The sequence below is a fragment of the Pezoporus wallicus genome, unplaced genomic scaffold (assembly GCF_028554395.1).
Source record: "Pezoporus wallicus isolate ANWC-B61680 ecotype Strahan unplaced genomic scaffold, APGP_CSIRO_Pwel_v1 contig_4191, whole genome shotgun sequence".
In the NCBI taxonomy this organism is placed as follows: Eukaryota; Metazoa; Chordata; class Aves; order Psittaciformes; family Psittacidae; genus Pezoporus; species Pezoporus wallicus.
The window spans coordinates 3,157,921-3,418,196 of NW_026641383.1; the positions used below are offsets into that span (position 1 = coordinate 3,157,921).

Sequence of the window (260,276 nt, forward strand, 5' to 3'; positions counted from 1 at the left end):
CTGTACTCCTGTGGGATGCCAGCGGCACCCATGCTGACAAAAAAAAAGGTAGGAAGAGTTTTAATGGTATGTGTGAAACAAGCTATATACCTTGAAGAAAACTTGTTATTCGCACACTAAGGAGGCTGGGGACAGTTCTGTGAATCCCAGCAGTGCTTCAGTGAAGAAACTGTTGTGGGATATGACAAGAGGCCAACAGCCTTTATTTGCATGTATTCCCTCAAGAGCATGCAAAATCTTAAAAACTAGTACAGTAGTAGATTCACCAACTTAAACTCTGCTTCAAGTTATATCACAACACCAACTGGAAACCAGAGCAATGTAACTTGGCATGGTTAAACCTCATGAGGTTGGCATCAGCCCACCTCACAAGCATGTCAAGGTCCCTCTGGATGGCATTCCTTCCCTCCACCGCATCAACCGAACCACACAGCTTGGTGTCATCGGCAAACTTGCTGAGGGCACACTCAATCCCACTGTCCATGTCAGCAATGAAGATGTTAAACAAGATCGGTCCCAACACCAATCCCTGAGGGACACCACTCGTTACTGGTCTCCAGCCAGACACTGAGCCATTGACACAACTCTTGTGCATGTGGCCATCCAGCCACTTCTTTATCCACTGAGTGGTCCATCCATCAAATTGATGTGTCTCCAATTTAGAGACAAGGATGTCGTGTGGGACAGTGTCGAACGCTTTGAACAAGTCCAGGTAGATGACATCAACTGCTCTACCCCTGTCCATTAGTTCTGTAGCCCCATCATAGAAGGCCACCAAATTGGTCAGGCAGGATTTCCCCTTAGTGAAGCCATGTTGGCTGTCACCAAGCACTTTGCTGGTTTTCATGTGCCTTAGCATGCCTTCCAGGAGAATCTGCTCCAAGATTTTGCCAGGCACAGAGGTGAGACTGACTGCTCTGTAATTCCCCAGGTCATCCATTTTCCCCTTCTTGAAAATGGGGGTTATATTTCCCTTTTTCCAGTCATCGGGAACTTCACCTGACTGCCAGGATTTCTCAAATATGATGGCCAGCGGCTTTGCAACTTCATTTGCCAGCTCCTTCAGGACCCACGGATGGATCTCATCAGGACCCACGGACTTGTGCACATTCAGATTTTCAAGATGGTCTTGAACCAGTTCCTCTCCTACAGTGGGAGCAAGGTCTTCATTCTCAATCTTCCCAACCACTGCTCTTCACATACAGCTAGCCATCAGCAGTTACCAATTTGAACAGAATGAGAAAGCCACTGACTGCACCCTGCAGGCAGGGGCCTTGCTACTGCCAGATTTAAGTTTCAGCACAGCTAGAGCCGAAGCGCCACAATCAGCTCAGGGTAGAGCAAACTAGAACTGCAGAACAGGCAGCATGAGGAATTCTTACAGAAGTGTATCCATCACTCATTGCGCAACAAACGGGGTGATACTTAGTTGACATGTAGAGGGTGGGAAGTGATCAGTATCTATGTTTGCAGAAAGAGTCAAAATAAGCATTTTACTAGTACACTTTTTCCTCTCCATAAACTCTACTAGCTAGATATTAGTGCTACATCACTTTTCCTGAGAAAGCTCCAGAGCTGGCTTGCAAGGCTCTCTATATTCACTGGTCATGTCCAGGGAATTTGAAGCAACTCCACAAATTGTCACCACACACTAACATTTACTTGGATATTGTATGAGCTTCCAATCCACTCAATATTTTCCTATTTTCCCCATTGTGTCTAATGCACACAAATGAAAACACAAGCTAAACAGAAGAATTTGCTCAGCAGTACATTATGACTTTACACATATGCTGCAAACAACACAGCGTGACCTAGCTTAACAGCCTGAGCCACAGAACTACTAGTTTTCTGCCATGCCTGTTCTGAATATCCTTGAATAGCTACTTCCCTCTGTACTTCCATCCTTAAAAGAGGAAAAAAGAAAAAAAAAAAGAAAAAAGAAAAAGCAGTGTTTTAAACAGAACTCTATTTGTAACAAAAGGTGGCAGTTCAAACCCTTAAGAACAAGTAGCATCTGCTTACAACTCTACAGTATAAACAAACCACAAGCTAGTGAAAGCATACTGAACTTGTCCTGGCAAAAAAAAAGTCTCCCCCAGGGAAGGAGGTGGTGATAATGCCTCAGGGACAGTGATTTTGTTGTCTTCTCTCTATTGATTTGGTTTACTGGCATAAGCTGCTGTATATGCAGCTTTTCCTGTTGAAAAGCATGGCACTCAGGCCACAACACTCTGACCTTTTCTTCCAAGTTAACAGCAAGATCCACAAGTCTGTCTACACTGCAAAAAGCAGCATAAGGAGGAAAGCCTTGAGCTAGCTAAAACCAAGCTGCTAGAATTAGAGTTACAATACTTCTTCAAAAGTGCTTGCTGAGTTCAAAGACAGGGCTAATTTACACAAGGTACAATGTCATTTTCACATGGCCAAGCAGCTTTCAGGAGCCACATCAATAGCTTAGAACATGATTTTGTACCATGCAGATGTAACTAAGTCTGGTGTATGTTGAGTATTCTTGCAACACAGAACATGGAACCAGGCAGATACACTAAGCAGATTAAGCAACAGTGACTGGGATGAGCTTCACAAAGCAACAAAGCAAACCTGTGAAAGAAGACATGCTCTATCAGAGTTACTAAATGCAAAGACATCACCCTCTGGTCCAGGGACTTCAAGGATGAATTGGTCATTAAACACAAGATGGTTGCATTCTTGAAAGCCCAAGCTGCAATATCTGTGCCTTGTTCTCTTTGCGTAAAACATCTCCCATGTCAGGTTTGCCTCTCTCAGCTCTTTTGAGGTTTCATGCATCTCTCTGTTCCAGTCCTCCAATCTCCCACTGCTTGCTTTCAGTCCGCAGTTCTTTCACCCCCCATTGGTTTCATCTGAGGCAGGAGACTTCCCCCATTAGTGCATTCCCACATTTACAATGCTGTTCTTGCTTTGAGTTACAGCAGTGATCTCAGAGAGAGCTTTTCTCAGACTGTGGCCATGATGGATAGAGTACTCCTTATGACCTTGAATTACTTTGAACATTTACTATTTTATCTTTGCAACCAGATGTCCCATGCCCCCTCAAAACTGAGTTCAGGTTCTAACATTCACCATCTCCTCTCACAAAATCCAGGCAAAAATACCAATTTCAGCAAAATGAATCATATTCCAAGGGGAAAGAGCAACATGACAGTAAGAAGCCATATCTACTATGCAGCAAAAGATGAGGAAAACAGGTCTATAGCAGAACTGGAAAATAAACATGTCAGCTACGTGGGTAAGGTTTACTTCTCCATGCATTGCTTAGGCTCTCTATTTACACAGTCTTGAGAAGGAGCTACAGCCTAAATTAAAAAGCTTTGCCAACTCTCTACAGTTTCCCATCATACAGTGCAGTGGGATGACATATTAAAGACCTCACAGTGACTTTGCGTCTTCCTCTTTTCCTATTATTTTCCATACTGCTTCAGTCCTTTATTCTCAGCTTTCTCCAGGAATTATTATCTTGTCCCTCTTCTCAGAACTGCCTTGCCTTTTGAATCACTGCCAATTATTATTTTTAAGGGGCAATATAAAATGATGAGGACATTTACAGATATACTTTAAGCAGACAGCTCATCATTTCTTTATTACATCTTCTGGAGTTTTCAGGACAGCATGTGGAACACTGCAGAGCACCATTTGCATATCAAAAAAGATACAAGGAAGTTTAATGCTTTGGCTAGCATCATGATCAATACATGCTATACAGTGTACCAAATTAGCCCAACATCAGACCAGTGCTAGCAATTTTACCCTTTGTAGCTCAAAGTCCTGCAGAGTGCCTGAAAAAAGAACCCAGCCATCAAGGTAGCTGTATTTAGTTCACACAAAGCTGTGTCATTGCTTCCAAACAGAAGAGCAAGAAAGAATGCATTGGTAGTTAACATTGCTTACAAGAAAGCCATTCACCGGAACAGCTAACAACTCATTTCAAAGACTTCCAAAAATCCATTAGAACTCAGACAAAAGTAGAAGCTTTTCTTCTGTGAAGCTTTCTTACTCAACAATTTCTCCATTTTGCACCAGACCTGGGAACCATTCCTTTCCGTCACCAATAACTTCCCCAGTAACCTTCAGAAATGAGGACAAGTAGGATGCAGTTACTCAGAGTTTCAAACATCAGAAATCAGAAACGGGATTTTCCTATGTCACAGCTGAGAGTCCAGCCCCCCGAGTAAATCCAATCCAACTGCATGAGGAGGGAGTTCTCTACCTATGACTTCGAGAAAGACTGCCTGTGACTTGAGCAACCTTCAGCCAACAAAACATCACTTAAACTGGTTGATTCCTAACAGAACACTGACTGGTGTGGGCTGTACTCCAACACAGCCACTAGCAGATGGACTAGCAGCTATTCTCTTCCACACTGCTGTGGAAGAGAATATTAAAAGGGTATGCCATATGGGAGGAGTAAAAAGAAAATCTGAGTAGAGGTACTACACACCCAAAAGTAGTGGGTGTGTAGTACCACCAATTGATTTTAATCAATTAAAAATACAGCAGTGGAGCCCTATCTCCTTTTATGGTAATTTCCCCCATCTGAAACCCTCTAACAAATCTTAACATCACTTCCACTGTTTAAGGGCCTATGGGTAGTGCTTTGCTATGGCCTTTATGAAAACAAGCATTACCATACAGACAGGAGAGCAGTCTTTAAGCTGCATTCTCACCACACTATCATGCAAGACAAGCTTTATAGTTTGTGTACTTGTTCAAGACTAAGTGCTCTTTTCCTTTTTACACTCTTCAGAGACATTCACAGCTTTGTTTGAGCAATGCTGAGAAACCCAAGTATTACACATACAAGTATTCCATGCTATGTACTAAATACTTACGCAGTTTTCCCTAATACCATATATTTTGAGCTCCTGCTTTTTTTTTACATGGGCTGGCAGTGTAATTTCAGTCTGAGCCAGAAGAACAATCAGCCTCCCACCAGTTGCTTGTGATTTGTATTGACATAACACTATTCATCCATCCCAATGCAATTTTTTTTTTAACCCACCCCTGAAAAAACAGCTATTTCTAAACCTAAAAGCCATCTTCTTTTACAAACCCATCAGTAACCTCTGAGGGCTGGTGACAGCCATACAATGCTGGTTCAAGAAAAAGCAAGCAAGGGTGGAGACTGTAAGGAGGAAAAAAAAACCCACTGCAAACAAGTCAGTATCAGCTAATGGAAGACAAAGCACCTCCCTTTTACCAGGGAAGAAGAAATAAAAATAAGCCGTCTTTCAGCTCCAACCACGTATTTCCCATAAATAAACATAAATCAGGAATAGCTTAATAGCAAGCACTGTTCTAATAATGACCCAGGCCTCAAAGTTAGCAGTAATATTCTCCAGTTATTCTTTTCCTTACCTTGGCTCCCCCATACCAAAGGTTTATCCTAAAATCTCAAGGATCATGAGCAGTTTCAGATTCGTATCAGAATACCTTCTTGCAACAGTCAACTCAAATGAAGCACTCTGGGTGACAGAGAATAGCAGAGCACAGGCCACCACATTTAAGATGACACATCTTGCACTCACCACATCTTGCACTCTCCTGCATCTGCCATACACATCAACCTCAATCTGGCTTTTGCAATCCCCCACTTCTCCCTTACCATGCCAAGCGGGTGACTTTTTATAGCAGCTGTTGCTTATCCCCTCCCCCCCAGCCCTTGATCACAGTCAGAGCTGCAATTAGCCCCTCATTAGCCCTGCACCAGGGCAGCTGGCAATGTAATTTTCCCTCCTCCAAAGCCTTCATACTGATGTACAGTGAAACTGGAATTTCCATAGTGATCATAGTGCCTGGCTCACATAGTATTAACATCACTTAACAAAACAGGATTTTGTATAAGCAATGCATTCCCTAGTAACCACCTTAACCTTGAAAGAAAAACTAAATGCCCTGGGTTCAGCAGTAGCAGTCATTTTCCTCCTTCTTGGTAGCTGGTGCAGTGCAGTGTTTTGACTTTCGGCCTGGGAACAGAGCTGATAGCAATGATGTTTTGGTTTGGCCAAGGACTTTGTGAGCCTCATGCTCTGCCAGGGAAGAGGGGAAGCCAGGAGGAAGCAGAAACAGGACACCTGACCCAAACTGACCAAAGAGGCATTCCATACCACAGCATGTCATGGCCAGGATGTAACTGAGAGTTAGCTGGAAGGGCAGGAAGTCTGCAGTGTTGGAGGGCTGGAGGAGGCATTGGTAGGTGCTTGGTCGGGCTGGCGGGGGCAAGTTATCAGTCAGCTGGTGGTGAGGTGATGTATTCTCTTCCCTTGTTATTTCCTTTATCATTATTATCATTGGTGGTAGCAGTAGTGATTTGTGTTATACCTTAGTTACTAAACTGTTCTTATCTCAACCCGCAGGAGTTGCATTCTTTTGATTCTCCTCTCCATCCCTCTGGGAGTAGGGGGAGGGAAAGAAGGTGGGGGTGGGGGGGGTGGGGTGGAATGAGTGAAGGAGTTGTCTGACTGGGTTTAAACCAGGACACTAAAGGACTGATAAAAGGGGAATAACCAGCCCAAGAAGGCAGGGATGACTATACAATTACTAGAAAAACAAAAAGTCAACAGAAACAGCAGTAACTGGGTGAAAGGTAAAAGTGGCATGGGGAGTTCATGACCACTGACTCAATTCAGGACAGAAGAAGCTTGATCCTTCCCCCCCAAGAGTATGTGCACTACTTTACACAGCAAGGGAGGACAATCTAACCAGTAGAAGATACAGTACTAACCAATGATACATTTAGTAACTTCTGACCAAGAAAACATACATTATCTGATGTATGCAGAACTAAGGTGCTAGCTTTGTGAAGCTGCCACCTAACACCCTATTTCACACAAATAGCAGAGAAATAAAATACATTGACTCTGTGTGTATATTGGTATTTTGCATGATGGGTAAATGATCCCACAACTGGAATAACCATGCTGCAAACTGTGTGTGAAAAGGAACTCAGCACTTAACCAGCTGCCTGGTGTTTTCTGTCACTGAGGCTTGTACGTAGCTGGCTGACAAAGTGGTAACACCACCCCACTGTGGGTACAGGCACATCATGCACTGCTCCTTCACCACAGGGCCAGCACACTTCAGGAACACACAGCACTCTTGTTGTCAAGAGTGCACAGGGCACAACAAAGCTGTGAAGGCAAGAACATGCTGTCTGTGGAAGAAACACATTGCAGGAAAGCCCTGAGTGAATACCTTGTCATCTTGGCATGGTCTTGGCAGTGCTAGGCCTTGATGATCTTAATGGTCTTTTCCAACCTAAACGATTCTATGATCTTTCATAAGCCCTGGGGCATGTTTATTGTTAGCAGAATAGCTAACAAGATGCTTACAGCAACCTATGTAATCAGAGAAAAAAATTGTGCTGTAGAAAGTTAGTGTGATCACAAGAAAGAATTAGATAAGCATGTGTGAATCCTTCATGAACTCAGTCATTCTTTATGCTAGGAACAAACCAGAAACACAGCCTGCTGCTCTGCAGTTTGAGCATGTTCTGTGGAGAGACACTGGTATGGGTAGGGGTCACCAACCCTGACAGGAGGGGCTGTGCAAGCTGGACTCCTTGAGCCTGGGGAAGAAACAGTTTCAGGGGGACATAAAAGCAGCCCCCTCAAAACTACAAGGGGTTTACTGAGAAGATGGAGCAGGGCTCTTTATTGAGATGCTCTGTGGAGGAAAAGGGACAACAGACATAAATGAGAACAGGTTTTAGAGAAAGAAACTAATTTTCCCCATGAGAATAATTAAGGACCAAGTTACCCAGAGTCCTTGGAGGTTTTCAATACTGGGCGAATCCATGAGCACTCTGATGTTGACTTGCTTTGGGCAGGAGACCCGTAGTGGCCCTCCCAGCTAGAGTGCTCCTGTGATGCTACTAATCAGCTGCCTTCTTCTCACCGCCAGGCAGAAGCCAGCCGCTGGATGTCACCCTGTGCTCACCGAACAATGCGGTTCCCCCACAGGCAAACAGGATCAAATCCCATTGCAGCGAGAAGGCTTTCTTAATTACAAACTTTTTACTTCAGGTAATGACTTAGGAGTATCACACTTCTTCAAAGCCAACCCTCCTGAAATATACACAACGGTGGAGTTTAAAAGCTTCTGAATCCCCACCTAAGGCTGAAAACTTAATGCTAACTTCAGCCAAATAAATGTCAAGATCGCAAGCTAAAAGTGCAGTTCAAGGCCACATCAAGAGTCATACACAACCTTATTTAAACACGAAACTGAAACACACATCAAGCTGTGTATTTTCCCTATGCTGAGATAAAATGAACAGATGATAAGATCTTGTCATATAAATAGCACACGCTGCATGTAAGATTGTGCACATACTACTAAAACAGTAACTGTGAAACTGCTATGATTTCTCTAAAAAACTGCAGTGACAATAACCACTGTAGGGGAAAAAGAAATAAACCAGAAAATCAAAAGCATCCTCCACTGCCTGCTAGCATAATATTGATTCTCCTCTCCTTCTCCTGAAAGTCAGTTCCTGTTTATTTCAGCCAGGTTTGCTACAGCATGAACACTTAGGGGTCTGAATGGCAAGCTGTGTTCTGAAATGAGCTTCACCTAAGAATGTGGAATGCAAAAAACAGATCTGGGTTCAGTGTTAAAACTATTGATCTTTAACTGTCAACTTCACATTAATAGGGCTGCAAACTGCAAGCACTCAAAAGTTTCCTACAGACAGCTCATCCTTCCCTGCTGCCTTGGAGGAGCCCTTTATCACACAGTGATGGAGGAGGCCATTGTTGTGGTGCTCTGGAGGAGCTCTTCATCGTGCGGCTTGGCACTTCTTCCAGCCCCTTGTTGTGCTGTGCCCAAGGACCTCCTCACTGCTTCACCCTGAAGGAGCACATCATCATGCCACCCCAGAGCCCTTCATCACAGCTTGTCAGAAAAGCACTTCATTGCACTGTTCTTGAGGAGTTCTTCACCACTCTGGAGTTCTTCATCATGCCGTCCTGGAGGAGCTCCTGACTGCACCACAACTGAGGAGCCCGTCATCATGCTGCAACAGAGGAGCTCTTCACTATGCTGCTCTGCAGCAGCCCTTCATTGTGGTGCTTTCGAGAAGACTTTCATCATGCCATGCCAGAGAAACCCTTCATCATGCTGCTCTGCAGAAGCCCTTCGCTGTGCCATACCAAAGGGGCTCATGCCACTTCTCAGGAGCCCTTAATCACGCCATCCCCACTGACTTTTATCATACCAGAGTTCAGATTGTAGCACAGGTCACCTGTGCTTGTGAAATGACAGTTTTACACATTTTACAACGTCAATGTACAAAAACAAGTACCTACAACATTGTACAGACAAAAAGTGCTGTAAAGTTTCATTTGATTGGAAACCATCAAAAATTGCACATTAGAGACTGAATTCAGTAGAAAAGTATCTCTGCCAGTACAATGCTGCTTCGCAGCCAGATGCTTGATGAATACCACACAGTGAACCCTTATCTTACTTTCCTCAGAATTAGATTTTCAAGTAGCAAAGACAGACTTTGATGCCCCTTGAAAGCCCGCTGTGTTATTTTACTGCACAGAAGAGATCACTGCAGAACAGGGTCTCTGATGGCAGTTAAGGAAAAAGCAGAGAAATAAATATACACTGCCCATGTTCTGCCACTATGGTCCCAGACTTACTGTAACTGCCAAAGAAGTCATAATAGGCTGTCTTTCACTGATACTCCAAACACTGCCATTTATGCAGGCTCAAAAAAGACAACATATATATATATATATATATATACCTACTCCGTGTTGTATGCATCCTGCACAGGAAGTCTTCTCTTCTTAGTTGTTTTGTTGTCCTGAAGCATCCATAGCTCAAAGAAGCTGGTGAAAGAGCAAACGGGAACTGAAACCAGTTATGTCTGCAAGGTTTTCTTTATGAGGACATGAGTTAAGGATTAACAAACACTGGTCTCTATACCACAGAATGTCCTGGAACTCTTGCACTGTTAGTGAAAAGGATGGCAACTTTGTGGAGAAACGCATATACAGCTTTTTACATGTGACTCTTATACATCTATGTAGAACTGAGTACTTAAATAACTGTAAGCAATTATATCAGATTATGATTTGAGGAAAACCTCATTATTTTTCAATAGCAAATGCTAAACCTCACTTCAGAGCTTTTATTCATACTCACAGGGCAATTTAATGGTTTTTGTTGTGTTGTCTTCAAACACCTACTGCTGCACACACTACCCTGGTTCTCTCAGCTCCTAACATACAGCCAGGTGTAGGGTGCATCTCCATGAAGCAGCAGGCCCACCTAAAAAGAACGCACACAATTGCAAACACCTCATATTGGAAAGCTGTGCCACAGGAACAAACAAATCACATTTTTTTTTATTAAAAAGTAACTGTTTGCTCATAGACCACCCTACCAGAGATCTTTATCTAGTCCTACAACATTCTGTCAATCAGCCTCGCCAGAATCATTAAGTTTTACCAGAACTCACCTTTTGGGGTAAAACTGGCACAGAGGCTCAGCGCTGTCACCACCACCACCGCCACTTTCACCCTTAGGCACGTTTAACACTGAGTTACACAACCTCCCGCTTCAGGGAGAGGGAGGCTCAGCCCAGCGGCCCAAACACCACCCCCCCCACCCAATCCAAGCGGAGACAGCTGGGGACAAAGCACCCCCCCGGATCGGCCATGACCACCCCGTGAGCACCACCCCTGCCGCCATCCTGCCTCAGGTACCCTTGCCCAGGCCCTTGGCGGGGGGAGAATGCCTGATCCTGATTGGCTGTCGGGCGCTCGGTCCCGCCCTTCTGGAAGGTTCTCCGCTGGCTGAGGCGCGGCTGGCGGTCTGATGGCCGGCGGATGTGAGGGTACGCTGGGAGTGGCGTCGGGCTTGTTTCTGAGGCAGGGTGACTCCCTCTGCTCTGCGGCTGCAGAAACGTGCTTGTCCGTAAAGAAATTACGTCTGCTAATGCACCCCATTCAGTCAGTGCGGCTCTCCGGGCATCCCAGTGCTGGCTCTGACTGTTGGAGCCAGAGAGGGAACAGCAGGATAGGGGAGCAAGTGGGTATAGAACTGCCTTCAAGCTGGAGTAGGTGCTGGGTGGGTGCCATCCCCAGCCTTACTCCAGCCCACCCCTCTGAGCTATGGTGCCTGCTTGAACCTGCCCTGCACCAGCACACAAGATGGGTGAGATGCTCTTTCTGACACACTGTTAAAGGCCATACTTAGTTACTGGTGATTTCTCACTTGTTGGATAGCTCTTGCAACAAAGATGATTTATTCCAGTGTCACAGATGGGTCACCCAAGGAAGGTATCACTCAGATCTAAAGCATAGTGTAAAGTTATGGCAGGAACATGCAGGTCAGGATCCCACACACAGCATATTTATACCACACAGACAGCAACTCAAAGGCTATTAGCTTTATTAACAAGTAACAAAGTATATGCAGGTGAAAAAATCTCTAAAGAACAAATCCCGTGTAGGACTATTTCCCCGTCCTAAATCACTCCCTTTAAATGAAAACTTCCTTGTTTTGAAGAAAGATTACTTGCTTCTCAAACATCTATCACAGGAAGGGCTCTGTGCTCAGGGAGGGTGTCCAGGTTTCTCCCTGGCAGCTCTCCCTGGCAGCAGCCGACAGATTACCCAAACACTGTCAGCGCTATTCACAGAAGAAATCAATGTCCTGAAATAGAGGTAAAAGGAAAGATGTGTTGAGATTACTGAAGGATTAGCATTCCCTTTTCACCCCCCAAAGGTACAGTAGATGTAAACGCAGAATACAGTATAATATATTCAAAGTACACCATAATAGTCTCACAGTATTATGGAAAAGAAAATGGGTTTTTTTTGTCTTTTGATTCCTTTTGTGTAGCTGGGTTGATTTGTTCTTGCCATAGGTTTTTAAAGTGAATTAGGCAATACCAACTTCTCTCTTATTTCAAATGATTCCTCTAATTTTTGTATTTCCACATCCATGCCTGGATTTATTAGTCATGTATAACTCTTTATCCTTAAACAGCTTCTAATCACACATGAAAGGATGCCTTAAACAGACTGAGACTATGCAATCCACTTGCTACAGAGAAATGTGACTAGAAAATAAATGCCAATATTCTGCTTGAAAACTTCCAGCGTGGCATAGACTTCCACAGCATATTGCTCTGACCTGACTTTCTGCTATTATCTTACATGGCTATGTAGGTCTTGATTCTGTTGCAGGGAATTATTACATGGAGTGCTCAAACTGTACATTTACATCAGACCACTGCATATAGCTATCCACTGGAAGCAAAGACAGGGAGCTGTTCCAGAACAGATGCTTACTGGTAATGAAAGTACTCATCTAAGCCAGCAAATGGCCAATTCTAAGCAATCGAGAGAAGGCAGGCAATCCAACACTGCTCTGTAATACATACAGTCTATTGTGTTGGGTCTATTGTATTCAGTGTGATTCAGTGGTTCAGAAGCAGCAGCACAGAGGGGAAAAAAGAAATGTCCTAAGATTATTGCTCAAACAGCAACCAAGTGGCATGGGTTGCCTGGTGCTTCACAAAAGGATGCTGAGAGAAGGTCACAGACAGAAGTGTTTACTTGCAGGTTCTGTAGCTAATGGTGTACATTTACTTCAACAGTGAAAATGACTTTTGGGGGAAAAACAAAACAAAGGCCAGAGACACTTGGAGACCCCCAAGCTTATGTTCTCTTTCAGTGCAGCAGGTGCTCTTCCTAATACCTTCCCCATCCAACTCCCTATTGGTCATTCTTTCAATGCTTTTTGTCTGCCACACAGTGCTTCAATCAAGGGCAGGTGCTGCATCTCATCAGTCATTAAGCTTTGGCCATCATCGGATCCCCTCCTTTCCAACCCTAACTATTCTATGATTCTATGATTCTAAATGGCAGCCCCTTCCCAAGAGAACCTATCATAACACCAGCATTGGGCTTTACCGGTGCAAGGCCGGGAAAGCAGAGGAAAATGATTGCTGGTGGCTTGGGGGAAGGTTACAGAGCTGCAAGGAAGAGATTGGCTTCTGATTTGCAGATGGAAAGGTGGTGGTATTAGAGGCATCTGTGGTGGTGTGTGCAACAGCAGCTCTGCATAAAACAGCACATTTAAGGGATATTTCTGGAGCAGGCAGGATGCCCATACACAGACTGGTCAAGACACACTGTAGGCTGTTTTAAATGTGAGATCCTTAGGGTCACACTTGCAACATACAGCTGAGAGCAGTAGAACAAAAAAAGGCTGTACATGAATTACCCTTTGTTTCCATTGTAAAGTTCCCACATAGCGAGAATGTGAAGGGCGGAACAACTGTGAAAGTCTGTCACTAGTTTGGTGAAAGAAAATGACTTTCCAGTTAAAGTCCTGCATTGCAGCCTGACAGCAGCCCATTCTGGACTCCAATTCAGCCTGCAGGCTAAGCTATCGCTTTAACCTACTTCTGCTTCCAGTCCAGCTTGTCACGCAGCTGCTGCCTGTCGTATGGTACAGAAAAGAGCTTAGAAACATATTTTAGTCATTCTTTCATGTTCAGTGATTAATTGCTGCAATGCTTCTGGGCCAAATTCAGAATAACCTAATGTCATGTCAAGAAAAGCAATCACTTATCCAAGATTCGCATTTCCTCAAACAAAGCTTCCCCGATACATTATAACACAAATCCTAGTGACTATTAACATGAAAACAAAATTCTTCCTTTCACTTACTTCCTCTGTGTTAATGAAACCCATCTCATAATCTTTAATCCTAGTATTAAAGACTCCAGATACGATTTTAAGATTGACACACTAATCATATTTTGCCATATGCTTCAAAATGGGTAAATATTCAATATTGATGAAGGTAATCGCTGTAAACCTACCACTCAATTTCTTTTGAAGCATAGAAATAAGCTACCAGTACGCATTGATTGTAAGCCAAACCATACCAGCCTCTGAGAAAGGACCCTCCCTCTTCCACTCCTCTACGAAGTGTTTCAGACTACAAATTGTCTGGTGCACAAGACGCTACTGGATATAATGAGGGGTGATCATCCTTTCAGAAATAGTCTACTTACAGAACACTAATGTGTTTCCAAAAGTCTTTTAATTCAGCTTTCTAACATACCAGTAACTGTGTTAGGAGAAAACAAGTGTGCTTTCAGTAAATCAGAAGTTCTATATAACAGTGTCCATCTATATATACAATTAATAGAGCAGTTGTATATGTTACTGAAGTATGCCACAATATCCAAATTCTAAACAAGAAAGTTTTGGGTAAAACTTACGTGGCCTTGAACGAATACTATTCCAGGCAATAGGCACTCTAAAAGGATCAAGGCCTTAATGCAGCATTTGTAACATCTGCAATGTCAGAGCTTATGTTAGGGATTTTACTGAGGCTATTTGCCTGTATAAAGGCCCAAAAAGTGGATCCCTAAGCATCTGTGATACGCTACAATCATCTGCCACCATTATGATTTGTTTTTACAGCGAATTAGCATTACACAGCCAAGTATAATTATGTAGCCAGCTGGGCTTTTGCAAATTCCTTACCGTTGTAGGAACAGTCTTATTTGCTTCTTGATAGACATGTTGCTCTGAGACTAAACTGCTAGGGAAATAACCAACTGTCCCCATATGGTCTTCATACTGTTCTCCATAAACCTTCAAGCAAGGAGATGTATAATTAGGTACCTTAAAACAGTCCTCATCTGGTTTGAGCTAGTTCATAATTTAGTCAAAGGCAGTTACTAATAGTGTTTCTTACTCTGGTTTTAGATTTTCTAGGTTCCAATTAGCTAGCACATTAAAGGAACCATTAACAAAAGTTCTGATCCAGGCATGCATTTTTTGAAGGAAATTAATGCCATCTATAGTTTATCTTTTTTTTTTTAATCAGTACAGCTAATATTTATCTTTGCTTCCCTTAAATTTAAAAGTTTTATGACCAACTGTGATAAAAGCTTTTTCCTCCATAGTTTCAGCTGCTACAGAAAGGAACTGTGGAGCCCTTCTGTTAAGGTTCAGCTCATAATTACCATATAGCTATTGAAGATATTTCATTAAAAAAACAAACATCCCCCCCTCCCCCCCCAAATCCCTCAAGACTCCTCAATCACTTTAATTTTAAACATTCCCTTTGAAGACTAAGTTGCTGCTTTAAAACCCACAATCGCTCAGCATTAGAATCCATTTCTTGACAGAAATACATGTTAATCTATTTCTGGTTTGTTCATATACACAAGAATCTCCTCTTACACTTCCAGCCCAGAATTCTCCGGAGTCTTTTTCTTTTACTAGTTTTGAGTAAACATAAATCAACTGCCCTTTTTTGATATTAATGAATCTGCAGTCTGGAGCATTATAATCCTCTTTTGCTCTCGCAAGGGAAATGGTGTCTAGGAAAAAAAAAACATAAAAAAAGAATGAGATGGACAAATTTAAAAACATATATACTTTTAGAGAGAGAACTGTAAGTATGTGTGTGTTCTTGTGTGCACATGTAAAGCTATTTCTACAGGTAAAAGTAGGTTTTCCTGAAATTAATAAAAGTCTTCAAGATACTTTTCTGTTCATTTTTCTGTTCTCCAATAAGCAAAGTAGCGGCTTAAAAATGTGCCATTTCATGACAGCGGAAGTTAAAATCCTTCTCTTTACACTTACCTTACACCTGAGTGAAAAATGCCCTCTACAGAGCCCTTTTTGCAGCAAAACTGCATTTAATAAACCCTACCACTCTGCTTTTAAAGTAGACTAAACAATGCAAACATAACATAGTTAAATAACTGTTAACCATAGTTTTCCCTCGGACTACTGCATCCAACCTCCACAGTCATTTTTGAGACTGCTTTGTCCTCAAAAGTAAAGCAAAATTACTTACAGACACAGTCATCATCAGCACACAGCTTCTGGCTGGCAAGCTTGTCCATAAAAATCCCAGTTACAAGAGGATACATTAATCCAAGACACAGAAGTAAAACAACCAAATAGACACTTTGTGTCATTTTTTTTTTGCTGCAGTGATTGCAGAATGCACACGGGATCCAGCAATCTGTCTTTTATGGAAGAGGCAGACACCTGGACAAACACACCAGGCCAATGGGAAGGGGCTGTGGTGACATTCCGCCCCACCAGAGCAGCTGCAGGCAGGAGGAAGACCTCAGGGTCCAATCACAAAACTGAATCCCCTCCCAGAGCCATTGTGCATTAACATTTCAATCAGCAACTGTATTACTTAAATGTTTTAAGCCTTCCTGTAGTTGTCCATAGTCTTAATCTTAAGCCAAGTTTGAGAATTAAGTCAGACCCTGGTAAGCAGCAAAGGAAATTACATCCTTCCAAATCCTCAAGATACTCATTTTCACAAATGCTTACTGACAGGTGTAATCTTCACTGGACTGTTAACCCTGTGGCAGAGATTCCCTTGTCTGCATGGATGCAAACAAACCAATTGCAAATGTAAGCAGAGCATTAGGGAGTTGAAACCCAGTAAAAAGGCTTTGCAGGTCAGCAATTTAAATTTGAAATGCAGGAGGCCAAGCACTACATACTTGTCTAGGCAAGATCCCTTCCACGGGGAGACATGAGAGCAAAACACAGAGGTCAAGCCAGGACAGCAGACATTTCACTGAGCTCAGTGGAGAGTTTGCAGATGCAAGATGCTGGACAACATACAGTGCCACAGGCTGACTTAAAAGGCCCTCTTTACACCTTGGAGAGGACATCTAGAATTCATCTAACTTCCCAAAACCTTGTCCTAACTTATGTGAGGCAAGACTTGTAGAGAGTATTTTAATTAGAATAAAAAATGCACACAAGGAACCACTGCTAGAGTTACTGCACTGTAAGCAATGCACATCACTGCTGTTGAGTTACAGAAGGTTGGTCTGAATCAATCCTTAAAAGTGACCAAAAGCACACTTGGAGATTCCCCAAATGGCACTCCAGAGTACCAGTGCTTCCATTCTGATTCACAAGGCAGCCCAAAAAGCTGCTGGCTGTACCAGCTTTCAGTTCTCAGCAGAACAGAAGCAGCTGTCAAGTGCTATGAGAAATCCCACACTCTTTAAAAGAAAGAGCATCTTGCAATTTCTAGCATCACCTTTCTATTACAGCTGACTTCACTACAATCTTCTCTGATCTTTCAGCCCATTACTCCTTCCTCCAGCCTCCCTCATGCAGTGTCTAACCTCCTCTGCAGACAGCTCCACACAAACGCTTCTTCCAAGGGAGTACAGGGGAAGATCAGTGGTATGCAATGGCAGTCTCATGTACACAGACTAATGGGATGCAAGGACAGCATAATACCTATGAAAGTATGACTGTAAAAAAAAAAAAAAAAAATTAAGGTTCATGATGGAATAACAGTCACTTTTGCTCCCTTACAAGAACATGGAAACCATTCTCACTTATTATTAGAATACTTGTGAAATCCCCCCCCCCAAAAAAAAAAAAACCACAACAAACAAAACACCCCCAAAAACCCACTAAAAAGAATGAAAAATATATGCAGGACAGTAATTGAGATGACTGTGGAAGGGGCAGCATCCTGAAATGTACTCTAGGAGCAGATGAGATTTTGATTTTTCAGGTCTTGTGCAAAAAAGGTGGTTTATGGAGCTAGTTTTATATTTAAAGATCATATAGTACTTGCTCAGAAATGAAATGACTGTGCCAGAACTACGAAGTATACCAAGATTTTATATAAAAGCTATCGTGCTTGCTTGAAGTTTTTATTAGTTGATGATGCCCATTGCCTTTCATCCTATTGCCTGATACCACCCAGAAGAATCTGGTCCCATCCAGTTCACACCCTCCCTTCAGCTATTTATACACACTAATCAAATCCCCCCTGAGCCTTCTCTGCACTGGACAAGCCCAGCCCCCTCAGCCTTTCCTCGTATGAGAGATGATCCAGATCCTTAGTAATTTTAGTAGCCATACACTGGAACTCCATGTTTCCCTTGTACCAGGGAGCCCAGACCTGTACACAATACTCCAGGTGAGGCCTCACCCAGGCAGATTAGAGGGGGAGGTTCACCTCCTTTAACCTGCTCCCTGTGCTCTTCTCAGTGCAGCCCAGGACACCATTTGCCTTCTTGGTCAGTTGGTGTATTTCATGTTACACAAGGCCTGTAAAGGTTTTTGACATATGGAGAAAAAAAACCCAAAGAACACCCCAAATCAACCAAGCAATTAAAAAACAAAACAAAACAAAACAAAAAACCCCTCAACAAACCCAGAAGCATTAGGATATGTATTTTGAAAAACCTGTCTAGAAACAGACCATCAGGCTCATCTGTGTTGTCTTTGTAAGGAGCCAGAGAGCTCATCCTAAAACATTAATGAGCTGGAAAGTGCAGAAGGGAAAACAACAGATGAACTTTTTCTTTGTTGGTTTCTACTACCAGCCAACATTATGAAGACAAAACCAAGTTAAACAACACTGCTGTCAAGGAGTGCTGTGATCAATTTCTACCCACACCTAGAAAAAAAAGAGTCTACTAATGATAAGCTGTTTTTCTCAAGTGGCAAAATTATTGTTGCTGAAAAGCAGCTGCCCCCTTGGTAATGAGGCTGAAGATTGAGTATTGCGTTTATTCTCAATATGGTGGCATTTAGCATTCCTGCTCACGCATTTTGCTCTGCAGAGACAGCTATTTTTCCAGCACTTACTTCTGAGAAATGAGTGTCACCTTAAAAGTAGTTAAGCCTATATACTGAGTAAGCCATGCAAGCCTAACAGATCAATAGTAAGACAGATTTGAGGAACAACATGGCTTGAGAACAGCATAAACTTCATTTATTTTATAAAAATCAGTATTTCAACGCAAACATTTACTATCCAGTAGACCTGTGGAAATCCAACGTCTCTCCTGGCTGTTGTGGCAATCGTACACAAGTCTTAAGTTTTTGCAGAGAACAATAAACTTACAAACAGAGTAAAGTATCACTGCATTAAAAAAAAAAAACAACTATCTACACAATTCCTTTATAGGAGCATCCGGTTATTTCTTTGCATAAGTGATTTTCATGGCATGAGATGGAGTAATCTTGAATCCCTGGAGAGCATCTCGAGCAGCTCCTGCTTGATTCTCATTTTCAAACTCCACAAATGCAATGTCGTGGCGCCCAGGCACTAAGCGAACCTCTTTGAATCCAGGAAACCTTTAAAATAAGATCAAAGAGTCAGATAATATTTCCTAGTTTGATAATACATCTCTTATCAGTAGCTGTAAGACCTTATCGTAAGCATCTCCTAGTATAATAGTTAACTATTAGTGAAAGTCTTAAATTGAAGGGTTTTACATGTCCAGTCTTAGAACCATGCCTCAATTAAGGATCATTATCTGGAAGCAATTTAATCAGTCTTGTGCGCATACGGAAGCAACTAAAGCTAGTTTTAAAACTGCTCCTGCTGTTGTAAAGTCTTTAATATTGCAGTCGCCAGATTAAATCTAGTGCAGACTGATGGCAGATAACTTACACAATCAAAACCAGCTACAAAAAAAAAAAAATAAATAAAAAATCAGATTTGCTTTCTGAACAAAGTCATCAGAACTGACATCTGTAAACCTGGCAGTAAGACAAAGAACCGAAATACCTTCAGAAGAAACTCTTACTTCTAAAAAGTCAGCTTGTCAACTGAGAAAAAGCATACAGGTAAAAATTCGAAGAAGTGCTTTTATTCAAAACTTACTGATTGAATAACATGGACAGCATCATCTCATTTGTTTCCTCAGGCAAGTTATTAAGGAAAAGGATATAGTTGGGTGGGTTGTCAGGCACCTGCAACAATAGAAGATCAAAGCTCAGAAGATTACACACAACTATCTGTTCCTCTGCATCTGTCTCCATGATTATTTGAACCAAGGCTCTCATATCCGTAAGTATTGCTCATAACACTGCTTGCTGGACTTCAGTGTACCTTCATGCAATATGCAGACAGAGCCCCTTGGTTCTGTTACAAGGATATACTCATTTGCAGAGGCTCTTATTTCCACAAAAATCATAGTACCACAGTGTCTTAGATGTCACATTTAGACTGTCAACAGCTGATACTGCAGTACTCTCAGCACTGTCAAGGGTGGGACCCAGGTGCCCAAGTTCTGGCTGTAGTGCTGTCCAAGACACCTGCATGGCAGCAGAAGAACCTCTGAAAGACTTGCATCCTTCCAAAAGAGCAGTGGGATAAATGCCACGATAAATACCCTGCTCACCTGCAGTAGTCCTGAAATACTGAATGTTTTTTGGCAACTGAAGCCCACAAAACCCATATGGTTTTACTACAGTGCTCTATTTGAATTTATTAATTAGAAACCCCATTAGATTTAAAGTCCTAGAGTCTTTGAGAGATTTGCCTGCTAACATGAATACATAGCAGCCCACCAGACACAAGGCTGAGTAGTCAGTTTGCTGACACTGAACTGAAAGACTAGAATCTCCCCAAGTCATCGAGGAGATTACAAAAATAAAAAGAAACAGGACACCACAACTTCAAACGTTCTGATAACAGTGCCAAAGTTAATGCTTCAGCACAATAATTTCCTTCAGCTGATGGAAGTGTTCCAGGCAGTGCCATTAGAAAATAAACTTCTGAACTTCAAACAAATAACCTACTCAGGGTTGTGCTTTGATGCAAACTGACATACACATATTATGCCTTGGTACAAATAATATCCAGATGAAAACCCAGACTGGAAGCAAGATGTTTCCCCTGTGGATTATGCATGCACTTCTCAATGACAGTATTCAAGAAAGAGATGCAGGGCAGGCAAAGATACTCTTCCATAATATTTGCTCTAGTGCACATCTTGCCTCTTTACTACCTCTACTTCTAACACATGTCAATCATTTAGAAGGTCACTCAGCAGACAAGATGAGTGAAGCAGAGGGAGTTGTTGCTACATCTCTACTCAATCCTTTGGAAAATAAGACACTTGTAAGAAACAAGTGAGCAGAGGACCCTCAAACTCCTGAAAGGAAGCTTTTATATAGATATTCTGGCACCCTGTGCATTCTTCCTTCCTTTGTACTACTAGAACAAAATAATTGAAAGGGAATTTAACAACAAAGAAAACCCCAAACCTAAGTATCCTTCAACTGATACTAAGGACAGTCCAAATTTTAAGAATTAAGTGGGATTTGTTAATAATGCAGTTTTCTGTATAATAATTAGAAACTGCAGGTTCTTATTTTATGTCAGCCAGAGGCAGTAAAAGTGGAATTTCTTTTGCCTATTTGCTATGATTTGGCTGGTAGGCAAATGTCTCAGAACAAAAAGAAAGCTGTAAAATAGATTCCCGAGTTTGTGTAAAACTATTACTGATTGAGAATAAAATAATTTTACACATTAGTGCTCTTATTCACACACACACAAAAAGCATTACCTGCTGATTCTGTGCTGCAGTCCCTGGGGCACTGGCTGAATTCTGTGTTGCCCCCTAGTGAATAAGTACAAAATAGTTTTACAAAGGTGTTCAGTTAGAAATATATAAGCACATATCACCATGTTTCTGAACAACTCAAGAAGTATGTTAAGGTTTTTTTAAGCCACAATCCAAGGAATGTTTGTTGTTTATGAGATTCCTGACAGTAAACATATAGTTCATGAATTTTGCTGGACTCTAAAGCCAGGTAATCAAAATAAACAAACCATCAGTAGTAGCTGATATAAGTAATGGCCAAGTCATCAGATACAGAAAATCACTATTTCTCCACATTATAATATTTTTAATAGACAGGAAGTAAGTAGTTTTGGAAATGAAGGCCTAGACAGGACATACCTAACAAGAGAAAAATAGGTGTTTCCAGCACAGACTCTGTTTTAGCAAGGAGAACTGAAGCCATTACTATTACTACTAGCTACTAGTAGATATTTCTTCTTAAGAGATTTCTATATTATGATTTGACTTTTTAATAAAACCTGAAAAATTCTATCTAGAAAATGTTGCTTTCTATGAACACTCTTATCTCTTCTCGATACCAGTTTGTGACTTAACAGGAAAGGCAGTTAAGTAACACAATATTCAAACTCTGTGCCTGACTATTTTCTGCTATACTTCAGCACATAAATTACTAAATGTTATTAGTTTAGGCCAGGCCAACCCTTAGTGGAGATATATTTCAAGCCAATCCCTCTTCATTAAACTGCCCATGGCAGGGGAGCTGGAACTAGATGATCACAGGGTCCTTTCCAACTCTGACCTTTCTATGATTCTATGATAGTTATCTTGTTCCCATTTACCATTCAGGGCTTATAGAGCAAACAGGGCACTAAAATACTGAAGGGAAAAGCTGTTTGAGTACTTGAAGCTGGTATTAAAGAAGTACACAGCCCTCCTTTTTTACCTCTTCTATAAAGAGGTTAGCTCCTCTTTTGGTTTATTGTACCTTTGCCCTACATCTTTATTTTCATCTAGTAATAGGAAAGGAGGGGGGAATAAACAGCAGGAAAGACTATCATCAGCTGCCTCTCCTTAACTTTTAATGAGTGCACAAGAGTACTAGATATCAATAGACCACAACTTAGGGAATTGAGATGTACCAGAAGACAATACTTAGTCCTAAAAAAAAAAAAACCAACAAAAAAAACCCAAAACAAAACAACACATAAGAGAAAAAAATTAAATTAAAATAATTACCCTGCATGTTTTTCTTTTTTAACCAAAGAAGCAGCTTACCTGGATAATCTTTTTATTTGGTGCATTTGCTGACTGCTCCAGAGATTTGGCCTTCTTCTTTTCCTTCCTTTTTTCCTTATCAGCAAAAGTACCACGCATTTTAGAGATGATATCAGAGTCTGTTTTTGCATACTGAATCCGCTTTTAAAAAAGGAAAAACACCACAAACAAAACAGAACAAGACATATGCAGTTAACGATACTGATTATTTTATACCATTTTCGTTAACTGCATTCTGTGCATTTACATTTTTTTCCCCAAAATTTCTTATATTATTAAAAATATTGCTATAAACTGTAGATATGCTTAGAGTATCTAATCCTCATGATTAATTCTGAACATAACTATGGAACTCAAAAAACCCCTTAAGATGGAAATTACTAATTTTAACTCACTGAAATCAGAACTCAATTCATCTAACAGTGTTTTTTTAGCACCTGTCAAGGTAAGAGATGTAAGAAGTGATGTGAGGATGTGACAAAATTTGAACTATCTTCTATTAAAAACCCTAGGAGGACTTTTTAACCCCATTTTAAGGGTTAAAACTTTACAGTGATTTCTCAGATCTCAGAGTTCAGCAAAACTCAGACATCTTAAATAAAGAGGCGAGTACATGCCTTAGTCCAAACCAGTTGCATAGATCGTGTCAGCAGCACATTGGTGCTGGTTTTCTGACAGAGGCTGCCCAATGCAGTAGTCGGGGAATGCAGAGGCAGCTATGAGTATACTCATGTGCAGTATTACATACACACACAATCCTATTACTTTTACTGTCAGAGACTGTGAGACTTAATACAAAATTATACAGTAGTTGAAGGTATTTTTTAAAATGCTTTTTGCTTAGACAAAGCATGCACGCTGCAGGCAATTTTCAGAGGGATGTACACCTGAAAGGTTATAAAGCCTTAATCTTTTTATTTCCTATTGCGTTTTACTGAGTTCAAACCTCGATAAGGGTAAATGACAGAACTGAGCTTGCACAAGTCCTCATCAAGGATTTTAGTGGGGAATCTGAAAGTGTTAATGAAAAAAAACTTGTGGCTCAGCAACACAAACTGTCTGTGCTCTCCTAAATGATCAAAGCCATGATCTGAAAGCCAGCAGTAATATACACTTCATGTATCGTTATGCCTCACAAATAGTTGCAGAGTTAAAAGATGCCTAGTTATCCAAGCAGGCAACAATGACATGTCAATCCTTGCGCTATTCTACACGTTACCAAGTACATTATTAAATCACATTCTATCAACCACCAGTGAATTTGCTTCACTCAAGTTATACTGAAATTCAGTTACTTGGTTTGGTGATGTGATGCATACACACACTGAACTAGCCATTGATTCACAAAAATAAATCACTGGTCACATCTGGAAAGTAAAACTTCTTTCACCCTACTCACTGTTACCTCAAAAAGGAAGCATTATATTCTATTTATTACAAATGAAATAGTAACCAAGCTTACTGTAGATTGGATGCTTAGAGTTTCATTATTTTATTTTTTAGTATTAATTAATTATTTGTTATTTAATAATATTACTGAATTAATTTGATTGGTTCAACAAAATAAATGTTTTATCATGATCATTATCATGATAAATAAAATGTAAGTATTTAAGATGTTCACAGCTTTAATCTGGCAAAGAAAAACATGCAGCCATCATTTAGGAAACCTAAATGCAAAGTTTAACCCCTTTGTTTTAATTACAGCCTCTCCAGCATCCCTCTAGGTTGCATGTATTCATCAAGACAAGACAGGACACGACTGAATAACAGTACAAGTACACAATGATGGTTAACACGCAAGGCATAAGTGCCAAAACAATTTATCATACAATCACAGAAATGGTTTGGGTTGGAAAGGACCTTAAGACCACCTAGTTCCAGCCCCCTAGACCACGTCATCCAAGGTTCTGTCCAACCTGGCCTTGAGCACTGCCAGGGATAGAGCATTTATCACTTCTTTGATAAATTCTTTCACACTGTTCCAGTGCCTCACCACCCTGGTATCATAGCACAGCACTTCTTTAATCTTCAAAAAGCTAACGAAATAACTTACCATTGGCTTTCCATAAAATGGAAAGCCTTGTAGTTGTCTCAAAGCATTGGTAGATGATCCAAGTTCTTTAAATATAACAAAAGCCTGTCCTCTCATCTTCATAGTCTTTAAAGCCACAATGTCAACCACATGGCCAAACTGTGAGAATAACGCATACAGAGACCTCTTCAGTTCTGTTGACCATATGAAAAAAAAAATTAGATTATAACAGGTTACATGGAAGTGTCCACCTCCACAGAGTTTGCTGTCCTTCAGCAATGTTTTTTGGCAGCTTTAGCTCACACAGCGATACGTTACGCGAGTTTTGTCTAAACTGTTGCATGAGTCCAAGTTTATTTGCCCAGTTTTTGTAAGTTAGCGTATAACACTTGGTTTCACATCTCAAATATTAATGCAGTGAAAAAGCTGTACTGCCGTCCATTCTACATTCTAAGAGTAACAATTACACAAGAGTATATATATATTTTTTTTCATGTACATATATGTACACACACTCACATATTCAAGCATGATGTATGACAGCCATGAAAGGCTGATCAGAAAATCAATACCATAACATGCAGTACTAAAGAGGTATGACTTGAGACCACAGCAAAATAATAACTACTTTAAGGCTAATTTAATTTGGAAATTTTGTTTGTAACTGTTTAACCAGTTCTCTCACACACATGAAGTGTTTTTTCAGTCTGTATCCGAGTGTGTTCTTGTATGAGCCCACTGTACCTTACAGCTGCAATGGATTTATTTTCATTATTTAAAATCACCTGACTACACACCAAATAAAACCTTAATCTTACCCAATCAAACTAAACCATAGAATCATAAATAAATGATCTGTATTGTGTAATCATTCTACCTCACAAATCTTAGCATTTGAAATACTTCAGCAACATACGAACACTCTCTTATTTACTGGTTATAACCCCTATTACCAATAGTAACGTGTAATAATTAGCTGGTAATACCAGCCCACTGTCACTTCCTCCAGCTGCTCCTGACCAACCAAACTGCTCTATTTTTAAGCTTTTTTATTGAAACACTTTCCTTAAAAATAACTTCTAAACCTGTATTTAAAAAATCAAATCTGTAAGCTTCATAAGTAATTGGAAACCCTCTATTTAAAAAGTATAAGCCCACTGAGTCATAAAGGAGACATTCTAGTTTATAGGACGCTTAACATGCTACAAAGAACAAAGCCCTAAGTTACTTAGTAAAACCATCTTGCCAAGTTAAGAAATAATTTCCCAGTAAAGCTGTTTGCACTTTCAGAGCTTCCTGAAGCAATGCTTAAGTAGTGCTAATTTGATTCCAGCACTCTGCTCACAAACAGTAACAAATAAACTACTGTGACTGTACCCACAATCACCTTAGATTGTAAACTAAGCATAAGCATAAAGTGGGTGGTTCTACACACTGAAGACACAGCCAGGTAAGGGCAAGAATTTTATTTCCAGCACACTGTGAAGTGCTGAAGTTCCTCGGCACGAAGCCATCTCCCTGGAGTGCACTGCACCAACTGCAAGGCAGCATCTCCAATGCAAGAACACAAAGCAGGCTTGCCCATGCCATGTCCACCACTTCTGCGTAGGATTGAACAAATGAGGAGCTCACAGATGTCCCCACACCACAGCAAGAGGGGACTGCAAAGGCCACCAAAACACATGCCAACACCCCTATTAGCATCCATCAGATATTCTCATTGGTCATTCACTGAGAAGCAAACCTGGCCTGTGCAGTTAGTTACACAAATGCAGCAGGGAGGCAACGAGAAGCTGCCTTAGAAACAAGGTCTCTGCTTACAAGCAGCCTAAAAGTTGTGCTGCATTTTCTGACTTTAGCCGCAGCTTCGATGGAAGCAGCCGTTTGCTGAAAGCTCGGTTCACACCCGCCGCCTGCCCGGCACCTCACTGCCGGAGTGCCTGGTGCTTCCCAGAGATGAGTCACGGGCCCCATACCTTCTTTCTTAATCTTATCGTTGATGTTGTTGATGTAGATGGTGTGGTTCGGCCTGATGTCCATCCTCGGCGGCGGCTGCACACCTGCCTGCGGGCAGAGCACACGTGGGACCCGTTACTGGCAGCCGAGGTGCGGCTTGGGCCACATGCACGCTCCATATCCACCCTCCCCGCGCGGGCCGGTCCCAAGGACGGCGGGACGGGCGCTCTGAAGGCAGCCCCGCGGCATCCCGCCGTACCCCACATCCTCCTTTCTTCCTCCCAGCAGCCCGAGAACCCTACACCGCTTACCTCTTCCCGCCGCGATGGCGGCCGGCCTCTCCTGTCCTGTCCCGTCCCCTCCCGCCCCGCGTAACGGCGACGCAGGCGGCAAAGCCGCTCCCGCAGCGATCGATGTGCCGAGTGCCGAGCGCCGATGCCCGGCAACGCCTGCGCAGTAACAGCCGCTGTGTTGCCGCTAGCCGTACGGGTTAGCGGCGGTCTCGGCGCCCCGAGCTCCCTCTGTTCGCTGCCTCAGTGGAGGCCGGTGAAGCGCTTCGGGGAGCTCCGTTTCCCTCTGGATCATCCCCGCGGTGAGGGGGGCAGGGGATTATAGTCGGGGCTCTTCGGGAATCACAACGGGGCTTGGAACTGCCCGAGATGGGGGTTTCCTGCCCCAGGCTTCGGCTCTGCCCGGTACCAGACAGCTTCATTTTTGTCACCGCAGCTGACACAGCAACTTGTGGAGAATGAAGGGAAGCAGTAACTTCAAAATGCCCATAGACATTCATTAGCTAGGGTTTGGGTTTACGTATGATGCTGAGAGGGCAGTGTATTTCAGGATCCCTGTGGTAGTGGCAGCTCAGGGTAAATAAACAGCAGAGACTGAGCTTGTGGCCCTTGAATTTTTGGAATAATTTTGCGGGCTGCATACCTTCTTTTCTATGAATAATTATGAGGCTTTTTCGGAACCAGTTTGGAGCTGTGAGGGTTTAACCTGGTAACATAGCAAAAAGAGAATATAATCAATAAGATCTTGCTTTGTAAAAGCAGGAATGTTAGAGAGTTCTCAGTTCAGTTGCATTTCAGGGAGAAAACCATTACTTCCAGATTCTAGGGTTGGTTTGAGTAAAAAGAAAATCTTGTGTTTAGGAAGCCTAAAAAGAACAACATGGATGAAAGTGCGTTGAACATGAATAAATGGATAAAAAGCTGTTCATTGAGATGTTACTTACTGGTGGAAGAGAAGAGCGAGCTCCTCAGCTGTTTGTAACATTGCATGGAATGGGGGGGAATGATGTGCCAGTGTGATGCCATATGCAATACATACATGCCCCAGATTTAAAACGGGATAGGCAGCAGTTCCAGGCAAGTTTTAGGGGGCTAATTATTTTCCTTGGTTTACTGTTGTAGAAGTACTTATCATGATAAAGTTTAACTTTGAAATCCAAGCACGAGCAATGCATTAAACCACCATTTTTCAGAAACACTGACTGTGCTATATTATGCATTGATCAGTGTAGTCCATGTAAGTTCATAATTTAGTAACAGTGCTCAAAAACTACTTACTTGTTACTGAGTGAGCATAGCTAAGGGAGTTTTTCTCACAGAATCAAAACTACTGACATTTACAGCACGTAAATGATTTTCAAAATAAAGCCCTTCAGCTGTTCACAGAGAAGACATGTTAAAGAAACGCACTGAAAAACCTTACCCTGACACAAAGTGAAGAGGAATTCATGGCTTCAGTAATTGATCCAGCACAGCATGCAGCACTCATGCTTGCTCTGTGTCACTTTAAGCACAGCTGATTTATTCTTGCAGGATTTGAATGCAGTAAAGCAGAAAAGCTGTGTCTTGCCTGCTCCTCAGGTGGGATTTCACAGTCTGCCTGCCAGTTCAATAGAAGTGACATTCATTCTTCAGCTTGGCTTCCCCCTTCTCCTCCCCAAGGTTTATTTGGATTACTTTTGTTTTCTTAATCCCCTAACAGAGAGGTGCAGTGCTCTCATATTCCCTCAAACAGTCATTTGTTAAAGTCTGAAAGCTTGAAGTATTGCAAAAATTACTTCAAGTTTCTTAGCAAGAGTGCCCATAGCAACTTAGGAAGCAGTTATAATTTATCACCAATATAACAGGCTGGGAACATGCTTCCGGCTTGAACAGGTAGCTCCTTCATCACAGGTTGTCAAACAGTGCTGGAGAAACAAAACAAAGGGCACAGGGTTCTTGAAAATACCTTTCTTGCAATTGCTCTTCCATCTTCCTGCCCTTTGCTCAGGTCAAGGAAACCTAGCATTTCATTATTGTTGCTGTTGTTTGTTATGAAACCTGTAATGAACACTGAGGGGTTTTCCTTTGCCTTCCTTTTCTAAATACGATGCAATTCTCCAAACTAGAACAGGAGCACATGCAGGAGCTGCCTGTAGGGGAAGCTTCACACCCCTCTGCAATCCTCACAGCATTGATTTGGTCCACATACACATGATGCCTGATGCTTTTCACAGTTGGTATCTTCCTGTATTAATGTCATAGGATAAGTAAAGTTATTTTAATTTATCGGTATAGAAATGTTATCACCTCACCTGTGTGTGTAATGAAAATCATATGCTTTTCATTATACAGACACAAGTATGACATTTTCATTATGACATTATACAGACACAAGTAAGTTTAATTTGCTGATGACACCAAGCTGTGTGGTTCGGTTGATACGCTGGAGGGAAGGAATGCCATCCAGAGGGACCTTGACATGCTTGTGAGGTGGGCTGATGCCAACCTCATGAAGTTTAACCACTCAAGTGCAAGATCCTACACCTGGGTCAGAGCAATCCCAGGCAGAGCTACAGGTTGGGCAGAGAAGAGATTCAGAACAGCCCTGTGGAGAAGGATTTGGGGTGTTGGTTGATGAGAAAATGAACATGAGCTGGCTCCAGTGTGCGCTCACAGCCCAGAAAGTCAACCGTATCCTGGGCTGCATCAAAAGGAGCGTGACCAGCAGGTCAAAGGAGGTGATCCTGCCCCTCTACTCTGCTCTTGTGAGACCTCACCTGGAGTATTGTGTGCAGTTCTGGTGTCCTCAACATAAAAAGGACATGGAACTGTTGGAACAAGTCCAGAGAAGGGCCACGAGGATGATCAGGGGACTGGAGCACCTCCTGTATGAAGACAGGCTGAGGAAGTTGGGGCTGTTCAGCTTGGAGAAGAGAAGGCTGCGTGGAGACCTCATAGCAGCCTTCCAGTATCTGAAGGGGGCCTATAAGGATGCTGGGGAGGGACTCTTCATTAGGGAATGTACTGATGGGACAAGGTGTAATGGGTTAAAACTTAAACAGAGGAAGTTTAGATTGGATATGAGGAGGAAGTTCTTTACTATGAGGGTGGTGAGGCACTGGAATGGGTTGCCCAGGGAAGTTGTGAATGCTCCATCCCTGGTGGTGTTCAAGGCCAGGCTGGACAGAGCCTTGGGTGACATGGTTTAGTGTGAGGTGTCCCTGCCCAAGGCAGGGGGGTTGGAACTGGATGATCTTAAGGTCCTTGCCAACCCTAACTATTCTGTGATTCTGTGAATGCTTTGTGATATGGCCGGGTTGATCTTCAGTGTTTGACTGCTGTGTTCTGCTGTCTCAAGGAGCACGATAATACCTCCCTAAACATTGGAACATGGACAAAGTGAACAAAATGGCAGAAAATAAGGAAATTCCCTAGGAAGCACAAAAACGGTGCTGTGAGCACCGGCAATGTCAGTATATGTGAACCCTCATGTTTAAGACAGAAAAGGTTCTTTGAAGGGTGAACCATTTCAGGATCTATATTCAATTAGAAGGTGCAAAAGAAAAGAAATTGGGCCCTATAATTCAGCAGTTGCTGGGCAGTTGTCCTGACTACCTTCCACTAGTGTAAATTGCCAGAAGGATCTGAGGAGCCTGCAGTGATTTACAGATCATTGTTCACAGGCTCGGGATACGCGACCTTTGCAAACTAACAAAGCGAAGTGAACAGACAACATGATGGCAGGAGAAATTTAGTATTGACAAATGTGTGGTGAAGCACTTGGAAAAGCATCATTTGAACCACCTGAATTAACTGTAACCGCTCAGGAAGAGGACCCAGCTGACCCCTATTGGGGGACAATAAAACACCCAGTGGTAGGGAGAGAGGCAAGCAGAAACACTGTATGGAAAGGGAAAAATGTACTGTGGTTCTTTTAATAAAGCTGTTTGATAATCACTAAGATGATTGAATGTAGTACTGCTTGATCTAGAAGAACCTCCAGGCATTCATCTGACATTTATTATTGGCAGTTTAAACTTTTAATTATTGAATACTCTGCCTGACAGACCTCTCAGGTAGACAATGTAATTTAGTCAAGGGACCTTCACCAGCCAAGGGAAGAGTATACCATCACAACCACGTATTTATTACTAGTGTTTCAGAGGAAAATCAGTCTATCATGATTAATACAACTGTTTGCTTGTTCTATTGACCAAGTCACCTTTCTCTCTTACCAAGTCCACAGGAACAAATGGCTTTGTTTCTCTGGATAGACTTCTAGTTTATGGCAACAGAAAATAGTTTCATTGCTTAAAAAAAAAATAAAAATAAAAATTACCATTGTTAAGTAAACTAGGACTGAATTTTAGATACTTGACATTCATATTTAATTATTTTTATCTAGAATAATATATCCAGCATATATATCCAGCATTGTTCAGCCTGGAGAAGAGAAGGTTCCAGGGCTACCTTACATCAGCCTTCCAGGACCTAAAGTAGCCCTTCAAGAAATCTGGTGAGGGACTTTTTGTAAGGCATATAGTGACAGGACAAGGGGGGATGGCTTTAAACTGACAGAGGGTAGGTAAGATAGATATTAGGAAGTTCTTCCCTGTGAGGGTGGTGAGACACGGGCACAGGTTGCCCAGAGGAGCTGTGGCTGCCCCATCCCTGGCAGTGTTCAAGGCCAGGTTGGACCTGGCTTGGAGCAACCTGGTCTAGTGGAAGGTGTGTGGGGGGGCTGGACCTGGATGAGCTTTAAGGTCCCTTCCAACCCAAACCATTCTGTGATTGCGTGATAAACTGTGAAATGAGTGTATTTCATCTTTGTGTTTTATCAAGCATGCTAAGGAAGAAAAATAAGAGTAAAATAATCAGCAGAACTTGGAGGATGACTCCACAGGTCTCACAAGGAGCTTGTTCAACGGAAGCCAGCCGAGTTCACCAGTGAATTATTCGCTTTTTCATCTCAGCTCTGTTTCTTTTATTTTAGTGCTCACTAGGTGGCAGCAACTATCACTGCTCTATTAATACAAACCCCCTGCAATTAACATCAGTGACAGACCACCTCCCTTCACACTCCCCCCCCCAAAAAAAAAAAAACAACCTCAGAAAGAAAAGCTCTGCACCCTGGAAAACATGCCAGACCTTTAGCAGATGACACTTTTAGGGCCTTGCATTTCTTCAGTCCTTGGGGCAAAACCTTCTCTGAAATCACAAGTATGCTGAGCACTGCCCTTGGTGGCATACTCCTTCTATTCGCTATATTTATCATCATGGTAGTTCCCAGTTCGTTTTTGGTGTGTTAATATACTGAAAAAGAGAAAATGTGGGTAGTGCTTTTAATTCCATACAGATGGTTCCAAATTAGTTCAGGGTGCTGGGGGTTGTCCTTTTATTAGTACTAATTGGTGGCAGTGCCATCTGTCCATGCTGTAACTCTTCGCTGGGGAGAATAGCACTGGTTTGATTTATGATTGTGCAAGAATAGCCACATTCCTTCCCTTTTGCTTTCAGTCTGGGTTAACTTTATTAGTTTTACTGGTATCAGCATTCTAATGTAGTGTAAGCGATGTGACTTACACTGAGCGTTTGAAATTCAATACTTTTGAATCCTAATACATTGTAGTATAATGAAATCAAGACTTACCTGCTGAGTTGTATAAAATTGCCTGGTTGTTTCCATCACTTGTTTTCTTGAATTTCACAAACCACCAGTCCCCCAGTGTGAACATCTTCACCCACATCAATACAAACCAGTTTCATCTGCTTCTCTTGCAGAGTTTCCCTGGTGCATGAGTTCTCAGCCCACCAGTGGTGTCCTGGCTGCAATGCTGGGTAAAAGGAGAGCAGCAGTGCTCTGTACAATACTCTCACAATGGGCACCGAGTGCAGGAGGGGTGGGCTCTCATGGTGCGGGAAGCCCTGTTCAGGGCAGAGCTAGCAAACTAGGAACTGGCTGTAGAGCATGACCAGAGAAACCAGCCTGGGTCATCCATGAAGCCAACAGCACTTGGTGTAACATCATGCTGTAAGGGAGCAGCAAGGGCAAGTGGTTCCATAAAGGAGGGCAAGCCAGGAGCCCAGCATGTCAGACAGGCTGCACCAGCATGGCACAGCCTCACAGCACCTGAGCAAAAAGAGCAGATCTAAATCCATCAGCTCAGCCGCCGCTTGCTGACCACCAGACAGGTCAGAAGCAACAAGAAAGGTCAGAGATCAAGTGTACAGCTTGTGCTCTGTGAGGTACCTGGCCAGGCACGGTTGCTGTGCAGCTCAGGTAAGGACCAGAGGTCACAGACTGGGCCTAAACACAGCTCCTTAGCAAAGAGGAGCCCTGGCAAAGCTCCTCACAGCCCTTGTGTCATGGCAGCCTGAGCCAGTCAAGTTGCCACAGGTCAGTGCTGGTCTTGAGCTTAAGCAGCCAGGCACCTTGGAGGGATGTGTCCTGATGCAAACTGCAGACATCTGAGGGAGCAGGGAGGTGAGGATGGGTGCTGGGAATGTTACGTGTATCGCTGAGCTTGGAGCAGCTGGGCAATAGGAGGTTGGAGGTGATGTCTGCAGCAGCCCAGATACACTGCAGCAAAGAGGTGAGGAGGAAGCTTAACTTGCTTTAAGCAGCATTCATGGGCTGGAAGGCAGGGCAGTGGGTGGGCATGGTGGTTTCAAATAGCTGGTGGCACCACTGTGGAGCTGAAGAAACCTCTCCCCAGATGGGGAGGGAATACAGCATGTCCTGGATGGAGGAGCAAACCTGCCCTTGAAAACATGGCTTGACAGGGAAACAGATTTGCCTAGAAGGAGGATCTCGAGCAGAGATTTGGTTACAACAGCCCTACCTGAGGAGGGAGGTCTGCCCAGCTTAGGGTATCCACGGCGCTTACTGGCAGCTCACCATCAGCATCAAGTGTGGGGCTCTATGAACAACAGGATTCCATAAAGAAGTTCTTTGATTTCCAAACACTTCTTTCTCAAGCCAGCTGAGCCTTGAAATTGCTAACACCCATGCCAGCATCAAGCTATGAAGCCATAAATAAGCTTGTTTATTACTAGTCTTATGGTTAATAATTACTGTAGTTTGGGCAAACAGCAGTAGTAAGCTCCTCTAACAAGTTTTGCCTGGGCTTGTGTTGAACTCTGCCAGTTCCCCGTATGGGTACTAATAAAGCTCGTGAGTTATTTTGATTGTCTCATTCCTTTAAACATTTATTGATTTAAATCATTTAGTTCTCAGTCACAACAGGCACTGGGGTGCTGGTAAATCATACCATCTCTGGTACTTGAATTGGCTGTAAATCTGCCATATCTGGTAGGCTCGAGCTGGCTATAAATTCTTTCAGTGCTTCTAAAGCTTGGCTGGCTGTGGAAATGACTGCCTGTGTTGTGCTGCCTTATGTCTGCAGCCGTGCTGGGAGTCTGAGAGCCCTTCAGTGCCTATTTCTCATTTAGCTTCAGTGTGGTAGAGCCCTTTCCAAGTATTAGGGTTCTCCTGTGCCATTCCTTTAAAATAAACACCCTACATCACCAAATGCTGTAGGTCAAGAACGACATCAAATGCAGCGTCAATCTCCTCTCCATCAGAATTCCACATGGAGCAGCTCTGCGCTCGCTGGCTTTCTAAAAGACTCCGTTTCAGCTACGATTTACACCATCCTGCCTTCAGTAATGTAAAAATAAATCTCAGCTCTCTGAGATGAGATCTTGACTCTGAATGAATAAATTTCCCACCTCCAAAGAGTGAAATGAGAACAGGTGCTTGAATATATGAACACATGAATCTGCTGGCTTAAAATGAAGTGCGCAGGTGGATTAAGACAATCCTTCCCGCTGCACTTCTGGTTACAAAGTAAGGCTGTACAATATTAAGCAGTCAACATCCTAAATCAAATAAAAATGTCCTGTTTTCAGCCCAAAAGGCAATTATTTCCCATAGAGCTGGTCATAATTTTGCAGGAGAGAACTAGTAGTGACAAAACCCCCTTTTGTTTAAGGGTGTTTTTATAAATTCAGTTTTTAGAAAAGGTTTTTTGTTCTTCATAAAATGGATGAAACACTTGAACATTTTCAAGCACTGAAAAAGCACTTCTACAGAAGGTGTTTTGTTTTTTTCTTGCGAGACAGAGGAACTATGAACTTTTCCCATACACCTCCTGCTGCCTCCTTAATTCTGTGTGAAGTGATGGTTTATCCTGGAGAATCCCATTCAGCTGACACAACTTCTTTACTTTGAGGTTAGTCGGTTTTCAGCTCAATGTGAAAATGTGATCTTGTGGTTGCTATCTGAAGGTACATCTGTGTTGCTGCCAAAGGTGTGATTTCCAGCACAGGGAGACACTACTGCTCTAACAGTAATTTGTCTAGCTCATGAAGCAGTAACATCAAGGTGACAGAAGCACAGGAGGCCAACTCCTGCGCTACCACTCGTGATGTCTTTAGGGACTGCAGTGATAGGACAAGGGGTAAGGGGTTCAAACTTAAACAGGGGAAGTTTAGATTGGATATAAGGAAGAAGTTCTTTACTGTGAGGGTGGTGAGGCACTGGAATGGGTTGCCCAGTGAGGTTGCGAATGCTTCATCGCTGGCAGTGTTCAAGGCCAGGTTGGACAGAGCCTTGGGTGACATGGTTTAGTGTGAGGTGTCCCTGCCCATGGCAGGGGGGTTGGAACTGGATGATCTTAAGGTCCTTTCCAACTCTAACTATTCTATGATTCTATGTCGGGTACGTGGATGGCAGCATTTCACTGCTCTTCCCTCCCCTGCTCGATACAGGTGGATATTGAAGCCATCTAAGAATGCCTGGAGAAGTGCAGCCGGGAAGCAGATGAGAGAAGGGATCTCCACACCTCTCCTCCATCCAAGAGCATGGGGCAGGACTGGCAGGGGAGAGCCAGCTTGTATGAGTTTGGAATTGAAGAGGTACCTATTAGGTAGCACCTTCTACACTCCCTTCTCCCAAATGTGCAGTAAAGTGTTAAAAATATACTACTGTCTTTTCCACATTATATAAAATCTCAGCTAAACAATATAGAGAAGGGATTGCCCCTTTCTGTTTGCTGATTGCAAAATATTTTAGGTTTGTTTGGTTTTGGTTTGGTCTGGTTTGGATTGGTTTGGTTTTGGTTTTGTCAAGCTTTTAACTAGTCCATTGCTCACTCTGAATATTTAGTCCTTCCTTACATTGTGTTAGGAATAAAGCAGTGTTAACCTTTCACAAGTAATGACAAGTAGAAATTTGATGCTTGAAAATGCATTTTCTGTGAAAGAGAAGAAATGTCCCTATGCAATGTTATAATATTAAATAAAGGCACAAATCCACTGCTGATCCCATTCTCCTCTACTGGATTTGGGTGTTCCCAGTAGAGACTCCCTCTGCCTCAGTGTCCATCCAGGCACCAGCTGCTGATCTGCAGACAGCCCTGCAAGGGACAGCCTGTAGCTTCTCAGCTATGGTATAGCAGCCTCTAACTTCTTGAAAACAGGAACTGTGGGTATAAGCTGCCAGCCAGAACATGTATGAGGGAGAGTCAACTATCAGTTGCCCTTGGACTTCATCATGCTGCATCCATACCTGCTCCTTATAGCTAAGTGGCAAACAAGGTGTAGGACTGTCATTGCCCCTTTGGACTCTCAATTTCAGAGGCAGACATCCCTACCCTGAGGGAGGAGTAGCCTGTCCTTCACCCTAAAATGGGTCTGTCAGTGAGGAGAGGATGAATATTGTTCCTTGGTGCTTTGCACTCTGTGTGATTTTCCCCAGTCCATCGTGGCTGTAATGGTGTCACTTCTTGCCCCTGTGTACTGAGACCACACGTGCATAAATGACCTCAGCCATGGATTGCATCCCAGCTCCTATGTCAGGGGTTGTATTTCCCTTCTTCAGTGAGTCTTTCAAGAATGTTTTTGTGGGATATCTGCTTATACACAGGAAATGTCCCCAAGCTGACTTTGTTCAACAGCCACAGCCTCTGAGCAAGTCAGTTGGGGATGCTGTCACTCGAAGAAATACTGCTCGGCAGCCAGATTATATGCCATGAACCATTTCTTCAGGGAATCCATCTTAAACTCATTTTAGGCTAACATAGCCAGAACCGTATATTACAGCAAGGGGCAGCTAACCCCTTAGATCTGCCAAGTGTGATTGAAACCCATTACTCACTTTCTCACTACCTGGACAGTTTTATCCAAGAAAACAATTGTTGGGGGTGAAAAACTTGCTATGCAGGCGGTCACAGAACAATGTTAATGATCGAAAGGGATTCTTTGCCCTGACTTCAAACAAGAGCCAGCTGCCAGAGGGAAAAGCACAGAAAATAAAGTGTCCCGAGGCACATTCAGATCTTTTCCAAGTCAAATTTTGCCTTAGGGCATTAAAGCATTAACAATATTGACAGCATCAGTACAAACCTGAGTATCGATTCTTTGTCAATGCAGTGTTTTTTCTTGATAAGACCATGCAATATATCTTCTCTGTATCCACATGCTGTGAAGCTGGCAGCGTTTCGGCATGAGCAAGCCCTGGGGGAAGGCAGACGCAGTGCATAAGTGTCCATTCATTAGTTAAACACTGCAACATTAACTAAAGCCTCACCAGGGCTGGGGAGGGAGGTTGTAAGGAGTGAGAGACAAATGAGATGTTCATCAGAGGACTGCAGATACCCTGCATAATCTAATATACCCAACCTAATGGAAAGGAAAATGAGAAGCTTCCTGGTTTCAGAATACTTGCTTTCCCTTTCTTTCTCCCTCTCCTTCTCCCTTTCCTTTTCCCTTTCCCTTTCCCTTTCCCTTTCCCTGTCTCTTTCCCTTTCCTTTTGCCTTTTCCTTTCCCCTTCCCCTTTCCTTCCCATTTCGGTTCAGTTCAGAGCCTCCAGAACAGCAGGTAACTATGGAGAGGCAGGGAAAAGAAAGGCAAATACATTTGTAATTTGAAAACACTTGTGTCTCTCTTCCTGCACTGCCTCTTGCCTGCTTGAACATGAAGAAGGACTTACTCTCGGAGGGAGCAGTCCTCTCTCCTTGTGCATTCACAACAGTGTAAGTTACGAACAGCATCTCCTTTTCCTGCTCTTCTGCTCTTATTTACTTCTGCCTAGCTTAGTGCTAAGAAGGCTCAGTTATATCACTCAGATCAGAGAAAGCACAGCATCCCAGGGCATGGCTCTTTGTCTTTTAGTCTTGGTATCAATGAAACAATCTCTCTGTTCAAAAATGGAAACACTCATCATTTGCCACTTAAAAATACATATGTATATATGCCCAGTATTAGATTTGTCACATTGCCACACCTTGATCCTGTAAGCAGGGAAAAAACCCCACCTAACCATCAAACTGCCCAGCTGATTGCTAACCAAACTGATAAATAAGGTTTGTTTATGCAATGTGAATAGAAATGGGCTTATTATACTTTGGGGTGAAATAATATGGTATGACTCCAAAAATAAATGCCTAGAAAGAAAGATAGAAGTGATTTTTAAATACAAAACCATGTTAATAATGCTTTCCCCATGCAGGAAAAATGATTTTGTGTTTGAGTCTGATACTGCAGGAGCAGATACCACTGATCCACTCATTCATTTCGGCAGGGCTCTCCGGAAAGGTCTCCAAGCAGGATGACTATGGATTGTTAGCATTCATGGAAGTGCCTCCGTGCTTTGTTGCCAGGAAACGGTAATGAAAGTGTAGGGATGCCAGCTTGATGATAGGGATGCAGGGCGGCGGCATTAATCCTGTGCTTTGCAGACACGAGATCTCTATCATTTGCAAACATGAATGCATGCACAGGCTGTCAGAAATTCGGGAAGGTCGTTTGGCTAATGGTTCTGTGGAAATGTGGAATGGTAGAAAAGCTTAAGCCAACAACAGCATCATGTTAGAGCTCTGAAAAGCTTCCTCTACCCCACAGAATACAGTTTTGTGGGCTATCATGGGTATATTTAGATTAGATATTAGGAAGAAATTCTTCCCTGTGAGGGTGCTGAGGCGCTGGCACAGGGTGCCCAGAGAAGCTGTGGCTGCCCCATCCCTGGCAGTGTTCAAGGCCAGGTCGGATGGGGCTTGGAGCAACCTGGTCTAGTGGAAGGTGTCCCTGCCCACGGCAGGGGGTTGGAACTGGATGAGCTTTAAGGTGCCTTCCAACCCAAACCATTCTATGATTCTGTAATTATACTCATGTGTAATGTATTTGTGCTGTTTGGTTTTTAGGTAAGAAGAGCATAACTAAGATGATTTGCCTCTGTGAGGGTCAGGGACCATCAAATGTTGACCTTAGTTAATAAGCAGAGGGATGCTCATATTTTTACTGCAATGGCAAAGATAGAATCTGGTAAATTAAGATGGAGCTTTTCTAGATAGACCTGCCTGTGAGCAGAATTAAGGCAAAACCTTTGGTAAGTCCCGAGGGTGGAGATGCAGTGGTCAGCATTTTATCTAAATGTGAAGCCTTATAGTTTTGTTTTCTGCATGCAATATCTTCCCTCAGTGGGAAACACATCAGATTCATATTTGTGCACTCATAGAATGATGAGTTTTTTAATGTTTTGTCCCATAGAGAGCACTTTCTGTTATCCTGCTGACTTTCAAGGGATTAGCACCAGTCCTTAGTAAGGGTAGTAAAATCCTGTGAAGTTTTATGATTCTGCTTCTTTGTTTTTTACCACTCTTTCGGAATAATTAGTTCCAATACACATAGTGAGCATAGTGAACTATAGCAAAGACTTCAGAGAAACTGACAATTTAGGGTGTTTTTTAAAGCAACAGCTATTTTTCACTCTGACTGATTGTTTGTAATTAGGTTGAAACGTCCAAGGTAGGGAAAAGTCCCACGAAGTAGTGGGAAAATCACAGTGCCCCTGAGCTCTGCTTGACTCTTAATACAAGAGACTGTGCAAGTCAGGGGGCTGATTATAGAATCATAGAATCATAGAATCGTTAGGGTTGGAAAGGACCTTAAGATCATCCAGTTCCAACCCCCTGCCATGGGCAGGGACACCTTGCGCTAAATCATATCACCCAAGGCCTTGTCCAACCTGGCCTTGAACACTGCCAGGGATGGAGCATTCACAACCTCCCTGGGCAACCCATTCCAGTGCCTCACCACCCTCACAGGAAAGAATTTCCTCCTTATATCCAATCTAAACTTCCCCTGTTTAAGTTTTAACCCCTTACCCCTTGTCCTATCACTACAGTCCCTAATGAAGAGTCCCTCTCCAGTATCCCTATAGGGATGATGAAAGTTCAAGCCTGCTTTTAGTCCTTCTGTCCTTTAATCTTCAAGAAAACCAATCTTCTCGTGTATGGCTCTTCTAAAATGACTCCATGTGTGTTTTATAAACGCTCAGTGGAAAGTATAGCTCAGCTGTAACAACGTCAGCAACAGCTGCACATCCCCTTGCCGTTAACAGTGCCCATCACCCTGGAAAGCTTGCTCATTCTCCCTTAGCTGGACTGCCATTACTGTGTCTTCAATTGCAATTGCAAACAGCTACACGTTGGGCAGAGAAGGGATTCAGAGCAGCCCTGCGGAGAAGGACTTGGGGTGTTGGTTGATGAGAAAATGAACATGAGCCGGCTTCAGTGTGAGCTCACAGCCCAGAAAGCAACCGTATCCTGGGCTGCATCAAAAGGAGCGTGACCAGCAGGTCGAAGGAGGTGATCCTGCCCCTCTACTCTGCTCTTGTGAGACCTCACCTGGAGTATTGTGTGCAGTTCTGGTGTCCTCAACATAAAAAGGACATGGAACTGTTGGAACAAGTCCAGAGGAGGCCACAAGGATGATCAGGGGACTGGAGCACCTCCTGTATGAAGACAGGCTGAGGAAGTTGGGGCTGTTCAGCCTGGAGAAGAGAAGGCTGCGTGGAGACCTCACAGCAGCCTTCCAGTATCTGAAGGGGGCTTGTAAGGAAGGTGAGAGGGACTCTTCATTAGGGAATGTAGTGATAGGATAAGGGGTAACGGTGAACATTGCTAGGGATGGGGCAGCCACAGCTTCTCTGGGCACCCTGTGCCAGTGCCTCAGCACCCTCACAGTAAAGAATTTCTTCCTAATACCTACTCTACCTGCCCTCTTTCAGTTTAAAGCCATTCCCCCCGTCCTTTCAGTACATGCCTTATAAAAAGTCCCTCTCCAGATGTCTTGCAGGCCCACTTTAGGTACTGGAAGGCTCCTCTAAGGTCTCCCTGGAGCCTTCTCTTGTATTTTGTTCTTAATTATTCAAATAGTACTTCTGAGAAATGTTTAACTTCATAATAATACGAAAAACTTCCCACAATGCAAAACGATGCAGAACTCCTGAGTGCTGCTCTGGGGTTGCATGTAGAAAGGCTGTTCTGTGCCATTGCCTTGAAAATTAGGTACTGTGATAAGGCATTTCCTTTCAGCAATCTTGGGAAGCTCTTCCAGGGCTGATAGCAGTCATCTCCAAAGGAAAAAAGTGCACTAACCTCTGGTAAATATCCCTTGAGAGAAGCAAAAACAATCTTGTGAAAGGTATTGCCTGGCTTCTGAAGGAGGGAGCCTTGGTAAGTGCTCCTGTTGTTTTGACCCTTCCAGGTGATGGGATGTGAAAATGGGGTGATTAAAGAGGCAGAGCTTGTTCATGAAGGGTAGCTTCTGAGAGAGGACAAAGCAGAACAAAACAGAGCCCCAGGCACTCTGTATTAGTGGCCTCTTCTAAAGGGATTCAGAGAGAAAGTGAGAAGTGAGATAGTTCCCTGGAAGCCCCTTATCCCTGTGAAACAGGTGTGTTGGATACAGCTGCTCCTCTCCAATGGCAGGTGCCCACTGCCCTGCCTTTAGGAAGGTGCCTTTCCTCAATGAGATGAATGCTGGCTTTGCACTGGCTTGGCGGTGGGTGGACACCTGGAAGATGTCTGTGATGGAGGGACCATGCAAGCTGCCCTTCGTCAAAGGGACATCTTTTGGGTCTCTGTTAACTGGAAGATGATTTAAGGCCACATTAGAAACATAATACCTGAGAACTGCAATCTGTGTTTATCCTGCAAGGACCTTCACCATCCAGCGCTGCTTCCCCTTTGCTATCAGCATGCAGGAACATACCGATTACTGCTGCTTTTCCATGTAGGATTAGCAACGTGTCTTCTGACTAAACACTGTTATGAGCTGTTTCATTTCAGCCTCTGAATGGTAAATACACCTTAAAATTGCACTGACTTACATTTCAGGACTGTATTGATTTACTAGACTCAATTTCATACATGAGCAGGTTGGCTTTTGTTTAGAGGCAGGGCCCATTTCTCTGCAGCATGCCAGACTGGGCAGGTAGACGAGATAAAAACCGCATGCATGGCATTATTATTGTTAGTCTTTTGCTTCTTTTTAAGCAGTGGAAGGATTAGATGGAGGGATGCAGGGGCTGTTTCTTGGGTTTCTAACACACTGTTCACTGAGCTATGCCTGTGCCCTTTCCATCAAGTCGGTGGCATCCAGGTGCTGGGCTGTGAGCATATGGTTTATAAAACCTCTGCTCATAAAGCCCCTGTTCTTAGGTGCTCACTGACTTCTTGTGTGACTCCGTGCATCTCTTTTCTCTTCCTTCCTCCCTATCTTCCCTGTTCAGGCTGCACATCCCTGGTACTGGAGGAGCTATGCTTCAGCATATTTGCTACCATAGGCTTTCTAGCATGACTGAGTGGATACTCCAGACATTTTCTATAGCAATATAAATTGTTATTGCCAATAATAATATTACCCTATTTATTCCAAGACAAGGGGGTTACCACAAATTCTGTCTGACAATGCTTATCGTCTGCAAGTGTGTGTACAACAATATCCCATGGGAAATTTCTAAATATGCCATCATCATTATAGTAGCAATGATGCTGCTCACAGCCAACATACATGCTAGCAGGGCTTTTATGCAGGCAGGTATTGGTGAAATACTGTATTAGTGATTTATGTGTTTATATGCACAGCTTTTTGCCAATAAGAGAGTGATATTGCTTTAAATAATTGTAATACTGGTTATACCTCATGTCATAGAATCATAGAATAGTTAGGGTTGGAAAGGACCTTAAGATCATCCAGTTCCAACCCCCCTGCCATGGGCAGGGACACCTCACACTAAACCATGTCACCCAAGGCTCTGTCCAACCTGATCATGAACACTGCCAGGGATGGAGCATTCACAGCTTCCCTGGGCAACCCATTCCAGTGCCTCACCACCCTCACAGTAAAGAACTTCTTCCTTATATCCAATCTAAACTTCCCCTGTTTAAGTTTTAACCCGTTACCCCTTGTCCTGTCACTGCAGTCCCTATATCACATATAGAAAATGGTATCAATAGAAATACTTGGCAAAACCACATTTGTGTGTTAGTTGAAGCTCTAGTAACGAGCGGTGATTTTTTAATGTAATATTATAGGGCAGATTAGAAATGGGGTTTGTGCTTTTTTCACTGGATCAGTAATTCAGCAATTGAAAGCCAGCTGGCCCTGCTCCAACAAAATCATTTTGACCGTGGGTTTAAAGCAGACAGTTCTCCCTGTAGCTCGTGCAGGAGGATATGCAAAACCTCAGTGTGCTGCCTTCAACCAGCACTGTTAGATCTGTTAGTGAGACACTGCTAAGCAGAAAAGTGGCCACTTGAAATGAAAAGCTGTTTCAGGTCTTCTTCACTCTTCTCCCTTTTCCAGCACGGGACGGTTTATCTCCATCCATCTCTTTTCTTTCTACGGAGAATCAGTGGCCACTAGAGGGAGAATAGGTTTTGCGTTTGCTTAGGACGTACCTACCTTTTATTCGTGTTAAATACATCTTCTATATGCAGTTACTGACACATAAAACCCGTTTTTCTTGTTCCGCTTTGTGCGATCCTAATCTGATTTTATCTCATCACAAAAAGACAATGAAGTAAGAATGACAAGCTGTAGTTCTGTTAAAATACTTCGCTTGGTTTGATTTGAGTGTGAGTTGCAGTGAGCATTGCCTAATGCCCTGGGTAGTATTAAAAAATAACGTTGCAAGTTAAAGATTACTTAATCATAAATGAGTCATTTCTCATTAGGAAGGGCTGTTTCTGAAAGGAACTGGGACCAGGTAATAGCAGCGACTTGGAAGAGAAGAATCTTTCCGATGGGGTTTTGTTTTGTGTTAAATTCTCCCAAAACACTTTACAAAATATACACCTCTTCCCAAGTCTTCAGTTTCAAGGTTCAATGACCTTGTCTGAACATCCCATTCCTGCTCATGGGCAGTGTATTTTGCATCACTGAATGCAGAGATTAATCTAAAGCCATCTGCCAGGGACCACGTCCGGGAGTGTGTTTCATTGGTTTGCTCCCCAGGCACACTGTGAAGGGATGCTTTCCTTATGGAGGCTGCTCTGCAGCTGGAGCTACATGGATAGGGATTCTGGAGAGCACACCAACTGCACCCATCCAGCTGCCTTTCTAAAGAGGTTCAGTCCTGCCATTCTTACTCCTTATTCAGGCAAAACCAGCCTTTGAAGCCAATGCTTAAGCTTATTTTATTGAACTGACTAGAGTCAGTTCCAATAGGTCTCCAGGGGATAGGCAGGAACTACAGGGATGGATGTGAGTAGTGGGTTTCTTATGATATGGTGTCCCTGCCACAGCAGGGGGGGGTTGGAAATAGATAATCTTTAATGTCCCTTCCAACCCAAACGATTCTGTGATTCCCCTGATGGGCTGAACCCTCCCTTGTCCACCCCATGTGCAGAAACACATCTTGTATTCATCAGTCAGTTACTCTCTTTGCACCAATGCTTCCTATGGGCTCCTTCCTTCAGCAGGAGCCCGCCTGCCCCCCGCCCAGCCCTGGGCAGCAATCTCTTACTGAACCCCTCCTTGCCTCTGTTTGCTTTTTCTTTTCCCAATGTCTCTTTTGTCCCTTGAAATTCGCAGCGGGACTCGCGCGCCGGCACGCTGGGTGGTGGTCTTGGCTTAGCAGCCCCATTGGAGAGAAGGTTATGTTTATTTTCATGAGAGAGCATCAGGAAAATGGCTTTCCAGACTGCCTAAATATTTCATTCCAGTTGAGAGGAATCTGTAGATCCTTTGAAGATGTGTGCGCCGCCTTTCAAGTACCTCCTAAAATGGTTTTCTTATGGATATTACCATATTCAGCAGCTCAGACCTACACCGGCTCTTTCCCTAGGGATTACAGATAAAGCCTTATCTTATTAAGAAGGCTGACCTGTACTCCAGTCTGTTTTTCCACTGATCCTAATCTTAACATTAAATACAACAAGATTTCACGTAGAAGCAGTGCATTAGGACATAAATGCTCTACACTAACTCACGGTAATCTCTTTATTTCTCTCCAAATTTGGCCTAGCCAAATCCTCTAAAATGTTTTCTCAGGGAACATTATTCCAAGAATATATTTGTCTGCTTTTCCCTGTGGATATTGATCAAATTGCACTGAAGTCAGTACAAGATTTCTCAATGATTTTCAATGTTTTACCTTTGGCTTTGCATCAATTTATATTTTCCCAGGTTCTTATTTTAGTCTGAACTTGGCTACAGCACTACCCTTCATTTCCATTGGAAATACAGTAATTGCTAAAAATCAGGGAACAGACACCGTAAAATACATGCAGTGATACTTTTTGTGCCCATGGCCTTCCAGTGTCCAGCCTCAAGCAGCCATGGGTTATCAGGTTCCCTAAACCCACAGTATAAACTGCTCACTAATTCCCACCCTGAACCTCTATCAACAAAGGAAAAGGGATTTTCTGCCATGAGAAGGAACAGAAATGACACTGGAAATACAGAAAGGTTAATCTTTATTCCTTTCATGTGTGCCATCAACCAAACCTCTGGTCTAAAGGAAAGCTTCTCATGTGTTTTAATATCTTTCCTGCAACTCATGGCCTCACTCTGGATTCTTATGTCCTCCAAGGTGGATACCTGAAGGACACTTTCCTGCCTTAAACCTAGATACCCTAACAGCAACCATAGCTGAGCTCCTGGGTTTAACATGCCAGGCAGATGTCCTTCAGAGCCTTCATCTCTTGCTCAATGAGGATGTCAGCATCAGCATCGTCTGTCTTGCTTCTCTGGATGCAGAGTGAACAAGCGTGGTCCCTCCAGCACTGTGGCTTGTTGAGGTGCAGCGTGGCTTGGGATGCAAGATGCCAACAGGTAGGTGCTCAATCTCCTGTGTCACCGAAAGTCTGGAAGAGGCTTCTCTGGAACAGACTTTGCAGCCTCAAACCTCCAATTTAATGCCAATAAAGGTGATAAAATGTATCCTGGAGTGAGGAGTAATGGGAATGCACTGCCTGTGTGTTAACAAGCCAGGGGTAAACAGCAGTGCTCTATGTAAGGCATTTCCTTGGTTTCGTGGATAAAACTACACTGGTATCCCCATGACCTGCGCCCTGACACAGCCTAACAATGTATGGCTCTTCTTGATCCCAAGTAGTGACATGTTGATGTGTTGTGTAAATCCCAGGGTGCTGCCAACAGAACATCTCCGAACACTGTGATAATTCATTAAACGTTATTAGGTCTTTCTGCAGCTTGCTTGCCTATCAAGCCCTGTTGTATTACCTTTTGGACAAAACAGATTGCCTCTGTGTTAATTGAGTGATACACCAGAAAACAGAGCAAACGAGGGAGCTCAGCCACTGTCCTGAATTGTAAGTCATCAGAACTCAATAAGGAAAAAATTATCAGAACATCTCCCTATTGTATTTAATAAAGAAACAAGAAATTGCTGCATTCTGGGGTGGTTGGGGAAAATAATAAGCTGAACAATAGACAATCTCATTTCTCTTCCCAACTGTGCAGAAATTAACTGTCAACTGCAACCACTTATTTTTCATTTCCACTTCTCTGTACCACACTTTTTCTTGTCAGGCTCCTTAGTTGAAAGTGAAGCAGGAAAGGGGACAAAACCAACCTCATTTCTGAGAAGCTAACAACACAATTAAAATGCTGGAGCGTACCCTGTGAACCTCATGGGTGCTTTTTGTAATGAGAAAAAGTTTCTGCATTAGGACAAGCTTCTGTTGTGCAAAGCCATCTCCCAGTAATATTTGAAAACAGAGATTGAGAGGCTGTGTTTTTACACTGAGAGTTCAAGGTGACAATTGTATGTCAAAGGAGAAAGTCGCCTTCTACAATATCTATACAAATATAAGCAGTACAGTTGTTTTGCTGTTGTTCTATACCTTATTTGCTTATTCCCACATGAACTATGTTTAAAACGCTTTGAAACTAGAGGTGGAAAGCATAGCAAAAGGAAAAGCAGCTCACAGAAGAATTAATTAAGCAATTAGCAGTAGATCAAAAGCAGCAGAGGCAACCCAGTGACTCTGTGGTTCAGTTCTAACTAAGCTTTGGCTGAAGCCGTTGTGGTTCAGTTCTGGATCAAGCCTAACACAACAACTTGAAAATGATGATGTGTCCCCAGCGGTTTGAATCTTTGCTTGATTAATTTCCCCACATGATCAAACGCAAAGGCTATTTACAAACTTCTTTTGTGTGGTCCAGCAGACCACAGGAAGCGTTTAATGCAGAGTCTGATGTTTCTCCACCCTGCCACAGCTGCATTGTGGTGGCTTCCTAGGTCCCTTCCATGGTGGGGTAAGGAGCTGTGTTCCATCTGTCCCAGTTCAAGAGCCAGTACGGCTGTAAACCCTTTGTACCCTTCCTTATGGTTCAAAGGAAGGTCTGTGTAAGGGGTTGACAGTAAGGACATGCTTCAACCCAGCTAGCCATCTCCCTATATTCTCCAGCCAGGATTTGGGGGGTCTCTGCACATGTACTGTCTCCACTGGAAACAGGTCGCTGCCCCCTGCACCAACCTCTGCTGATGCATCCTCCAAACGTGTGCTGGGCATAGGAAAATGTCAAACACCAGGAAGGGATACACCTGGAAAGATGGGCAGCATTCAGACTGTGACATCCAGCTGCCAGGCGAGCTGTTGATGGTCCATTTGCCAAGTGAGGGAGGAATGGTCACGTTCTGGTTTGTATTATTTCTAACGGGGGCTGGAACTGGATGATCTTAAGGTCCTTTCCAACCCAAACAATTGTGTGGTTCTATGATGCTAAGGTCAAGAAGAGGGCTGGATGCAGATGACAAAGATGTGAGTGAAATGGACCCCCTACCATTATGTTCAGTTTCCCAAACTGTGGCAAAGAGAGCGCTGGCACACAGCCTGGCACAGCAGTGGTCACTGCCACTGCTGCCAAAGGCACCAGGTCCTGCCATACCCTCTGCAATTGCTGCTGCTGTTTTCTCTGGGCCACTGCCACGGATGGTGCTGGTAGTGCCAGCTCCAGGCAACCCTCCTGGGCTGCCCCAAATTCATTACCCCCACTCTGGCAGCACTGGCTCGATGTCCATGGCATTTCAGTGAAGAGAATAAGGTGACTGCACAAAGAGCAAAGGGGGATATGAACCAGCACCGGTGGTAGCTCATTAACACTGCACAGCTCCCAAGGAGAATTTCAAGCTGACAGCTTGGTGCTTATTTACTTGAGACTGCATGTTGAGGCCTGATGGAAATTGGATAATTCTCCTTGCTCAGTGTGGACTCTCACAGCACTTGGTTTAATTATTTATACAGTGGCATCCTTCCTTTTTCAGCCATCAAGCAGCTCCATTTGTACCTTCCATTGGGAAGCTGTAGTGAAGCTCTGGGACTCACCAGGGAGCCACTCATACCCATGAGAAGTTATCCACAGCAAGCTCCTCCATCTGAATACAAGTGTGAGTTCAAACTGGAGATGTGCAAGTGCGTCTTGTGCAAAGTGGGTATGAATATAGACTGGACACTGCCTGGGATTGAGCTCAGGAAAGCGTGCTGCATGTATGGATTAACGGAGCTGTGTTTGTGTGCTGCTGGGAAGGGGCTGGTTACTCCTCATGATTTTGACAGACTGGAAAATCAGAGCATCCAGAGGAGGTGGAAGATTGCCCTGGCTGAGTTAGAGGAGTTCACAACACATCTTGGTGGGGACAGCAGAAATGATCTGACTCTTCATGGCACATCGGGTGTGAAAAGCCTCGAAGAAGGAGGACAATGGTGGCCAAGGGTTTTCTCCAAGGGATTCTCCAGAAGTGGAGAGAAGGATCCATCTGTGACAAGAGAATACCTTCTCCCAAATATCGACCCTTTTAATCTCTTTAGCAGCAAGCACTGAGCTTTCTGCATCAAATTAGCAAACACTGGTGACAAGCTCCAGCCTGATGGCAAGCAGAGAGGGATGCCTGTCCATCTGTCCCCTCCATTGTCTGCCAACTAGAAGAGTGTCTCAGAACACTCAGGTAGAGATCCTGGTTGATGTCTCAGACTGCGATGGGAAAAGAGCATTATGGCAGGTGATATGTAACCATTGGTTGTTAATTCCTGCCCTTCCAGGCTATTTACATATAAACACAAGGAAAGGCAACTGGTCATTGCCACTGGGAAGCGTGCCTCAGAAGGGACTGAAAGACTTGTTATTAGTAAGGTCCAGCCTGTCATTTCCTGGGCTTGGGACCTGTTTGCAACCCCAGGAAACAATGGTGTGTATCTGAAAATAAGCAGGTCCATTGCAAGAGGTCAATTAGGAGCAAGAAGGAAGCACAGAAGGTGGTGGTCAGGCATTAGTCAGGTACAGCCCCGCTTGTCTCCTTGCCAGCAGGCTGGAGACTTACAGCAGTGCCAGAGATCCCATCTCTGAGCCCAAGGATCATTTCTACCACAGGTGGAACTGGCTTTCCCAGCTCCGAGTGAAGGGAGCAGAGTAGGTCTTTGTGATAGTGCATGGAAAAACCTTGGAAATCCTTCATTAACCATCTCTGAGCCATGTGTTTGTTACAGACACTTATACCAAAGGAGCAGAGGAGTAATTGGGAACGCATGTGCTGTGGGCTTGGCTTTTATTTGGGTTTGCAAACTTTGCCAGGTGTTTCTGAGTGTAATATTTAGCATTTAGAGACTGACAGCTGTATTTTCCACCAGGGTTTTAAGGCTTATGGTGGTATGTTTACATATTGTTTTGGGGGTTGATATCTACAAACTGACCTATGTGTAAAGGGCTCAAAAATACCTTTTTCTGGCAAGTTTTGCAGAAGCCAGATGAGAACAGAGTGACTTCCCAATAGCCTCAACCCTTCAAACATCCACCAAGCAGCTTAACTACAGGACGCAGCCCTGAGGAAGCAGCAGCCTTCCTCCTGCATCCTCCTCTTGTAAAACTTGCTCCCTACTGAAACTGCAGGAGATGTTACACACGGTGTGTAATAATTCAGTGAGGCAGACTGAACTGGTGAGAGTATTAACTTATTGCTGAACCCAGGGCAGAAGAGAGAGGTATGCTGACACAGAAACTGGTCAAAGGAGCAAACCTATGCTGCTTCTGGGTGTACGTTAAAGCGGAGCAAATAGTGGGGATGCTGAATGTGTCTAACTTGAGCAATACTGAACTGAGTTCTACTTAGTTTTACTGAACAGGCTAATCTATCAGCTAAATTTTGGCAGGCTGGGAGAGCTGGGCTTGTTCAGCCTGGACAAGAGAAGGCTCTGGGGAGACCTTAGAGCAGCTTCCAGTACCTAAAGGGGCTGACAAGAAATCTCAAGAGGGGCTTTTCACAAGGGTGTGTGGTGACAGGACAAGGGGGAATGGCTTTAAACTGACAGAGGGGAGATTGAGATTAGACATTAGGACAAACTTACTTGCTATGAGGGAGGCTGTCCAGAGAAGCTGTGGCTGCCCCATCCCTGGCAGTGTTCAAGGCCAGGTTGGACGGGGCTTGGAGCAACCTGCTCTAGTGGAAGGTGTTGCTGCCCATGGCAGGGGGTTGGAACTGGATGAGCTTTAAGGTCCCTTCCACCCCAGACCAGTCTGGGATTCTATGATCCTACTTTCCTGGCTAGAATTTGCATTGTATGAACTACAACCCAAGTGGAGCCAGCCTTTCTGCCCCTGCTGCCAGGCTGCACTGCAGTCACCCAAGCACTCAATGCTATAGTTACAGCCAACAGACAGGGTTTGTCAATGCTGCTTAACAAAACCAGGTCTGGCTTCACTCTCCATTGACTGCCTGCAGCATTTGTGTCCTGGCCCAGGAAAGGAAAGTAAGTTGTGAAACAGCAAGTCACTGACAACTGCAGGAGGATGAGGGAGCTTGGGATGTTTTGCTGCCTCATGGTGTTGATGAGGTGCATCAGCTGGTCCAGCTCCCATCTGCAATGGGCGCTCACTACGTGTGGAAAAGTGTTCTCCATTTCACAGGAGGATCTGTGTGGTTTGAGAAGCTCATTGTATCCCATAATGGCTGGTGTCACAGGGCACAGCATGAGGAGATGTACTTACTGAACTCAATATATTTCTTCAATAGCTTTGCTAATCAGAGATGAAGGTTGACTGTCTGAGAGGAGTTAGTAGATGCTCTACAAATTAGGCTACATATTGGTTGGCTTTTCTAGGACCCCTAATGGGTGCTGAAAATCATTACATTTTATTGTATTTCTTTACCACTGGCTTTTATTCTTTTATGCTATTATGCATGCTTGTGCATATCTGCTTTTTTCTTATACACACTTTTGAGCTTATTCTTACCTTTCTTATGTGTTTGTGCTATTCCCTGTCAGCTCGTTGTACATCTTTTGGATCCTCTTTAAAGCTTTCAACAGGCTTTAATCAATTTGCCTGATGCTGTGGCAGGGGTCTCCCCGCCTGCACATTTGGCTGCTGCAGTGTGACAGTGCCTGTACTCACCAGCATGGTCCTTTGCTGATCTTTAAGCAACTACTGCTCCCCCTGTGATTTCCCAGTGCCCCCATCTCTTTCTCTCCCACTGTAGCACCTCTATGGCACAGCACAGTTGATCCTTTCCTTCCCTTTTTAGTGCTCCTGTGACCTCCAGTTTGCAATACTCTGACACTGGTGCCAAAACTCCTCCTGACTCTTTCCCCTTGGAGTTTGTCTCAGCATCACAAACTCCGGCTCCCTCCTTGCATCTTTCCTGTGCTTGTCCTCTCACATTGCTGAAAACCTCAGGAAAAATCCACATTATAAGTTCACTACTTTCTTTTCCATCACCAAACCTTCAGAACTGTTTTAATGTCTGACTCTTAGGCCAGAGGTCCTGTCTGGCTATTGAAAGCTTCCTGGGTCTCCAAAATTGTTCTCTTCTCTCTCCAAATCTTATTCCTTCCTCCTTCTTTCCTATTACTGGCCCTCTATTTCTTCCTCCATTCTTTTTTAAGCTGCGGCACCAGTGATTTTCTAACCCCTTGCCCCAGACTGCTCTTGTTCTCATCCCTCCTATTCTCTTTCTTGAGCAATTTGAACACATAATGGTTTCTCTTTTGCTATAAAACCACCTATTGCACCTGACCTCTCTCTTCAGACATCACCTTATCTCTCATTTGATCTGATGCACTGCTGGAGACATCACTTTTCTGGCTTCCTTCTTTATCCCCTCCTTTCTCCACCCCACGGAGCTCTGGTTTTCAGCTGTGTTTCTGCATCTGATGGGCTTCCACCCTTTGACCACTTCCAGCAGTCAAGTCATCTTCCAAATCTCTTCTGTTCTGGCTTTGTTCCTCTGACCTGCCTCCTAATGCTTCCCCACCTTTGGAGTGTAAACATGGGGCCCTTCTGTGTCTTTCTTTTCTCTGCTGTCATCCTTTTTGCATCTCATCCATCTATGTTATCCCTGTTGCCACCAGCGCTAATTGCCCATCAGCTGAGGTTTTCCTGTCATTTGCCCTTCCTCACTCCTTTCCCTTTTTGGAGGCTATAAGTTGCTAGTACAAGGCATCCCTAAAGATGAAGAATTCGGGTCTGAGACCCTCTTCTGTGTATTGGCCACTTTTGCCTTGTCAAGCCAGTAACACCTTAATGACTTTAATTCAGCTATGTTTCTACAGCATTTTAAATGATGTCTCCATCCTGGGTGTTGTTTCCGGGCACTGACAACTCCAAACAAACAAAAATATTTATTATTTGTGACAATATTACTTATCCTGCTTTTTTATGTTGTCTTTTACACAGTTACCCCTTATGAGCCAGATGTCTTGCTGCTGCTGGCTGTTCCCTAAGGGAGGATGTGTCAGGCTGGATGCCCAGGCTGTGTTTCTGCACAAGCAGATGAGGGCATGGCTCTCCATCATGCACCATACCTTAGCCTACATTTGAGTTTACATTGTTTAACTCCCTTTTTCTCCATGCTGACCATAAACAGCTTTTTCTTGCTATAAGGAAAGGATGGAGTCGGCACTGATCCTTACTGGGAGAGCTGCTGTGTGCCCTGTTATAAGCAGTAAAAAAATAATAACCCAGATTTATGATGTTATATGCATAAATATAGAAATATGCATTATTATTTGTCTGTGATGCCCACTGCTTCACCATTTCTCTCTGCTGGAAACATTCCCTCTCTTTGCTGAGACAGTGCCATTTCTGCCTGTGCTTTGCTGAGTGCATCCCTCCGAGCAGGGTGGCATGGTGGGGTGCTGGATCCAGGGCCTGTCCCCAGCCCGATGGTACCAGTGTGGTGGCTGCCTGGCCTGGTGGTGTCTCACTGGTGGCACCCTGGCAGAGTGTACAGGGATTGCACACACACCTCTTCAACATCTGTGTATGTATGTACATATGTATATATAGAATCATAGAACCGTTAGGGTTGGAAAGGACCTTAAGATCATCCAGTTCCAACCACCCATGCCATGGGCAGGGACACCTCACATTAAATCATGTCAGCCAAGGCTCTGTCCAACCTGGCCTTGAACACTGCCAGGGATGGAGCATTCACAACCTCCCTGGGCAACCCATTCCAGTGCTTCACCACCCTAACAGGAAAGAATTTCCTCCTTATATCCAATCTAAACTTCCCCTGTTTAAGTTTTAACCCATTACCCCTTGTCCTATCACTACAGTCCCTAATGAAGAGTCCCTCTCCAGCATTCTTATAGGTCCCCTATATAACCAAGAAGAAAAAGGATACTGTATATCATATATATGATTATATATGTAGATACATATAGGTGGACATTATCTGCACAGGTATCTATACAGACAGCTCTCTCCACCATATATAGATAATATAGGTGTCTGTGTATAGGGGTATGCATATAAACAGGGGTGTGGTATATATGTAAAGTGAGAGATATATACAGGGTGTATATAGGGGTATATGCATATATGTATATATATATAGACACCCCTATCTACATCCCTATACATATCCTCTAATATATAATGGGTAGATATATATTTATAGGGGTGTGCCTGAACATATATATGCATTATCTAGGCATATACACACCCTCCATGAATAAATGAACGAATGAATAAATAGGTAAATAACTGTACCCCGCGGGGGACGGCACTGTGGAGAAGCCCCCTCCCACCCGCAGTAATGTCGGTACCACCGCACGCCTCCTCCCGAAGGCTCCTCGCTGCCGGCCTTCTTCCTCCTTCTCCTCCTTCCCCGCCTCACCCGGCGCGGCCGAGGGCGGGTGTCACGGCCGGGAGCAGCAACGCCTTGCGACCTTGTTTGTCCCTGCGCCGCCCCCATAGCCGCCCGCCGCTGCGGGGGGCGGGCGGCGGTTGCCGTAACGACATGGCCTCGGCCGGGGGCGGGGGGGCGGCCTGAGCTCGGCCCCGGCGGGCGGGGCGCGGGTCGGCGGCGAGGGCCAGGCCGGGGCGGGGCGAGGCGAGGCCGGACCGGCGGCGGGTGGAGCAGGATCGGGCCCGCGTGGCCCGGCGGGGATGAGCCATGGCTTCGGTGAAGGTGGCCGTGCGAGTGCGGCCCATGAACCGCAGGTGAGTGCGGCCCGGGCAGCTCCGTGTCCCGCCTGCGCGGGCGGTGACAGCCCTTGCAGCGGGGCAGGCTCACAGAGAGCTCCGCATGGACCTCAGGAGCTCGGCGCTCCGGTGGGCGGCTCTGCGCGGGCTCGGGAGTAGCTCCCCCGCGTTGTGCTGGAGGTGTGGGGCTCGCCGGAGACTGCCGGTGTGCCGTGGTCTGGAGCATGGGTTTGTCTGAGCCCTTTATGGTGACGGAAAGGTTGTTCTGGTGAAGATGGGAAACTGCTGAGGGGCAAGGGCCTGGCACGGGTGTGCAGCCGGCTTCTGAATGTGAAGGCAGACTGCTTCATCTAGAAACTGCAACCCCTTCTGTGCCTGCTTGGGACACAGAGGTTGTTATCGAGTTCGTCTGCAACACCAACGTGTGTGGAGGAGGCATTACGATAAAGGTTATTAGTAGGCAACCTCGAAGTATAAAAGAAGCAGTCTGCCTCATTTACTATAGTGACAGGAGTTTGTCATCCACCTCCTGAGCTGGGTCCGGGAATTAAACACTGTTTTCTTTGGGGAAAGAAGTGCATAATATGCACGGTAGAGTTAATTTTTTATGATATCATTTAAGAACCATAGGCTAGGAAACAATCAGGTTCTCCTGGCAGTGATCTGACTTCTCTTGTTCTGGAATGACATAGCCAGTTAAAAAGAAAAGTGTTCTAAAAGCACCAACAACCAGTCAGGCTTGCACTGTTCCTTTCACTTGGTCCGATGCAGGTATACTAATAATAATTAGCCAGGTTCTGAAATCAGTCAGTCGATGCCTTGCTTTCAGTGTCTAAGGGGAAACAAACCTAATGAAAATAAAGTTGATGAAGGTAGGAAGGGGAAAATCTTGCAGGTTGGTTTCAGGTGGTTCAGGCAGTTTGATGGAGGCGAGTGGTTAGAGGTCAGGGTTGGTGAATAATCCCATTGCACCCTCCTGCTTCCTCATGCTCCTGCCCCTGAGTTTGACCACATAGTTCTTACACATTTTTAAACTTATTCCGTGTAAACACTTGGTTTTTCCTTCTCTTACAGCAGGTCTTCCAAGTATTGGTAAGACTTGGTATTTGTAGTGTGTTGGTAGTACGGAGAAGTTTTGTTTGTGGGTTAGAACTGTGATCTGCTGAGACAGAAGAGGGAGGGAAATGGAAAGCACATGGCAGAAAAGGGCTGGTGATTGTGATAGTGGAAACACTGATAGAGTGTGAGTTAAAGTGTGTGAATGTCATGGTAAAAAAATATCACAGACAATGACTCTATACCTTGAGCCTGTATTGCACGTGGGAGGATAACTTGGATAGAGCTGGATCAGAGCGTACCTAGAAAACTATGGAAATTGTGATGTGATGGGAAAGAGGGAGCCAAAGACCAGGGCAGGCAGAGGCCTGGCGTGGTCACAGAGATAAAGAAGTGGTCTTTAACAGTGAGTAGCTGTGCATAAACCTACTCTGAAAAATGGTAATCATCTGACTGTGGAAATAAGCGAATTGTATAGAGTCTTTCAGTTAAAACCTTGCAGTTTATGGGATGGTGCTTGATGTTTATAAAATATCATCAGGAAGCTGGATTCAGTGTTATGGGAAGTTGCTTCTAAGTCTCAATCTTTTTCAGAGGTATGGTTGCTGTTTGGTGTGATATTGGTACTACAGTTCGGGAGCAGTGTTGGGGTCAGTGGTGCTCCTTTCCTTCAGTCAGTGCTGGACTCATGCTGTGTAGTGTAAAACATCTTAATGTCTTCATCTTAAAGATCCTAAGCTTTAGAGGATTCAAGAGCTTTTCCTATTACAGTAGTGAGGATATGGTGAACCAAAGGCCAGGAGCAATAATCATATTTTGACTGTCAGTTTCGCTTGTACATAGTGTAGTGTGAGGTGTTCCTGCCCATGGCAAGGGGGTTGGAACTAGATGATCTTATGGTCCTTTCCAGCCCTAACCATTCTACGATTCTCTGTCTTCTCTCAGCCATGGTTTCTTCCTCTTCATGTGTCACTGCAGCGTTTTACAAAGGAAAGGTCTTCCTTTCCAAGGGATTTTCCAATTTAGGTGTTTGTTCTGCAGCACTTGTTTTCAAAATCCTTAGCATGATCCTGTATAGAATTAAACTTAATTTTGTGTGTCTCTCTAAATTAGCTTTGGTTTGTTCAAAGCTTCATCATATAACACAGCTTATTCCATGAGTCATTTTTAATTAGAGAAGACAGAGTTAATGAATGGTTATTGGTAAGACTCCTGCATTATAGAGCAGTTGCACTGTGTGGTGTCATAGCCCTGCTAATTGTGTAATAAGTCATGAACATGCATCTTGGAATGAGTTGTGTGATAGGGAGGGGGTTGTTGTCCAAGGATTACTTGCTGTTCCATTGCTTAGGTGACAAACTTTAGTCTTTTTTTTCCTTCTATGATTTATTTTTAGTCTTCTTCTTCTCTGACTTGACCTGGAAGGAATTTTTCATTTTGGTGCTGTTGTCAAAGCCTTGACCATTCTTCTTAAAGTAGTTAACATCCCAAATTGTGTTACACAGAGGTTGCACTAGAGGTGTTTGACTGTATCTCTGGATAATGTAATAGGAATTATGTCTGATGGCTTTACAGTTATGCTTTGAAAGCAGTCATGAGCATGAACTTAGAAAATTCAGTTACTTGGCGAGTCTCTGTCTATCCTTTGGTTTCCCTCATTCAATGCTGAATTGCAGTGACGGCCTTTCAGTCTGTGCTTATGGTTTAATGTTTCTATAAAGTGGCTAAAAACCTGCCAGCTGACAGAAGACTGGGTTTTCTTCATTGAGTATTGATCTGCAGAGAGGTGAGGTTGGGTGGTTGGTCTGTTTTGCTTGGGCAAGTTAATGGTTTTGGTCACCATTATTTCTAAGGTTCATTTTCCAAAACAGTCACTATAAGCATTCATTTGTTGTCTTATCATTTGGAGGACTTGGCTGGAGAATCCCATATCTGGTCCCACAAAATGCAGTTTCTCATCAAGATGCTGTCATTCTTCAGCATGGTCATTTCCTGGGCAAAATTATGGGATTATAGAGAAGTGTAATCAGCTTTGAGGCACTTTCCTCATCACTTACTGAATAGATGACTTCATGTTACTGGTTACTAGTCACTGTCTTCTGTATAGTGTGAGATATTTGGGATCCTGTTAAGCCTAACCCAATTCTGGCTCTCTGGTTTTTGCACTGCATCTGCACTGTTCAAATAAATATGTTGGTTTATGTTCATCTGTTCAGAGTCTTAAGAAGAATGAGGGAGTAATTTTTTCTTCTATTTTATGTCATGTTTTCTCTGCATGAAAACTAGAATTCAATTAGTGTTCAGGAAAAGCATTTTTACACTTGTTTGTCAGTTAGATAAAAGCATCTAATGTATGCTAAATAAGAAAAAATGTTTTGATATTTAATAAAGGAAACATTAACTTGATTCTTTCAGATGCTATCACTAATTCTTGTGCCCCTCCATTTCTTACACCTGATTGCTTTGTTCTACTTGGCTTTTCATTCATGAAGTAATAAAGGAAAACAAGCTTTTTTCTGATTTTTTTTTTTTTTTAACCTTTATGTTTGTTTCTTGTGTTTGCATAAGCTAATTATTGTATTTAACTGGTTGAACAAATGCTATGCTGTCCTCACCTGCAGAGGATGCAGCTGGCATCAGAATGTGGGTTTGCACTGCAGTAAATTCTCATTCCCTGTGCTTATCCAGTGCTGTCTCTGGTTGTGTTTATTTAAATGAGCTGTGTAGACTTTCTCACAGCTCTGGTCTTATTTCCAATAAAATGAAACAGAAATTCCTATTTGGTTTAAGTTTTAAGTGATCAATTTTTAACCCTGTGTGCACACACTCCTTAGGTTCACTCAACAAACAGAAGTGACTGATGGGGCTGGCAGAAACTTGTGTCTGTGGCTGTAGTGCTTTATGTGGTTACACAGTTATTCACAGTTACCACATAAAGATTAACAGCTTTTATGTTTGATAGTGGGGAGATAGAGGAAAATATGTTTTATTGCTTAGACAAGGCTTTTGTGTGACTCTGGGATTTGTTTGGATTAAAAGCCATGCCAATGCTTTAATCCACAAATACATTCTGTGTGATTATTCATTAGATGTAACCTCTTGGTTTTACATTAATACACCTCTCAGTTATGCTTCTAAGTCTAACTCACTCCTCTGCGTGCAGAGCTGGTGTCAGAGGACCTTAGGGAAATTTAGGACAAACATTACATGATTCTCAAAAATAACTGCTTGCACAATCCAGGCCTCACTATCAATAGCAGAGTCTTCAACAGCTCAAATTAATACAGTGATGCAAAGGACAGGGATATAAAATAAGCTGTTTCATTTTACAAGAAGCATGTGACTAGATTGTTTTTGTAGCAGCAGAAAGAGATAAACAAGTAAACAGTAAAGAGCCAGCTGGAGTCTTCATTTCCATTCAGGATGTTTACAAGTGATTTAGGTAGGGGCTTACTGGGAGTATAAAAATTATAATTAACTAGCCATGCTTTTTTGAATTGACAGGAGGAGCAAAAGACGTATGTGGAGATTATATTATGGAATTTCTGATGCAGGGAAGAGGGGAATGAATTGCTGGCTCATGATGAATTGCTGTGTCTAAAATATAGATTACTGTGTATATTTTTCATTTCATGAATTTATAGAGTGTTTTCACAGAATGTGTATAACATCATGGTAACACAGGTAGAGTAAGAAAAGACGCAGTGATTACAAGCAAGGACACCTGTAGTTAAATCTCGTATTTGTCTCTGAAGTGCATGATGAAATTTTTGTGGCATCTGTTTCTGAGCACTGGTTGTTGCTTTTAAGCAGCATCCAGGGTGATAGCAGAAAGATAACTCAGAGCTTAAATATGGCCAAGTGTTGCAGTACTGTCACTTTCTTGACTACAGTACCAATGAGGATAAGCCATTTATTAGCAAGCTGAGTTTGCTGCTTCTTATGCTAACTGTTTGAACTTCCTGTTTTCAGAATGGTGCTTGTTATTTGCCTTATAATCAATACAATTTCCTTATGAGAAGAAGTTGAAAGACCTGTAAGGATAGGTGAGGCTCTGATGTGCCAGGGGTGAGCGTACCTCTCTCTTGCCTTTGCCTTTATCTGTGGGTGAGTCTGACTCAAATAAGAATCTACTTTGATGCTGGGTTGGCGAGATAAGCTAACTGTTCTGAATGTGACTTTTTCACCTTGCCATATTTTGTGTCCAGAACCTTGAACCCATATAAAGACCTCCCTTTGGAGGTCATTTCCCTTTGGGGACGTGTTTAGAGCAGATACACCTCTCTCCCTGGAAGCAAGCTATACATACGTGTGTATATAAGAACCTTCATACGTTCATCAGTGTGTTAGCATTGGATCAGACCATGAAAGTGTAGGCTCTGACCTGAATTCTTGGATTGTATAAACTTGATACTAAGAGAACTTGAAGTCTGACATTGAAAGTGTTTTTAGTTATGTCAGGGTCTCTAAGAAATGGTTTTATTTTCTATCTCTCACATCTCTTCAAAAGGAGCAAACAGTAGAAAGAGTTTTTATTCTACAATATGGTTATGCACACCTTCTCAGGACAGGCCCTTTAGTATAGTCAGGATCAGAGAAGTGAGCATCAGCATGAGGCTGCACACACTACCTCTCCTTAATAATCACTGCCTTTTACTTGACCTGAGTGAGGATGTGCTTTAACAGATGGATTATAGTTGGCAGTGGCTTGGTGATACCCAGTGGGTATGGCCAGGTTCTTGCAAGGGCTGGTTCACTCATTTGGCCTTGGCAGCACAGTGAGGCTGCCAGACGTGAGAGAGCACGCTTGCTTGTTCAGTTGTGAGAAAGAAGTGTAGAATCTGAAATGAAGTTATTGTTGTATGGCTACGTGTTTAAGGTGTAGGACTTTGAGAGAGAAGACAGGAGAGGTGGATGGGCCGCATGTGTGTGCCTGTTCTAAGGGAGCTGTTCTTGACCAGCATGAAGGAGGGATGTGCTTGTTCAACATAGAAAGAATGCGTGTTCTGTGAGCACAGAGGTACCAACAATAAATTGTGACATAAACATTTGCAAGTATGGAAAAATACCCTCAAAAATCTTGGTGGTGGTAGATATGGCTGATGCTGTAGTTCTGAAGTAAGGATGCAATTGAGCTAGCAGTGTTTGCTAGGAAACACAGGTACTATGTATTGTGAGGCTCCTCTAAATGCTATCGACATGGATCATATATGTAAGAAAGGGATGTAGTAAGCTATGTTACCAGGCTGCAAGTAGACCATTTAAAAATTAAGAAAAGGCTGGAGAACCTGCTGCTGAAGCAAATGAAGTAGAAGTGACAGCTTGCTCGCAGCAGAGCGTTGACTCAAACTTGTAATGAATAGGAAAGGAGAAAGGAAAATAAAACAGAGAAGAGCCTTGCGGCCTTACAGAAAAGCCTTGGTTGTCAGTGGCAAGAATAAGCAAGAGGAGATGTAAGTCTTTTAATCAGTATAGTGGCATGGGAGATGATTGGGTTTTAAGGTTTTTTTTTGGCATAAAGGTAATGAGTGGTAGATAAATAGTCCTGGCCTGGTTATGTAGAAGATGGTTATGTGGAAGAAGCAGCAGCCATGAGGGGCGGGTGAAAAAATGCCAAAGTTATTTTACTCAGTAGTTTAAGAAGAACACGGCAGATGTAAAGCAGAACAGTTGTTCTCGTGAAGAGTTTAAGTTGCAGATGGCCTAGCTATGTGTTTCTTAAGGGGTGGTAAAATGCAGTATTGGACAGCTGTGTTAAGGAGTGGCGTCTAATATGAGTATGGCCTTTGCTAAAATGAGAAGTTAAAGCCAAATAGAGAAGCCAGCACCAAGGCTGATGGTTGGCTGGCAATTTGGATGCCACAGGTCAGGATGTTCTAGAAAAACTTGTTGGACTCTCCTTAGCCTTTTCCACAATAGCAAATGTCAGTAGTGCTGAAGCAAACTGAAACTTATGGGTACAAGCAGTAGAGGATGTCAGGTGGCTTGTTTCTCTTGTGTTTCACACCTGTGCTAAAGTATGTGGTCTTTGGACATCAGTGGCTTGTTTTTCTCCTCTTGTTATGCCCTTTTCCTCTGTGGTTAATCTTTGCAGTTTTTCTGCTTAAAACTGATGAATTTGAACTTAAAAGTGTGCTACAGTCACAGTGCCGTTCTTGTTCACAAATAGATTGTTGAGCTGAGCACTGAAGCTGTGGCTTGTGTTTCCTCCATCGAGCCCCTTAGTCAATATCTTGTAAAGTTCTGTTTCTGGAACCTCATTATCTGAATTATGTTGGAAAAGATCAAGAAAAATTATGGGAATCATTGATTAAAAAAATACCTCTGCACTCTGTGTTACAACTACTGGAATAGATTAGGAGATGCCAATGTTGAAATATTTGTAGGGCTTAAATGCGGAAAAGAGGAGTTAAATATTGAGTTATTGCTCCTTCATAGTATCTTGGAAGTAATGGGTTGAAGCTTATAATGAATCAGCTTAAACAGTATCTAAGGAATTACTAGAAATGAGATAGTGCAGGTTGTGGAAAAGTCTTCCCCAGGGAAATGAAAACCCAGGCAGTTGGGAAGAGCTAATGTGCTTGAAGAAGCAGCTCATTACGGGAAACAATCTGGCTTGAGTGGGAAGGTGAGACCTGGTCTGGGTGAATTTTAAGTAGCTCCTGCACTTGTGGTTCTAGCTCTGACTTCCTCTGTTGTGGTTTTTGCACAGCTTTATACACAGGAAAGAGAATAAACAGGGTATGCAGCAGGATCTTGCCATTTTCATGTACCAAGCAAGGTGTAACAGGGAGGGAGAGTCCCAACAGCTTTATCCTTGTCTTGATGAGCAGCAAATCTTGGAGCAGACTTGACTGCTGCAGAAGGAGCTCTAAGGAGTTTCGGCAAAATACTGGGTTAACTGAAGAGTTAATGGGTGGGTCTGGCAGAGATCAGGAAGCCCACATATAGCTTCAGTTTACATGTGCTTATTTTTCTGTCCTTTTTAGTGCTTTCATGCAAATGCTTCAAAAGTTTTTCATGCCTGTGGGATCTGTCACAATCACTACCTTGTTTTGTCTGTCCCTCTCCCTAGCAGTGAAGAACAAAGACCTTCCAGTGCCAGTGGGGCCAGAGCACAGTGGCAGTGTGGGTATGTGTGGGGCAATGTAATTAAACCGGCCTCGCTTACAGTTTCTAATCCCCCAAACTTTACAGTCTTAAGCATTTAGACTTAAAAACCTAGTTCTTAATAGCGTTTCCTAGTTCTTTTATTTCAGTATTATCAAATACATTGCCAGGTTATCTTGGCATGTTATATCATGAAAACAATGAACAATATAATACTTTTAAACTCAGCTTTTTGTTGAGAGCTCCCAGAAACCAGCAGAGAAAAAAGTAATGAGTTTCTTTGTATAGTAGCTTTCCTGCTGAAATGATGTGAGAGGAAGGTGAGTCTGTTGGTTTCTCAGGCTTTGTTTATTTGAAATTAAGACCAGTTTTGAAATAAATGGGATTAGCACTCAGCTGTGTTAACCTAACTGAGCTCTTGGACTTGAAGACTCTTGAAAGTCTGAGTATCTGAAAGCAGGTATTGTTGGTAAGAACAGCTGACTGAATTGAAGAGCAAAGTCCTCTGTTTTGCAGTAGCTGTGAACACAAAGCCAGGGTTATTTATTTGGAGAGGGTTTTTCAGAGTTCTCTAACAGAAAAAGGGCGTACATGGCGCTCAGTATCTTAATTGCTGATGGGCAGAAGCTCCTATTATTGAAGACTCGGACACTTCAAATAGTGCCTTTATGAAGACTCTTCTTCAAAGTGTTTATATTGTGAATAAAAAGCAATAGATAAAGAAACTTGGAGTATACCCATCATTTTTTTTTGTATACTTATACATTTGAAAGATATTTGTACTTAGGTAACTGAGGTAGTTTGTTGTTCAGTCCAGATGGCTTCTGTGTGTTTCAGTAAAGGATGACAGAACAGCAGCCTTACGAGGAGCTAATAGATCTGTGAGGTCAGGCACAATTTTTTTTTTCCCTGCATTTCTAATTTTGAGTACCTCGTGCCCCAAAAGACAAGGGAACTGCAGGTAAACCGTGTGATTTCTTTGAATTGTACTTTGCTGTACACAGGATGTTAAGTCAATGCTATCTTTATGACTTGTGATAGCAGGAGTAAAAGAGCAGGTCAGAAGAAACAAGATACTAAAATACCTGTGAAGTAAAATCCAGGAGTCTTAGAGAAGTTTTATAGCGTCATGATAGTTACAACAAAGTTCCAGGCTGTAATTCAGATCAACTTGGTCATATCTGAAGCTGTATTTTCTGTTGCTTCTGCCAAAGGTGGGCATATGCTGCATTGTTTTAAAAGTCAGTATCAGGAATGCGTAAGAGGGGGATCACATAAGTATCTTAAAACTTAGCTATGCAGGAGAAGCTCCTATTGGTAAGACAATTACGGAATCTGGTTCGATGCTCCATCTGTGCCGGTGAAGCAGAAAAATCTCTGTTGACATGGTCTGCTCATTGAAGAGTAAATATTTTTCAGGTTATTATGCATGGATGATACCGTAGCTTTTTAAAGTTAGCTGTTGCTGAGGAGTTAAAAATTGTCTTAGGTGTCTGCCCACCAAGCCTCATCTGAGTCGTTGGGAGGTGAAGTCTACCTATAATATTGTTAAAGATGCAAATTTAAAAAGCAGGTCAAGTACATGGTTTAATGTAGTGACCAGTCTGTATGTGTCACTATGGGTGTACATAGTTCCCCCCCACCAAAAGCTAGATATCATTTGACATAAGGTAGTACAAGGACACCCGTGTTTATTTTCCAGCAGAGCCTTACTGCTGTAGATTAAACTGCCTTTCAGTATTGTAGGTAAAGGCATTTAATCTAGGTTGTCCTTCATACAAGAACTGAGATGTGTGTGCTAGTATATAAATTTAGGGAATATTTCTGGTGAGATGTACAAGATTTTCCCTTGTTACTGCATTCTCTGTCACTGGATTTATTATTCTGGTTTCAGCTGCACTACGAAGAAAGCTCTGGTAGCAGAATCTCCCATTTAACTGTTTGCATATTTTGCTGCTATGACAGAATGCAATGTGGGTATCATTATAAGTCTGCATTAGCAAATCAGTAAGATTACATTTATCACAGAAAACCTTATTCCCACACAAAAACGTGCTTTACAGCACAACTCTCTCTTAAAGTACCAATTATGTGCACAGTTTCTTTCTCTCAGACACAATCGCAGTCGTATCCATAGAAAGCTGTTTCTTTTCTCTTCAGTCCCTAGGAATTTTTTCTGCTGTTTTCTTGTCTGTCTTCTTGAGGTGAAACTTGAGAGATGGCATAGCCTGTCTGTCAGCTGGTCCAGTCTCATCTGGCAGCTTTGAATCTGTTGGCCGATGTCAGACAGGGTTGACAGCTTGTAGGGGCCTCGATGATAATGAAGATGTTGTTTGGAGAAATGAGTGGCTGTAAGGGAGCCTGCAGAGCTCCCCCGAGAGAGGGGGAGGCTGCAGCCCTTATCTGCTATCAGAGGATCCATGTAGGAGCCTTCCCTCAAACCGAGAGTGAAGGACATCTGATTGCAGTTGTGCTGCTTGATTTACAGTGTGTAGTTGTAACTTTCAGACTAATTAGTGTATACATGGCTTCAGTCATTTATTTATGGGCTTGTAGCTGTATCAGTCAACAGCAACAGGCACTCTGAGCTCAGGACACGCAGCGCAATCGCCCTGCTGTGCAGACAACTGTGATTTTTATACAGTGTGATCATGTAGTACAAGTGACTCAAACCACAGTGGATTCTCAGAATCTTGTGCTAAAATTGGGTTCTTTGACTTGTTCTTGTTTTAGGTCTCAGCCAACGTTATATTGAAACTACTTGTTATTGGTGTTTATGGAAAAAATGACTTTAACCCGAAGGGTAATGAATGTGTTTTACATACAAATCACCAGATTTATGTTTTTAACTGCAGCTAGATATGGAATCACATTTAAAAATAATGTACTTTATACAAAATGAATTGATAAGCACTGAAGAAGTTAGAAAACAAACCCCAAAGCACAAAACTGGAGAAGAGCCTTTGGATAGGAAAGAGAATTTGTGTGATATTTCACATTGCACCAACTTCACTTTTCCTGTTGGTACAGAAAGTAACAAAGAATTTCTTGTGTAGGAGAGTTTTTGTTTGACTTCTTAAAGCATATGTTTGAACTGAGCGTTCTCCTTTCAAGAGCTGCTCGGACAAAGGAGGTGTCCCTGGTCAATGGGACATCAGGGCAAAGGTACAGTTAGTATGTTACCAAGCTACAAGAAAACACCAGGTTCCTTCTGTGACACACTTTGTGCTTATTTTTCAGTTAAATCTACCTTGAATTCTCCTGGTCATGAAGCAACCCTCGTGCTTTCATTTTGTGACCACAGAAATACACCTGGGTAGTGAACAAGCAGAGTGATAAAACAGGAAATCTGTAACACTGTGCTTAAAATGTGAACAAAAGAAGTAACAGGCACTTTGCTGAAAAGAAAAGCCATGGAGCATGGTTGGGTTGCTTTTACAAGTGCTCAAGCTATGTTTTTGAGTAGCTGAAAAGCAAAATCACACATCTGCTGTTCAGTATAATCCTTTTCCCATAGAAGGTCCATTAGATGTCTACAGTGAAGTGAATTTCCAAGAGTATGCTTTACAGATCCATTTTCTGCTTTGACGCAGAGGTGCTCTGCAGGCAGTTCAGGTAGTGCCTGTGTCCTTGTCTGTGCATCCTGGGAGGTTTGCTTAAGTGGTCTTTTGAAACACTGTGAAAACTGGTTGCACTTTCTATCCTGTCCTTCTTGGTTTCTCCCTCTTATCCCCCAGAGAAAATATGTTTCATTCTTTGTGTTCTATTCTTAGTCATGTCTGACAGGTATTATGATAATCACAACTGATTCTCATAGTACCAAATTAATGGAAAACGTAATATCATGATTTTCTAATGGGATAAGCTATAATGAATGCTCTAGTGTCTGGACAATTCAAAATGGATTAATAAAAAACCAGTTGTTAAATAACTGAACCTTCCATTGGAGGACCTTAAAGGAAGGAATTAAAGGTGAACATGGCAAAAGACCAAGCACATCTTAATAGGGATTTTCCTAACGCTTCCCATGTTAATTTATATTTGAGCTTTTCTCTGCACTTCTCCCTTTGTCTCTGTGGGGGGATCTTCAGAAAGTCTTGTGGAGGACTGGGTAAGTGACGTAAGGAACAAGTTGCCTTGAAATCTGGAGATGCTACCACAATTTGGCTGCCATTGGTATGATTTTGACTGGATGCCCATGGAGGTGCAAAAACTGCCCTGGTCTTTGCCCTGAAAATAGGGAATATAAGGGAAGGAGAGAAAGAAACTTGACATAGAGATATCTGTGTTGGAGCTTCTTCTGTGAAGCTTCTGTGTGTTGATATAACTGCAGAATCCTCTTCAGTTTGGGGGACCCACATGCTCATTGTGAAGATACGTAATTGTAACTTTACTTAAGTAAGCCATTTTCAAGTTGTCCCATTACAAGACAGATATACTAGTTCTTTTAAGCATATCTTGGTACTAATGTTGATGTTATTTATATTAAAATAAAGTGTCAGTATTACTCAAAGTAGGTTTTCAAATTTTTTCCCCTTTTTTTTATTTTCTTTTCTTCTTTCCCCTCTCCTTGAAATTAATTGCTGTGTGACTGTCTGAATTTAGCAATAGTAGAGAGTTAACAGCAGCAAGCTCATATGTTTCCTGGTGTCTGTGCCAAGAAACTTGCCTGTTTGATCACTTTGTGGCTTGGTTAGAGGCCACGGGATCACGGGTTATGAGTTTTCTTCCCTTGTGATCCTGGAACTCCACGTGGTATATGAAACAGCAGTGAGAACAGCCTGCAGGCTGTCCCTAAACACTGCTGTGCGAGCAGATTGGGGCTGAGAGGGAAGCAATGTCTCTTAAATCACGAAAGCATTAATTGTGAACTTGTTTTGGCAGCTGGCCCCTTTACGTTGCTTTGTGATGAGGGAGGGGGCTGGAACTTGCAGGGGCAAGTGGGGCTTGTCCCTGGGCTGATGTAGGGCTTAGTGGTTCCTATGGATGCTGGAGGAGCAGTTTGTTGCAGTAGGGTTCTCCTAGCTCTGAAAGGCCTCAGGAGGGAACCCAGTGCTGCAGTAGAGCTCTTTACAGCCTGAAACTTTGCTTAAGGTGGAACTTGAAAGGGATTCAGCCCTTGCTGAGCTGCATTGAGTTGAGTGCCTGGAAATAACTGGCATCATGCAGGCAACTACTTTTTTGTGGGATCCTCTTAAACCCTTTATGTGTACATTATACTTATCTGTCTCATTAAAATGAAGCTTTAGCACTTGAGTCCTGTTAATTCTTTTTACTTTTCTCAGGTTGGTTTATTCACTCTGATCATTGTAATCCCGTTTCAGATTGTCCTCTCCCTATTCCTTTCCCTACAAAATAACCAAAATTCTATTTATAGTTTTTTTTTTTTATTGGCTAGTGCCTCACAAGGCCTTTCTCTCTCCCCCCCCCCGTTTTATTTTTTACTTTAAAATCCTTATTTAATAATGTTTAGTAATATTATCAGTGTTATCTCCCAAATTAATGACTGTAGGCTTCTCAGTTCATGTATGGGTGTTAGACTTAAAACGTTTTGTATCAATTTTCGATTATTTAGTACCTTTAGGTTTTATAACGTGTAGAGCTGGCTACGTCTGGGAAAGAAAACACTGACATACGTTATTATTTCCTCTCATACCCCTCAAGCATGAAGACATCAAGACAGAAAAAGTAGTCCTGGCTCAAACTTCATCCTGCTGAGAGTCCTCACAAACTTTTAGAGGAAGGTTACAAATTAACATTTGAAACATGTTTCATAGTAAGATAGACTGTTTAATTGGGCCACATTACCTATGACACCTTTGCTGAGCAAATAGTTACAGGCAGGTAGACACTATTAAGGAAGCAGGATGAATAGCAGCCATCTACAGGCTGTGTTACTGCGATGCCAGAATCTATTTCCTACTTAAAAATATCACTGAAAACTTCTTCTCCATTACCGTATCTGTTACCCGTAGCTGTATGTTAGGATTTCAGTCTCTTAAGTGTAAAACCTAGTAAAAGCTAATATGGGTGACATGGAAATGTCTAAAAGGCATCTCTTAAGGCATGACTCTGATGTTTTTCTATGGTAAATCTAAATCCAGACATAGAATTAATGCTCAAATCATTACAATTAACTATTTTATTAGCTTAAAAAAGAATGTATTGATATTTGACAGGAAGAAATTTCTCACTGTGAGGGTGCTGAGGCACTGGCACAGGTTGCCCAGAGGAGCTTTGTCTGCCCCATCCCTGGCAGTGTTCAAGGCCAGGTTGGATGGGGCTTGGAGCAACCTGCTGTAGTGGAAGGTGTCCCTGTCTTTGGCAGGGGAGTTTGAGCTAGGTGATCATTAAGATCTCTTCCAGCCCAAACCATTCTATAATTCTATGATATTTAAATAAGCACTTTTATTTGCCTAATCTTTATTCATTAATGTAGATTTTAAAATGGATTTTGCTTTTCTTTAGCATTTCTACTGGAAAACAGTGTGAGTAGAGGATAGCTGCACAGCCACAGTGTAGAGCTGGGTGAGCCAGTGCACCACAAGGAAGAAAATGTCACAATAAAATCCTGAATGTGGGTCTCCGATTACTAGGAAGTTTCTCCTTTTCAGTTTTGGTTGGTGCAAGCAGATATCCAGTAATCACTGAGATGCTGTGCAATATGGTTGAGCAGCACTTTATCGCTTTAAAGCCCTCTCCTTTCCTTCACACCAGTCAGGCACACCAGTTTGTTGGGTGTCTTAGCAGATGGTTTTTGAACAGGCATGTGTGTTAGCATTTGGGGAGCGAGGTTTTGTGTGATGTGTGTAGTAGTCCTCCTCTTCTGGCTCTTCTTTTCATGTGCATTTTTTTCATAACACAGGAGATGTTATGCTGAAGGTATTACTTTTATGACTAACTATAATGAAATCCCACCTCTAGCGAGCAAGTTGATATGTGCTCGTTTTAGACACTAAGCTTTTTGTATGAGAGTTTTGAAAACGGACACAACTGATGGGAAATAGATTTGGGTGAATGAAAACACTGCTGCACAACTGGACTTCTTCCTGGAATCGCTGTGTTCTGGGAAGCAACAAACCTGTGTAGCACTCCCTTGGTAGCAGAGCCCTCTCCTGCACTGCTATGATGCAGCAGTGCTCAAAAAATACGATCAGTGCCTCATTTCTAAGAGAGTTTTAGAATACTCTGTTATGGTTTAAATGTTTAGTCCCTGTTACCTACGCTATATGGGTAAATGGGAACTCCTGCTGCAAGGCTGGTGGTAAGAGGCTGGGGTGTATCTTGTAACATTCTCTTTCGCAGTTCCTTAGAGCCACATAATTGAGTTCACTGGGCTTTGGATCAGAGTACATCAAATTAAGAACAAACCACGTAACTGACTTGCAGAGTCAAACTTCTGAAGCAGGTTTCCCCAAGCTGCTGCTCTGTTTCTAGTTGAAGGGATTTGGAGACAAGCCCAAGTACTTCAAGTACATCCCGTAGCAATACATAAACATTGGTCAGACAATCAGAAAAATGAAATAGAAATGAATTCACTTGGTAGTTGACTGTGGCAAGCAACCTGTCAAGTGGAAAGATGACCGTGGATGATTGTGATGTTTGTTTTAACATTCAAGTCTCTCTAATTTTTTTTGTTTTGTTTAGGGAAAAGGACCTTAATGCAAAGTTTATTATTTCAATGGAAAAAAACAAAACGACAATCACAAACTTAAAGGTGAGTAAACACAATTTATAGAAGGAAGTCTGAACTGAATAGCTGCCAAAATACGACTGGACTAAAGAGTGGTCCTCACTGTACTATGGAGAGCGGCCCTTAGCTCTTAAAATACAACGTTGAAGTAATTCTTTGGGGAAGCAGGTTGAAGTGTTAACTTGCTGTACAGCAGTTTTCTGAAAACCACTCTGTAGGCTGTATCTCAGAGGTTTTTCTAAGGGTTAGCACTCTGGTCATTACTTAGCTGGAAGATGAAAGCCAGCAATAGAAGACAGGTACACGCCTGGTAGCTATTAAACCTTTGCTTTATGTGTAGAATTCTTGAATTCCCATGATAATGAACTAAACCCAAAGTACCCATCACTTGCTATCATATTTTGATGGTATATTTTAACATTTTGGTCAGCAAGGGAAATCATGCACAGCAAATAGATTTTTGCAGGATAGTTTCCAATGACAAATATGTGAAAATGGGTTTCAGTGTGTAGTTTGTTTAGATTGATTCAGATTGCAGTGCATATTGCTGAAATATAGTGCTAGCTGTCATGTCTTGAGCATGAAAATAGCCTTAAGCAGCACGTAAGTAACACCATTTTAATTATGGCTCCACAATGAAATCCTGTTTACAGTGCAAAGGTCTTTCTGGCTCCTATTAATTATATGCATAGAGTAATCCTTTATTATAATCTGAATTGCATATACAAGACTGATTTAACTGAACATAAGTATGGTGACAAAAATGTACTGTGGTGGTAGGAGCAGTAAGCTTAAATCCAAGTAATCCCTGCTGTGCTGTCCTGTGATGTGACTATCTTTTATGATGAAGTGTATCTGTTGTTAATTTTTTCACTGTTGGAATAAGAGGCTAACCTGTCATTATACAGATTTCTAAGTGTGTGTAGCCTTCTGTTAAATTTACTTGCTGATTATCTGTTGTAAAATGTTTCTAATTACTTCATTAGGATGTACTGTACCAGCTCTTTTTCTTTATTTTTTGAATAGGTACCAGAGGGTGGTACTGGAGATACAGGACGAGAAAGAACTAAGACATTTACCTATGATTTTTCCTATTTCTCAGCAGACAGTAAAAGTCCCAGCTTTGTTTGTCAAGAAATGGTAGGATTTCTGAATGTTTATAATTGATTTTTTTTTTTTCACCTCCTTTTCTTTTTTCTTTGGCTTGAAAGCATTCTTTGAAACGTCCTTCCCTTGAAAGTGCTTCTTGTATAATTCAGAAATTCCCTAGGTACCTGAGAATTTGAATTCTGCTTTGTTTTCTTTTCTTTCGAGCTTATCTAACATGAAGTGCTGTGTTTTCTAGTACAGCAGGTTAAATGCCTTCTTTCTAGTTCTCTTGTCTGATTTGGCTTGTAAGGTCAACTTAGAAGAATTCTCTGAGCACTAAATTTGCTTTTGAAAAGCTTTTTTAAAAAAATCACTTTTGGGAAATGAGGATAGATCTTTAACTCACTTAGAAACATTTTTATTATCTAGTAGGAGTGTTTTTTTTTTTTTTTGTCCCAAAGTCTTGGTGTAAACTGAAGATTGTTCAGTCTCCTCCTTTGAGTATTCAGTTTAGGAAAGGGCAAACCTGCTTTTCTTCCTGCACACTCAGAACAGAAAATCAGACTCTGAGCTATAGGCATTATTCAGGTCATTATTCGTGACCTTGCATTTCATGTGAACATTGAACCTTTTTTTGCTACTTTATATTTCCAATTTATTGAGTAAAATTCAAGTGTTTCGTGATTGTTACCTTGTTTTTTGTTTTTGTGGAACTTGGGATGCTTCAAGCGAGAATATTTTTTTTTCCCCCTTAAAATAATGCAAGGGTTTGAATGTGCTGTAAGGCAGTTGGATATATACTGGATGTGCTCTGTTAGCTCCCAAATCAGGGAGACTGGTATCACTAATCCTAAAAAACCTCAGATTTAAAACTAACAATAATAAGCAATAAATTAAAGCCATTTTAAAATATTTATGAGAAGGACAAGCTTTGCCATTATATACAATGGCTATAATTGTTTGATAGGGAATTTATACTTGAAATTTCTATTTAACCATCAGTGTAAGCGTTAGGTTCTCTTTTTTCCTGAAAGTGTCTTTTTTATTTCACTGAGTTATTAGTTAGAATTGAATCCAAACATTTGATCATGTATATTCTTAAACTTTCTGGATTATTAATTCTTGATGATCTTACAAGTAACACTGGTTTTGCTGTATTGTCTGAAACATCAAGAATTACGCGTTTATTGGGGCACTGATGTAGAAATACCATAATTCAAGGAGTATTTGAGTGCAATGATTGGAACCCTTGTTTCTAGTGGATGGTTTTAAGCAGGCAGTTCAGGCCATGTGGCTTCACTAGAACTTTAGCAAATGCTTGAAGCTGACCAGGCAGAGATTAAGTTATTTATTTTAATTAAAGCAGTTTGATCATGTATTTTTCAGCTCTGTTAAAGCTTGGGACTTTGGTTGTGGTTCTGCAGATGCAACAAAAGATTGCCTGAAGTTTTCTCATACAAGTTGATTAGGATCTCAGTTTAATATTACTTAGTTTCTTGAAAATGCATACAATTCTGTGATAACTGATTACTGTATTTGGAGTTCTTCCTGATAGAGATGAGTACAACTCCATAAAGCAGTACTAATGATGTATCAATGCATGTTTGGGGAAGCCTGCAAAATGTACTATAAAGTAGTTACAGAAATTCTTCTTAGGTACCAGTTGTGGCTTAGGTTTATGAATATGTAATTCTTGGATCTTTTAGATAGCAGTTTCTTTTTACGTGATTTCAGATGCTTCTAGAAAGCTATGTTAGACAAGACCTCACTGGAAGAATGGAAGAAACTTGAATTGGTATAAATGGATATTCAAGGTGTATTGGATATGTCTGATTTCCATACAAAAGTGATAATTTTTTTCCTTAAGTTTTTCCATATTGGTGCCCTTTTGCCTGTTTCAGGGTGGGTCAGATTGAGGAAACATCACTTGCCCATGTCAGGAGCTTATAGAGAAAAAGTAAAACTAAAATGTCCATATAGAGATGGCTGCAGCAGCCTTGAGTAATGTTTACTTGTTTTAAGCTGTGAGCTTTATGGTTTATAGTAATAAGATGGTAACAATAAATCCTAAATATGGTTTAGATGTCCACATTCAATATTCTGTTACTACAGTGTGTCTCACAACCCCAGACTGCCTCCTTCATCCTTCCTGGTAAGAATGTGGGCTTGCTCAGCCACAAAAACATTGGTGCTCCTGGGTCAAGTGTTGCTTTAATTACAATGGGTGAAACACATTGAAAACAAAAGGAGTTTTCAAACCATGGGAGTGCAATTTCTGAACAAGTTCTGCACAAGCTATTGTTTTGCTGGTGGTATTCATTTCATATTTAATTGGAAGACTGTAGTTAAGCTCTTATCAAGTTGCTGCAGAATTTCCAGTTTACTGCACCAGTGGCATAGAAAAAGGAGGTCTTTCATTCATACTCATCTTGCCATGGAATAAAATTGATCTTGATTGTTGTTAATGTGGTTGCCTAGTGTGCTTTGTTCATGATTGTTATAGTTTTCCATTTGAAAGGCAAAAAAATAATAGATGGAAGTCTGTCTAATACTGCGTGCCCCATTAATATGCCTTTTAGATGCAAGATGTGGTTTAGTGTTCAAAAATTAGAGTGGGAGTGGCAATTCACAATCAAGCTACTTACTTTATATTCTAGGAAGAGAAACTAATAGAATTTTGATATTTGCTGCCCTTTTGTGACAGACCAGTGTCCCAGCCATTTGGTTCTGTCAAAGTCCCATCCTAACAATGTCTTTTCTTCCAACCGTGTGTGATAAGCCTCTGTGTTCAGAAAACACTGACTACTACCTTGAATCACTTTGCAAGGTATAGACTAATCTTTTAAAGGGAAAATGCAGTCATAGCAGTAGTGTATAAAGATTTGGTGAGATAAAAACATGGACATAGAGAAAGGGAAAAGGGCAGGGGGGAAATACAGGAGTAGTTACTTAGGGGGGAGAATTAACTAAGATGCCACTTTTCAAATGACAAGTGAAAGGGAAATTGTGCTTTAGCTGATCTTTATACTCTTCCTTTTTCAGAAGTATGACTGATTACAGCATTGTAACTCCTTTGCTCAAGGGAAGGTCAAGTTAAGTATTCCAAAGACATGCTTGCAACTGAGCATTAATGATTAAAGCGATTGCCCAGCACTCCTTCAAGGGAGGAGTGGTACGATTATACTGTATGTGCCATTCACTATTAATAATGACTTGTAGACCCTGGTAAATTTAAACCACATATACTGCAGAATAGTAGCCAAATTAACGTGAAACATCTATGAGGTTTTTGAAAGTCATTTCTGGATTTGGAGACCCAGGTTAATATTTTCATTGAGAGAAAGGTGTTACTCCTCGCCCAGTGGGCCAGTGGGGGTATGACTGGAAATGAGGGGTAATGATAATGAAAGGTCAGGAATCTGGGAGGGATACAAGAGCCAATATTACAGGGGAAGGTTGTGAAAGCATCTGGTGAGAGCTGAAGTTATTAGGTGAGAACAGACTTCCATATAATGGGATGTGGAGGAGGGGTGGTTACCCATTTGTAACTGTTGAGTGCAAAAGGGAAGGGGCTAGCTGATGAAGGAGCGTCACTTACCATATGGAAAACATGTTTGCTAGCCTAAGAAGTATTGGTATGTAAAAGCCAGTTAGGGAGGAAATATGGAGAAAATGAGTAATTTTCTTGCACTTGATTAAAGCAAAAAAACCAAAACCAACCAACCTAAACCCTTCAAAAACACAAACCAAGGAACTGACAGGATCACTGAAACATTTCGTTTGAGAAGGGGCTGGGTATTTGCAGAACATAGAGAGCTGGCAAAGATACAAAAAGTGAGGCAATATTAACAGTAAGGAAAAGCGAATGAAGTATTTGAGCTTGGTGAAAGAAACTGGAGCTATAAAAAAAAGGTAACTTTTTTTCATTCTGTGTCAAGGAGCTCTCCATCAGAAAAGTAGAAAATATATTGTTGCAGTGCTGTAAACTAAGTATGGTAGTAAAATTTAACATTTTATTCAAAGTACTAATTTCCTGTCCTCTAGTAAATGTCGTTGGTTGATGTCAATAGCTTATATTGCAGTAGTTTATTGTTTTAATATTTACCATGCTGGACTGATGACAACTTTTTTCCCCAAGCTTCTGTCGTCTTAAAAAAATTTCTTTGTTTTCAGGTTTTCAAAAATCTGGGTACAGATGTGCTTAAATCTGCTTTTGAAGGTTACAATGCTTGTGTTTTTGCATATGGCCAGACTGGATCTGGGAAGTCCTACACCATGATGGGAAATGCGGTATGTTGTATTGTCATGGAATCAATAGAATATCAGGTTGGAAGGACCTCAAGGATCATCTGGTCCAACCTTTCTTGGCAAAAGCATGGTTTAGACAAGATGGCCCGGCATTTTGCCCAGCCGAAACTTAGAATCGCAGAACAGTTTGGGTTGGAAGGGACGTACGAAGGCCATCTAGTCCAGTGGGCAGGGACATCTTCAATTAGATCAGGTTGCCCAGAGCCACTTCCAGCCTGGCCTTGAATGTCTTCAGGGATGGTGCATCCACCATCTCTCTGGGCAATCAGTTGGAAAAGGAGCTATTTACCACCACCCTCTGGGTGCAGCTTGTTGCCAGTTCTCCACCCACCACAAGGACCACTTTTCTAAGACCATAACATATCAGTTCCTCTAGGAGGAGGTTGTGGGAAGCAGAATCAAAAGCTTTAGAGAAATACAGTGTCTCCTGCTCACCCCGCATCAACTGAGTAGGTGGGTTTTTTTCTTCTGCACCAATGAACTGAAATTGTGCTATTAGAAGAGCATGTTCTTATGGAATAATTACTGATCCCGTCCATATACTACTGACCCATCATGTATCATATCTTCTAGTAGTAATCAGAGGTTTTAGGAGATGTTTCTTTTATAGGTGGATACTTGGGTGGAAAAGTGTGTTTAAGTCATGCTCTGCTATGTTAGATGCGAGCCCCAGAATTTCAAATGTAATTACTGATTTTCTATGCTCAGCTTGTAAGCAAAGAAGATACTGATTTTGAGAACACAAATGATCAACCCTTTCTGAAGAGATCTGTTTTATATATCTCTTTTGAAGGGTCAGAAGATTAAAATAGGTCCTTAACCCCTTTTAGCAAAAGTGAGGAGTACAAAGAGGGAGAGAGCAGCTAAATGTAAGTTTCAGCAAACCATGGTGAGATGATGCAGTAAGTTCAGTTTTTAGGATTAAGTCTTGTTGAGTGCTTCAGTATAGACCCTGGTAGAGAAAGATGTGATAGGAGGAGTATTTGACATTTTGTGAGTAAAGGATGGGAGTAGTTTCTTGCAGTTATCTCCATGCCTGTCCAAGGACAGAAAGAACCCACTAAACTCTTGGGAGTAGAGCAGTTCAAAAAAGGCTGGCTCATGAAGCCTGTTTGCCAGGCAGCCTCTATAGGTTTCACTCTCTGATCATGGGGAAAAAATACATCATGTCTTCTTCCAGCAGAATTGAAAAGGGGAATATTGCCACTTGTCTGTCCTTCGATAGATCACGTTTGAAATGTTGTAAGATTGGCCACTTTGCACCTCTGTCTTCAAACCTTTCCCTTTCCATTGTCACAGAATAAGTAGCTTTATACTTGACAAAATAGACTTTTGTAACCAGAAAAGATCTTACGACCTAGCTGCGGATTTCTGTTTCAGGAATTTATAAAAGTGACATTTTTATGAGGCTGCCTCACTATATGTAATGACTGTAATCATCAAGGCATTTTGCAAATGAATAGGTGCTGAAGTTTGTTTGACACTATTCAATAATAAAGGTCTAATCTTCTTGCCATGAGACATAAATACTTTAATCTGGCTTTGTACAGAGCGTGTATAAAATATACTCAGCCACCAAGTTAAATGCTTGAAAATTGATGGCCCTGTCAGAGAGACTACAGTGCTGTAAGAAAACTTGAATTTGAAATGCATTTTCTTTTTTCCCTACTTCTCCTTAAAAAAAGTATGAATTCTGTTTTCACTTTGATTTCAATATCTGCTGTTCTTGGCTCTGAAGGCTTCTTCATTCTTCTGCAGTACTGTGGGCAGCAGTAATTCCAATAAATATGTGGACCGGTTAGAGTTAAGTCTAGAGCAGAGATACTGAAGTGATCAGAGATCTGTAAAATACGGTCTGTAATGAAAATCAGACTTGTGTATGCAGAGAAAGGAAGACTGTGGAGGAAAACACGTCTTCCAAGATGTGAAAGGCTGCTGTAGAAAGGAAAGGGAATGATTTGTTACCTATGCCCAAGGTAGATGGATAAGAAACAGTACATATAAATTGCAATAAAATGTCATATAAATATGAAATACATATCAATTTCTGATTAGCACAGAAGTAACATAGGCTTTTCATGAGAAAATTCAGCTCTGGAGTGCATTACTTATTTTAGTTCTATAGATTTCCATGACTGGAAACCCTAACCCAGAAGAAAACCATCAGTGATGTAGTTGATCCTGCCCTGGAGCTGTAGGGGGTGAAAAGGGTGAAAATGTTTAAATATAGTTTCTAATAGAGAATGTACGTTCTGTAAGATGTACATTTTACTGATAAAATATGCTTGGAACAATGTGTTCTTCCTTTCTCATCACTGTATTGCTATGGTTGAAGTTACTCAATTAAAGCTAGTATTTCCTGTTTTAAGACTCTCTTTGCAGTTGCTAGATTATGTCAGACACTAATGACTTGCCTAAAACTTTGTGATGGATCTTTCATGGTTTTTCCTTAAGCTTTAATTAAAACTATTCAGGTGTTTCCAAGCATGAGATGAAAGAAAAGTCTTTTTCCTTTTCCCGTGTTTAAAAAAAAACTTAATGAAATAAAATGTGTGTGGGAATTTCCAACATTGAACCCTGAATCTTTACCTAGAGGTAGAGATTGATACATATTGCGAAGAGCAGCTCCTCTGTTACTAAAGGCAACCGTCTCAGAAAAAGCAACATTAACTGCAAGTTTCTCCCTTAATCTAGGAGTTATTCTTTTTAAACCAAGGTATGCTCAGGTGAAGGGCTAGGTGTGATAGGAGGAGAGAATAGATTATTATTTCAAACCAACCCTGGTTGGGGAGGGCTCTGATTAAGAGGAGGAAGAAGCTGGAAAAGGGCAAAATGGAAGGATAGAGTATGATGAAAAAAAGAAGAGACTGCACCATGAATCAGAAATTATATCTGGACAAAGGAAAGAGGAAGAGGAGCTCAGAAATGACACCTGGAAGAAGATTGCTGGGACAGAGAATGCAGGGGAAACTGAAGAACGGGAACACAGGGGACCAGCATGGGCGCAGAATGGAATGAGCTTGGGCAGAAAGGGTCAGATTTTATGTGGGGTTCAGAGGAGAGGAGAAATGTTTGCCAGAAGAGTGTGCTTCAGGGCAGTCCACTGTCTTCATGGTTTTTATGCTGCCTGGTATATGTAAACTCCCACCAGGCAAACTCCTGGGTGCCTCGAGTCTTGAGCTGTGCTTATATTGGATGTTTGGTCTGGTTTGTCCTCATTTGCCTCCTGCTTAATTACAAGGGCCTTAACTCTAAGCAAGAACACTTCTTGCCTCAGCGGTGCATAGAATTAGTCCGTCGCATCAAATCTTATGTGGTTTTGGTCTAGAGGCAAATCACAGCTGACAGACTGTTTTGTCAGCTACTTCTGAGTTTGCAGCTCTGAGCCCAAAGCTCATCTGTATATTTGTATGTCCTTTCTCTTCATTCCTGGGAGCCATGTTCACTCATTTCAGCTCTTAAGGAGCTTTGTTTGCTCTGCTCAGCAGATAGTTGGTCGTATACCTACTTAGACATGGTGGGAATGGGGCAGCTGGGAGCAAACAGCCTCTTGTCAGCCAAGGCCACAGCTGCATGGCACTCTCCTGCTCCTCTCTGCTTCTACGGAAAACCCTGGCTTTGATTTACTGCCTTGCTGCTTGGCTGGAAAGGAAGAGGAGAGCTGCATGCTAAGTCTCTGGGTATCTCAGTGTTGTCAGCTGTTGCCTCACAGCCTGACGTGTTTGACATCAGTGGTGGAGCAGCAGCCTCAATGGGATGAGGCTCAATTCTCAAGAATTTTCAAGTGCCAGCTTAACCCAGAAGATGACATCCTGCTGCTGCTGGCTGCTGTGTTAGCTGAAGTGACAAGAACCCTGTAATGGATAGTCACAACGCTGCTAGTAAACCACATAGTCCATAGGGATCTCTGAGAAGGAATGTGATTTTTCAGTTTGCTTCATTAAACCTACTGAGCGCTTAATGCATAAAAAGTCTAACTTCAGAGTTGAGCATTTGGAAATTAAATATCCAGTTTAATTTGGCTGCGTTGTGGGATACAGTGAATGTGGAGTTTTAATTTTGTTATTGCATGCTAATTTATCCATGGGACCTGCTGCATCTTTCAAGACAGGAAGAACTGTGATCTGGGGATTAGGGCTTTGAATAAGAATGGATTAAGGGTGCATGTATTTGGCTCTTGTCCCATTTTCTGCAGATGTTGCCAAGTCCGTAGTGAAATGAGATAGAAGTTAGAAAAGATAACGTTGAGATAAGGCAGTGCATATGTTGCTCTGAGGAGCCAGTTTCTGCTTTCAGCAGTTGGAATTATTTGGACTACATGACGGGGGCAAAATATATCCCAATAGCAAAGAATTTGAGAATCCAGCACACAGAAGGATTACAGGGGCAAGGTGACTGCAGTTAAATAAAGGGCAAGAGAGGATTTGCTGAAAGGTTTTGATTTCTCCCCCTTTTCCTGGATATTGGAACTCTCTCAACTACTGATCTTGTGTTTTACTTTTTTAAAATGTATATGTGTGCATATATACCCTTGGAAGTAAGGGCTGTTGTTATTCCAGGGTGATGCTGGTTTAATACCTCGAATCTGTGAAGGATTATTCAGCAAAATAAGTGAGAAAACAAAGCGGAATGAGGCATCCTTTCGAACAGAAGTCAGGTAGGTCTTGACATGTTGATAGTTTGCTGGTTATCAAACTAGTTTCAGTTACAGCCCCTTTGTTCACTTTATCTCTGAGAGAAACGTGTGTTTTCCAAATGGATTTCTATGCTTGGCCTCAGTCCTATAATTGATTTTTTTTTTGTTGGCAGTCGTAGTAAAAATGCACAATGGTTCTAAATCCAATACAATAGCTGTGCATTTTGCTTTATTTAAATGATAGTGAAGATGCCTTTGCTACTGGTCAGCGTCTTCCTTATTGTTATACTTTATTTCAGGCTGACATTAAGAGATCCTGATCTTGCCAATGGCTTCTTCTTTTCTGCTTGCTTCTTGCTTTTTTTGCCTTTTCCCTTATACCGGTACACTGTAGTCATTACTGTCTTCGGGTCTATTATCATAGAATAGTTAGGGTTGGAAAGGACCTTAAGATCATCTAGTTCCAACCCCCCTGCCATGGGCAGGGGCATCTCTTTGCTTCTCCAGGCATCTTGCTTTCAAACACAGCATTAACATGGATTTCCTTTTTTGAGAGACTCTTGAATCAGTCAGCGATTTTCTAATGCTTTTTCTTTCAGTTATCTGGAAATTTATAATGAACGTGTGAGAGATCTTCTGAGACGGAAGTCATCAAAAACCAATAATCTACGAATACGAGAACATCCAAAAGAAGGGCCCTATGTTGAGGGTAAAAACACTTTTAGTGTTTAGCACTGGATATTTTATTACCTTTTTATGTTCTAAAATGTGGTGTCTAATTGCACAGGGTATTTTTGTATTTTTACATATAAATGATGATGCATACAGTGCTTTGATATAAAAGCACTAAAGGAGAATAGCCTCTTATTTTGTACCCACACTCGCTTTCCCAATTCTAAGATTATTATACACGTACAGTTTTTATTTATAAATTTCTAACACATTTTTAAATAATGTTAAGAGATGCAATTGGTTTTAAGAATTTGTTGACTATAATTTGTAAATCTTTAATGTTTGCGTGGAAAGAACCTATTAAGATCTAATTGCCTTAATCTGTTCTCTACCAGGGAAGGTTTGTCTCTTGAGGGATTATGCTTATGTTATTGCACTAAATACTTTAGTAAGATTGCATGGTTTTTTATTAATTTACTGTAAACGTGTAAGTGGTCCATTGTTCACATGAGGCCTCATTCCTTTCCATAAGTGATAATGAAGTATGACAATAAACCCTAATTGCAGCAATACTTTGTAGTAGTGAGGGTGATTGGAATCTTTTTGTCTGAAGACAGTCAAGTGCACATACGAGCGTGCTGTAACACTCTGCTTTTCTTCAGATTTGTCTAAACATTTAGTGCAAAACTATGGTGATGTAGAGGAGCTTATGGATGCAGGAAATATAAATAGAACGACGGCTGCAACTGGAATGAATGATGTCAGTAGCAGGTCGCATGCCATTTTCACAATCAACTTCACTCAGGTAACGAAACTAAAGCCTCTGTCTTAATATGTGTTTAAATTCAATAATTCATAATGACAATTAAAAAATAAGGTTGTCAAGTAGGCAGGTATGGGTAGATAATGACTGTGTTGTGATCAAGAAAGTTGAAAGTGTAGAAAATACTGCTTTGAGAGTTATAAATACATTTATCGGTGATTATAATATTTAAAATTTGCAGTGTCATATGATTACTTAAAATATTTAATAGATTTTGAGGAGATAACTGTTGGGACTTTAGGCTGGATAACAGTGACCAGTACTGGCGTGCTTCATGATACTGCTGTGACAGGAATGGGTGAGGAGCCTGTTGGGTGAGACCATCCAGATCTGAACATGGGCTATCTTTTATGCTCTGGTGTTCTCCAAGGTTTATGGGAAAATCTGTCTCCATGGCCCAAATTGTAAAGTGTAGAAATGTTTTCTGAGTGTTTTCTTGCTGAGTCTTCATCTGTTATTGTTGGAAACCTCTTTATATTCTTTGTTTTATACTGATGGAATAATGGAGAGATTTACCACTTTTTCCAGGGGAATAGTGATCTGTATGGAGTACACTCATTTTCTAATGATTCATGCTCTTCATTGTTGTTTTGGAGAGGGCTTTTAGGCAGTCCATGGGTAACCTGCTAGGTGAAGGGAAGGTAATGTGGAGGTGGTTTGCTCTTCTGATGGAACTTTTCATGTCTCCCCCCTACCAGAATTACAGACACACAAAATGCTGTGCTGTTTGCTAATGATGAGATGCTCATTGCAGGGCTTTCTGAAGAGGACGAGTGGCAGGCAGCAAAAGGTTTTGTTCCACTGTTGTACTATAAAAGTAGAAGGAAGTTTGGAATAGGGTAATCTGTGTTGATTTATATGAATTAAGATAAATATTAGGCAGAAGCCTTAGTTAAAATTGTAGAATAAAATTGCAATTGCTACTTACTAGAACTTGGAGGCAGGGAAGAAAGTGAGTGTAAATGCATCTGTGTATATTATAGCTTGTTGAAAGCTAAATATAAATATAATATGTTGAAAGCTTAATAAAACGAATGCAGCACATGTTCACTATGCATCACGTAAGTACCAGTTCACAGTTGGTGTATGTCCATAAGTGGCTAGAAAGTTGCAAATATTACAATTTATAGACATAACTACTTGTGTGGGGGTTATTTAGCAGTTCATGATTAAATGCCTTTCTGTGGCACCACTAATACACCTATTTTCTGAAGCTCTGCTATTGTAAACAAGTTAAATTCAGTCATGACATGAAAAAGACCACTAGGTTGGCTTCAGTAAAATTGCAGAATTTCATAGCTTATCATACTTTTCTTTGTATTTTTTTTTTCCCTTAGGCTAAATTTGATTCTGAAATGCCTTGTGAAACTGTTAGCAAGATTCATTTGGTAGATCTTGCTGGAAGCGAGAGAGCAGATGCCACTGGTGCCACAGGGGTTAGATTAAAGGAAGGAGGGAATATTAACAAATCCCTAGTTACTCTGGGAAATGTAATTTCTGCCTTAGGTAAGTCTCAGTTTTTCAGGCTTGTCTGTTTTAGGTTTGTTTTAGTCACAAAATACCTTTCTGTTTATTTATTTACACTTCTGTTCATTTTTACTTATACAAATAATGGCCTAATGCATCCTGGTTTTGAAAATGAATGAATATACCTAATTGCTGCTTCTTTTTCCTCCCTCCACATCACAGCTGATTTATCTCAGGATGCAACAAATCCTCTTTCAAAGAAGAAACAAGTATTTGTGCCTTACAGGGACTCTGTGTTGACTTGGTTGTTAAAAGATAGCCTAGGAGGAAACTCTAAAACGATAATGATTGCCAGTAAGTGTTTTTAAATTACTTTTCTTTGCATCCTGAACAGTTCAGGCTGAATAGGAGTGGCTGTAAATATTTAGATTCCAGATGCTTTGTTAAAGCAGAACATTGGTTACACATATTAATGTTTTTTTTTTCTTTCTAAGTTTTCTAGTAACACTCTGCTTTTGCACTCTGCAGAATATCTCTTCCACCAGTAGAACTATATATGGGGTCTCAATTGTGTATATGGAGACAGACTAGTTGTTTAGCGATGTCATGAACAGCAGCAGGTATGCCTCCTGAATTTGAGAGCTTCATTTTTCATCTGCAGGTTGTCTGTTTGGGTGCATATATCGTTGGCTATTTGGCCACAAATGTAGCAAGGCACTCAGGTTGCGTATGTACAGTGACAGACATCTGGTTGCATAAGTAAGGATCATTCGAACGTGTGTGCCTAAGTTCTTGCATTTGCTCTGACCTCTGCCTCATTGCTGTGTTTCTTTGACTCATGCGCAGTGTAATGATTAGCTAATTTGACCAGTTAAACTTGAAGTAATAGCTCCTGCTTAAGTTGGGGCTGTTCAGCCTGGAGAAAAGAAGGCTTCATGGAGACCTCATAACAGCTTTCCAGTATCTGAAGGAGGCCTACAGGGATGCTGGGGAGGGACTCTTCATTAGGGACTGTAGTGATACGATAGGGGGTAAGGGGTTAAAACTTAAACAGGGGAAGTTTAGGTTGGATATAAGGAGGAAATTCTTTCCTGTGAGGGTGGTGAGGCACTGGAATAGGTTGCCCAGGGAGGTTGTGAATGCTCCATCCCTGGCAGTGTTCAAGACCATGTTGGATGAGGCCTTGGGTTATATGGTTTAGTGTGAGGTGTCCCTGCCCAAGGCAGGGGGGTTGGAACTGGATGACCTTAAGGTCCTTTCCAACCCTAACTATTCTATGATTCTATGACTTGCCTTTCAGACAGCTGTTGATTGAACATTGTCGATGTTCAAACCTGGACCTAGATAAAGTCAGGTACTTCTGTTCCCTCATACTTCTCCTCCCCAGGCTTGAAGGCGTTGACCCCCAGTAGAAAAAAAGAATTCCAGCCTGGTATATCTAGTCACTAACAATGTATGAATCAGTTTGTTTCACCAAAACTGTGTTTTTGTTGCATTAGTAGCAGAAACAACCTGTTTCCTTTGACATTCATTATATAGCACTGTCATTTTTATTTAACCTACACAGCATTTTAACTTTTTGCCTGAATTCATTTATGATCAGTCATCTTTTCTTTTTATGATTTTATGGTCAGGCAAACTTGCAGTTTCCTTCTTACCTGGAGGAAGCTCTGAAAGGATTAATTGGTTTACAAACCTACTTATGGTATATGTAGTTCAGATTTTCCAATGAATTGGAATGGGAATTCTGTTCTCCCCAGAAGTGAAGCTGGGGGATGTTTAAGGATTTTGGGTGTTGGAGATGTAAGGAGTGAAGAGAAAAGCAGCGCTGAAATTTCTCACTCTTTCCGGTCAAATGAAATGCAGTTCAGCTGACACAGTCCTCTCCTGAAAAGGTGGGAGAACAGAATTAAGGGACTAAAATACATTGGATCAAATTCTGGTTGTTCAGTTGTTTTTTTACAGTCAAATTCTCTGGATAGCAGTTCCCTTGTTACATGATTTTGGGGATGTTTTTGGAAACCATGCCACTTTTTTCCTCAGGCTGATCATAGTAGTACCAAAAGAGGATCTTGGACTAGACTCTGCTTCATTTTTCTGGCTGTTTAAGTAACACTGCTGGTGTCTTTCTTCTTGATGCTTTTGTTTCAGTTAATGGTTGAGTAACTTGCCTTTTTTTGACAGAGGGATTGGGAAGAGAGGTTTTAGAAACACCATGAGCTTTCAGTGCCTATACTAATGATTACAAAACCCAGCCGCTTTTTCAGCTACTTCCTCATCTATTAAGGATGCTTCTCCTAGGCAGAGCCCTGATGGTTGATCTTTTCTTCAACAGTAACTCTACTGGTAATGTGGCTGAATTGCCTAACAGAGCCTGACAAGCTGTCTGGACTTGTTTGGCCTGCCTTTTCTTTATCTAAACACAGCAAAAGCAGGAAGATCATCTCAAACTGTAGGAAAGGCTTTTATGACAAAACAGAATTGAATGTATTTTTATATGTCTATAATGTATTGTAACTTCTTTCCAGAAAGAGAATAATTGAGTAGTGGAGTGGAGGCAGTAGATGAAGTAGGGAAGTAATAGTGTGAGCTATTGCCAAGTGCATCTCTCCTCATTCAGGGAGTCTCTACCACAAAAAGAGTATTTATTACTGTTGAGAGAATGAGGAAGGGCAGAATATTTTGGTTACCTGGTTATTTTTTTTCAGGTGTTTTCATAATCCGATTCTCTGGGTCTCTTGTTCAGTTTGATTATTAAGATTTCTGGTCCTGCATAATTTCTGTGTGGTGTTCTCTTTTGTGTTTTTTTGCTTATGTCTGTGGATGCAGCACTTCTCTTTTTAAACTCCATTGTTTTTCCTTTGCCTGAGAAAAGAATACTGGTTTTTCTTGAGGCATCAGATAAGTTCTGTGTGCTGCCACATGCCTGCAGCTCAGTGGAACAGTGAGGTTTGTAAATTACGGAAGCTCTTCTCTTGTTTTGTTTCTTGTGTCTGCTCTTTGTTTGAATGCTGTGTAATTTCCCTTCAAAACTTGGATTGAGCTTGCTGTGGTTTTACATGGAATAACTTCCATTTCATGATTACATACTCAATTTTTTCCACTGTACTTGTATAATAAAAACAGCAAGAAAGCCTGTAACGTGTCATATAGGACATTGATGCTTAGCAGAGAAATGTAAATGTTAAGTAGATTGACAGCAAGATTACTTTACAACACTTGATTGTTGGAGCTGATTATTACACTGCTCTAATAGAGTGTTTATTTAAGCAGAGTTACACTAACATGAAAGCAGTGGAACTAGGTGAAGCACTGGTGTAAATTGTAGCCATACTGGTTAATTGTGTATTTCTGTCTCATCTGCATTAAGTTTATCTGACTTTTAAAATATAAACTAACTTTGCTAAATGAAATATACAGTGCTGGATGAACTGTTTCTGATTTCATCTCCTTAGCTATTTCACCTGCTGATGTCAATTATGGAGAAACTTTAAGTACACTTCGCTATGCAAATAGGGCCAAAAACATCATCAACAAGCCTACTATTAATGAGGATCCTAACGTCAAACTGATCCGTGAGCTGAGAGCTGAAATAGCCCGACTAAAAGCCCTGCTTGCTCAAGGGAATCAGGTTAGCTTTACTTGAAATTTATGTGTAATTTTCCTTGAGTTATAACATCTATTTCTAGAATGTAATGAGATAATTATCTTTCATTATATTGATTTGAGTAAACAAGCTCTATGAGGCTATGAATGAATATTATTTTCCTGATTGAATCAGTTTCCATATGGCCAGTAGACTACCTCTTTTTGCATAAGGGGAAAAATTGTCATCCCAAAGCTCTGAGCTTTCTCTTAATATAATCAGAGCTTGATTGCAGTGTGCTGTGGAACAGGTAGTCACCACAGCATAAGGAAGCTGAGCAGTAACATATTTCCTAGGTCTAGCTGGTGGATGAAGAAGTACTTTAATTAAAAGAAGTAAAAAGGTATAAAATATTTAAGATGGGCAAATGTAAAATGCAGGAGTATGCACAGGTTTGAACAGTGCATTTTGTTTACGTGTGGCTGCACTGTACATTAGAAAGCATGTAACATGCTAAATATGTAAACGTATTTTCAGAGGTGGTGTAAGAAAACGTGTTGCGCTATAATTCACTTCTATTCTTCTCTTGGTATTAGCAGCTATAAACATCTGCTGCACAAGCTCTGTTAGGCTTAATATCTCTTTTTCCAGGATGGTGAAGCCAACCAAATAATAAGGAATATGCAATTGGCTCAGGCCAGTCGTCGCTTCTAAATAATGTCACTCAGGACTGCTGTATTTCATACTTGAGCAAATATGAGTTGGAAGTATCTGAAATGATACTTCAGATTTATTTCTAGAACTATCTATTTTTATTTTAGATGGGCTGCGCAATGCGAAATATCAGTTCAGCGCAGAATTTTTTAAATAGAAGGGTAGTACTTCAGCTAAATTCTGTGCTATAAAACATTTGCTGAAAAAGAAGATGGGACCATAGCTGGAAGCAGTAATAGGTATTGCAGGTGATTGGAGAGCTCTGCTTTGTTACAAACAATTAGAAAGCTTTATGGGGTTGAATTACTCTATTATACTGGTGTTTCTCTCATATTCTTTAGGAGGGGAAAATGCAATTTATTGTCAAAGTGTGATTTGATTTAGAGTTAGCAGAGTAGATGTAACATGGACCCCTTTGAAGATCTAATGCTTTGACCTAGTTCCAGGCTGTAAAAGAGTGGTTAAAATAAATCTGGTTCAGTTGTAGGATGTGATACATGGCTGTGTGGGAGGCAATAGAGAACTTGCTTAATTGAATTTGTGATGGTTGATAAAACAGCAGGTGGTTTTATGTATGCACAGTAGAATATAAATCTCTGTATAATTTCTTTTGTAGTTTTCCTTTATATTCCCAGAATACTGTATTACAAATGCTTCTGTAGATCACTGAAGATACTGGTTACCAAAATACAGTGCTGGGTTCAGTGTAGGTCACATAATAATGAGTGTTGGTTATGTGTATGTGTTGTATAGCAGTTTTCCTCTTTTAAGGCCAGTCACCTTCATATATATTTATTAAAGATGAGCAAGATACATATGTATCACGGCAAAATGGTAAACTATTGGTGCATAATAAATTTTCATGTTTAGCAGAAATATAAAGATAGATGTATGAGGAATTACTCATTATAAACTTATGCTATGTTTCAGTCATTGCAACTGTGTGACCATGTGTGTACGTGGGGAATGAAAATAGTGCTCTTAAACTTATCATTTATATTTGTAATATCTGCATTGACAAGATTTTGATTACTGCATTTACAGTATTTCAAGGTAAAGTGACATACTGGAGTTTAAAATACTTCATCCTGAATAATCAAAGAAGTTGAGCAGTTACATTTCTTTCATTTGATTCTGCCAAAATTGTTAATTTTTACTTCTGTTTTTGTTTTTAACAGAAGTTAAATTGATGTTGAATTTTTACAATTTTAGATTGCACTCTTGGATTCTCCAACAGCTTTAAGTATGGAAGAAAAACTTCAGCAGAATGAAGCAAGGGTGAGTAATAATTTCATAAGTAGTTTTTAAATAAAACCCAAAGAAACAAAAAAAAGAAGGGGGGGTCTCAATGTGAGATGATAATTTTCAGGATAATTTTTTTTTTGATACACTGATTTTCTTCCATCAGATAGCATTGTTTGGTGCTTTTTAAAAAACCCCACAAACCCAACAAAACAATACAACAAACTGTGTGAGCTTGTAATTTTGTTATACAATTAACATATGATAACGTTATAAGATCCCTGGCAGGGTTCCAGGCCAGACTGGATGGGGCCTGGAGCAGCCTGGTCTAGTGGAAGGTGGCTCTGCCCATAGCAGGGGGTTGGAACTAGATGACCTTAGGGTCCTTTCCAACCCAAACCGTTCTATGATTCTAAGTAATAACAGAGTATATCTTTGATACTTTTCATTCCAGTTGTATTTAATGAAATTATTTGTTCTCAGGCCAGCTTGCCTTATTAAAAAGTATGTTTGTAAATAGAGTGGAAAAAGCCACTAATTCAGAGTAATCATTACCCAGTAATCACAGTAACAGTGCATTCCTTGTGTAGAAAATGCAGCAAAAGATTTATAGGGGAAATGGTCAACTCTTTTATGTTTTCAGGTAATCAATAACTTGTGTTGTTGGGGTAGGTTTTCAGAAAATTTCAGTCTTTAAATATGATCTGTACAAATATGTTCAGTGCCTACTTAGCTGTCTTTTCTGGGTCTAAGATCTAGTGTAGTGTACCTCATCCCAAGTTGTTCTAATAGCTCAGTGTAGTCTGAGAAGAATTCTCAGACAGTTTTGATGTAGGGTCCAAAAGACTATAGATGTAATGGTACTCTCGTTTATCTGATTTCCAGTCTTTCATTCTTTATTCTGTCATTCTGTGTTGATTCTTTTCTGTATACTTACTTGTTTTTAAAGCTACTGCAAACTGTTTTAAAAACATAGGATTACCCAGACTTTGGATGCAGAAAGTATTTGGAAGCATTCAGCTACATGAGAGCAAATGCTTAGTTCTGAATACTGTCAACAAGATGCCAATCAAATGTGGATATGACATCTTTAAAAATCAGGGACTTCTTGGCTGGTTTAAATTGGAATGTTTACAGTGGTGCTGCTTACACCTTTACAGTTAGAGAATAAATGCATTTCTTTGAGAATCCTGTTTTGACCTAAGTAATTGGCATAGTATCTGTCTGCGCTCTTCAGGATTCCCATTGGTATGTTGAAATACTTTTCAGTGAAATGATACATAAAAAAAAAATAACTTCATGACAAAAATGGACAAAATATGTGTATTAGTGTGAACTATAGCTGCAAAGTGGACTCTGGGCATCTCCCTAGTTTCTGCTGGGAACGCATTTTACAACTCTAGTACACACAGGAATCCTTACTTTCTTGTATTGCGTAGTTTAGGTAGGACCTACATAAGCTCAGTGTGAGCTTTCAGTTGTAAGGTGATTTTGTCGTAGTCATACTAGGTTTTTAAAACTTTTTAGCTGAATCAGAGATGAATCATCATACTGTTAGTACATGTTCCTTTTTTTTGGTGCACAAATGAAAGGCTTTTATCTGCGAGTAGCTGAGTAATATACTCTACTGCCTATATGCTAATTAGGGTACTCCTGCTCTGACAATAATCACTGTTTGTCCTGCACACAAGTGTTGGCCCCTCTGCATGGGGAGTATATTGAGCATATTTTATTATCTCTTGTCAGCTTCATTAGAAGGTTGTGTGATTGCTAGTCATGATAATTACAATAGACATAATTACTGAAAATTCTTAGTAGATCCTGCAGTGGTTATAGCTTTTTTTTTTTTATAATCAAATGAGTGCAGTAATTAATTTGTTGCTGCAGATCTGAAGACTTTTATCACCATATTTAAATTATTTGACAAATATATGGTGGCTTTCTTTAATGTGTTGATTTGTTCTTATGTAAAAGCAACTTCTAAATTGTTTCTGAGGAATAACAGTTGTTCTGGGATGGTGAATACACTTAGGATAGACCTTCTTCATGTTTTTCTTTAACCTTTTCAATAATTTTTTTTTGTTTTACCATTCCCATTAGCAGCACTAGGAAAGATAATGATGCATTGGAAAGTGTGCTTCCTTTGTTGAAATCTTGAGGTACAGGGAGAGGTGAGAGAAGTTTCTTTAGTTCTCATCGATTGATTTGCAGCTGATCTGCAAAAGACAACTAGGAAAGTAGACTGCAAGTGGCAAATGTGAAGGTGTTTGAAAGAGCTGCATTGAAAACCTTTAATTTCTTGTTATACAGTGGTTTTATCTGTAAAGTAATAAAGGGATGTAGCAGTTGGGGTTTCTTTGTTTTTTTTTTCCATTTTTTTCAGAGAAAGTAAATTCAAATAATAAAAATTTGTGTATGTTTTTAGACATCGATACATTTAATTCCTGCACAGAAATCTGGTCATTTAGACCATGGAAGAGTGTGTGGGTGTATATATACCTGTATATTTTGATTTAATGTAATTATGTTTCCAAGTCAGCCAGAGCTTTGAGGTGGATCTTCCTGAAGCACCCTCTATGAAGGGTTTTGAAATGAGAAGAACCTTTGCCCATATGGAGGCTATAAAGTTAACTTATGAGATGGGTAACTGGGTGAGTAGGAAGGGCAGAGCAAATTCTAATAATTCTGTCAGTCTGACCTTGGAGCTGGGGAAGGTTATGGAGCAGATCATCCTGAGTGCCATCCTGTGGCACATGCAGGACAACCAGGTGATCAAGCCCAGTCAGTGTGGGTTTATAAAAGGCAGGTCCTGCTTGACCAGGCTGATCTCATTCTATGACAAGGTGACCCACATGGTTGATGATGGAAAGGCGGTGGACATTGTGTATTTAGACTTCAATAAAGCATTTGACACTGTCTCGCACAACATTCTCCTGGAGAAACTGCCTGCTTATGGCCTGGATAGGTGTATTCTTCACTTGGTTGAGAACTGGCTGGATGGCATACCCCAGAGTTGCGGTGAATGGAGTTAAATCCTATTGGTGGCCAGTCGCAAGTGGTGTTCCCCAAGGATCAGTACTGGGGCCAGTTCTGCTTGATGTCTTTGTCAATGCCCTGGATGACAGGATTGAGTGCACCCTCAGTAAATTTGTGGATTACACCATGTTCACGGGGAGTGTTGGTCAGCTGAAGGATAGGGAGGCTCTGCAGAGGGATCTGGACAGGCTGGATTGATGGGCTATGGCTGATGGTATGAGGTTCAACAAGGCCCCTTACTACAATACAGACATTGAGGTGCTGGAATGTGGTCCAGAGAAGGGCAACAAAGCTGGTAAAGGGCCTGGAGCACAAGTCCTGTGAGGGATGGCTGTGGGAACTGGAGCCTTTTAGTCTGGAGAAAAGAGGGGGAGACCTTATCCCTCCCTTATAGTCCCTAAAGCAACCTGAAAGGAGGACGGAGCGAGATAGAGGTCGGTCCCTTCTCTCAGGGACAAGAGGAAATGGCCTTAAGCTACACCAGGGGGGTTCAGATTTGATATTAGGAAACATTTCTTCACCAAAAGGGCTGTCAAGCATTGGAACAGGCTTTCCAGGGAAGTGGCTGCATCACCATCCCTGGTGGTATTTAAAAGATGCGTAGATGTGGTGCTTAGGGACATGGTTTATTGGTGGACTTGGCAGTCCTGAGGTTAATGTTAGGACTCGATAATTTTAGAGGTCTTTTCCAGCCTAAATGAACCTGTGATGCTACACCCAGTGCTCTCCCTCTCCCAGTCTGTAGGGCCTTTACAAGCAGCTTCTCAGTTCTGTGCTCATTTCCCCCAGGTGTGTGATTTCTGAGTAGCAGCAAACTTTGCTCCGATTTTCTCCTGAAGGCTGCCTGTGTACTTCTTCCTCTGCATGCCATCTCTGGAGGGCATTTTAGCCTGAACATGCCTGCCTGCTTATTCAGGAGCCATAGGAAAGGAGCTTGTTATAGCTAAGGGATCAATCTGTGGCAGTAGACTTTTTAAGACTGATGAAGCACTTCATAGAATTATTAAATTTCTTTGAAAATGCCTGCTATTCCATTTTCCATTGAAGTGGTTCTCCTTGTCCTTTGTTTCATTTTATACTATAGATAAGAATTTTGTGGGCTATTGTAGGAATGGCTACTTATTGCAGGAGCAATGTGTTTACTCTAAATGTTTAAGTGTTAAACTTCACGAAGAACTGCATGAATGTTTAGCCCTCTCTGAGAATGTGTTTTCAAGGATCTTGGAAGAGATGTGATTATTTCTGATACTTGTTTTCTTTTCTAGGTACAAGAACTGACCAAAGAGTGGACAAACAAATGGAATGAAACTCAAGATATTCTGAAAGTAAGGCAAATAAATAAATTTTCAACTTGGCATTTGAACTAGCCTTAGTGGTCTTACTTAAAAAAAGTTCATGTTCTAAGTCACCCTCTTTGGCTTTTTGTTTAATAACACAAAATTTTCTGAGTGTTGTTTTAGATTATTCCAAGGAATTAGTTTTTGAGGGCTTTTAAGGGTAAATATTCAGGCACAGTGGTATTTTTGAAGAAGTTTTTAAATAATATTAATCAGAGTTAGCACAACGCTTTCTTTTCTTCCCCATCGTGACCTCACAGCATGAAACAGCTTATTTCTAACTAATCTTTAAATAACTGAATGTTTTCATTGAGTTGCAAATAAAGATTACCTGGGGCAAGGGCAAGTGGATCCTTCATCTCCTTGGTATTTGAATTGTATCAACAAGCCCTGTGAAAAATCACCTTTTAACTTGCACTTGGTATGTCAATGAATGTGGTACAGAGTGGATACAGATATTTGCATTGACCTTCTGATTCATGTTTTGGTCAGAAATGGCTTGTGAACTTGAATGGGATTTCAATGGAGTCTCCTCTAGTAGGTCTTCATCAAACCAAACAGATGCATCTGACCTAAGCATACTCTGGAATCCCAAACACAGGGATTTTTGCAACTGATGCATGTAAGCTGGCCTGTGTTGTGTCCTTTGGATGACTCCAGACTACTTCAGCAGCAGTTAAATCCACACAGTGCTCTCTCATGTTTTGCAGATCTAGTACAGATCCAAGAGGGCAACTTGGAGATTTCCATACTGTATTTTCTGCATGATGTAGACTGAGACTTATAGAATCATAGAATAGTTAGGGCTGGAAAGGACCTTAAGACCATCAAGTTCCAGCCATGGAACTTGCCATGGCAGGGGGGTTGGAACTTGATGATCTTAAGGTCCTTTCACACCCTAACTATTCTCTGATTCTCTGATTCTATGGGCAGGGACACCTGCCACTAAACCATGCCACTGAAGGCTCTGTCCAACCTGGCCTTGAACACCGCCGGAGATGGAGCATTCACAACTTCACTGGGCAGCCTATTCCAGTGCCTCACCACCCTTACAGTAAAGAACTTCTTCCTTATATCCAATCTAAACTTCCCCTGTTTAAGTTTTAACCCGTTACCCCTTGTCCTGTCACTACAGTCCCTAGTGAATAGTCCTTCTCCAGCATCCCTGTAGGCCCCCTTCAGATTACTGGAAGGCTGCTATGAGGTCTCCACGCAGCCTTCTCTTCTCCAGGTTGAACAGCCCCAACTTTCTCAGCCTGTCTCCATACAGGAGGTGATCCAGTCCCCTGATCATCCTCGTGGCCTCCTCTGGACTTGTTCCAACAGTTCCATGTCCTTTTTATGTTGAGGACACCAGAACTGTACACAATACTCCAAGTGAGGTCTCACGAGAGCAGAGTAAAACTTTTTGTGTTCTCTGCATGTATCTTTGCTTTCCTGCTGTCCAGTTGTACTGGTAAGATTTTATATTGGCATTTGGCTTGTGATAAAGGTCATAGTCTGAGGTGGTACTTTAATGGGCCCCTTTATGATTCCATACATGCATACAAGCACCCATATGTGCATACACACACACAGAGGAATAATTCCCACAATTTATTTTCCTGATTTTTTTTTTTCCAAAATTTTTAACTATTCTGTTAAATAAAAATTGTGAAAGCAAAGTTTAAGCTTTCATGATGTGCTGTATATGCTGAGCAAAACCATGTTTGCAGTGCAATTCCACCAAGCATTTAGAAGGAATATTTTAGTTCTCCTTATCGATGGCCTGAAACTTGATTTGTGTAGTTAATTTTTTCCTGTGTATTACTTTTTGATTACTTTTTTTAAGTTCACCCCTGTTTCTTCTATCTGACTTCCACATAAGTTGAATGGCTCCGTGCTTAAAAATGAGAATAAAGCACAAACAGCATGGAGACAGAGCAGGGATGGTAACTGCTGAGCAGATGGCATGACAGAATGGACTGTTTAATGTCTGTCTAGATACCGAACTGGGAATTAGTGTTTGCATATTCCTCAGAGATGTTTTGGGTCCAATATAATATAATTTGGGTTATATAATTTCCGTGTTATTTTGAAGCATCTACACGTACATCGCTTCACTCAGATCTGGATCGGGGAGTTCATCGTCACATGGAGAATTTGAATTTTGGTCAGTTCTGAAAGTGAACATGATGTAGCATATGGGAAGTTTTTAAAGCTCTATGTTGGAAATGCGCTGATTCTTACACAGAAATTACATAGTTGCATGAGGTGTTAACTGAACAGTTCATATAAACAAGGGAAGGCTGCATTTGTTAATAGCTCAATATAAAGGGCTTAAACACGGAAGTCGTAATTCTACATTTCTGGTACTGAGCTTTTGTTAGTTTAATTCATACAGCGTCTGTATTTTGCAGTTCTGTATGCTGATATGTGAGTACATGAACATAGCTTATATTTCACTTTTGGGTTAAGGGCAGTTGATAAACCTTTCTTGGCCCTGAAAAACTGAAAATCTGCGAGAGATTTCATGGTTGTAGTGTTTTATTTTACAGTGTTTTACTGAAGCCATCCATATTTTTGTTCACTTCTTGTTTAACAATTCCTGAAATCTCTGCCAGCATAAGAGTGGAAAAACCTGAAGGTTTGCCAGGCCGAGTTGCTGGAAAGCAGATTTTAACTACAGAGAGCAGTGGCGTTTCTTGTAATGGACTCGCTAGAAGTTCACTGGCTTTTTCGTTTCATTATTGATGTACCCCATTTGCACACGGAGACCGTACACATTGTTCATTTGTAAAACTAGAATGTCTTTGCACCCTTTGAGAAATGAGGCTGTTCTTATGAATATCACTGCAGTCACAGCTGCAACTTTTTCCATGCCCTGGTAGAAGTTCAGTAACTTTCGGGACGTTCTTCCTTCAGGTACTTAGAACTTCACGTTTGTATATATGTTGAAAACCTGCTTCCTTCTTGCCTCCCTGTGGGCTTGCAGTCCTGAGATAGTTGCTGCCTTTCAGTTCCTGCCCTACAGCAGGCTTCGAGAATTCAAAACCTTTTGCTTTTAGGTAACACCTTTTGCACCAAATCTTTTAGGCAGTTGATTTTGAAAATTCATGTAAACAGCTGCCTATTACCTATTCATATATACCTGCCAGATGCAAGTGCACTTGCTGACTGGGATTTCACACTCTATTATATGTAGTTATGCTTTTTCAGACTATAAATATCAGAGGTCACACGGTTTTGAATTGTTCTCACAGGCTGATGGGAAATCTGTTAATGTTTAAATCCAAAATAATTGAAAGGATTTTGAATAAGCCTTGTATAGTACAGGAAGCCAGATTTGTAGGGCACATTGGTGTATTCTGCTAGATAAACAGATACTGCTGGAAAGTTACCTGGCTTTTACTGAATGCCATGCTTTCATCAGGCCTGACAAAGTAGGATGCATACTGTTCTGCAGGGAAGATATTCCTCAAACTTGTTCACCCTTGCCAGTTATTTTGAGCCTTGTTTTAAATTAGACCAGCAACATCTAAATGATACCTTGAAAATAATTCATAGAGAATAGAAAATACTATCCAATACTATCCAGCTAGAAAATACTAAGGAGGAGAATACTGTGTGAAGCCAAGTTTTTGATTTGGCAGCTTAAAATCCAGTTATTTCAGACAGCACAGTGCCATGCATGCAGCTGACATGAACATCCCGATGTTCTTCCTTATTTCTGCTTGTAGCTTTTATCCACTTTGATGTTTGTGTCTGTGTAGTCCATCTGAAGTTGTGGTTTTCCATCGGTGTTCTAGACTAGGTTGAACTATCTCATCTATACATGTTATCAGTTCTGGATTTGGTGTAGAGCCTGTATGGCTGAATGCCATTATCAGCTGTGAACATCTTGTATAACCCTTCATGGATGCTGTTGTCAGATTGGACATATCGTGGACTGGTGGTGGTAGTATTGATAGTGTGCTTTCTTTCTTTGTCATGTTTGGAAGAAGCCCTTTTGTAGAGCAGCTGTCTGGGTTCCTCTGAAGTATGAATTCCTGTCAACTCACACCTAAAGCCCAAATTCTCCTGTTTTCATTATAGAAAGATTAGGGCATTGGGGTTTTGAAATTGTGCTGACTCTATATGAAGTATTCTCTGTCTCATAGCATGGCAGCTTCTTGGTGGTCTGAAGTGACAAGCATTGTTTCCAGTGGTGATGTTTGTTTTCATCCTTGATCTCCTCACTATAATACAACATGACATTCTAAGCTTACTAACCTACTACTACAGTCTCTCCCATGTCCCTCTTTTTAATCAGAAGGAGGATATTCTCATAATTAATAAATCTAATAAATATGTGGAGTGATGCTGCATTGAAAAACAAAGTGATATGGTTGATGTAAAGCCCATAGGCTTTGGGTTATTTCCTCAAGTGTCACCAGCTGTCAAAAGAATTGCACTGTACAAAACAGCACCGTTTTACATTGCTTCTCTATCTTCAGGTGTCTTGCAACCTCGGAACTTAGTTAACTCTAGGATTGTCCTTTCATCTCATTCTTACTGAACCTTTCTGTGGATTTTTTTTATTTCTGTTAATGTTCTTCCATACACAAGCCCAAAAAGAAGAGGAGGGAAGAAAAACTGTTTGCTCTTTTCCTTAGTTTAGTGCTTTTTGTATTGTTCTGTTAAAGATCAGTCCTGGGGTCTGTAATTTCTCTGGATGCTTTCTAAGATGTTAGGGTAACCTACCAACTTTCGATTTTTCTCTTCCTTTGAGGCTTTAATTGGTACAAAACTTCTTTTGATGTGGCTGCTATATTTGACTGCATGTGTTGTCATTCTGCTAGAGATCTTTTTTCTTTTACTGGCATCTTACTTTTGTCATCTTTTGTTCATGTTCCAATTTCTTTCCCTAACCTTTAGCAGCTTTTATATTAATCTTTTAAAAATGTATACTTCTTTATGTAATTCTCTGCTGTATTTTCTTCCCAACTTTCTTTTATGTTTCTTCTCCCCTTTACTGCTTGGTAGAAATTGGTTTGACTTTTAGCTTTTGCCTTTTTGATGTATATCATTTGTGCCCAGTGTTAAGGTATTTAGATGGTCTTTTTTATTTTTTAGTTTGAAGTTGATTTAGAGTTACCTTTTATTTTGTTATCCTGTATTTTGATTCTAATCATGTCATTAGCTTTGTGTGGCAGAGCTCAACTGATGTCAAAGGATGCAGAGATCTGGCTTCACAGAGTCTATTAAAAGGACAGGATCTTTTCTCTGTGTGTGTGTCTAATTCTCATGATCAATAGTTTTAACTAGTAGCTGCTTCAGCTGGCTTTGTCCTGTTGGATTTAGTGACATGGCCTCTCTTTCATCAATAATACTAATTCTGCTGCAGCATTCTACCACATGTTGTGTAAATATTTTACTGAACTCTGTTTATTGTTTGATCTTTTTGAGTTTTGTGCCCTTTGATCAAGTACTGGTTAATAGTACATTTTTGTGCCATAACATTGGTTGTTCCTACCTGGGGAAGAAAACTATGTCTATCCTCAAGCATTAACATTTATAATTTTTTTTTAATATGATGTCTTTTTGGGGGGAGATGAAATACTGTTAACTTGCCGTGATGAATAAATACAGACCAATACCAAACAGTTATTTTGGTAGACATGTAAACAGGGGAATTTTCTTTCTTGAGAAATCTTGGCTATACCCAGCAAAAACACTAGGAGACTGAAACTCAAAGTAATTGTATTGCTCTTTGTGAGGTTCTGATTAGGGTGGCAGAAGCTAAAAGATTTTGATTTTAATCATTTCCTTTCCGTGCTGGCTTGAATACCATAGTGAACTCTATCAAGAGCAGTTTGTTGTGTTCTATATAAATGCTGCATTAGTCTACATTTATTTGCATTTCCAGGTAATTTTGAAACCACAGTTGCTGAATGGTGTTTAAAACACCATTATCTCAGTTCTTCTGCCTGAAGGCTGGGCATACATCACTGTTATCCTGTTTTATGCCTTTTTGTTACTTCTTATTAACGTTGACTGCTTTGTCTTCTTTTCCTCTTCTCACTTATTTTGTGTTCTACCCCAGTACCTTGCCCTTAAGGAGCATTTTTTTTTTTTCTTTCATTCTTTCATGTTTTTTTCATGTCTGTCTTTGTTTTAGCAACCTCAGTCCTCAGGTGAGAAGTGCTCTCAATTAACACCTGCTACTCACACATAGAATTATTGTGTTTATGAAATCCACTTTTTGATGGCTGTAGTGTAGAGAAGTTGTGCAAGCTCTTGGGCTCCTGAAGAGCAAACCTTAGAACTTTTAAAAAGTACTTATATCAGTAATAATGCTAGTAGTCCATTAACCATGACATGTGCATCATGTGAAAAACCAGTACTTACGACACTTCCCTATTTAATGCCATTAGCAGTCAACAGAATCTTTTGGGGTTTGCTACTTTTCCATAGTAAGACTACTAGAACATTAGGAACCTGATACATAATGTAGTCCTACATCCCTGGTGAATGGCTGCTTTTTTTAACTTTTAAATTTAGAAATATGTAAGTCATATAAAATTATCTGATGAACTCAAAATACATCTTGATATTTGTAATTATTTGTATCAACCTCATAACTTTACCATTTTGGTTACCAGTATTGGAAAAATGCCTGTTATGAATTTTTTACAAAAGATGCCAGTACAGGCTTTAATCCTGCCCTTAAAAAGTACATGTGACTTTTGACAGAGGTCTAAAATGGTTGGACTTACAGGTCAAGTGAATAGAGGAGTTACAGCAATGGTGTGCATTTATACACAATAAATGATATATGCATGATACTGTATTTAAACTGTTCATTTTCAGCTTTGGCATATGTGTTTATTTGTATGTTTGGCAGGAATAACACTTGTTTCTAAGGTTTTTTCACATTTCAGTAAGTGAATCATTTTAGTAAAATTGTTGCTAGTTAGACATGTTGGTGTTGCGTTTTGGTTAGAATATCTGTTGTTGCCTGTGTCTGAAGCATGACTGCTTTTAATGGGAGACTTAAATCTGTACTTTCATATGAACAACTTTTATTTGTCATTTTATAACTTCCTCTATTTGTCGTCTGTATTAGACAACACTCATTGCATACTTCCAGTTTTTGTTTCCTTTCTACAAGCTGTCTTCTGCTTGAATTTTTAAGGAAGAGCTTTAAGAATCATTGCAAAATTAAAGTTGGATTGCATATCTATGGAGCTGGCAGAAAGAATTTAAGTCAGATGTTGCTGCTGAATTTCTTTTCTTTTAGAAAAGTGGATAGAATAAATAGAATAACAGCTGTCTTCCTGGGGATGTTTGCTTTCTCAACAATCGTTTGCCCTTCAACAATTATGTAAGATATGTACGTTTATCAAATGGAATTTGTATGGGAATGAAAAATGTACATACGCATTAAATAGTCTTATTAACATGTTATGCTTAATAGGATTCCCTTCAGCTGGCTTGTGAGTGTTGTGCAGAAGACAAGATACTAAGAAAGATTTGAAAGGGCTGGTGCTAATAATTCTTTATCTCAGCCAGAAATCACACAAGAAATGGTAATAGCTTCTCTTTCTCTAGAAGCCCGTTTGTATGTGGTTTTGTTTTTTTCCACTAGATGTCACTGCACATACAAAAATCGTGTTCTTCTGCATGCTTAATTCAGATTTAATTCAGATATTTTAAGGCAAAATGATTTGCAGTATCTTGACTTTCATTGCTGAGCGGATCTACTGAAGTAAGTTTATGAGAATGCCAAAACATTGGTTTAGGAGCAGGTCCCGAAGAACCCGAGCAACTGTTCTGACAGGAATGCTTCTGAGCAGCAATTCACAGGTGGACTGCAGTGTAAAGTCATTATGTACATGCAAAATTAGTGCAATTATTTGGCAGTACGTTTCTCAGTGCTCTTTTCAGATGCCTGTATATCTGTAATGTTTGTCAAATTATTTTAGCTATAGCCCTTAAAACATATTTATTTTCTTAACTTTGTAGCTCTGATGTTTATGGCTATAGAAGAACAGTTTCTGGGAGAGGGAGTACCTTCTGTTTGACGAGGTAACAGTTGAGAAAGCAAACAGGCTTTTGGACATACAGATCTTTCACCAGCCCACTTCTGCTATTTGCCTTCTCTTTTAATGGATCTTGCAGTTGAAAAGCCAGTGGCAATGATATGCAGCTGCTATTTATAACTGTTTAACATTTTTCTCTTCATTAATCACTTCTGTAGATTTATAATTGAATTTCAGTACATTAAAATTTAATGAGTTTATTGGGTTTTTTTCCATCTTTTTTTGAAGAAGTTGTCTGTCAACAAGGGAATGTTTACTGTTCTCAATCTTTGTACCGTTTTTAATCCTGCCTCCTCAGCGATGGCAAGTAATATCTAGTTTAGCTCTCAGTTTTATTAGGGTTTGTTTTCTTGCACCTGGCTTTGTGCATTATTTTATTTATGTACTTCCCAAGTGTAGCAGTTCGTGGCAGTGGATGTGGTCTGTTAAATCATCTATTCCGGTCACAAGATTTAAAGTTGGGATAAGTTGTCGTTACTAAATACCACATAGCTTCCCTCTTCCAAAACCTTTACAGATGGACATTTTCTTCTTTTGGGGGTTGATTCAGAATCAGGGCCATGAAACCATAATATTGTATCTCCCTCTCCGCTTTGGTTTTTTTTTGTCATTAAGGTAAAAAATGGGTATATTTATAGCCCAGGATCTGTGTGCTATTGGCCAACATGCAGATTTGGGCTTTGGAATTTGAGTTTGGTCAGAGGTTGCCCAAATATGGTTTGTTTTACCTTAAATAGACATTGTTTTTTCATACCGTATTGCTGGACACTGTTACTAGATGATGATTATTACTATACCTCATCATCCCTCTTGCTTCAGTTTGGTAAGTATGCCTAGGTGAATGCAAACTGCGAAGAAAGTAAGTACAGTGGAGAGAAGTGGCTGCAAAAGCAAACAAACACAGACTTTGAAAGGGTTATATGGTTATCCCAAGAAACAAATTGCTTTTTCTTCAGGAGAGCAGCTCATTGCTCTTCACTCACCAGTGATGTTTTTCAGTGATTTGTCCACTCTCGGCACTGGCTTGCTGTTGTCAGAGGAAATAAAAAAACTTAATTGGGAAGTGGTGCTACTGATCTACTGTAGCTTTTTTCCTAATAGGAAGCACTATTGAGAGGGTCCCAGCCACCTGGGGAAGCCTGAGTGCAGCAGTCAAAAGTAGATTTCAAAAGGAATGGTTGTCTGATTTCAGGTCTGCCTGCCACCTGTGTTCACCTTGTTAAGAAGCCTCCTTTCTCTCTTGCTGCCTCTTTAGCTGCTTGTGATGTCTCTGCGGTGGACTGACCACTTTTAACTTTCAGTTTCTGCTAGAAGGTTGCAATCAGAGGATGCCCGAGGCTACTGATTGTTTTTTATTTCAGTTTTAAACCATTTTTCCAACTTGAAACCACCTGGACCATCAGAGAAGCACAGCTGGGGGCTGCCGCTTCTGAGCTCACCAACCACAGATTAAGGCAGGGTTGAATAGTTAGGTTGATCTGGGCTGTGCATTCCATAAGAAGCCCTCTGGTTTCTAGGAATAACCATACTCCCCAAGTGTTTCACTGCCATCCTCCTTACAACTGGGACCCTGCATTTGTAGATTATCCAGGCCATGCTTAGCTTTAATCCATCCCTAAGGCTTGTAGGCGGTTTTCAAATAAGAGGGAGTCAGACAGAGTGAGTTGCTTTTGAAATCTTTTCTACAGCTCAGATGCCACTTGTTCAACAATTCCTCCTGGGCATTTGGTCTGCTTTTCTATTAATTTTCTTGTGGCATAAAAGGGAACTAAATTGAAAGCAGTGGAAGCTCCCGTTTTAGTCTGCAGAAAACAGAAGAAATATACCCCGAAAGCTGTTTCTTCTAAAGGATCAGCTGAGATGCGAGAACGAGAAAGGACAGAATGTAAATTTATCATTGGACTTTTATGGGAGAGTAAAGCATTCCAACATTTTAAACAAAACCCAAAAATTTATCTTGAGTCTCACAAAGGAACTGTTTCTAATGGCAATGTGTATTGGATATGAAATACTAGAACAGCTCTATTCTGCTGGTGGTTATACCAGCATATTTAGGAGTTTATTACCACATATTTCTGATGGCCCTTGAATACATCTTAATGTTGTGCACCTGACTTAATGTTTTAATTGGCAAATGAGTATAGCTTTGATTCATAAAGCCATACTGTGGTAGAAGTGCCACTGGACTGATGTGCTTGTTCTTTTTTCTACCCAACTACAGAGATGATATTTTTAATGGAATCCACTAAGAGATGTCTGAAATGCAGATAGCAACACAAATCTGCCACTGTTGCAGTCAGGCTGAACAAAGGACAGGGCAGGTCCAGTTTCTGCCTGCTATGTGTCTCTTCAGGTTCATTCACTCTGTACTTCAGTAGCTGGGCTGTGAGGGATAAGAACATGCTGGCAACCAAGCCTGTGCATCTTCTACTGCAGAATACTTTGCTGCTGTGTTGCTAGTCCTGAAGTTTCCTTTTTCTCCTTGGTGGTTGTTCCTTACTAGTAGCATAGTCCTATTTCTTTCTTCAGTTTCTTTCAATAGTAAGGGTTACATGTTGGCCTTGAAGAAGGGACTAACAGGTTTAAAGTAATCTATTTAGTTTCATCTCTACAGAAGTAGAGGTGAATTTCTAGGTAAATAATAAACCAGAACTGTAGATGAGTGAAACACTTTTTAATTCTCCCATCTCCCAAGAAATACACAAAAAATCAGAACAGCTTTTAAAGCTAATAAATATATTAGCTATGAGACTAGTGGTTGGTTTTTTTTTTTCCCCTCTATGATTCCATGACTGATTTGTCATTCAGCTTTAGCAGCAAATGAGGTAGGAGTCCTGTAGATAATAGTCTAGTTCACTGCAGTCTTCTGATTCATTCCCAGAGTCCAGTCTATGGAATGAATTATTCACAGGTCCTGTAGAAAATATATGATTGTGTAATTAAAAGCTGTATTGCAATACATATGGGGGAAGAGGATGAATTAAGATAGCCTATTTCTTTCTCTTCCAGCCAGGCCCTTTCCTCCTCTTAGATACCAGCAGGAAGAATATTGAAGGCAGAGTTGCTGTCTCTTGGCTGGAAGGTATAGTACCTCCTACTATGAAGGATCACTAATGGCAAGAGAAGTCTGGTTCTCTGCCCCGAATGTCAACACTGCTATATGTAAACTTATTTTTCTTTTGAGACTAATGTATGCTCAGTGTGGTCACATGCAGGAAGCTGTGAATAAGTGAAGCCTGCCCCACTTGAGACAGAGCAAAATGCTCTGTGCCCCTTTGTTTTGTTTTTGATAGAATAGTCTTCCCTTAAGCCCAAGCTAGCAGCAGAAACCAGCCTGCAGCAGGTGCTCCAGCATTGAAAATGGCAGTTTTGCTGTTTTTTTTTAATAAGCCACTGGAAAGCAGGATTTTACAAGCTAGTGACCAGGAAGCTTGAGCAGCCAAACAGGCACCTCTACTTACAGTTAACCAAATCCTGCATACTTCTGACTGTACAAGGTCTGAAGTATCAAGGACCAGGCATCTCAACTTGTTACGTTTGTCCTGGTAATTCCAGGAATGAAGGCCGAATTACTGCAAAAATTACTTTGAATCTGCCAAGGCTTCTGATGGAACTCCTTGCAGCATGTTAAGAATAGTAGTGCTATGGGGTGGTACTACTATAATACGTTTTTTGTGTGTTAGTAGACAGCTGCATGTCAGCAGTGAGCATGTGGCAGTTGGTTCTGAGGGGGAAAGAGAAACAGTAAAAAATGGAAGAGGTAAGCTGACCTTATGAGGTTAAGGACTGCTCCTATAATTCCCTTATTCTTTAAAGGAATGGCGTCATTAATTTTCCATCATTTTAGCTTTGCTATCATAACAGTTGCTCATTTAAGCAGTTCTGCATCTGCCTTTTTATTTGACATTCATTTCAGAGAGCTATTATTGAGCCCTGTGTGGGCTGCTGCTGGAGCACCTGAACTTTCACAGTAAGCTGTTCACAGCAAAGCTACAGTTTTCTGAACGAGGGCAGGTTATATTAGGTATCAGGAAGAAATTCTTCACTGTGAGGGTGGTGAGACACTGGCTTGGGTTGCCCAGAAAAGCTGTGGCTGCCCCATCCCTGGAAGTGTTCAAGGCCAGGTTGGACAGGGCTTGGAGTAACCATGGGGCAAGGGAATTGGAACCATTTTTTAAGGTCCCTTCCAGCCCAAACCATTCTGTGATTCTGATCTTGGTTGTTGCAGACTCGAATAGCTTTTCTTGATTGATGAGGGTGATGTGGTGTAATGCTCTAGGAAAAATCTGATCTGGAAGATTCTTCTCAGGTGTGGTTTTCTTTGTGGCTTTGGATAGTAGAAGTTTCTTCCTTTTGGAAGGCTAAAGTGTCTTAATCATGCTAAACTTTTTGTTTTGACTGTACTGAAAGTGATTCTGGCAGCCAGAAAGATGGTGTTATTTCTTTGCCCCAGTGACTAGAAGGAGAAGTAGTAATAGGAATTAGTGCCTTATCTAACATATGTATGCATGAGGGAGTCAATATCCCTTTTCATAATTGAGGATTATATAAATAATGAATTTCTTTCATTTAAAAGAAGAGTGTGTTTTTAGTTTTCAAAAGGATTTTATTAAATTCCTAGGATGTTACAAAATGTAACTTTGGCATGTCCACAGATTCTGAAGCATACACCTCCTCAATGGTGGTACGTTCTCCATTTCCTTTTGTTTTCTCTTTGCCTCCCAAATAGCACCTACTGCTTTTGTGGCTGGTGATCCAAAATTCATTTTGTTATTTCAGAAACTATAGATGTGTCAAGCTGAACATAGTAAAACGTAGGACAGAAATTCGATGTTGTATATGCAGCTTTATAGAATGCAAAAAAAAGCTTGTTTAACAGAGTGGGAAGAGTAGCTTCACTGATACAATACAGAGCAAAACAGCTTTTCCTAGTTAACGTAGGCTGTCAGTTTAATGGGGATCTCAAATAATCTCTAATATTTCAAAGTTGTTTTCTTGGGACAGGTTGTGTTTTTTTTTTTTTTACCCTGGAATTGTCTTGTCAATCACAATTAGACACAATTGAAGTTTATTCAGCTGCTGCTCAGTGTTTTGTTTTGGCTGATCTCTTTATGATAGGTATTTTGTAAGGGAGCCAGCCTGCAGAGCAAGGTGGATGTTCATGTAACCAGTTTCTGTTCAAAACGTCACAAGATAAATACTCAGCTCTGCTTCTGCCTTCATCATTTAGGGAATTACTACTACTAAGTGCAAGCCAGATTTCACAATCATTTGAAGTCTTTTTTTATCTCATCTCCTACCTCTTGTTCATCTCATCCATACAGTGAATGTTTCCTCATGTTTCGCAGTGGAAGATCCTTGTTCCTCTTAGTTCTTTGAATAATACTACTCTTTGAGAAATCTTCCTATGTTTTAAACCATTGTATCAATAACTTTCCTAATGCTGGCATTTCTGATGTTTCCTGGCATGCATTTCCAATATTTCCTAATATTGGCAGGAGGACTACGTGTATGCTAGTTGTCTGGAAAACTGTTGATGAAATGTCAGCCTGTCTTCCAGGAAGCAATGCACCAGTCAGAAATAAGGAGTGGGTCTGTTCATCCCTTCAGTGTGTAGTCTGGGTAGTTTAACCCATCAGTGCGAACGCAAAAAGCTCTGTGAATATATACCTATGTTGTTTCCAAATCATTTGTCTGACATCATTGTAGGTTTTTCCAATTAGTCCACAGCAACATTGCTTTATTATGCAGAATATTTTTTTTTCTGATAAACTTCTGTATTTTTCCCTCTAAGTATGAGGATGTTAGTGAGTTAGTAAGAGAATGTTAACAGCATGGGTACTCTAACAGTGTGAGCCTTAACAATCTGATGTGACTTAATATCCTTCTCTTTCCACTCCAGTCTTCCCAGAAGGAAATAAAATCTTGTCAGCAGTGACTGACTCATCCAATAGTCTTGTTAAAGAGAGTGCAGGTTGAGTTTTATTTGTTACAGGGTAATGTGCTTGTGTTTCAGCTTATCCCTCTTTTAGGTACTGAAACATCAGTTAGTCCTTGAAGGTATTTTAGGCGCCTAATTCCCATGCGCTTTCAGTTGGATTTGTCGGTATGAATACCTTATAAACACAGGATTTAGACCAAATGCTATGGGGCGTTTGATTTTTTCTTTTCCCCAGCATAAATTCCTTTTAAAGTGAAAGGAGTCTGATTGTTTTGCAGGAACTTTTTCCGCAAAAGACTTGTGATTTCAGGCAGCTTCTGACCGAGTAATAGTTGATCCATGAATATCACCATTTCTATATCTGGAGTTTTTACCCTTAGGTAAATCTGGAAGACATAATTAAGACCAGCTAATCCACAACAGACCAGCTAAGGACTTGCTCATCTTCAAAATGTCAGCTTCTGTAGAGCTTTTTGTTAAACACTTAGATTTAATGTCTTTAAAAGCCTGATCTGCAGTATCTGGAGAAACTGTTGCTGAAGGATTTGTTCTGAATGTGTTTCATTAAATTCTTGGATTTTCTGGATAGCACATTTCTGTTAAAAGATACCTTTCTGCATGAGCACTTCTGCAAATCTTCGCTTGTCAAAGGTTGGAAGTTCATTTTTGTTTTCAACTGTTTTTCATTTCCCCTTGTGTTTTTAGCTGTGTTCACACAGCATAAGGAAACAAATCCAGAGATAGGCTACGTTTCAAAACAGAACAGTGTTTCAACTTGCTACATTTTGTAGCATTCCAAATGTGCTCAGACCTTAATTGTGTGAAGAAGCAGCCTGGTGCTATAAGGAGTGAAATTGGTTTATTACCTGCAGTTGTGAGCTTCTTACTGTCCTCCTTCATTTCCATTCCTGAACTCAGGTTACAGTATTGGGCTTCGAATTTCAACTGGGTAGTGGCATGCTCAGCGCAAAGGTTTGACAAGGTGATGGTGGGCAAAGAAGAGTACTGACATGCCTCAATAAAATACTGTATTTGAGTCTTTGGAAAAGCAATAACTGGTGTCTCCTGCTTTTTCAGTCGAATGTGGGGTTGTTTTTCTGTGAAGAATAATTCCTAGTCAGAGGAAACCATTTGAAATGCATGCCCTAGTCATCATGAGAAGCTTTGTTGCTCTAAGAACAAGATAAGCTGTCCAAAAGCTTTTTTAAAAAACTCAGGGTACCTAATTGGGGATTATGTTTCACATGAAGGAATGGCATGTCCTTATTTTACTTCTTTTTGTCATTCCCCAGTGGGATGTACCTGTCATTTGTGCTTCTGCAGCGACAGCATTTTAATGGGAACTCAGAGAAAACCAGAGTTTGGAATATCGATATGGCAGTTGCATTGCAATATTCATTTATTTACTGATTACACAGGCACACTCTGAATTTATTTAAATTTTATTTTATTTTTAAATAAATCTTAGGCAGAGTGACTGTCACATAACCAAGAATTATCTGTGTTAAAGAAGAGGAGCATATAGTTTTCTGGTGTTTGAGTTGTTAATTGGCCCCATAGGAAAGCACGCATCCATTTGTCTTTTTTGGTTACGTATACCAACTTAATGTTTGTAAGGAAAGCTTTTTCCATTGAGAAATGAAGCAGATAATGTGGCAAATATAGAGTCACACTTTTGGGCAGCTGAAATGTAGATGTTGAAAATGCCCAGCTGAATTGCGGCAATCCCCCTGCCATTTACCTCTATTTACACAGTCTTTAATTATGTGATCAGCTCATGGTCTCTCATTATTTCTTTTTCTGATTTCAGCCTTTGGAGATACGGCTTCAAAATCCAACACAGATTTCTGAGATGGGGAGGACAGAGGCTATGGTCTGATGGATCTTGATGAGTTTCAGGGTCATATGTAGTGAGCATAGCAGAAAGAAGGAGGATTTTAAGGTTAAAGGTTCTTTTTGCCTAGGGAAATTCTATCTGTGTGTATCCCTAACTCAGGGAAATCTAAGAGGGTTTTTTTCCTGAGGAATTTTCTTTTGGCCATTTTCCTTTAAAGTTGCCCCTCTCTTGAGGCCTGAAATGATTAGGTGAATTTAAGACACTCATTAATACTCTTAATTGAAATATGCCTGAGAGAGAATTTGGTTCAGCCTGAAGAACAGGAGACTCCAGGGAGACCTTATTGTGGCCTTTCAGTTCTTCAAAGGGGCCTATAAGAAAGACAGGGAAAGACTTTTTAGCAGGGCCTGTTGCAATAGGACGAGGGTGGTGGTTTTCAACTAAAGGAGGGGAGATACAGGCTGGACATGAGGAAAAAATTCTTTGCAATGATGGTGGTGAAACACTGGCACAAGTTACCCAGAGAGGATGTGGATGCACCATCCCTGGAGACATTCAAGGCCAGGTTGGATGTGATGCTGGGCAACTTGATCAAGATAAGGATGTCCCTACTCATTGCAGGAGGGTTGGACTAGATGACCTTTTAGGTGCTTTCCAATCCAAACTATTCTGTGATTCTGTGATCCTATATTGGCAGTTAAGTTTAAATCTCTGTCCAAGTACAGGCTGCATTAAATAGGAAATCTTAGTTTTCTTTATTTTTAAAATGACATATTTAAATATTTAATACCATAAATTGCTTTTGGTAGGGCAATATCAGAATTTGTCCTGAACTGAACAAGTAGTATTTGGCAGTTATCAACTTTTATTTACTAGTGATCTTTTTGGTCTTAATTTACTTGTCAACTGACTTTCATTAAGAAAGGACATCGTACATGTTAAATTCAAGCTGTCTTCAATGTCATATAGCCCTGGTTGGCAACTTTTTTAAATTATAATTTTAACGTGCTTCTGACAGCTTATGTTAATGAAGCATTTCAATGAATGTTTCCAACACCTAGTCTGCTTTTTATTGAAGTAGTTAAAATTAGACCCATTACGAGGTCTTATTTACTTCATGAAAATATGAAACTATTAGTGTTTTGGCTGCCTCAAAGGCTTAGGATTGAAAGAGTGGATTTGCCCTCCATCTCTTTTGATTGGTGATATTTACTTGCCAGTCATTGCAAGTCACTGAAAAGTCCTACATTGTGCTTGCATGTCAGTGCATCAGTCTTTTATTTTGATTTCATTTACATAGTGGGATGAATTTCCTCCACTGAATCTATAATTTTGAGGTAGTAGAGTTGCTGAGGATTGAGGTGAGGGGCAAGGCTTCCGTGATATGCAGCATCTCTGCACTAATATTCTCAAATCTCAGTCTGGTTATATAGATAATGTAAAGCTTTGCCGCTGAAGAAGAGAAACTTGCCTCATTTTCTAAAATATTGTGAACATGACAAATGTCATACCTCCTTTGGTGAACGTGACTTTCTTTTTTACTGTTTTGTATTAGCTGGCAAAAAGTAGTCCCCTGGAGGCCTTCCTGAGAGTGCAAAAAAGATGACAGCTCTCCAAGCTAGGGTTCAGTCAGCAAAATGCAGAGGTCAGTGATTGCTTCTTGAGGTTTGAGTAGACTGCTTTGCATTTTCTCCCTATAGGCACAGCAGGTTCATATCTTTAAAGGAAGTGTTATTTGCTGTTAGTAGTTGGCAAAGCTGTGCTAGTTTACTCTCACTGGCTAAATGGGCCCTAAATTTTTAAAATAGCCAAGTCTGGCAAAACTGCAGTCTGCCAAGGATGCCGTAATATAATAACATACTGCAGTCTAGATTATGGTGCAGGAGATCCCTCCCTTCTGAGTCTTTTCCCATTCAGTTGTAGTTGAACGTATCAAAAACGTGATGGGAACTTTAACCTTCAGTCAATATTTGGAATGACTGTCTTGGCTGTGAAATACGATTCAAGTATTCTTTTTTATTACTGTTATTATTTTAGTTAGATACGATATTTTTTCTGGCCTTGGTGTGAGGGACTGGTGCCAGCTTATAGATTTCTCAGTATAAGTTGGTCTTATTTAATTTTAAAAGGACACTTGCCTTTGAAACAGATAGTACCTCTTTCTTGTGACTGTATTTTGGGGCTCATACTCTTGTCATCTTGCCATTTCCACTTACTTTATGTGTGTTTATCCTCTTTGACCTGCTCTTTTTTTTTAATGGGTGGTTTGATTCTTGTTTGGCATCTATACATGTGATGCAATTATTATTTCTAATGAAAATTGAGGTCCTTCGATTACAATTACAGTTCAAGCATCTGGTGTCCCCTTATACTGTTCTTTAAAGCAGTTAAATTGCTATCATAGAATCATAGAATAGTTAGGGTTGGAAAGGACCTTAAGATCATCTAGTTCCATTCTGTTAATTTTTATTTCATTGTTAAAATTGTGAAATAAACTGTAGTGTCATTAAGTGCAGTTAAAGGGCATGGGCACTTCCTGTGTCCCTTCTGCTGGCTTTCAATCTTTGTACTGTAAGTGCTGCAATTTAGAGAATTCGAGGCAGTTGACAGTATACTATGTGCATGTTTACAGTTTTATTTATGTTCATACATATGTATACATATCTTCATACATACTCATGCTTTGTATTGTGTGCAGTTCTGGTGTCAACATAAAAAGGACATGGAACTGTTGGAGCAAATCCAGAGGAGGCCATGAGGATGATCAGGGGACTGGAGCACCTCCTGTATGAAGATAGGCTGAGGAAGTTGGGGCTGTTCAGTCTGGAGAAGGCTGTGTGGAGACCTCATAGCAGCCTTCCAGTATCTGCAGGGCCTATAGGGGTGCTGGGGAGGGACTCTTCATTAGGGACTGTAGTGATAAGACAAGGGGTAATGGGTTAAAAGTTAAACAGGGGAAGTTTAGATTGGATATAAGGAAGAAGTTCTTTACTGTGAGGGTGGTGAGGTACTGTAATGGGTTGCCCAGGGAAGTTGTGAATGCTCCATCTGTGCCAGTGTTCAAGGCCAGGTTGGGCAGAGCCTTGGGTGACATGGTTTAGTGTGAGGTGTCCCTGCCCATGGCAAGGGGGTTGGAACTGGGTGATCTTAAGGTCCCTTCCAACCATAACTATTCGATGATTCTGTGATATACATATCTTTTTCACTGTTAATATAGAATTTGAGTTTGGTTTTGGATAGAGTTTATTTCACTGTAATTTGAATTGAGGGAAGATGCGTGTAGTTGCTAAGGAAAGGTTAGTTTCCTCAACTGAGTTTACCAGCTTTACAAAAGAAGAGTATCAACAACCGTAGTCACTTCGTGAGGTGCAGCCAGTTGCAAATGCCATTTCTGCCGGCTTAAAGCACCAATTACATTATGCTTTGAGTGCACAAAATCAAACTGATAGTTTTTAAAGGGCACTTTATTCTGTCTTTTTGTAGCATCTTCAAATGTTTGCCTTGAGATCAAAGGGAATATATTTTTTGCAGTTTCTGACCTTTTAATAGTCCTTTAATTTGCATTAAAAGCTTCACGTAAGTGACAACTCACGTTTGCTGTCACTGACCTAGTAAAATCTAGCAGGTTATTTCTAGGGGGAAAAAAAAAAGGTGATTATACCTTCGTTAATTACCACAAAAGCCATTATAAACTCCATTCTCAAAACGTAATGAAAGACAAATAGTCTGCTGCAACACTGCCTAGCAGAACTAAACATTTAAAGCTAAATGCAAATGTTAAATTCAGAACTGCTGCTGTGACTTTTGTTTGTTACGCTGAAGTAAATTGTGGAGGGACTCAAAACCTTGACTGATAATGCCTTATGAATGGCTTAGATTTGCTGGACTAGTGAGGAGACTTTAATTTTAAGGAGTGCTTTTCTTGTGAAGGCTTCTTTAAAATGGTATATTTATTTCTGCCATATGGCTTTAAAAAAAATTGAGCAATCATAACTACCTTCTTTCCTGCAAATCTGTTGGTTTTTAAATAGTAATTAACTATTTAATTAGTATTTATAATGTCTGTGGTTGTTTCTAGAGGTAGCTGGTCCTGGTTTGTCTGCGCAGTATGTGCTGGATCTGGTTCTGTCCATCAGTGATCCCTGCTAGAAACAGGGACTGGTTCTCATCTCTACGGATGCTAGTGAAGCATTTGACTCTTTAGACACATAGGAAACTGTTTCCTTATTTAGAGGATGTGATGGAAGCAGTGGTACTGGGAGGGGAGGAATGTTAGTAGTGGTGGGGTTTTTTTGGAAGATGGTGTTTGAGCTCATCTTTGGGCTTGATCATGTTGGATGGTATCTTTCAGTGTGGTAAGTGTTGAAGTTTGCTGATACTAAGGCGGGGAGCTATAATTTGTCTAGCAGAGCATCTGACAGAGGACAGGATCACTCTGAGGTTTAGAATAATAGAAGGAGGGATCAGGTAGATGCTTCATGCTGTAAGTGGAAAATTCAGGTGCCATTGTACATGGTGCTGGCAAAATTGCATATGCACTGGAAACATGGTATGTAGCTCATTGAGGTCAAGGAAGGTGACCTTGAGAGAGGATGCATTAAATGCCAGGGAATGACAAGCCTGGTCATATGAAAGGAAGTGCTTGGAGTTTGGTCTGGTGAAACCGTAGTAAGAGGGTCTGACTGGTGTCAGTAACTGCATCAATGAGTAAATGCTGGAGAAGGACAATAATTGTTTCAGCGGAGTGTCAATGGTGATGCAAAATACATGAGTCTGAACTGACTGTTAGTAAGTTCAGACCAAATATTTGAAAAACCCCCACATTATGTAAGGGATGAGAACCTGAGTGTAATCTATAAAGTGACTTACGGTATTCGGGAGCTGCACTTGATAGCATAAGAGGTCACTTTCAGGTCTTTCCCCTCAGGTAAGAGAAACATTGCTAGTGTTTAAGCAGAGGTAAAATTCCTGGAATTTTGCTTAAATTGCAGAACTAATCAAATAAGCTTTCTGGTGTTGTGTAGAGCTTACTGGTAACTTTACTGTACTTTTAGTATGCTCTCCTCTTACTATTGTGAGTACAACTTCAATAGTCGGCTCTGTTGTCTTTATAAATATAATAATTAACATGCAATGCAGTTGAAAATTCGGAGGAGAGTCCATCTGTTTATGTAGCACTTTTCTTTCAGAAGAATTATATCTAGAATTATTCAGATAATTTCTGTAAATAGAAACGTAAGTCTGTCTGCAGTGTATTCCTCTTTAATCCTGCTATTTTTGATCCATTAAAAACCTCTCCAAACGTTAGGGCTGTACCACCCAAAAAGCAGGAATAAGCTTTGAATGGAAAAATAATAGAATTATTTGTTTGGAGAAGGGAATAGAAGTAACGTGGAGATGGACCTGGGCCATGGTCTACAGCTGTTTTGTGTAAGGGTGGTCATCTTGTTGCATAGTCATTCACAAGACTGGTTTTTATCAGAGTTTGTACAACTTTTGACTTGGTAACAGGTTGCTGCTTTGCATTTATTTGCCCAAACATTAAAGAACACACTGTAGAAATGCTTCAGGGGTTTTGCAGCAGACTTGAGACCTCGGCAATTACACGAGTCATGCAGAATTGTGTGCGAGTTGAAGTCCAGGACTGCAGTTAGAGAGTAATTTACATGAAGGACAGTTACTGTTTACCAGTGCCATATGGAATTTAATACTTTTGCAAACAGCATTTTCAAAGCTTCCATAAGAAGGGAATTGCATGCTAGATCATCTGCCTCATCTAAGTAGGAAAAATATTCCCCTGTTTAAAAACAAAAAGAGCAGGAAGTGATGAGAACCAGTATTTTTTCATTTGTACTGAAAGCTTTCATATTTCACAGGGGTGTTTGATTAATGTAGATAAACGCATAAATGTACCACTGTATGGAGGTTGATACAGGAAGAATAAAAGCATCACATATCCCAATGTCATATTTTGAAAAATCTTGCAACTCTAAAGATATATTAGACTTGTGTGGATTGCACAGATGGTGCACACAATAATAAGATAATGCTTTGTTGATCTGAGTTCCCGATTACTGGATAATTTAGTTAGGGTGTCAAAGGAATTCATTGTATCAAAAAAGCAGTAAATGTGAATAAGAAATGTTTTCTTACGTTGATTTTTGTGCAAAGTATCTAAAGAACTCATTGCTTTAAGAATTTTTGAAGTATTAGGACCAAAAGAGAATGAGAATTTGAATTGATAATACTGATTTCTAAGGTATATTTACCGCTAATATTCATTAACACAGTAGGAAATGTGGGTTTAAATGAAACTTCTAACACTCTTGTCCTTTGTGACCTTGTTAAAGAAAAATCATACTGGCCCTTTAGGCAAAGTATGGTTTATACAAAAGTGCTCGATTTTGAAATATATAAACAGAGCAAGTGGGTAGGAATCCTTCCCCAGAAACCTTACCATGCTTTCTGTGTCTGTGGTTCTTAGATGCCCTGTGCCTTTGTCTACAAATACCTCCTTTCCTTTTCTCACTGTTTCTCTAGTTCATTTCTTGTATCTGCGTATTATTGATGTCTGCAGTGTCCTTCAGTTTAATGAGGGGTTGCTTTTTGGTTTTGAAATCCTGCTGCATCATTTTCTCCTCCCTTTCAAGTATGCAAGCAAGCACTGTGTATTTAGGAATTCTCCCTTTCAGGTTTTGTATGCATTCATCATGGGCCTGCCATGCAGTTATGACTTTTTCTCTTTTTTGAAAGGGTTAACTCTGGAAGCTCAGGCAATGTAGCCCTCTTAGAGCACATGTGCATGAACTAGGTTTACCTGGTATAGGTGTATCTTTTTGGTTGTAATTCAGTAGCAGTATGGAATACTTTTTTTTCTGCAGGTATAAAATACTTGTTTCCAGTGATTTAGCGGGAATATAAAGTGTACTGAATACATAACTGGAGGAGAGCCGATTAAGAATGAGTAACTTCCCTTGTGTACAGTTTACATCTACTTATTTTATAGAGAGCTTAATGTTAATGCCAGGCTACTGGGTATCTTCAAGACATTTTTGTGAACTCAGAATGTCATAGTTTATTTCCAATGAAATCAAATACACCCAAATTATCTGTTAGCGTAAGAATCTGGTCTAGTATAGTCTGTTTAAATAGTAATAAAAAAGACTTTTGCCATTGAGCATTTTTACCCATAATTTCTTTAATTACATGTTATTTGCATAATTTAACTGTAGACATCTGAACATTGTGCTAGCTAAGTAAATAGTCATGTTTTACTGAAAGACTCTGCACAGTGTATTCTCAGGACTGTGCGCCAGCAGCTAACTGTTCAGTATTTAAGTAAAACAATTGAGGTTTTGCATTGGAAAGTGTTAAGAGAAATGAAACTGCTACAAGAGGTTCTGTGACTGAAATGTCAGTGTACTAATTACGTGTACTCTTTAATACTTGCTGAAGCAGTAACAGCATAAGTGTCACTCTGTTTGTAGATTGGTCAAGGAATATTAGCAATGTCTTTTGGTCGTGTTTTCTTTTTAATTCAATACTTGGTTTGCTAAAAAAGTAAACTCACATGGTTTCATTTTTGTGCGTGCATTTAAAGAAATACTGTTAAAGAAAACCCATGTATCTTAGAGGTGTTCTTTATCAAGGGCAGTTATATATGATGATTAACTCTACAGCCTAAATAAGTACTTTAAACAAAGATTTTGTTCTTAAACTACCAGAACATATCTTAGCTGTGAGATACTGCCAAATCAGTTAATATAGCAAATTATTATCAGTGCAAAAGGGATGAGATTTTACAATAGCTTTTATATCTGTCACAGAAGTGCTAATGCGTTTACTGTATCAGCATATTTCTGGCTGCTGAATCCGAGCTAAATTCAAAGAGACCATCATTTAGATGCACGATATAATCCCCTTATTTTAACTTTAACTCAAGGAAGTGTTTTCTTGTGTACTGACTCAATTATTTTCTGAGTCAGTGAAAATGAGTCTTCAAAGGAGTCCATTTGATGTAGCAACTCCTTAAGAAGAAACCCTTTTTGTCCTGCTCATGCAGTAGCCATTTATATTAACTGGAGTGCTCCCATGTGGAAAATACTTGGCTGGCTTTATTTTCCACAGGTTATGAATGTATCTTAAATACTGAGGGAGTCAGTGTACGCTTTTCTGTTCAAGGGTAATTCAAGCAAAGATGCGTGTGGTACATTCAACTTGCTTCAACTGTACCTTGAGGATTTCATAAATTTCCTGAATTAATATTTTTTTAATAGGGACAGTGACCTTTCCTGCTCTTGTCATTTGACTGTTGGATTCACTGCTCCTTAAAATTGTGTTGCACAAGTGAAAGTGACTCAAAGGATGGAATAAACCTAATCATTTCGCTGCCTTATAACAGCTAATAAACCTTCAATTTATTTCAAAAGAGGTCCGTCCTTCTTTGGAAACATCCTTCCTATGCTCTCGAGGAAGAAAGAGGAGCAATTTCCCTACTTATTTCTGTTCTTTTTCTTCTTCCACTGTGGGATAACAGAGTAATAAAGATTTATGAGGTTTGTGTGATTTCAGTTTTGGGCAAAAGGGCACATTTTGGCATTTAGAGGCATCCTTGCAGGAGCTTTTGATTAAGATTCAAAATTTTTAGTGAATTGTATCTGAAGATAAAAGCTAAATTACAGCGAGGATTGAAGACAAAAATATTACACTTAATTGAAGCTACTGTCCACTGCATTTATAATGCTTTCATCAACAGCATGCATTCTGTGTGTGAATAGTAGTCATTTACAAATACAAGTTTAGAAACTCCATTAATTTGTGTCCTTTAATTTTACATCTGCAACATGTCTATTTTAAATCACAGTTATACTTGCTTTATTTCTGAATATAGCAAAAAAGGTCTTAATGTTAAAAAGCCGGAAAGTGAAAAAAGTTTCTTTCTCTAGTCTCAGTAATTTGCGAGAGCTTTTTCTTACCCCATGATAATTTCTTTGCCTCCTGGGGTGCCTGTTTTTCCCTCAGCCAGGGATGCTGGCAAATGCTTTGTTATGCTGGGGAAAAAATGTACAGCTCTTAATAATTTATTTGTTCCATTGGGCCAGAGGTGCCAGTGGTTCTTTAAATGGCCACCAGTGTTTGAAGTCCTCAACCTCATCATATAGGAACATTATAAATTATGTATAATAGTATGTCCTATTCAATAAATATTTAAAATTATAGGTATTTTTGACTAAAATTACTTTATCACCTGAACAATGATTTAAGCTGTATTTTTTGGTTTTATGCGGTGACAGTTTTATAATATCAAGGAAAAGCTGGGTGCAGTTTGAATGTCAGAGGGCGGCAGGGCAACATGAATCACAGGTTCTTTCTTTCTTTCTTTCTGAAGGCTGGAGAACTTTTTAATTCCTCCATGACCAAAGTGGGGTTTCCCATTTTTGTTTTGGAGTGTCATCATTGTGTACATTGTGTCATCTCCCTTGCTTGGGTGTATCCCTACTTCAGACTTTTTCAGATCAGTGTTGACGGTGTCTTCTGATGGGTAGGGAATGAGATTACATCTGTGTTCTTCCTTCATTTGCAAGTTGCTGTACTTGGGAAAATACATATAACAATCTTTCTGTTGTATTCTTTTTGCAAACAGTTTAGTGTCTGGAGAAGGCGTATTGATGACTTGGAGAAGGAATAGTCACGTGACCGTCAAAAAACTTGTTTTCCATTTTTTCCAGGAAAAAAAGTGTGCATCTTTATAATACACAGCAGTGATACATCCTGATGTTGCCTTTCCTTCCTGGGTTGTCAGTCTTCCTTGACTCCTAAAGGCTTAGGTGTTTTATATAGAAAAACCCATTCAATTTGAAAGGTGGTGTGTGTACATGTTCACAGTCTCTATTGCTGTTATCTTCCAGTCCTAGAAGCGCATATGATTTTGTTTCAATTTGAGAAATAAACTTTATAAGTACTAAAACTAATTTTGCAGCTATAATTGATTTGTTATTGATGCCATAAACTATCTGATTCATCATACGATGTTTTATCCAGGGTTGAAGTCTCGCACTTGTAGTCCTGCTAAATGATGCTTCTAAAGCATCATGGCTGTACAATGTGGTCCAAAGGAATTTTGTAGAGTTGAATTATGTGCTGCAAGTAGTTCTTACGTTTATTTGCTATTGTCAATGCTTCATTTACATTGGATGATGTTTTAATTGCTGAGGCTTACCATATTTTCGGATGTTGGGGGTTTACTGTGGAAGGTTCAGTTTATATAAAGGACTGCCAAAAAGTTTTCAGTTTTCTATTCCTTAGCTGTACTGAATTCTGAGGAGTTTTGTATTCTCCTTACCATTATGCGAGGTGGTACGTAGGTTGCTTTTAGACAACATTGCTTTGTTATGCTCTTGATTGATCTTCCTTATCTGGTATAATTCAGCTGTTTATCTGGTTTCTTTCAAATAACTCTTTGACAGATGTCCTGAACAGCAAGCTTGGAATGCTAAATGAAATTGCAAAAGTCACATTTAAAATGAGGAGAAAAAGAATCTGTGCTCTTTTTTGGGGGGGTTGTGATATTTCAGAGAATATGTTACATTAAATGTGGTCTAGAAAAACAAGGAAGATTGCTGCTTCTTGCATATCCTAATAAATTTTTTTTTTGTCCTTTACAGGAACAAACCTTGGCTCTGAGGAAAGAAGGGATAGGTGTTGTTTTAGATTCTGAACTGCCTCATCTAATTGGCATTGATGATGATCTTCTCAGTACTGGTATCATCTTGTACCACTTGAAGGTACATACATACCTGTATTTCAGTAGCCTTTATATGCCTTGTGATTTTGTTCAGTAGACAAATTGTAATATTAATTTTCTATCTAAAACTGGTGCTCTTTACATTTCTTCACTATAGTTAGAAAAGCTCATTATGTTTCTTGGCTATGTGAGGAAAGCTCTTACGAGGTTGCAACTGATTCAGTTAAAACATCTGTTAATTTACTTGTTTAGGTTTATCCTTAGGGTCAACTGGTTATCCAGAGGTGGATGTTTAATATTTGTGCACATGTATATGGTTTGTCATTCATCTTGTTATAAAGCTTGACTTGAAATCCAAATCTGGATTAATTGCCTCAAAACCACAAAGGTGGTTCTACACAGGATAGTTAAAAGTTGAATTTGCTAATAATAATATTGTATAGTAATTACTGTGAGAAGTTTCTAAAAATGCTGCCTCATTTTTTTTCATGTATGTGTAAACATGTATTTTGTTCAGGTTACTCTGAGAAAGAGGAAGAATAAATTATATCTGTCTTGGGGCAGAAGGGCGATTTAACTGGAAATAATGTGTGTTCCTCTCTTAAATAGGAGGGCCAAACACACGTTGGCAGAGAAGATGCTTTGACCGAACAGGATATTGGTATGGAATTTGGCATTTTTTAATGTTTTTTCTTCAGTTGTTTTTCCTTCTCCTAACGTCCCAATATGTGAACAAAGCTTCATGTATTTTTCTCTTTTTCAGTTGTCTTTGTGTTCTCGAGTATTTTAACGTTTAGAAAATTTGAGAGATGAATTATGTGGGATTTGCTTCAAAGAGCATGATTTCTCTAACAGCTTGTGGGCTTAAAATTTATGTATATTCATAAACTTGTTACTAATTTATTTCTTGCTTCTCTTGAAATAGCATCCTGTAAACACAGCATCCTTTTTCATGCAGCACCTGTCACAATTACTGCACAGTCATTCTCTTAACCTTTGTATAATGACAGGATTGTTGCATTGTTATATTGTTATACCTAAAGCAGTCCTTGGACTTGAGATCTGAGTTGAAGAAAATTCTGGAAGTTGGTAAAATATAGGTAGGCTGCTTCTACCGATTATCTTACTCAATTCTTATCAAAGCAACCAACTGCCAGACCTGGACTGCCCTGTCACATGTTGCTTGAAGGCAGTTTCCTTAAATAAACTGCATCCTTTTAATTCTCAGGTGACAGACTGAGAGTCAAGTAACTTAGTTTGGTAAATTTTGTTTGGTAAAAAAGTGTGGTGTATTTTTGTGGTCAAGAGATGCTTAAATTAAAATTTCTATATAGATTCCATTAAAGTAGCAAACTTGCATTCCTCTATGTTATTAAACAATACAGGTAGAGATAATCATACCTTAGTTTGAAGAAGAAATAGAAAGTAGCAGAGCTGTTTGATAAAAGGCCTGAATGTCATAGAACTTAAGAATCTTACTTTAGCCATTCTTGCTAGTCTACAATTGCAAATTATGTCCTGTCTTTTCAGATTTAAGCATGGTTGCTGTAAGGTCAAGAAGCTTTCATTATTACACAGTGAAACTGGTCCAAAAACCCTCTCTCTACAAATACATAAATTTTATTTTTCTGTTTTTTATTAGAAGGAAAAAAACATTTGCTGGACAGTGCCAAACTTAGGAGGCAAGAACATTGCATCAAAAAACCTAAAACCAACCCTTATTTCCACTACAATAAAACAACAAACAGGATCAACTTTAAGGTGTGCAGGATGCGATGAAGGAAAGAAGAAAACATTGTCCAGATAAAGAGAAAAAATAGTCTGTAGTGTAATGTGTCCTTAATAAATTAATATCAGCATGGTAATCTTGTTGTTTGTTTGGGACTAACTAAGTTGTTTTATTTCTTTGTGTTTAGTTCTTCATGGCCTTGATTTGGAAAGTGAGCATTGCATCTTTGAAAATCTTGATGGTACTGTGAATCTAATACCACTGAATGGGGCGCAGTGTTCTGTAAATGGTATTCAGATTACAGAGGCCACACACCTAAACCAAGGTATTACCTAGTATAATGTCATTTCTGGTTTTCTTTCTGGCAGCAGCACAAAAAAATCTCAGTGTATATAAAGGGTTACTGTTTACTTAATTTTAATTCCATGTCTTCTCAACTACAGCCCAAAAGCATGAGGAGAGCCACAGAGTTTTACCTGTCAGAGAATTGCCATGCGGTGAAAAAAATTCTTTACTAATTTCAGCCACTTCATAATCTTGAGCATGATTTAATAGTTACCCTTTGATTTCGTTCAACGTTTATATGTAAGGTGAGCTCCATGCCAGGTTGCTCAGGTTGCTGTAATATTAAGTAAAAGAATATTGGTCTCTATAGGACTAAAATAATGTTAGAGACACCCATGCCCGCTCCTTTGAGCTTCAGACCTGTCGTACTTAGCACTCTGTTGCCAAATCCTTTTGTACAGCAGGAGATTGAGCTGGAGTATCTGTTCACTGCAGCTGTAGGGAAATGACAGAAAGGGGAAGGCTAACTGTTATGGAGGAAGTTTAGAGAATTAGAATTTTAATATAAAAGCTTTAAAGTCTGGAAATGAAAAAGAGCTGGGAACAAAGGTGTATTGTGTTGGCCTGGAAGGGACTGGCTGACAAGTAATCTGGTAAGTGCTGCAGCAGAGAGCCAGGGTATTTTATCTTACAGGAGCACCCAGAATATCTTCCCATTTAGCAATGAGCTGAAGACCTGTTCAGGAGTGAGGCTGTGAAAACAATCTCACTTTATGTTCCCTAGAAGAAGCTTTCAGGGTAAGCTTATTCTACTGAAGGAAGACTGCTGTGTTGAGAAAGAGAAGTCTTGCATCTTTTCTGAACTCAAAGAAGTGCTTCAAAACTCTGCTTTCAGAAGGGAAGGAGTTTTGTTGTAGAGAGGAGACATTGATTTTGTAAAGTATCTTATTTCTTCATGCAGAGCAGAAAGCATATGCACTCATTTTTGTTGCAGATACTGGACGGCGAGGGGGGAAAGCAAGCTCCGTTCCCTTTGTCTTATGTTTGAGTAAATCCCACTGATAAGTTATTAGCAATAGGAACATTGACATTGATAGCAAATAACACTGTAAACAATAGAAACTGAGTTGCAGTGACTCATCTTTACTTTTCATTGCATTTCAAAGGCAGTAGAAGCTCAGCGTGCCTCAGAAGAAAGTAGGAGTTTGGATTCAGTTTCCCTCTTCCAGACATATGTAACAACTTGATTTTTGTACTGTGAAGAGCAGAAACATGATTTTTTCTTTTTCTCCTGAATTTCTGTCTAAAGAGGTTTTCGACTCAAAAGAAGGGGAAAGGGTTGCTCGGAGTAACTACATTGTGAAAAACAGCTGCATAAGCTGTCCTGTAGACCATGCGCCCAGACTGAGACTGAGAGCAAGGTGACAGCTCTGACATCAGAAGGGCAAAACTGATGAAATAACTAGTTTAACGACTTGTGCTCGATCCGTGCATCCTAAGCTTGTGCTAGCATTTAGTCTCACAGCAGGAAGTGCCAGCCTCCTTGAATGTCTGCTTTAGGTAATGCTGATTAACTGCTGATATATTTAAATGTTTCCGTTCGTCATTAATAACTGTTCATTTGAAAATGGGTGAAGTTTTTAGACTGGCATGGAGTTTACAAAAAAAAGAGGCATAGTAATTAATTACCACTTCCTTCTACAGATTGCTTCCAGCATTTGTGAATACAGGCTAATGTGGCCTTTTTGTTAAATGTGACTTACTACAGTATTTTATTTATTCTTAAGAACATGTGGTAGGACTTCTAGAGGTAACTGCGTTAACATTCACAATTAGAGTCTGTCTCTTATCTTTAATATATCCTCACTTTAAATCAAGTTTTCAGCTTTTTAAGCCAAAATGCCAACGCTTCGGTATTTAATATAACTTCCCGTTGCTTGCTTTTATACTTTGTTAATAAAAGAAAACAAAAAAAAAACCCTTAAAAATATAGAAGTGACTTTTAGAAGTTGGTAAGTTCTTACTTATAGGTATGGTTGTTTGCATAGTTCCAAAATATTGTTCTGTGTAGGCAAGATGCTTGATAACATTCAGCAGGCATTTATATCTATATATTTATATATGTATGCATGCATGCATGTATGTGTATATAATTTTTCTCCTTTGCTCTCTGGTCATTTATGTGTTGGAGCCAACCAGTTACATTGTGAAATCAGAGCTCCATAAATTATTAGGTTAGATGTAAGGAAGTTCTTCACTGTGAGGGTGGTGAGGCCCTGGAATGGGTTGCCCAAGGAAGTTGTGAATGCTCCATCCCTGGCGGTGTTCAAGGCCAGGTTGGACAGAGCCTTGGGTGACATGGTTTGGTGTGAGGTGTCCCTGCCTGTGGCAGGGGGGTTGGAACTGGATGATCTTAAGGTCCTTTCCAACCCTAACTATTCTATGGACTTTCTATGATAAAGTCTGTTTTGCTTAGCTTTTGTTGCTCTTGGTGCTCTCTGTATTTGACAAACCTTTATTCTTTGCCATTTAACATTCAAGGAGGATAAGAATTGTTGTTTACAGTAAATAAATGAAAAGCAAACCTCATAACAAATCCAATTCTGTTTCCATGACAATATTTACACTGCACTTCACACTCTTGCATTCTGATGGAGAGCTGCATGGCACAACAGTGGCCAATTGAACCTGGTGCTTAGGAAATATTTGACTGCAGGGTTTCATCCAGATTTTTTTTCCCAAAAGAGGCTTTGATGCTGATGCTTATTTAAGCTCTGCTAAGCGGGAAATAAGATTGGAGAGGTTTTTTTAATGATAGAATAACACCGAAGTGTTCATAGTACTAAAAGAGAAACTTAGGAGTTGTTCATATGATCTGTCATTGGGATTTGACTGTCATGTCCTTGCTGTTAAGCTTCTCTCTCCTGTTTTCTTTTAAATTCATGCAGTTAGGGACACATATATGTAACTGTATTCAATCTTAGATGTTAGGTAATTAATTAGAGTTCCTTCTACCTAGTAAAGTGGTCAAAAATGTTTACAATTTTTTTTTTATCTTCATTTGAAAGTAACTGAAGGAATTTCATAGAAATCCTCATTGTCAGAAAATCCCCCTTCAGGCAGTCATCATGGATAAATGTTTGGGACAACTGTGAGCATATGAAGCAGTGGCAGGCTAAAAACAGTTTTAGCCCTTTCACCACAGCAGTCATGGCCATCAGGGATCCCTTTTAGTATGCTCACATGAAAAGTACACCCAGCGCACTTGAAGGAAAGGTCATCCCATAAATTGGAGATCCTATCAGAATGACTTGCGATACAAACCTACATACAGATTTATGAAAGGTTATTCTTTTTAAGATTAGGCTGTTCATATGTTCCAAAGTTGAGTTGTGTATCAAGAAGTGATGTCGTCAACTTTAGGGCTTTTGCTGTTTATTTGCCAAGACTGGATGACCTTATTTAAGTTGGTATTCCTAGTCAAGCTAATTTTAAAGAGGAGCATTCCTTATTAAGGACAGCATTTCATTCTCAGACGGTAAGAATTTGTTTATAGTGAACAAGTGTTCTGAAGTGCAGTTTTTTCATACTGTGAGTGTAATGGAGACCTTTTTCTTCTTAGAAATGCCTCATACTGACTGACAAATAAATGCTTGATTCTATAGTTGCTAACTTGGAAGAATTCCATGTTATGTGACAGTAGTGAGACATCACTGACAATGCACTTCTTAGTAGGAAAGTATTAATTTTGGTGCCGTTGTCTTTAAAATATGATAAGAATTGCCCAGAATCTATTTGTGACCTGTACCTTAACTGATAAATACAATAATGCATGCGCCTTGAGCAATATGAATTATTCAAGGTTCTTCTCTCAGAAAATAGCTATTGGGTATAAAAGTCTAATAATCCCATTTTGAGTGACAATAAACTTCAGTGTTTCTCCAACATGGAGAAGGAAAAGGTAAGTGAGCATACAAATTATGGAGATGTGGAGCTTTTAGTGGAGGTGGATTCAAACCTGACTGCAGTAAGTAGTGGATGGACAAGTTTGTTCTTAGTCATATTTGTGGACATTCTTGTTGCAGCCGGTACCTACCGATGGCTTCCAAAGTAGCACTGTTGAAGAGTATACAGATCAAACTGAGGCAACTTTTCCTCTACCTATATTTATTCTTTAACTGAACTGCATGAACATGCTAGACCTTTGTGTGTGTAAACGTATGTGGTTTGTTTAATTTTTGTAAGTAGGAAAAGGAAGGAATAAATTATATAGTTCGGTTAGCATAGCTGTGGCCATGCATCATCATACACTTGAATTGTCAAAATGCATTTTCATTTTGTTCTTGCTTAATGCAGGTCTTTGCTTATATAGTCTGTCTGAAAAATTACGTGGCGTTTTCAGGTACAGAATGTTGTCAGTGAGTGGTGTTTATTTTTCTATATCAGGTGCTGTTATATTACTTGGAAGAACCAATATGTTTCGCTTTAACCACCCCAAAGAAGCTGCTAAGCTAAGGGAGAAAAGAAAGGTGAGGTTAAATCAGTGTTCAGTAAATTTAAACCTTTTCACAGTTTTCTTGGTCATATAGACATTCCTTGATTATTGTGGAATACTTTTTATTATTTGCTTCACATTCTTTAGTTATTATTTCACCAAGAGAGACAAAGGAAGAGTTTGTAAGCACATCAGTGTTTGTCTAATACATTTATTTTATGGTCTGTTGTTAGAGTGGACTGCTGTCTTCCTTCAGCTTGTCTATGACAGATCTTTCAAAATCCTGTGAGAACCTGTCAGCAGTTATGCTTTATAATCCAGGGTGAGTATATTCCCAAATGTGGTTGTTAAAATTCCAGCCATTCTTCATTTTATTGTTTTGTTCCAGATGTCAGTAATAGACAATATTTTGTTCTCAAGTTATGCTTGTTAAATAATGGGCTCCTGAATGAAGCCAGAACTTTTCAGAAATGTTACCTGAGCTATTCCATGCTAGAAAATGGGGTGAAGTGACACTGATAGACAGCTGTAGTAGCTGGAGCCCAGGAGACAGCATTTGCACTGTAGCAAGGCAGTTCAGCAGAATAAAACCATGGCGAATTTTACATTTACACTTTCTTCAGAATTATCTATTTTTCCTTAGAAAAATGCATTTTTAACTGAAAATTAAGATTTTTTTTTTTTTTTTTTTGAGTTTGTGTAATCATAGAATAGTCAGGGTTGGAAAGGACCTTAAGATCATCTAGTTCCAACCCCAATACAAGCATAAAAAGGCTGGGAAATCTATGTCTTACGTTCTCACTTACATACCTCCTAGCATGTGGCCAAGTTAGGGTGTGGAAAACAGTTTCATTGTAGTTACTATGACATAGACTTGCTTGTTGAGAGAGGCTGTTTTTAATATTTTTACCAGTGTTCTTAAAGTGATTTACAGAGAATTGATGGTGCTTTGTTCTGATTTTTTGTTTTCAATAGCTAGTGCCTGTGTTTTCAATTGAGTATGAGATGAGGCACTTTAACCACCTATGGGCTTTTGAAAAATTGGCTGTAAATTGAATTATAGCCTTGGATAGTGCAGCTTTATTCCCATGTTTTATTGTGGAGTTGCTCTTTATCCATTAGAATTTAGGAAGATTGCACAAGCAATAACTTCAAGTTAAACGTTTTAAATACAGCGAATGTGTAATAACACTGCTGCAAATGTGACTGTTACTCTTTTGCTACTGATCTACCTACAGAGATCTCAAGATGGTGAGCTAGTTGCTGATAAATTACATCTGTTTTCAGAGAGAGATGAGAGAGAAGAGCAAAAAATTATATATGTATTTTTCTATTTCTTTAGCTTTTCAAATAGTTCTGTCTAAAAACTTGTAGTGACAGTTTCTAGTATTATATTTTCTGGGTTCCTTGCTGTTGTTTGTTACCTCTGGTTATTGATCAGCTACCGTGAGCTTTTCCTTGACTAATAATGTTACTCTGCTACAATCCTGTTATAAATAATTGTGTTATACCGCACAGTATGGACTTGGACTTTGCAGTCAGCATAGAGTAGGACAGATTGTAACAGCACTGCTTCACTTCTGGTCCTTCAGAATTGCAGCAAAATATAATTGCATGGGCAAGGCCCAGTTGAAAGTGGGCTTAAGAATGATTTCCCTGTCCAAGGAGTTCTTACTCTTCAGATAATGCCAAATTGTATCTTATAGTGAAGGACTTTTCCCATAACATTTATCTGGGGAAAAAAAGAGAGTCTGGAGAATTGCTTGATTGTCTCTGATGGGATAGACTGCAGCAAATCCTACTTTTTCACTGATAAGTGTAGTGGACTGTAGCTTCTTTTTCCCTTATCAGTTCTACAAACATCTTACCTTGCTTTCCTGGAAATTGAACAGTATGAATAATAAAATGAAATTATCATACTATGCAGCATTTTTTAGAAATGCTGCCATTTTTCCTACCTAACGCTTCTTGTGACTCTTATTTTCTGTTCTTGGGTGTGATTATGAGAGCGTGGTTGCTTTTAAAATTGAGGATCAGATTAGGAGAAATACTCTTCATATTCCTGAACACTTCATGTCTGCGTTTTGTTAGACTGCAGACTGCAAGCAGAGGGTTAATTATTGATATTGTCCTGCTAGCCTGCATTCAATTAATCTTTGTGAACTGGCTTGCAGGAATAGATGCTTTGTCCTGCATAATTTGTAAACACAAGAAAGGATTATGCTTAAGGCTCACATTAAAGCAGGAATGTAGGTCTGCATGACTGTCACTTGTTTGTGATCAATAAATCTGAGGTTGATCCATAGATGCTGTACCGATTGCTCTACATATGTTTTCCTAAATAAGGAAGCTCATGGATTGTAGCATAGAATCTTTTGGGTTGGAAAGGACCTTTAAAGGTCATCTAGTCCAACCCCCCTGCAATGAGCAGGGACATCCTCAACCACATCAGATAGCTCAGAGCCTCGTCCCTGTCTTTCTTACAGGCCCCCTTTAGGTATTGGAAGGCTGCTCTAAGGTCTCCCTGGAGCCTTCTCTTTTCCGGGCTGAAAAAGCCCAAATCCCTCAGCCTGTCTTCATAGGAGAGGTGCTCCAGTTCTCTGAGCATCTTTGTAGCTCTCCTCTGGACTTGCTCCAAGAGGTCTATGTCCTTATGATGAGGGCCCCAAGGCTGGACACAGTACTGCAGGTAGGGTCTCATGAGAGCAGAGTAGAGGGGTAGAATCACCTTCCTTGACTTACTGGTCACGCTTCTTCTGATGTTTTAAGCTTCTCATGACCAATAACCTCAGCTTTTCATTCACCAATACTCCCAAGTCCTTCTAGGTGAGGGGATGCTCTCAAGCACTTCATCCCCAGCCTGTATTGATACGAGGTTTTGCCCTGACCCAGGTGCTGGACTTTGCACTTGGCCTTGTTGAACCTCATGAGGTTCATATGGTCCCATTTCTCAAGCTTGTCCAGGTCCCTCTGAGTGGCATCCTGTCCTGCAGGCGTGTCAACCGCACCACTCAGCTTGGTGTCATCTGCAAATTTGCTGAGGGTGCACTTGGTTCCATTTTCTATGTCATTGATGAAGATATTAAGCAGTACTATTCCCAATGGTTGCATATTCAAAATCTAAATCTTTACCCCTATCTTCAACTATGTTTAAAACAATAGCTGCCATGCCTAATAATACACATTGCCCATGCAGTGCAGAGGCAGGTGTCATCCTTAGGTCAGTGATTTACAAAAAAAACCAAGCCAAACAAAACCCAAACAAACCCCCAAACACCAGAAACCACAAAACAAAACAACCCCCAGCAAACCTCAGATACGTCTTCTTTACTGCTTTTGCAGTTGCTGCAAAGAGAAGGTAGGCTTTGCTGTTTGCACTGCAGTTAAGCTGAGCCCAGATCTTACAAATCAGTAGAAGAAAGCATCTTCCATACTTGATGCATCTTTAGGGCTAGCAATTGGGCAACAGCATCTTTTCAGCTTACGCTGGAGTTGGCAATTTTATATTTATGTTAATGCTAATACTGTTTTCTGTCCATCTCCTCCTTTGTGACAGCACAGGGGGGTTTCTGATCATACGGTGAGCTTGTCCGAAATGGATAATTCTGCAGAAAGTGTTACTTTAAGGAGAGCAAGTGGCTGGAGTCAGTGCAAATTAAAGAAATTAATACAGCAGACCCCAAGCATATAGGCTTTATTAATAACTCGAAGCCAATGGCACTGTATTCATAATGAGTTAGATGGCTTGCAGAAAGCTTGAGCTCTGTACTTCCAGCTAGGAACGCTGCTTAGCAAGTTCAGTGCTACAGTGGTAATTCTTCTGAGAGTGGTGATTGTGTTCAGGCTGGGTAGAACATTCAGTAAATCTGATGTCTGGCTATCAAAGGCAGGATATTTATAACCAAGGTGTTAGATGTGGGTGAGCATCTTGCTTCCTGGAGAGGTGCAGATGGAAAAGAATATCCTATAGTAAATTTGGGTTGTGTTTTTTTTTAGCCATGAACAATGCAGGATGTGGTCCTTTGGTATGATCCTTTATTGCTATAGATTGCAGTATCTATACTATCATAGTTTCTCATAACATAAGGTTGTAGAGCCCACCAGCAGTGTAGATTTAGATTCTGTTGCTGGCTCTCTGGGGATTTTTTGTGCAACCTCCGCAGCTGACTATCCTTCTGCCTGTTGCTGATTTAACTCTTTCAAGACCACCTTTTCTTCCAGTTTCAGTATTGATAACCTAAAGACCCATAGCTGAGTTTGCAATTTCTACAGCTTGCACTAAGCAGCTTGAAAGATCTAATGTCTTTAGCAGTCAATGGTAGAAGAGCCTGTGGGGTATTACTTTCAGTTGTTTTGAAAGAAGATGAATGATGGATCTTGCTTACTATATCTGTCTTTCCCATATGAAAATCAGCATTAATCTTTAATTGCGTTTTCAGATGGGTGGCCTTTGTGTGTGAATTTTGTGGTGTGGGTGTATGTGGTTTTTGTTTGGCTGTTGATTTCCCATATGTGGATATAGTTGCATAAATTTTTGGCTTAACATGCAAAATTCTTTGTTTTGCTTGTTCCCAGTCTTTGTCTTTAATCTGGTGTCATGCAACGCTGCTTCAGATAATAAGCTTTGGATAAAATAGAATATTGCACATAGATTTATGCTGAAGATTTAATTTGTGGACCTTTTGTAAACTGCATTATACTATAACTCTAAAACCACTCATGAGAAACCTTGGTTTTGTCATGGATTTAGCATAGGGGTTTTGTTTTGTTTTTTAACTAATCTCATAAATTATGCTACTGAATGGCATTGTAACATCTTTGTATTCCTGCCAGTCCTCAGTCTTTCCTAACAGATGTAGTACCAGATCGCACTTTTGTGCTGTGTAAATTAAGCTACTGTAGTACTGTGCTAGTAGAACTGACTTTCTTTCTCTGCAGCTTATCTACACTGCTTTTATCACTATATATGCCAGGTTTTCCAGGAAAATGGTGTCTATTTAATTCAACACTGATCAGATTAAGTTCCTTTGTGGTAGATCTACAAAAGAAGAAAGAGTGGATTCTAGTCTTTAGTATCTTTGTGTTTCTTTCTTTTTAATTTTCAAGCTTATACTTTTGTCTGTTCACAGTAGTGCTCACATTAATAAAAGGAGTAGAGGTTATGTGAAAAAGATTTTTATTACAGATAGACTAAACTGGAAAGCATCAGTCTTGCATCTGTGCTTTGTAAAACTGGCAGTGATTTGCTGTAGCCGGTGATTTCTTTGGTGATGCTGAGATTTATTTTTTTTGGCCTGGCTTCTTAACCCCGAATTCTCTCCTGTTGTCAAAGAACCTTGAGCCCATAACCAGTTTGAAGCAGATATTGTAGAGGTACTGGTCTCAAAAGTGGAGAATTCCTAAATACATTGAGAAAATAGGCAGCCAACTAAAGATGACAGGCATTATTCTTAGCCCTGGTGAAATAAAGGCAGCAGTGTGAGTGCCTTAGAGAACAGAGACACTGAATATCCTCATGGTAGCAGAGCCTTCAGTGGAGCTCAGACCTTCTTAGGCACCGTTGAATCTACATGACAGCAAAACACATGGCTGCACTAGCCCTTCTCTTCATAGGAGTATTAGCTTGTATAGAATGCATTAAATGTGCATTTTAAAATAGCTAGGTAGTGTCTGGAAGCTGTTGCTTGGATTGTTGCTGATGATCCATATTTGGCTTTGTGAAGTAGCCATTTTCACTGAAGAAAGGACCAGTTTTTCATAGTTTATTCCTCTTTCCTGAGCAACCTTTTGAGCACCACCAAGATTAATTTCAGTGTCAGGTGAACGTGATTGTCATGATACCCCTGTTTAAGGTGTTACAGACATTTCCTTAAAGAGAAAAACGCAGAGTTTTCACTAGTGACCTGTTTTGTGTGTCACTGATTGCTATGATGGCTCGTTTTTTTTTGTATCAGATCTCAAGCCAAAAGCTCATTACCATTTTTATGCTTATATAAAATATGCTTGCCAAATTATGTGTTTTATAGGACAGTCGAAATATTAGAAGAGTTTTGCTCTGGGTTTTGCACATTATGCTAGCCAGTCTGAAACATTTTACTTCATTTAAGGGTTAACCAACCATAGGAATACTTGAAAATCATCTTTGCCAACTGTGTAAGCAAAGATGATCTACATCTGACAGTGCTCAATGGACATCTGCATTTCCACAGAACAGAGCTATATTCCCCATGGTCCCTATTATTTTGGACAGAAGTAATGATGAATATAGTGGCATTTGTCAGCCAAGCCCTATGTAAGAAGTGATAATGAACAGCTTTGAATTCCAGAGGCAGACCACAGCCAAAGAGAGAGCTTATGAGGTATAGCTTAAAAAAAGAGGGTGAGGGGAGAACCAGAGCTCTTGGTAACCATTGAATTAAGCTTCTGCTTTCTGGAGTTCCTTTAAGATTGCTTTTAGTTCTCTTTCAACACTGTGTATTTTGCATTGTTGCTGCAGAAACTGTGATCATATTAGAAATACAAAGTTGTTGCCTTGTCTTCTTGTGCTGTAATGTCGAGATAGGACCTTTCCTAGCCATTGTCCTAATGCAGATGTGAAGGGACTGTTGGTGAAACATTTACATGAAAATTCTGAATATCTGGAGTTGTGTATAAAAAGTCTACATTTGCTTATCTCTTTGGAACTGTAGAAAGCATTTTTTTAAATGAATTTGTGAGAAATAGGCAAAAGTATAATCTGTTAAACTAGTCTTCAGAATCGCAGTGGTTGTAAAGATGCTTCTTGAGCATGTAGGAATCAAAGTTCATTTAAATTGAATTAGAAATGTGAGATGATTTTTTGCGTGTTTCCAAGGGCACTTCCTTTTTGCTGTATGCATGTGTATGATTTTAGAAAGAAATATTAAAAATACCTTATTTAAAAAAAAACCTGTCTACATAATTGTGGCCATGACAACTTCAGCTGCAGTTCATCATACCTGAAGTTAACTTGTGGTGCAGTCTTGCATTTTTTTAGTGTGTGTATGGCCTGTCTCCCTAACCTTTCAGGAGGCCTGAAATAAGTGGTTATTTGTGTATTTCGTTGAATATTTCAGTCCATATACAGGTTCTGTATGCTTTTTCAATATGTATTTTGAAAAACTGCCTTAAAAAAACTCCATAAATATGCAAAGGAAATTAAAGGGAGAGACTCCTGTACAACGGTAATAAGCTGATATTAAAAATGACATAAAATACTCTCCCGTAATTATTCAGAACCTCATCAAATGAAATATATTAAAATCTCCAATTAGATAAATGGTTTGAACTGTGTTATGTGCTTGAATGTTGCACTTTGTAGGAAGGTTGCCCTGATTAACACCATGGTGATGTTTGGGTCCTTTTCTTGGAAGGAAAAGGAAGAACAACTACAAGCATGCCCTAGCATGATTTTATACCTCTTTTCCTTCTCAGAAGTGGCCAAGTTAATAAACCATAGGATGATGAGCATCGGTTTAACCATTACTGACATTTCAAACACCTGTTTAGAAAGAATAATTATTTAAGTTTTACTTGTGAGTTATAATGTGATGAATGTTCTATGGAACTAACAACTTTAACATCTAATAATGCAAACTGTTGTTGACTTTTAAGTATTCTGTACTGCTAATATGTTCTTTCTATCAATTCCTTTCTTAATTGATCGCTCCGTTTCCCCCTGCCTCCAATGGCAGTCTTTTCCCTGTAAAAGGACCGATCTGTCTAAGGTAGAGAAATTCAATTTCTATGTATTGATTCCTATGCCTGCATGTAGTTAACTTGCAGAGGCTATGCTAATCATTTATCAGTCTTGTTTAACTTTTTAAATATTTCCCTCTGCCCCCCAGAAGTTCATTTACTTTTTGTTTCTACTTGTGTCAGCATGTTACCTAATTTGTAACTCTAATGGAGATATTTTTTGTTCTTGTGGAAAGTAGTTTTATATAACTTTCGATTTGTACCACTGTTACAAACAGACATTGAAATGCTTTGTATCTTCCTATTTTTTGGGATGCTCAGGAAATAATAATCTTGTAACTGTGTTCTTTATTTGTTTTTAAATCAGGCTGGAATTTGAGAGACAACAACGGGAGGAGCTTGAAAAATTAGAAAGTAAAAGGTAACATTCTCTGTGGTCTTTATATGTGTGTATATGGATATATACACATTATAAACTCATTTAAATCATTTATTTGGAGGCATGGTGTTACTCAGCAAGCAGAAGATCTGGATATAAATAATTCTATTTTGTTTTGTTATCTATGAAGATTCTGGTTTTATTTTCTTGAACTGTCCGTTCTCACTGATTAGTGAAAGATAGCCAACTGTGATCTTTAGCAAAGAAAATACGAAACATAAAGGTATGAGGAAGATGGAATATACAAATGTAATATATTACTCTTAATTTTGATGGTGTTATTTTAAAGGATAGAATCATAGAATGGTTTGGGTTGAAAAGGACCTGAAGATCATCTAGTTCCAATCCCCTGCCATGGGCATGAGCACCTCACACATGGACAGATTGCTCAAGGCCTTGTGCAACTTGAACACTTCCAGGGGTGGGACATTCAGTCTCTTTGGGCAACCTATTCCAGAGCCTCACCACTCTCACAGTAAAGAATTTCTTCCTTGTATCTAAGCTACATCTCCCCTGTTTAAGCTTGAACCTGTTGCCCCTTGTCATATCACTGCAGTCCCTGATGAAGAGTCCCTCTCAGGATGTCAAATTACATTCTTTATTCATATCTTTTTCTATGGTTTAGTTGCCTTTGGTTTGAATCTTGATAGGAAAAGTTCATGTTATGAACTCTGCTTCTCTTAAATCGTGCTGCTGGTATGGGTATACCAGTCACACTCATAGAATCATAGAATAGTTAGGGTTGGAAAGGACCTTAAGATCATCCAGTTCCAACCCCCCTGCCATGGGCAGGGACACCTCACACTAAACCATGCCACCCAAGGCTCTGTCCAACCTGGCCTTGAACACTGCCAGGGATAGAGCATTCACAACCTCCCTGGGCAACCCATTCCAGTGCCTCACCACCCTTACAGGAAAGAATTTCCTTCTTATATCCAACCTAAACTTCCCCTGTTTAAGTTTTAACCCGTTACCCCCTGTCCTGTCACTACAGTCCCTAATGAAGAGTCCCTCCCCAGCATCCTTATAGGCCCCCTTCAGATACTGGAAGGCTGCTATGAGGTCTCCACGCAGCCTTCTCTTCTCCAGGCTGAACAGCCCCAACTTTCTCATCTTGTCTTCATACGGGAGGTGCTCCAGTCCTCTGATCATCCTCGTGACCTCCTCTGGACTTGTTCCAACAGTTCCATGTCCTTTTTATGTTGAGGACACGAGAACTGCACACAATACTCCAGGTGAGGTCTCACAAGAGCAGAGTTAGAGGGGCAGGATCACCTCCTTCGACCTGCTGGTCACGCTCCTTTTGATGCAGCCCAGGATATGGTTGGCTTTCTGGGCTGCAAGCACACACTGCCAGCAAATGTTCATCAGAATGTTATTTCAAAATCAGTTTGAAGTACAAAGGAGGTATTGTTGTCAGCAGGCAAACTGAGCTGACTGTTCTGGCTCATCATGCCTGCTAAGGTTTCAGAAGTAATAGCTCTCACCTTATTGCAGATCGCAGCATTGATTAGATTCATAACCTCAAAGACACTTTCTGCCATCTCCGCTGTAGACTGTTTGCTCCATTTTGAAAGAGCTTTTATATACTTCAACTAAGTTAAGTAAACTCAGAAAAACCCTGACAATCTGAAGCATTAGAAGATATTATTCTAATTAATATGATTAAATGGTGCAACAGAATCACTGATGTTTATCCTCTTTGTTACATTTATAGGACTTGAATTCAGATTGTGCTGAAGTTGTTTTGCTTGTCCTTTAATTTATTTGTCTTTAACTTCAAACAAAACAAACAACTGGCTTGCAGGTTGTCTCTACATGTATTCAGGTGATTCTATGACAAGGATAATAGTGACCTTCAAGTCTCAGTTTATCCTCATTTAGAATGCACTAGAACCTTTGAAAGAGAGATTGCATAGGGTATCATGGTTTGTCTTAAAGTAATTTGTCTCTCAAATACATCTGTTCCTAATCTTATAATTCTGGTTATCAATAATTCAGTTGGGTTCATCTAAAGCAACAATGTTGTTTTAATTCATCTGTTGACTTGAATTTGGTGAGGCAAATTTCTGATCAAGTCGTTTTATGCGAGTTTGTTTATACGAGACTGTATTTATATATAAAAATACATATTTTTCCTCTTCACTGTATGTGTTTATGTGTTCTATGATTATTTTTATTGGATTTGACAGAATTAATAGAGTCTTATTTTCTACTAACATTAGTGCTATATAACATGTCTTCCTTTAGCTTCATATATCCAGAACATTTAATGTTGAAGTGCACTGAGTCTCTTTACCATTTGTCTCATGCATTGAGTCACTTCCAAGCAATGTAAGATCTTAACCTGCAGCAAAAGAAAACTATTAAAAAAAGCATTATACATACTGCAAAGTCCTTATCCAAGCCTTTTTAACTTTCAAGTTTCAAGTATTGCATGTAATTTTTTTACTGTAGGAAGCAAATAGAAGAGATGGAAGAAAAACAAAGGTCTGACAAAGCAGAACTTGTAAGAATGCAGCAAGAGGTAGAATCACAACGCAAAGAGACAGAAATAGTACAGCTGCAGATTCGAAAACAGGAAGAGAGTCTGAAACGGAGAAGTGTTCACATTGAGAGCAGGTTAAAGGATTTGCTGGCTGAAAAAGAAAAATTTGAAGAAGAGAGATTACGGGAACAACAGGAGATAGAGCTTCAAAAGAAAAAGCAGCAGGAAGAAATTTTTGCCCGAGTCAAAGAGGAGTTGCAGCGACTACAAGAACTTAATCATAATGAAAAAGCAGAGAAAATGCAGATTTTCCGTGAGCTAGAAAGGCTTAAAAAGGAAAAAGATGAACAGTATATTAAGCTGGAATCAGAAAAAAAGAGACTTGAAGAACAAGAAAGGGAGCAGGTGATGCTGGTGGCTCATCTAGAAGAACAGCTTCGAGAGAAGCAGGTCATAATAGAGCTCTTGAAAAGAGGGGATGTACAAAGAGTTGAAGAAGAGAAAAGAGATCTTGAAGATATTAGAGAATCTCTTTTGAAAGTCAAGGAGGCCCGATCTGAAGGTGATGAAAAATGTGAAGAGTTAGAAAAAGCCCAGCATGATTTTGTAGAGTTTAAAAGGAAACAACTGGAACAGTTGACTATTTTGGTGAAAGATTTAGTTCAACAAATGGATCACCTAGAAAAGGAAATAGCAGATGAAAGAAGAGCTCTGGAACACTTAAAATTTATACACGAAGACCATTTGAATCTCATGAGAGATGATGAAAATTTTGTGGATGCTGTACTCAAGGCTGAAGAAGTTGAAAAGATAAAGTCGGCGGAATACAGGCTCCAATCCAAAGTGCGCCAGCTTGGGTACCTGAAGAGTAGTCATTTGCCAGCTCTGCTGGAAGAAAAACAAAGAGCTTCTGAAGTCCTTGATAGAGGCTTGTTAGGGTTAGATAATACTCTCTATCAAATAGAGAAAGAAATAGAAGAAAAAGAAGAGCGGCTTGCCCAGTATAGAGCTAGCACAAATCAACTGCAGCAGCTTCAAGAAACCTTTGAATTTACAGCCAACATAGCTCGTCAGGAAGAAAAGGTACGGAAAAAGGAAAAAGAAATCCTTGAATCAAGGGAAAAGCAGCAGAGAGAGGCACTGGAGCAAGCTGTTGCCAAGTTAGAAAGGAGGCACTCTGCTTTGCAACGTCGTTCAACAATAGACTTTGAAATCGAAGAGCAGAAACAGAAGCTTGCCACCTTGAACAATAGCTGCAGTGAACAGGCAGGTCTGCAGGCTAGTCTAGAAGCTGAGCAGAAAGCCCTCGAACAAGACCGGGAACGGTGAGTGTTGTGGTGGCTTCTGTTTGTTAGAACCTATCCACTAAAAGTGAATCAATTTATACCTTAGATGTTGAGAGAGTGACTTGTTCTGTGTCCCAGTATTTGAGTTTCTTGATGAGTTTCAAGTAGTTTACCCAGAATGGAGGCTCTGTATTGCTTCTTAAAGGATTCTTGCTCGCTCTTTAATTTCTGTTGTGTTCAGATACTTATCCCATCCTCGGCAGTATAGTATTTGCATTAGCCATCACAGTACTTAAATGGTTTTACCTATTGAGAAGGGACTGCCAACCTTATGTTCTGCCCTTAAGAATGTTTTTCTCTTAAGATATTGATGTACTACATTTTGTTTCTTTATCAGAGATGAGCTAGATGTTTGTTCAAGATTTTCAGACTGATAGTTATTACAGTAGATTGCCAACTGTTTCAGCTGATGATGTACTGAACGCTTCTCTTTTTCAAAATAAACAGGTGTTTAATTTTTTGCTATTAGTTTCAGGGCTGAATAAATAGAGTAACCATCCTACATCCATGTAAAATTTGATGGTGTTTTTTAAGCTTATTGCAATATTATACCGAGCCTTTAATACAGCCTCATGTGATGACAAACCCTTTTAAGTACAGAAGCAGTATCATCAGTTATACACATATCTGGTAACATAGCCTTCAGCCTATGTATGGAAGGCTCAGAGAAAAGTGATTCAGGTAAGGAAGGAGCATTCTACGAGGAAGAAGAGACCTTTTGTTTTAATTTTAGCCTGAGCAAAAATCCACTGGGATCAATACATTTAACCCATGCAGTATGGAAAAAGGCCATGATTGCCATCTTTAAATGTGTTATCTAGTTTGCTAATACTAGAGCTTTGAAACCTGTGATTATTGATGAAACAATGACGTTTTTTCTTGAGGTAGCATTTATCACTTGCTTTTTTAATATTCCAGTAATTATCTGACTCTTCTTCCGTAAGCCCTTCAAACAGATGCTTCATTAGAAAAACAACCTAAAAAAAGAAACTTGCCTATAGCCAAATTGAAGAGCTCTTCTGTATCCTTTTCCTTTTAAACCATTGTCAGAATAGTTCCTTTCTATACCCTGTGTAGAGGTCACTTTTTCATAGCTACATTATGTGGATTTTAGTTAAGCATTTTCAATAGTGATGCATCATTTTGTTGTGGATATTGCCATTATTTTTCAAAATTGCCTTGAACACAAACACCTCGTTTTCTGCTCTAAGCATCTCACTTGACTGAAGTCAGCTGTAAACAACTGGAGTTTCCACAAAAAGAGCCCACACTAGATTGCTGGCTTGTGTGATAAGTAAAAAAAAATACATTGTCAGCTGGAGGACTGAGGTTTAGAAAAGATACCAAGGAAGTGGAAAGGTCTCTTTTTCTTTCCCTTTTGATTTTTTTTCTTGTTTACTTGAAAGCCCTCTTGCACAAACTGAATAAAACTTTGAAGTCTTTCAGTCAATTGCCCAGGGGCCTGAAAAATTCAATTCAGAATGTTTTTACGAATGTTGAGGCACAAGAAAATCTTAAGATACATGATAGTATGTTAAACATTTCAGGCTGCTTATCACTGTTCTGTTTGAATTTCCACTGCACCGTACACAATGTCTTTGATGCTATAGTAAGCGTATGAATTTTATGTTTCTTATTGTTTATCTAGATACCATTATGGGATGATGTGCTCTCTTCCAGAACAGTGTTAACTCTCTGAAAAGGTTTAAATGTAATATTGATTTGAAATGCTTTATTAGTATAAGTGCATCATAACTGGATAAAATGGTGGGTTTTTACAGTTTAAATGGTATGTTAGATTAAATTCTTTCACCTTCAGGGATGACCCCCAAAATGATAATTTGAAGTTAACTTATACTGGAATAGTACATATATGTTTTGTCTTTAATGGCAGAGGTTTGGGGCAATAGAATTAACATAAAGCAACTTTAAAGTCTTTGAAACAACAGGATGTATCACTCACAAGTGCCAAGGTGCAGTTTAGTGTATTTACTGGTGGATGCATCACATGGCTGGATAAGTTTATAGCTACAGGAAGCGATATCTTTTGGTAGTAGGATGTTTACCTACAAATCAAGAGATAAGCTTTTTTCCTTTAATATAATTCTGATTTTTGTGGTTAAATTGATTTTCCATAGATGCAGTCACTCTCTTATATGCATCAGCCATCTCCTATCCGGTTTCCCTCAGGATGCAAGATTGTTTTGCTGCTAATCAAAAGAAACAGATAGCTTCTGGCAGTGCTGCAAAGAGTACTCTAAAAATGAAGTAACAATTCAGCCTGCTTTACTCTAGTTGAAGCCTCAGCAATTGTTATCACTTCAATTTTCTGTTTTAACCTCCAGGATGGAATAAAGTCATTGTAGCGTTTTACTTCAGTTTAGATGCATGCACTTGTAGGGTAAGTGGTAGAATCCCAGCTTTGCCTAGTTTCACCTGCTTTTGCAGGAACTTCTTTTCTTTTATTCTTAAATTTTCAAGTAACCTCTAGAAAAATAATTACCTTTAGAGACAAAGTTTGTAATGGAAACTGGGAAGGTTATTACCGTGTTACAAAACTAACCTTAGCCACATTACAAGTGAAGTGTGTTCTGCAGCTTACTTCATTATAATACAGTTTAATTTGACTAAGTGATAAATATTGCAAGAAGTGCTTCTTGCTTTATACTAGGTGCGTCAGGCATTTTCACTTAAAAATCCAGGCTCCAATTTTACATATTCTGTGCATAAATCTGTCTGGTAGGACATTTATTTGTTAAAGTGAGGAGGTTTTCTTTCAAAAGATGATTTATTAGGTATATATAAAATAAATGCTAGATGTTTTATTCTGTAAGTCAACTTTCAAAAACAGATACGCAGACTGAGGGAAGAACTGGAAAATAAGATTCATGTGTGTAGTACACAATCTAAAGATTTTCTTACAAATATCTTTTGCCACCTCCTTGGTTTAGGTTGTTTTTTCGTTTCAGATTATTGCTGTATTTTGAGCTTATAATATTTTCTCCCCCCATTTGTTTGTTTACTTCACGCTGGAAACTAGTAACTGAGGCCATTGACAGAGTTCTGTAATGAGGAGAGTTTATTCAAGTGATCATAATAGATAGGTTAAGTCTTAATAGTCTTAATATTTAATGTGCTGAGTTAGATACCTTTTGTATTGGAAGCTATTAAGTTTTATTTAACAGTACTGCTGCTGTAAAGTGTTTTTGAGCTGTGTCTATTTTCCTGTCTAAATGTGCTTGAAGAAAAATTAGGATTTTTACATGTTCATAAATATGAATATCTACAATCTTACATGTATCCCAGAGTAAGTACAGTACTTCATGTAAGAACTGTGGGAATCAACTCTAAATCAAAGCAAATTACATTTTAAGATCTCTTTATAGCCTGGACCAGGAAATCCAGCAGCTGAAGCAAAAAATATATGAGGGTGATGGTGGTCAGAAAGGAAATCATGGCACATTAGAAGAGAGACTCTCCCATACCACCTCCCCTACCACTCCAACAAGGCTACAGCCACCTGCTGCACCGCTAGTTGATGATAGGTAGGTAACCTGCATTTCTGCACTGCTTTGGTAAGAATGCAAACAATAGCTTTAGAAAAGAAATATCCTGAAAGATCGTTCTGCTATGGTTGGTTATTAATTTAATAATGTAATTGTACTTAACTAGTCTGGAAATAAAGTTCATTTGCTCTATTTTACTTTAATAACCAACAGCCTGATCTGTTGCTTATGTGCTGTTTGTTTTAGAATAGAGGGTTGGAAAACTTTTGGATAAAATGTATTTAGGTTTGTGTTATGTTTACAGTTAGTTACTTGCCTATATGGTACTCCTCTATATATGCTTAAAGCAGCAAAGTAAATTAAATTGCCTTCAGCCTTTTTTAATAGCCTGGTATCACTTAAAATCTATTTGATATCCTTTCTTTTTACGCATACATGAAGTTGTTAGTATCAACTCTTGAAGCATTTCTTCTGTTTGAAGACCAAACCTTTGTTAGTCCAAGTTGCCATGATAAAAGTGATAAAAGCAAACCATTAAGTAACTAAAGTTGCCACCTCAGTCTTCTATTTCTTCTTCTGTGCATTAACCGTCAATGCCACTTGTATGTACAGCTGTATGCATAGTAGTGGCTTAACCATTAAATTGTGATAACAAATCATTAACCTTTGCCTGTTAACTGAACACTTGCTCAAAAGTCCATATTCCATAAGGAGGGATAAAACTGGTCTAACGTTAAGCCTGCTAATTAAGACTTGTGCAGGATGTAGGGTTCATAAGCATTTCAGAGAGCCCTTTAGCCTTTCTTGATTTTTATCTAACAATGTACTTCCCCCCTGCTCCCCACTATACCTTGAAGGATAAATGCCTTTATTGAACAAGAAGTGCAGAGAAGGCTCCAGAATATTCATCATAAAGCTGAGGATAATGATGTTAGCCTATCCTGGTCTACTGAAAGTTTAAAGGTGAGCAGAGATGGGTAGGAGATCCTGTCTTCCATGCACCTTGTGTAGCCACTTGTTCGATATTGTTGTTCAATAATTTTCATCTTTGCCTATACTTACTTGAATTTGATTTACCAAACAAAGTAACCAGTAAATGAGGGATCATAGAGTTATAGAATGGTTTGGATTGGAAGGGACCTTAAAGATCATCTGGTCCCAATCCCATTGGTTTTAGATTTGATAGCCTTTATTTCCCCTAGTGGCTGTTTTATGTTGTATTCCTTTTTTTTTTTTTTTACAGGAAATGGTGTGTAAATGGCAATAGAAAGCTTGCAGATAAAACAAATATCTTTAATTTATGTCTGTAAAATACCGTGATAAAATTCCATCCAAGAAGAACAGTAATTGTGTGTACTTGCAAACAAATTCTCGTTTAAGAACTGGTAATCTAATCAATCCAAAGACTGGGTTGACTGACTTCTAAGCCTAGTGGTTTAATAAATATTAAGAAGAAAATAGTTATTTGTGGCTATTAAAAAGAATGTCTCTTACTACGAGTACTTTTAAATGAACTTACACAGGAAAGGCACTCTTTTTAATAATCACCTGTACCTTTTTTGTTCTTAGGATAATGAGAGGCTTAATAATGGCACTCTTCAACGCAAGCTGAAGTACGAGGTAGGTCATAATTTGTCAGAATGAAGTAGTTGTCTTAAATTATGGCATGCCCTGTAATTAAGTTTCTTAATGTTTAGCTGCATAATTAGAATTTTGAATTCACAGGCAAGATTAATGGCTTAAAGAGGCAGCAATGCATTTTGTCAGCTGGAATTGATTTTTTTTTTCAGATTTGGCATAGCTTTTTCTTTGTTTGGAAGGTGTGATGTTACTGTGAATCTTTCTTCCTTGTTTTGTCACAGTTCTTAATTTGGAACAGTATCCCTTTCCTGATTTTTAGAGGATAAAAGCATTTAGTGATGAGAGATTATCTGAATTCAGAATAACACTTCACATTTTTGAGTCACAATGAACTATGAGTGTGTCTGTAATACTAGCAAACAGCATCGGGTAAGTTTGCCTTTGTCATGGAGGATTCATATGTGTATTTTCAAACCAAGGCTTAGGCCCCTCCCACCATATTTGGTTGCCTAGCTTTTACTTGGAACATGGTTAATTACTTGTCTTGGTGTGTAAATCCTAAGTACCTTTATGGATTTAAACCTTCATAGTAGCAGGGTCGCAACACCTCTAATTTGATCTTTTTTTTGGCTTTTACACTGTTATTTTTGAACAGTGTTGGACTTCTTACGCTATTTTGGATAGTACAGGATTAGTTTTTTGTGCATGTGTGGAAAATACTAAAGGGTTTATAAATTTCTGTGTCACCCTTTGACTTTCCTGTGTTTTTTGAGTACAGAAAATATAAACTGAGTGAAATGGATACTGTAAAAGAAAAAGCAGTGGTGAGCTGGGAAGATAAAGCATTCCTGAATCAGACCTCAATCATTTCTGCTGGATTTTCTCTCTCCGATTTCGAGAGACTGTACAATGATTGTATCAGTTTTGAATGATTGTACAAATCTAATCAAAATCAATCCTCGATTTAAGAAATGTTCAAATCAGAAGGTTTCATAAAGGCATTTCTGTTTTCTTCTTTTGAAATTTTTAACAGAAAATTCAACAATGGCAGCCACAGTATAGCTTTCCATTTCTGTCTAAAGATGCTATTTGTGCTTCCAACTTGTTTGGAGAAAACGAAGGAGTAAGAGACCATAAAAGACAGAAGGCATATACAGAGACGTGGGATTTATTTTCCGGTTCTGGAAGAATCTCCTCCCCTTTTACATCAGAGAAGGCATTTGAGAATGAAAGGAGTAATTCAGAGCAGGAGAGCTTTGCTTGTCATCGTGACACTGAAAGTAGTTTAATTCCCTCTAAAAATATTAATACTTTAAAGAGTAAAAATGTTCCATATCAGAATGTTTCATCTACTTCTTTACAAAGTCATGACTTAAATAATGTGGCTTATTCACTCTGCAAGGTTGAAAATTTCCATCATTTTGATGATAAAATAATTACTTCTCCGGATTGTGACAGCTCAAGAACTGAATCTGAGTGTTCCCACTTGAAACAGCTGTCTCCTGTAGGATCCTTAATGGGTGCTAATGAGCAGGCTGGCTTTAACAGCACATCATGCCTTCTCTTTTCACAGTCTAATGTGCATTCAGAAATAATAACTTGTAAAGAAAACAGTCCATTTAAGACTATGCACCAGACAATTGAAGACCAGTCTAGTAATTCTCAGCATGCAACACAAGAAGCCTCTGATTTGATGTCTTTTAAGTCAACAGCTTCTTGTTTTGATGTGAGACCAGAGCACACTTATAGTTTAGGATATTTTTTCAGCAAGCTTTCCTGCCTTTACAAAGATACCAGTAGTCAGCTGCTCAACACTACAGTGGTTTCTAAACCAATTAAGGAGTTGGGAAGTTTTTGTGACAGAAGTGGGAGATGTGCACAAGCAGTATCATTAATAAAAAATCTGCCATTTGTAAGAAACTTGCAAGTAAATGTATTCTTCCAGTCAGATGTGAATCAAGATGTGTCCCCCTCTACTGATGACACCAAATCTCATACTGAAAATGTTGCTCAGCCTGAATCCACTGTGCAAGAGTCTGTCACAATGTGTGCAAGAACAGAAATCTCTGATGCCTGTGCAAGAAAGCCCTCTGAAGGACTTGTATGCTGTTGTAAAAAAGAAGAGCTAGAAAACAGTCTTGTGTTAAGGCAGAAATTTGTGCATTTTCCTGATGTCTTTTTGAAGCTTCAGGTCTGTTCTCTGGAAAAAGTAATGGAATTTTTGACCTGTGCCTTACCTCAAATTTGTATTAGAATGGAGGAGTTGAAAGGTATATATTGGCTTGCTGTTGGCAGTTGTAAAAAACCTGAACCAGAACCTGCTTGCTTGCTTTTGTTCAGCTCTGTTCTGTATGTTGTTGTTTCATCAGTTGAACAAGACGTCTGCCACAGTTCTTTGGCAATGTTCCGTGAGGTTCCCATCATCACTGTAAAGGAGATTCAAGTTGGCTTTGCTGGACAGAATATTAATCTTCTATGCTCTGCTGAAGATGATTTACTCACAATATTTACCTATAACAAACACTTCACTCAAAGAATTTGCCATGACATAATGAGCGTTTTGATTTCTGCAGTGGATGATGCTGTTTATTTAAATCACCAGCTCCTGAAAGATGATTTGATGCGGATTTCGCTTGACTGGACATCGGATGTAAATGACTTAGTTTTTTCAAATGGAGTACGATTGTCCTGTAAATTTAGAACTGAATTAGTTGATCTGGTTTACTTACTCCATGAAAATATGGGAAATGGTAAACCTTCATTAGGTGATGTTCATGTACTGCTGTATACCTCAGTGAAACTAGACTGTGATAAGCAGACTGTGTATAGAGCTCTCATTCTTACAACTACTCATATAGGTCTCTTAAGGGAAAGTGGTGTCTTTTATCCTGCACCTAACATTTTGGATGCTTCAAGCCAGGAATCACAATTTGACAGGCTTCAGCTGTGCAGTTTGAATGATATCCGATGTGTAGTTTTGCCAAACAAAGAGAACTTCACAAAACTTGAACTTGTGTTTTCTAGAAAGAGCAAGGTTGGATCTGATTCAGGAATCGATTTTTCTAAATACTGTGAAAAAGAAGTAAATACTCAACTGACAGTCATCCCATCAATTCGTCAAAGCAGTTTGCATATCCCTTCGGAAGTCTGGAAATTAACATTCAGTTCAAGTGAAGAAGCCATTTGGCTAATTATGCATCTGACTAGGTGTTGAAATCCAAATACGTTTAGATACGTTCAGAATAAGAGGCTAATGAATATTGATAATTTTTCTTTTTTAATCAATAGGCAAAAGAGTCCTTTGGGCCGGGAAGGGAATACCGTAGGGTGGATACACACATCTTAGCAAATAATTATTACTTGACTGCTTGCTTTTTGTGGGTCTTTGATACACTGTGCATACGTTTCCTTGGGAAAGTGAGGAAACTAAATATTTCTATCTTATGTGGTAGGTGGATCAGAATTATAATTACAGTGGTGCCCTGATTTCCATTTTGGCTCTGTTTTCTGGCTCCCTCCATGTACTTTCTGTCTTCATTAATGTGTTCTGTGTTCCTCCTTGATGACCTTTTCCTGAATCTGAGTATCTTTGTTTTTCGTGCTTCTCACTTATTTCACGCCCTTGATTTCAATATTTCAAAACATTCAAAATACTATTTTTATCTTACATTCATTCTATGCTGTTAATACTGAGGATGTTTATAGCTTTTAGACTTACAATTTTGGAAAGAATAGCATTGGCAATTCTTTTCTGTTTCAGAGTTTTGCATTTAAGGATTAATTCACTCGTGCATTAAAACTTCTCACAAGTGCAAAAGACTTGTTGGCTGAGTTACCAGGAATTGATGGATTTGCCATATCTCTTTTCTCCTGGGTTTGCCCTTTTTGCCCAGGGCTAAGAGAGTATAGGCTGTGTGGAATAAGTAAAATAGAACAAAAAATAATGCAGAGAGCATCCAAGAACATCCAATACTCCTTTTAGATTTCCCCCTCACCTCCTTTTCTTGAAGGGAAATAATACATGGCTTTAAGTAACTCCTGTTTATTTTGTCTAAATAGTTAACTTGTACTCAACCACAATACAGTAAGTCTCTATATTCCCTTGATGCTGGGAAAATGTGGTGTAAAAAAGAAACAAAAAGGGTGTAAACAGACATTTCTTGTGCTTTAAATAGCATTTTAACTTTTGGTCCTGTCACTATACTTGTAGTAAGACAATGCTTTGGAGTTTGTCACATGTGTATGTGTTTCTCATGCCATTAAATGGATAGTTAGCAACCAGGGATACTGCCTGATGGAGTAACTCTAGGGTTCTCTCCATACAACGGCTTGGCATGACTTTCCTCTATTCTTGCTTGCTTGCTAATGGAGTTGTTGATGCCATGAGAGTGCATCTTATGGTTTCTTTAATATTACATTCTAAGAAATAATGAAACAAATGATCATTAGTAAAATATTTCCATTAGTCGAGGCATGCCTTTAGGTACAAGGTTATTCTTTACCAGTCATCAATATCGTGTTCAAATAATAAATAAGCTGTGGTATCCCATCTTTTGCTCTTCCCTTGTAAAGGGAGCTCAATACCTTTTGAATCCTGTTGCTTGAATGTGCCATCTGCCTTGTTTGAGGAAGATGGTCCTTGGCAGAAAAAACAGTGGTATCTAATCTGAAATTCTAAATTGTGTAAGCATATTGCCAGTAGAGGTGAAATCTTCTACTAGACAGAGTTAGACTTCAGTCTCTCTAGTATCATAAGAACATTTCCCATTTGTTCTTACCGTATGTTAAGACACGATAATGTAACTCACGTGGGATTCAAAACGAAATAACTTTCATTGGATGAGGAAGTTATGTCTGGAAGGATGAATGTTGGTTTGGGTAGAGAATTATAAGGGATTTTTGATCATAACAAAATTTTCTACTACCTTAAGGGAGTCCAAAGGTGAGCAAAATGTGTCAAATTATTTTGAAGTATGGTTTTAGTTTTTAACAAAAAAAGTATACACAAATACCTCTCAGAGCATGGAGTAGCCAGACTAGTTATGAACTTGAGTGTAACATCATGTCAGTCCAGTTCAGGAGTAGCTCCTTCATTGAAATCACAAAGGCATTTCCTCTGAGCCTTGCTGAACGTTGGGATTGAGTGGTGCTCTCTGAGAGGACCGTCTTAATCAAGACTGTTAAAGGAAGGCAGTTACTGCAACTTACTCCTTTTCAGATTATACTCCAAAGTTAAATGTTGTGTTCTGATAACATGGTTTTCCTCTTTTGTGTTTGCTTTCAAATCTAGATCCATGAATATTCTGTACTTTTATAGGGGAAAAAACCCAAACAAACCCAAACTTCACAGCAATGGCTTTAATTCTACTGTAAATTAAGTGTAATGTAATAATCAATGTTTATGAATATCAAACCATTATTTAATGTATTAGGGCATGTTTTTCACAGCATGAGATTATTTTCCTCTCTGACTATTAGGTGTTTGTAAGAGTTCTCTGAAAATGAGTGCCAATAAATTACTTGTTGACAGAGTTGGCTTTAAGAGTGCGTTTATGGTTTTATTGCTGTTTTAAAGCAGATGATATTGTTGTCAAGGCAGTGAACTCCTCTTTTCCCCCAAGGGAAGAATTGCTTACATTTCTACGCTCCAGAAATGGTTTTTTGCTGAGAAGCCAGTAAAGTGAGGAGAATAAGGGCAAAATGGAGAAGCAAAAATATTTATTGTCTAAATAGAGGTCTCTAAAAATATTTTTCCATTCAAACACAAACTTTCTTATTTTTTCACAAAAAAAAAAAAAAGAACGTTTGTGGAAAACACTCTCTAGATAAAGTCAGTTAATAGGAACTAAAATTCACTTGCTTTGTATTTTCTTTTTCACTAATGCTTACGGTAAGGGAAATGACATTGGCATTTGTAATTGACTGGTAATAAAATAACAGCCTCTCCTTCTTGAGAGCCAGGTGAAGATGCCAAAAAGCTCTCTGAAACACACAGCATTGAGAGGCATTTATGAATGAGTATCAGACTTTTCTCCAGTTCGTACACAGTATCGTGTGTACTGGAAATCACCAGGAATTGCTACAAAGAACCCAAGTGTTGATGAGCAGAAGTACGAGCCATATTCACATTTGGAAATAATGTTGGTCAAGACAGAAGAGTTTTGACTAAGCAACATGCCTTATGGTAGCTGCTAAAGGACTGAAAATGAATCTTGAGAATACACTTACAGATCAAGTGACGGATAGCTTCATTAAATACAAACATGGAACATGGGCAAATCTTTGAAGTGATAGTATTCAATCTTTTTTGTTATTGTTAACTTATACTTGTCATGGTACTGTTTTTTTTTAAGTACAAGTTCATTAATGTTTTCAGACCAAATATGTTCAATTGAAAAAGTGGAGGACTTCCGACAAGGCAATTTCTGTACTTCTTCACTGTAAATGCTTAACGCTCCTTTTGGACACAGTCACTGCAAAGCATTAATCTCTTCAGTTGCAAAGATATATTGTTTTTGACATAACTCAGAGTTACAGATTCCATCTGGCTGTTAGTCCATGGAATGTGCCCTCATTACACATACCTGTTTAGATCATTTTGTCCAGACCATACAAATTTATCATGGTTGAGTGTTCTGTTAATTAGATGTGATTTCAAGAAAATAGTAGGAAGCTGTTCTGCCAGTGGATTGCTATGTTATTTGTACCTTACTTAATTATGAAATGAGTTTGGATCTTTAAAACCTAAGAGCTTTTTCTAATTTGCCTAGATCCCCTGCAGCTATGATATTGTAAACACATTTCTTATATAAAGACATAAAAAAGCATAGTTGACTGTGAAGGCTTGATTAATATATATCTGTTTTTTAAGAGGGTTAGCACAAAGTCCTCTGCTTTCCCTTGGTTTTGATATCTAAGCTGAAAATGCCTTTTCAAAGAAGAAACAGTATTTTTGAGGACACTTCACCTTCATTTTTTCATGCATTAAAAAAAAGCTGCGGCTGGCTTATAAAAGGAGAAACACTTTGTTTTCAAATAATTCCTTCATTTTAGAAGTTATTTCTGCCTCCTCCATCCTCTCTTTCCCTGCTCTTCTGGACAAGAACATTTTCTCGTTTTTAGTGAAGTTCTTTTCTCTTTTTCCTTATGTAGTGATTTTGGTTTTCCTTTGTTCTCCCTATTTGGTATGCACATGAAAGCGGATGGTCTGTCGTTCACTGGGAGCAAATCCAGATGACCTAAAGGACCCTGTTAAAATTAGTATTCCACGCTATGTCCTGTGTGGGCAGGGAAAGGATGAACACTATGAGTTTGAAATAAAGGTAAGTGCTTTTCAGTTGCTTCTCCTTAATGTTTGGAGTCTCTGTACACACATTGCTTGCATTTGTACAATGGTAGCATCTCATGGTAACAGTATTAATAGATGAATGCCTTTTGTTTAGTCATTGCTGGTTTGCTCTGTCCAACTGTTGGTGTTCACTGTCAGCATCACAGTTAGTGAAGATAGAAACAGCAGCTGGAAACATACCAGAGAATCTGCAGGTTCCGGAAATCACCTTACTGACCCCATTGAATTGTATTTTTTGTTCACTAAGTGCAATTTTTGGTTCTCTTTCCATTGCCTAAGCGGATTGATTGTACACAAGAGGTTGGTGGTCAGATTCTTGGGGTGAGCAGTTCCAGATCCAAAGTCAAATAATTCAGTTGAAAGTGTTGCAGAAATGAAGATTAAATGCATATTGGTTGAAGGGAAGCCCTTTATTGAGATGTGTCAGGTATACAAGTGATTAGACTTGAAATAGTTACCTGTAATAATGAAAGCATAATCAAAGTATTTTACACATATCCGCAACATAGACTTGATTCCTTGCAGGCTCATTTTGTTGTTCTCATTCCTCCCATGCTGCATTTCCAAGGTCTCACTTCTCCAAACTGTTTCTCCTCCATTCTGGTGGCTTCCTCAGTTGATCTGTGCAGAAATGCTGAAAAAAATGCATATTCATTTTGTTTCCTCTGGTACTAAGCCAGTGTTTTTTCAAAGCAAGATGTGAAGTCTAATTGGAAATGTGTTCCCAGTGCATGTGGACACGTAGCATAACTGACATACATGGTATCAGATACAGTTGGCAGCCACCATCACTGAATGTGCTGCCAGATGCTTCGTTATCTGGTGAAAGTTGGATGAGTGACCTGCCCTCATGATAAGAAGGACCATTTTTGAGCTGTGCTCACATTCTCTTTTACAAAGGCTTTTATGAAGATGGGCGATCTTAGCTCTGTGCTAATTAAATTTTCATCTTGAAATGTACTGCACACTTTATGGATGGAATACTTCCCTTTGCCTTTTGAACCTTGAACTGAATTTCCTTGGGCCAGCAAAAGCCCAGAGCCAAAGAGGTGCTGAGAGAAGAGTTAAATGCATATGAAACTTCCCCAAGGATTGTTGTACTTTACAACTATTTTCAGCACATGGGATTTGATAAACTGGGTAATGGTTAGTGAAAGTAGAAAAAGTAAAAAGGTATTTTCTCTTATTAGTAAGTTGGGGGATTTCTCTTTCAAGCATTCTCTCCTCATCCCTAAAACACATGTAAACATCTGCAGGATCTTAGGATGAAGGGGCACTTGAAAAAGTACATGCATAAAGACTTGGACTGACTTGGAAGGAAATGAGTAGAAGAAAAGTGTTGAAAGGGGTGAGATTCATAACCAGTAAGGAACAGGAGGATATATTTAGGGAGAGGTACAAATACATATCAAACTAGGCACCAGCGTTCTGTTGCTTGTATTTGTTTCTGTGAGAAGCAGGACTTGCTAACTAACCTCAGTAATAGCATGGAATGGACAGATGCTCTAGCTAAGAGTGATGTGTATGAAATGGGTGTTCTACCATACTAGCCACTACAATCTTTTATCTCCTGTCTCATCTCTAGGCTGCCTCATAAAGAAAATGCTGCTTAAATAACTGCTTTGATGAAGTTCAAAGCAAAGAAATGAAGACACATGGGGTAGGGAAAGGGGTATCACTTTAATAATTGTGTTTCATTGCTGTCAACCTCATTAGAGCGCTAAATATTTTACTGAAGCTCCTATGGACCTTAGTTTGGCAGTCTTTCGGTTGCTTCTTATCGTTATTCCTTTACACAAATCAATCAACTGTTTGTGCTCTCCAGGTCTCTGTGTGACACAGTGGGCTGCTTTTGCTTTTGGATTTGGCTCCAAGCTACAATCCACAGACATTCCACCAACTTTTGTATTGTAAACCTTTCCAATGCAGAGCTCTCAGCTCTGCCTTGATCTGTATTAATCTTCAGCTGCTGCTACAGTTATTCTGTGAGAAATCTGAATACATGGAATAGTGATTTCCACCAACCCCCCCCCCCCCCCATCTTTCCTACCCCTCTTCCCCCCCAAAAAATCAGGAAAATAGGACGACATGGCAGAGAGGAGAGAACATGTATCGGTTTATTTCATCCCTTCCTTATGGGTCAGGATACAATGTCAAGTTATTGAAATAATTCCCAGTTTCAGCATTACTTTATTCAGGTTTATTTTCAGATGATCTCCTCAGAATGTGTCAGACTTAGGGAAGGGCTGAGGTACGGTTTATCTCATGTCCTTTGCTGTGTCTCAAATAAGCCTTCTACATCTATTCTCCTCTTGCTTTTGGGGAAAATGGGTGGCTGACCTGTTTGCATGTAACAGCACTTGGAAATCTGACAGAGACAAGGGATGATTGAGTCGACTTGTAAGACAGTTCCCAAACTTTTGAATCCTAGGCATCTCAGAAGTGTTTTCTTCAGCAGATGTTTCTAGTCATTGTAGTTAAATCCTGGTATATTGCTGTGTAGAGGAACAAATCTAATAAATTTCTAAATAAGACCAACATATACATTTCTTCTTATGACAGGCAATAGTAAAGACTATTTCCTTTGTATGCCAAAAGAGAGTGAGTTGTACTTTTCTTGGCAGCATCGCAGAAAGCTCATAAGTCTTTCAACCCTAACATACCATCCAAAAATACTTTCTTTTAGTGCAGCTTCAGCATCTAGACATACATAGCATTTGATACCAGGCCAGCAAGATGGTCTGTCCACTCGGGTTCTTCCACTGGATACAGATCCTACTTTAAGATGTTGAGCAAGTCCCAGGAGGGCCTATTGGAGAGAATTCAAAATGGAAACAAATGCATGCTGTGTTACAGTTAAGATAGCACCTTCTCCTTTTTGAGCAAAAGATGGCATGGAGCTGTTCGTGCTGGTCTGCTGTTAAGTATTCAGTATGAATAGATTATGTTTCCAAAAACCCTTCCATTTGAGTGATAGTTTTATTGTTGTCTTTAAAGACATGATGGAACAGTAGTAACTTAATCAGGCCTAAACATATTTATGTTTGAGCTGAATTAGAATACCAGAAAACTATTCTTGTATTTTCCCCTTCCTTTCATGTTGTTGTGATATGCAGAATATTGCTGTGCTAGCAATAGCATGTGGGAAGAGCTTTTGTATCGATAAGACCATTGGTATCTGTTCCAGGCAGTGCCTGGGGTCACAGACAGTACCTATGAACAGCAGAAAAAGCAGCAAGGCAGGAAGGAAGGGGGAACTGCAGCTCACATAAAGGCATGCAAGCTCTCCAGAGGGCAGATGATGGAAACAAAGCCTGGAATCAAGCACAGCCCTGCAGGGGATCCTCTGGCAAGAGGGAAAGTTGTAGATAAGCCATCTCAATTTTATTCCTCTTTCCCTCGTTGTTCTCAGTTCTCTCATTTTATTTATCCTGTTTTATATTCTTTCAAAACTGGCTTTTTCTTGTTTCAAGCCTTTCAATCATCTCTGGCGAGTTCTCTAGAGGAGATGATCCGGGCAGATGCACCCCAAAGCAGTGCTTTTCGCCATGTCCAATAGCAGCTCTATTCAGCCAAGTGCTGTGGTGTGTCTGCTCAAAATGTCCATGTTTCTAGTCTAAGTTTCTTACTGAGCGCAGTGAACTGTTGCAGAATGGGAGTGAAACGGGAGCAGTGCTCATTGATGCGTAGTTTGTAAGGAAAAAAAATGCATGCCCTATATCTACCTAAATTAGAAAAAAGAAAAAGCCCCATCTTCCCTCAACTCTATCAGATTAATATCTTCAACAATAAATAAAGGTTGCAAGGTATTTTTAGGCAACTTAGAGCTTTTCAAATGCTGTATTCATAGATCTGCATATATCCCCATCCCGCACTTAAAGAGCAGGTAGTCTGTCATACATCTTTTTTGAATGGGGGAAAAGAATCCCAGCCCAAACTGGTTGCAGGAATAAAAGGCCTTGTTCTAGAAATGCTATTGTTCTGCCAGGTGTGCTGTAATTCTCCTCATTATGTGAGTGGAGTTTGATCTGTCTGTCCTAATAACATTAGTGCTGAGCTTTGGGGACTAGTGAAGATTTTATTTAGCTTTGAAACTCACTTACCAATAATATGAGTGGTAACAATAGAATTTTGCAATGCATTACCTCCCATTACAAGAATTAGGAAAGAAAACAGAGGATGACAGGGACCGAGTAGGATCAAACCAAGCCACCAGAAAACACTCCAGAGAAAATCCTTCGGTTCTTAGGCAGCACAGATATATGGCTTTGCTGTTTTCCTTCCTGTCTGTCTCTAACAAGTTGTTTATTAAACTTTGTAGAAGAAAGTTAATAAATAATTGGCTGCAGGCAGCTTGATTTGGGTAAGTTTGGTATCATGCTATCACCTAGACAGCTGTCAGATGCACAGCCAACAACATCATTGGCAAGCTGGCATACCTGCTCTTCCCCAGGCTGTGCAGCTGGAAAAGTCCTGAATGCTTGGCGCTAGATTGCTCCCTTAAAGGCATGCTGCTGTGACAACCCTAGGGAAAAAAATAAAAATCATGTACAAATGAAATTATTGCAGCAAAATTCCACCACTCAGAAAATTTTAAATACAAAATTAAAGCAAAAAGAGAGCAGGAATGAATAACGTATTTATGATTATCCATTGCATTCTAATGTTTACTTTGAAATCACTAAGCTACATCAAAATAATTATTCAGAACAAAATGGTTAATTGGTTGATCGAGGTCAGTGTAACATGCATATTCCTGAATAGTTACTTTTTTACTTAAACCTGCCTGTGCATGTTAAATCCATTCACTTGATTTGTAGTTTGAGACACTCTTAACAACATACAGTCTTTCATGTAAGTGTACTACTGCAGTTAAGCTTGCTGGTGGCATGAAAGATGAATTTTATCAGAAATGATGAATTTGCATTGTGGACATGTGCTAGAAGAACCTGTGTGCTAAGTTTTGAGCAAGCCAGTTTTATTTACTTAACATCTTTTAGTTAAAAATAGAGGCAAAGATAGGAGAAAAAGAAATCCAAGCCTGGTTCCCGATGTCATAAGATACAGAACAATTTCTGGTTTCCAAAACACTTCCCCTATTTCCATGTTCTGTATGCAGCAGCAAAGGCTGGGACTGAGAACGGTGGAGCAGAGATGAGTTTGTTGCAAGCATGGAGTAGCACTTGTCAACAGTGGTTTGTGGATGCTGGTTTCCTCTGGACTTATCCTCTGATCTCTTTTTTCTCCTCCTGAGTTATCCTGCTCCATTGCAACTTCCACTGCCTCCATAACTTTTTGATAGGCTCCACAGTGAAGAACTACTTGTTAATTTTAGGAGTCATTGTAAGATAAAAAAGCCTGTGTCTTCATGGAATGTGTTTTATGAAAATGCTTATTTTGATCTTCATGCATAAAATCATAGGTAGGCAGAGGTAATATCACATATTAGGCCTGTTAGGCTAAAAAAGCAACGATTTTTCCAGGTTTAGGCAATGCTGGCTGGCTTTCTCCAGCTCTGCTAGGTGGTATAGAAAAATCCCTGCAGCTTTGCTTCTTGGTAGCCTTGGATCACCGGAGCTATAGAAGGACTTTGTTGTAAAATCAAAGGCTTCAGTCGCAGCATTTTTATGACCCACTTAGATATTTCTCTCAATTCATTTTCTTTCAGACAGTGAAAATTTTTCTTTCCCTGGTATTTTTGTTGGTTTCTCAGCTCGAATGAGGATTTCAGGAATAACTTTTGCTAAGGTTGGCTTGCTGTCCCCTTTCACTCCTGTTCCTGTGTGCTTTACTCACAGGAGCAATTTTGTTGATTTTAATGAAACTTCGTGGATAAATGGGATGTTCATCAACATAATGATGACACAGACCAGGAGTGTTTTAAAGGAATATCTTCTACTGAAAGGTGGCACAAACAGTTATTTACCCTATAAATTGGAATCCCATTCTATTCAGCAATGAACTCTGTCCTAGAAATGTGTATTCATTGTGTAGTGTTTTTTGCTTTGCAATCAGTGCTTATTATTAATTACAGTTCTGTCACTGTAATGAATAAAAACTTGTAAGCCCTAATGGGACTAAGGGAACTAAGAATTGCCCCTTTTAATCTGATAAGCTTGTATACTGCATAGCTTTTTGTGTTGTGTGGGTTTACTTCTGTTTCTTGTTTTTGTATTGTCTGGTACAGATAACGGTCCTGGATGAGACGTGGACGGTATTCAGGCGGTACAGCCGTTTTCGAGAAATGCATAAAACTTTAAAGATGAAGTACCCAGAGGTAAGTTTTGGTAAAACTTCTTTTGTAGAAAAGGGTGGAGGTAGAGGCTTGAAAGTAAGTTTTTTGGACAATGTTTACTCAAAAAGGAAGGTGATTAGAGACCGCCAGCCCGGCTTCATCAAGGGCAAGTCCTGTCTGATCAAACTAGTGGCTTTCTATGATGGAATGACTGTATCAGTGGACAAGGGAAGAGCTACAGCTGCTGTCTGTATGGACTTCTGTAAGGCCTTTGACATGGTCCCCCACAGCGTCCTTCTCTCTGAAGTGGAGAGATATGGGTTTGATGGGTGTGGACCTGTTGGAGCCAGTCCAGAGGAGGCCATGAAGGTGTTTAGAGGGTGGGAGCACCTCTCCTATGTAGACAGATTGAGTTGGGCTTGTTCACCCTGGGAAAGAGAAGGCTTCAGGGGCACGTTAGAGCAGCCTTATAGTACCTAAAGAGGGCCTGTAAAAAAGATGGGGACAAACGTTTCAGCAGGGCTTCTTGCGATAAGACATAGGGTAATGGTTTTAAACTAAAAGAGGGGAGATTTAGACTAGACAGAAGGAAGCATTTTTTTTACAGTGAGGGTGGTGAAACACTGGAACAGGTTGCTGAGAAAGGTGGTGGATGCCCCATCCCTGGAAGCGATCAAGATCAGGTTGGACAGGTCTCTGAGTAACCTGATGTAGTTAAAGGTCTCTGCTCATTGCAGGGGGATTGTACTAGACTTTTAAAGGTCCCTTCCAACTGAAACCATTCTGTGATTTCTCTCAGCTTGATGCTTCTAGTAAGATTGGCAGCCCCTTCAGCAGTTTAAAACTCCAAAGCTGCTAGGTGCAGGATGGATGTTGCAGTGAAACTGTGACTCCATGTGTTGCTTCTAGCCATTAATTCCCTTTACTGCTGACTGGTGTTCCCTGGAGGTTACTGTTTTGTTCATTGCAAGATACTTGCAGTCAGATCATGTCATCCTGACAACTCCTCATTTAAAAAGCGTTGTTCCACAGATACCCTGTTGTAATAGTGGCTTCCAGGTTTCTGCAAAATGGAAAATTGATCTTTCTGACCACCTCAGAGACACTGGGTATTGAGGATATGAGGAGCTGTGCCTGACAGAGCTTTATTTCATTGCACTGAGCTTTTGTTTCAAATTACACTTCTTGGTTTCACATCTAACTTTTAATCATTAACATTTTGCTTCCTTTCTACTTGTTGCCTTGGATATTGAAAGAAATAAATCATTCAAGCAATGGAAATGATCTCGATTTCAGAGTTGCACAAGTAAAGAAGCCCGAGTCACATATTCATGGGCAATATACTGAAAAATACTAACATGGTTCAAGAAAGAGAGAGGTGCAGTAGTGTGCAAATGCTTTCTTTGTCTTTATTGATGTATTTTTTTGAGCTAAAATCTAATTGACCCCTTGAATTTTAAAGAGTAAAATATGTAGATCTGTATTTTGTGGAGATTTTGGTATGTAAGATCATTCCCATTCTGAAACAAATTGAAAAGCAAAGATTGAAACTACCGTGACCCAAATATCTGAGGGGAAGTTTGGACGAAAATAAAATGAGAGAAAGAGAAAAGAAAAAGAAAATTAGGTCATCTTTTCTGATTGTCAGAAAATTTTTAAAGGTGAAAATGAGTTTTGAATGGAAAGATTAAATGTTCTCTGTCCACAAATGCTTTTAAAAATATTACTTGTGAATGAACATCAGTCTTGTGTTTTTGATTTGAATGAATTGCCATTTCCTCTTCGATGGTAGAGTTCTGGTCTGTCAACAGTAATATCCTAATTGCATCTAACTCTTGAAAAAACAGCTAGGCAGTCATCCAGCTGAAATAGAAAAGGAACACCTGAATCCCTCTGCAGACTGATCTTCCCTTTTTAAGAGAATATATTTGAGTACAATTTTTCAGTCTGTTATCAGTACTGACAACCCATTAAGGAACAATTGAATTTGGTTGTTAGTTACGTCAGAGGGAGAGCACCTCCTTTCTTGGATGGAGTAGTCAGATTCAGGAGGAATCTGATGTTCTTAAAGTCACTATTAAAACGTCCCGTGTGCTGCAGCATACTAAGGTCACCTCTTTGAATCAAGTATTTGTGATTCACAGTACAAATTCAGGCTTTTCTGGCCTTATGGGAGGGAGTGGGTTTTTTGGCGAATGACTTGTTTGTAAGAACATAGGAGTGGTATTACTAGGTCAAAATAAAGTCTGTCATCCAGAGAGACTTTAACAGAACATATAACTGGGTATAACATATACCCAGCCTAGAGCAAAGGTACATAGTTTTCTTCATCTTGGAGTCTTCGCAGCTGAAGTTGTTTTCACTGTAATTAATAGATTAATATTTTTCCTGTGGATTTTATCTATATTTTATATTCTCTATACCACTCACTTAATAGGTAGCTTATATAGGTAATTTTCTTTTGCTGCTTTTTTCTTTTCATTGCCTTCTGTCTGTGGTCATGCTTTGCAAGGTCAATACATTCTCTAGTTTAATATGCCCGTTTGTTTCTTGTTGACACTTCTGTGTTGCCATATGTGTCTTAGGTAAACTTACTGAGATTCACATGTAGTACATGAATGGGATTAGCTGCTTAACTGTGCAGATAATTAAATCTCTAATTTCCACAAAGGAAATGCATTACAGTATGTTTTACTGAGTTATCTGTTCCCTTCTCAACGACTTTTTAAGTGGGGGCAAATACCGAGTCTTAGAAGTTTGTCAATATAACTTTCCCTAAAATCCCCCTTCTCCACTTTGGAGAAGAATTGTGACGTGTTTTGGTTTCTGATATGCTTGAAAGAAATGCTTAGTCATGTTACTTTCTGAAACAATAGATAGGTAGCTTTAGTAGTGTCTTCTTCAGCCTTTATCAAGCCTCCACAACAACCTTCAATAAATTATTAGCAAAGTTCAAGAATGCGTATCTTTGCAAGGTCCAAAGCACACTGAAGTTCAAGAGAAGTAAGATAAGCATTTGATTATGTTGTCTGCTGCTTTTATATAGGTACTGTCACTTAAGTACCTGTTCTGGAAACCGTTGCAGCACTGATGTTGTCTTCTCTGTTTCACATAGTACAGGGCGTTGTGTTGTGTCTATGGATTTGAGACTTCAGACGCCCCAAGGTGAAACGGCAGGTTTGTGAGCAGAAGTAACCTGCCTAACACGCAGTTGGTTTCTTCTACTCATCAGCATTTCTGCAAATGACTGTGTCCTTGTTTATCAGAGGGGAGCACATTGTGATGGATGAAGTATCACATTCTGTAGTAAGGATTTGGTGTTTATTTTCTTTGAAGGAATGTCATCATCAGTGTCACATATGTGAGGACGGCTTCCTGTATTTTTTACCTTTATTTAAAGCAGCCTTAATATATGGTAATTTTTTGATTGGTTTTGCAACATGAGTAAGAGTTTAGTTTGTTTGGTAAATTGAAAATCATCTGTCTGCTTCTGCTCATCTGTCACTGACCTAATTTGGGAATCACCATGATGCTAAAAAGCATTTTAATACCAAACTTGGCAAAATTACATCCTTAGTTACCGTGTATTATTCCAAAGAAGGTTGATCCTTAAAAGCAATGCTATCAGAATCCATCAGAGTTGAATTTCATTTTGCATATAGTTCACCATCCAACTCTAAATTAATATTTATAATGAACAGTGAAAATACTGTGGACGTGTTTAATGTATGAGTGTCCTGCTTTTCGAAGTGAACTTTACAGCTCATTAGTTGCTCAGCTCTGAGTTACTACATCAGTATTTTAATAATTCGCTGATCTCGCATTTCGTGTTGCTGCCACTGAGTTCCCAAAGGAATGTATTGGCAAACTGATTTATTAGGAAGGTTTAAAAAAAATAAAGTACCTCTTTCAGAAGCAGAAACTATCTAACATCTTTCAGTCTTACGATAGGCCATATATTTTATATACCTGCACATTTCTTCTAATGTAGTTAAGTGGCTGCTGACAACTGAATATGTAACTGACGTGTCACATGCAAATTTTGAAAGACTGAAGAAGCTGCAGCAGGGTAAGATTGTGCCAGTGGCAAACAAGTACCAAGCATTTAACTCTGCCTGTATGATTGTCACTTGCCCAGCCTCAGCTTTCTTACACTGCTAGATTGTTAGTGACTCTCTTACTATTTTTTGGAATTCTAATTAAGACCATACTTGGTTTTCAGTTTCAGTCTTTATAAAGGAATATACTTCTTGTTAGTTATTAGTCAGAAACAGGAGTAAATGGTGTATCTGATAGAGAAGAGAGAACTTTGAGAGTAAGATTCTCTTTTTTTCCTCCTTAATCTTCTCTTACCAGTTCATGGTTGTGATGTTCAGTTCTCTCTTCTTAGTATTTTCTTGTCTTTTCCCTGTTTCAAAGGACAGTGGAGGAACAATTGTCTGCCTGTCTTTCCCTACCAAAATCCAGTGTTTATGAAGTCATTCCTTCGTGTGGGAGTCCTTAATTTCTACTTGCATCCAGGCATCTAAGGCAGGTTTTGTGGGCTTTCACTGTAGGCTCTGCTTATTGACCCCGTCAGTCTTCTTAAAACCTCTTTTCATGTGCATAAAAATCTATATAGTGTTAAGGAAAACACGACTGAGGCATTTCTATTCCTAATAGGGCTTCTCGACTTAAAATATCAGTGAATCCATGGAGAGCTGCCAAAGAGAAGCTAAGAGGTATGCTTGCATTTATAGATTCATTCATGGAGATAAGGACATTCATATGTAGGCAAGATTTCTGCAGGAGTGCCAAAGCTATTGAATTCTAACATATTTAACAGAATGTAATAATTTGTGTGTTTGTATTTGATGTATGGAGGTCTGTATATAAACACATATTTGTATCTTTCACAGTCTACAATACAAAAGGATGATTTATAATTTTCTAAAGATTTTTAGGCTGTAATTGGTCCAGCTTCCTTTTCTGCTGGTTTGGTTTTTGTCATCTTACACGACTGAATGGATGTATAATAATCATATCTGAAACAGCAGGATCATCTACATAAACTTAAACCTTCAAGCCAAAGTTCCCATGTCATCTGCCTGTACCTCTGTCTGCTACTCCTAACAAGGAAAAGAGTGTGCACGATGTATTGCAGTAACACATCCATGTCATGGATTCAATATCATGGGTTAGGGACTGTTGCTTAGGTGACAAGATTTTTCAGGTACGCACAGTATGGGACAGTAAAGATTGTATTTTATAACTGTTAGGAAAAAATGCTGTAGTGTAGTGTTCTGGAGGAAAGGCTCTCATTGGTAATGTCAGTGAGAGGTGAGAGTTATATTGCTTCATTTCTGAAGATAATATCCTCTGCTTATCAGACATCTCTTTGTTTGACAGAGTATCATTCTGTTTGGGTGAACTCAAGGCTCTTGTCACCTGGGAGTTAACAGGCTTTGCATACCGTAGGAGTTGCATGAAACTCAGCACAACATTTCTGTTTTTCAGAAACTGTGAATATTTTTGAAAATATATTGATTAAAAAAAACATTTGTTGCAAGCTTATTTAATATTTTTAAATATTTTAGATTTTTCAAAACTCAAAAGTAGTCTGTCAGTTTTTTATTGGAAGTATTTTGCTTCTTGGAAGAGGGGGACAAGAAATATCTCGGGGAAGCCAGGTCCGGTTTTATCCATCCATACTCCCTGCAGCCACCCAAAATACTATGTATATATTTGCTATCAAAATAGGAGAGATACCAGTTTAGTACCTTTCTTGAGTTCTTTTTATGTCCTTTCTTTAAGTTGGTTTTTGGTAGTTTTCTAGTACTACTTATTGGCTAGGAGTAATTTAGTTCTCTAATGGTGAATCAAGAGGCATGAACTATTCAAGTAACCACCACTGAGTCATCTCGCTGCCCTTTCCTTTTGCCTCTGTTCTTCTCTTTTGGGTGACTGCCAGGGAAGGATCTCCATTTCCTTTTTAAGTGGTCCATACATCTGGTGCTTTTGATGAGTAATAAGTGGAAGAAACCTTCAACGTGAAGCATTGGCACAGACAGTGTTGAGGGGATGAGTCTGAGGTGAAGCCATTAATTTTAGGAGAGCATTCTTGGATTCTGGAAAAGCTTTCTGCAGGGTCAGTGTCCAGGGTGACTGACAGAGAAATGCAATTGTTGACTAACTTTCAAGACATGGTTGCTGGGGGGTTGTGGATTTTTGTTCTTCCTTTCCCCTCCCAATTAGCCTCAGGGATCATTTCTGTCTATTTATGTAATCATTAAATGACTTTAGAAAGTCTTATCAGAGATGCAGAATTCTCCCTCCTCAGGAACAGAGAAATTAAACCAGGAACAGAGCACTAAGGCAGCAGACTTGTGCAGAGCCCGTAGGGCAGCATTTCGTCTGGGATCTTGGCTGTCTGGCTGCTCTGATTCTGGTTTGTAACTGTGCAGCTGTAGTGTTTCATTAAATGGGAAATTCATGTTAGTCTCCTGGGATTACTTTGAAAGGGAAAAGGATGAAGAAGCAATAACTTTGAGGTACTTGGCTTGCAGGGCTGGCAAGCCAGTTGCCATGTAACTACTGAGCTCCTGGAGCTTAGGAGCTGCTCTGGCAGCACAAGTCAAAAGCTTGTTGCATCAGAGCTGGCCAGCCTGAAGCTCTGCTGGATTTACCATTGGATTTTCTCATTTACTGGCATAAGCAACTGTACATTTAATTAATATCTGGTGTTTAAGTAGTATGCTCACATTGAATGCAAAATTCTGTACATTTGCATGCTTCTAGTGTCCAGTTGCAAGTACTGTAAAGTTCTGTAACTAAAAACTTCTAAGATGATATTTACAATGAGTTTGTTCTGAAACCTGTAATGCTTTCATTCTGCAGTGATCGAAGTCCCAGTCGGTTCACAGGTTCAGTGATTGCTGAGATTGATGTTTAGGATGTTTGTGGCCAAGATGTAATTTAAAATTGTATGTACTAGGGAGGGAACGGTATAGCATATAGTAATGAACCTGATGGTACAAATCTTGCAACAGCTGCTGTCTCATTATTGTAGAAAGTTTAGGTTTGTCTCTATATGGAAACTTCATTCAGGTTCTTTTAGCCTCTAGGAGCGTTATGACCCTTGGTGAGCGCAGTCCATGGCAATATTTAAAGATGTATTTCAGTACTTGAAAATTTGATATAGTGAAGAAGTAAATGATGTGTTCAGCCTGAATTGGAAGGACGCTTCTGGATATTAGCCATCAAATTTGAATACTTTGTTTTTAATAATCAAGAATATGAACTGTAGTTTTGCTTGTACACAATGGAAAAGCATAACAGAAGTAACGCATTTAATATGACAACCTCAGGGCAAGCACCAAGAATGCATAGGCACTCTAAAAGCTTTTTTTCTTTTTGAGGTAAGTGTATTTGGGCACAGATTAAAATGGAAATAGTTTGCAACATTGATGTACTTGTAAATAGTGCGTGCCGTGATGTGTATTAAAATAATACATCTGGCAGAATGAAAAGTATGTATGAAAGCATTTAGATAATAGGTTTTGAAACATAAATCCCAAACTAATGGCAGACTATAGTTTTTACTTTCTGGTCTGGAACTTTACTAGCCTTAGTCATGTATCTTTACATAAATATTGAAGGAAAAATAAAGTAGTGGTTTTTAGGATGCATTTCTGTGTGTAAACCTTATAATAGTATTATAAAAGCATGTCATTAACAGCCTTCACCTTTATTCAGTACAGATTACAGTAATTGTGCTATAGATAATTTTAACAGTCATATTTTTGTCACCTCTAACAGCCAGGAAGTACACACACAGGAATCATATTTTGTCACATACACATTTCCAGCTCCTATTCCTAATTATATTAAATTCAGAGCATTCTGATAGCCTGCAGATTTATATATGTAGGACTTCCGTATCAGCTTTAGTTTGCCACTGGCAACAGAAGTGATTTAAGAGGTAGATCCTTAAATGCTTGATCTGGCCTTTCTGCAGCCCAAGAGTTTTGTCTGCTGGTTATTTTTAAAAGAAGTTTTAGGACTTTGCTCACTACAGTCTACAAATGAACAGGAGAACTTGTTCCCCTAAGTAAAGTATGAAAAACACAGCTGCTGATGGTATCATGTAGTTCACTGCAAGTCTGACTATGGGAAAATGTATTTACTCCATGTGGTCCGTCTGAATTCATAGTTGCTAACCAGGACTGAAGCATTTGAGACACAGCAACCCCCCTGGCATATGCATTTCCAGCATAATATGCAATTCCCAATATATTTCTAGTGGGAAAATGAATTCAGTGTGTGAATTTTTCTTGTTGTAAAACTGAATCTGAATGTGTAAGAGCCTTATGAAAGCCTGGCTATGGGTCAATTTATTGTTGGTTTGGGTGCTAGATTTGTGCAGCAAAGTTTTCTTGGCTTGGTACAGGGAAGTCTGCAGAAATAGTTTTTTCTCTATCTGTCCTCCTTCTCCTTCCTCCCTCCAGTGTTTTGGTCAATGTTGAGACTTAGATTTTTTGGTCTGTCCCAGTGAAACCTGTGAGTTTCCAATCATTTCTCTGGGAAAATACTATTAGCTTTCTAGGTCTTCTGGTAAATTCATCATGAGACAAGATTAACTTTCAGGCAGACATCGAATGCCGGGTTTCATTGATTGTGCTGTGCAAAAGTCTTACACATTAGTAATATAGAAATTGAAAGAAGCATTTGGAGAAGGGTGAGGCCTGCATCTCATAATTCACAAACCATTTGACAGAATGATTGCTTTGATTATTTGATAATCTGGTTTTCAAGGCTCTGCTCAATAATCCAGTGAATTTGCATGGTATCAAAATATTAATGTTGCTTCATCAGTAAACTAGTTTCAAATGGGTAACAGCCATCTGTGAGAGAGATATATCTCTGAGAAGAGCCATTCCTAGACAAAGAAACTTAGGTGCTTGCTGAGATTGAGCCATTTCTTAGCTGCTTCTATCTATAGGCTGGGGGAACGTCTTAGGCTGCAGCTCCGTGTCTCTATTTTGTTCCTGCTTGGTGAAAGGCAGAGGGGATGATTGGAGTTTTCATTCTTTCTTTTTTTCATGGTTACCTTACTTTGGAGGACTCGAAGACTTGTGCTTCATTAATCATTAGCTGTTATCGACAGTCTCACTGTCTTCTGAGGGTTTTGTGAAGAACAGCGTGTTCTGTGTTGGTCAGGGATATGCAGTTTAAAATAGACTTTTAAGCAGAACCCTTTAGGTTTCAGTTGATTTAGGATATAAGGACCCAGCTCTAAATCTACTGAGAAAATACTGAGGTTAATTTTGAACAAATAGCATGGATAGTAGCAAAACCAGTCTTGTTTCAACTGTGCTGTCTGTTGCATGTTTTCCTTTTACATTTAGGTGTATTACTGATAGAACTGATGATGAACACTGCATATCCTAGTCTTCTTATGTCTTTTTTGGAAAAAAAATTGCAGCAAAGCTTTAGCAGTATTTTAAATCCATAAATCACTCACTGTACATTCAAATCTACCTCCAATTTTATTTTCATTTTTAAATTGGAGAATAAATAAGAATACCTTTACTTTTAAGCTCAGTTCAATTTTGGGTAATAGCAGTATTGTTAAAGTAATTGCAAACTGCTGTATTGTAGGGTTTTGTTTACATATGTAGACTAGCATAATTTCCGTTCTGATTGTACCTGGAGGCTCTTAAGTGCTATAACTCATTCTAAGGATGCTGTAAAAAAGATTTCCTGTGGTCCTAGAGCTTTTCTTGCTTTCCTGGGTTACTAAAGTTTGTGTAGGAGCAGCATCTCTTGTATGCAGGCTCAGTGGTGTAGTTCTTGCTGGGGACAAATATTCTAGCCTTCTAGAATGCATCTGGCAGACAGTAAATGTGAAGTTTACTGTCACGTAAATGTAATCCAAACTCAAATACTTGCAATAGTTAAGCACATCCCTGTTTTCTCCCTTGCCCCAAATAATGATGTTGACTTCAATACCATGGTGTTTTGATCAAGTGTGTCTTTCAGTTTTCTTGTATGCGTACTATATAATTGGATCTTGCTTTCTAAGCATTGACCTTCAAGTGCTTGATCAAGAAATTTTATTATACTTGGAAGCAAATATCTATTCTCCACCACCATGACGACCCTAGGATCTCAAGAGCAGTAAATAGGGTATTGCTCATGAAACTGATCATAACAGGGTTATTTCTGGCCCCCATAGTTGCTTCTTCTGTCCTGCAGAATCAAAATCCTTGGCCAAGCAAACTCCTGAGAATATATCTTTTCAGCTTATTACATTTAATTAGTTAGCTGTTGTTTTAAGCTTTACTTAGGGACAACAGTGATAGTGGGAGAAAAATCCCAAGTTTGTGTGAGGCTTACAGCTATTTTTTAATCCTGTGATAAAGTGACTAGTTCTACAATATCTCTACGACTAGATGTAAGTGAAAATTTATATGTAACCTATGTGACTATCCATCACTGTTACTGTTGGAAGGGGGACTAAGTAGTTCCTTTTAATCTTCCCATTTGTGTACTCGGACTGCATTTTCTCTAGTTTTATCATTTGAAATGATGCAGAAGGCTGGCTAACTTCTCCATGTAATCAGTCCGGTTTGTTAAGAGAGTTGCTGCTTTGTATCTGTAACAAATCAAACTTAGCGGCATACTGCATGTTTGTTTGCAGGTGTATTTCTCTCTGACAGCTGTTCTTTAAGACCCTGAGATCTGCCATTAATTTTGAGCAATCAGAAAGGCATCCATCTAGTGAGCAGTAGAAATTATTGCTGCTCTTTGATGAGTTTCATTATTAGCATTTCTCAAAGGCAAGGGTGGCTGAAATTTATGGCATCAGTTGGGCTCATGAGATGGGGATGTTTCATAAATGCTGCCAGATGTCACTGAGATGAGCTTGTATGCAACAAGCAGATCTTTTTGGGAAGAGCTGTGAAAGCTGCTATGGTGAATTCTCCTCTCTCAACCTATTTCTGTTGCTTAAATCAAATGGTACTGTGACTTCTTGGTGTGCAATCTAAGTGGCATGGTAGCAAACGTGGCATTGGCAGGAATGCAGTACAAATGGTGCCTGCTGTGTGGCCCACCTTGTTCTGTTGCAGAGACGCTTCCATAACCTTGCTATAAATCCCAGAAGATAATGAATCAAAACCCAAATCATTTTTGAAAGAAAAATAAACCCTGGAAAGAGCACCAAAAAATTCCCTTTTCACCTTCTTTTTGAGAAGTGGGATTTGAGCCACACATTGATAAAGATTGATTAATGTGTTGAGCTTTGGAGACTTGACCTTGCAAACCCAGCAGTTGTCATTTCTGTAAAGAAATAACCAAGCACTGTGACACGAAACTAAATGAAAAAAATTAATGTTTAGCTTGCAAAATCATGAGCTAAAAGCATAGATAGTATGTGTTAAACTTGTCCATAGACTCTCTAGGTCAGCACGTGCCCTTGTCCTACACCGTGGTCTGCCATGCAGTACTGGGTTTCTTTCCCCAGAGACTTCTATCCTGGGGCAAGGGATAGATGAGCAAAGGAGCAAAATCATGGCTGCAAGGACATGGTATGTTACAATTTTTTCATGCTTATTTTCCAAGTGTATTTAATTATTTTAATTTGGATTTGTCTGGTTTATGTGTGAGATAATTATATCCTTTGGGTTGGTGTGTGCAGTTTCTGCACCATTTTATTCTGCCTTTCTGCAACCTGCATAGAGAACTTAATATATTTGCTTTGCTGTCTGGGCCAGTTTTTGTTGCTCTTTCCTTGGTTGATAATCCTGAGCTATGCAAGTAGTGGTTTATACTTAGAAAGATGCCCTGGCTATGTTAGTTTCCCATTTTCATAAGAGAGATTAAACTCCCAAGCCTGCATAATTTTATAGAACTGTGAAAGGTTTGCATGAATTTGATATCTCCTATTGCTCATTTTTATAGTTATTCTGTATTTAAATGCTATCATACTGCTTATAATGAGCAAAACTATGAAGTAATTTGTCAAATATTGGATTGACCATAGTTTATGGCTCCATTTTGGTATGTTATTATTCCAACTAGTCTCAAAATTACTTTAAGGGAAAGAAAAACACCCCTGTAATGAAGGTAACTTCTTTGGCTGCAGTCAATTTGATTTTTCTCAATAGCAAGAGGCAGACTAAATAGAGGTAAAATAGCGCAATAAAGTGTGGACTCCCCGTCTCACCATAGCTACAGAAATGCTTGTTGAGTCTAGGTCAGCCCGCTTTTTAAAAGGAGAAACTTGGATATGAGAACTCTCAACCCTTTTTGATAATTACAGGTGATTGCTTGATAGGCATATGGGCCCAGTTCAAAGACAGTGAGGCACGGTTAGTGAAATGCAAAAGAAATATTTGGTGTCCAGTGCTACATGGTAATTTTGCATCGTAAGAGGTTAACAGGAGCTGAATTTCTTTTTTGTGTTCTTATCGCTCTTCAGTGACAGAAAAAGTTGTAATGTTCTTTGGAGAAACAATTATGCCTGTCTGAGGAAGCTGACTGGTGAACGTGCTAGGAAGATATTAAAAGTTCTAAGAGAGTTACCTGGAGTTAGAGACAGGAGAGCTGTGAGACCTTGTGCATCATGAGAAGAATTGGTGAATATGGAGGAGATGACCTGTGGGGGTTAGTTGCAGCATCCAGACTTTAATGGGACTCACAATAGAACTGCATATGCTTATGGGAGGAGATGGAAGTGCTTGTGCCTTGTTGCATGTCTTAGTGCCGGTATTGCAGGGGAATGATGTAGATGAGGTACCTATTTTTATATATAGGTGATGCTGCAGAGTATCAAGTAGGAAAAAGGCAGGCAATTATAGTTAGTCTGAGTACAGTATGAAGCTGCAGTATTGTTTGCCTGGCAGGCTAACCCTACCAGGGTCTCCAGTACACTCTGGCTTCTATGGGATGTGTTCTAGAGGGAACCTTCGCTCACCAGGTTGCCTGCACTAGGGGCCTGCAAAAAGCAACATGCAAACCAGGAGTTCCTGCTGCCAGCCAGAAATGCAAATGTTAAATCAGTTCTGCGGGCAGGTAAAACTTTGGCATAGAGCAAAAAGGATGGATAGTCGGACGAGAAGAGCATTCTGGTGTACATGGGGCAAAGCAGGTTCCTGTCTGAGAAAAGGTTATTCTGTAAAGGGATGAGAAGCCAAGTTGTGGTATAATTGTACTCAGGAGATACCAGAAAAGAAACAGACAAACAAAAAACGCCCACAAACCCAAAACAAAACAAATTCCCCCAAAACAAAACTCCAGTGCATCACTCTGCAATATGATCTTTCGTGTATTTGTCAAAAGGGAGTTACTTGCGGGCTGATTTATTTAGGATTTTTCAGAGTAGACTCCCTCAAGGAAGGAGGGAGATGCTTGTTCCTTTGTGTGTGTTTGCCTGACATCCAGGCACTGCAGGCTGTAGCGGCAAGGAGAGACAACACAGAAAGCTGGAAGCCTGCAACTCTGATGGATTCGCAGAGACACCAGGGATGAGCCTAGAGCAGATTTTCTGGTCTCAGAAACACTACGAAGACCTGGGGGACAGGGGCTGGAGCAGAGTCTACTCAAGGACAGTGAAGAGCTGACTGTGTTAGCCTGGACTTGGGGACCTTCTGCAGGGGCACTGTGTGTAGAAGGAAGGTCATGTACAACCTTTTTCCAGTTCTGTTTCCTGGTCACTCGGGTTTTCTTTAGTTTAGGAGGTTAATTATCCTTGTTTGTTATAATAAATTGTGGCTTTTATTGCTGTTAAAAGCTGTTCAGTCTTCTCCAAGGAAATAGAAGAAGAAAAGTAGATGGCAAAGTGAATATCCATGAAAGAATCCCCTGGATAAGTTGATAATGGAAAATATTGTCTTTAATCTTTTTTTGTCCTCTGGGGGACACCTACCTATAGGGTACACATCAGGGAAGCACTGGAGGGTTTACATAATGGAGGACTGTGTTGCTAATTTTTAAAGGAGAATAGGTTTGGAGTATTAGAATCATAGAATCATAAAATAGTTAGGGTTGGAAAGGACCTTAAGATCATCCAGTTCCAACCCCCCCTGGCCATGGTCAGGGACACCTCACACTAAACCATGTCACCCAAGGCTCTGTCCAACCTGGCCTTGAACCCCGCCAGGGATGGAGCATTCACAGCTTCCCTGGGCAACCCATTCCAGTGCCTCACCACCCTTACAGTAACAAATTTCTTCCTTATCTCCAATCTAAACTTCCCCTGTTTCAGTTTGAACCCGTTACCTCTTGTCCTACCACTGCAGTCCCTAATGAAGAGACCCTCCCCAGCATCCTTATAGGCCCCCTTCAGATACTGGAAGGCTGCTATGATGTCTTCATTCAGTCATATTTGGAAAAGCAACATTTGAACTTTAGTTTGATCTGTATTACCTGAAAATGTGACTAAGGTGGTTTTAAGTTATTTTGTTGGTTTCTTTTTTAGTGGGTAGTATATGCTCAAATTATTTATCTTTAATCTCTGATTTTTATCTACTTTATAAATAAAGTAACATTTAATCTGTTCGTTGAGTTAACTTTTTCCCTTTGCCTAAAGGTCTTATGAAATTGTGTAGAAAAGGTGGTTTATTTCAGACAAAATCTTAGTAAAATATAGAAGTTAAGCTTTTTTTTTTTTTTACTTTTTTTGTCAAATCCCTAAATATTTAGTGCACGTTCCTAGTTAAGAGTACCGCTTTTGTCCAATTTCTTTAAACTCTGGGAGTCTTAGTACATCTTGAGAAGTTGAGGCTTAAGTTACTTTGTTTAAACTTCAAAAACTAAAAGTAGGACAGTTTTTTCTTTCATTACTCACTGCAAAATCAAGTCAGGTGCAGCCACACTGGCTGCAAAACCATGCCACATTCTTCTCTTTGATTTTTCTCATCTGTGACAGAGATTTCTGGTACAAAGGATCAAAAGTCAGACATGCCTTTTGAAAAATGAGAAAATTCAGGGTTGTAAAAGTAACATGAGAGTTAAAGAAGACTGACTTTTTAATAGTTAGCATTTCCTTAATTTTCTTTTTTTCCCTCTTTCCCCCCATTTAAATATATCAAAACACTGAAGCACAAAGAGAATTTGGGATGAAAGATTAAAGATGACTCAGCCTCCATCAATGTCTGCCCTGTTTTTCTTCTTATAAAAAAAAATCTTTTACCATATTGTAGGCACTAAAACACAGAATTTTGCCCATCAGAAATAATGAGATGTTTCAATCCTGTAGATTTTTGCTTGATGTTGGAAAATGACACTTTTTTAATGTTTAGGGAGCATAACGTTTGGAACTATTTCATGCTTCAGAAGTGACAAGCCTATATGACTATATTATGTGGTATTTTACTTTGGTCCACTACATATTTAAATATCTTTTGCAAAGTACAGTACAAGGCTTTTTATTAACATGTTATATTCTGCTGTACCATAAAACCGTACCATAAAACCCCTGAACTGAATTCAGTCCAGCAGGTCCTTAGCAAACTTCAGTTAATGTCAGTGAAGAGTCTCCAACTGAATATAATGGAAACTAAAGGACACCCTTCTCAAATACTGATGATTTCATTTTCTGAAGGTCCTGAAGTGAGGGTGCACTCTGTCCTAGGCTGAGCCTTTCATGGTATTGGAGCCTTCATTTGCATTCTCTTGGTTTCCAAAAGGCCAGTCTCCAAATTTGCGTCTCTTCCTGAGGATCAGTAGTTGAGGGCTATGAAGATGTATGGTTTCACTGTAAAAGGGTATGCTTCCATACAGATATTGTTAGGTATATGCTGTTTCCAGAAGTAGGTGGATCCTAAGGTCAGAAAGTTGCATGTATGATAAAAGAGGGGACTAAAGAAAGGGTCATTTCCTGTTCTGCCATCTATTCTTACCAGCATTAAAAACCTGCAGATAACCGTGTTAAAACCAGTCCCTTGGCTGAAATGTGAGAGGTGTACAGGAATCCATTAAGCTGTTTAAAATTTACTAGAATAACACTTGCTAGGTTTGAAGCACCTTCCCCTTGAGGACTGGAGCTAGTACTGTCTAAGCTTGATCGTACTAATCTCACAAATACTGTAGTATGGTAAGTAAGCATCATTTCTTACAGATAAGGCTGCTGAGACACAGACAAATAGCATACCCCCACGTAATACAAGACCTAGAAATAAAACACAGTCTTTATTTATTATAAAGAAATTAGGGAGTAAATTGCAAATGACTGTTTGCCTCTCTTTAAGACTGCTACTGCCTAGCAACGATTGCCAGATAGGATAAACATCATTAACAGTAGAAAGTTTAATGTCTGAAAGACATTAGGAGTGCTGACGTGTGGTCTTGAGGTGTTTCTGTACTATTTTAAGATACTATCTGACTTTCCATTTTGGGTCTACGAGTAGTCCCAGCCTTGGCCACAGTATGTATAGGCATGTGTGTGCACGCTCCTATGTATAGAATGGAATATGTATTGCCACGATGCTTATAATGAAGTATAGTAGGGAAATGCTTCTGCAGCCAAAATAAAAATTAGAAATCTTGCATGCTACATACAGGAAATCATTCAAGCTCTCTCTTCCTGCCAGGCTGGGGAATATGCCTCTTAATTTCCCCTGACAGAAAACACATCACCTCATCAGCAACACTAGAAAACAACAAAACATCCCTGCTGAAAAAGACCGACTGCCAAATGCTTCCATTGCTACTGCAGCAAGGGGTACAGGGAGAGGAGGGGCGTGCTTCAGACCTGTCAGGGGAGTAGAATAATTTACCTGTAGAGTCCCACCATTGCACGTTGTGTTGCTGCAAAATGCTGATCTCATAGTCAAGGTGTGACCTTTGAAGAACTAATTTGAGCCGGAGGGTACACAGCTATTTAACTCTAACAGAATAATTTATAGTCCTGAATCTGGATAGTGTGAAATTCTCTTTCAGTGTTTGAGCCAAAGCAAGCATCTTGATGCAAAATCTACACCTGCAGATCTCTGATATATTTAAGTGATGGAACAAATGCAGCTCGGTCACATACTGTGCTGTGTGCATTAGTGATAATCTCATCTGAAGTTGTTGTGCAGTTTCTTAAAGGTGTTGTAGCAGTAGTAATAACAAAATTTGAATTTATTGAAATATTTGCTGCTGCAATTTGACTTAAATGAGTGTTTTAGATAACCCTCAGCATTCTTGGGAATCGTTGCATTTCTGAGTCATATAATTACATTCAGAGTCTGTATGTCAAATAATACATCAGGACAAAGAGCCTTTATAGACCGTTGTAACGTCATTGCTTCAGTATATTTATATTGCTGGGCTTTTGTTTTTTCTTTTATAAACCAGAATTATGACGGGATGAGAACATTTTATCATCACTCTGTGTATTTGTGGAACTCTTACACCAGCATATTTCTCCCCACACTAAAGGAATACCTTTATAAATCAGAGTGACAGAGATCAGTGGTGTGTGTGTGTGTATATATATATATATATATATGCACACTACCTCTGCTAAATATACTAATATTGTATTTTTATATAAACATACTACAATGGATCAGCTTCCTATTACAGTGAAATTACACAGTCACATAGAGGACTGCATAAGTCACATTCCCGCATGAATGGTTCCAGTTCTCATGTTGCAAAGATGATTTTCAAGCTGTGAACTGGGTGGAAACTGTTGCTGTCATGTCTGCATTAAGTGTTCGGACAGCCTGAAACTAAAGCCTGGAGAGTTTTGAATGTCTCTCTTTTCATTTTGGTGGGGATTAGACTCTTGGCATGTAGTGAAATAGAACACATTGGAATAATTCAGGGTTTCCAAGAGCTGCTGAAGTGATGAAATCTATGGCTGGAAGATTTTCTGTCATATAGCTGGGTGGTCATCTGTGACAGGAATGGTCTCCATTTGTTATTTGTGAGGTGAACAGCTGCCAGTTATTTAACGAAAAGAGCAACCAGAGGATCCTTGGTAAAAGAGTGGAACAGAGAAATGTTCCAGCAGGCCACAGGTTCTGCGCCTTCTGTATCCAGCTCTGTAGAGGTGGTGACTGCAGCAGGTGATTAGACCTTTGTAATGTACCCTCTGCAGGATGCAAAATCCTCCCAGGCTGCATGTATGTACGTATAAGTGTATTTTGTGTGCACGTATGTGTATTACAAACATAAGTAACATACATATGTGGGCCAAATATGGTTTGGCACATTGGCATTCTGAACTGGTTGGAGGTTTTTATTATATATCATTCTCTATGTCAATAGTGTTCAGATCCAGGTCCTGACCAGCAGTGAAATTATGATTTTCATTTAGGTACATGTTGTGACTTTGAACATTTCAGAGCTGAGCTTACTGGTTGAGGCATTTCTCTTGTATATTAAATTTATGACTGTAATAATGGTCTTTCATTGGCTTGGTTTCAAAGGTTTGTGCATCATAGTGATTTGGGAGTGAAGAAATATTAAAACTCTGTGAGTAGCTCCTTTGGTTTCAGTGAGTTTAGGAAAACTTACTGGCTTTAGAAAATGCAGCTGTTTTTCTCCTAAGATGTATGCAGAAAGCTAACAGATTAGGAAAGCGACTGGCCTGTCCCAAAGTGTTGTACAATCAGTCCCCATAAGCCTGTTAAAATCAAACTTAATTCAGATAAAGAATTCAGTCCTGATTTTAGCTGTAAATCCCTTGCTTTGCCTTTACAGAGCATGTCTGAGGACGTTGTAGCAGTTGTTTTTTTATTTGTGCCAATTGTTTTTTAAGAGACCCTATTTTAAAATTTTATCATGAAAGTATTCATTAGGAAATAAATGTCAGAACAATTCCCTCAGAGCCAGGAGGGATTGCGGTGGTAGCTGGTTCATCTGCTTCTTGCTGGTAATGACATGGTGCAGTCCTGTTTAATGAAATATAATTTCTGCAGGGGCGGGGTTTTGAAGTCCTTGAAGATATTAGCCCTTATAATCCTATATAGGGTAAGGAGTGAGTAATGCAGTGAAAATAAGTCCCAAGGACATAATTATAGGAAACTGTTTGGTTGTGGACTGCTTGTCCTGCCAACATGAAGAAGCAGGCACACTGAGAAGGACACGGTTAGAGAAATTTGAGGAATATAATTGGGGTGTGCTGGCGAGACTGACAGAGAGCAGGCATCTCTTCTGTCTCCTCTGGTGCTTCACATCACTTTATGTCACTTATTTGAAGATGTCTAGGCATTTCTTTAAAATTGTCTCTGTTGGACTTGAACCAGAGAATGGGAATAAATTATTTGTATTGCAGAATTCCTCTGCATTTTAAAGATGCTTACATTCAATGTTAATAATGGAGCTCCTCATTTAATTCAGTATATTGCTGCTCCTTGTAACCAGCTGTAAATTCTCCGCAGTCCTGTATGTGCTGATATACTAGAAAATGATGTATCTTGTTTATTAGTTCAATATCATCAAATAGCCAGGAGAATTCATGCAGGAGGCATTTCTACACAGGGCTTTTGCCTGCAAAACAACTCCAGCAATGCCAATGGGAGGCTGCACATTTCTGTCTCATACAGTGAGAGCTAGGAAGAAATAGGTTTTGATGTACCTTCAAGTGCTAACACAAACTGCGTGGAGAGGACTTGCTTTCTTCTGCGTTGTTCCCAGCAGCACTGGCTTAGCAAACCAAGTTCACCGGTAATTGTTACCAACTCTTTACTCTTTTTGTGTATTTTCCAGGTACAGCTGGCAGGAATTTGTTCAAGCATTTTATTTGTTGGTGTACAAGAAAGACAGGCAGTTATTTTATGTTCTGTCTTACCAGTATAGCTTGCCACGGTTCTTACAGGATGAAAAAGAAATGAGAAGATAACTTTGAACACCTTTGTGGAAGAACTCCTGAAAGGACAGATCTGAATAGCTGTTTTTAGGAGTTGTGCTGCTGCCTCATTTTCAGTGAGATACATGGGATTTTGCCTGCTCATGGGGATTCTCTTCAGAAATTAAAGCTATCACTTCCAGCGTGGATACACATTTGAATGTGATTGAGCTACAGTTGCGTTACAGCTCAAGAAGTCCCACTTCCCATTATCTTTGCTGTTGTCTCAGCATAGGTGCATGCTCTTAGCCTGTCCCTGTTGTGAAGGAAGAAATTGTAGCTCAAGACACAACAAAAGGTTGCTTGGGTCTGGCTCAGGTGTCAGCTGGAGTCCAGCAATGCCATCTTCCACACCATAACTTCAGTGATAGTGCTTAGATCCAGTGATCTTACATTTGCAATACGACATAAGAAAAGACGAATTTCACAGCAGTACAGTTGGAGACCACAGTTTTTAAGAGTCTCAAAGCAGTCTTTTAAGATCTTTCTCACTTCCTAGTGGGTGCTGTCACATCAGATTCAATTGGCACCTTTGTAATCGTTATGAGGGCAAACGGTGGCAGTCTGATTCCTAAATTCACTTCCTGTCTCTCACTGGTGACAAAATACATACTTAGCAGTACTACAGACCAGATCGTAATAACATCAGTAGAAATGTGTAATGTGATATATGCTAATAGCGTATGGTGTAGCTCATGAATATTTGGCATTTTCTTCTTCCCAGTTGCTTCGAAGTTTAAAGAGAATTTTTCTCATTTGAGCCTGTCACTTCTGATACCGATTCATCCTTTAATGTCTTCCAGCTTGCCACTTTAGAATTCCCCCCAAAGAAGCTCTTTGGAAACAAGGATGAACGAGTGATTGCAGAACGACGGAGTCACTTAGAGGTAATGCCAACTTTTTAACAGGCTTCTGCAGGGTATTTAGGTGGAGAATTCTCTGCTTGACCACCAGAAACCATTTCCATATGGTCAAAGCTAAATAGCCTGCTTGTAAGTATCCAGTTACTTGCTGCCTCGTTTAACACAGGAGATGGCAGCAGTAGGTTGCAAAGTAATGAAACATGCCTTAACAAAAGAAATTAATCCTAGTCTATGAAAAAATCCATCTCTTCAGAGATATTCATAGGAGGTATGCTTATTTAGGGGGGAAAGGTTGTGGGTGAGGTTAAGTGTTCACTGTAGACAGATGGTCTCTGTTAAAGACAAGATTAAAAAAAAATATTGCTACTTTAAATGCAGTTTGTTAGCTGAAGATTTACTATTTTATCATAGTTACTATATCCAAATATGACAGAAGGAAAGCAATATTTAGGCATCTTTGAGCTTTATTTTGTAACCCAGCTTTCTGAGTGTTTTGGGTTTCTTTTCCCTTTTGATTAATTTTAAAAAGTAATTTTATTGTGGACAAGGTTACTGAGTTAATGAGGATTTGTGGGGTTTTCTCGTTGTTCTGCAGTGCTGTGTGAGTGACATAATTTTAACTCCCATCACACATTAGGTCTTCAAATTTCTATGTTAATGAATGTGTTATTGCAGCCCAGGGGCAGGAGGTGGGGTTTTGGGAAAGAAGAGGTGTGAACAAAGACTAAGCCATACGCCCTGCAACTCTGTTGTAGCCACATGGGGATTACCTGATCATGCAAGTCATTACAAATTATATTCTTTGTAGAGCTAAAGTAGCATTAAGTAGGGATTTAGAGAAATTAATATAAAAGTAGATAGCTTCCAACTGGAATCTTTTCTTGCATGTTTTGATTTTTTTTCTATGTACTTCACCTTTTCTTTGATCTGCCAACAAAACATCCTCCCACTGACTTTTGATGTGAGGCTGTCTCACATGTACCAAATGTAATGTGGGGTATTTTGCTTCATGTCCTCTATAGAAGGCATAAAGGCATGGCCATGTTCCAGTCTAGTACTCAGTTTGCATATTTTTGTACCAGTTAGAGATTTAATCCGTTAATCTTTCTGACCTTTCATTTATTTACTAACAGATTTTATTGTAATGTTTCTAGATGATAAAACTGCTGTGTATAGCAATGCTTTAATCATGGTGTTATGGTACTTACAGCTCTCTGTATAGCCAGATTTTTAGCTTAAAATTAAATTGTATGTCTTTAAATTAAGTCATTAAAACTTCATTGCCTTCATATATTTTGCAAACATAATAATATGACCACTGTTCACATGAGTGTGTTTTGCCATATGCCACCAGATAGCACGGTTGGCCATGCCACCCAGTAATCCTGACAAATCAGTTAGTGTTGGAGAAACTGAAGGTACCCTGTGGCCCAAGGGAAAGTTAGATAAAGAGGATAAGGAGCCAAACAAATGTTACCATCCTTGCCATGAGGAATTTGACACAGCAAGCTGATCGATACTCCATTATGTCTGGATCCCTAATCATTGTATTTTCTTTTCACTGTATATTTTGCAGTGGTTTGATGTGGCTTTGCCAGCGGCATGAGAGTTTCAGCTAACATAGCTGCAGCCTTCTTGGTGGAGGGTGAGAGAAACCACCTAAGTATTCATGGTTTCCAAAGTCATGTAATGCTTTGAAGGCTTAAAGCGTATCTTCAATTACACTGTGAAAATGGAAGTTATACTGTGATAGTGGAAGAGGGCCCAGACACCAGTTCTATTTAAAATGCTGGCTGTTATTGCCTCCTGGATTTCAGTCCAGTATGAACCTTGAGCACACTTCAGTGCACTAACCAGAAAGCAGTAAATGGATGGATTGCCTCTGTAAGAGATGTGTTTTCTTAGCCTTTGACCATAGTGTATTTCTCACGTGGGAATTCAGTCAGGTAAAAGGTGAAGGCATTAGACCTTGATAACAAGCAGAAACATGGCTTGTATTCGGCTGGTTTTCATGCTTGATCCTGTACCTCAATTTGCTGAATACCCTTTGTAATCTCCTTCAAGCCTCACAGGTGATGTGTTGTAATGGCTGTAGTATGATATAAAAGCTGATTTTACTGTTCCACATGGTTAGTAAAGAGCTAATGAGCTAATACAGCATTTTTAGAAAAATCAAAACGGCTTCCAGGCCAACAAAAATGTATATTCTTATCCAGTGTCTGAGCTGACCTTATTGACTAAAAATAGATGACAGCCTGACAAACATCAGTCCAGTAAGTGTTCTGAACAAATATTCTGTATTGTAGAATCATTAGTAGAGTCTCATCCTGATGGTGGATGACAAAGAAATTACTCTGCTCTTCCAGCTTTTGCTTGAGGTATTTATACATCTTGAATAGGCTTTGACTTCACGTTGTATTTTCTGTGGACTTTTTGGATTGAAGCAGGGTAGTGCAGCTTCAGATAGTCCAGTGCTTTCCACAGGACGTCTCTGAGCAACAGCAGTTTCTTTTTTTGGTTTCCTTTTTCTTTGTTAAGTATGCACATAAAAATTAACATTCAAACTCCAGTGTACACCTGTGTGAGGGGTAAGACAGCTTAAGCTGTCATTTCAGTCGAACAGCCTGACTAGAGTGTTTGCTGGTATTAGCTGTCAGTTACTGAAATGGCCTTGCAGGCTCTTTTCTTGACATCAAAATTAAATTGCAGCTCCCCAGTCTGATCTGGGAAAGTGAAGCAGATAGCCTGGGAGTCACTGTAGGTTAAAACTACTCTTCCAATTAGCAGATTGTACAACAATCAGAGATCTGCTTCTGGTGCAGATATCTAAACTGTTACTGATCTGAGTGGCTTTGGCTTTAGTCAGGGAAGTCTTCCGTGTGTCTAATTATGATTTGTCTGAAACCTTCTTTGTGGGATAGTTTTCTAGGAAGAGTTTGGTTTTTTTCCTACACGTCACCTCTGAGGTTCTCGCCACAGTAGAAGTGCTGAGGACAGCAGTGAGGTTTGTGGTACCGTTCAAGGCAACTGGAGTCAGGGGGGCTGGCTGAAGGATGTGTTTTAAGATTGTCATGAAGAGTTACCTTATTTCAGCTTGAGATTGGAAGTGGACATATTTCATTGTAATGGAAGTTAGATTACTTGGAGTAAAAAACTCCAGAGAGCCCCAAATTATGAGGATTGTGATTTAAAATCACAGTAAATGTAAAGTTCATGTAAAACATTATGTTCTTTTATTTATCCTAGCTGGTACAAATGCTGAATAACCAAAAGCTTCCCCATCCTTCTTGGTCCTTATTGGTAGGAAAGCACAGTATGAGTACTGTTTTGCTGTGAGATTAACCTGAGGAGAAGTCTTTGATCTCTAGTGTGATACAAACACTTTGGGTTTTTTTTTTGGTGCAGTATAAAGACTTTTGAGCAATATCTTACGTTTCCATAGAGGTTTGGAAAAATTACATGCAAGTTTTCACAAATGTTTTGCCTACACGTCTTAAGAGAAAACACCTAAATTGTGTTTAAAATTACCTATCCAAAATGCCCTATTGCAATCTGCTAATTCAGTATTTCATCAGGGACCTGTTGCAGGGCAAAACTCTAAATTAATTGTTCCACAGTCTAAAGACTGTAATTTCACTTCAGAGCCAACCTTGCTTGATTAAATCCGCCTTAAATGAAGCAGCCAAGAATTCTTTTGATTAAAGTTAATGAATACAAGTTAGTGTGTATCTATCCCTTCATGCAATTAGAAATCAGTAGATAAGAATACAAGATCCTTTTTCTTTTTTAAATTAAATCAGATGGTGTATATTCCTTTTTTATTTTTTAAGCAAAAACTTTATGAAGGAAATGCATATCCCAAGAAATCCGTGATTTGGTGAGTGTATCTGTTCCCATTTTAACTGCAGAGTATCTTTTGTTCCTTGGTGAGTTGCTAGATCTGTGAATGACAGTAGAAAGAAATTTTCCTGAAATACCAGCTTCTTTAGGTACTGCATCTCTGTATTGTATCATTCTCCTGATCGTTTTTCTTCTTCTCTTAGACCCAGGCTTTGTTGTAGGAATGAAGATTATTATTAGCCCCATTTTCCCATTATGCAGCCAGAAAAGCTGGGCAGGAGTCTAAGCTGACATAGCAGATTGAGTTGTGTTTCTTGACCCTTGGTCAGAAGCATTGCAGTCATGGACCCACAAGGCTTTCTTTTCTGCTCCTGCTGTCACTAGCACGCTTGGGAAAAAACCAGTTGTCATGCTGACAGAATCCCAGTGGGTTGTTGCTGAAAGGAAAGCAAAAAGTCCCCCAAGCCTTGACCTGTCTCCTTGTCTCTGTTCCCTGTTTCTCGTTCCCTGTTCCCACTCTTGCATTTCCTCATGTTTGTTTGTGGACAGCAAAGGGGAACAAACAAAATCCCTGATCAGGGATGCATGATCAGAGAGCTCAGTGGTCGGTAGGAGTCGTGTGTTTCCTTTTGCTGCCACTTACAGAGCTCAGAGAATGAAAGGTCAAACCGTAACAGTATGGTAGGGTAAGCTTACGTCAAGTTTTGTAGGAGCACATACATCTTCCAGGCGTTGTCTCTGCGCTTCTTTTATTCCCTTGGTTCTTTGAAGCTCTTTAAAAGGTAGACACGCTCAATTTATTTAAAATTAATAATACAATTGTCCTTAACCTCCTCACTTCCTAATGTCTGCTGATGAGGTTTTCAATGATAGGTGTTAATGCAAGAGGCAGGAATAAATCTTGTATGAACTTCATAATTCAATTTTGCTCTCAAATCTGTAGAACTGGCGGGGGAGAGCATCGAAGACACTGAACTGACTGAAATATTGCTGTTACCTACAGTCAAAGTTAAGCTTCCAAAAAAAGTTCTTTAACTTAGTAGCCAAATGCTTTGTTTTGTATTTAGTTTGTATTCTCACTCGAGTTCCTTTGGAGGTGGTAGTTTCTGGGGGATTTGGGTTTTTTTTTTGGTAAAAGGTTCTAAAGCTGGTGAGATTCTGCTGGGTTTGCATGACTCCAAAAGTCTGGTTCTTAAGGAAAACACGAAATAATGAAAATAGCATCTTTCCTTAAACTTGAATTCATTCTTGCTATCTAAATGTGTAGTTAGGTTCAGAATTAACACCTCGGTGGCAAACAGTGAAAGAGTCACCCGAGGGGAAAAAGATCTCAAAGTATTTGTTGACGAATTTGGGCAAAGGGAGTGTGTGAGTCTGTTTGAGACCTCATTGCTTGAGGTTTTCCTTGAAGTCATGAGGGCAGAAATGTTTTAATTACATTGGAGATCGCAGAATGGTTTGGGTTGGAAAGGACCTTACGATCATCTAGTTCCAACCCTCTGCCATGAGCAGATGATTCATCATCTGAATATTCAGTATGAACTTCATGAGTACATCCCACCAGCCCTTGTTACACAGCCTCATCCTTTAATGTGTTTGATGGAGGCAACCTGCTACATGCTAGTAACAGGAGTTTCTATTGCAAAACCCCTGTCAAATGGGGGTTGATCTTTCCCAGCTCTGATGTCAGTCACAGAGACTATTGAAAGCTACTGATTATGTGTCAGTTCAAAGTGATTACTAAAAGGGAATTATTAGACTCTCAACTTGCAACAACATCCCTAATACCAAAGCATTTTAAGAAGAGCTTTAAAGCCAGCTGCTCACTAGCCTGCTCTTGCAGATTGAATGTTTGCTTGTGACAGTGCAGTTGTAAATACCGTTCTTGGAAGCATCTCAGTGAGATAGACTTCAGAAGGCATTCAGAATACACTTGATCATTGAAAGATAAAAGGAAGCTTTTCCTTTTGTCACAGATATGAATATGCACCCGGTATGACTGCTGGTGCCAAAGCAAACCACTGCAAATGTCAGTGTTTTATAATCCTAAAGAAGATTGTTTCATACCCATAGTCTAAACTATAGAGTCTTGGAGTGATGATTTTAATTTCCTATTAAAGGAATTTGGATGCAATGGGAACACAGAAGGAAAGAGTGTAGACACATCCACAAAGGCAAGAGCTTGTGTGGTTGGGCCTTTTTGTGGATATCAACTATATGAAATCCACGCCATGAATCATTTTCTGGATTAGGTTTAGCTAGTCTGCACCAAGTGCCTTTTATAACCTCTAGTAACTGCTTAAAAAAATTAAGAACAAAAATAACTGCTTTTCAGCTGATGTCTGCCTTGCCTGCAGACAGTAAAACTGCAGTTAGTCATCTGAGAGCGATTTCACACGTCAGGTTCCCATCCTGCAGAGCATCACTGGGGCAGCCCAAGGCACCTGGCTTTTCTTTTTGAAGCGGCACTCTCGAAGAGGAGCTGTAGCAGCTCTGAGCAGCAAAGCACTTCATCCTTTTTGGGTGGTGCTGCTGCTCACGTGGGGCCCTCTTGGCTTCAAAAACTGGATAAATAAAAGGAATTTTACTTATTGATTACAGTCAGTAGATATTGGGTCTTTTATGATAAAATGCTTACTCCAGTACAGTTGAAGAATTAAACAAGATGTGCAATACAGAGGCCTTTTATTTTTCTTTCCCTTTGAGAGATTTCAGAGTATCAGAAAATAAGGAGGTATGTTTATCCTGATTTAGTAAGTTCAGAATACGTGACAGCATATAGTGTGAACTCCAGTTTAGCTCCACATCTGAATGTATTTTGCTGTCAGTTCAGAATAAATTTCCCAACATTCTTCTACAAATCAAGCTTCAGAGTTGTGTACCCTTATCAGTCTCCAATAATGGCTCTCCACGTTCAGATGGAAGCAGATGAATAAAGGGAGCACTCGACCAAGGACGCTGGGTTGAACTTGGTGCTATCCCTTTTCAAAGTGAGCATATCAGTCATCCTCCAGTATCTGATTTCACCACAGGAAGTAGAGGGTGATGCATGTCAAATGCTTTGGTAGCTGTTTGCCAAGGCCACTCCAGCAGACGACACGCTCTCACTGCTGGCCCAGGGATGCGTGGTAAATTCAATCCTGTTGTTGTTCTTTCTGAATAGATTTTGACAGGACTTTGTTTTGACTTGTGCTCCGGAGAAAAGATTGGTTTCCTTCACTAGTCAGGTCTGTTTTGATCTTTTTAATATGGCTGTTCCCTTCCAAAAGCAGACTTCACACTGATAGAACGCCTGTAAATCATAGCCCTTGCTGCCTGGTGTTATTTTTTTTCCTGCCAGCCAACAATTCAGTTTTCATTGAAGCTACTTAAAGCCAATGAATATGAGCTTTTAGCATGCAGGCGTTGTGAGAAATATTAAGTCCCGTTGATTTTAAATTAATTTCAGGCAGAATAATATTGTTATTTGGGACGTAGACTGACTTCGGAAGTTAATTCATTTGATGCAGCATAATAGTAATTCAACATAATGTACTCATGCCATTAGACTTGCACAGAAAAATGCTCTAAATAGCTATAATGAATAGTTTGGATTTTGAAAGCCTAGGAGAGCAATTTCACCTTGAATCATAACTGGCATCTCTCAGAATGCTTGTACATTATGAAAATTCAGAAAGGTGTTTGAATTCAAGGAAATTTCAGTATCACCCTGGGTAATATTAACATTTTAGTGGCACTCAAACACTTCTGGAGATGTAGTGGTAAAATCTGCTTTCACCTGCGTAGCTGTGGAGGAAACTAACCCTGATTCAAGGAACCGGCATTACACTGTACATAAAAACCATAGGGAGAGTTTCCCAAGGGGCTAAAAATGTAAGTCCTGTTTTTTTAATGGAATTCAGCTGCTTAGAGAGCTTGATTCTTACCACTTAGCTCCAAAGTCATTTAAGTACCTCTAAACGTGCCCAGAGGAGTGGTGTGTGTGGTATTGCTGCTTCTCTATCTGCTTTTGGTTAAGTCCACCACCAACACAGACTGCTGCAGTGTTAGGGCCACAAACTCCATAGTTTTGTAGCTTTAACAATAGCAAAGGCTAAATTCTTTGTTATCAAAGTAAAGTTCTGATATTACAGATCCAGCATTTACAGCCATGTTAAACATTTTGGAGCTGTGTAGCTAAATCTGTTCACTAACAAAAGAGCTGCATTAAATATTTGGTAGGAGCTTTCAATCTTACCTCCTGTCTAGCTCCTTAGCAAACAAGTTCAGCCTAACAAGTTAAGAGTTTACATATGTGTATCACAGTCAAATTGGCAAGATATTTGCTAATAATTAATAACATAGCATAAATTGCCATGCATGTATTATCTCTGTTAAGGGAAACCCATAAATCTTGGGTTTCTCAGGAAACGTAGCCAGCCCACAGCACAGGCAGCAAGTGCTCTGCTCCCCCCAAAGCTGTGCCTGGCTGCTGCATCCCCAGCAGTACCGGTTACTACAGTGCTAGGCTTGCTTTCCACCCGTGGTAAGAGGACATTCATGCAGGCAAAGTCTGTTGGTGAGGCAGTGGGGAGTTTGACATAGGCACGCTATAGAAAGCTGGTCATGTACATTGTGCATGGTTATATGTTAAATTTGGTTTGGATGGAAAGTGTTGTGGTGTGGGGTGCAGTTGTATGTATACATAGAAGACCTGCAAACACAAGGTGAGGTGATACTGATTAGGAAGTTCTAGATTTCTTAATTCTGTCTATATTTTCAGTGACTCCTGGGCGTTATCTGTAGAGAGCCTCTCTTCTGATTAGGCCTAATCAAAGTGAACAGGAAGGGTTTGATTAAAACAAGTCAGTCCCTTATTCTTGGCTTGTGTAACATGGAGCTGGTTAATCCGAACTTGGGCGTAATTAAGGTTTACCAATCTGAAGCAAATAACCCCCCCTTTAATATGATGACTAACATGGTGGAGACTTGTCATTTGCAAACGTGAATCTGTCTTTATTCTTCTGAAGAATCTCTCTGCTCACACGCATCCTGTGCAACTAGAGCAAGGTCTTGGGTTCCTGTGGGATAGATACATTCTGGAGGCGTTTGTTACCCCTGACTCCTCAAGGAAGCTTTGCACAGCTTTGACAGTGGCCTAATACTGTAGGTTCTTATAAGGAGAACCCAGTCATCCTGGCCTTTCTGTAAGAGATATTGGCTCAGGTGCTCATGTCATAATTTTAGCAGCTTTCTCTCCAAATCTTTCACAGAAATAAGATCCTTCAGGCAGCAGGTAGTATCCCAGGCAGTAAGTCTTTTTCTCATTGCTGTGAAATCACAGCTGCACGTAATAACCTAAGGGTGAGTGCAAGAGATAAATGTGTATGGATCCAGAAGTGACATTAGGTCCCTGAGGGGCCTGAAATATCACTTGAGATCTCGAGATGTTGAATATCACATGTTGTCCTGCTCACATATTTTACTCAGATCTGCCTTATGATAACTTGTAATATATGTCAGGGTGTTGGGGAGAAGAATTGAAGCATCATGTTTCCTTTATTATAAAAAAAAAAAAAGGAGAAGACTCCACAGAAGGCCAAAATGTTTCTGAGCTAGTTAATATCTGGTGAATGGAGAGCTGTTCTGAATATTGAACTGCTGGAGGTAAATTTAATAGTCATAGTCTATATGTGGTCTCCCATCCTTTTGAGCTGCTGCATTCCAAAGCAGTGTTACCTCATATTTTATATTCTTGCTGTCTGCCAGTTCTTTTCCTGCTTGCTCAAATTTAATAAATTCAGAAATGGATCTAAATCTACTTTTAGAGGGCTATCAGAACATTATGCTAGCAGTTACTCACTGCTAATTAGCCAGTTTAGCTTCAGGTGGTCCCTAAGGAAAGGGGAGATGGTTTCAGTGGGAGACACAGGGCAGAAGCTTAGCTGGGGTGAACCAAGTTGTGATCTGGAGGACCAGGCTACTCTTGCAGGCTGCAGGAGGAGCCTGCTGGGATCCCTGCCTGGACAAAGCATCTAGTTTGGACAGCTAGAGTACCCCTTGCTTTGTAATGTTGGGGCATTCAGCATGAGAGAACTTGCTCCCTTGGAATTCAGTTCATAAAGAAACTTCCTATATCATGGCTAATGGCTTTCCTGGTCCTCTACACCTGACCCAGGTAATCCAGTCCTGTGTGGTGTTTGAGATGTGTGTGTCTTGGATGAAGCAGAGCTGGCTTAGCTTTGCAGCCCTTTTCCTAAGGGTTCCTGTCTTCTGCACTCCAGCCCTAGTTTACCTCCCTGTACAGTGTGTTCATTCCCTCTGACTTTTTGCCGGTAAGGAAAACAAAACCCAACCAAAACCACAAGGAAGAAGCAGATACAATGAGAAGTTTGAATCCTGTTTTTCCTTGGAAGATGCATGATCTCTTCTCATCAAATTCTATGTATAGCATCTCCCCAGACAGGGCCCTTCGCCAGAATGAAATCTCATGTGGGACACCGTTGCCGTTTCAGATGAGCTTTTATTTTTGCCGTAGACGGTAGTTAGTGTTGATAGCTGGCATTGCTGCAGTCTTTCCTATTTGAAGAACCACCCTTAAAGTAATTTGTTTTTTCTCTTTAAGGTACCAGTGATCTAAATAGAGAAAGTTAGTTAATTTGGGAAAGGATCCCCAAATGTTCAGTTTTCTTTGCATATGCCTAACAATTTCTTTCTAGGAGACAAAGGCAGGAGATGCACTCCCATTTCTGCATTATAGCGGGCTTCCTTTGCGTGCCTTGTCTTCTAAGCAGATCCTTATTTTTGTGATCACAGATTGGAAGCGAAGCACGTTCCTGTCTGCTTGTTTTGTATTAGAGTCTTCCTTGGGAAGATCTTACTTTGCAAATACCTAATAGCAGCATGATGTGGTGTTTCAGAGTCAGGGAATGTGCTTCAGTCTGTTTCTTCTTTTGTAATCAAATTCTTATCCTATAGAAGACAGCTGTTGATACCTGGGTATGCTTTGCTCTATGAATGATTCAAATCAAGATTTGATTTAAAGCTTGCAGCACTTAACACCAGTCAACAGGATAATTATATGATTGGTGCTGAGAGAAACTAGCATCTGTATTAAAGGGAGAGCAGATCTGGTGCTGGAAGTTAGATGAGCAAGTTAATTAGTCCTGTCTCTGCCACCAGTGACCTTCTGTGCCCTTGTGGTAAAGCTTTTGACTGCCACATTGATGTGTAGATGTTGAAAGGGAGGTATTGTTTCAAAGAAAAGAAGCTATTGTTTCAAGAATCCCCAAAGCCTTGTAAGATTTAACTTATTCAAGTTTGTGGTGCTTTCAGCTCTGTCAAATATGAGCAGGTGATGTTCATAATGCTAATTGTAATGTGTTATATTTGAAGAATTTAAAACACGTGACTTTTTTTTATTTAATTGCTAGAAAGAGTGGCAGAAGAGAGAAAGCTCAGAGTTTTCTTTGCTTTCTGGAAGTCCCAGAGTTGATGAGTTTTTAAGCACACCAAAGTTTAATGAGAAAATCCAGTTCTTGCTAAGCTCTGCTATTGGTCTCTGAGGCTGTGGCTGTTTGTAATGGATTATGAGAACAATGTCGTTGAACTGAATTTCTCTTTTATGCCACAATTGAAAGTATGGTAAGAACACTTTTGCATTCTAGAAAGCTTTTTAATTGTAATAACTTTAATAAATTTAAATTAAGTTATGGGTTTCTGTTATAACGTATAAAATTACGAGGTCCCACGTCACGAAGTACTGCAAAAATCATTAGAACGACTTTGCTTTGGTGAAGGATTGAGCATAAGATGAACGCTGGCCTAGTGCTAAAAAGGTGAATCCTATTCAAGTTCTTTTTAATAAGCTTTTGAAATGGTTGCCATTTTGCTGTTGATGTAATTAAAAGGGAGGGAAAGCTACTCAAACTCACAAGTAACGTAAAACCTTTGGGTCTCTCAGCGCCTTCTCCAGCCTTGTTTCATTTGCAAACACTTGAATGCAAAATACAAAGTTAAAACTTTCAAGTTTGGCTGCCATAAAATTTAAGTTACAGGCCCTGAAGGTTTTAATGCATGCAGAGAAGAGAAAAAATACTGCTTTTCCTGTTTCAGACTGTTTTTTTTTACCCTTTCTGTCTTTTCTATCTTTTTTTCTGTCTCTAAGCATTTTGTACATGAAAAAAGTGTTTCACTTTTCTAAAGTGCTGCTCCTGAATGTGTGTTTAGACTGAGGAACCCATACGATTGGTGTTTGTTACCCATTTTACATCCTCATTGCCAGGGTCCTGTGCCCTTACACTGAGACATGTATGTTTACACATGTATAATTAGGATATTTTTCCAGCAACGTAGCAGGTTGAGCACTATTAGTGAAATGAAACTCCTAAGTGCATTTGGAAGAACACCGATTACCAGGCTAAATAATCCAGAACAAATAGCTGGAGTTTTGAAAGGCTACCAAACAGAAATGGCTACTAAACCCAAGCCTTTTGGAGTAGTTGTAGCAGTTGTCTAGTTCTTTCTTTCCAAGTTACTCATGCAAACCTACAAAAAGTAGGATTGCTGTAACGTAGCGTTTTGCATACTAGGGACAGTGGTTCAGATGCTGTGGGTGAAGTGCTGGTAGGAAGCCACAGCATTAATTTGTATAAAATTTGCTCGTTTCCATGAAGGCACCCTGAGCTCTGCTTTTTAAAGGGAACGTATCAAAAGATAATAGTACTAGAGTGCTTCCCACCTAGTTTTGACTCAGCACCAATAACACTGTTGTGTAAATAAAGAAAAAATTTATCTGCTGCTGGAAATGGATTTAATATAAAAGCTTTGAAAAACAACTCCTCTGCTGCCCACTGAGTCCTGACAGGGGACTTCCTTTCATCTAGCATTGCTCCCACTCCAGCAGCTTGCAGTGGCCTCCTGGGTTGCAAACAAAATCCATGTCGAGTCCCTTTTGGATCTATGAGCAGATTTTCTTTCCGCCGTCTCTAGCACTTGGGGTTGATGTGCTCCTGCACTTCTTCCAGTTTGCTGTGACCCTCATCTTCTTCCCATCCCATCTGAATTTGAGAAGCATCTTTCCATGCACCAATAAGGACCACCCTTCCTTCTCTCCTCCCTCTTTCTTCCACTTTGTCATCCACATTGCAGCCAGCAGGACAGGGCAACCTTCCCCCTTAGTGCCTAGCCACAGCTCTTTAATCGAGACATATGGTTGTGGTGCGAGCACACACTTCTGCTGTTAGTCACTGTTCCCCTCACTACAGGACTTCAATCCTAGCCAGCATATTTGGGCAGAGCAGCCTTTATTTCGTGGAAGCAACAGCTTCTTTGTGTCAAGGGCACGTCAGCTTTGTGTTAGGCTAACCCATCAGCATTGCAAACAAGGGCAAATGCAGATAAGGGTTTTATAGGAGGGCTAATTTTCTCAGAGGCGGCTGCTGAAGAGCACATAATGCCAAGCCATATGGCTGGAAACCTTCGTACAAAATTAATTCCATCATAATCTGGTAGGGTCTGTTTGTTGCCATTTTCCCAAGGATCTTTTTCATGTTCAAAGAATCTGTGATATTCACTGAGCAGCTCTTGTGTGGAGATCTGGGAAGATAAGTATACCTGCTGTTCCTAGTTTTTCCCTGTCAGATAAGTATAATCTTATAGCAGAAGGATTTTTTCATTCTGCCATTAGAGTTATCATGCCAAAACAATGAGTAATGGCTGTACAGAAAAGGCATGACAGTCAGTTATCTGACCATACAAACCAAGGTGAATGCAATAGGTCTTGCAATGTCTCCAGCGAGATATTTGGGTAATTTTGAGCCTTCAGTAACCATAAACTGAAACTACTGCAGTAACTTTTCAGCACAATGCCTAAAATCTAACGGGATGCCATGTTTTACATTTGATTTTCTCCCATATTCATCCTTCAGGCATTACTGGATTGGGACTTTTTTTAAAGGGCCCTACTTTGAGCTAATTATGACAAATGTTGACATCTGTTGCTCACTTTAAATTACCTCATAATCCGTTAGAATTCATCTTGAAGGCATTATTATAAGGATTTTTTTTTTCCATGAACATTAATACAACCTGTGGGAGATCTGAATGGAAAAGAAAATTCACCAATCCTGCCAAGAGAAAAGCTGATGTGCCAGCTGCTCTTTTCCTTTTTTTTTTTCCCTTGTTTTTTGTTATCCTGCTTTCCGTAATATTAATACAGCTGGTTTCCAAGGTACTTCAGTAGATAACAGGTTGTTAGAGCATGGAGGAATTCTCCTTGAGAGTGAATAATTAGGATTGCTTCCTGAACAAACTGCTTCCATTAGGCAAAAGCTGCTGTATTGAAATAAGCAAACTTTGTGTTCTCTAGAGGAGATTGTGCTGTTCTGTCTTACAGATATATTTCCCACTAAATCCAAGATTAGGGAGTAATTTCTCAAGTTGCCTTTTCCTGTGATCAGTCTGCGGCAGAGCAAAGGAGTTTCTCCCTGTACTCCAGATGACATGTCCCTCTTTGGGTGGCATTATGTGCTTTATAGCACCTGTCTGATCACCGCTTTACCTACTGTGTTTCATTCAAAATTTATAAATACGACTTAGGAAACCATGCTAAGTGATAGTAATAGTTCAACCCAGGTGTGAAGGAAACCTCATCAGGTTCGTGAAAACTAGCTGGGTGTTAATGTACATCTGTCAGAGTTCTGTAGGTACAAATAGATGTGAGTTGCAGAGCGTTTGGTGGGTATTAACTTCAGGGAAGGGGAATGCTTATTATGTGACTTAAAAAAAAGACTTAAATTGAGAGGGTAGCTCAGTGAAAACATGCTGGTAGGTTCTGGGAGAATATGGAAGTCATACAATCCTTGTGCAGATGGCGTTGATCAAAACAAATCCCTTTCGATGCAAGGCTTGTGGAGGCTTGATGAGGGAAGGATTTCTGAAGTCCCTTTTTGCCCATATGTAGTGAAATTCCTGCAGAATGGATTTGAGGTTTGCACCTGCTATAGTGTTTGGTAATGCTAGACGGCAGTATTAGCAGGTCATGATTAGGAGAAAGCATTACATGACTACAGAATAAACCAGAAAGCATCACACAAGCACAGAATAAAACTGTTACTAAGCTTGGCGGAGGAAGAAAGTGGAAAATATTACTTCTCTGCTTTTCCTGAGCTTAATACAGGTATTTCAGTAGACCTGTTTTATGGATGGATTTAAAAGCTGATGGTTATTAAAAGGAATTTTCACAGTCATGGAGATCTTGTTTCTTCTTTTATTTTTATACCACTATTGTTTTAGTTCTTTAAAGAGGTCATGATCAGTTTGAGCAAATCAGCCTTATGACATTTTGCATTTCTTTCCACAGAAATACCTCAGGAGCTTTTTCTCTGCAATGCTGAACTCTCCCTCGTCTCCACTGCACATTGATAAAGTGGGGCTAACTCTGTCAAAATACACCATCTGCGAATTCTCACCCTTCTTCAGGAAAGGCGTTTTTGACTATAGCAGCCATGGGACCAGCTAACTTTTGTGCCAGGACCGTTATGCCAGAGGAGCACAGTTGGAGTGGTGCCTTCACTTTTGCCATGCAAGAGAAATGAGGGGAAGAAGAAAAGTTATCTTCCTCCATACCTGGAAAGTTGCATCAGAACAACTCCAGTTAAAGACATCTACACCCCAGCCTGTGTCCTTTACCAGCTCTCATATCAGTGCCTGCATTTTCCTGGCATGGGGTATAGAGACCTTTTGTGTAAGTTGCTCTGTTAATACTGCGTTCTCTTGCTGAGTTTGGAACCGTTCCTTAGCAGGAGTGCTTCCTTCCCATTTGCTCAGACAATTTGTTCTGATGGTGCGAGAGCATCTCGAGTTTACCATGGTGGTGTGTCATGCTGACAGAGGGTTTCTGAGCAGCCTTTTGGTTTCTGTCCAAGCTGTTTCTTAAAGAACACTTCCTCTTCTGTTGCCTTACAGCATACTGTCATGTTTGAGGTAATGCTCATACTCCACTGATATTTCTTTTTTTCCCTCCCAGATATGTATTTTAACTATTTGACTGTATAATTGTATAATTAAAGGGCCTGGGTAACTTGAATGTTTACAAAAATATATGCAGCAGAAAGAATATAATTTAAACCCTGTAAAAGTCTTCCACACTTGGTTGTTTTGGAGCAGAACGAATCACTTGCCATTAATTAAGAAGCAGAGGAAGCAATAGTTACTGAAGAATGCTGTCAGCATCTTTTCAGATTTTCTAATTACCCAGACTGCGAGTGGATACTGTGCACTCACTGTACAGAGCTCAGAGCTATGCATAAAGCTAATGCAAAGTGCTATATTTCTTTTTTTTTCCTGAAAAATAGCATCTTCACAATAGCTTAACACTGTAAAACCTGAGTTTCATTTGCATCAGTTTCAAATTTACAGGATTTGACTAATAGTGCTTTAAAATTACTCAGGACTCATTCAGACTTGCACATGTATATACAGGTAAAGCTCATTTTATATTGCTGCAGATCCAAATATATATATATATACATATATATAGACACACACACTGTGACTGGAACTGAATATGTGTACATATTCATATATAACTGGTTGTATAAAAATCAGAATCAAACTACTTCCAGTTATTAAAACACGTAACGAAAGGTACGTTTTGTGTGATGTTTGTTAGGTGTGTGAAGCATTATTTGTGAGTTGCCATCATTGACTACCGGCAGGTCTTGGTAATCAAACTATTTCATGTTGTAGAAAATGATCATTAAAACCTAAAGCAACACTGGTGACATTTTTATTTCATAACCTAAATTGTAAAAACAGTGATGTTTCCTATTTAATACGATGTATAAAAATAACCGGGTTCTATTACGAAGTCTAGTCTGCTACTGTAAGCACTTCTGACTGAAAAAGAGGAGGGGGAGGGGGGAGAAAAGAAAAAAATATTAGACTGGATCATTTAAATTTTGACAGTTTTTTTATTATTTTGATTCATTTCAGTAAAAGCAAATGTTAGAGTAAAATTTCTAAACCACCGGAGCCCTATTATCAACAGGGTAGACTTTAATGTCTTTGGATATGCCTGACTGTATCTGACTGTCTGACTTGGGCACCTTAATAGCTTCAGTTGGGAGCCAGGTTTTTAAGCTAAGCATTCCAATCATGGAATCTTAGAATGGTTTGGGTTGGAAGGGACCTTAAAGATCAGTTAGTTCCAACCACCCTGCCATGAGAAGGGACACCTTCCACTAAACCAGGTTGCTTAAAGCACCATCTAACCTTGGTCTTTAACATTTCCAGGGATGGGACATCCAGAGTTTCTCTTTTTCAGTGTCTCACCACCCTCATAGTGAAGAAATCCAAACCCGTGGATTCCCAAACCATTCCCAGTCTCCCTCATGCACTTCTGCACTAGAGAACTGACTTCATCTGCCCTTCATCACTGACCCTGTGATCCTTATCATGCCCTGTACCTATTTTACACCTTTCCAGTATCTCCCAGGGCCTTTCTGTGCACTTATCATGCCCCTGATGAGAAGGACATGTCCTCTCTTCCTCCTTCACCCCAGCATTTGGCTTTGCTAGTGCTTCCCAAATCAGAAAGTGAAGGTTGGAAGCTTGCTGGGTTTCTGTGGTGATCTGAGTAACTAGAATCTGGTGTTGCTGCACATGTTAATGGAAGATTAGTAACTTCACTTGGCTGTTATTGCCCTGACACCCATATGAGTGCTTCAGCGGCCGGAAGTGGGCATTGTATTGTTAGTTTTCATATCCATCCCTAAATCTCACTTCAAAATGAGAGTCTTTCCCATTTCTCCTTCTTCCGTGGCCTGCTTCTCCCTCTTACCTCACTATAATTCAGTAAGATAAAGAATTAATGCTTCAAGAGTTTTAAAATGTGAATTTTACATCAATGTAGAGCGTTATTTCTTGTGTGGCACTTCTATGAAAGGACCTGGCAGGCCAGGAAATGGCAAGCTGCTTTATCTGCTGCACAAACCCGGTTTCCACAGATGTCCTACCTGAAAAACAACCGATAGTGCCAAGCGCTTTCCCGTGGCAAGCAGTGCAGTGCCTGACAAGCAGGAACTCCATATTGCCACCCAGCAAACGCTAGTCTGTGAGAAGGGCTGAGCGTGCAAGACTCCCAGAGGTAAGTCCCATGCTTCGTGTCACTTTGAATTTGGAGAACCTGCTTGAGAAAAACACGACCAGACAGAGAGCTGAGTGAAAAAAAAGATGAATATTCGTATTTTTCACATGAATTTAAAAGAGCGCTCGTACTCGGCTCCTGTCTGCAGTACAAATTAATTCAGGGAGGACCAGATGCTCTGGTGGTATAAACCTGCCAATAAGGTGACTAATTTATGTTGCCTGGTTTATCTGGCCCGCAGTGTTGAATGTGTACATCGCAAATAACAAAGTAAAGGCCGATTAATCTCTCCATTTAAAATGTCATCAAGTTAAAAGCTACAGAAATGCAAGTGTAAGCATGCAATTAGGACTGCAACCCCAGGCTACCAGCTTTTCCCACCTTCTTATCTACCCTTCAATGATATCCAGAGTTTAATCAATGACTGCAAGATCAGGCTAAACTAAGAGGCATCTTTTAATAATATCATTAGTAAAAAATACCATGGTTCTTTATAACCTGCGGTCTTCAAACCCAGACTTCATGAGAAGTTTTCAATAGAAGCCGAGATGCATTTAGAAATTATTAGCCAGTTTCAAGACGTTCTAACTGCGTTTCTGTGAAGATATCCTCAGGCTCTCAAATTCTCCATTAATTTTATTTTCCAAGTATTGTCACTTTCAGAAACGTTGTGAAAGTACCTCCAGGGCTGGTACAGGTTGGTTGGTTTGTGTTTTTTTCCACAGTGCCTCTGTAGCTCGGTGAAACCCTAACTTGTATCAGGACTGTTTATACTTCAAGCAAAGTGTTCATTTAGGGGTGATAGTATATCTATTGGGGCCACTGTTGTTACCTATGCAACTGAAGTTGTGCCTCCATCTAAGTCACCAAACCACTTGGCTCACATCCTTGCTGACCCTGAAGCAATTTTTTATCAATAGGGACACATAAAAGAGGCCAAAAAGCACACTGGAGGTGGTTCTGGGCTATTTTTATGCATAACGACTTGATCAAGATGCAGAAAACTTTTGAGCAAAGCCTTCTTTTTGGTCTTGAGCCTCTACTTCTTGAACTGAAAGTGCTTTCCTGAATATGCTTCTTCTCGTAGGAAAGCAGCCCCAAAAGCCCTGCTGATAAAGGGACTGCTACTGGCAGTCCCTCGCTCCCAAGAGCCCACGGAGTCAGTCCAAAAACTGATGCTCAGATGCTGCTGTTGGAGATGACTTGCTCCAAACAATCAGACCCAATCTTTCCAGTTTCATCAGCAGGCCTTTAAAAGCTATTGCAGATTTCCTCTTCACTGTCCATGCCACCTATATTGTATATAAAAATAAGTAACCCATTTGTACTAGACTGTGATAAAGCTTGAAATTTTGTATGCTAACAGCTCACTAAAGCCCCCAGAATGGAAGGAATTAAGTATTTTTACCTTAGCAGGATTCTTATGGCTGCACTGGGTTTGTTTTCTCTGTGTTTCCTTAGATCCTGGGGAACAAAAGCCTCAAACATTTGATAAGCTGAAGAGCAAAAAGTTGGCTTCCAACCCCATCAAGGGAAACGGAAGATGTTTCCATAGGAAAGACTTCATGAGCAATTAAGATCCATGGCATTGCATAGGCCCTGAGATCCAGTGGAATGGATGTAATCCAAATTTATTTTCTTGGCAGACCTCTGAAGTGAATTTTTGATACACTGGATCCTGCCACTTTTTTTTTGTTGTTTTATTACTTTATGAGACTAATTTATTATAATGGGTTGCAGACCTGAATGCTATTGGAGATGCACTTTGTTTTCTAATTACAGCACAATGACAACAAAGTTACTTAGGAAAATAAAGACAAAGAAACAGGTAGGGAACGTGAGCTGTGGCCTGAAAATGGCTTTTGTGGGAAACAGGTGAACTTCCCTGATGCCATCCTGTCTACCGTGGTTAACTCAGGAACAGATCTCATCCAGCTGGATGGAAATACCAGATCACAGAAGACACTGTTCTTTTGTGTTCTTGAGATTGACTTTTAAAACAGTTTTAAAAGGAATGTGTGTGGGGGGAAGCCTTATTAAGGGATCACATTAATGTTTGATAAGATGGAGGCGATTTTGGACTAGAGGCTTTAGCCTTGTGACTGGTGCATAACAAGCCCTAGGACCAAAAAATGCCAGTGGCAGCATGGAAAGCCCTGTTTGTATTTTCCTCTTTATAAATCTATTTTCTTTATAAACACTGCCACTTCTCCCCAATGTCATGCTGACAGCTGAAGTGTCAGCTCCCCATAGCCCAGCTTGTGCGCTCACACAGAGTTTCAGCAGCATTTTTGTTGGGGTTTTTTGAGATACTGGTCTCAGAAAAAGAAACAGGTCTAAGCAATAAAGTCTACAGACTTGTTCCACGTCCTTCTCAGTTTCTTTTGATAGCTTCTGTCTTCTCAGAGCGGTTTTGTCCGAATGGCTTGTTCTTATTCTCTGTAAGTTTTCAATTATTTCCCTTCTGTTTTCTTGTTTTACAGATGGTTTAGAAGAATATGCTGGGAAGAGCTGAAGAAAAAGGAAACCCTTTATTATGTGAAAAGAGAGAGTTATCTCATCTTCTGATCTAGCAAAGTGGAACACGAGTTTTTGATCTTTTTACATATTGTGAACTTCTGAGCCTTCAAAGGTCTCGCATGCTGCAGCTTTGGGGGGTGTTATTGTACTTCTTCGTGATCATTGCTGTATTCTTTTCCGTTGTAATTAACATTTGACATCAGCCTTTCTTCAAATGATGTGCTTGAGGAGAGGGAGCCTTCTACTTAATGGTCTGCTGAATTCCTTGTTTAGGTTCAGTAAGTCTTTGTAGGGCTCAGCCTTTTGTCACCATTCTTGCCCAGCAGTGTATTTTCTCCATGTTAACCTGTTTCGTTTGACGTTACCTTGAGACAGTGTTAAAACATTACTAGGAATGCCTTGTTTTTCCATTTCCTGAAGATATGGATCAGAGATCACCGACTGAAATCAGGTTCTAGTCATGTTTCTGTTGCAATCAATGTTCTTGCTTTTTGGTATTGTGAATTAAAGCAGAAACCTGAATCTCAAAAATGAGGAGGGGAATTATTATGTGACCTGGGAAATCTCAGTGTGTTTTCAGGACTTTTGCATCACTTTTCCGTTGTCTTTTATGCGGATAGCTAAGAGATGCATGGGTTAACAATTGTTCCTTTCCATGGTGCAAATGAACATACCAGCAGTGAATGCTTCAAGAATTTTCTGTGTAAACTGAAAACATCTATGTATCAAATCAGCTGCTGTTCCCATTCAGTTTAACAGCAGACAAGGTAATGCACTACTGCTGAAAAAACAAGCCGTGGCTCATTTCCATCCATAACCACCTCTAATTCTCATCATTTTAGTAGCTGAGCAACAGGAGGACTGCTGGACGACGTAGGGGCCATAACAACGCTCTGAAAGGTTAGCATAAAACTGTGTGAGCAATCAGATGCAGACCTCAGTTTGTCCCGTATTCAAATCTGTCCAGTTTTGAGCTTGGGAGTATTCATTAGTAGTGCAGTGTGGATAAAAGAAATTGCTAGTTCTGGGAAGCAAGAGCTTCCAGAAGTTACAGTGGATGCCCTCTGTGCTCCAACACGGAAAGGTTGCTTAATAGTGTGTGAAATCAGTGTCTTGGACAAGCTTCCAGGCTGCCTGAGCTTATTGATTCTGGCACCTGCTTTCATAAGCAGGTGCTCAGGTTTATGTGTCCAGATAAAGTTACCTCTTAACATCTTAATTACATGCCAGACTTCGGCTTTATCTGTTGTACGAGTAGCACTGGGTGTTGTTAGAAAAGGCAATGGAGAATGGAAATACACCCCCAAAATTGCAAAGAAATTAAAAACAACAAACAAAACAAAACAAAGTGTTTGTTCTAAAAACCATCTAGCACTAATTTCTTTATCTGTGGTAACAATAACGTTTGCATGGCATTATCTACTGAATGGTACCACAATTGCTTAACTGTGGCAAGTCCAGCAAATGAGAGCATCCTTCAGCACAGCTTATCTCATATGCAAAAGGATTTCACTTCCCCCGTTCTCTTGTAGTGATGGAGCAAGGTTTTAGGGTGTCAGTGAGAAATGCAGAGAGCTTGCCAGCCTTAACTGGGACTCTGTTAGGGTGTATTTCATTCTGTGTGAGTTAAATCAAGGGTTGCATTTGAAAGTCGTACTGAGTAGTCTGGCCTTTAAATTCAGGATGAAATTCTATAGGGTGAGTTCTGGCTGCTTTATTAACACCCATCTGGCATCCTGCACATTGCAGGACAAAGGGCATGTAATAATTTTCACTATATCATTATGAAGGTCGTTGTAGTAGCTTTCCAGCAAGAGCTTGACAAGGCTGCTAAATGAGACTGCCTCAGTGATGTCCTGGAAAATCAGTAAGAGCAGGACTTTCTTAGGCTGAGTGATTTATTATCCAGGTAGAGGAGCTGGGATGGGGTTATTGAGGCTGCACAGAGCGCTCTGCTGGAAATTTAATGGTCAGTATCTCTCTCCTTGGAGATACTGTCATGGTTTAACCTGGCAGGTAGCTGAACACCAAACAGCCACTTGCTTACTCCCTCTACACCCCCAGTGGGATGGGGGAGAAAATTTTGGGGGGGGGAAGTAAAATTTGTGGGTTGACACAAAAACCCAAATGGAAGAGAAAAAAAATAATAAAATAGGATTAGAATATACAAAATAAGTGAAGTATATCACAGTTGCTCACCACTCACTGGCCTTTGTCCAGACAGTTCCCAAGCAGCTTTCCTCCATGAGCATGATGCCCTATGGTCTGGAATATCCCTCTGGCCAGTTGGGGTCAGTTGTCCTCATTGTGCCCCCTCTCAGTGTCTTGTGTCCCCAGCCTCCTTGCTGGTGGCATGGTGTGAGAAGCTGAAAAGTCCTTGACTTAGTGTAAACACTGCTTAGCAACAACTGGAACATCAGTGTGTTATCAACACTCAATCCTAAATCCAAACACAGCACTATACCAGTTGCTAGGAAGAAGAGTAACTCTATCCTAGCCGAAACCATGCTGAACTTACAATAACTAATTTATTTTGTGAGCCTGTGATCTGTCTACACTTTGGCCAATGTTCACCGCTCAGGTAGAAACTTTACAGCCTGTGGTAGGTGCCCATTCAGAATGCAGGGTACTAGAGGTGGCAGGAGGGTAGAGGCAGATGGGGAGCAGGGAAGGTCCCTCAAGAGCCCTTTCCCCAGGTTAACCTGCCTGACAAAGCTCAGCATCCCTGACTGCACCCAGTGGCAGAGGAGCTGCTCTGGTTTCTCTGTGGGTTTCCAATGACATTCAGTTCCTCTGGTTCCTTTGCCCAAGCCCTTTTTAATTTAGATCACATTTCAGTTTCAGTTATTTTGGAGATTAAATGCATATGCTGTGTTGATCAGTTTTTACTGCCTTGGTGTAATCTGTTTGCTGTGCTCTTACATATTGCTAGAGATACGGGGAAAAGCCAGAAAGCTGAAGTCCCCATTTGTTTTTGTATTTCCTCTCGTTTCCTTCAGCTTTATGGTGTTCAAAATCCCCTGTTTTCACCTTCACATAGAAGTGCACCTTCAAGGACAATTTTACACTCTGATTAGTCTCCAGGTAACCTAAATTTTTCATTCCCTTATTATTAAACCTAAGCTGGTAACTGAAACCGAACTCTCATCCCTTTTCAAATTAACCCCTTAGTGCAAAATGTCAAGGATTTTCCAACTCTATCAAATGGAAGTCAGTGAAGCTGGGAACCTATTGACACCAGGGGGGTTAAATCTACAGAATCACAGCTAGCGCTGTGACTTACTAACCCCTCCACAAAAATGTCCAAGAGCTGGTGTTATTAGGTGTTTTTATTTAAGGATAGACTTGGGAGAAAAACCAAACAACTTCACACCTGTAAAGGAAAACAAATAAAGGGCCTGGGGGTGGAAAGCAGCAGTAATGAGGTGCATCCTATCTCAACAGCCTGGAGCAAAACCAACTGGTAATTATAAAAGGTTCCTCCAGGTTTCTAATCTCAGTGCAGCTCTGTTGGGATGGGGGATGTGGTACCTGCAGCACCGTGGGGGCTGGAGGGGACTGCGCATACTGGTCTGGAGTGGCTGCCCATGGGAGGGCTGTTGGATTTGCCTGAGCTATGTCTGATGGATCTCCCGGCTCCAGGCACGTTTCTCCCCAGCAACCAAGTCCAGCTGCATGATTGGGTGTACATGGGACCACGGGAATGAGTGGATGCTCTCAGTGGATGCTCCAAAGGGCCACTTCAGGACACAGGAGGCACTCCCCTGCCTCTGCTCCCAGCGCTGAAGCTGTCGACAGATGGTTTGCATGTTTGAGAAATCAAAGCCAGGGTTTCTGCAGATGCACGTGGTACCCATGAGAACCCCTCCTCGCCAGCTATTAGCTCAGGTAACACAAATAGGCCAGGAGCAAAACACCAAGCTTTTTGTAGGACTCCATCACCAAATGCTCTATATCCCCACAATGCATGGGGTGGGGAATGAGAGCCATGGCCAGATGGTGAGGAGGATCCAAAGGGTATAAGCAAAGCCAGGACAAGTACTGCCCGCCCTGCTCCCGGCTCTGCACAGCAATTTGTCTTGTTCCTCACATTACTCAGGTACAGAATGGGAATACAGCATTGTTTTCTGGCTGCACAAATCATGTGTTAGCTTGAAAAGCAAAATGTGAACGTGATCTAGCACAGGGAGATGGGCAGCGAAATGGGACACTGAGGTTGGATTTGCAGAGGATGGTATAACTTTGGGCATTCAGGGATTTTTTGAGGAGTGGGCTCAAAAAAGATTTACATGTATTGTTTCTTCCTTGGAGAAACACTGGTTACAGGTAATCCTGTGGTGTAAGGCTCCAGACTGGCAGTATAGCTTTATGTTGTTTGAAATGTGCTGCTTTCCTCTTACTGTTGCCTGTTTTTTCTTCTACAGGAATGCTTTGACAAGGTATTGCAGCAATTTTCCCAACAGATCTGATAGTCCATCTCTACCTTAGAAGGTATTTGTTCAAGGAGAGCATCTTCCCAGTACCACCAATTCTGTGAAAGTAGTAAATTGGGATATTAGTTATTAAATTCAACTACACAAATTACCATTTATATCATTATAAATCTCTCTCTCCTGAGCAACCGTTTTTATGGTGATGATCCTAGTATTTACATAAAAATCGCAGTACGCAAGGTGGATTATGTATTCCAACCTGCAATTTTTGTTGAGGATTTACACACGCAGAATAAATTAGTTTCTCCTTCTTGAGCACCAGTAGTCATAAATAACGTGCTGAAACAGTCGTAACCATGGTCTCACATGAAAGCTACGTTTCTTCCCTCAGTCACCTGCTGTAATTACAGCGTACATCAATCCCTCCATAGGTAGATACACCAGGTTTTGTTCTCCCCTTTTCCTCATACAATTTTAATGACTATCCCTGCTCAGAATACAACATTTTAAATTAAAATATTAAAAATTTAGAAGTGGATTGTTTCCCTGACAACAGCGACAGCAGCATTTAATTCCCCCCCCCCCGTGTCATTTGTAAACAAATGCATACAGTTGCTGATACTAGTGAGATAATGTGCCTGAGGCTAATTGTGCCATTACAAATATTTTGAGCCTGAGCTTGATAATGCAGGTCGTGGTGCTTAAATATGTATGAACTGAACTAATTCGACCTTCCTGCTGCTTACCAGTGTATTGACAAAACCTTTTATAACAGGGCTACATGGACGTCATGAAGCAGCTGAGTTCCGCAAAGTTGGGTGTTGTGGGATTTGGATTTCTTTGGACTTCTGGTGGCAGCCTAAGGGAAGAGGCCTTTATAGGGTCATGGTGGGTGCAGATCAGATCCTGCCAGCTTCCTTCAATCCCATGGATGTCTTCTGGGGCTTTAGGGTGGGTTATACTTAGAGACGTCCCAGACCTTTCAGCATGTATGGTATTTAAGAGAGCTTTGCCTTATTAAGCCCTGCATAAAGATGGCAGGCTCAGCTCTTTGATCTGTTAACTAGCCACCAGGACCGGTCCCAGGAGGAGCTGTGTGTGGATGGGTTTTGCTCAGATCCACATGTGAGGCTGTTTAGAGCCTGGAGCTCTGCAGAGCAGTTGTGTCATGCTAAGCTCCTGATAGTGAGGCTGGTCTGGGTATGGCCAGAGGCATCAGACACCCCAGAGGTGTCTGGCAAAGGCCAGATGTACTTTTGGCACTGCAAGTTAATGAGTCAATAAGGTAGAAAAACTAGAGGAGAAAAATGCCAAGCATTTTGGTCTAATCCCCGTGTCTTACCCTCTGGCTATATGAGAAATCATTTAAGTTTACAAGCTCCCTGTTTGCAGGATGCTCTGCCTGCCATGAACTCAGCTCTTGGTTTTGTCCTACCAGGCACGGAGCTCAGCGGGAAAAGCCCCTTTAAAGCCCTCTGTGAGCATTGCTCTTAGGCTCAGCACTGCTGGTTTAGCCTGTAAAGAGCTTTGGCCAGGCTCCGTGGTGCTGTGCCTCTCAAAGCAGAGTGCAGCTGGAGGCGAAGAAAGCAGATTCCTTGTCTCTGCTCCTCTGATCTCTGGGTTGAGCCTCGCTGGGAAGGGAAGTATCTCCTGCAGGGCTTTGGCTTGGCATGCTCCCTCGGGCTGGTGGCAGATGAGCTCTTGGGCATTGCTGCAGTATTGATTTTGGCTACAGACAGAATCCAATGTTTAAGGTACAGGTTCTCTTCATTTTCTTATCTCCACTGCTAATTAAGCAGGTGCTGAACCAAGTAAAAATTTGCTGATGGTGTTAACCCCAATTCCAGCAACAGGAAACTTTGGAAACCAAACTGTGGTCACCTCCGTCTTGGCATGGCACCGGCTTATCCTTCTTAAGACTTGTGTGTGTCAGCTGAAGGCTGCGACCAGCACAGCGTACATGGATTTGCTTGGATACGGTAGCTGGATGGGTTTGTTGCCCTCATTGCAACTGTTGAGGCTGGCTCAGATCCTCAGCCCGTGCCTGCTGCTGGGGCTCAGTCACAGTCAGTGGCGCTACGATGTTTTATAGAGCCTGAGGCACTCGCTGTGTGCTGTGGGGAAATATAATCCTGAAAATAACGTATTCTAGGGGCCCCAATTTCAGCAGAGAAGAGAGTTGCTCCTGCAGGGCTCTTAGCTGGGAAATGGGCTGCCACAAGTCACCTAATGAAGCTCGAGGCAACATGCTATGCATGTACCATGATGGAAGGAAGGAAAAGCAGACATAAAGGGAGAACTAACAGGAGAGAGAAAAGGCTGGAAAACCCGACCATCATGATTTGAGTCACAGTAAAAGGATTATTTGGCTGTGAGTAACAGGGTCAGCAATTCTATATCTAACTGGAAGAACCATATACTGTCTTATTACAGCAAACTGTACTTAAAGCTTGTTAGATGTAATGTGTTGAAATAATGTTACACATGGTCAGCCTTGGTCCAGGCCAGTAATTAATGTGAGCGCAATTAATCTGAGAGGAGATGACACCTTTTGTCAGCAACAGGTAATCCTTCCTAGCAAAGGTAAAGCTGAGCAAGCAGGTGAAAGGGAAATCATTAACAACATTCCACTGCTATCCAAAGTTTCTTCACATCTTGTTGCTTCCTTGGATGCATGCACTAAACACGGAGAATAACAAAACAGGAAAAAGACCTTCATGAGCTTCTGAAGCTGCTCCTGCTGGTTGAAAGGGAAGCTTCCCTTCGTCTATATTGGTATTTCTTAAATGAGATGCTTTGATGGTCCCTGAGGGATTTAGCTCATCTCTCTGTGAAATGTAGAATTTAAAGGAAGTATGCCATTTGTAAGACAATCATATTGTTTGAGGAAAGATTGGTTACAAGTGCCTTTGCTCAGATTTAGCACATCTAGGTGTGTTTAGATCCATTCCTTCTTTGCTGGAGTCTCTGTCAGCAATACAGCCCCCCTTTGGGTACCACGCAGGATGAGGCGTTAAGCTGCTTTCTATGGCCCGGGCAGCCAGCACTGCGTGTGGCTGTCTGGGGATCCCTGCAGAAATGTCAATTAGCAGTAAAAGTTCTGCAAATAAGCATTATGCCATCTCCTTATAACTCCCCTGCTGCTGCTCACAGTCACACAGTAATGTCCACAGCTAAAAAATGGATGTCATGGGCTTCTGCGGCTCCTCCGTTGCTAAGATCAGTGCAGGCTTTTTCTGGACACACTCTCATGTGGAAGCTGGGATGTCAAACTGAAATAGAGGATTTAGCTGTTGGTATGCTTTCTCAAGGGATGTTTTTCAGATTGGAGTGCCTGTAGCTTGCATCTAATTCCTCTTGGGCTAAACATCTTTGCTTTTGGTTCCTGAATGTGCTTTTCTCTCAGGTGGCGTTTCCGCAGGTGACTCGGGAATCTCGTACATCCACAGGGCTCAGCAGGCAATATCTACCATTTCTGTCCCCAGTTCTTTTTATCATTATTTCTTTTTGCATTGCAATCCCCTGATTTTAAAAAGGAAAAGCCCTTATGTGTAGGCAGTGTCTGTCTTCTCTCCAGTGTAATTAATTATCTATTCAGATTAGATTGGTCCATCAGGGGCTGTGTAATTTAGGGAGGCTTTCCCAAGTAGCAGTCCCTTCCCAAGGGGAATGAGCTATGGATTTGCCCTACCTGTGTGGGTGGAAGGAGAAGCCCAGAGGCCTTCCCAGCACTGCCATCGCACAGCACAGAGTTGGATGTGTGATGCACAGCCTGGAAAAAGGGTGCAACAGCAATTGCTGCATTGGTGACAGCCTTGCAGGGGACGTGAGAATTAAATCAGGAACCAGAGATCATGCCTGTTTGTTGCTCTCAACACCACCTAGAAAAGCGTGTCATGGTGTTGAGGGACTGGAGAAGGGCTTGGGCTAAACCTTTCTTCCATTAGGCAAGTGCTTGTGTACCGAGCGGCTTTTATACTTTCCACATAGTACCTACAAGGCTGATGCGAGTCATTAGGTGCCTTTTTCCTACCTGAACACAATGCTTCTCCTACCCTAGGGCTACATGTCTGATGTATGTCATCCACCTGGCATTGAGTCTGTCAGGCAGAGCAGCACTTTGGTTACAAGCTGACATGGGCTGTTTTGAGCACTGTCAGCAGTCTGCAGATCTGGTATGTAGCACTCCTCTGCATGGAGATGCTTCCTCCCTTTTGAAACACTCTTACAAAGCCAGTGTGGTCCAGAGATGAAGGGTGCTGTGGGTACACCTTGCATTTTGCTTGGCTTAACTAATTTGTTCTCTTAATCATTCATTATCCAGTTGGGAGCAACTTCAGAGTGCTGCTTCTCAGCAAGGTGTGTTCACCCCTATCACTTGAATATGCTCAAAGTCTCTTTCCTGCATGACTTGACTTAACTTTTTTAGTGTACAGTATTTCAGAATTGCCTTGTGATTGGACCAGGATCACTAACAATTCAATTTGTCATGATCCAAAGGTGTTTTGAGGGCATATTTTTACTAACCAGGGTGCCAGCATAAAGGGCTCAGCTGCAGAAGGCCTCCAAGTGCACCACTGCTCCACATAAAGGAATAATAATGGATGTTTTCATTAATAAAAGTACAATCTGTTGTTTATTTATTCCTAATCCTGGAGTAATTAAATGTCTGGAGAGGAGGGTGATTCATACCAACGCTCACTACTCTCAGAGTTCATTTTCTGTGTGTTTGAATGTGTCTGTAAGAATGAATTTGCTTTGCTATATCTTGTGAATAATTCATTATGCTCTTGTTAAAAAGCTTTCTGGGAAGGGGAACCTAAAAATCACTGTATTTGGTTATCATGGTTTACCACACAACCTAACGTTGACCAGTGAGCATTCAAGAGGAGCAGTGTGAGATCTTGCAGGAGAGCATTTCTAGTCCAAGGCGAGAGGGAGATGCAGCCCTGTCGCAGTTTTGGTGTTGTGAGCCCCTGCTGCGTGGCTCGTGGTGTTGGAATTCTCCACTCCTCTGTGAATATCAGCTTTCATTTAAAAAAGCATTTTGGTTTTCTATTTAGTTCTCATGACTTCAGAAAAATGGTCACAAATGTAACCCTGCAGGCTCAAAAACCCAACGAAAAGAACTCGAGTTCACTTCGCATTTATCTCGTGATTAATATTGGGGCTGACTGGCCGATTTATACTACTTGAAAGGCCGACTTAAATAACCTGTAGCATTTATATACTGCCCTTCAGATGTGGATTGAAAAGCCCTTTCAGATGTGAAACTCTCTCCCCTGTGATATACTTGTGATAGATTGTTACTGTGAATTCCGGCTAATTTGGTCTCATTTTTCTATGGTGATTTTTCTTAGTTCAGTCTCACTCACCCATGAGTGATGGGCTGTGCATACACATTGCTCTTGCTGGGATCTATAGAACCCTGCAGTACCCAGTGATTTCACCACAAAATTATCTGGCTGGGGACTTCACCTGCCCCAAGGTTAATCTGGAGAAGGGCATGTGTGCAGAAAAGAACTGACAAACAAGAGGTGATATTAAGGAAACCTAGCAAGGAAATCCCCCAGGAAGCAGAGCAGCTTCATGTATTCTCCAGCTGAATTAGCTCACAGGTCTTTGAGAATATAGAGTTTAGGAGCAAAACAGAGAGCCTTTCTTCTGCTAACTTTCAGAATGATCTTTGCTTTAAGTAATGCCAGTCTGCTTCCAAGTGGGTTGGGGTTGTCCCTGTGAGTTAACACTGGCCCAGGAAGGCTTGAAAGGGATCAAACCCAACCTCGCAGCTAATCCCCTGGCCAGTATCATTTAGCATCTCATCACGTAGGTCTCCTTTCCCCACTTGCTCACAAATAACAGACACTAAGAGGTAATTTATAGGGCACCACAGCAGCACTAAGAGCTAAGCAGTACACCCCAGAAATCTCACTGCTCTGTGGTACATGTAGCACCAATTGTTTGTACACTGACATTGGCACCTCTGGCTTCACTGTAAGTATTTTTCCTACTAGTATTTAGGAGGAAATTTCCCTCCTGTATAGCTGTGAGCTGATGGGAGTTCAGCAGAGCTCCCTTGCCAAAGTCTTGCTGTCTTTTGCTTTGCATTACCACCCCCAACTGAGCAAATATTTCAGTAATCCTCAAATGTGTGACCCTCTCTTTTCAATATTGAGCTTCTTTCTCCTTCAAGTTTCCCCAGCTCCTCCAGGTTTTCTCATTCTTCCCCTTTAGTGCTGTGACCCACCTCTATGTTGATAAAGCCTCTCATTTGCAGTTCATATCTGACTTCCCTATGGGTATTATGTCTGTTGAGCAAACCCGATTGCCTCCACTTGTCCCTCAAGTGTCCCAAATACAGGCACTGGTGAGGGAGTGCAGGAAATTGCACTGGGATGCTGCCAGGGGATTTATGCAGCGATGCTCTGAGCATGTGTTAGAGAAGTATGAAGTGTGTTTGTCAGGTTTAGGATTATGCTTTGACTCAACCCACCTCAGAGCATATAAACAGACCCCAAACAAGCCACCTGGTTTATAAGGACATGCACAAGATGCACGTATGTGTGAATATGTTATTTAGGCTCCCAGGAGTCGGTTCATCCGTGTGCTCCCCCATGGAAACGTAAGTCCATTAATAACGTGAGTGTGAGGTGTTTTTCTTTGCAATAAAATGTGAGTCATGGCTCTCCACACCCAGCTGGCAAACTGAGCCAGGGTGTGCTTGGGGGAATGGGTGATATTTAATTCATGTGTGAGCATAATTAAAGCAGTTTCAGTCTGCAAAATCAACTCGTCAGAGCGCTCCGATTGCCACCTCTCTGCTCCTTTCTGAACCTCCTCCTGATAAAAGCACAAGGCAGAGACGGTGGGAGCTGGGCAAGCCTCCCTTTATCTGCCAAGATTAAGCTGTGATTTGCCCACACACCTGAGGTGAACAATATCACTAACCAAATCAGATTAGAGAAAACAGCAGAGAGAGCAGCACAGCTGCGGGAAAGATAGGAGCGTGAGAGTTGTGAAGGCTGGAGTTCTCCTCCCAGCAAATGAATGGGACCAGATGAAAGGATGAGATCAGTGAGCAGATGAAGCACAGAAGTTGATAAAATCCTCAGACTTTGGAAGATTTACCTGAGCCTATTAAAATGCAGCAGGCTTCCCTCACTGGGGCCATGTGAATGGAAGCGTGATTGACAGCACAGCCAAGCCTTTCACCTAACAGCAGAATTAGCAGGGCATGAAAAATAAGCAATGCTGGTGCTTGAAAAGCTCGTGCAAATGACTCTGAGGCAAGAAAAGGAGAAGGGATGTGATGGTGCAGGTGGTGTGAATGCTGAATCAGTGCTATTAGCTGTGAGCCTGGTAGAAGGTTTTGCTGTCCTGCTAGAAGTGAAGGGCTGCGGTTGGTGTCTACCTTGTCACACTCACCTCAGTGCTGGGAGGGTGCAGAGGAAGTTGAATGCGTTCCCTTTAATATTTCCTAGTGATCTGGTCAGGAGCCTGATTTAGGTTCATTGGGATGCTCTGAATCCCTTCCCCGCCCTGTGGATAGGAGCCAAGATTTTTCATGGCTGCACTGTGTTGCCCACTTCCAGGGATGTAACCGTGTCCTTGCTCTGTGCAGCAGGACTGTAAATCACTGCAGCGGCATTCACACTGCTGGGATTGGAAATCATTGAGACACTGATATTTCCTTCTGTCCAGTTGTATCAACTAGGCTTCCCCCCCCCCCCCCTTTATTTTACATTTCTCAGCTCATCTCATTATTGCAGTATGTACATTTAACTCAAACATAATGCTTTGGAATTAGCATGAAGAGAATTAACCACACTTTCCCAAGAAGACCATTAACGTGCACAGCAAGGAATCCAGCACGGGGACTGATAAAAATCCAGAGTCAGAGAGCTCAAGAGGGGAGGTTTAATTAGCCTGTGAGGTTTGTCTTTAAAATTCTGAAAAAATTAAAGATATTCTCCAGGAGTTTATTATGGGCTCTTAAATGACTTTCATTTAGGAGCTTAAAGGTTTGACCCAAATCTTGTCCTTGTTACACCTTGGAGAAACTGCAGCATTAAGTACAGGTAAGCCTGCAAGCTGAAGACAAACCTTACAAGAAGCTGACCCAACTCCACAGCCAACATGGTCAGAATGGTCTCCCTTGCAGAAATAGGGAGGCTTTGAAGCCAAGTTCTTGGTTTAGAACAGGTGCTTCTCTACACAGCCTTTGCTCTGCTGCATACCTGAGCCTCCAGTGGGAAAACAAGGGAGATAAGACTAGAGGCTGCTTTCCCAAGTTTGCATGTTGAAGGCAATTTAACTCCAGGCTGCAGATGAAAGGCTGAATTTGTTTAGTCACTGTCTCCTGGGAAATTACCAAAGTCTTTGAGGAATGCTGCAAACCTCAAGGCAGGCGCTTGTTGTCCCTCTGGACACTTGGCAAATCAGCTTTTTACAATTTAAAGTTGTTTCTAAGAATATAAATAGGAGGAAAATGTGTTTGTGAGGATGTAATACTTCCCCAGAGCTCAGAGAAACTGAGCTTATGGCTGAAGCATCGAACACCAACCAGTGGTGTGGAGAACAGGCTATAAATACCTCAAGCCTCCTGAAGCCCAGGATATCAGTAGCCTTTTCTTTCTTGTTTTTCATGGGTGTGAAGAAATTAATTACTTAAACTGCACTGTAATTTGATGCAATCAGATAATGGCCCTGAAATTCAAATGAGGGACATCAGTTTTTGCTTGCTATGAGCCAAGTCTTATTTCTTTACCATGTTTAGGTTTCCTCTTATGGCACAAACCAGCCAAAGGAACTGCTCTACCTTTGGTCCTTGCAAGGTGCTGACAGAGGAAAGGCTGTCTTAAATATACAAGTGGAAGATCTGGAAGTTTCTGGAGGCTGAGTGGGATGAGGAAAAAAGCCCAGTTTTGCTGGCAGAGCTGTGGGAAAGTGATTTCAGACCTCTGCCTTTTGACCTGTCTCATCCCAAAGTGATATTAGTCTGCAGTCTCTAGCTCGGGCTCTGATCGTGCAGAGCATCCAAAGCCTTATTGCTTGCTCACTTTCAAAATCAGATGCAAGTAGCTCAGGGTTCTGGCAGGGCAACATCCTGGTAGAAACCACCCTTCCTCCTCTCGCCTGCCATTCCTGCTGCCTTCCAACCCATGGTGAGGAGCCTGCAGTGCCAGCCCAGCAATGAACCGTGGTGTTTGGTGACCCCGCTCCCATAGCAAGATGCTCTGTCAGTTGCTGCCATGTTTAGGCTGCTCTGCTTTCTACCCTCAGTGACTCATTCAGAGGTTGGTTAATTAAGCATCTGGGCACAGGGGGTTCCTCAGTTAGTTTGCTGCATGCTCAAGGATGTTTAGCACTGGGCAGCATATGCCCAAATTTCCCATGTGTGCTTTTGCAGCAGAGGCTTTATATACCCGTCCTGGTTTGCTGCTTCTCCAGGCATCTTTCTCAAAATGACATTCTTAGGTAAGGGAGGTTGTTTCCTCAGCACTGGTACCTTGGTGATGTTACCACTTTTCCCCCATTTTAGTGAGTGTTTTTTCATTTTGTCTGCTCCTCCCATTACTCTTCTTCCTGAACCTCTTTGGATAACATCGCTCTTTTTCCCCAGAAAGCCGCCTTCTTTCTCTCCTTCACACATAATCTGACAGCAGCTAACCTTCCTGCATCCTTATCTCGTCTTAAGTTCATTTGCACTGAGCAGGTTGGGTTTCTTTTGATTCCAATTGTAAAAGCACAACAGAGTGAAGTCAGCCTTGCATTTGTACAAAGAGGGAAAACCCTGGCCAGTGTGGCAATTAGAGATCGGGGATCTGACAGATTAATGCCCAGTGTAAGAGCTATATGAAAACGTTTGTGCTCAGCACTCACTGTTAATTATTCATCATTCCAAGGCAGACCTTATCTTTGACTCGACATCCCAAGGTACAAGGAAGCTGCAGAGTCCCCTTGAAGGAGGAGACAGGGAGAGATGAACAAGGTAGCACCTCATGTTTTACTGTCTCCTGCAGCTATGGAGGATCTCAACAGGGTCTAATGGCTGTTTTGTTTCTGCAGCAAAACTCTTGAGGCATTTTGGTGAAAGGAAAGATTTATTAGCTGGGCAAACATTTTACATGGGCCTCCCCTGGCAGCAGTAACCACAAGTGGGCTTTGCTGGGATGTTTTTTGTTTACTCCCCCCTCCTTAAGGCAGCGGTTCCTGTAAGGACTCAGGTATTTATTGAAGTTCACACTGAGGAAAGGCAGCATTCCTGTTGGAGGGGCCAGCAGAAGGAAGCAGGAATGGTGGTGGAGACCTGAATAAAACGAAATATGTTTTATTTGTATTCTAGTGTTCTAACCCTGAAGAAAAAGATGGTACCTGTATGTATAGCTGTACGTATAGCTGGTATCTTCAATAGCTGAAGGAGGCCTACAAGGTTGCCGGAGAGGGACTCTTCCTCAGGGACTGTAGTGATGGGACATGGAGTAATGGGTTTAAACTTAGACAGGAGAGATTTAGATTGGATATAAGGAAGAAATTCTTCACTGTAAGGGTAGTGAGGCACTGGCACAGGTTGCCCAAGGTGGTAAATGCTCCATCCCTGGCAGTGTTCAAGGCCAGGTTGGACAGGGCCTTGAGCAACCTGGCCTAGTGGAAGATGTCTTTGCCCATGGCAGGAGGTAGGAACTGGATGATCTTAAGGTCCTTTCCAGCCCTTCTATGATTCTGCTTTGATGGTGTTTGTTGTTTGTCTGATGCGTTTTATGTCCTTTCGCCTGTTGAAAGAGTTCTCAGCTGCCCATGTGCTGACCAGAAGTACCCTCGTATATAAAAGCCTCTAGCTAACACCAATATCTTTGCATCATGTAGACAAAATACACAGTCACTACTTCATGTTGGCTTCAGGTACTTTCTCACACAACTCAGGCCTGCTCTCCTCGTGCCAGCTGTGCACATCTGCTTCTATGTTCCGCAGTTACATGAGTTAGGGCTGGAGGCTACAAGAGCATGAAGTGGTGTCCAGTAGAGTCAGCAAAGGGGGAGCAGATCCTGTGGGTGGTGAAGGAGCCCTCATGCAGCTCCCTTGCCTCAATGGCATTTCTCAGCTATATGGAAATCTTGGTTGATCTCTGGTACAGGTTCCCTCTGGATGTGTCCCAGGCTGATGGGACCTCCATTGTTTTAGGTGTTACATTGTTTTAACTATCTTTATTGATATCTTTGACCTTATCTCTTCGCCTGCTCTGCAAGAGTTTAACAAAAAGGAGTTTTAAATAGTCTAACCTATCTAATGGATGAGTTGGAAACTTCATTGACTGACTTACCCAGGAGAGATGTGTGCAGCTCATCACACTGAAATTAAATTATATCTTGAGCACCTTTCCTTTGAGCACTGTCATTTTCATCCAAGAGGCTGTATAAATTGCTTTTTCATTTTATTTGATGTGGCAGAAAGCCAGGATTGGAATCTATTGTTCTCCAAATCCTGAGCAGTGGTGATGGGTCAAAGCAATCTAACATGAAGGTTATTATCACCGAATGTGTGAGTGTGCACGGTTGAAGAAAATAATGTATTTGCCTGAATTAACACCTAAGTGCATCCTGACACAGAAACTCTGTTCTCACAAGACTTTTTTGATTCAGGAGCTCCTGTGAACTTCATTGATTGCTTCAGTCCCTGATTTCCCACGAGTGACAGAGGAGGCAAATTCAGTTTATGGCAGAAAGTCTTCTAAAGATTGTGTAAATCTTTATCCTAATTCTGCTAATGAAGCAGGTGGGGTAAGCTGAAGTGGGGAGTGGACTGCACAGTGGAACCGTACAGGGGATGAATTTTGAGTCACTTGTGAAAAAATATCAACATTAATGACGGAATTTGGTTTATTTTCCAGTCCGAGTACGCTTGGTCCATCGTTTTCATGGTGACCAGTGTGTTTGCAGGCTGCAGGCTGCAGGTCAAGTGAGTCAGTAGTGCCAGAATATGCTGCCACACCAGCTTGGAGATGTCCCACTGCCAAAGGTCTGCAGGGCATCTTACTGAGAATGATGGGTGCCTTGGTGCTTACCTGTGAGATCCCTTAGTTTTACGTATTTGAGGTGTACATCAGCCAACGCGTACAGTATATATTCCCCTTGCAGATCCTCCTTGTGTTTGGCAACAACTGCATGAGCTGAAGTGACCCAGTGATGGGTGGTTACCCTAATTCTGTTCCCACTGCACCCCAGACTGCTCTTCTCCATCTTCCCAAGCCTAATATAGGACAGAGCACAGAGCTGTGAGGTGGTGCCAAAGAGGCAAAAGAGGTAGGAGATCATAGAAAGATCATAGAATAGTTAGGGTTGGAAGGGACCTTAAGATCATCCAGCTCCAGCCCCCCCTGCCATGGGCAGGGACATTTCACACTAAACCGTGTCACCCAAGGCTCTGTCCAACCTGGTCTTGAACACCCCCAGGGATGGAGCTTTCACAGCTTCCTTGGACAACCCATTCCAGTGCCTCACCACCCTTAGAGTAAAGAACTTCTTCCTTATATCCAATCTAAACTTCCCCTGTTTAACTTTTAACCCATCACCCCTTGTCCTATCACTACAGTCCCTAATGAAGAGTCCCTCCCCAGCATCCCTATAGGCCCCCTTCAGATACTGGAAGGCTGCTATGAGGTCTCCACGCAGCCTTCTCTTCTCCAGGTTGAACAGCCCCAACTTCCTCAGCCTATCTTCATACAGGAGTTGCTCCAGTCCCCTGATAATCCTCGTGGCCTCCTCTGGACTTGTTCCAACAGTTCCATGTCCTTTTTAGGTTGAGGACAGCAGAACTGCACACAGTACTCCAACACTTTGCACAAGTCCAGGTAGATGACATCAACTGCTCTACCCCTGTCCATCAGTTCTGTAGCCCCATCATAGAAGGCCACCAAATTGGTCAGGCAGGATTTCCCCTTAGTGAAGCCATGCTGGCTGTCACCAAGCACCTTGTTGATTTTCATGTGCCTTAGCATGCCTTCCAGGAGAATCTGCTCCCAGATTTTGCCAGGCTCAGAGGTGAGACTGACTGCTCTGTAATTCCCTGGGTCATCCATTTTCCCCTTATTGAAAATAGGGTTTGTAGTACCCTTTTTTTAGTTCTGCTCCCATCTGCATGCTTTCCTGACCTCACAAACACACACCTACATTTGTGTGACACAGGTATCCCAGGACAGGGAATAAGACATACTAAGTATGCAATCAGAACTCATTCAATGTGTGAGTGATTAGTAACTGCATTTGTAATGGTGCAAATTGAGGAGGAAATCAAGCCATCGTCTTTATACAAAAGAGCTTTGGCTAGTTAGTTAGGATTTGATTTTATTTTGTAATTTGCATATTTTATACATATGTATTCACACACATACCTATATGTGTCTCCTGTCTGAATCTGACATACTAAGGAGTTTGGGATCTTAATGGTTGAGTTGAAGCAGGTTAGAGTTATACAAATGCAAATTATTTCTAATGTCCAAGTACTTTTACTAATGGTACTTCGTGGTTAAAACAGGGTTTATGTCCTTTAATGCTCTGAAAATACTGCTAGTCTCCACAAGAGCTGTGAAGTCAGTGAGCATTATTGCCCTATTGTTGTTTAAAACTAATGGATTTCTCTTGGCTTTTTTATAGCTTTCTGTGTTGGCAAGAAGTGAACAAGGTAAGTTATACAGTGATCAGATCCAAAAGCCATTAGAAGCAGTGAAAAGATGACCACTGACTGCTGAGCTTTGGATCAGACCCTAATATTTTCTTGGAAACAATTTGTGTGGCAGTTCAATCCTATTTATGTTACATTCCTCTCTGGTTTATGGTTCTTTTTAGGTTTGATTCAGTAAAGGACCCGATAAGGATCAGAGTTGAGCAATGGCTGCTCATCTCCCTCTGTATCCCAGCTCCTGGCCAAAGGTTTGCATCTCACAAGACAAGGGTTTTGCTGAAGCCGGGAAGTGATGCTGCCTGTGTGTTGCTTCTCCCTTATGGATCCTTCCTCCTCTTGGGGCTGGTCCCACCCTGCTCCAGCTCTTGGCTCATCAAAGGTATTATCTATCCTCACCACTTTGCACCACCTTACTTACATTAGCAGAGCATAAATCTATGCAAGTTGTCTCCCACGATGTTAACAGCACAGATGTGCTATTCATTTTCAGGCCATCACTGGCCACCTGCCACTGGGTTTTATAATGTGTCTGAAGTTGATAGACAACTTGTGAGTGCTCCGACCAGTTTTGAAGCATCACTTCGAATTTTGGTGTTGTTTTCCTTTCAGACTTCTCCTGACCCTCCCCTTTAAAGCTTTTCCGAGCAGAATAGGAGTAGGAGGGGGGGAGATTTTCTTATGGGTCTCTCTTAATTTTTAATTAATCAGTGAGGTTCCTTACTGATTTGGGTTCCATCTAGCTTTAGTGCTGCCATCTCATTAATCGCAGCCAGTTAGCACAGTGGAGACGCAGCCAAGTGTCAGCTGGCATGTGCTTTTTGTCTCCTTTGTCGACATAACTAGAGAGTATTCACTGGCTATCCTGTTGCTCAAACATACTCCTTTGTGGTGTTTCCTCTGTTGTGTAGCTGTATCTTATGGCCCCTTGGCTGAACTTTGGCTTCTGCAGTGGGGAAAGGCGTTTGGGAGGGGATTAATTCATGGTGCTAAATAAAAGCATGGCTCGGGATATAAATGTGTTGCTGGGAAGGATTTGCAGGCTGATGAGTGTGTTTCCTTGGCAATCCAGGACCCTGTGCACAGTGCTCAGCTTTGTAATGAAATGGCAAGGCAACCACATTGCCCTGACACGGTGAGCAGGGCTGGAGAACCAGGATATACCCTCAGTGCCCAGAGTGGCCTTCCCAGGCCATTGTGAGGGGTATTAGGGACCACTTCAGGGTGAAGGGGTCAGAAAGATCTTCCAGGGACTGACTGCCTCACCAGAGAAACCCCCAAACCCTGGTAGCGACAGGACAGCAGCATCTCCATTCTGCCAAGCCATCACTCCCCTTCATTGAGTGACGGCTTGGGAACGGCCAGCCAGGAGGGATTGGACAGGAGCCTTTGCATGGAGACATCAGGCTCCCAGTCCTGGCGAATATTTTCCATGATGTTCCTGAAGTCTCAAAGCCAAACATCTTGTTTATGATTGTATGTAATGTCTCACTCAATTATGCAGCAAAATTTAACAAGGGTGGGGTTTCTTAGGTAGCCGGTGACCTGCAAAACCACTGATGCCTTACGCATGGATTCAGCCTCATTTATTGTCCCAATCTGGTGCATAAGGCAAAAGCAACCCCTGCCCACTGTAAAGCAAAACTAAGGCAAGGGAAACTTAAACCACTCAAGCTCTTCCCTCCTCCAGGACAAAACCACCCAGCACCTTTGTGCCACCGGGGCATCTGCTCACCGCTCCAAACTGGTGTGTGGTCCTATTCTTTTCTCTCCTTTCACCCCAATTTGAAAGTGGAGCCTCATGCAAAGATGTAAGTTACAGTTCATCTGCACTATGCATTTCCCTCTCTGTCTTCTGTGATCAAAGAGAGCAGATGGAAATCTTTGCAAAGAGAACAGACATCTCTGCTCCCTGCTGCAAGTCAGGAGGGGGCTCAGGTGTTCTCTCTCATACTTCGTGCTGCAGTTAACTGAGTTTGTCCAGGGGATTTAGGAAGAAAAGATGCCATTGCCAGGCATCTGCGTGTGGGTAATTTGTCTTGGTATGTTTTCGGTGTTAGTGATGAGAGAGGGAGACGAATGCTTAATTAGGGAATTAACCATCTTTTAAAAGATTAAGTTTTCTTTGAACTCATCTATCAAAAAGAGGGGATAAAAAAGTGCTGCAAACTGTTTGACAGAAACCTCTTTTCTCAGTGTGAATGAAAGGCTGAACAGGTAGAACAGAAGATGCGTGTAGTTACTAGATAAACCTAGGACTAGGCTCGCCCTACAGGTCTACTGCTTTCCCTCACTGTGTCACTCGTGTGCTGGTCCTATCTTCCCCCTGGGAAAAGGGGGCATCTTCAGGTCGCCCTGATTCTGCCCCATCAAGTAACACAGAGCTTGGCTTTGCTCCCAAAGTCCCTCTCAGTTATCCATATACCTGTTAGCTGGAGTGATCAGAATTTTATGACACCTGAGCACTAGGGGGAAAATGGGAGCTCGAGCGTACACAGCGGTGCAAGACAGTTGCGGGTATCTCAGGGTGACATGGAAAACTTGTCTGATGCAGTGCTACTTCTCACAGTCATATCCTAAGTTGTGCCTCAAATCTTGAAGCCAATCAAAAGTTAATTCATCCCTCTTCTATTAACAGGGATGAATCCAGTTTGCTATGCGAGAGGGAATAACCTTTTTTCCCTGGGATGCACCCCAGGACCAAACGTGTGCACGCACTCACTACTCCTATGTGCATCCCTCTGGTTGAGACTTAATATTCAGGGTGGTTAAAAATATTCACATTTTATGAGCAGAAAGAAGCATTGTACAAACAGTGACAATATGCTTTGCCCTTCATGAGCTAAAAACAGATATTGGTGGGTTTTCTCCTAGGTTCCTGCCTTGCATTTTGTGGATATTCTCCAATTCAAATAGACAGGTGCTTGTACAGCAGGCTGAAAAGCCGGATAACAAGCTACAGTTTACATCTTTATGCATATATGAGTGGAATATGAATTATTCCAAATTTATTGTGGGAATGGCAGGAGTTAGCCATTGTGGACTACCTTTTGTGGTGTTGTTTTTGGTGAACTGCATCTGCCCCTCGTGAACCTCAAAGAGCGCACAGCTATTTATTAGTGGTTTCCATTTGCAGCAAAGAAACACCTCTGATGCTTCTCTAATATTTGCCATCGTATGGCTGGAGAGGGGGGATGATTTTTGACTGTGAAATGCCACACTCAAACTCTGCCCCAGGCCTTGCTTTGAGGCTGCATGTAGGAGAGGGATGGTACACAGCCACAGGTCCATGGAGATTCAGTGGCCCGGAGGCGATGCCGCAGCCTCATTTCCTGTGTGTCTTGAGCGATGATTTAATTTTGCTCTTGTCAGTAAAGGCTGTTACTGGTCTCTTGCAGGAACAGCGGCTTCTGCAAACACATCCCATGTGAGTGCTCCCCTGGTGCTCATGTGCAGGTGGGTCTGTTGCAGGGGTCCCTTGAGGGCTGCAGGTGAGACCCTGGGTGCTGTGCAGCTTTTGGGTGCACAGGGAGGACGGGCAGCCCCTTGGGCATGGGGGTTTCCTAAGCAAACAGAGAATCATAGAATCAGACTGGTTTGGGTTGGAAGGGAACTGGCTCATCCAGTTCCAACCCCCTGCCACGGGCAAGGACACCTTCCACTAGACCAGGTTGCTCCAAGCCCTGTCCAACCTGACCTTGAACACTGCCAGGGATGGGGCAGCCACAGCTTCTCTGGGCACCCTCTGCCAGTGTCTCACCACCCTTGAAAGCATGTTTCAAGGGATGAGAGTGTAAGCAGATGCCCATGAGCCCAGGAGTAACCCCACCATTAGATACTCCTTTGGGAAAGCCCCACTCGAGTCCCCGTCTCCAGGGGCTCCAGGTGTCCCCATCCTGGGGCATCACCATGGAGCCCAGAAGAGAGGACCCATGTGCACATCTGTGCCTGAGCTCCCTTCTCTCCTGCAAGCCTTTTCAGGTAAAGAGCTATTCCCTGCACTGGACACGGTAACCAGGAGATGTTTGCAGGTCAGAAATGTTTGCAAGTGTGCTGGGAGTTGTCTTGGAGCTGTTGTTACTTGTGTGCTGAAAAAAAAACAGTGTAAAAAGAACAGCCAGCTTCACTGAAACTAGAAAAAGCAGCTGTGTTTGGCTGGAAACCTGGAGCAATAATTGGCACCTCGTTTGCTGTATAAAGCTGCAAGGGTAGCTTCTTAACATGATTCAGTGCTTGTTAACACCTTTGTAAAGTGAAGGTTATGGGTATGAATTTGCTGCACTGGAACGAATCCCTTTGTGTCTACTTCTTAAGCTAATGGAGCATCCTTGGTAAACCTTGGTCATGCGAAGAGAGCTGAAAGCAGACTTGTTCCCTGAAAACAGGGGAGTGATGCTTGTGTACAGCACCTGGGCCTCATCTCTCAGGCAGCATTCTTGAAGGCCACATCCTTTGGGGCAGGTGTTTATCGTAGGATCATTGCAACCATATGTGTTATTTACCATGAGTAAATAAAGACGTTCCAGATCCGTATCCATCGGCACAGCATCACTGAAGGGAGACAAAGCTGTGGTTTATTATTTAATGAAAGCTGCTAACAAGGTGTCCCCATGGCATGAGGGCTGCTCTGCTGCTGGGAATCCCTCACCTTGGTGGGAATGATGCTTTCATCTCTCCTTCCTCTCAAAGGCTATGGCCACAAATGTGTTTCCTATGGAATTGTTTAAATGAGCCACAAAACGTAAGGGCTAAGGCAGAGATGCAATAGGTAGGCTCCTGTGTTGACAGAGTTGTTTTACCTTTGGATTATTGCTTGTTCTGGTTGCAAAGCAGGGCTTAGTCAAGTCAGACCTTCTATCCCCACCTGTATCAGAATAGGCTGAAACTAAAGGTGTTTGAATGATACCCAAGTGCTCCTTTTGAGTGAGCCCTCCACACCAGCTGCAAGCTTGTCTTCACACCCACCCCTGCAGAACACTAATCCCAAATCTTTTGAGTTTTTTGCCTGCTAAGGAAAACTGAAATCAATGGGACAGATTTACCAGACAGCTAATCCATAGCAGTGGTTCCCCCTCCAAACTTGGTATTCTCTGCAGGCAATGCAATGATGATTAATTAAAGCACCCCAACCCTTTCAACTAAAGTTTCTAAAGTGCTCGCTAAGCATTAGCTGCAGTGATGCTACGTGAGACAGACAGCGTATTGTCAGCCCCAGTTTGGTCAAAGATCCTGAACTAAAAAACAGAGCTAAAACCCTTGTACTGTGCAAATCCATGTTCAGAGTCCCGTGGTGTTCAGTAGCACCAAGTTTCCACTTCAGGGACCTCCTGTGCCCAGTAACCCTCACAGGGAAATAGTTCAAAACGTGAAGGAGAAGAAAATCTGTTACGTTGTCCTCAGATTTGCTTCAACATTTTAGATCATTTTCCAATAACTTGTGATGAGGCACCTGTAATTACTGCATGAGTTTAATTTAGACGAGGTATTTACCAATCAAATTATATCTGACACAGTTCTTGAAGGGATGGAAGTTATCTTAAAAAAAGAAATCACTGTGTGCATCAGTAATATTCCAAAAATCAATGTTGTTCAGCAGCCCATATTGACCTTCTTAGAAGCAGAGATTTTTTTTAATTACACCTTTGGAATAAGATTAAAACCTGTCATAATTAGAATTGCCTTAAAATTAATAAACAAAAAGCACCAAAGCATTTCTTAGTGAATTAAAGCTATCTCCAGGCTCGTAATACGTCTTTAAATCCAAACAAATCAACATGAAAAAAAACACCCAAGCAGCCCACCCAAACAACCCACCTCTGTTATTTTGTGCATTGAGGGGAAGTTAAGCTTTGACATACATTTAGTAAATGTTTTATTAATGATTCCTGCACTGCTTTTGTCGTTGTTGTTTCTCCTTCAGTGTGCCAGCAATAAAACCTACCTCTAAGCTCCCGAGGCCTCAGTAGAGATGGTTAATAAATGTTATTTTGGCACCTGAAACTATGCAGCGAGTAATGCCACTCTGTTCGCGCCAGCGCCGGCATCTGTTGCTCGTGAATCGTCGTTAGAATGCATAACTGAGGATCTGCTTAAATAAAAAGAAGCTATTAGCAGTGGGGAAATGAATACACAAAAAAGGTTTCAGCTCCGTGAGGAAGAAGGAGCACCCTGAAGTGTGCCCCGAGCTCCCGTCAAAGCCCACCCCAGGGCCTGAGGCATGTGTGGATATGTTGGGAGGAGGCAGGCAAAGAGAAGATAACTCTATCTAGGGAGACATAGGCAGTTTGCAGGTTTTTTTGGGGGGGGGGTTTAGCTGCTCTGGACCAGTCCAGCCCTTTAGGTTTTGTCTGTACACGGCTGTGACTTCCCCAGGTGCCCCCGATGGTGTAGTGCTGCTCCCGTGTGCCAGGCACACTGTGGTCAGTAATGCTACACATGGAAAAGAGATGTTAAAATAAGCAACTCAAACAAACAGTTTTGTGGTGGTTTGGTAGTGGTGGTGTTTTGTTTGTTGTTTGGTTTGGGTTTTTTTATCCTCAGGGGGATTTTTGACGGAGAAGTTGGAATATTTTCAGGAACACGGGAAATATTCACGTTCTTAATACAATTGGAAAGTAGTTTGCGATGCAGAGAAGGAATTTTTTCACTTAAAAAAATTGATTGTTTCAAAATGTTCTTTTTTTTTTCTTCTTAAGTATTAATTTAAACTCTCTTCTCTGATACTAGCTTTACTAGCTTTAAAACAGTGTAAACAGGTTAAATGGAGGGGGAGTATGGGGGAAAAGAAAAACAGGAGAAAAAATGAGCAAGTGAAAGATGGGTGAGATGAAGGTGCCATTCCAGGGGTGCAGGTTAAGTTGGGGAGTGAGGAGGTATCATCAGATGGGCTTCACCAAGATGTAGATTTTGATGTTTCTCCTTTTCCCTGATGTTTCCCATTCCTTCAGTGCCTTGTTTGGGAATTCACGTGCCAGCGGGGTTGCAGTGTATGGTGAAGAGTCAAGGGATGAACAAAACATCATCCCAGTGCTCCTCCCCACAAGCCAAAGTGAGATATATGCACCTCAGCACAGCAACCCAGAGCTGTTGGCTCAGTTTTAAGTAAATGCCTCTGTGGCTGGAGGCCTTCATGTCCAAATGTGTCCTTTAATGGCTCCAGCACATCCTCACGTGTGTAGCCATCCCCAGTGGGTCCAGCACAAGGGCGAGCTGCTTCTTGACCTACAGCCAGACAATCACTGTCCCGGGCTGCATCTTGGTTTGTGGCTTTTCCCTCAGGACAGTAGAGCTCCAAGATGGAGATGTCGATCTTCTTCAGTCCCAGACTTGCTGCCTGCTGGTGGCTAGGATCCCCAAGGGCTACTGTGGGGCTCAGCTGGGCTGATCTGCTGGATCATCAGGGCCACATCCCCTGGTTGGTGTCTCCAGAAGAAAGTGAGAAAGTATGATGTCTTCTTCTTTGTACTGTTCATCACAGTACATCAGCCAGGTAGACCTGGTGCCTGCACTGCACAGCGCTTTCCCTCTGGATCTCTTGGAGGATGCTGAGCTTAATACTCTCTTTGCATTTCAGTTGAGCATTTGCTGATTAAAGCGTTGGTTCGTGCTTTAGGAGAAGCATGCCTGATAGCAAAACTCATCCTTGCTCCGAGGTGTTAAAGTATTTGGGCAGCATCTCCCCCACAGGCTGTAAACTCCTTGCAGCTGGGATAATACTTTGTTTTGTATTCAGGACAGTGTCACATAACAGAGTCCTACTCCTCAGGGCTTCGTGATACTGAGATAATACAAATACAACAAATAATGAGTAATTAAGGATCCCTGTTAGAAACGCTTCTGCTGTTTCATGGTCCCATCATGGAGAAAGACAATGTGAAATGAATTATTGCAAGTGTGGGTGCCACGGTTTGTAGCCTCTGCCCAGCAGCTCTGACCCCCTCCATGGCCCCATTGCGTCCTGCACTGCACCTGCAGCACTGGGGCTTGTCTCCCACCACAGGATGCTGTGCCAGGTGCAGGTCTCAGATCTCTTGCTCCTCTCCTTGTCTGGTGTTTCTGGACATGCTGTGGCAGCCCCACCGTGTAGCTGCTTGCTGGTTTCCTCCCTTGCCTTGTAGTACGGCCCAGTGCCAGGTAGCATCCCTGCAAGCATCAGTGGGTGAAGTCAAGCAACCTCATTTCCCCTCTTTAGAAGAACACTTACAGTTGCTGTCTGTATTCAATCGCTCTTCAGCGAACCCAATGTAATATTCATACCCCAGCTGGTGCATGCACGAGGATGAGCAAACACAGTGCTCATAAGGAGGGTGCTCAGCAGGCTGGGGACACTCCAGGGCCCAGCATGGTGGCTGAGATGCAAAACTTCAGTGCCCGGCACCACATGGGCAAAGCTCATCTGCAGAGGAGTCAACGCTGCCTCTGGAGCTGTGGGGTGAACTTAAAGCAAAGCAACAGCCTGCCCAGACGTCCCACCCTCTGCTCCCCGGACACAAGGCAGGTCGTTGGCTCACCTCTGTCATAACACAGAGCCACGTGTGTGCGGAAATAAACATAGATCTGCCAAAAAGGAATCCCAGGACAAACAGGCAAGTGCCAAATGCTGCTGACAAATGTTGATGTTACCATGACCTTAATGGAGCTACGTTACGTAAGCTAACAGCTGAATCTCATCCCGTGTTTTTGTTTTGCCAGTTTTCAAATTGGGATAGCAGCTTTTGATCACATGGATGCCATAGTAATTATGGCTTTTCAGGCAGATCATCAAGTCCAGCAGGTGCAGGAGGGCAGAGCTTGGAGCCATGTCTCACCATGAGAGGATGCTTTTGTCTTTAGGTGTTCGGCAGTGGTCCCGGCAGTCACCTCTGTGTTTCCATCCTTGCAAATATGTGTCTTATAATTTCTCTCCTTTGCCCAATTGGTCACAAATACCTCTGCCCCCAGCCCTGTACTTCTCTTATTTCTCTTCAGTTTGTTTAGTTCCACCTTTTGCTCCCTCCAATGTAGCCGCATTAATTGCTGGAGGCATTGTTAATGTTCTCTGCTCTGTAGCAGCATAAAATAACATCAAGGACCTGAAGTGCACTGAACACAGCTTTTACAAACCGTCCTGTTGGCTGGTGTTGTGTTTTACCTGCTCCCCTAAAGTCTACGTTCGTGTTTGATAGTTTCAGATGAGCCAAATGGGCACCAGGAATCCCTTTTGTTTCAATGGAGAACCACAATGGTTCAGGAAAGTCAGTATTTTTCAGAGAAAGCACACTGCACCTAAAAGAAATTGCATATTCTATAGAGACATAAAAAAGCACATAACATTTGCAAACAGCTGTAGCAATTTTAGGAACGTCACAATATGTTGTTTTTCTTCCAAAGAGGAGTGCTTATTGGTGTGAAAGGGGAGCCAGTAATTTGATTTTCTCCTAGTAATTTCCTTGTCTTTCATTTCATACCTTTAAAGATGTAGGGGGATGTGTGCTAACATGTTCGTTTGCAGCTATGTTTTGTTTTGGTGGCTTAATTTAAGCAGTACTGGAACTCAAATTGAAATCAGTGTGAAAATGGAGGAGCATTGCAGAGACAGTCCTAAAGGAGGGAAAAATCCTTTCCACGTTGCTATCTTCAGCGGGGAATTTCCTGTTGTTTTCAGAGCTAATCTCTATATTGTGCCTCCATTGTTAAACATTTAAGGACCCAGGTTGCAAAGAATTGATTAAAAATCTTGGCAATTGCTGCGTGCCATTAAACTTCCTTTCTGCTGTAACATACTTTGCTAATTTGCTATGATGTGTCTGATTTAGTAGTTCATTTAGCCATTGCCAGAAGCATTCGAGGAAAAGGTTAATTTTCAGCTTGTTGACTTGTTTAATAATTTGATTTAGCCCTTCCTCTTTGACAAGTGTACACCAATGGCAGCAAGAGCTATAACCATCACTCTGCCAGTACTTGAGTTTCCTTGTGCGCTGAGAAATACTTCAGGCTATAATGGGGTCAGGCTTGTTTGTGACTGAAGCTTTCTGAACAAATGTTACAGCAGCATAACCAATTCCTTCGTTTTATTTTTTATAATGAATTTCTTACCTGCAAGCTACTTTGCAAACACAATCACACACATTAAGTTCATATTAATTACTTCATTTTCCTGATTGTATGCATGCCCAGCCTCAGAGTGAATTGCAGAGGCAAGGGTTTATAAGTTAGCATTCCTTGACAAGCAACCCCTGGGAGGATACACTTACTGTGATCAAAGCCTGGGGAAGAAGAACTTTGTCTTTAAGAGGTTGAGTCAGGTGGATACAGCTGGACATTGTCTCATTGCCTAAAGTAAAAACAAATGCTTCCAGTGTTTTGGAGTTCACTTACTATGAGCATTGGAGCAATTGAGTTTGGGAAGAGAACGTTTCAGCACTCAAATATTTATGAACTTCAAATATGAGCCAGAAATGCTCCTAGTAGACATGGTAGGGTTTTCTCCAACGAGGTGACTGCAAATTACTAGAGTGCATTTACCAGCACTTTATGAAGGCTAATGGTTTGTAGGTATTTTATGCCACAGTTAATCAGCTGTTACAGGCAAACTAGTAACCCAGTATGGGGCAAAAAGCACCAAATCACTCTGGATTGAAGGGCAGTTCAGTGAAGCAGTGCAGGATTCTGTATGTCATGCACACAGAGTTGTGGTCAATGGCTCAATGTCCGGCTGGAGACCAGTAATGAGTGGTGTCCCTCAGGGATCCCTTTTGGAACTGGTCTTGTTTAACATCTTCATCGCTGACATGGACAGTGGGATTGAGTGCGCCCTCAGCAAGTTTGCCGATGACACCAAGCTGTGTGGTTCGGTTGATACCCTGGAGGGAAGGAATGCCATCCAGAGGGACCTCGACATGCTTGTGAGGTGGGCTGATGTCAACCCCATGAGGTTTAACCGTGCCAAGTGCAAGGTCCTACACCTGGGTCGGAGCAATCCCAGGCACAGCTACAGGTTGGGCAGAGAAGAGATTCAGAGCAGCCCTGCAGGGAAGGACTTGGGGGTGTTGGTTGATGAGAAAATGAACATGAGCCGGCTTCAGTGTGAGCTTGCAGCCCAGAAAGCCAACCGTATCCTGGGCTGCATCAAAAGAAGTGTGACCAGCAGGTTGAAGGAGGTGATCCTGCCCCTCTACTCTGCTCTTGTGAGACCTCGCCTGGAGTATTGTGTGCAGTTCTGGTGTCCTCAACATAGAAAGGACATGGAACTGTTGGAACAAGTCCAGAGAAGGGCCATGAGGATGATCGGGGGCTGGAGCACCTCCTGTATGAAGACAGGCTGAGGAAGTTGGGGCTGTTCATCCTGGAGAAGAGAAGGCTGCGTGGAGACCTCATAGCAGCCTTCCAGTATCTGAAGGGGTCCTATAGGGATGCTGGGGAGGGACTCTTCATTAGAGAGTGTAGTGATAGGACAAGGGGTAACGGGTTCAAACTTAAACGGGGGAAGTTTAGATTGGATATAAGGAAGAAGTTCTTTACTGTAAGGGTGGTGAGGCACTGGAATGGGTTGCCCAGTGAAGTTGTGAATGCTCCATCCCTGGGAGTGTTCAAGGCCAGGTTGGACAGAGCCTTGTGTGAGATGACTTAGTGTGAGGTGTCCCTGCCCATGGCAGGGGGGTTGGAACTGGATGATCTTAAGGTCCTTTCCAACCCTAACTGTTCTATGATTCTGGGATTCTAACTGCAGAGAAACCACTTTGTCACTTTTTTTTTGTCCAGGATGTTGTTATTGCCTATATAATACCGTGATTCCATAATATGTTTGTATTTTATTATGTTTTATATATTTCTGGTTTAGATGTATGTGTTTAGCCTATCACATATCTATGTATTTCATTATTTAGCCGTAATTACATCATGAGCAGTAGAAAAGAGGAGACTGATAAATGTGCTGGAGTCAGGGAATACTATGAACTGGATCTGAGGCGACTAACTTGCTATTTGAAGCACCTGTTGGAGACACACCTTGGTGCTTTGAAGATGTGTAGAGGGAGAGTCTAATTTAAGCATTTAACCTAAAAATGACAGGCTGTCTCTGAGGTTTACATTTCTTTCTGTCAATTACCTGAGGTCCTGCTTCTCTACGCCTAAGGAGAATTTTCTCCTCTGCCATAGTGTTTCTCAGCAATGGCCCTTCCACATGGTGCTGTAGTTGGCTAGAAGATATGTAAACCATCACTAAAAGTGAAGAAATCATTGTTGGCCAAATGCTCCAGGGATGTCCCAGTCTAGGTTGGGAGCAGATGCTCCCAGAGATGAGAGGGTTTCTCAGATCCGCCTTCAAGCAGCTCTTTTATAGGAGGTTCATTACATTTATTTTCTTTAAGTAAAGCATTGGGCATGCAATTGTAGAATTAGAAAACAGAAGAAAACAGAAACTGTATAGGAGAAAACCAGGAAAACAACCCAAGTTTGCAACAGTACTTGAGATTTTACCCTGAGGCCCCACAATACTGATTTCAAGCTATGGCCCCAGGGTGTGTGGCAGAGAACTCTGTCTGTGAGCTCCTCACTTCCATTTGTATTTGGAATTCACTTGCTTCTTCAGGGTTGTTGCCACGTTTTAAACACATCTTTATCACCTGATTCAGGTTCTCTTTTCCCCATCCAGCTTCTCCTTTGCATATTGGCATCTGCAAGATGTTGAAGACACTTCTGGGTATACGTGAGTACTCCTTTCATTACCAAAGGGGAATCCTGAGGGCTGTAGAGCTGTAGGAATAAACTGGAGAGGTTTAGTCTGGAGATTAGGAAGCATTTCTTTACTGAGAGGTTGGTCAAAGGCTGGAACAGGGTCCCTAGGGAGGTGGTCAATGCCCAGGCCTATCACTGTTTAAGAGACCTTTGGACAATAACATGCTATAGTTTATATTCAGTCCTGAAGTGGTAAGGCAGTTGGAATGGATGATCATTGTAGGTCATTTTCAATTGGAAATATTATATTGTATCGCATCCCATCCTATCCTATCCGTCCATTATGGCACATTATGAAGCTAGATGCCCCAAAAGCATCATGTAGTAGATTAACCCTCCCTGGAAAGCATGACTTGCAACAGGTTTGTTACTGCAAGCACAGCCTGTTGTGGATGGTGTTATGGAAGAGCATTATTTACACAACCTTTTCCCCATCTCTCAATTCAAGCTCCATTGTGGTGTTTCCAAATAGTGTACCTATAATATCAGTTACTAACTTGGCACACGAGTGCCTCAGGTTTCCCATTTGGAGGAATGTAGGGCATTGTGCCACCGCCCATTGAAAACCTTTGGGATGCAGAATCCTTTCCAGACCCATTCTTTCAAGGTCTCTGAGAGAATTAGAAAATTATTATGGCATTGATGACTCCTGGGCCACATTTTCAATCTCTTTTTTGCTTTAGGTGCAGTAAAGCCTGGAAACCCATTTTCGTTAACACTTCATTGAGTCTTCCTGACATTTTCTTTAGTGCAATGTAATTATTATGGCTGCATGTGTTCGTTTGATATTCATCCTTTCACGTGGCTGTTCTACACCTTAATGTTCATCTGCATGCAGTTGCCGTCATCTTATGAGTGGGTATGTCCCTGGCAGCAACAGCTTGGTTCATCCAGGTGTTCACAGGCTTGTTTCAGAGCATGAAGCCTGAAAGCACTTACAGATACACTTGGAAAGCTGAATGGGGTCCTCTATTTCCAGCCCCTGAAGGGAGGCAGGATGGTCTGTAAAACTTGATGAATAGGCTGGGAGCAAACAAGCAATTAGCAAGATGCCAACGTGTGTGTGAAAAAATGGTGCTGGGCAGGCTGTGCTGGGGCAAAGCGTGGTGCTGGGTTTGATGGTGAAAGACCCTTAGGGGTGCAGGCAGCTAGACCTGGCATTGGGCTGAAACCCTTCAGAGCAGTTGTACTACAAGAGCCAACAGAAACTTTTACAAAGTACATCTTCTACATGTCACCAAATGCAAAGCTAAAGCAGCCAAAACAGGTGAAACTGGAGTTGAGGGTGTTCCACCTCCACTGAATCTGGCCCACAAATGAATACTGAGTGATGGAGACCAGGGATACAGACCACCCGGCTAAGTGGTGTGCTTGATAGGATGCTTCCCACAGACTGCTTTCAGCAGGTGTGCAGATATGCCCTTGGCTTATCTGAAACTGAGAAAAGCTCTGGAAAAATAAATGGCTCTTCTTCACAGTGCCTGAGCTGGCTTGTCTTGAGCGAGCATTTAAACAGCATCCTCAGCGCTGCTGGTGGCCTTACTGAAGGCAGAGGGCATGGATTCAGTGTTGCCGTCACTGAGCATCTCACCTATGTGAAAGAAACAGTCTGGAAAACATCCCAGGTTTTGCATCTCTTCTCCTAACAGAGGTGATCAGCTGAAAGGGGAAGAAGGGTGGCACAGAAATGTCTTCAAACGCCAGAAAACAGTGGCTGGCTGACGCCACAAAATCCATGTAATCAATGACTGGCCACCAAAATAAAAGTGCCCACATCTCCTGCATCTTTCGGGTCTGTACCCTTCATGTTTGCATAGAAAAGTTTTGAAACATCATTGAAATAAACCCTGAAATTCAGAAACCATGTGGCAGCCCTCGTCCCAAAAAACCTCTCTTTCTTTAGCTAGTCTTGTGATGGTTTGAATGTCCGACTCATGGGTTTCTGTGTGTGTTTGGGATTGGCAGTGCTCCGGTGGACACAATGTAAAAGCAACCCACATGGAACTGGTTAGACTCTTTTTCTGCAGAAAATATTTGTGAAAAAAACATACCATAAACCACCCAGTAATTGCTTTTCAAATGAAATTTGAATGCTGAATTTTCCAATCCAAACTCCAGGCACAATTTTCTATCACTTAAAGTTTCTTCATAAACTGAGAACATCCTTCTGAAAACCAGATAAACCCATGACATGTTGCAGCATATTTTGGTTTTAAAGGTAAAAAAAGAACAGCTTGCTTCGTGCTGACCTTGGGGAAATATGGCAAATTATCAGGGGAATGGGGAAACTTACTTTCCAATGATTTTTTAAAATAGAGTATGTGTTATTGAAGATTCTCACTTAAATTCAAGTGTCTTCACCTTTTTTTTGCAGCTAAGTGCTGGAGAAGTTTTGCAGAGGCATATAATCATAGAATAGAAAGTAGTGAGAGAGACAGATCTCTGAAGAGAAAGGGAGCAAGGTGAGAGCCCCCAGGAGAGCAAGAAGCAGCATCTACTGTCCCAAACATGGGTGCAATGAGCTTGCTGTACCTTTCTTCTCGAGCTGCCAGTGTGCACAGACTTTCATGGAGCACCCTTAGAACCATCGCTCCGGTCCCACCTGCACTGGGCGCTGCTGAAGCCACCTCTGCACGACCAGGGATTCATTTCACTTGTAGTTTGTTCCATGAGCTGCCACTGTTGCTATGATAATTCTTCTGTAGCTTATTAATAAGGGAAGAGTAACAGTTAATTCAGGGAAAATGAAAACATAAAATATTTATGGCTGACTTCTGTTTTGTTATTGCTAGTTTTCTTTTTTTTTATTCCCCTTTATAAGCCCAGCTTGTGGAAGGACAGATTGGATTTCTGTTTCGGGACTGCTTTATGTAATTAATTCATAGTCATAAAACAAAACAACAAAAAAATAAATCCAACCCTCAAAAAGAGAGCAACACAGAGGATCAGCTGAAGCCAGACTTGTATGATGGTTTTCATTACGTAACCACAGACAGCACCGACTGAAAGGGTTTATTGATCACCAAATAATGACGGAACAAGACTAAGCTTCCAAAAACGCAGCACCCAATCTATATGGACTGATAGACATAATTGATTCCTTTCAGCATGGAGGTGTTAACGCAGGAAAAGATTAGGTTATCTGAGAAGAGCAGCCTGAATGTTTAGATTGCCATTCAATAAGGGCTTTGTATGGCACCAGCACTTTGAGGGGGCTGTTCCATATTTTCAGTCTTATCAGTCAACAGCTGTGCATAATCCGCCACGGGTGGATCAATACCAGCCAAAGGTATTGCTTAACAGGGTGGTAATTCCTCAGAAAAGAGAGCATGCATTTAGGCTTCTCTGATAGCATTGATGTCAGTGGGCAAGCTAAAAGCTGGTAATTATCCCTCCCTCCAACATTGATTATTTAAAATTTCCCATGGATTGACAACATACGGTGCATAGACCATGTGGAAGCAGGCAGCAGAGGAGAGGGCACCTGGCATGGTGCCCTTGTGTCTGATATGCCCCACTGCAACCAAAGCAACCTCTAATGTACATCATACATGTGACGGAATATATCTCTTATGAGGAAAGGCTGAGAGAGCTTTGGGGAGACTCCAGAGAGAAGTAACTGTGTCCTTTCTGTTCTTCACAGAGACCTACAAGAAAGGTGGGGAAAGACTTTTTAGCAGGGCCTGTTGCGATAGGAGGAGGGGTGATGGTTTTAAACTAAAAGAGGGGAGATTCAGGGTGGACGTGAGGAAAAAAGTCTGTACGATGAGGGAGGATGGTGAAACACTGGCACAGGTTGTCCAGAGAGGAGGTGGATGCTCCATCCCTGGAGACATTCAAGGCCAGGCTGGATGTGGTTCTGGGCAACCTGATCTAGTTCAAGATGTCCCTGCTCATTGCAGGGGGGGGTTGGACTAGTTGAGTTTGAAGGTCCTTTCCAACCCAAACCATTCTATCATTCTGTCATTTTATCAATCACATCAGAGGCCCACAGTCGAAGAAGGACTCTTCATCAGGGACTGTAGTGATAGGACAAGGGGTAATGGGTTCAAATTTAAACAGGAGAGATTTAGGCTAAATATAAGGAAGAAATTCTTTACTGTGAGAGTGGTGATGCACTGGAACAGGCTGCCCAAAGAGGCTGTGAATGTTCCGTCCCCAGCAGTGTTCAAGGCCAGATTGGACAGGGCCTTGAGCAACCTGGTCTAGTGGAAGCTGTCTCTGCCCATGGCAGGGGGCTGGAACTGGACGATATTAAGGTCTTTTCCAACCCAAACTGCTCTGTGATTCTATGATTCTGTCATGTCACAGGTCCACAAGCTGTGGGAAGAAATTTCACACCACACATCGCAACACCGAACACCAAGGGGTTTCAGTGGCATGATCTGCATCCTCTATGGTCCCTGCCTTCAGACCTGGCATGACAGGGTCTAATGGAGGAGATGGTTTTGATGCTTGGCATCTCTTGCATGAGTGCTTTCATGGGGTAGGAACACTGCTGCCAGTGTTTTGCCATCTGCTCACTGGTGCTATGGAGTGATTCAACCCTGAAAAGGGCGACCTGTCCACCCTGCTGCAGGACAGAGGAGCGTAAAGCAGCACTATTCGCATGCTGGCTCTGAACCAGCTGTGTCTGAACTCCTCCCCCTGTGACCATCAGTACCAGTGAAAACCCTGAAATGAATTTTGAGCACTTTAAAAACCCTCGCTCCAGCTATCTCTGCCAGTATCCCGGATCCCAAACCCAAGCAGTCAGGGCGTCGTGAGCTGGAATGGATGATACTTTGTGGCTGTGGCAGAGGTAAAATATTCACTTGTATTGATCCATCCATCAGTTTAGAAGCTTGTGTCAAATATTCCTGTGTCCATTCCCACCTATGAAGGGTCATGTAATCCACAGGCTCACTCAGGAGCTGTAGTGTAAAGCACCAAGTTCACTGCTAAATTATAGATAGAGTGCATTCAAGTGTACTACGTGTGAATGCATGTGTTTATTTTACACCATGAGGTTCTATTTGTAAGAACTGTGGGGTTTTTTCCCCCTGTTTATATAATAAAAGGAGGCAGCTTCCGAATGAACATCTCCTTTTGAGCAGAGACCATAAAACTGAATAAAATAACAGCAAAGCCAGAGCTTAAAGTTTTCAGACTGGGGCTCCAGATTGGATCAGAGCAAGAGCACCCATCTCCAGCGAGCTGGCAAGGCAAGGGCATCAAAAAGGCTCATGCCAAGCAAATGCCACAACGTTGCCCAGAAAAACCTGGGGACAGAATTATACTGTCTGGAGAGAGCTGAGCTGTGCTGAGAGGTCTAGAAATCCAAGATGGAATGATTCTGGCTCTTCGCTCCCAGCCAGGGGCAAGACAGTGCCGAAAGCCCTGGCCATCAGCCAGCGCTGATGGAGTAATGAGAGGAAAGCCGGCTGCCTGGCTGTGCTGCGCTCCCGCTCCCAGCCCCAAGCAGGGATCCCTTCTGGCAGCCCTCTTCTCATCCATCATCTGGCATGGAATCTTTTGCATCCTAAATCCGCTCTTTGGGGGGATTAGGAGCTGGGCCTTCGGCAAAGAGGGGAAAGGAGGGCATCTCTGGTGGGATGTCAGGTGAGGGTTTATGGTAATAACTCGTTGGCACTGTGCACTTTTCATCCAGTTTTTAGCAACGTTATTCTGCAAGCTGCTTGGTTTAATTAAAGCTCCTCAGCATGAGCTTCTCCCTGCATGTACTAAATGCTGCCTTTAGGTCTTTCAGTGAGCTAACTATTAATTTCTGGAAGTTAATCTGCTTGCCTGCCTGCTCTTTTGCCTCAGGGGATGGAAGGTTTCTGTGCTTCCTGTTGTCCCATCAACCACTCAGTATCCGTCTCTGGATGGACATGGCATTGTCAAACCTTCATCTGTTACTTGGTGCCTGAAGGCTGCACCCAGCTTTGCCCAGAGGTGCTGGTGGGGAAGCTACAGCCAAGTTTTCCCACAGAAAGAAGAGATTTTAATGTGCAAATCTCCTTCTAAGGAGTCATGGGGTGGCCGAACAAACATCCCAACAATAATTTGGTTTGTCTACCTGTTGTTTTAAAAAGCAAACACACGAAGGAAAAGCCTTGCTCTGGTTATGTACATCTATTTACAGATAATACACCCAGCAAAGTGAGCAAGTGTCTGCCCCAAAGTCAAAGCCAGCCTGTTTGCTTCTCCTCACCTCTTGTTTCTGAAGTTTTCCTCACATCCATATTTATAAGTCCCACTGAAGAAGAACAGAGCTGTTTCCTTCTGTCATTGGAATGCCAGAAAGAGCCTTTAGCTCCTCAAAAACTAATAACCAATATACTGGGATCGTTTTGCTTCCCGTCCTTCCTCAACAGCACATTAAACAGATGTCACAGCCTGCACCAGCGAGACACACGTGGATAAGCAACGACTGTCTGGAGTTTAACAGAACTGAGGGAGAAGGGAAAAGAAACATGTGGAGGAGCTAGTCAGGATCTGATTGTCGGGATCTGGTGGGGACGCCTGCCCTCTCAGCAGCAAAATGAAGCAGAGCCTCAGAGGCACTGGATTCATTTCTGCTCACTGACAGCTACATGCCCGCAGGAGCAGCTGTAATGCAGTAATGTCTGCATGTCTCTCGAGGAAGCATTGGGTATAGACACGTACGTCTCCAGGCTCTCCACTACTGCATATCCCTTACAGCAGCATTGTCCTCAGACCTCTGCCCAAAGCCCGCTGTGGCTTTGTTTCATGCCGTGTCTGTGAGCAGCTGAAGGAGCCAAGACGGGCTGAAAATACATCAGGTGAGGGCCCTATGCTCAGTGCTGCTCCTACTGCAGTGCAGGGTCTTGAATTTAGCCTGTGAAGCAAGCTGGATTATGGCTTCCCTGACGTGAAAGGAATTAACCCTCCCTAGACCTAAATCCAGGGTAGGAGGGATGGCAATAGCTTGTTGAATCGCAGCATCAGTGGTGCTGGGTGAGCGCTTCTTCTGGGAAACTGGTATGTATGGATCACGTTCAAAACTCAACAAAGACCTCAGCTCCCCCAGTCTTCACCCAGAGGATCTCAAAGCAACAAGTCTGACAAAAGGAGATGATTGGTGAATGAATGAATGTATAATCAGAGTGAACCCTTAGCTAGAAAGCACATAGAGGTATTGATTAGGGGTTCATGGTTTGATTCAAGGTGTCATGATTGTGGTCTGGTTGAGAGTTTGGGGACAGGATGTATTTACGGCCAAGAGAAGTCTTTCTTAAAAGGCAATCATTCTGCTTGAGCCCATATTAGAATATGGATTCGATGTAAGGAAACTATAATATAGTAGATCTAATCTATAGGTGCATTGCATTTCGTACTGACTGTTTCTGGGACATTTGTTCATGAACTCAAGCTCATCTTGAGAAAGCCAGAGGTTGCAGCTGTGACACTGGACTAATAGTGGTAAGGCTGTTGTCCTGATGAGATATCAGACCAAACACTTTCAAGCTGCTTCAGGTGACCAGGCCATAACAGTGCCCTAAAAGGCAAAAATAATGTACTGCTATGGCTGCATACCTGGCAAGGGAAGGCTTCCCTGCCCGCAGTGAGCTCCTGATGCCTACCTGAAACCACTCATAGTGCTGCCTGGTGGACTCTTTCTGTTTAAGGACTTCAGCATTTATGTAGGGTTTCACCAAAGGGTTTCATCAGGAAAGCAAGGGTTTGCTAGAGCTGTCTCCTCCTTCAGCTATAGCATTTTGCTCTCGTGTCCACATAATGCAACTTCCTGAACAATCCCTATATGCCTTTTCCTGGAGCCATGATACATAGCATCATTGTTGACAGGAATTACCATTTTCTGTAAGTCCTTTCCTCTTTCTTCTGCCATACAAAGAAAGGCTCATGGTTATGACTCAAGGATCCTTTGCCGAGCCTGTAGGCACCAGTAGCTGGAGTAGTCTGTCTACATGCTTTGCTTACTCTTACATTTCTTTTTCTTTTTGCTTAATTTAGACCGATGGCCCAAATAATGAGCTTTCTCTGAAAGCCTGGAAGAACTCCGAAGCAATGTCAGTGCCATGGAGAGAGACCAAAAGGAAAGTACATACTACAGACAATTCTAGAGCAGGAAGTGACACAGCTCTTTCTTTATAATGAAGAAAATGTTAATTAAACCCCTTGTAAGCCTAGAAAGAGCAGTTTCAAAAATAAAGCACCTATTTTGTCATATAATGAGGGACATGAAACAATTCTTTTGCAAAGGCTGAAGAGCTGTTTTGGCATCTGCTTGCTGGGTTTGTGGCAGTCTCTCTTTGAAAAGAGAGAACTGATGCATCTGATTCACCCTTACAAGAGAGAGCTTCCTGCCTTTCTTTATTTGCCTCTGCTGCTGGACTGCATTACTTTCATATATCCTGAGGTGAGGGAGAGAACAGCTCAGGTTTGCAAAGGCAGCAATGGCAAAGCCCAACATGGCTGTGCCTGTCTGCACTCTTTAATGCTTTGGAGGCTTGCACAAGGAGTGAATCATGCCAGAATAATAATGCCACATCTTGTAATTCATTCTCATCAGTTTTAATGAAGATAAAGGGGCTCACTTTATGAATCCACTTGGGCTTAACAAATTAAACATGCTGCTGAAAGGGTACGTGTGAACAGAATATTTGTCCTTATAATGTTCATTTAGGTGGACAAAGTTAACTAACCTTATTCAATATATTTTTGTTTTCTTCTTGCTGCCTAAGGCCTCGCAGCCACACTATCAACTCTGATCTTGTTCCCTGCTCACTAAATACATTGATTCATTATCATTTTACCACCACTGCTGGTGGTGTAGCATCATTTTGGATGTCTGGCAAGAGGGAAAGAGCAGCAGGGGGCAGGGGAGAAGGGGGAGCAGAACGAGGAAATCTCCCTTTATATCTGCAGCAGCAAACCCAACCGCCAAGCAACCAGTCCCACTCGCAGGCAGTCCTCCAGCCCCTCCACAAAGCTTCATTTCATGGCCTTGTGTCTATTGATCGCTGCCAGACTGCAGCAGCCACCTGGAAGGGAGAGAGTAACCCTCTGCCTTGCTGGGGAGCTTGGCTTCAGTCTGCAAGTTGCTCGGATTTGTTACGAGCAGATGCTATGGGAAAGGCTTAAAGATAATGCTGGCTTTGCCTGCAGAAACTCGAAAGCAAAGCAAGCAATATCTATTACATCAAACACCTCCTCTCTCTAAACTGCTAAGAAGGATAAGATAATAAACACTAGAATGGAGGTCAATTAGCACCCTGACAAGATTTATTTCCAGTAATAAAAGATCTCTTGCAAATAGCTATGGAAGTGTTGCAAAGACTCGCTCGCCTGGAGCTGTGACCTTGGATAAAACACAGCGCAGAAGTGGACAAGCCGATGGGAAACAAAGCTGGGCCAGGCTGGGGATTAGCGTTTATTACTGCAATCTGGGCAGCAAGGCAGGCTGTGCACAGGCGGTACAGGAGCCACAGAGGATGGGTCCCTGGTGAAGCCGTGCCATGGAACAGGTACAGCAGCTCCCTGCCTGCAGCCTGCTTAAAACTGCAGTGATGCCATTCACCACTCGCTTTTTCTTCCCTGTTAATGGTACGGAATAAATAGCTACATGGAATATCAGGTGGTAACTAGGCTTTGACACTGAGCAGTGCTGCAGCTAAACAAGATCTGTGTTTGGCCTTGACCTCTCATAGACACTCATAGGCATTAAAACGTTATTTTTCCTTTCTTCATCTTTTAAGAAAAGGAGATGCCTCCAGTTCAGCACTCTGTTGAGAGGAAGAGAGGGCCTGAATGTCTCCTGGAGAACCGAAGGGCAAAGAGGGAAAGTTACTTGAGCTCTTGCAGTCCCTTTTGTTCTGAAGAACGGATCTTATTTTCTTGAAGACAAAACAGTATGTGCAAACACTGAAGAGGAGAGGCAAGAACACCAGCACCAGAAGATGCAGCTTTTGTTCTGCTGCTGTCTTTTCCTTGCAGCTTCATTGCTGAATAAACATAAGCACAGCATGCAGTATTATCAGTCACTCAAAACCTCTGTCAACATGTACCAGCATCTGTCTGCTCAAAATATTTGATCTTTGGTTTTGGTCAGGGACTCACAGCAGTTGTTAGAAAAAATCCCTGGTTTGGCAGCAGTACTGGGCTGTTACTGGCAGGAGGTAGAGAGGGAGGATGAGGAGGAAGAAAAGGATGCACAGGGCAGCAGCAGGACCACGATTGTCCCACAGATCATAGAATCACAGAACCACAGAATAGTTAGGGTTGGAAAGGAACTTAAGATCATCCAGTTCCAACCCCCTGGCATGGGCAGGGACACCTCACACTAAACCATCTCATCCAAGGCTTCATCCAACCTGGCCTTGAACACTGGCACAGATGGAGCATTCACAGCTTCCCTGGGCAACCCATTCCAGTGCCTCACCACCCTAACAGGAAAGAATTTCCTCCTTATATCCAATCTAAACTTCCCCTGTTTAAGTTTTAACCCATTACCCCTTGTCCTGTCACTGCAGTCCCTAATGAAGAGTCCCTCCCCAGCATCCTTATAGGCCCCCTTCAGATACTGGAAGGCTGCTATGAGGTCTCCACGCAGCCTTCTCTTCTCCAGGCTGAACAACCCCAACTTTCTCAGCCTAAAATTGTCTTCAAAGACAAAAACGGGTTCAGTGGTGCTGGTTTGCACCAACTTACACTTATTTATAGGGGCTGCCTTGGAACACTGCCCATCACTAGCACAAGCAGCACCCACAGTTAGGATGCAGAGGTGGGCCCCAGCCCCACAGGGTGAACTAATTCAAGATTTTCCAACATAAAAATCATCGCCTCATGGATCATTGGACAGACTTGTGTGGCCACAGCACTCAAGGCGACAGTATCATAGAATCATAGAATTATAGAATCGTAAAGGAGCAACTAGACCAAAAGTTAAAGCACTTATTAGACTGGCAGTGATTTAGCTCAGTGGTTTTCTTCTAGAAAGGAACAAAGATTTTGAGGCCATTATTTAAGGAAAGCTGTCTGCAGCTTTCAAGAAACAATGTTTGAGAAGAGACGATGGTGATTATGTCTAAAGTATCTCTAATAATTATTTCCCACCAGTCACCCATGTATGAAGAAGAACAAAGTTTTCATCTTTTATTGCTGCCAATCTTGTCTTTTCAATGATTGTTTTCTTTTCTCCCTCCTAGTGAAAAGCCTTCATCGACAAGAATTCCTCATTAACCTGATAAGACAGCTGTCCCTTTCCTGAACCATTTCAAATATCCCCCTCCAGGTTCTGAGGCAGCTTCACTCTCTAGGTCACGCCACTGCATTTCATCGCTTAGGCAAGACCATCTAATTCGGGTATAATACAATAAAAAATAACAAACAATGATAACACAATAAATTCTGACTGAAACAAGAGAAAAGACCCAGGAATCTGTGCCTGGTGAGGTTAATCACAGTGCAGATCAACCTGACCAGCATTGTTCCTGCCTGTTCTTTTCCCTTTCCCCAACATCATTACTGAAAGTACATTAGAAAAACGTGGCACAGTTGTTTGCTTGCCATATGCTCTGTCTAGCTCTGATTTGCTTAACCATCTTTGACCTTTCCATCCCTCATGGCCGTGTCCAAATAGATATTGCCCGGTGAACCACTATGGAAAGAAATCAGTTCATGCAGCCCTCTCCAGCGTTTCTGAGCCAGGATCTTATTGCCCTCTCTGGGGTGATAACACATTAAAAACCCTCTTTTGCCATCTCATTTATTACCTGAAATTGCTTTGCACCGAAATATTAGAAGATCCAGCATCCACTGAGATAGGCTAATTTTAATGATTAACTGAGGAACTGTTAAATTTTACTTCAGTGCTCCACTGTCATTATGGAATTAGTATCAACGGCCATGTACTGAGAGAGCTGTAATGAGACTAGCTGGAAATGACAGTGCCAGGGAGCTGCAGCTCTATAATTATAAACTTAGCACATATCATTAAAAAAAAAAAAGAGAAAAAAAAAATAGGAAAAACCTCTCCAGAGCCTCACTTTGTTGCCAGATTGTGCTTCGGTCCCTGGAACGGGAAGTCCAATAACTTTATTTTTCCCCCCTCTCCTCCTCCCTCTGTCTCTCTTGCTCTCTCTCGTTGCTTTTAATTAAGCCTGGGTAAAATTAGCGGACAGAAAATCAACACTTGTAAAAATGTCTCATTACAGGATGATGGCGGGACAGCTTCCTGAGAACTCCAGCAGCTTTTTACCACACCAGCCCTAAAGGCTGTAGTGATGCCAGGCCTCCTGGTACGCCTGCCATGGCCACTTGGGAAAGCAGGGGAACAGAAGGGGCAAGTGGATGCTAAATTCAAGACTTCTGGTGTCACCCGTTCCCCCTTCCTGGCTGGATGCTGATCCATTACACTTTACTGGTCTGTTTTATCGCTGCCCTGAAGCTCACATTCCCTCTGGTCTGGTATCGGACATTGACAAGCCAAGGCTGCGCCCTTTGCTTTGGTGGCACTTCCCTCTCCTGCACATGAAACCCAGGCTCCCTTTGGTCTCTGCCTGTGCCGTGCGTCATTTGTCTTTGGCCCTTGACTTCATCTCTGTCTCCTTCCCACTTGCTCCCTCCCCTTCTGAATACCTTCCTGACTGTATCCTTTGCTTCAAAGCATTTCAGTTCTCCAGTGACTAGCCTGGCACTCTTTGAAGATCTAAGCTCCCCCTTCATCAGTTGTTTTGGCTGTTTTCACTTTTCTGTCATGAGAATCTGATCCACCCATTGGAGCTTCCTATCCTCTGACAGCCATTTATGCCTCATTATCTCCTTGACAGTTGCATTTTTCACTCTGTCTTCTCTACTTGATCTTCCCAATCTTTCTCAAACATTTGTTTTCAAAGTTATTTTAACTTTCACCATTTGTTTTCATGTGCTAATGTCTCATGTTCTTACACCATCTTCAGGTCAGTGCTCACCCGACAGTCCTCCCTTCAGTTGTGGATAGTCTACCTCTCATCTGAAGTCCTGAAGAACCTCCTGTCAGTCTCTCACACATCTGATAGCTGAGTAAGTGATCCTCTGGACAGATAAATCAGGTAGGAACAACGTTTCTATGGTGAGTCCTGGTGGTCTTCTGCTGAGAGGAAGAGCATCCTCTTGATGGCAGAGGATATAAAACAGAGGCTCTGCCAGTACAAAGAGATATCCTGAGGCTTTTTGCTTTTCTCTCCAACTGCTTTCCCCAGGAAGATGTGTGAATATAGTCCTTGTTGTTATCATCGGTTTGTAATACCCACAGGGGCTTGAGATCCACTTTCTGGACAGATTTTCATTTTATCTCTAGTCCTGCATGTGCTTTGATATCCTAAACACAGGAGTTATTTCTCACTGACCTTGAATAGCAGCTCTTGCACCGTGAGAAACGCGCTGCTCCTTCCTGCAACCTTACTTGAATGTCAGGGGTCTTGTGGCAGTATCACAGTGTGAATGCCTGCTCTGTATACCAGAAAACCATTTTCATTAAACACTCTTCCTTTTGCAAGATGCAGCCTGTGCACTGCTTGGTTACCTGAGGGGGATCCCTTTGTGATGCTCTCCCTTCCCTAAACTGCCCTCTCTAACATTTATGACAACCATGTCTGATACTGTTTTAAAGCTGCTCTTGTTCAGCTGAAAACACGGGACAGTACTTAGCTCCAAAAGTTTTATCACGTTCTCTTCTGTGTCTCCTCTTATGGAGAGATCTCTTTTGGTGTATAGGGTCTATAGGACATCCTGGAACAGACATCCCGAGACGTCCCAGAGCATGCAGGAGATGCCACTGTGCATGCTTTAAAACTGATTCTAGAGACTTCCTTCCATGCCCACATTTACAAACTTGTTGAAGGGAAGGCTGGGGAGAAAACTCCTGCTCCAAAACACTGTACCCCAAACTAATTAAATGTTAAGAGGCCACTTGTGCATGAGCCACAAGAAAGGAGTTATCTGAAGGGGTTTCTTTTGTCAGGAGGTACCAAGCCACCAAAACAAGGAAGTGATTTGTGTTGAAACCCCACCTCTAAAAGAGAAACCAGCTCAAACCCAGTTAACCCAATGGCTTCCAGTTTGACCTTAAACCTTCAGGCTACATCACGTTCCATGTTACAAAGAAGTGGGGTATTTCTGTTGCGCGGTGGAAGCTGTGATACCCTTTCTTTAACAGTACATCAAAATGCAGTGGTTTACCATGCTAGGGATTTATTTAGACCAAACCAAGCTGCAGGTAGTGGTTGATATCCAGTCAGCACAAGAATCTGTACTGCCAGTACTTGCATTAGCACCGAGAGGCCGCTCAGAACCAAGGTCCCGCTTTAAGCATGTTATGGACAAATACTCTGCATCAAAACAAAGGGAGAACTGCATGTGGCAATGCGGTTCAATAGCTGTGTACTTTATCTCTGGAATAAAAAGGGATTAACAGACTCTTCTTAGATGAATCTGACCTGTGTCTCATCAGACACAAAATTAAGACTTTTTTTTTCCCAATTCAAATAGTTTTGGGACTTAAAATAATTTAATTGTCAATGGCATTGTAATGACAGCACAAAGCATCACAAAGACAGTAAAGGCTATTGGGCTTCATGAATTTGCACACACCCCCCCTTCTCTTTTAGCTAAAACCTTCTTCCTTACGTAGAAAAAGTTAAAACCTCCAGTGCCTTTTTACCCTTTTCATAGGGATTCATTTCCTACCAAATACATCTTAGCTTTGCCCTGTGCCTGTTGTTCGTTGTAGAACCAGGTTATCACTACATTAATGCTTTAAAAGCTGCAATTCAACAGAAGCTGAAGATTCAAATGCCTTAGAAAAAACCCTCTTTAAAACTAATTTGAAAACCCAGCTCTAGGTCACAGGTATCTATTGATTTTTCCCTATATATCTTCCTTCTCATGTTCCTTCTGTTAGAAGAATCTTTCTGAAACAGTAATATCTTGACACCATAATTAAGCAGGCCTTTAAATTTCTGCAGGTATCACAAACTTTCAGACCAATCTCATGATAATCATTTATCTTAATAACTGCTAACTTGCTGGGGTATTGATCAGGCAGTGCGTCCTCATGGGACCTCTTGCCTCTATGTTTCTGCCGCTCTTCTGTTGTATCTCTGGCTTGTGTTAGCATGCTTGCCTAAATGTGACACTGTTAAAACTGACTTTATAAACATGATATGAAAGTTGAAATCAAGGAAAATAGGAGAAATATGCAATTCTACATCCCCAGTCCTTGAACTTCCTGTTGGGAACGTGAGGCAACTCAATTTGTCCAACCTTTACCTCTGGAAATTTCCCTTTGGCTGAGGCTCTTACTTCAGCAGTAATCACAACAGTTGATAAACATGGGGGATTTTCTGTCATCTTTTGTTCATTACATCTGCAGAAAAGGGAGCTTATTGCAGTCCTTGGAACTTCCTTCCTCTGTCTTTCTGCAGCGATTTCATTTCATGGTACTGCCTGCTGGAAGCACTGCATTGTGGCCCACTGCAGTTTCTTCTCTGCAGTTTTCCACATGAAAGGGGGGTAAAGCACTTTCCAAGATACAAAAGGCTCCTGATTTATTTCCTGGAAACTCCTGTGTTTTCAAAACATCTGAATTCTCTTTATAAGCCTGCTGGAAATGGGTATATTTTATGTTCATTAAATTCTTTTCCCTTCAGAAAGCTGTCATGCTAGTGGATGCACTACACCATTTGCCTTCTGAAGGTATTGGCTATTATGTACCACTAAGCATTGCTCTAGCACTTCAGAATGAATTAGCCACTTGAAAGGATGTGAGAAAGCAGTGAAAAAAGGAAAGAGCTAGGAGCTGATTTGAGATATTACCAAGTCACTGGAAAACTTTCATCCGTGTACAACCATGACACAGTTTATGATGACTTGCTTCCAAGATTTACCTTATCTATTTTATTGACAAAGCGGCAGCTTACCCAGAAGTAGATCTGTGAGAACTGGCTTCTTGTTGATGTGTTGATGCACAGTGACAGCCTGAGCAAGGGATGGCATTTGGGCCACAAGAACAATTTAATGAATTATCTTGTTTGGTCACTGAGCTCTCAAGAATCAATACAAATGGGGTCCAACCCTCCGAAATGCCTCCTGCATGATTTACCAGGTGGGCTATGCAGTAAACAATAATATCAGCTAGAGTGAAGAAAAGTCCATACTGTTGTGATCCAGAGCTCAATATACACAGGTGGAAAATAAAGAGAGGCAGATGTGTAGACAAGATACTCTGAATGGCAAAAACATGAAGGAAAGGAAGGGTGTCTTAGGAGCAATGTTTTCATCCTTAAGCACTGCACAGATCAGGTGTGTCAGAAAGGTACACCATGGGAATAAAAAGATATATCTGTGTGAGTGAAGTAAGTAATTGACTATTTTTTGGTAGCAATTAAGAAAATAGAAGGAAGGGGGCTAGATAAGTAAAACATCATAGCAGAGTGGAAATGATGAAATGGGCTGCAGTGGGGAAATAAAGAAGAGTAAATGTTTGATAAGGATTACTGAAGTAGGGGATGGAACAAAGACAGGGATAAATAAAGGTAAAAGAAGATCTGAGCTCCTACAGCACACAAGAAACAGAACCCAGGCAGGGTGCCACTGGGGCTGTTGGAGAGCTGAGCAGAGGAAGCTAGTGGCAAATGATCCCCAGGCAAACTGGCAGCTGTCAGATACAAGAGGATCCTGGGGAATGGCGAATAGAGTGGTTATTCATTCCTTAGGTTCCAAAAATCCAGGGATCTCTTGCAGGATGTCTGGCCTTACTAATGTCAGGAGTTGCTTTGCAGTCAGCATCAACAGAGCCAGGGTTTCTCCTCTGACTTTGGGTGGCATGTGCCTGAAGCAAGTACTTGCTTGATCAAATTGTTTATTCTCAGATCTCTTTACTCCAGTTTCCTCCAAATCTGGAGGAAAACATCACAAATCTATCATTGGTTGGTGTATACTGGTTTGTATGCTTATTGTCTCCAAAGGACCTGTATCAATTCAGGCTGTCCAAAGGGACTATGTTGTTGGATCTGATGTACTTTGCACAGAAGACAGCAGTAGAGACAAGATTCAATTGCTAGAATTGATCCAAACTGGATCACTAGATAGTTCTTGTAGTGCTTCAATAGCTTTCTGTAGAACCAGAGGAGAGAGTTTCTAGTCTGAGGATTGACATGTTTATAATAATGTATGTGGTGGTGTCTTTGGGGTTCAGAGGAACCTGACAACTCAAAATCTCCATTACGAAAGGCTCCTCAAGGCTTTTGCTATATTAATAATTCAACATGTTTTCTTGTGTAGCAAGTTATTATAGCTTGTCTAAAATCAGGCAGTTAATGGAAGGATTAGCAATGAAATTGGAATGTCTTTGTAAGGGCCATGAAAAACAGAGCATTTTAATGTGATCCCAACTTTTTTTTTGCTATTTCATATTTTTATTTGAAGATTGACTTTTCCAGCAGGAGGTTCATTAAATCTTTTCAGGGTGTCTCATTTCAGCATACCAATAGCTTCTCATTTTCCAAATGAAACATCTAGAAGGGCTTTCTAAGAACTTGTTTGGAACTAAGTGGCATTTTAAAGTTTTCCAGGGGCTTTATCTAGAATGGGTGAAGTCCAGACACATCTGTCAGTTGCTTTTAAGATGCTCCGAATTAGATCAGTCTTGCAGGATATTTTGATCTGCATCTGGTCTCCATAGGCAATACATGCAAAAGCTTTCTTCCAAACTAAGCAAATTTACCCATTTTCTGTTTCCCATAGGTTTCTTGAATGGGCATCACTTGGAACGCGGGCTTGGTTAGCACCAAGGGCCTCTGGTCTCTACACTCCCCACTTCCCCAGCTATCAGCTTTGCCCCCTGCAGACACTGGCTAATGCAAGCAGAAGGGCTCTTTAGGGAGGAGCCTCTTTGGGGAGCTGCCACTTCACCAGTTGGACTTCTTGCTTTTTTGTTCTGCTACGAGCTCAACACGCCAAGTATTTGAGGACCAGCTTTGGCTGAAAACACAAGGCTTGAAAGTTAAAGAAACCTAAGAACGCGTCCAATTAGCACCAGGGGGAGCCTCTGTAATTCATTCTGTTGGAAGAGGGCACCCAATCAGCAGCACACATATGGCGCAAGTGTTTGAGAAGTTCATAGCCTGGCAAACGGAGCCGCGCCGCTCTCATCCAAGCTCGCAGCAAAGAGACCAGCCCATCTGTGAGCAGAGTCCTTGTGCTGGGGGCTCTTCTCCTGTTCCCTGTCTTTTTCTTTTGGTTGTTATTTTTTTCCTTCTCCTTCACTGTCATTTTTCAAAGGAGGTAACAGCATTTCAGGAAGATGGTGCAGACAGCACAATCAGATTTATAGCATTTCCACTCTCTGCTTCTCATTAATATTGACTTTTTTATATTTCATCTCTGACAGCAAACATGACTCTTACAAAAAATGAAAAGTAATTCCTCTCTTCAGTTCCCAGCTTTCCATGAATGGGAGATAACATGCCTTACTCATTCTGAGCGAAACATTCACTGCTTCTCTGTGTGGTTAATTACAGTGCTTTGCTTTATTGTCTGGCACTCCTAAACAATTGCTGCGAGTTTCTCACTGAAGTCTGCAACTGAGAAAATAATTTTTTGAGGGAACTGTATTCATTAAGTTAAATCATAATGTGTCGCTCTTTTTTCCGGACTTCAAGGCTTGTGTAATGCTGGGGCAGTGTAATGTGCACTTGTAATTAATAAGATTCAGGATTCTTGGGAAAAGAGCTAGAGAAAAGTTCCAAATGGGAAATTATTTCTTGATGGGAGATGGTGATATTTTTGTTATTACCACTCCCACATTTTCAGACAAAGGAGTTAATTCACCTCCCCACCAATTCAGGGCAACTGGCCTAAAATGGTAAAGATGGATATGAGAGCGTTTGGCTTTTTATGTTTGTATTTCCACTGTCTGATATCTGCAGATCTGGAACAGTTCGAAGCACAAAGGAAAAACCTTTTTGTCCACTCCACCAGCATGGGTGACAAAAGCTATCCTGAAGTCTGAAAGATGCTGCTCCTGCCTAGAAGACTGCAGGCTTGGGTGGCATTAGGACAGTACCAGCATGCAGCGCACAGCCATAAAATGCTCATCATGTGCAGTGGGACCTTCTCTAGCCTGTGTCCAAGAAATGCTGGGTCTGCCTTCTTACTTAAACTTCAGATAGAACGGAAAGGCCATATGTGTGCCTTTTCCTAGAGCCTAGTATATATTTTTTAAAGAACAGAGATTTGGGAAGGGGGAAATCCATTAGACAGGATAGATTTGGCTTATCAGCCTGTCTTTTCCCCATGCATCTGAGATCATAGCTCTCCAAGAAATAAAGCCCAACAGATTGAAATGGAAACTCACTTTTATTGACTATTTAAGACTCTCCTTCGTTTTCCTGAAAGCCACTTGTTTGTCACAGGCAAAACAAGTAAGGACTAGACCACTAACAGCAAATGAGATAGTCCTTTCCTTGCACCAGGAAAATCCCCAACCTGCTCAAATTAGCCAAGTTTGGAAAGGTCAACCCTCCATCACAGGCCTATCCCATAAGCTGGGGTGTCCTCCAGGGAAGCACTGCACCACTTCTGCTTGAGTGCTGTCGGTGAGGAGGTACACACTCCACAAAGCAGATTAAAAAACAAATAAATCCTCTTTTGAGAGCTGTTTACAGCTGTAGCTTTTCTTCCAGTATTGAAAAAGGCATTTGAGTGCCATTCAAGCATCCACACACAGCACAGCAGTCATACTTGAGTTTTCTCACCACATTTGAGGCTGATTCAGTGTTGGGTTGATTGCAAATCCCCCCAAATAAGGGGAATGAGGAGGGCGGGAAGAGGGATGTTGAAACTGGAAGAAGCATGTGGTGATGGAGGACTGGAAAGATGGGATCAACAACTTTTTGGCCACTGGGTGCCTGAAAGGGGTTTGAAACGGGGTGTGAAGTTATCAATAGCTGTCAGGAAGCATTGCCTGTGTTTGCTGCTTCACTCCTGGCTCGGTACTTAAAATGGAACGATTGATTGGTTTCAGAGCACGCCATAATCGATACAGCACGTTTGGATGAATATTGCAGCTTTCCACCTAATTAGAGTTGACTCGGTTGTTGAGTATTTCAAATCAGTAAAATGCTCGTATCAGTGCTGTAATTTCTTAAGAAGGGAAATACCGCCCTGTTTGGTCTTTACTTTGTTTTATGCATGTGCATCCTCATTTCTGTATTTGTTTATGTTGTTTGCTTTAGTGAATGTGCTTTAGTGAATATGCTTTAGTGTTTTTGTGGGCTTAGATTGAACAGAATTTGCCTTTGGGCAAAGCTTGACATAAAAGCTTAATCTGCAGCCAAAACACTTTTCTTTTTCCTCATAGGGTCGTAAAGGAACAGAGTGCACAGAGCATGGTCATCGTGCTCCAGTGCTCCATCACCAGTGGTCAGCAAGAGGCGCTGCGAGCTGGCTTTCAGCAGCAGCTTTGCAAGCGCCTGCAGAGCCTCCAGCACTCCACCGGCTGTCACCATGCACAGCGTTACAGAGACAACATCTCAAAATCCAGGCTAACCCTTTCTTAGAGCTCCATTTGTACTGTAGTGTTTTAATGTCACTATAAAATGCCAAGCGATGCCCTACAGCAGTGTGATTGATGAGCACATGTCTTGTGGTTTTCTCGCAGCCTCTCCAATTAGCCAGCTCTCCAGCACACGCCAGAGGTGCCTGAAGGGGGTTTCTGCTTGCTAAGGCCATCTGCTGTCCCTGCAGGGAGATGTGCTAATGAATTAATCACACAGGACTGAAGTACATGGGTACAAAGGAGGAGCAAAGGACCCTGCTGTCACAGGGTTGAGGGAGTCTTAGGTGCCCCAAACCACAACTTTAACATCCCTGGCAGTGTTCAAGGCCAGGTTGGATGGGGCATTGAGCAGCCTGCTTTAGTGGAAGGTGTCCGGGCCCATTGCAACTAGGTGATATGTAAGGTCCTTTCCAACCCAAACCATTCTATGGTTCTTCGATTCTCTGATTTTCTAAACCCAGTAAAATCCAGATCAGGACAAACTGATCCAGAATCAGGACAAAGCAATGTCTTTGACCTTCTGAACAGCACATCAGCAATAATGGGTTCTTCCTAATTGTTCTCCTCTTCTAAGGATGCATCTGGCAGAAAAAGCAGCAGGCCTATCTCTCTGGTAGATATAGAAACTGAGATGCTTGATTTCACATGGGGGAAGAGTGAGGTCTGGCTCATAGATATGGCTTTGCCGTGCTCAAGTGCAGGGAGCATTTGCAGAAACACTGTCTGCAAGAGAACACCTGATGAATGGATCCAGAGAGGCATGCAAAGATAAATGAGCTCCATAACCCTTGGCTTTGTCCACTCCTCTAGTCTTTAATAACATCCCAGACGAGGTTAATCTGCATTAAATGCCTCCAGCAGCAACCCGAGCATGCTGAGACAGACTACCGCTTAGGCTGTTAGCACACCTAGCCACAAGGTTTTTTCCTGTCACAAGGCTACTTAAGCTTGATGCCTGGCAATTAGTTGCCAGTCTGCTGCCTGGAGAAGCAGCTCAAAATAGGACATTTGGTTGTTGGATGAAGGAGCCTTTATTATAGATAGGGGCATATATATATATATAGGGGCATATATATATATATATATATATATATATATATATATATATATATATAAACTAAATACAGCCTTATCCCCTCTCAGCAGCTGAGTCTGTTCAGCCATCCCCTGGCTGTGAGTGCTCTCAGAGCCTCCCCCAGTGTCACCAAACCCCACAAAGGCATATTTCCTCCAAAGAGAATATAAAAAGGGCAATAATCCATGGCTAAGCTGCAGCAGGAGCTTGTCTGGGGGCACTCGGCAGCAGCCAGCATGAAATGCCTAAGCAAGCAGCCTGAGCTGCCTGCTGACTACTTCTGCTTCTGGTTTCACAGCTGAAGCTTCCAGTTTTCCCTAAATTGCACCCATGCTTCTGTGAGAAGACTCAGAATAGTGGGAAAGAAAAGGACAAAAAGCTTTTGCCTGTTTTGGTCTGGGTTTAATTGCTGACATGTCAGAATTTGAAACCTCCAATTGCCTCTCAGCACCACGCTGGAGATTTCAAGAGGCTCCTGTTGGTATTTAAATGTGCATCAGGGTGGTGGGGCATCTAATTAGGGGCTGTCTAATTATGAGGATGTTGTCCCAAAATGCAGTGATCTCTCAGAGACCAGAACAATCTTTGAGGTAAGCAAAGAGAGAGGCTTGCCATCAGAATGGGGCTGCCATCATTCCCCGAGAAGAAAGAGATCAAATTAGACCATCCCTCGTTTCAAAATGGGATTCCTTCACCCATAGGTTACCAGCACCGAGCCTGAAAGTGATGAGCAGTGGAGATGGGCGATGATGAGACGGTGGCGACTTCCGAATGTTTCTTTCATTGTAATGGCTTGAAAACCCTGTGAAGCTATAAAAGCTTTTTTCCTGGCTGTTTTGGACTTCAAACCAGCCTTTTCTAAGAGGTATTTTTATACAGTTCTTCCTCTTTTCATCCCTTCTCCTCTCTCTCTCTTCCCCCCTATAACCTCTCTCCTCTGCCTGTATTATCCACCAGCGTGTTGCATTTCCCACACCACATGCTGCCCACAAGGGGAGGAGCAGGCACGGGTCTTTTCAAGGGCAAGGGTTGCCATGCATTGCCCACCAGCAGGACCAGACCTCTCTGGCCATCCCTTAGGGGACCATCCCGAGCAGACTGCACAGCTCCCAAGGCACAGCTCCTCCTGAGGCTGGTGGAAATCACACAAAGTCAAGTGAAATCCAGCTTCGCATCCCCCCCTAACCTGCCTTCCCCAAACCACAAAACCTAAGCTGCCATCACCAGACGCAACATGGAACACCCCTCTGGACTGTGACTGGTGGGCCTGTGCCTGGCTTTCCCCTCGAGGTCTTTCTGATCGCAGCAGTTTTGTTAAGAATCAAATCATCTAAATTCTCTGGAGGTTTTATTTGCATGTATCGATTCCCGGAGAGGCAGGAAGTTTAAATTGGAGTGGTTGACGTGCGCAGCGTTAGCTCTGATCGATGTGGCCCCTTTAGATGAATACAGTCATCTTGTACTTAATTAGAGATGACTTGGTTATTTCACTGAGCATTTCATGTCAAGACAGGTACCCAGTGTGGCTGTTCAGCTCGCTGCAAGGGCGAACGTGCCCAGAGGATAGTTCTGGTTTGCCCATAGATGTATAAAAGCAGATGAGAGAGAGAGCAACAGAAATGTGGAAGGGAGGATGTAGCAGAGGCCCTTAGGCAGGAGGGGAGAGTGGATTCAGGTCCTGGACCACATTCTCCATGCTACGGTCTGTTAGTGACGTAGTCACCGAGCAGACCTCGGCCTCATGTGTCCTTGTGAATGGCTGCAGGAGAAAGTGCATTTGTCAATGAAACAAACATTTATTTGACCCGCAGTGAAATCACTTTTTTAAGTGAAGAAACAAAACAAAACAAAAAACAAGTAAAAAAAAAAAAAGAGATAGAATAAAGGTAAGATGCCCATTTGTTTGTTTATTTCCACTTGGTCTATTTGACAGCATTTATGAATGTTCCCTTTCCCCATCCTTGTGCTCTAAGGATTATTTATTTTGGGGGAATAAGTCCAGGAGCTTCATCTCCACATACAGCTGGACAGCATGAGAGATGCCCCCAGTGCCCTGAAGCGCAGTGGTCCCTGAGGCAGAGGGGTCTGGGAGACCTTGGCGATGCTGCCCCATCTCTAAGTGAGGGAGCAGGTTCCCCATCTATCACTGCCCTGGCACAGGCACCTGTTGGTCCCCTCCTCCAGAGGAGCTTTCTGAGTGCTGCCATCCCTGCTTTTGCCCAAGGTGATGCAAGGAAAGCCCAGGCTGGAGCCCAGTGCTGGGTCCGAGCCAGTGCTTGGTCCTGGTGGAGTTGGTTTAATGCCTGCACTGATTAGCATTGGCTGTTTAGCCACAGATTCCCCAGTTTCGTGTGGGCAAAGCACAGCTGAGCACTCATCAGGCATTGTTATTAAGATTGTATTATGTAAATTAATTGCACACATAAGCACTGGCATAGCACAGTGGAGCGCAGGCTCTGCAGACTCAGGAAATGCCTGCAACTTCTCTGGATTTCCACAGTTTGAAAATGTTTCCTTTCCCTTCCAGAAACCAAAGAACACAAATAGGTTTTTCTTACCCCGGGGCAAGGAGATAAATCATCCAGCACAGAAAAAGGGCATCCTATGTAAAGAAGGAAGGATGCAGCACTGAAGTCTGCTGCTCACACAGCTTCTCAGTGCAGCAGCGTTAAGAACCACCTTGCTATCGCATCGACAGTGTGCTATCTGAGGCATATTCATAGAATCATAGAACAGTTAGGGTTGGGAAGGAATAGCTAAAGGTTTCCCCAGATCCCCATTAATTCTTTCAGATGAATGTTCTCTATAGCTTGGCTGTATTTATTGACATTCAAATATGTCTTTCCCAGCTCTCCTATTTGTTCTTGCCATTGATCTTCAGCTATCATCACCCCTGCGGTGATTTGGGAGATGGTTCTCTGCTGGCGCTGGGTGGGCAGCCATTATCCTCCTGGACCATGCTGCAGGAATCTTGGTATTTGTCTACCAGATCTTAACCTTGGTACCTGTCAGACTGCAGACCTCCTCAGAAGTGTGCTCCAGAACATTACATTTTCCCTCTGCAGATGTGATCCCACACCGGGTGGAAACAGAGTCCAGCTGTGCCCTAGTGTTTCCTGAGCAATGTCACTTTGATGCTAATTTAACTTCCCAGGGGCCTTTTGTGGACAGACCCTCCAGTGGAGTACCTGTAACCTGCCTGTATCTTCCTCATGCTCTGTGTCTGGTTAGAACATTCCTCATCAGTTCACGGAATTAATGAAGACTGCATCTGCTAAGCTGATTTATGTAAATAAAGTCAAATACAGTTTAACAGTGGGTGAGAGGGTGAGCCTGGGTACCAGGGATGGGATGGAAGCTGAAAAGGTTTGGGCTCACAGGTGGGGAACCTACCACAAAGGGCTTGAGGTAAGAAATGGGGGAACGTGTGGCTCCTTCCAAGCATGCCAAGGCATCAGTTGTTTGATAAATTACCTTTCAGATTAAAACAATTCAGCTCTGCTTCCTATCAGTTGCTTTCATTAATGAAGTTTGATGTTAATAAAATCAACCACCCCATTTTTTCGCCTCCTTGTCCTGGAGGAAAAGCTGTGGGAAGGCACGAGTAATGGACCGGGGTAAAAACTGACTCCATTCATGGCTTCATCCCACTGAATTCCCTCTTGGTGTTTGGAATGGGAATTCTTAGTTTCTTTCTCAGGCAGACATGTTTTGTCACAAGGTCACCCACCCCACACACTCTTATGCTCAGCAAAAAAAGGAGCACATACTCCCTGTCTGTTCATAATTTGGAATAAATAAATTTGGGATTTGGGAAAACTGGGATAAGCATTGGGATGTGTCTGGTGCAATGGAGTTGGGGGATGGCTTGCAAAGCCACATAGCTCTGTGGAAATGGAGATTTTGTGGTACCATAAAGGGTGGCAGATGGTGAACTGGCTCGAGATGCGTTTCCTCTGTGGCACATCCTTTCTTAATCCCCTCTGGGTCCCTCCACACTCCTGGAAAAAATGAAAAGGTCAACTGAAAATCATGAGTAAATAAGTTCAAAGTGTGTCAAGATCCAGGCAATAAATAAACCACCAGCTCTTGCATTGCTGCTGAGAGCTGGCACACGTCCCTGGTATGCAGGGACATGAAAAGCTGCCTGCACCTCTTCTTGCACACCCTCACCCTTCAAGGTTGGATGTATGAAACACTTGGACACACACATGCACGAGAAATGTGTAAAGGCTTTCATAAGTGATGCAGCTTTTGTATTGCCCTAATAGGAGAGGTGAGAGTAACTCTGGTATTGTGATCCATGTGAATAAGGAGGTGCTTGCTACACCTGGGCTGTAATTTTGGGCTCATTCCCTAAAGAACCTAAGTAAGTTCTCCACATGCTCTTCTGTCCCATCAGCCTCCTTGGCAGCACAAGGGATTCAGAGGATGGGTTTGGTGGATGTCCATATTCTCTGGTGTGCTGGGTTACTGCAGCCCATGTCCCTGAGGGGGACCAGAGGAGGTTTAGCTGCGAGTGGAAGCTGATGTGAACCAGAGGGACCCAAAGCAAGCCAGGTAGATGCTCCTGGGTTGGGGGTTATGCACGGGACATTGGCCCTACAGTGTGACCCCAGATCACTTGAGGCTGCCTGTGGATGGGGTCTCATGTAGTGAGTGGCCTGAGTCAAGTTAAAGCACAAACCAAGCAAACTAAGAAACAAACCACCTACAAAGAGTTCCGTTCGTGTGCCTGAAACAAAGCATTTGGGATTCCTCTGCAGAAGGTAACAGAAGTCCCCTACTGAAACTGTTCCTTCAGATAAACACCATTTTTAACTAAAGAGATATCTGGATGCATTCAATGTGAGACCGGGGGGAGAGGGCAGCAGGATCAGGAGGAGCAGCCAGGAATGCTTCGAAGATCCATCTTTGGGAAGAGAAAGCCATCCTGTCACCCTGATCGAGTAATCCCCTACAGTGGCACTGCCACCACAGCTCGCCTGCACATGGCAGAGTGGGTTAACTAAGCTCTAACAGAGGTTAGAGTCAAGAGGATTTTTTTCAATATATCTTTATTTTGATCTCCTCTTAAGCAGAGCCACTCAAAGAAAGCTGTAATTACTGCAGTATCTTTTTCCTCTTCCTATTCCACACATGCACTTGGCTTTGCATGGCCTCAGAGGCAATTTTATGGAAGAAAATGTGCTATTTTAGTATTTATTTTGGATACATTCCTAACAAGACTTGCCAGGGAAAAGGTTTTCTTTTTGTGGGGTTTTTCTTACGAGAGATGAAATGCCAGCACAGGCCATTATGGATCAATGAGATCTGGCATATAATTATGAAGCAAGCTGCTAGCTCTGCACACCCTTGTCTGCCCTTGGCCCCATACAACAGCCATCGAGACTGTAATCCACATCTGTTGGTCCTGCCTCTTCCTCCTCCCTTGTACCTTTGATGATGGTGGCTCCATTGCCTCTCTGTAATTACCTTGCCAGGCAGCAGGGACAAGGCATAGGGGTGCCCTTGGGGGTAGCAAGGTGGGACTTAACTTTGGGGCGTGCGTTAAAGACATGCCAGCTTGTGTTTGTTTTGTTTCTAGTTGTCCCTTTTGCAGCCACAGGCCAAACCTTTCAGCCCCATCTTTCTGCAGGTCCCTTTTATTACAGTCTAGAGGAAGGTTTCCTGCAGGATTTCAGTCCTTCCTGGAGCAGCGTGACATCTATGGAGGAGCATGGGGTCTCTCAGCCCCAAGGATGCACTTGCAGCTGCTGTTGGGTAATCCATAAAGGGAAGAGCTGTCTCCTGGAGAAAACAAACCAACCAACCCCAAATGGCCACAGGTGGGGGAGATTTAGCACCAACGTGGTGCTAAATTGTACCTTCAGCATCCTTAAAAAGCCAGTGGGGTTAGATCAGAGCATGTTCCACTGCAGTGGGAGTATAACTGGGGTCCCCTTGGTACGAGGTTTAGGGGAGGACCTGGACCTCTATCTTGCTGAGTTAGGACAGGATCTGGTGTGGGATCTGCTTTTAAGATGGGAGCTGTGATGATGCATCCTCTTCTGCCAACCCCAGGTTAACTGATCTGATTAATCACTGTTGCATTTACTAACAAACTTTGTTAAATCACTGTTTTACATCCATAAACACATTGCTCTTTCTCTCTTCCAAGTGAAATATATCACTTTCTGTGACAGCAACTCAGCCTCTGCCCTTAGAGGGCCCTGGGTCAGTGTGTGCATCAGGTCCATTTCAGCCAGGTTTGGGGCTCCTCTCTGCTGCTCCCTTCTTATGTGGAGGTCAAGGGGTGTCTTTGGCCCTGGTGCTGCTTTCAGTCTTGGTTGCACTGGTGCTCATGAAGCCTGTCCTGTGGGAAGGGGCTGTGCATGTAGCTTGCCCAGCTCTATCCCTCTTTGTTTAATAATGGGGCTGCAAATCCCTGCATCTCTTTGCCTTCCATTCTTGCTTGAGTATGTGCCTTTTCACAGCTGTCAAGGACACCTCTTGCTTGTGCTTAGCCTGCCCCTAACAAGACTGTCTTTGGGTGGTTTGTTTAATAATTATCACAGTGCTTAAACCATCTTTTTTATGGTATCTTTTGGGGACCAGAAGGTGCTCCTGATACCTCTCTTTAATGGGTATTTCATGCCCTTGAAACAAGCTGCTTTAGAGAAAGGATGTAAAGACAGGATCAGTTAAATAGGGGGCTGTGTCTTATTTCTGTGTAAGGTGCTGGGGCTTCACTGAGAACAACAGGTTTATGTTCAAGCTGACTGCAGACAGTATTAGGTTGTGCCATATGAGTGGCTGCAAGACAAGCTCTTTGTTCATTTCATGCTGGCTTAAACAACAGCACCCCCTGTTCCCTGAGGTTCAGGTTCAAGATGAGGAAGAGAGGATAACAGGAGCCCAGCATAACTGGGGCATCCCAGCATTTGCAGGTGGTTTTGGGACATCACCTCACCCAACAGGTCTTTGGGGATAGGGAGCTTGACTAGAGGAGTCTGTTCTGTAGCAATTCTAGACCAAAACTGGCATTTTCTGCCTTCAACCCCTTACACTTCTTGGGAGATGCTGAGAACTTCTGCGATTCTACTCTCTTTTTAGACACTTTTGTAAGTCAATGGGGCTAGAACTGAAATACCTGCTCAGTCTGCTAAGCACGTTTGGATAGAAGTGATACAGGCAAACACAACTTGGTGAAACACACAGAGGTCCTGAATTTCAGCTGTAGCTTTGGGGTTAATGGTGAGAAAATATCAGCTGTGTGGGAAGGGCACAGGATGCCCCCCCCATTTCAGGCAGGCTGGAGTCACCCTTGGCTCAGCCACTGGCAAAATAACCCACCCCTAAGCCTCCCTTTCTGGGGGTTCGGCAGTGCAAGCTGGAGCTTTAGCAGGAATGATTGCAGTTATGGCATTGCTCTTGCTTGACACCAGAGGTCAGCCAGTGCAGGGGGGGTCTTGCGGGGTGTCTCCACCAGCAGCAGGAATTGCTGGCGAGCCGGGCTCTTCCTTTGCAGGGAAGGAAACAGCGATTCATCTCAGTCCTATTTTCTCCATCCACAGCGAGGCTAAACCAGCAGGAGGCATCTCCATTGCTCGCAGCTCCAAATCTCTTTTCAGCTAACAGGTAATGAAAAGCACTCTGCTTTTCCTTGGGTCACACTGCTGGGCTGCCATGCAAGCTCCGTGGCCGGATCGATGTTCCTGCTGCTGTCATGTTTCCCATCCCTTCTTCCCAGGCACGCAGCCATTCACATCTGCCTCCTGCTCAGATTTGCCAGGCTCCTGATGGGCCTTTGGCCTGAATTTTGGGCAAGGGCTGCTGTTTCGGAGCCCTTGGCTCTGCTATGGGGTTGGTGGCTGGCTGCCTGGAGCTCAATGGCTGATGTGGCACCCACCAGCCTATATAATTTTTTGCTGTCCCCGTGTCCAACTGTGTATTAACAAACACAGCCCAGGGGAAAAAAGGGCACTCCACAGCCTCCCCTTTGCAGCAGGGGAAGAAACAAGTGTGCAGCTTTGCCAGACAATTTTCTCTTTATCACAGGTTTTGTCATGCTAGCTCTGTGTGACAGGGTAAAACCAGAGGGGATTGCAGCCTTTTTTATTAGTTTGTTTTTAAATTAAACTTTACATTTGTCTTTTACATTTGTCAGTAAAAGTTTTGTATTTTTCTCTTTTATATTTGACTGGAAACAAACAAAAAATGCTTCTTGTTATCCAGGTTTTTTAAGCTTTGGTTTCTGTCTTCAGATGATGGCACAAATCTACTTAACCACACTGAGGGAGACATGGATCTCATTTCCAGAGATGTGAAGCAACAAACCCACAATGCCTATAGCTTTAGCTCAAATAAATAGCCACTATGCAAGTTCTGGTGTCCTCAACGTAAAAAGGACATGGAACTGTTGGAACAAGTCCAGAGGAGGCCACGAGGATGATCAGGGGACTGGAGCACCTCCCATATGAAGACAGGCTGAGAAAGTTGGGGCTGTTCAGCCTGGAGAAGAGAAGGCTGAGTGGAGACCTCATAGCAGCCTTCCAGTATCTGAAGGGGTCCTATAAGGATGCTGGAGAGGGACTCTTCATTAGGGACTGTAGTGATAGGACAAGGGGTAACGGGTTAAAACTTAAACAGGGGAAGTTTAGATTGGATATAAGGAAGAAGTTCTTTACTGTGAGGGTGGTGAGGCACTGGAATGGGTTGCCCAGGGTAGTTGTGAATGCTCCATCCCTGGTGGTGTTCAAGGCCAGGTTGGACAGAGCCTTGGGTGACATGGTTTAGCGTGAGGTGTTCCTGCCCATGGCAGGGGGGGCTGGAGCTGGATGATCTTAAGGTCCTTTCCAACCATAACTGTTCTACGATTCTATGGTGCAAAGACCATTGGTTGGGGACTGGAGTTCATCTGCTGTCCAGAGCAAAGAGCTTGTAGGGACGGCCGGGGCTCTGAGGACTGTGGTGAGACACTTGGCAGCAGTGGAGTGCAGCACCCTGATGTTCTGGTGAGTTTTGCAGTTTGGATCAGGTCTTGTGAGGCGGGGAAGGAAGGATTTGTCACTGCAACTCCCTCCCTGTGTGGTCATGGTGAAGCACCAGGGTCCACAGGGATGTTTGTTCTCTGGGCTGATGTGAGGCTGAGAAGTTAAGTTTCTTTCAGGTAGGCAGCAGCAGTCTTGCTTATAACTTGCCTGGTAGGAGGGCTGCCATTCTGTGCAGCTTATTTCTGCATGTGGTAGTGGAGTGGCCACATGCAGAAACGTTATGATTGGGCAAGTCTTGATATCTAGACAGCAAGGACCAAGCGCACTGAATGGCTTCACAGGAGTGGTTCCATAGACTCAAGTGGGCAAGCACACTTGCTCTGCAGTATGTGCTGGGTACTTATTGGGCTCGATACTAATTGCAAGGACTTCACTATGGTGG

The 260,276-nt window shown here is 41.3% G+C and overlaps 3 protein-coding genes across 13 annotated transcripts; 1 reads left to right on the top strand and 2 right to left on the bottom strand.

Annotated features, from left to right (window-relative positions):
• Positions 1–11,241: 11,241 nt before the first annotated feature.
• On the bottom strand, positions 11,242–17,294 carry OTOR (otoraplin). Its single transcript, XM_057423455.1, has 4 exons — positions 15,895–17,294; positions 15,273–15,412; positions 14,568–14,678; positions 11,242–11,712 (listed from the first exon to the last, which is right to left on the bottom strand). Exons 1-4 carry the CDS (start codon positions 16,016–16,018, stop codon positions 11,689–11,691), a joined length of 399 nt encoding a protein of 132 aa, XP_057279438.1. The 5' UTR covers positions 16,019–17,294; the 3' UTR covers positions 11,242–11,688.
• Positions 17,295–18,794: 1,500 nt separating this feature from the next.
• Positions 18,795–27,036, bottom strand: SNRPB2 (small nuclear ribonucleoprotein polypeptide B2). 2 transcript variants are annotated; one of them, XM_057423428.1, is made up of 7 exons: positions 26,999–27,036; positions 26,708–26,795; positions 24,753–24,925; positions 22,697–22,837; positions 21,404–21,457; positions 19,714–19,802; positions 18,795–19,181 (listed from the first exon to the last, which is right to left on the bottom strand). In XM_057423428.1, exons 2-7 carry the CDS (start codon positions 26,769–26,771, stop codon positions 19,022–19,024), a joined length of 681 nt encoding a protein of 226 aa, XP_057279411.1. In that variant the 5' UTR covers positions 26,772–26,795; positions 26,999–27,036; the 3' UTR covers positions 18,795–19,021. The 2 variants fall into 2 exon arrangements, with proteins under 2 accessions (XP_057279411.1, XP_057279410.1); XM_057423427.1 differs by lacking the exon at positions 26,999–27,036 and adding an exon at positions 26,873–26,948.
• Positions 27,037–54,595: 27,559 nt separating this feature from the next.
• On the top strand, positions 54,596–194,505 carry KIF16B (kinesin family member 16B). 10 transcript variants are annotated; one of them, XM_057423345.1, is made up of 27 exons: positions 54,596–54,716; positions 70,512–70,581; positions 71,584–71,697; positions 75,820–75,936; positions 80,514–80,611; positions 81,190–81,299; positions 81,925–82,067; positions 83,423–83,591; positions 83,775–83,906; positions 87,008–87,183; positions 89,065–89,130; positions 93,396–93,455; positions 119,973–120,092; positions 120,662–120,713; positions 121,969–122,106; positions 126,513–126,595; positions 126,795–126,883; positions 134,274–134,306; positions 134,645–134,698; positions 137,174–138,529; positions 141,925–142,095; positions 142,914–143,019; positions 143,626–143,676; positions 150,837–150,959; positions 157,173–157,262; positions 177,849–177,932; positions 193,090–194,505. In XM_057423345.1, exons 1-27 carry the CDS (start codon positions 54,670–54,672, stop codon positions 193,246–193,248), a joined length of 4,011 nt encoding a protein of 1,336 aa, XP_057279328.1. In that variant the 5' UTR covers positions 54,596–54,669; the 3' UTR covers positions 193,249–194,505. The 10 variants fall into 10 exon arrangements, 9 of the variants coding, with proteins under 9 accessions (XP_057279328.1, XP_057279331.1, XP_057279332.1 ...); XM_057423348.1 differs by lacking the exon at positions 193,090–194,505 and adding an exon at positions 168,727–168,790; XM_057423349.1 differs by lacking the exons at positions 177,849–177,932; positions 193,090–194,505 and adding exons at positions 168,727–168,790; positions 169,684–169,764.
• Positions 194,506–260,276: the final 65,771 nt, after the last annotated feature.

What these genes read in the sequence shown, in the direction of transcription:
- OTOR (XM_057423455.1), bottom strand. Translation starts at nt 16,018, where the DNA reads ATGACACAAAGTGTCTATTTGGTTGTTTTACTTCTGTGTCTTGGATTA. An exon ending in TGCTGATGATGACTGTGTCT is followed by an intron (nt 15,413 to 15,894) that starts GTAAGTAATTTT and finishes TTTTTTTCCTAG; the next exon opens with ACACCATTTCCCTTGCGAGA. An exon ending in ATAAGACTGTTCCTACAACG is followed by an intron (nt 11,713 to 14,567) that starts GTAAGGAATTTG and finishes CCTCTATTTCAG; the next exon opens with GACATTGATTTCTTCTGTGA.
- SNRPB2 (XM_057423428.1), bottom strand. Translation starts at nt 26,771, where the DNA reads ATGGACATCAGGCCGAACCACACCATCTACATCAACAACATCAACGAT. An exon ending in CGATAAGATTAAGAAAGAAG is followed by an intron (nt 24,926 to 26,707) that starts GTATGGGGCCCG and finishes TATGGTCAACAG; the next exon opens with AACTGAAGAGGTCTCTGTAT. An exon ending in CATTTTATGGAAAGCCAATG is followed by an intron (nt 22,838 to 24,752) that starts GTAAGTTATTTC and finishes CTTTTTTAAAAG; the next exon opens with CGGATTCAGTATGCAAAAAC.
- KIF16B (XM_057423341.1), top strand. Translation starts at nt 54,670, where the DNA reads ATGGCTTCGGTGAAGGTGGCCGTGCGAGTGCGGCCCATGAACCGCAG. An exon ending in TTCAGCAGAATGAAGCAAGG is followed by an intron (nt 89,131 to 93,395) that starts GTGAGTAATAAT and finishes TTTCTTTTCTAG; the next exon opens with GTACAAGAACTGACCAAAGA. An exon ending in AAACTCAAGATATTCTGAAA is followed by an intron (nt 93,456 to 119,972) that starts GTAAGGCAAATA and finishes TGTCCTTTACAG; the next exon opens with GAACAAACCTTGGCTCTGAG.